Source organism: Cavia porcellus, unplaced genomic scaffold (assembly GCF_034190915.1).
Source record: "Cavia porcellus strain 051 isolate PalLab524CR breed Dunkin Hartley unplaced genomic scaffold, mCavPor4.1 scaffold_12, whole genome shotgun sequence".
Lineage (NCBI taxonomy): Eukaryota > Metazoa > Chordata > Mammalia > Rodentia > Caviidae > Cavia > Cavia porcellus.
Window position 1 is genome coordinate 83,399,796 of NW_026947495.1, and position 287,375 is coordinate 83,687,170.

Below are 287,375 nucleotides of genomic sequence, written 5' to 3' on the forward strand. Positions count from 1 at the left end.
TGAGGAGAGGCCTCAAATATTGCAAGCTAGCAAAGTGTGAGGTACTTCTGACAAAGGAGAGTTCTGGACATTCACCATTTTAGGAGTGATTCATCCAGATGTCTGGATCTTGAAAGTGTGGTTCCATTTTCTCAGGTAGGACCTGACCTTGGCATGACAAACTGGTATAGGTTGGGTACCTATCTTACTCTGCTATTTGATTGCTTGATTTGTTTTTTTGTTTGTTTGTTATCAAGAATCGAATTCTGGTCCTTGTGCTTAAGGGCATGTGCTGTGCCACTGAGCTACATCCTCAGCTGATCACTTAAGTGCTAGACTGGGCCAGGCCTTCAGCCTCAGAGCCCCTCCGGAAACCTCGAGGGAAGCCCTGCGGTTTTCATTCCTAGCTTTCCAGTTCCTTGTGACCCAGGAGCAGCTTGTATGTTCTTCCTCCAGGGTATCAGCGGTACTGAGCAATATCCACTCTTCCCACTGCGTGCAGGACATGCGTACTTTCCACTGCCAGCCAGTGGACTGCTGTCCATCATGGCACTGTTCAGGTCCCCTCCCTTAGGTTAGCCGCCACAGAGCAGCACTGGTGCCATGGCCATATCCCTCCACATGGTGACGAGGACCTCATCGCCAACAGGGAAGAGTGATCTGGCTCTGAGACACTCCTCACCCCGTGTCCCAGACCACCCCTGGCACCCACCATCTCAGACTCTGTGGGAACTGGTGACTGCAAAGGAAGAGCAAAATTAGGCTTATAGAAATTACACATCATTTTCCAGTGCTTTGGTTGGTGGCAGATCCATGGCTGTTTATTACATTACTCATAATTTACATATATTTACATATAATCTTTCGGGGGTAGCTAATAGTTTTTAAAGATAAGGCAAAAAAGTTGCTCATTAATTTTTATATTGCATAACACCTTATGCTACCTTAATTAGAAAATTATCCAAAAACATTACTACAATTAAAATATTTCCTTTGGGCTTTCAATATTTTAAACTACTTCATGTGATTCTTGCTATTACTACTGAAAGTACATTGTGGTCAGTGGGAATTCATGAAGAATAAGGATAGCACTGTACCTTTGTCAGCTGTTATTGTATTCTTGTCTAGGTAACTGACTTTGAGTAGAGAATACCTCACTTATCCTTTAAGGAATGTAGCCTGCTTTAGCTTTTAACCAATTAACATTCTGAGGCCTTGATTTTGAGATACAAATAGAGACTGATAAATCTCTAGAAGACTTGGTCATAACAGGTTCCTGAGCAAAAACACTCAATGTAATAAATGAGGGTTCCCTACCTCAAGCTCTAAAAAGTTAGTTGGGTTGACCTTGTTTGGTTAAGTTTCATCTTTCTGTAAACTTTGCTGCACTAGTAAGCGGTAACGGTTCTCAAGCCTTCACGTGATGGAGCCCTTCAGTCCTGGAGAGGAGACTGTACATGGGCAAGGGCTATCGCTAGGATCTTGGGTGACTGACTGTTTTGTTTGTTAAGAAAAAGAATAAATGGTCACTTCTGTGCCACGTGAAACATGTGTGGCTATTACATGGACAATGAGTACACGAAAAGAAGGTAGGAAGCAGAGAGAAGCCACCAGCAATTCTTGCCACAGCCTAGATGAAAAGGAGTTAAATCAGACGTGACATTAAGACTAATCAAAAACTTCTTAAATGAATCCCGGAGAAGGACTTGGGGATCAATCAGGCGCAGAAATACAGGTCAGGGCCAAGGAATGATGCACATTCTCAGCCAGGTGCCAGGTGGAGACAATGTGGTCGGCACAGGTTGGTCATCCAGATGCGCACAGGCTTGGAGGACAGGACGAGCTCAGCTAGTCTGGGTTGACTGTGAGAGGCCTGCAGGTCGTGAGCGCTGAGCCGCCACCAGGGCTCTCAAGCAGGGACCATTGCTAAAGGAATATTCTTAAATGTTTCTAAAACTTCTTAGCTGCCATTATCTGTTATGCCTTTCCTACTTCCCAGAGGCAACCCAAGAGGGGACAGATCTCCCAGGCCTGTGGGTGGACTGCCTGAGCTGGGAGCATCCCTGGGCCACCCTGGAGCCACACACGTGGACCATGTGGCCCAACACAGAACAGAGCGCCCTCATTAGCTTATATTCTATTCTTTTAAAAGTCACAGTATAAAAATATTTGCAAAAGTATAACAAGCCCAGTTCTTTATATGTTTTTAACGTACATCTTATGCTAACAATGAATGACTACTACTGACATCATACTGTTCATAATTCCCAATTGGCTGAGTCACAGGTAACCAATGTATGACGACAGGCCTGGCCAGCATCAGGGCACAGCAACAAACCCTCCTCCTTGCTACCTAAGTGGGATGTATACGTACTGACATGGCCGACTTAGGCTTTTATTTTTAGTTGGGCTTAGCTGACCTTAAAATAGATTTGCATTAGGGGAAATGTAAAACTTCCTCAAATAGAGCACTACCTAATTCAGCATAAACCAGCAGTGGGAGGGGAGGATGTGTCTCCAGAGAGATTCTCCAGTACTAGCAGATACAAAACTAAGGTGTAATACTAACTTTTCTTGGAAATTTTCACTTTCTAGAGCAGTTTAGAGATATGTCTTTGAGTTTAATAAAAACATCACTGTCCAGTGTGTCCCTTGAGGTGTTTCCAACTCTGAGATTAGTCAGAGTCTACACAAAGGCGATTGAGTTTCACTTTGGTAGCCATCTATGCAACTTGTCACGATGCCAACAGATAGTGATAAAAACAACGACGATGACGACGACGACACTGAGATCCAACTGCCGAGGCTGCGCCTCAGGGATGCAAGGCTGCCAGGCGATTAACTGATTAACAGACATGTTCTTTGCACCAATGATTTTAGCTTCTGTAGTCACAGCAGCACAGATATATATTATGGTAAATGTGCCTTAAATAAACAAATTTTGTCTTATGGGCTCTCAATGTTCCTATTCAACTCCTTAGCATCATAAGTACTTCTATTTCCTGGCAAGCCTACCAGTAGGTACTGTTTCCTGCTCCCTTAACAATAACCACAATAGCTGTCCTATTATCATGTGCCAAGTGTCTCAAGTACCATTCAGTTACTCTTCATATCATCTGTAGGGTAGGCATTCTTGGTACCCTTTCACTGGGCTAATGCTACCAGGGGAAAGATAGGATCCGAGAGGGGAAAAATTTGCCAGAAGATATTTGCCAGGGATCCTTAGAAAAATAAAGCAGCATCAACAGAATGTGTGTGTTTTGGGAGAAGAGGGAGAGAAAGACCAGATCTGGCATCCAAAGCTGGACAAGCGGGACAGCCAGCAATAGAAACCCTAGATCAAGGGCAGAGGGGACCAAAATCCCAGCTCACAAAGGAAAGCAGGGAATCAGAGAGAGTTCTTTGTTCCCCCACCTTTTGGTTCATTTGATGCTCTCGGCAGAATGGGTGGTGGCATCCACACTGGGAATGACAGCATACTTTACTGAGTCCACTAATTCCAATCCTAATTACACCCAGAAATACTGCCACAGATTCACACATAAATAGTCTTTCATGTGGGAACCTTGTGGCCAGTTAAGCAGACATATAATCACCATCTTGAAATGTGTGTAGGAAGAAGGAGCAGTTGGTAATCATCCATATGAAAGTATCAGGGCTCTATGGACCACTAAAGTGTTACAGTGGGCATTCCTGGTTTGGCATCACCCACTCCATTAAGGCTAATATCCCGTGGGAGCTTTAATCATATATCCCCACCTCCTTTGGCCCTAAGCATGGGCATGTGATTCAGGTTATCCAATCATATCCCTCCAGGCATGGTGATTGGTCCAGAGGTGCATGTGTGTGCTCCAAGTAGAGCCAATCAAGGTCCATTTCCAGGATGGATGTGTGGATACTCAGCAGAGGAAGCCATTTTCCCCCTATAAATTCTTACATTGAACTCCTAGTTGTATCTCTTAGACTTTCAGTTACACAAAGGACACATATGAACAAGATTCTATGTGCTCATTTGGAAGATGCTTGTTTCATGTAGCTGAAAGCTGAAGAAGCAGTAAGAGAAGTTGTGTTCAAGGTGAAACGTAGGCTGTTTCTCTTGATTTCAAGAGCAAGAAAGCTGTTACCCTCAAGCCTTGCTGGGCATCCTCAGAGAAGCAGTGCAGCTAAATTCCTGAGGGCAACAGGTGCAAAGCACAAAGGCCTGGTGGGGGTCCCCTACTCTCCCTCCTCTGCGCCCCACAAGAACAGTGCTCATGGCTGTGCATGTGCTATGTCTCCAGGTCCCTTCCAGGAGGATCTGGAGCAGTCTCTGCCCCTCTCTGTAAGAATCCAAAAGAGAATGTTGCTGGGAGCAGCAGCTGTGGAATCCTAAGTATCTGCTTCACTCCCTATTAGCAATTTAAGCAGTTTTGCCAGCAGATCTTGGGACTTGACCCTTTTTCTGTGCTGACTCTCTGCAGATGCTGAGCAATGAACTGAGCTCACAGATCTCAGGTTTCTCCCTCCAGTCTCTCAGAACCATATTTTAGCTCATTCTTTTTGGTGACGAATAAATTCCAAATAGGAACAATATGAAAAGAATCACTTCACGGGCCCCTCACTGACCACAGTTAAACCAAGGAGTCATTAATCAATTTCAATTACCTGGCACCACGGGGGTTTCAGGCCCTGTGTTCTGGTCCTGAGGTCTGATATCTGGCTCCTGAAAACCCATGCAAAAAGCAGATGAGGTTTCAGCCTCATAGCTCTGATAATTTACCACCGAAAATAAACACGTTCTCTAGAGACAACTACTGTGTAAACAGGCTCAGGAAGATTTTTCAGCATCTGCATACAGAAGCTGCCACGCTATACCCAGAGAGGCCCGGGGCACCACTTGTGAAGGATGCTTTCTCTTTTGAGAGACCAGCCATCTGCTAAGCACAAAAGAAGAGCAAGACTTGGATCAGTCTCTGGTCTGGGCAGGGAAATGCAGTGTGATTCACTCTGCTGTCTAGGCACCTGCCCCTTAGTGCCCCTTACATGCTTCGGTTGGGATTTGCCTTTCATTTCAAATACAATCCCATGCTTGGCATTGGAGCGGGATTGCAGAATATTTACTGAGAAGTAGAGACACTTGACGTGGTTTCTTCTCACTGGCCATGTCCAGCCAATTATCTGGCACTCAGTAGGCACTTAATAAATTCTCACACAACCTCCATTAAAACTACCTTCCCTACTTCCAGTAAATATAATTTGCAAAAATCAGAACAACAGGGCAGGTAAATGAGGGCAGAAACACTGTAAAATCATTAAGATTCCTTTACTTCAGGATGATTTTAAATGGCAAGCCTCTCTCTTAGAACGCATTTAAAACTGTAATAGTCTGCATAGAGCTTCTCCGTGAAACTTTAATGTGCAAACAAGGGCACACCTTTGTGCGTACCATTTTCTCCCATCAGGAATTTGCAAAGCAAAGACTGAAGGAAAAATTGTCTAGTGAGGCAGGAAGTTGAAATTATTTAACTTAAAAATGAGGTTTGGGGATTATCTAAGGCCTTCAAATATTCATCCAAATTGTGTTCTTCATTATCCTGTGTAAATAGCTACGCAGTGTATATGAATTGATGGCTGCATGATGGGAAAGCCTCCAGGGCGATCGGTTTGATGTGTTCTGAAAGTGAATTTTTGCCAAGGATCACACGCCATCATGAGCGTGAGCTACCCTGGCTGAGCTGTGAGAGACTGAAACTTGAGCCAAGATGCAGAGGCACAAGAGCGATCCAAGCGAGGCCACACTAGCTACTTGATACCTGTTTTCCTGGCCCACTTGGAAGGTGACAGTGTACACCTGTCCCCAACATGGACCGGGCTCCCCCGACAGAGCAGCCCCATGGGCCCTGCCCCACACCAGCCCAGCCTGTCCCTGCTACACTCCTCGGGATGTCACAGGGAAACACTTCACTCTAGGCCTGAACCTGAGGATCTTCCTGAGGTAGACAGCTGGCTTGGCTTCTTTCCTCTTATTTTGACTTCATTTATGGTTTTATGACTTTATATAATTATACATATCATTGTCTAAGGAGAAGTGAAGCTCTTCATGGTACCTAATTCTCGAGCGTCTGATTCTTACTTTTGGCATTTACTGACTCCTAGCTACATTTCTGGCTAATAGCTAATAATTCTTTCCACTCTTGCTCCCAGATCATAATTGACGAATACCAGTTTCCCAGTACTAAGTCTCAACCGGGACCCAAACATCTGAAGCCCAGAACCTCCAATAAGACTAATTAAGCTCTTAGACTTGATCAAGTCCTTAAACCCAAGGCCTGTGATGGGTGATTCTATGTGGGGATCATGTGGCCAAATGTCAGTCCAGATGGTGTTGTGGGTGTGATTTGAGACCATTGACTTTGAGTTAAGCCGATAGCCCCCCATAACACAGGAGGCTGGAAAAGACCAGAAATACTGCCCACCCCGCCCGACAGTGAATTGCTGCACATAAGGGCCACAGCCATCCACTCGCCCCTCTACCTCCAGCCTCAGCCCACTTCGTGGACTGGGCCCTTCTGGAAGCTCTCAACTTTCTGCAGCGATCTGTAGTGAAAGTCATGATTTATTCAAAGTTGAACAATGAGAAATTTACTCTTCTAGAATGATCTTTTGTGGATTTCTCTCTCCTTCGGTCATCTCCATGTGAACCTCAGGAAAGGGAACTCCAAGTGTATGCCGAGCACGGCCTCAGGGGCTCAGGAAGAGGGTTCTGCTTCAAGGCCAAGGTCAAGGTTGGTTCCCTGAGTATCTCTCTCCCCAGGCATTGGGGGGGGGGGTGCCCAGTCTTTCACAAGTCCTGTTCTCACAGGGCTCACGGAGGTCTCCAGGTGACCTCTAACGCTCACATACACTTTGCCCACCAAGACCACACAGATGACACAGTAACTTTCTTGTTCATTTGACCTTTTTACACATTCTTCCCACAAGACTCCATAGAAAATATATCATGTGCCCTGAGGGCCTAAAGACACAGAAGACACTGCCTCTGTACCTGAAAATACTCACTGCAGACTCTGAAAACCTCCCAGGAAAATGACAGAAGATATTTTCAAACCCTTAAAGTCCGGAATACAATATTAGTTTCTAGTCTCCTAGCTTTTCCCCTGAATCCTATTATTTTTTTAAGAGCAGGAAAATTTATTGGAGAAAAAGAATGGGGAATAGGAGTGGGGAATGGAGAATTGGAATAGCTTCTGAGAGACAGGAGGGGTCCCATATGGGTTGCCAACCCTGAATCCTAGTTTTACTCCGTCACAGATAACTCACAAATATTTTCACACCACAAGTAGTTTGCTTGTAACGGTGCTCAGGTGTAATCTGTTTTCCAGAAACGCTACTCTTCCTTATGCATGCAAACAATGGCTCTGTCTTGGGTGTATCTGCTCCAGAGGCCAGAGAGAGAACACTACCCAGGAAGGGCAGGAGGCCACCAGAGCCCACTATCAGTGCACTTACCCGCTGGCCTGATAACAAGCTTTGGCCCTGAATTCCAGCCCTGAGGTCCAAGACTCACCTGATGTCCCAAGTCCACGGAGGGCCATTCCCCTCCCCTCTGCTCCCACGTGTGCTGCATGCAGGGGTAGCACAAGTGCACCTTTGTCCTCTTTGCAGCTTGGCTCTCTGGTTGCTGAGGGCATTTGGTTCCCTGGACTCCACCCCTGCCCAGTTGCCCTGTTATGGTAGCTTTGATCACAGGTCTCCAGTCATAAGTCCCTCGTCTGTCCTCTGTGGCAGAAAGGTGCTCCGTGGTGTGTAAATGCCACCCTTTCTTTCTCCATTCCTCTTTGATGGACACATGGGCTGATTCCAAGATTTAGCTATGACGAATTGTACTGCTATAAACATTGGTGTGGAAGAATCCCAGCAATATGAAGTCTTTAACTCTTTCAGGAAGATCCAGAAGGAGAATCTCTGGGTCAGATGGAATTTCTAGTTTTTGTTTTTTGAGGAACCACTATACTGACTTTCACAGCGATTTTACTAGTTTACATTCCCACCAGTGAGACAGAACTGTTCCTTTTCCCCTGCAGCCTCATCAGCATTTGCTACTACTTGGTTTTTGATGGCCGTTCCTTCTGGGGTGAGATGGAATCTCAGTGCTGTTTCTGCTTGGGTTTCTCTGATGGCCAGTGATGCTGAGTACTCCATGTACTTATTGGCCATTTGTACTCCATCTTCTGTGTGGCCTCCTCTGATTCACATTGTTCCATTTTAGTCCAGCTCCAAGCCCTCACAAGAAGCTAGGCCAACTGTTTTACTTTATTGTATTTAAAGTAGATTATTGGAATTTCAGCAAGCTGTTTGATGTTTTCTACTATGTAAACATCTTCAGTAGCATTGCTGTTTTGAGCTAAGTCTGGTGGACCACCTTTCTCTCATCTTCTGTGGTTAATATTGCATGAAGCACACAGATGCACAATCATATGCCCGCAGCTCAGGGAATGGCCACAAAGTGAGGCTCCTGCCTGAGGTGCAGCCAGTGCCCACACAGGAAGATGAAACTTCCCAGCACCCCAGGAGCCGAGTGGTGTGGCAGTCATGGCATCCCCATGATAGTCACTGTCTCTTCCCCTACTTCAGCCTCATGTGAGAGGAGCCAAGGTGACGAACACCCCGGCTCCCCCACCTCCAGCCGCTGCACATCAGGATCTGCTGCTGAATTTCTGCCAAGCCTCCCCACCTCCTCAGTTCTCCCAGACAGTGACGAGCACTGGAGGCCCTGGACCCCATCTCTCTTCCTTCTTCCCCGTCCTCTCATGAGTGGGTCCAGCACATCCCTGGTCGCCCAGCTCCCCTTCCCTTCTCCTGTGTCCCTCAGGTCCTCACTTCTGCCCTGGCATCTGCCTCCTGGAGGATCTGCCCCAAATCCAGTTTGTAGTTAGTTCCTCTCACACTTAGAGGAGAAGCTGGGCTCACTCAGAAGCAATCCTTTCATTTACAAGTCTGATTATGCATTAAATGCCTATTTAGTCTCTTGACATAAGTAGAATTTTAGAACCAATGACATCCCTTTTCCATCCATGTGATTGATTCTCTTCCAACTGCAGACCTGCTTGGCTACCATGAAGTGCCCAGAGGATCTAACGGGCTGGAGGGGAACATGGGCTATTCTGGCTTACTCTCCACAAACACACTGCATGAATCCCACATGGTGCCAGGCTCCAGAAGGGGCAGTCTTTGCTGTGCCACAGACATGCCAGGCCATCCCTTGCCAGTCACCACATCCCGCAGAGGGGCTGCCCCTGTTGCAAGGGTGCTGTGGGATTTCCTACTGGTGCTGGCCTGAAACCCAGGGCAGATCTGGGTGGAATGGAATCCTCTCCTGCAGCACCTTCAAAGTCAAAGCCGAGCCTGATGCAGCTCGGTGATGTTGTAGGTACTCAGGAGTCTCTCAGAACATAGGGGCACTGTGGGATCAAGAGTTTAGACACCTTGGTCTACCAGTTACTTTGTGATTCAAACAGCTGCTCAACCTTTCTGAGCCTCGTTTGTACAATAAAGCAATCAACCCTGGTGCAAAGGCCAGCCTAGCTGATTCAACAGAGAATATGAGATGGTCCTGGAGCCTTGGCTGTTCAGTGAACCACAGCATGCTCTCAAGGGCTCTGTAACTTTCATTTGCCATTTACTAGGCTGTAATCTTCTGGGCTGCCCTGTCCCCGGTCCTGGGTAACCCACTCTCCATCTGGTACCAATTCTGTGGGCTTTTGGGGACTTCATTTCCTGTATTGGAGTCTGGAACCTTTGAGATCCCTAATTTCAAGTTGGAAGGGGATAAAACCCTCCCTGCCTGTCTGGATTTAGAAAAGATGAACACTGCATAATCCATGTGTGTCACAAACATGTTCATACACAAGCACAAAACCCAAATAATGCCATTAATATGGAACAGTTTCTGCATACATGAAAAACTTAGACTTTTAACTTTTAGGTATATACAATGTATTGCATCTTTGTATTATTTCAAGTATATATAAAAGCTGAATTGTAAAAAGCAACATATTGAGAATTCAAGGACTGCAGAGTTAGTCATTTTAAAACATACTTTCGGTTTTGAATTTTTGCCAATGATCTAAAAATAGTTAAAGAGCTACTTTTGCTTTTATTTTAAATACAAATTCTATTTGGCTTGATCGTCTGTCATCAGAGGCGCCTAGCTTCCCCCTGAATTGAGCCTTCTGCCTGAATTTACAGGGCCTGAAAATAGTAGTTCAACATGTAAGCATTGTCAGTATACACAGCAACTACCCTCAAATTAAAACACTTCCTATTAATGTGGGTGACTTTGTAATACTTTAAGCACTTAATAGCACTTAAAAGATTTTGTCTTCAGAGGGCTCTAATTTTCCCTAGAGTTTTAATTCCATTTCCCAAGAATATTTCCTTGCTGTTTTAAAGGCTGGTCCAGATAAATATGTGACTAGAAATTTAGTAAGTCGCTTTAAGTTTATGACAGGGTAGGGAAAGGAAGCAAAGTAGCATTTATATATTTGTATGTGCCAACCCGTGTGTTGCATGCTTCAATGTAGATAGTCTCTCATTTAATTACAGACAAAAAGCTTATAACAAAGGGAAAGTATCAATTCTGAGGATTTAATAGATTTGAGACACTTTTACCAAACTCAGACAGGTCTTCCCATTACCTGCTTTGAGTTCTAATTGATAATGAGTGCCTACGTGCATTCTCGAGGTACACCCCCTCGCCCGCCGCCTGTCCACACGTGGACTGGAATGAGACATCCCTGGCTCACCTGAAATATGTGCTCCCATCCTGGCTCTTTTACGTCTCTTACTCTGCATGTAAATATCCAGTGGAACCTCAGGTCATGAAAGCTTTTGTTTTCAAACAGTTTGGTTCACAAACAGAAGTGCTTGGCAAAATTTTGTTTTTGTTTGCAAACTGCATCGCGTGACAAACATGACAGTGGCTACCTTTCCCACACAAACACCAATGTGGCCATCTATTCCAAAAGCGCAGAACACGTTAAGTTTGTGAACTGAGGTATCACTGTACTATAAAATTATGCTTGCCATTCCCCCTTTTCTTATTTTCTAGGGAAATCTGAGAACATATTCGCATTAAGTGTGATGGGTGCTTCACTGAGTGTTGCAAAAATGTTTCATTTGTACTTAATAAACTTCACTGACATAAAGTAAGGCATTTTCAGGTTGCTTCTAGTGAAAGTTTTGAATTGTTAATGAATCCATAGAAAAACAGTAATTTAACAAAACAATAGCACTTAAAAAGACCCATTTATACCTCAAAAGTATACTGAAATTGTCCAAGCATGTTAAAACAGAAATCACAAGAGAGGTAAAAGATCCTTTATCTTGCTTGGCAATGAATACAGAGTAAGATAAAAGATTTTTTAAAAAACCACCATTCCTGTACAAAAAACACAGAGACCCACCCCTTCCTTCCCAGAGCAATGTGTAGCAGGTATGCAACAGGAGACAGTTTTAACCCTGCACAACTAGGAAAGTGCAGATGAAGGCGTCTGAGGGCCTAGCCTCCTGCCCATTAGCCCACTAGACTGGAAATGCAAGAGGCGGGACTTAGAGAGTCCTATCATGAAGTACAGGGAGCAAGGTCCAGGGAGCAAGGTCCAGGAGCAAAGCACCCTGCCCCACTCCTCCCCTGTTCCCCTTCTGCCTGTCCCTTTGGCCTGTCTCATTGTGAAGATCTTTCTGCCTCACTCCTTGCATTCCTCACCACCACCACCTGAAGGTGACAGGAAGAGCTGCTTGTCCCCATCTGCCTGAATTCTTCCCCTAGGGTGGAGTGATATACCTAACTAATCAGTTAGGGAACAGGAATTGAATTGTTCTAAGAATTTTTGATATGGTTATGGCTAGAATGTGTGTGTGTGACACAGCTCGTAACTGCTTGGCTACCGTCTTAGGCACATCCTTCCACTAGGGTCCCACAGAAGCAGATGCCACACGAGATTTAGGCTAATTAAAGGAGAGCACAAATACACAGGGACAATGACACCAACAGAGTATAGGAAAAGCCCAAAGGACACTGCAGGGCAGAGCTGACAGCAGGGGACGGGGAGAGATTAGCAAGATCCAGGAGAGAGTCCTGAGGGAAAGGTCACAAGGAGAGGACTGTGGTCTTACAAATGCGTAACTATGACTTGTGGTCAAGAGATACAGGTGACCTGAGGCAATGCCAGCAGGAGGATATTAAGAAGAAAACCACTCTAAGGCCACCAGGGCCCACACTCATGACCTGGCATAGCCCATAATTGATATCTCTCTGACGGCTTCCTGCTGACAGCACCTGCGCTGCCCAGTGGATTTCTCCAGCCTCAGCATCTCGCTAGCACACAGAGCCACTAGTAGTGCCTGTCAGGAAGCACTATCCGAGAACTCGTTCCCCAGGGACCCGCAGGAGGCAGGATACCTGTCCCTTGTGCTCAGGGACAGTCCCAAAGTGTGTCCTCTAGAGCTCAGTAGTAGGAGGGAGCCCAGCTGGCCACAGCGCAATGCTTGGTGACACACACTTAACTGGGCCTCCCCATGCTGTCTCAGTCCCCCTGTCCTGCTTTACGTCTGGTGATCATCTCCTGAGTAATCAATTTTGCTTAACTCCTTGACTCCAGGTCAGCTTTGAAGGGCCCAAACTTGGACAGTGGAATGTGCAAGCCAAAGAATCAGTGAATAAGGTCCAAGTGTGTCCTTTAGAAACCCAGAAGACAGTACCAGAAGAAACAGCCAGAGCAATCCTTGCATGCCATGTGACTCGCTCAGGGAGGGGATTTGCAATAAGGCTGGAGAAACAGGTGTACAGGAGCATCTGTTGCTTGCTATAACTTTTTAGATTATTTGATACATCTGCATGGGTTTCTTTTATGAAAATAAAAGATAATATTAAAATATTCTTTTTAGTTACTTGCAAAACCAGAGCAGCAGGTGAATGAAGGAAAAACAAAGAAACATAGGCTGATTAAGCTGGAGAAAGACGTTTCCTGGAGAGAAGAGTGAGCTTTGTGATCAGACTAGAAAAATAGGAAGAAAAAAATGAGATATTGGAAACCAACCACAACCTACCCAATATAGAGAGATCATATGACAGTCTACCTGCACATAAATATGGGGTATGAAGCAGTAATTTTAGTTGCTACTGGCCCTTGAAAAGTGACTGATGCTCAGTTAGAAAGATACACAGACAGACAGACAGATGAGGAAGATTTTAGGGAGCAAATTGAGATAGTCTAGATAAAGATATAGTGAACAGCATTATCCTAAAACTACACCCATAAAACTACACCTTAAGAATGAAATGGCCCTACTAAGTGATGACATCAAACTTGGGCAGCTTTGAGATGTCTGAAATGATCAAAATAAATTATGCAAAACATTATTAGTTTCCTGGTGACTTAGCTACTTTGGAAGAATCCAGGCCTCACCTGACCTAGGACAGAACACAATCTGAACATTCACAGAAGTCAGAGGTTCTGCTCCTACAACAACGATCAACTCTAGAAAAACATACAAACACAACTTCTAAGCATAGACAAGGAATAAAAGAGGACATAGTTTGTTGAGATGGAGAGGCCAACATGCAGAGGGTCTCCTACTTTTGTGGCTTTAGCATGAATCTGAAGTTGGTACGAGCAGCTAGAACTCAGATAGAGAACCCAGAGTCAGTCTGCCCTCAAGAGCCAGAAGGCAGAGCAAGGGGATGTGCAGCTGCTAGACTGTGGCAGAATCACCTCTAAAGTATTTAGGGAGACAGAGCCCCACGTAACTCTTTGCCAGACCCTTAAATCCAGATAGAGATAAAGAAACTAAACTCAAATTTGGACTGTCACCCAAGAAACAGAGCCTTAGAATTTAGACTAATTTAATAGCCTAACCAAACTCAAATGGGAAACAAACAAACTAAACAGTACTCAACAGTCCCCAAAGGAATTTATTTCATCCAGTCACCTCAGCATACTAATCCTGATGTCTAGGACACAACTCAAAACATGTAACACAAAAACTAGAATGTTGTGACTCATCCTGAAGAGAAGCCACAATCCATACAGACTAACCCCGAAGTGATTCAGATATTACATGTAACAGACAGGATGTTAAAGCAGCTACTAAACTATGGTCAATGAGGCAGAAGAAAATATGATTCAAGTGAATGAAACAACAGGCAATCAATAGAAAAGCAGAAACTGTGAAAGAATCAACAGAAATTCTAAAACTGAAAAATAAAGCACTCCTAGGGGCTGGGGATTTAGCTCAGTGGCACAGCGCCTGCCTGGCAAGCATGAAGTCTTGAGTTTTGATTCCTGATACCCTGTCAAAAAATAAATTAAGAAAAATTAAAATCTTGAAATAAAAAGTTCATTAAATGGAACACAATAAAGATGGCAGAAAAAGAGAATCAGCAGACAAATCAATAGAAATTTCCAATCTAAAGACAGATACAAAAAAGACAAGGAGTGAAAAAAAAGCACAGAAACTTAGAGACCAGAGATAAAATAATACCAATTTTCCAGTATTTATAATTTATAATGGGAGTCCTAAAATAATAGCAAAAAGAATAGGAAAGAAAAAATATTTGAGGAAATTGTGACCAAAGTTTTTCTAAATTTAGTGTCATAAAGTTACAAACTTAAGAAACTTATCAAGTATAGTAACTATGAAGCAACTATGCCTAGGATATGATAGACTACTAAAAACCAAAACTATAGAAAAATCCTAAAAGCAGCCTAAAATACATATATTTCCTGTGGGTTATTAACATTTGTCTAAAACCATGGAGTCAGAAAGAAAATATGAAGGTATATTTAAAGTGCTGGGGAAATAAAACCTCTACTTCCAGAGAAAATATCCCTCAAAACAAAGATGAAACATTTAAAAACAGAAAGTAATAAAAAGACTTATCGTTGAGAGGCTTATACTATAAGAGATACAAAGAACACGGGCTGGGGATTTAGCTCAGTGGCATGAGTGCCTGCCTGGCAAGCGTGAGGTTATGGGTTCAATCCTCAGTACCAAAACAAAAACAAAAACAAAAAAACAACCACAAAACAAGAACATCCTTCAGATTGGAGGAAAAAGGTACTAGAACATTTTCATCCTCAAGAAGGAAGAAAAGGCACTGAAGTTTTGAAGAGCTGGGTAATTACAAAAATCTTTTCCATCTTGAGAAATACACAGACTGTATAGACATACAATAAAATATGACGACTATAGTACGAAGGTCGAATGGAGTAAATTAACTGCTACTGAAAGGTTCCTACAGTTTACATAAATTGATAAATAATAACTTGAAGTAGGCAACAACATGTTAAGGATAGGCATTATAATGTTTAGAGAAATTAACAAAATGTATACTGCAAGAGTTATAGGTTAAAAAGACAAAAGGTAGACTGAAATGCATTTCAGAATATATTCAACTGACCTAAAAGAAGAAATAGAATAACAAATCAACATAAAAATTAAATACACGCCAAAACTCTCTCTGGTGGGCACAAATCCAGCTATGTCATAAAAAGCCACTCAAGATGAAAGGAGTGCTCTGCATGGAGAGCACCTAACTTGGGGGGTGACCTGTCATCCACATGGCACATGACACTGATTTACAGTAGACAGACTTAATATAACAACAAGAATCACAGTCCTTTTAGAAGAGAACATAGGAGATTAGCTCCTTGACTTGTAGATGGGCAACGTTTTCTTAGGACCAAAAGCAGTACCTTATTTGAGAAAATGATAAGTTAGACTTCATCATACAGAGTCTATTTGTAAGGTAGTAATCAGGATATAGGGAACCAAGAGATAGAGACCTGAGCTGGTAACCACAAAGGGCAGAGAGAGGTTCCCAGAATCCAAGAGGAAAGAATCTCATGAGAAAGGTCACCTTGAGATGACTGTGATCTCCACAGTGTAGGGATGCTGGTCTGAAGACACAGCCAGTCAGAGGCAATTCAGAGGAGGGCAGCCAGGGCCACGTGCAGCCCAACGTCCCTCCACCACCCCTCCTCAGGGCTCCTCTGGAATGGATCCCAGAAGCAGCCAGGGCAAGGCATGTTGACACAGCCACGTGGGGCCCCATGCATGACCTTGGCATTCACAGTTCATGGTGCATCCATCAAGTCACCTTTTAGCACTTGTCCTGATGATCACTGCACAGTCTAGGAATTCATGTAGACTCACTACCAGCTCCCAAGCCCTCAGCTCCGTCACAGCACTGTGGAAAGTTCAGTTCCAGAAAGCAAGGTGTCAGAAGCCCTGCACACGCTGCCTGAGAGGCCTCCGCTCCACAGCCAAGTGCTGAAAAATATTTTGCCCTGGAGTGATGATTGATGGAACCAAAATTTGACTGAGAGATAGAGTAAAAGACAGTTAGATAGCAGCAGCATTTGGAACACTGAGAAGCTACACAGCCACCAAAGTAGAAAACTAGAATAAGATACTGAGATCTGAGGTTATTTTTAAAAATAGACTTGTTACGGCTCAACTATGTTTCAGAGACCAATTTTTTTTTAAAATGAGACCTGCTAAGGCTTCCTTATACTTCCTAATAAACCCAAGGAGATGGGACCAGGTGTCAGTTCTTTGCAGCTGAAAAGGCCTGATTGTATCTTCTGTTCAGATAAGGGACAAGCAGAAAAGAAAAAAAGTAAACTTATTGCTTCACACAATTGAATAGTTTGATCCAGCAGCTCAGTGATACTGCCAAGGATGTGTCTCAACATTTATCCTTTTTTGCTATCTGCAGGTTGACTTCCTTTCTAAGTTCCAAATAGAAGTTCTTCTCTCACAGTGGGAGCAGGGCAGCTTTTACAATTTAACAGTCTACCACTTGGAGGAATACAGAAACTTCTGACAGTGCATGAGTTTTGAAATTTACAGTCGTGGGATGGATTTAGGTCATAATCCCAACCAAGAACCAGTCTCCAGGGCCAGGATTAGTTTTTATAAAGCAGCATGTGTTCCCTAGGCTGTGGAGGGATGCAGAGACTGAGTTAGTAAACAGTGGCTGCTTAGCAACAGCAAATACATCCACGTATGACCATCCACATATGGCCCCACCAAGACACATCCCCACCAGCACTGATCTACTGAGCCTTGGCATTCCACTACTAGTGAGTTCCTTGGTGAGGCCTTCACCCTCACTAACATGGCACTGTCTTTACCAAGATGGTACCCTCTCCCATAACCACCATCCCTGGAAAGGTGGAGATCTGATAAAGGAAGAGAGCACTTGAAAGCAGTTTTGTATGCCTTGGAAAGAGAAGAAAGCTCCAAAAAGGAAAGTGGAGAAGAGATGGGATGCAAATGACATACTGTGCTTTGTTTAAAAATTTTCCAGACAAGCATGGTAGTATGTGCTATAGTCCCATTCCTGAGACGCCACGGCTGGAAAAAAAAAAAAAAAGAGTCCAAAAGTCTAAAGGCCAACCTAGGCAACATAACAAGACCCTGTAATCAATCAGTCAAAATTAAAAGTAAGTGGAAATATGCCAAGTGTGAACTGAGTAGGCTGCAAATGTCCACTTGCCACCCACCCCTCTCCTAGCAACACCTTTGGTTTCACAGACACTCTGGGTATTGGAGATATTTTCAGCTAAACTGTGATGGCCTCTCTAATGGGGGAAGATGGCTTTACCCAGGACTCCTCCCTCCACCAAGCTGAAATAAAGAAGATCCACAGTCAGCTATCCTCTCCCTACTTTCACTAAAATGCACAGAGTACGCAGACTGATAAAGGCATTCTCATTTTGTTTGGCCAAATCCCATATAGAAAAATGCTTCTCACAGCAACCCTGGACTTCCCTCACTGTCTTAGTTATTTTTTTCATTGCTGAGACAAACTACTCAATGTCTAACGTTAAGAGAGGAAAGGTTTAGTTTGTCCACAGTTTGTAGAGGTTTCAGTACACAAGCAGCTGGCTCCAGGCAGGGTGGCTTTGCAGAGAACAGCTCATGGTGGGAGGACTGTAGCAAAACAAGGTGGGGAGACAAGACTCTCTGTGTCCCCTATATTATATGCAGGCTACCCAAGTAGGGCAGTTACAACACTCACACCCGTAATTCTTCCCAGAACTCCATCAAACCAATCAGTGGACTGATTTACTAATCACACACCCTTAACCCCAGCATCACACACTTTAGATTCAGCCACTTCTAAATCCAAAGCTTTATGACTGCAAGAGCCTTTGGGGGGACATCTAGACACAGCCAGAACACTCGCTGATCCAAGTCAAAGTCCTGAGCCTGGGGAAAGTACTGTCATCCCTTACACACGCCCGGCGTGTGGCTGTCCCATCTCTCTTCACTCTGCAAGTGCCAGGAGCACAGAGATCAAGCACACTCAATTGAAGAATTCAAATATGATGCGCTGCTTACCTGGTGGCCCAGGAGACAAAACAATATGGGCATGTTCCTCACTATACAAGTGAGAATGTTATCATGACTGCTTAAAAAGAGAATAAAGGATATGTTTTAAAAATTAAGCAAGCAAGTTTGGGTGACTGACATATTAGTATTGAACACATAATTTTAAAGCAAAACCTTTACTCACTCTCAACATGAAGTTATTCTCACAATTTGTATAAATTTGGTGCATTTCAACAAATTAAATATCCAAAATAGTAAACTTCAATCCATACCTCTTACCATATTAACAAATGAGCTCAAAATGGATCACAGACCTAAATGTAAACTCTAAAGTTATTATATTTTTATCAATAAGAAATCATAGGTGAAATAGTTGTGACCTTTGGCTAGGCAAAGATGGCTCTGACATGACCCAAAAATTCAATCCATAAAAGAATAAGCTGGACTTCATCCAAATTAACAACTTCTGCTCTCCTGAAGATGCAGTTAAAAGGATAAACAGATAAGCCACCAGCCTAGAAGAATATGTCTGACAAGAACTCTCCAAACTCAATAATGAGAAAATAACACAAACACCACATTTTGAAAATATGAAAAAGATACACAGATGGAAGATAAGTGAAGAAAAGATGTTCAGGATTAGTAATTAGGAGAATGAAAATTAAAATCTCAACACAATACCACTCAGTGTGTATCAGGATGATAAAATTAAAACACATGACCATCCACTGCCCATGGACTTCTGGGGTAACTGTAAAATCATGTAAACTTTGGAGAAAACTAGCAGCTTCTTCCAAAATTAAACATACACTGGACATTTAATCTAGTTATTCCATGATTTTTATTTACCTGAGAGAAATGAAAGCATATGTCTGCACAGAGACTTTCCTATAAATGTCCACACCCTATTGGTAATAGCTGATAGCTGGAGACAGCGCATGACCCCGCCAGCAGGTGAATGAGGTTCACCAATCAACACAAGAGACCACTGCTTAGCAATAAAAAGGGACAAACCATTTCAACAGAAAGCAGTGTGAGTGCATCTGAGAATAATTACATTGAGGGAAAGAAGCCAAGCCAAAAATAAACAGGAAAGTAAAAGAGTACGTAAGCCATGTGTCCATTTAGATAAAATTATAGGGAACACAAACTAATCTACGGTGACAGAAATTAGATGGGTGGTTGCCTAGCAGTGGGCTTGGGTGGGGGAGGGGATACAAAGGGGTAAAATGAGGAGACTTTGCCCCAGCCCTCAGGAGGCTTCAGGCAGGAGCATCACAATTTTGAGCCCAGCCTGGACAGCTTAGTGACTTAGCAGTCTCAATATTAATTTTTTTAAAAAGGCCTCAGGATGTAGCTTGGCGGAAAGGCTCTGGGTTTAATCTCCAGTACTAAAAAGAGGAAAAAGAAAAAAGAAATTTTGATGGCTTGATGGTGGTAAAAGTTTTAGTGATATATGTACATTCATCAAAACTGATCAGATCGTACCCTTTAAATGTATGCAACTTACTAAGTTATTATAAATTCATTACATGTTAAGCATCTATTGAAAACACTCAGCCACATTATCCACCACAACACACCCCCCCGCCCCGTCCCCCAGGCAGGGCGACCTTTTCCATGCCCAGGCACGGGCACTTTGCAGCATCCACGGGCCATCCACACCCTGCTGTGCCCTGCTGGCAAGAGGGAATGCTCACTGGGACTCTCATGGCTTTGGATTTTCCTAGCTCCTCTTTTAGAGAACTAGATTTCAAGTAGTGCTACTGACTGTCTTTCATTTTATATCCTATTCCAGTAACTACAGGGGTCAGGGCCAAGTGCTTTTCTTTCTGGAACACCATCCTTAGTTTAATTTTGTCTCGTGGCTCAAATTGTGTGTTGACGCCCCAGCTCTCATGCTGTTTTCCAAGGAAAAACTCAGAGGAAGGGGAAATACAGGACAAAAGGCACACAAATAGCTACTTGTCCTTTTCTTTACAGAAATTTCAGAAAGATCCACCTTACAGCTTTCCTTTTTATTTCACTGGCTAGAAATTAGCCACACGGCCACCACAGCCCAAAGGAAACCAGGGATCTTAGCAAGAGTAAGAGGGTAGGCGTGGGACAGCGAGCGGACCGAGGCTCCAACGCTACTGCCAGGCTTACAGGCTGCCATCGTCCTACGTTCTGCTCTTTCCCTGTCATCTCCCCGGCCTTCCTGCTGCTGACGGGAGTGCACACATCTGCCTGCCCACCAACTCTGCTGGGTCTCCCCAACGTGGCAGCCACTAGGGTTTCTGGGGCTGGCTGAGTCCCATTCGTACTCCTGTGTTCCAATCCCGCAGATACTCCTTGTTGGCCCTCCATGCTTTTGGCACTAGGTTTAGAACACTTGCCTATGGATTTCTGGTAAATTGTACTTTCCAGTTTCACCAGAGATGTCTGCAGTTCCCCAAGGGAAGGGAAGATGAGTGCATCGAAAAGAAGTGAGTGTGGGAAAGGGCAAGGACGTTAGACACCAACTCACACAAAAGCACATCTGGGCTCAGGCCTCAGATCTGCACCCTGCATGGCCCACACCACCTTCCCCCTTCTCAGCTCTGCCCAATCAGCTCTTGATTCAAAAACATCCCCCCCCCCCCCCCCCCCGCATCCAGCTCCTTCCGACTTTGGCACCTACATCGCTACTTTTAGAAATGTCTCCTCTTTATGGCCTCCTTGGCTCTGAATCATTTTCCAGTCACGAGTCTTCAGTCTTCGATTTCATATTAGAAATTGTATTTTCTTGACTGCTTCCCTCCTCTGGCCTGTCAGACACCCGTCCTCATTAGCAGTATCCCCAGACTCCACCCCAAGACTGTTTGATAAACAAGTTTGATTCCAGGGGCTTTGCTGGAGCAGGCTCTTGTTGGCTTGGATGAAATAACTGTTAAAAATGAAAATAAACATAAAAACAGAATTTGTCAAACTGTTGGTAGCTTGAAATTGGTCATGGTAGGAGTATTCACAACAGAGAAACTGACAGCCACGACTAATCAGGGCTTGCTTTTCCTCCATGCCGTTGCTTATTCCTTCCCATGGTGGCCCCCTGCATGCATGCACACTAGACATTTCTCATCCCACACCTCATCTCTCAGTCCACTTCAACCCTCAGCTGCACACAACCCTTCCGCACTCACCTAGGGCCAGGATTTAACACTTCAGCTTCTAGATCCAAACATTCACTGACTACATTTGATAATGGAATATGAGGGGCCTGGGATTTAGCTCAGTGGCTCAAGCACTTGCCTGGTAAGCACAAGGTCATCAGTTTGATCCCTGGTACAAAAAAAAAGAAAGAAAGAAGAGAAGAGAAGAGAAGAGAAGAGAAGAGAAGAGAAGAGAAGAGAAGAGAAGAGAAGAGAAGAGAAGAGAAGAGAAAAGGATAATGGAATATAGAACTTGAGAAAACACAATCTGGATCCTAAAAGACCTTCCCAAAATGACAGTCACGTTCCCATCCCTGGGAAACGATACCTGACACCTGCAACTTAAAGGAGGAGAGGCTTATTCTGGTTCAGTTTCAGTGGGCTTGGTGCAGTCCTTGGCTCCAATACAGAAACAGCATTGCAAGGGCATGGTGCAGGAAAGCTTCCCACGTCATGGTGGCCCAGGGATTCTGGACAAGAACATTCCCTTCCAGGTCACATCCCCCAGTGACCTGTCTCTTCTGACCAGGCCCCACTCCCAACAGCACACTCAGCCATGAACTCAATGGATGACTCTACTAACGAGCACCACAGCCCTACATCCCATCACCTTCCAAACAATTGAAGCTCTAGGAGACATTTTAGGTCTAAACTCTAACAACACTATTTGAGTGCTGCTAATGCAGTTCCTCTGCCTGTCTTCAGGACACCTGTAGCTACATGAAGAAATCACTTGTGGGGAAAACCTGCACGTGTAAAACGGTGTTGCTGTACGATGACTTCATTTGCCTTTTCAGAGAAGACTCACCATAGAATTCTGAGAAGTTAACATCAGAAGGAAAGAACCATGTGATGTGATTATTACAGTCATCTCAGAAAGCCTGGTGCCAACTGTACAGTAGGGAAGCTACCTACATCAACCAAAACGCCAACTTGCTTTGCCCTCAGCAGGAATTCTGTCAACTCTGATCATGCCACTACCTCCTGTTGATCAGGAGCTGCGTTACAGATGTCTTTGATTAATAACAATGAAAAATGAATTAATTTGACTTATTGAGCCATTTCAGTAAATAAAACTATTTGATACTTGATGGAAAATAGTAAACAGAATCCTGAAAGCCTGGAAACCAATAGACTATGAATTTTTAAAGAGTGGCCAAGTTTTGATTAGACAAGGCTAATATCTCTTAGGTTATAAACATGCTAGAGTAGCTAATATGTGAGTCACTTTTTAAAAGCCCTGCTGTACAGACAGACTGCCAAGGATTGCATTACAGCTTTGCCCCTTATTTGCTGTGTGATTTGGAGCAAGTTAATCTCTCTGTGCCTCAGTTTTCTTGTCTATAAAATGGAACTAAAAACACCTAGCTCACATGATCACTGTGACACTAAAATGGAGGAACACATACACTGCTTGGATGTGGCTGGCATATCAATAATTAACAAATACTGGCTCTTGTTTTTGCCACTGGTGCTATTTCTTGAATCTTCATAATGTGCCAGGAACCATGTGGCAGCCTTTGCATCCGGTCTCTTGGAATCCTGTTGGGGAAGTGCCAAGACTGAGCCTGTTTTATGAGGAAGGAAACTGACCCTCACTGAAATGGTTCATCTTTCCAAGCTCTCAGTATATTTTAGGAGACTTCATTTGAGCCATGGAAAGATGTGAAACTGCAGTTGGTGTTGACATGCGAGCCACTGATGTTTAGTACTCTATCTACCAGGAGACTCCTTGAGGATCAGCTGAGCCACTGTGTAGGCAGCATAAGCACTCTGGCTTCACAGAGACAGACACTGTCCATATCCACGTTCTCCCTTGAAGACAGCTGGGAAGTTGTCCTTCTGACTTGTTTCCCAGATCCTAAAAACATACAGCTCCTGTAGAGGCCCTTCTCATGAATCCTACTTATTAAATGTAGGATAATCTACACAAAAGTATTTCCGTCTTCTCTACTAGCAATTTTTACATTAGACTTTAAATCTAAAGTTCATTGTTAATGTAAGTAGGGTACAGTACATTTTGGCTGAATTTGCTAGCAATATGAAGAATATAGCAATATAAAGAAGCTGAAATAAGCATCTCTATCAGTTATTGCTCACTAGAGAAACAGATTTAATGTAAGATATATTAATATATATAAGGGTTTACATGTTAGATTTACAGTGGTCACCTGAAGGGTCAGGTTTGGATAGCATGGAAGGACTGTCTGTGCTGGACATCTGAAGGATTCAGTCAAAAGTCCAAAGCCTTGAGCTCACTGTCAAGTCCCCAGCAAATCTATATCAGGAAGCCAAAGGGTCTGTGCTGGAAGCCAGAAGATGATTTCTAAGATGAAGGTGAAAACTGAGCTCCTCCCAAGAAACTGAAGCAGCCTTCAATCTTTGTTTCCCTCTCATTCCACTCAGGCCACAAGCCTGTTGTACGGTGGTACTCACACCAGGGTGGTCTTCCATCCTCAGTAAATCCACTCAGCCACACCCAGAACTGTGCTGATCTAGACAGTGGCCCTTTCTTACTCAAGCTGACACAACATACTATCACAGCGTCTTTCTCCCTGTTTCTGAATTTCTCATCTGCCTTCCTGTTTACAAGCTGCTGCCTATCACACACCATGTTATATTTTAGTAGGACTTTTTAAATTGGCAATTATTCTGCCATTTGTTTTTCACAGAGGTGGCCTTAGATCCACTCATACATAGTGTGCGGTCAAGAAAGCAAACGGTAATGCGGATCCATGTTCTTCAAAAAGCCCACACATGGCTTCACTGTTACTCATTCAGTCATCCTCTCCTGGGTCTGGCATTATGCTGGACACCAGGAACCAATGTTATGTCCTCGTGCAATTACCTAAGATAGAGCAACACACCAGAGATGAGCACAGCAAAGTAACCCTAGAAAGTAGAGGTCATGGGCTCTGACCTAGGACCCATGGAAACCCCTTGGGAGCCTCTGGCTCTAAACCCATTGTGCTATCTATCATAGTGCCATCTCTTAGGACTGAACTGTGCCCTCCACAAGTGATCTGCTGTATCCCAATCCCCAGGACTTTGACATCTGACCTTACTTGGAGACAGGTCTTTAAAATGAGCTCCTAACAGTGGGCTCTGATCCAGAATGATGGTGTCCTCATGCTAAGTGCAAATCGGATGTAGACCAACATGCCTGGAGAGAAAATCAAGCAAAGGGACACAGGGCAGAGTTCACCATCCATAATCTAGCAGATAGGCCTAGACCAGATCCTTCCACCACTGCCCTCAGAATCAGCCAAGATACCTGAATCTGGGACTTCAGATTCACCCCTGACGCTATAGGAAGGAAAGTGTCTGAAATGGCCAGACTGTGGCACTTTATGTGCCAGTTTTAGTGCAGCAACATAATATGTGAGTATCAGAGTCCACTTACAGTGAAGCCAGCCCCACAGCTGGGAAGGTTCAAGCAAAAATGTTCAGAGCAGAACTACCTAGAAGCTTACCAGCCTGTGCCTCAGCTTATTTCTACTATGTCTCAGAGGAATTGAGATTTTGCTATTTTAAATAGTGAGTTTGGGTCCCATAAGCTCCACAATGTGGTGTCCAAAAGAAACACCAGGAGTTTTTTGTATCTAAGTAAACTACAACAGTATGGAGGATTTGAGAGACCAGTCATATCTCTCAAATCAACTGCATTATGTAGTGGATCAGTGTGGCATTACTTAAAACAAATGGTTAATAAGCAAAAGAGAAGATGTTCTATCTCACTAGTAATCAGATTTGTGACAAAAGCTGATCTTGGAAAGCAGGAAATGTAAATATATATCAGAGAACAAATACATGCAACCTGGTGCTGTTTCTCTTCTTTTGGTATAGCTATTCTAGACTGGACCTACAGTCATTTTCCTCCAGTACATGGTGATGCATGACCTTTAAAACCAAATCTAGGCTCCTTTCACCTATATGTTCACTTCTGGGACAAACTTCAGAGAAGACGTTATCAACCCACAAAGTCTGGAGCAGCAAAAAGAAAACCTACCCAGTTCAGCCAACGTCATCCTTTGCATTTCGTTTCTGCCATGTTTGACCAGCAAGGCTATGCTTTCTCTTCTTACCTAGGTCTTCATCTTTTCTGGAAAATTTCCAAGCAGAAACAGGTCAGAATTCCATGTGCTGCCCTGGGACACACAGGACATGACTCTCAATTTGGGTTTGTCCCCACTGAGTCTCTGTTCTGCTTCTTATCTTGGTGTCCACAAGGGGCCTTCCTTTGAGTCTTGCTTACCTTCTGCCTTTACTTCTGAAACGATGATTGTAAAAATGACACATCTAGGGAGAAAAGTGTTGGTGTACAGATTTCTGTCCTATCTTGCTCTTGCCACTGGGGAATCCATCACAGCACCCTTCTATGTCAATACATATACATCTTTAAGACATCCAGTGTAGATGGATTCAACAATTCTTCTATGTATCAATATTAGGCTCTTACAAAGAAGAGTACAATAAAGATCTTTACAAATACATTCTGCACAATTAGGATGTGGGTAAAAGAGGTAATTTGTAGTAGAAATGTGTTGTCAAAGTTACATGTATTTTTAATATTTGTAAGTACTGAAATTGCTTTCCAAAAATGTTTATTAATGTATACTTCAGTCAGGTAAGTATGAAAGTTCCTGTTTCACTTACACATCAACATTTGATATTAATTTTTGCCAAACTGATAAGTAAAAAGGCTACCTTAATTATGCTCAGATCATTGCAAGAGTTGAAAACATTTTCATGTGTTTATTAGCACATGTTCCTTATTTAGAGAATTGCCTCTGTGTTCTGCTTTACTGCTTCTCTTTTTCACATTACTTTCTAGACACAGTACACCCATCAGCACTTTCCTGTTATGAATAAATGTTGCATATATTTTCTCTCTTAAATCCCATAGTGGGAAGATTTTGCACTGTAGATAAATGTTAAAATTTTGGTCATCATATCTGCTTAATATTTCTGGTCATAGATTATGGGGTTTTTGTCATATTTCTAATTAGTGCTATAAAGTCAGGTGAAACAGTCATATGTTTAGTCTTTCACAGCTCTTTTTTTTTAATATTTAGAATATTAATCTCTCTGGACTCTCCCAGGCTGTGGAGTAAGATCATGTAGTAGTGATATCCTTTACTTGGTAACAATCATGATAGGTGTTCAGTAAGTATACACCATAGTGTGCACCAGGATCCATCCCATTCCTCCCCCCAGCTCTAGGTAGGGGGTGTACAAATACCACTCATGGCCACATCTAGCCCACTCTGGTTTCTTGGAAATATAATATATTTGGAACACAGCCAGGCCAGTTTGTTTACAGTGTCTGTGGCAGCTTTCCCATAACACAGTAGCACTGAGCCTGATGCAATAGAGACAGAGGCACAAAGCCTGAACTATTTACTGTTTGGCCCTTCATAGGAAAGGTTTGCGGATGCCTGCTCCAAAATCTCAGGCTCTTAGTTCCGTATGGGGAGATATTCTGCAAAATTTTGCCCTGGGTGGGGCCAGGACGGACACCAGAGACTGTCCACCCACATTCCATCAGTCAAAACACAGCCAGACAGCCTAACCCAGCAGCCTAGGAAGCCTGAGGCCGTGAATGAGCTCATGCCCAGGAGGAAGAGGAATGGTTGGCCCTTCTCTGCCACAGTGCATCCTACAGTTACTCATTTCTTTCTTCCTGTTTGTAGTCATTAAAGGCTGGATTGTGCCCAACCTCTTAGGCAAGAAAAAGTTTTGTTTCTTGCCCATATTGCACATCCAACAAGCATAACAGGGTGACACTGTTCAGGGTCATCATCACTCCAACCTGACAGTGGCCAGCATCATGCACCTTGCTGTCTGCAGGCCTAGAAGGAAACCAAGAATATGGGCATTGTGGACAAGGTCCTCACTTCTGCTCAGAGAGCGATCAATTCCATCCACAGCTCACTGGCTGGAGCAGCTGGGAGCAAATCTGCAGCCACAGCCACAGTCACCACATGTCCTTCCCTCTCTGAGGGGCACATAACCTAGACCCTGCCCAAAGATGACACCCCAATCCAGGGCCCTCTCTCTCAGTGCTGTACAGCACCCTGGAGCCTAGCAACTGAGTCACTCTCTGTCCACACTTCTTCTGCAGAAACAAATTCAGACACTACACAGCTGACCGTGAGTTCCTCCCACGGACACATGTCCTGCTCCTGGCCATGCCCAGAACAGGAAAATCCTGTAGATCCTGGGCAGGAAGTGGGGATGATGGCTTGGGGCTGCAAGCAGTGGTGTAAGTCCAAGTAATTGGCTTTACACTCACAATGCACCACTGGGTGGGGGAGGCAACAGTGCAAAAGAAAATGCAGGCATAGGTTTACAAGTCACTTGTGTGGCAATGTAAAACAATAACCTGCTTGTTCAGCCCTCCGAGAAGACCTTCACTCTCTTGGTTCTTGTTTGCTTCAGAAAAAAGACTTCTCTTTTCCATTTAGTTTAAAAACTTAGCAGCAGGAGATCCAAGGGTTACAATATTGAGAAGCACTCTGAACAGCCACATAAGCACACGTGAGATAAACCATCCAATCTTTCATATAGACTTTCCAATAAATGGTGAAAATACCATCTCTTATCTTTTAAGATTCTACTTTTATCCATTTTTGGACTCCTGTGTAACAATAAGAATGTATTCCATATGTTTTTCAAATGATTTATGTTAGAATCAGCAAAACACCACTCTTAGTTTTCGATGTGCATGAAGCTTTAACATTTTAAGCTCTTTTACAAAACTTGAAGGTTTTGTTTTTCCAGTGTGCGTTAATTCGAGGAAAAAGATTTAGGATTGATTTTAAAACTTGCTGTCTGTCATTTTCATCAGGCTGGTATCTTTCTGGCCTTCGTTAACCACCTCACTACTGAAAGACCGGCCTGTTTCCAAGTGAGTTGCTTTTTTGTCTCTCTGCGAACAGGGGAGGCCTCCACAGGTGAGCTGCGGTCCTTGTCCGGCCGTGGGCCCACGGTGTTGTGCACGGCTGGCCCTGACCCCTCTGCCAGGCGCTGCCGCCCACACGCGCAGATGCGGTCACACGCCGGCACTGCCCCTGGGTCAGAAGGCAGGCCGGCTCCCCTGTCTCGTGTCCGGTCCCTCTCAGGGAAAGCTGAGTGGGATTCGGCTTGAGTCCAGGAGGCTCCCAAGTGGCGTGGCAGAAGAGGGCACGCACTGACGGCTTCCTGCCTCCCGGGGCCAACTTCATCCTCACTTTGGATTCTGTTGTGCCCAGGACTGAGCGTGCATCACTTGGCCAGCACCGCCGGGCCGGGACTCCTCGCAAGGCTTCGTGCTTCCACAGCTGCCGAGGCACCGCAGTGTTCAGCGCGCATCCCTCAGTTTCTCCACTTGTGAGGCAACCCTGCGGGCCGCAAGGAAACCTGACAGAGCGCGGGATCCAACGGACGGCGCCCGGGGCCTGCGTCCGGCTCCTCCGCGTGGGGGCGCCGCGCCACGTGGCCCGGTGCGCCCACCTGGCGGGTGTGCCGGGGGCGGGGCCTTGGGTGTGAGGGAGCGCGTGTGAGTGTGAGCGAGCGTGCGTGCGACTGAGGGCGCGCGGGAGACCGGACAGCGCCGCCCGCGGGGCCTAAGCATAAGGGAAGACTGGGCTGAAAGGGGGCGTGGCTGGGGAGGGGCAGTGTGAAGGAAGGGGAGTGGCTGAGAGACGGTGCTGAGGGGCGGGGCTTACAAGGGGCGTGGCCGAGGGCGGCTTCTGAGGAGCGGGCGGTGCTGAGGAGGAGGTGGTGCTGAGGGGGGCGGCGCTGTGGAGAGGGCGCGGGGCGCTGGAGAGCGCTGAGGAGAGGACAGCGCCTAAGAGGACCCGCCGCCGCCGCCGTCTCCGCCGCTGCCTCTGCCTCCGGACCGAGAACGAGGGCCAGGACGCCGAGTCTACAGGCCGAGGTGAGCGGACCGGACCGGGACCGCGGCGGGGAGGGCGGGGGACGCAGGCGGCGGCCCCGGGGACGAGGACGGCCCGGCTCTGTTCCGCTTGGGTCGGCTCGCCGGGCCCCGGGTGTGGCCGCAGGCGGAGGACTCGGGCCGGAGCCGGTTCCCGCGGGTTCCGCAGCGCGCGTCGTCCCCTGCTTGCGAGTGTAGACTGCGCTCGTGAGAGCCCAGAGTGCCGGTTCCGATCCCCGGGCGACACCCGGGCACGCGGGAGCGCGAGCGGCGGCGACCTCGGCTTGGGGACCGCTGGTCTCCGCCCGCACGGAACTGGTCCCCGGGCCAGGGAGGAGCGGCTGCGGAGACAGGCTCGGCGCCTCGGGGCCTTGGGGCGGGAGAACCAGGGACCGGAAAGGCAGTGAGCGCAGCCAGCGATCCGAACACTCCTTGAAAGTTGCCTGGGTGGGTGGTGAGCTGCAGCGATGAGGACTGACCGAGGTCGGGTTGAGGATGCGGGGTCGTCCGTGGAAGACCTGCGGGTCTGTAACTGGGGACATCAAGTTCGGATTGGCTTTCCATTTGGACAGGCGAACCCTACTGCATTCTCTAATTAGAGTTTTGGAATAAACTCAAGCTGGGTTAGAGCCCTGTGAGCGTGTGGACCGGCAGAACAGACAGCGTGCCAGATTTCCTACCTGTGCAGTCTACACACACACACACACACACACACACACACACCAGCCCTAGAAAATAATTTGCGCAGAAACACAACGCCTGAATGCAGAGCACGTCTAAGATGTTTGCAGAAACTGAACATCTGAGAAAGGGGTGTGTTCATTGATCGTTTTCTTTCTTCAATCTTTGGAAATATTAAATGATTCCTTAAGAAGCTGCTGAGTTTATTTAGTGTACTTTTTGAGACAGCAAAAAGACCAGCGCCACTTGTGTTCCCATCCTGTTCTAGGGAGCCTGTGAGGAAGGCCCTGGGCTGCCAGTGTCTGCTCACACCCACTCTCCAGGGCTTCTGAAGGGCTCCACAGATCCTTGAATGGTCACAGCACACTCAGGCCGTGCTGCCCTCCGCGTTCTTGCAGCACGGTCAGTCTCAAACACCTAGTGGGACACTTGCTGTGGAAATGGGGTCTTTCTCCCAGAAGTTCAGCCTCAGGAATGTCTTACTTCTAGTCCTCATGTTGATTGGTTTCTGAGTCCACAATCAGAAAATTGCACCCTATTAACGAGTGTGGTTGTGTTTTGGAGGTTCATGGGTGATCTTCATTCTGTCACCTTTATGCCTATTAGTCAACATGTTATGAAGTGAACTTCTGGCAACAGTCTTGTTACCAGGGAAGAAGCAGAAGTTCCCCCTGGTAAGATGAGCCTCTCCCACCTGTCTGAACATATGCCAAGAGTAGAGTGTGTCTTCTATGCCTCTGGCAGGTCCTGCTTAGTCACTGTTCTATGGTAGTGCATTCTACTCCTCTTCCGTAGTCCTAATACTGTTACTGGACCATTACAGTTGAATGCAATGGTGGTTATGATTTCCATACACAGTACAGTAGCTTTTATAAACATGACACAGGTGGTAAGGGCAGCTGGATGGGCAGATTTAACAGACTGGGTCTGGTTATTGATCTCTGAATGGCTGTGCATAATTCACCTAATCAGTTCATTCCATCAGTGCTCTACATTAGAATGTAACCACACAATAAAAATAGAATTTTTGTTATACAAACAAAAACCTAGTAAACATAATTATAGGAAAACAAAACTGTTTCTTCTTCCTTTTTTGAAGTAGTCTATTATGAAGGTATTATTTCCTTGACACAACAAAATGAAGTGAACTTCTGGCTCCAATTTGGTTACCAGGGAAGAAGTAGAAGTCCCCTCTGGTAAGATGAGCCTCTTTGACAACCTTCATATTCCCTAGGAACATGTTGCTTTGATGATGAAAAGACTTGATTTTTTAATACTTTTAGAATTCACTTCATCACCCAGTCTGGAGGCTTAGGAACCATTCCTAGAATTGTGATGCTTGTTATGTAAATAAGCCATATGTTTAAATTCTATAGACGTTTATTTGTTCAGTGTTGTGTTAATGAATAAGCGGTCCACTAACCAAAACTAAGAATAGTATGTGGACAATCTCTCTTTCATCTCTCTCTCTCTCTCTCCCTCTTTCTGTCTCTCTCTCTCTATAAATATATATGCTCTCTAGTATATATACTGTATATTCCATTAAAATTCTTTATTTCATAAAAAACAAAATTTCATAACAAAATAATAAGACAGTAACAGTAGTTAGTACATTGTGTAACATTATCTTCAAAGTAGTTACTCAGAGTATAACACACAAGAGTTGGCTCTCCTACAAAGAAGAAACAGACAATAGCACAAAATTTTCTTTTCAGTGAACTGAGACCAGTAGTGTAAAAATAAATTACCATATGTATTAAATATTTTTGAATCAACAGAATAGGTAATTTGGAGAGTAATTTTCACTTCTCACAAAACAGTCATAACTGTGATCTTTCTTTCCATTGTATGACTCTTTAACGCCAGTACCAATTGAGACTCCAGTCACACTTACCCACATGTTTATTAGGCTTTCCATAATAGATGATGACTTGCAAAGGCTACAGGTCTGATAATAAACATTTCATATTGTTCGACAACTTTCATATTCCCTAGGAACATGTTGCTTTGATGATGAAAAGATTTGATTTCTTAATATTCTCAGAATTCACTTCATCACCCAGACTGAAGGCCTAGGATCCACTCCTGACTCTTCTTTCCCCCTCAGGAAAGCTATATGAAGTCCCATTAACTCTCCATTTGTAGCGGTTTCTCCAAGCCCATCTCACACTGCTTTTCTTCCTTTACTCCCCGTTGCTGGTGTTCTTTTCAGTGGACTTTCGTCCCCATCTGAATGGGTGCTTCCACTTAAGACTTTTTGACTGTTCTGTTCTGTGAAACCAGTATGCATTCAGTGGGAGCTATACTTGTAATTTTGAATTTTGATCTTTCAATGTGCAGGATGATACAGTTTTATGAGGCTGGAAGGCTGCAGTAGCAGCTCCCAGTTGGCCACAAACTTAGGAGGGGAAACAACAGATTCTTTGCAGGGTCCTGAGCTGGCAGTGTTTTTGATGTAAGTTTTCAGTATCTTATATGACCAGTGCGGACTTTGTGGTGTTGGATGACTTTTCTGGCTGTAACAGGCTAATGTTCTGAGTGTGTTTAAAGTAGGCAGGTCGAGATGTGGTGTTTGGTAAATTATGGCAGAGTCAAAGAGCTCCTTGAAGTTCATCTACTTCCCATTGGCTCCACTCACCCTGCTTATCCTTGACACAGTCCACCCCCTCAGCCTGGCTTTCAGTCCTGCCCAATTTGAGTTGTCAACTTTATTTTCTACTTTTTAGTATGAACTGTCTGTGTCTACTGGCTAGAGTTCACTGCCCTTCTGAGATAGCATGCTCATTTTCACTTGTACACTTTTGTTCATTTGCTTTTTTAGTACCTTTTCTTTTTTCCCTTTTTTTCTCTTTCACATTCTTTGGGTTCAAGCCTTGATTGTGTTACTCTCAGTTTTTTTCTTTCACACTCTCTCAGCATCATTCTTTAGACTCTTAGATACTTTGCTACGCCATTGCTTTTCCAACTAGGTTGCATATTCCTTGAGGGCACTGAACGCATTTCATGTTCTATCTTGGACCCATCCCCAGACCCTGATCATCCCATGTGCCTGCTGTGTCCTGTGAAATGCATGAGCTAGCAGGGAAGGGCAGCTTTATGTGATGGACTTTGATGTTGGTTCTGTCTCTGTGCTGCAGAGCAAAGGGCTTCGCCCATGGTTGGACACTTTAGCCATGACCTCATAAATATTTGTTAATGTAGGAATTCATGTTAATGTTGAAAGGGGATAGGCATTTGCAGGAGGCATCTTTCGAGTAGCTTTTCCCATTTTTCTTCTGTGGCTTTAATCAGCCCCCCCCCCCCGCCCCCGCCCCCCCCCCCCATTCATTAGAGTTGAGGATTCTGAGGACTCGGCATTTCCTAGAGATGAGATAATGATGGAGCCTGACAATTGTGAGTTGGAGTGAAGAAGGCTGCCGTTATTTTGAGGTGGAGGATGGGACCTAGTAGTGAGCAAAAATAAAGTAGCAGGCTGGATGCCAGTATTCTATACATAAAACAATTAGGCTAAATTTATCTGTTATTTTATTAAAGTTCAGTGAATTGGCCCTAAAATTCCAGACTGTATTGCAGGCCTGCCCCACATTTTTATTTAAAAGTATCTTATAAATTGAAAAAGAAAGTCATCTGGGAATCCATCTGAGGGTGAAAGATGATGTGGGGAAGAGTTTGTACTCATTCAGGCATTGGGGGCTACTGCCTTCTGAAAGAATATAGTTCATCACAGGACAACCTCCCTTAATTTCTCCAATTGGATTTCTCCAAAATCCAATTCTTTAAATTTTTCCTAAAACTTACTTTGTACAAGACACCATTTTTGATAAGACAGAAATGTTATTTATCCTGTAGTTTACAGGATAAATAATATATATACCCCAGAAACAAAAGTCTAAGAGCTCAGAATGAAAATCTCCTTCATTTGGGATGTGGAGAAGAAGCTTCCTGGAGTAATGGTTGTTTAAAATGATTAAAGAATTTGGTTAAGATTTTCAATAGCTATTATTGGGAAAATAGGGATAGGGAAAGGAGACAGGGATAACATAGGGAAAAGAAGCCTGAATTCCAGGATTTTCCTCCCCAGTACTGGGGATTAAGCCTAAGAGACACAACCTTAGCCACTTTTATTTTTATTTTGCGACAGGCCTGGGACTTGTGATCCTCCTACCCAAGCCTCTAGAGTAGGTGAGATTACAGGCATGCATCACGACATCTATGAATTTTTTTTTTAACTCTGATGCAGTTCTCTATCACACTGTCACTGCTTCTGAGCTGACCCCAGCACAGCTATCCTGCACACTTGTGGTCTTCAGTGTACAATAGTGGAGCCTAAGGGATATGTAGGTAGCTGCAGTAATTGTGTGTAATGCCAAGAGCTGAACCAACCATGACATACAGCACAGAATAGATCTTTGAAACAATATAACTAGTATGTTCCCGGGAAGCATCCAGCTCACTTAGAATGTTCAAGAAGGGCCTTGGTATGATAGAATGCTACCAAATGCTGACCCTTGGCACTGTAATATAAAAAAGAGGCCAGCAGTGGAGGTGGTATCAAGTAGCCAGTCTTCACAGAACACTGTCTGGTGCCTCTCCAGAACTCAGCACATGAAGAACACGCTGTTAGGAACAGAACTCTCCTTCTGACCTTGAGGAATTACCCTCATGGACTATAAAATAGGAGCATGCGATATGCTTCAGGAAGATAGATTTTGGAGAAATATAAGGGAGGTTGTCCTGTGATGAACTATATTCTTTCAGAAGGCAGTAGCCCCCAATGCCTGAATGAGTACATATGTAGGTGATCTCAAATGAGCACAGGCCCATGTGTTCTGTCACGTCTTCCTCAGTACACTATGAAATACACACTTACCCACAATTTACTGAAAAGCAAAAGGAAGCTTGAAAAGGTTGATAGTAATGTGTAAAGCTGATATCAAAGCCAGGTCATTGGAGGGTAGAGACTGTACATGTACTGTGATAAAGGATATAAACATCTGATGATCACTGGATTTCAAACCCCTTCCTGTCACTAGGATTGATTTTTTTTTTAATTTAAGGAGAAAAAGAAAAAAAAAACAGAAAAAGGTACAAGTTATACAGAATTTCAGAAAAAATAAACAGTAGGAAATCATTAGTTAATAGATTACATATTGTTATCTTAGAAATAGTTGTTCAAGTTACAAAATTAAAGCATATAAAGTGGACATTCAAACAGTGAGACTGGAAACAGTTTTGTTCAATGATCCGACAAAACTCAGTAATATGGTTATCTATCTTATACACTTAAGTATATATGCAGTTATTTTCTTTAGAGCACTTTCTTTTCTTTTCTTTTCTTTTGTACAATGACAGTTACACATTTTGGGTTTTATTACTCCCACAGTTCTTATTACTTTTTTGAAGAGAGTAAAACCAAATGTGACATAACAGAACAGAGTCAGTCAAATCAAAAGGATGGACATACTAGGTGATATAAAAACAAAATACTAGGTGATCAACAATGGTTACCATACTGCCTCTTGCTATCTTAAAAAGAACTGCCTATATCATCAGTTATAATAAAATTGAACAAAACAGTAAGGAATAAAACCAAAACATTGGAGACATTACAGGACTTTCAAAGAAGATAATAGTCAACCAGAATGGGCGTCATAATGAATCTTACTGTCTTTACAGTTGTTGCCTATACTTTCGAACTTGGTACTATCAAGCAAAGCAGAATAGAGAAAAATCAGTCAAAGCAAGATGGTGAGGGCTATACAGGGTTTTAAATCAAGTTAATAGAAAATCAAAGTGGGTTACTATAATGTATCCGGCTATTTTTTATTTTTCCCTTAATTAAAATGATAAAAATAAAAAAGTAAATAATTACAAAAAAGGAGACTGAGATAAAAGAGGGCATAACAACAAAACAGCGCAGGTCAAAGCATAACCATTTAAGCAAAATAGTGTTTCACCACAAGATATCCTGACATAAAAGTAGTTACCATAGTGTCTCTTTCCTTGAAATCTTTGAGTATAACTTCGTATACTGTAGCACCAAACATATCAAGACAATGTAAAACCATTCAAGAGAATGACAGTATTACAGGGTATTCAGAACCAACTATCAGAAAATGAACAATGGTTTTTGTATAGTCTCCTTGTCTATAAAGGTTTTTGCTTATATTATCACATATAATAAAATCCAATAAGATACAACCTGTTAAGACCGATGGAAACAGAAGAATAAAAGCTTGATGGGACTTCAAAGCAAGATGATACTAAATCAGCACTAGCTATTATGATGTCTTGTTTTCTCCAAAATAGCTGTTCCTACCATCCAATCTTCTCTGTCTCATTTCTGTTGAGCTCTTTTTCTGTCGTTTGTTGTCAGTTTGTCTTCTTCATTTCGCTTTCTACTCCATCGTGGCCTCTCTGCCACTGTTTCTGAAGTCTCGGTATTTTCCTTTTTTAGAATATCCTGCAGTATTCTCTGTAGAGTTGAATTGGTGGTTACAAATTCCCCTAGCTCCTCTTTATCCTGGAAGCACCTTGTTTTTCCATCAATTTCTAGGGACAGTTGTGCAGGATATATCAATCTTGGCTGGAGGTTGTTATCTTTCAAAGCTTGAATTATTTCCCCCCACGCTCTTCGTGATTTGATGGTTTGTGCCGAGAAGTCTGCTGTAATTCTGATGGGTGTTCCCTTGTAAGCGATCTGTTTCTTGTCTCTGACAGCTTTTAGTATTCTGTTCTTATATTGGATTTCTGGAATTTTGATTATTATATGCTTGGTTGTAGCTCTGTTTGGGTTGTAGGTGGCTGGGGTCCTGTATGCCTCATACATCTGAGTATTTTTACCTTTTGCTAAATTAGGGAAATTCTCTTGGATTATTTCTGTGAATAGCTTTTGTAGTCCATTTGTTTGTGTCCCTACTTCTTCTTTTATGTTCTTAATTCTTAAGTTATAGATCCTATTATCATCTTCTAGCCTTGGTATTATTGCTGTTTGTTTTCTTGTTATTTTTAAGAAGTTTTTCATTTCATGCTCCCATATTACAAATCTGCCCTTCAATTCAGATAATCTATCCTTAGTTTCTTTCAAGCTGTTATGCCAGCTTTTGATAGAGTTTTAGTTTCCTGGTAATCTCTTTGAACCTGTTTCATGTATTCTGTGTTTTCTCTATTTTCTCCCCTTTTTTACTGTTCTTCCATTCCACCATCTGTTTTTAGTTGGGCGGTGCTTAGCATTTCTCTAACTATTCTACTTATATCTTGCTTTATTTCATTAAATACTTCATTTTTAAACTCGCCTATGAGGCTCTGGAAATATCGCTTTATGTCTATTGGTGCCGTGTCTGATATTGCATGTTTTCTGTCTTCCTTTGAGTTTCCCTTTCCTGGATCAGTGTTCTCAGGATTGGGGACTGAGGACCCTTTCTTGTTGCTTCCTCTTCCCGTACTTTTTGTTCCTTCCATACAAGCAAATGTAGGAGGCCCAATTTTTTTCTCTTTTTCTGGTTACAGTTTGTTTGAATTATGCCGGCTATGTGTTCCTGCCCACTGCAGTGTACTAGGGAAACAGACCTGGGCAGCCTCTGCTGGGCTCGCCCCTCCCGGTCAACCTACCGAAGGCTTCACCGCTAGGGTGCACCGTCAGGCGCTGGGACCTGGTTTGGGCTAGCCTACTGGGTCTTAGTCAGCGGCGTCACGCAGGCCAGGCACTTCCCACCAATCCCGCTTGAGAGGGGAATATGGGACTAATGTCACTGCAGCCCCTGTTCCGGCAAGTGTGCCTGGTCCCAGTATGTCCTTTGCTGGAGTCTCCTACTCTGTGAAAAGGTCCCCATTCCGCTCACTCACCACAAGTCGATGTAGGGCTCCCTGCTAGTCCCGCTCTCAACTCCGTTCATAGATTCCCACTCTCAGAGCTTTCGCACGTCTCTCTCCCTGCCCTGCAAATTTGGACGCAGTAGCAGCAGCAGGAAATTCAAATCGCAGCTTCCAGTGGCAGGTTCTAGCTTCCCATGCTGAGATTTTATCTGTTCCTGTTATAGCACCAGGATTGGATTTCCAGTTGGTTTCTCTTAGCTTAGTTCATTCCTGGGTTGGCAGGGTGTATCTCCTCTTGTTTAGAACTCCTCGTACCACACCATTCCTGGATTTTAAGCAGAGTATCTCAGAGAGCATCTGTAGCTGCTGCTATCTATCTGCCATATTCTTCCGGTTAGGCTTGATTCTTTAATTCGCCTTAGCGAACAAGATGCTGATAACTATGAAGCACTAATTCACTGTGAGCAGCACCCAGTTCCTAGAGATTCAGAACAAATCTGATATCATTATCATCATAGTGAACACTTTTTGATTATCTCATTTAAGCCTCTCAGCAAATATGCAAGATGGGGATTATGTATCCTTTTGAGAGGGGACCTTGGAGTTCAAGGAAGTTATACCACTGCTGAGTCTGTAAAGTTGCTAAGTTGTGGATAAAGGTGTTGGATGTCTGACCTCCCACACGGTGACCTTGTGGTGCTCACTTCTCAGTTTTGTTCAAACATCATACAGTCAAGGGCTACTTGCCACACAAGACCACTGTGGCTCTACAGGAAACAGCACTGCCTGAGGTTACATTCCAAACCTGGTGCTCCCAGAAACCAGTAACTTTCTCCTACCTTTGGCATACATTTGTTTTTGTTCATAAGATGCAGTACTATTAAAGGCCTTTGGGTATAATTATTATCTGCCCTCTGCATCCACTGGTTCTCTCTCCAAGAGGTTGACTGACCACGGACTGAAAATACTTTAAAATCTCACTATTCACTAAATGTGACAACTGTTTAGATAGCATATGTGTTATACTAGGTATTATAAGTAATCAAAGGGGCAGCTAAAATATGCAGAAGGATGCTTGAAGTTTCAGTGCAGCTTGCAGTAGTATACAATTTTATATAAGTATCCATAGGTTTTGGTTCTGGGGGGAGTCCTAGAATTCTGGAAAGGACAGTGCTACACCTTCCTCATAAATGCCAGGGCCTTCTTCCTCTCTCTATCTCCCCTTTCACTTCCCCCAGACTGAGACTAATCCTTCTGGATGCACCCATCTCGCTTCTCAGGAACTTTCCTTCATTTCCTCTTTTCCCTTCAGGGTCTCAGCCAGCCTTCTCTTTTAGCCCTTGAGTATGCAAGAGCCCTTTCTCCCTTGGGCTGGTTCTGTTCTGTCTCCTTGGTGTCAGGAGTCAGCTCTCTAAGGGACAACTTCCTCACCTCCCTCAGCTGCAGTCCTTTGCGGCCGTGTTCTCCCACATGGCTGCTGCTGCTCCCCAGATTTCTGTTGGCCTGGCCTTTCCTGGCCTGCCGTAGCATTTGGACTTATCAGTCACATCTGCTTTCTGAGTTGTCCCTCCTTCTTCAGAGCATTCCTCTAATAGAGTCCTTTGTACACTGCTCTCCTCTTTTCCAATCTCAATGTCCGTGATTCAGCCTTTGCTCCCCTCTCACCCATGCCCTGGACTACTCTGCTTCTGCTCCCCACTCAGTGCTGCTGAGTCTTGGCCTGTTTATCCAGTTACTAGTGCTTTTTTCATGTCTGTTTCAGATACCTTAATCTCAGCAAGCTCACAGTTCTACTTCCAAACCAGCAAGTTCTTTTGTGTTGTCTATTTCAGTTGATGAAACCCACTTCACACCTACAAGCTAAGAGTTACTCTTAGATCTTTCTCTTCCTTACTTTCTATGTTTTCCTGGGCACCAAGCCCTGTTGAGGCCATCTTTTCAGACTCTGTTGGATCTGCCTTCTCCTCTCTGTGCTGTTTCTACCATGGCTGCCTTGGTTCTGACAATTTGTACAGCAGCTTCTTAACCAATCTCCTTGCTTGGGCCTGGCCTGCCTCCAATCCCATTTCTATACTGCTGCCTTCCTGAAAGCCAGATATGATCATGACACTGCCCCTGAAAAATCCTTCAGCACAGTCCCTGCATCTTCAGAAGAAAGGCTAAGCTCCCTGGCACAGCACAAAAGCTCCTTTGTAAGTGTGGCCCTTCCTTCAGGTATGCATCAGCCTTAATTCTGGTCACCATGGCGAGACTCCTGCCCATGGCATCACTGATGATGCCCATGGCATCATCGCTTACAGAAATGATTTGTTACAAGAAGGGAAGGATAGGAAAGATGGAAAGGAAGAGAGGTTATGGAACTGGGCTCCATGCTGTAGCCACATGATATGTGGCGGTTCATCATTTGAAATGTGGCTCGTTAAGAATGAGATGTCCTGCGAGTGTAAAGGAAGACTTCACGTTGAAAAAAAGAATGTAAAATGTCTCATGAATATATTGTAATATTGATTACATTTAAGTGGTGATATTTTTATATAATCAACTAAACCATATCATTAAAATTAACTTATTATTTTAATGTGGCTACTAGAAAATTGAAACTTTACCTGTGTGAGTTGCATTCTAGTTACATTGGATAATGTTGTTATGAAATCTGTCCTTATTCTAGAAAATGAGTCCTGTACACGCTGAGCCATGAGGCTTTTCAGTGATTAAGTCAGCCCCACAGCACTGGGAAGCAGCAGGTATTCAGTGTCTTAAGTCTAGAGGCATCAACTGCTTTAGATAAAGTTCAGTATTAGAGAGACAGATTTTGAACACCTCAACCAGGACTCAGACACACATGTGCACAGTATGCAAAGCACATTACAGTACATTTGTCACCCAGCCTTCCTGCTCACCATCAGGAGTGGAAAGAGGAAGCTCTTGTGGTGTGGCAGAGGGAGGATTTGAGCAAGATGGGGAAGAACAAGGGAAAAGAAAGTGGAGTTACATGCTCGGAAGCCTCCTGCTTGTGAGATGCCTGGTGAGATGCAGACCAGGTTTCTGAGACATCCCCATCCCACCAGAGTCCTTGCCAGTGGGTTAGGTCTTAGCTCCCCTACCATCTAGCTGTAGGAATCTGAGCAAGATTATGAATCAGTGAGTCTCTAGTCTCGATAATATGCATACCATGTAATCATTGTACATCAAAAGAAACTATGTGTCCACAACAGGTAAGTGTTCTATGAAGTTAACTATCTCTTGAGCCAAACATCAGATAGCCCGTGAAGCTGGAAGAGAGGGTAGATGGGCTACCAAATCCAGAAGGTAGCATATTATATCCTAAGAGATATTCAGAGCTGTAGGTATGCACAGTAGAAAAACCAATCAGTAATAGGAAGCCAGAGCTGATCAGATTGGAACAGGGAGAAGCCTTCCTGGAAGAGGAGCTGGGAGAACTGAAACAAAAGCATGGTTCAGAGGGTTAGATTCCAGTGAGGTCCTGCTTAGGTAGGTGTTGTCCCTAGTGGGGCTTTGGGTGCTGTGTTCCATGGAGCCAGAAGGCTCTGAGAAAAGCTTCTCGGATTTGACATGAGCAGCTGCTTTCATGTATTTACTTATGTTGTGGCCATTTGGATAAGATTTGTTAGGTGCAAGTTTTTGTGCTAAAAGTAAGTTTGGAAATCACCCATCTATAGAAGATGGCCTGAGAGGAGTGATGCCCGCCCCGGTGTTGGGGGATCTGTTCAGGCTTTCTCAGAGGGAAGCAGCTCCCTTGCCTCAGTGACAGGGACCTGGCCTTGCAGCTTCCCTAGGTAGCCGTGACTCAGCCTGCTTCTTGTAGATGCAAGTTTCTACTCTGAGCACCGAGTTCAGTGGTCCCCACAGCTACGATCTGGGCTTTAATGAGTTCCTTTTTAGGAATTCCAGATCATCTTGGGTCAGGGTCCTGTCCTATCTCTCCCAACCTTTGTGTTGCTTCTGGGCTGAGGACTCCAAGACTCAGTCACTGTTAACTCTCTTAGGCCCCTTCAATCTTGACACTACCAACAACAGTCAGGAAACCTAAGAGTGGGATTGAACATTTTGCCTGCTTACTGGCTGCCTTATTCATTTTTGTTTCTACAGCAAAATACCTGAGGCAAATTAGCTTTATAAAGGAAGAGGCTTATTTGGCCCACAGTTTTGGAGGCTGAAAGTTCAGACAGCTTAGTACCAGCTTTGACAAGGGTCTCTCAATGCATGGCAGATATGCACATGAGAGGAAGAGAACCCATCTTACTAGAAGCTGGAGAGATATACAGCCCATGTCCTTTCTGAGGGCATGCCCCTCAGTGACCTAGGGACCTCCCAGTAGGTCTCATCCCTTAAGGATCCCACCTTCCAACATTGCCACATGGAGTACCAGGCTCATGACACCTAGACCTTCAGGGAATAAGCAGCACTCAGCCTGTACCACTGATGCTCCCTAGCTCCAGATGTCTTGCGGACTGGCTGCTCACTGACCTCAGGCTTCCCTCTGCATTCTCCATGCCACTTGGAAAGAAAAGGGGCTGGCAAGCATAGCACATGTGTTCCTGGGTTGTTCTATATTCCAGCCTGTGTCTGTAGTGAACAGGCTGGATTGTGTGTGGGCGAGAAAGGTGACTGCCTGTAGAGTGTGGTTGCCGAGCCCATACTACTGAACAGGGCACTTCAAACATTGATGGCTTCTCTTCCTTGCTCTCTAATATGTGGAATCCTGCGTTACAAAAGCTGTTTTCTTTCTTGAGACGACTATGATTGGAAAGAAAAAGATGGGCTTTGAAATTTGAAAGAGCTGCTTTTGACTCCTGTAATTGGCTTGCTATATGAACAAGCTCACATTGTTTAATCTTTGTGAACCTCAGTTTTCTCAGGTATAAAGCAAATCTAGTAGTACCTATTATTTTATGACTAAGCAAGATGAAATGTGAAGTACCTAGCAACAACAGAACCTCAGCATGAATGCTGAGGAAGTAGTAACTCAGATTCTCTGGGCATTTACTCCTTGTTGAATGACCTTGTAGCCCCTTCCTTGAGACTGATAAAGTAGAGAATAGGAAATTGGACTGGCGAGCCCAGATTTCACCTTTCGGGGTGGAAGGATCAGAAGGAAATGGCCTTTGTTTCCATAAGCCTAGTCCTAGGAGTTTGCATTTGTGAAAATACCCATCTGGGTTATAAGTACAGTGTGAAGCCATGGAGAAAAGGCCTGTTTACATTGTCTGCCACGATGGTGTAACAGTAAGCAAAATCTGCATTTGAATTTCTGAAGAGTCAGGTGCACTGCCTCAAAATAAACTTTTACTTCTATTCTTTGTTGACAAATTACAAATAAAGGAAGCCACTGAAATACCCTGAAAAGGAAGATTCCTATGTAATTTAGACACCAGGAATGTATTTTTATGCTTATTTTTGTTGAAGCCATTCTTTCCTTAACTGTGGGTGTTTGGGAAATACTTTTGTCAGAGTCTTTGTTGCTTAAAAGAGGGAGGGAAAAGCTTTAGTGCACTAAGGAAAGCTGTTTTGATTATAGGCAGTATTGTGCCCAGGGTAGGCTGATTTGATCCATTCTAGTGATTGCTAGTACATAACTAGGGAAACTCTCTTCCCCAAGTTCCCTAAGCAGCAGGGAGGCAGTTGGCTCTGACATATAGCTGATTCTGATCTCCAGATGTTTATTATAGAAGTGTAAGTAGTCTTGGACATTCTCAAGAGAACAGGGGTAGGATTAGGGTAACTGCTGATGTCTATCCTTTTGATACTGGTCATGCAAGTAGACTTGTTTCATTTGTAATGGAAATTAAGGTTGATGCAAAAGCATAAATTTACAGACTGAAGCATTAGTGGAGAAGGAAAAGAAGGGGGAAAGGATGTCAGCTTGAGAAGAAGGTGAGCTGGAGGGTCACAGCGCTGAGGAAAAGATCAGACTGGCCTAGTTGCCGGGGGAGAGTTGAGCTTTTGCGGCATCATGGAGTGGGCTGTTGTTGAGAATTTTCCATTGTCATATCTGTGTTTTGTTTTGGAAATTCTCTTCTGAATTGTTAGGGGATTTTTTTCTTGTGTAGGATCTGGGTCAGGTCACACCCTTGTAGAGATCCTGTTGTCCCCTGTTGTGACAGCTCTGCAGGTCATTCTTGTCAGAGCAGGGGACAAGGACAGGGCACACTGCATACATTGTTGGCAGAGGAGGATTGGATTGTCATCCTGAGTGACAAGTCACGGGCTAAGGCCTGTGAGTCTTTCCACCTCTTCTCTCCATGAGGGTCCCTGTAGCATTTTATTTACTGCTTCTATAAAGTCAGAGTGGTGGACTGGGTTCAGCACCTGCCCTGGGCTTCCACTTTCCTCTGCTCTTTATGTAATTAATCACCTCTCTGTTACACCATGGGCTCAATATAGTGTTGTATCAAAATAATGACCACTCAAGGAAAAAATGTAAAATTGAAAATTAAAAATAAAGGCCTCTAAACATGTTATTTAAAGCTGGCTTGTGACACTGAATATATAAATTCATGTATTGTTCTGATAATCCTTGCGCAAGAACAATTTCAGCTGCAGTGGATGATATAAACCAAGGTTCCCATGGCAACATTAATTTACAATATCCAAACTTTTGTAGACTCTTACCTTCTACTCTTTTGGATTAAATTTAAATTTACAGCTTTTTCTCATTTATTAAAATTAGGCACATTTAGACACTGTATAGATAAGCATACTAAGAGCATCTTCATGGAAGTTATTAAATAAGAAAGAAATCAGAAGCATGGGATGTGGGCACTGGAAAGGAGTAACAGGTGCTGTGATCTGAGGCCCACCCCTGCAGAATTCCCTCCCACAGCATCCCAGATGTCATTTGAATCCAGTCAGGAATGAGGGCTGTGCCCTGTAATAATGCCAAGTAATTCCAGTGACAGTAGCTGCAATGCTTCTGGATCATCAGCTTCTTTAGAGTTGGGCCTTGTCTTATTGCTGACTGCACCAATACTCATTATCAAGCACAAGCAGGCAAAATATCTTTGAAACTTTTTCTGCATGGTGCCCTGGAGTCTGCCTTTTTTTTCTTTCTTGCTGGTCTTCCATCCACCCTTTTCAGTGCCAACAATGAACGGGCACCTTCTGTGAGGAAGCTTGACAAACATTTGACCGTAGCCATTGTGTCTCCTAATTAGAGTATTCTCTTTTTAGGGTTATGTGGTCCAGTTTTCACCCAGTATTACTCTCCTTGGTGACTCCAGGTAACCGCCACTCTGTTCAGGCCGTCTTCATAACATGGCAATTTGAACTCAACACTGTGAGCCTGCATCCTCAGAACAGTAGGACACGCAGGATTGCTGACCACGGTATCTTTCTTTATTAGTCTAGTAAATACTGGTCACAGGACTCCTTTGTAAATCCAGGGTGGCACACTGTTAGTTTATGTATGAAGTCAAATACAACTTCCAGGTCTCCTTCTTCTGCACAGCTGCTACAAAACTAGGTCTCCCTCATCCTCATGTAAGCAACTAATCATGCCTCCCTGTTAGTAGGACTTAACATATGTTCTTGTTAAATTTTGTCTTTTTTGTCAAATTATTTTTCCTCATTATCAAGATATTTTTTAATTTTAATTTTTAAATCCAGTGTTAGTGATACTTTCACTTACTTATCAGTTGCTTGTTTAAAAATGGTACTTCTTGTGCTATAGATAAAATGTTGACCACAACAAGCCAAAGATAGAGCCCTGTGACTTTCTATAGGAAATTTCTTGTCATCAGTATGTGAATTTTGTTAGTTTTGCTTTTTAATTAATTTGATAATATTTCATTTGCATGTACTTTCTTGTATGAGAGAATATAGTCAAGGAAAAATTTAGCCAAATGCCTCAGTAATAGTCATTACAAGTCTACTTATTGTTAACCACAAAGCCCCTTTTATGAAGTGAAACATGGTTAACTCAGAGAATTTTAGATTGTAGTAATTTTTTTTTAAAACTTTACTAGAAACTACTTTTTAGTACATCCTTCTGTTCTCTACAGAATCATTGCTGCTAAAATGAATTGTTGAGGTGACAGGAGCCTGCTCCTGAGATGTCTCTCTAACACTTAATGCCTGCCCCTCCTAGGCTAGGGAGTAAATAACCAGACCAGCCAAGTCCAGGCAGTGTCATGTGAATGGCTCTGACGGTGTCAGTAACAGACCCTGACAGAGACTATGCAGTGGCATCATGTCACCTATGGATATATTTTCTCAAAGCACAAAATCCTGTATTATTTGAAGAGATTGTCCCTTTTACACAAAATCTTTGACTTTTTAATGTCAACTATCTGTTAAATAAGATACACTATGTTTTTGTACTGTATCTTGTAGTGTTTAAATACAAAGTAGTTTTTATGTGCTTTTTTGCCTTGGACTTGATATAAAAAAGAAACTCAAATTTTTGATAAGTCAAGGAATAAATAATTGTTTCATAAGATATTAGTATTGTCTAATACTTTAAATTTTTTGAAAAATCTTTTTTGAAAAATTTGTTTGTAAAAATAATTAAATTAAATTAATTAAATTTGAAAGGTGTATGAATGGATGAAAATCATATTAAAAGTCAGCTAAAATTTTACCACATAGAGATCGTCGCTGTTAGCACTTGGTGTATTTTCCTTCCAGACACACATTTTTGTGGGTTGTGATTGTGTGTGCTGAATGTTCATGGAGTAGGGGTTAACTAGCCTCACTGGAACACAGGAAGTTCTTACTGAAGGAGCAATATGACATAATAGATAACAGTGCTTTGGGAGCTGGGGGTGTAGCTCGATAGTCCCTGGGACCAGTACCAAAAACAAAAAACCAGTGGTTCAAGATTATAGTCCTGACTACACTATGTTATTAGTGATCATAAATTGCTTAAACTCTCTAAGTCTTGGTTTCTACTTCTATGAAATGGTAGTTACAATAGTACGTACCTAGTAACTTTATTATGAGAATTAATAAGATGAAGCATATGTAATATGTAGCATGATGCTTGGTGCATAGCATATACTCCATTTTTATTATGTAAGTTTGTTCTGCTTTCTTTTCTTAAATTTCAGCGGAAAAATTGATCATAAAACATTATTTGAAAATATTTGTAATGAATACATAATTTTAGTAGATAAATATACCTCAGTATTATCATTTCCCTCTAGTTAAATCAATTTCAATTCTGTGTTGTCATAAAGAGCACCACAGTTAATATTCTTTACATTAATTTTTGTGCATAGACAACAGATAAAAAATAATTAATAACACTTTATGGAGGTACAGGAAAAAACTAACACATCTTCAATGTCTATTAATGTAACAGCTTAGGTACTATATTTGTTACAGAAAAAAAAATTATTTAACTGCGTACAGCCACCTTTAGTAAATCTGTTGCCCCCAACTTTCAAATGAGAAAGCTCTGAGGGCAGATAAGTAGTTTGCCCAAGTTTGCAGAGTTAGTGGTGGTAGAAATGATTTTCAGAGTCAACTGCCTGATTTCAAAGGTTGAGTCTTTTCCATTTGGCATACATTCATGTCTATCTTTTTGAGGCTAGCAGAATGAATAGAGTCCATTGTGCTTTCTACAAAATGTCATTTGGTGCCACATAAAAGACCGAACACTTGGCCGGAGCTGTTGACTTCCTCCATATAGTTCCCCTTGTGTCCATATGCCCTTATATGTTTGGAATTAAGCCTCGTTAAAATAAGGTGTTAGCTAAAGGAAGTGAAGCATTGACACGACTACTCGATGAAAGGAAACCTCAGAAGGAAAACATTTCTTTAGTCAGTAATACTAAATTCTTCTTTGTTTGGCAGTGTGGACTTAGGCCAGAATAACTTACCTCCCTAGCAATCAGTTTCATATAAATCAGTTTGGAAACTAAGCCATAAGTACACTCAAAGTAAGTTAATGCTGTCAAAAGAAATTGTACATTTCACTACTTGTATATTGGGGGTTAAAAGAAAAAAATCTTTTAGCTAACCTTAGCCATAAAGCAATACTTTAGGGAAGAGCTGTAACTATTCCTGTGGTTAGAAGTATAGGTACAGAGGTATTAGAAAGTATAGTGAGACAAACTCCAAAGAACTGTTTGGTGAACTGACATATTGTCTGCAAAAAGCCAGCCTTTCAGAACATTTATCTTGGCAGCTCTCAAATCTGACTTACAACATCTAGTATGGCAGCCAATTTTATAGGGAAAATGCATGATTAATATGAAGAAAGAACAGGTATTGCTAGTGAGTTCCTCACACAGTATCTAAGAACAAAGAGACAATTGAAAACATCTTTTAATTGGGTAGTTAGTCCTGGTTTGTCATTTTGTAGATTTTGGTTCTTAGTGAGAATGCAAAGAAAAAGTGAAACCCTATTAGTAATGTTTCACATAAAGACATGCATTGTTGCACAGTTTAAAACCAATTATTCTGTAGGCAGTAAAGGTATCTTTAGTTTTTGAATTCTTGAATCTTTATAGTCCTTGAGCTTGCGCATTTTTGTGTGAATTGTTCCTGTTTTCCTTCAGTCATTTTCTGCAAGGAAAAACAATATTCTCAGAGCCCAGCAACCGGAAAGATTTTAGATTATAACAGAATGTATTGACAGTGTTTCTACCATGGTGATATTGTAGGTATCAGTTCTTTGTACAACCAGCGAATAGTTAAAATTGAAGAGAAAGTTAGGTGTGGCATTTTAACACTGACCTCTAGTCACTGGCCTGTCACTTAGTAGCTTTCCAACCGTGGACGAAGAACTGTACTCTCTCTCAGCCCCAGCTGCCTGTGCTCACTAGTGTAGTTAATGGCCACTACCTACTCAGAGATCGTTTGGAGGATCAAATATGAACAGGCCATTGGGTCGCTCAAAAAGATTGTTCCCGCAGGGAAGGAGGGGAGCCAATTTAAAATATTTTCATTTAAAGTATTTTCAAATGAGAATATTTGTAAAATATATGTAAAATTGTACCACTCCTGGGGATTATCTCACCACACTCTTCCAACTCTTCGCTTACCTTGTCCTATGATAATGGGACAAACCCTTTTTCTACCCTGAACATCCTCGCTAGTTGGACTTTTCTGAAATTTGGTTGCTCATTCCCAAGGCCTGTTTCTTGGGTATAGGAAAAAGAGGCTTCTGCCTTCAACAGGTGTTCCTTCAGCACAATAAAACCTTTGTGAAAGCAAGCGTTTAGTTCTATTGTGTTGTCCTGTGACAGAGAATGTACTGTGAAACATTTCTTTTTTTTTTTTTTCTTTAAGGAGAAAAGAAAAAAAAAAACAGTGAAAGGGTACAAGTTATACAGATTTACAGAAGAAAAAAATGAACAGTAGGAAATCATTAGTTAATGGATTACATATTGCCATCTTAGAAATAATTGTTCAAGTCATAAAATTAAAGCTTGTAGAGTGGACATTCCAACAATGATACTGCAAACAGTTCTGTTCAATGATCCAATAAAACTCTGTGATATCATTTTCTATCTTATACACTTAAATATACATGCAGTTATATAGTTTAGAGCACTTTCTTTTCCTCTCTTTTGTACAATGACTATTACACATTTTGGGTTTCATTGCTCCCACGGTTCTTGTGGAACATTTCTGAAGCTGTTTGAGGCAAGCAGTGTCTGAAATGCCCCTCTAGCATTTCCCGGGTTGGGAGTGTGTGTGCTAAGTGCTGGATGCTTTGGACCTCTGTAACCACTTAGCTGAAGAGAACTGACCTGCTCCCACTCATCCCAGGATTCCCTGAGCATGCTGGGTGGTCATAGCTAAACCTGCTTGCTATTCGCATTTGGAGTCAGTTTCTAAATTTCATTTCCCCTTCTCTTTGGTACCAAAGTATTTTTCAGCTCCTTTCTTCATCAGCAATTTCTTAAAGCATTTGGTATATGCTAGATAAAGTGAAGGAACGAGGGTGCTGAGAAGGAAGAAAGCCCACTTAGCCTAGGTGGAAAGAAAGATGTACTTCTTAAGCAGAGAGAAGAGAGGGTTAAGTTTGTAATGTCTTTTCTACAATAAATTTTACTATATGAAAATCTATATCCATATTCATTTATGTAGCAAATCCCAGTATACTGAAAATTCCTCCTAACTGTGACTCAGACTAGCATCCATTGCACATATTCTAGTACGGCAGAGGACGCTGAGCAGTCCCTTGCAATGGGCCATGTGAGATTTAACCTATACATCAAGCTTTTCATGATTTTGATGTTTTTCATTTCCACATATTAACAAATACCTGACTTGATATTAAAGTCAGTTAAATCAATATTTCTTGCTGTAGTCAAGGTACAGCAAGGACAGTATATCCCCAACAGTTGAATTTTGTTGAACGTGTATATTTTATCATAAATCTAACTGATGGAACTACCTTCTGATGAATAGGATGAAAATATCAGTATAGCTATCATTTAAGGAAGGAAGAAAAGAAGGAGGAAAGAAAGAAAGAGAGGAAAAGAAAAGAAAAAGCAATCCAGGTAATGTGTGATCTTGGTTTTTGCCCACATTTAAGCAATGTAAAATTTACTTTGCTGACCTTAATTGTAAGGAATCAGAGCATGGACAAGGTCTTGGCTGTGGGAGCTATGGTTCATTCACTGTCTTCAAATTGATCTGCTTAACCCTTCTCTACCCCTCGTATGAGCAGGGATAGCTGAACCAGTCTGGGACTCTCAGAAGCTGGTAATTGGTGTTGGAAGGAGAGTAAGGTAAAAGCCCACTACTGCTTACTCTTTTATGAACTTTAAACTGTTGGAAGGTTTATAAAAGTTATTACAAACTCACAGCATTTTTGTAAACAAATGGCCTGAAGCATCAGTTTATAAACACCAACAACTTGGTTTACTGTTTAAAATCAAAAAATGCTAACTTACCTTCCATGTGCTTCAGAACATGTATTATTATTCTCATTTTACAGGTAAATAGTTGTGCAAAGTGTGCTGCTGAGAAACTTTTCCAGAGGTGTCAAGATAGTGGAAAACATGCTGGGACTTGAACCCGTTTGTCTGATTCTAAAGCCTTCACTTTTTTTTTTTTTTTATTTAAGGAGAAAAGAAAAGAAAGAAAGAAAAAAAACAGTGAAGGGGTACAAGTTATACAGATTTACAGAAGAAAAAAATGCGCAGTAGGAAATCACTAGTTAATGGATTACATATTGCCATCTTAGAAATAATTGTTCAAGTCACAAAATTAAAGCTTGTAGAGTGGACATTCCAACAATGATACTGCAAACAGTTCTGTTCAAGATCCAATAAAACTCTGTGATATCATTTTCTATCTTATACATTTAAATATACATGCAGTTATATAGTTTAGAGCACTTTCTTTTCCTCTGTTTTGTACAGTGACTATTACACATTTTGGGTTTCATTGCTCCCAGGGTTCTTATTGCTTTTTTGGAAGAGAGTAAAACCAAATGTGACATAACAGAACAGAATCGGTCATGTCAAAAGGGTGGATATAATAGATAATATAAAAACATAATACAAGGTGATCAACAATGGTTACCATAATGCCTCCCGCTATTTCTAATAGAATTGCCTATATCATTAGTTGTAATACAATTGAACAAAACAGTAAAGAATAAAACCGACAAAACCAAAACATTGGAGATATTGTAGGTCTTCAAAAGTAGATAAAAGTCAACGAGAATGGGCGTTATAATGAATCTCATTATCTTCTCAGCTGATGCCTAAACTTTCGAACCTGATACTATCCAGCAAAACAGAATATAGGAACCTCAGTCAAAAACAAGATGGTGAGAGTAATACAGGGCTTCAAATCAAGATAATAGAAAGTCAAAGTGGGTTACTATATTATATCCTGCTATATTTTTCCCTTTAATTAAATGGATAAAAATAAAAAAGTAAATAATGGAGTGGAGATTGAGAAAAAAGAGGGCATAACAGCGAAACAGGGCAGATCAAAACATAACCATTTAAGCAGAATAGTGTTTCACCACCAGATATTTCCGACCCAAAAGTAGTTACCATATTGACTCCCTCCCTGAAGTCCTTGAGTACAACTTCATATACTGTAGCATTAAGTATATCAAAACAATGTAAAACCATTTAAGAGAATGACAGCATTATAGAGTATTTAGAATTGACTAACAGAAAATGAACAATGGTCTCTGTATAATCTCCTTGTCTTTAAAAGGTTTTTGCTTATACTATCGTACATAACAAAATCCAATAAGATACAACCTGTTTAGACCATTGGAGACAGAAGAACAAAAGCTAGATGAGACTTCAAAACAAGATGGTACTAAATCAGCATTACCTATTAAGATGTCATTTTCTCCAAAATAGCTGTTCCTATCATCCAATCTTCTCTGTCTCATTTCTGTTGAGGTCTTTTTCTGTCAGTAGCTGTCAGTTTGTTTTCTTCATTTTGTTCTCTGCTCCATTCGTTGTGGCCTCCCCGCCACTATTTCTGGGTTCTTTGTATTTTTCTTTTTTTAGAATATCCTGCAATACTTTCTGTAGAGTTGAATTGGTGGTTGCAAATTCCCCCAGTTCCTCTTTATCCTGGAAGCACCTCGTTTTTCCATCAATTTCCAGGGACAGTTGTGCAGGATATCTCAATCTTGGCTGGAGATTATTATCTTTCAAAGCTTGAATTATTTCCCCCCATGCTCTTCGTGATTTGATGGTTTGTGAAGAGAAATCTGCTGTAATTCTGATGGGTGTTCCCTTGTAAGTGATCTGTTTCTTGTCTCTTACAGCTTTTAATATTCTGTTCTTGTATTGAATTTCTGGAATTTTTATTATTATATGCCTGGGTGTTTCTCTGTTAGGGTTGTAGGTAGCTGGGGTCCTGTATGCCTCATACATCTGAGTATCTTTACCTTTTGCTAAATTAGGAAAATTCTCCTGGATTATTTCTGTGAGTAGCTTTTGTAGTTCACTTGTTTGTGTCCCTACTTCTTCTTTTATGTTCTTAATCCTTAAGTTATGGCTCCTCTTATCATCTTCTTGTCTTTGTATTATTGCTGTTTGTTTCTTTGTTATTTTTAAGAAGTTTTTCATTTCATTCTCCCATGTTTCAAGTCTGCCCTCCAATTCAGATAGTCTGTCCTTAGTTTCTTTCAAGCTGTTATGCCAGTCTTGGATAGACTTCTTAATTTCTTGATAGTCCCTTTGCACCTGCTTCACATACTCAATGCTTTCTCTGTTTTCTCCATCAAGCAATTCTCCCCTCTTTTTCTGTTCTTCCATTCCACCATCTGTTTTTTCCTGGGTGGTGCTTAGCTTTTCTCTAACTATTCTGCATACTTCTAGCTTCAGGTCATTGATAACTTCATTCCTGAATTGGTCTATGAGGCTCTCTATATGGCGCTTAATGTATATTGGTGCGGTGTCCACTATTGCCTGTTTCTCAGGATTGGGGGCCGAGGAGCCTTTTTTGTTGCTTCCCTTCCCCATATTTTCTGTTCCTTATAAAATGCAAACTTACATAGGAGGCCCGGCTTCCCTGCCTGTCAGCCACAGCCTGATCAAATTGCGCTGGCTAGTTGTTACCGCCCACCGCTGCGCACCAGGGAGTTGGGGAGGAGGCAGCCTACGCAGGAGTCAGTCGCTCCTCCAGGCCACCGTCAGGCTCTGGGATCTGGGTTAGGCCAGCCTAGGGAGTCTGCCAGCAGCGTCACTCAGGCCAGGCACTTTTCACCAATCCCGTCCGAGAGGGAAATGTGTGGCTGGAGTTGCCACCGCGCCCTGCTCTTACAGGACTGTCTGAGCCCAGAAAGTCCTCCACTGGAGTCAGACTGTGGTAGGGGGTCAGTTTCTCTCACTCACCTCGCCACCAGTCAGTTTTCGTGTACGCCTCCTTGTCCGTCCTGTTTTCGACTCCATTCGCAGACTCCCGTTCCCGAGCTTCTGCGCGTCTCTCCTTGCCGAGCCGCTTGTGGAGGCAGTCAGCCGCCGGGCGGCGGGAAACCCAAATCGCGGTTTCCAATGGCGCGGGGTCGAGCCTCTACACCGAGTCTTTTCTGTTCCTATTTTAGCGCCAGGACTGTATTCTAAGTTGGTTTCTCTCAGCCCAGTTCATTCCTGAGTCAGCAGAGCATATCTCTACTGGTTCGTGTCTCCTTAGTCCGCATCATTCCTGGCCTCTGAGCCGAGCCTTTCAGAGAGCCTCCGGTAGTTGCTGTTGTCTGTCCGCCATGTTCTCCCGGAGTCCCCAAGCCTTCACTTTTTACTATGTGAGATTGCTTTCATAATATACCATGAGACTGGAAAAAATGTTTTCAACTTATCAAAGTAATACATACTCATCATAGAAAGCTTAGAAAGCAAAGGAAATTATAAAGAAGAAAAAAACTATCCATAGTCCTTCACCCCGAGGATAACCACTACCAAAATTTTGATTTTTTTTCTTTTCAGGTCTAAAAAAGCTATACTTGTATATCCACATCCATACTGTGACTCAAAGTTGTCACCTCTGGAAATTATGATGTCCTCAAGCAATGTTGCATTGTACAAAACTTTTTGGAAACTCTTTTGGAGCCAATTTAGGAGCCACATCCTCTGCAGACATTCATGCTCAGGGTAATTTGCAGAAACACAGCAAAGAGGGTGTGTCTGTTACTGAACATCTACTAAGACTGTGTGGGATGCATCTGAGTAGCTTGTGCCTCTTTGGTTGTGAGCTACAGCAGTGTAACCATCTTGCAGAAAATGCCATCCTTGCTATCTTCAAGAACCATTAGGCATCTTCTGCCAACTTCGCTTGCAGTGGGCAGTGGATTTGCCAAAATGTGGCTTCTTCCCATGTTAAATATTAATGGATATTTTTGGGTATGTTTAAAAGCCTTTATTAAAAATTAAATCTATAAATGTTTAATATCTTGAAAACTTGTTTATTACATTGTCAACCCAACGTTTGCTTTTTGTAGTACACAAAGAAAATTAAAGAATTGTTCTTGTCAAAAAAGTTTGAAAAGTATATTTTGAAGTCAATTCTTTTTTAATGGAAGTGTACATTCAATGAATTATTTCTCTCCAAGGAGTTTTTATGAAAGCAAATATATCTAAGTGTGATGAACTGATCCTTAAATAAAGTCAGAAGTGTCTTGTGTAGCAAGATGTCGAAGCATCAGTGTTTCCCAAATACTGTAAGGATGTATCACAAATGTGCATGCACACACACACACACACACACACACAAGATAAGATTTATTAAAGTCAGGAGTTAAACACCGAGTTCTTGTCTCTTCAACTTGTTCCATGTAAACAGCATTATTTTAGAAAACAGACTTTACCTCCAGTCCATGTATCTCCTCAGCTGTCCAGTTTTTGTCTTGTTTTTCATGAATCTCTTTATCCACCCCATCAGCTCGGCATGGTACCCTCTCTTATAGGCTGCTGCTCCCTGGGCACAGAGGCCTGAGTTGTAGGTTGGACAGAGTTCTTTCAGGCAGTTCCCAGGGCTCAGAGTGGGGCAAACAGTGTGAGCACCTGTCCTCTGGCTGCTTTCTTCCCTGGTCTTCTGATAGCCAAGGTAACAATGCATCACACTTGCAGAACTAATTACAGAATGTAGGTCGTGTTGTGTGTTGACAGCTTTGGCACCATCCTGATACCATGTTCAGTCTATGTTTATTGGGTAAATGAAGAACCAATAGTATAGTCTCTTAGAAAATAGACTTAGGAGAAAAAGTACTCTGATGGAAATAAAGTCAGAGTTGAAAATTATAATCTCAGGGCTTCAAAACCTGGAAGGTTTATTTCAGTGTGAAACCCAGAGATATCAGCTGAGGAAGTTACCTGGAGAGCTGGGGCAGAGCCAGGCCCAGCACTGGGTTCCTGAGGCTATGTTGTTTTTCCAGCTCTTCCCTCTCACTTGCTCTCCACTTATTTCATGGAAGCCAAGCTTCTGACTCCACAGGCTTGATGACCAGAGCATTTGAGTTCCCCGTGGTTCTTATTAGAGTTTTGGAGATGCAGGGATTCTTGAGATACACTTGAAGAGACGGTTGAGCAAGTGCGTGATGGGTGGTTGACAGATGACCACGGTGCCCCTCTGTCTCTAGTGGTGGTCGTCTAAGCTCCTGAGTCCTGTGGGGTTATGTGTGATCATAGGCACACTCCTGCCCAGTAGTGACACTAGCTGACATTTGTTTATAACTCATTAGGCAGGATATCACGTGGCTACCAGTCCACGCTGTAGGTTCTGATTGTCCCAGATGGAACTCCAGCTCTACCTCATCCCTGGCAAGTTTCATTAGACCTCTCTCTGTGCCTCTTTTCATGACATTTGTGGATGCCATTGACTGTAGGGTAGGGTGGCACATACCGATAATGCCAACACTTGGGAGTCTGACGCAGAAAGATTGCTGTGAGTTCAAAGCCAGCCAGGGCTACATAGTGAGTTCAAGGCCAACCTGGACCCTATCTCAGAAGAATAAAAAATAAGCCAATGATTACAGGGTCTCCTACAGACTATTGAAGGAGTTAGTCTACATCAACAGTGGCCTAGGACAATACTGGATACTTTCCAAATCAGCAATGAGCATTACATGTTATTGTTATTAAAGTATCACTGCTATATATGAGAAGTGTTAAACTCATTATGCACATTGTGTGTTACCATTAGCAACTTTGTGAAGAGGTTCCATTGTTGCCCCCTCTTGTGGCTCAGTACCTTGGGGCACAGAGCACTTCTCCACCTGCCCAGGCCACAGAACCATGACGATGCCGTGAAGGTCAGTTCCTTCTCTGCCAGACTCTGGATGCCATGAGTGGATGCCAGTGTGCTGGAAATGGATGATGAAGTTGCTGATGTGAGACCTGCCTAACCTTCCACTTTTCCTTTCTTCTAGAACATTCCGGAATCCATACTGCTTTCAGGAGCATCTCTAGGAATCCCCTGGTGAGTAATGATGGTCCTTTCATTCTCTATGGTGGCCTCCTGACACTATGTTGGGTGGCCTGTGCTGGAGCTGTCCTGTGTTGTGAGTGTGTGGCTGAAAGACCCTAGGTCAGTGGCCCTGAGGTTGTGTCCCCCCACACTCCATGCTTTGATGCTGGAGGGCGTCCTGCCTGTAAAACACTTTAGAGTTCCACAGTAAGAATAGAGAAGGGGCAGGGAAAGGTCTTTTGTAGAACTGTCCCTGATTTAGAAAGACTCTAGAGTGGCTCAGCTTGGCATCCTTGCAGTGACAGGCATTTTTGCCCTTGTCACTGTAGCTAGTGAGTCCAGCAGGCTGACTTGTGGCCTCCACATTATGGCACCTGGTCAGCCTGGAGAACATGAGGAAGTACGCAGCCTTGGAGGCAGCCAGCCTAGCTTTGCCTCCCGTACCTGTTGCCTAAGAATCATGCGGTCTTCAAACCCCACTTGCTTGAGCTTCAGTCTCTTCTCTGACATGTGGATGATTATGCCCATCTTTGAGAACTGTTGGATATATTATGCTTATATAAGTAGGAAACTTACACCACATTGATATTCAGTAAAATGTAACTATTACTGTTGTCTGTTACTAATACCCAGATAGATATGTCAGAAGTTTATGCTGGACACAAAGCAAGTTGTTGATTTAGGTTGCTACAGTCTTTGAAATATTTTTGTTGCCTCCATGCCCACCCCCAACAGTCTGTATTCTTTGTGAAAAATACCATTTTTGGTCCAGATCCTGTCAAAAATCATAAATTACAAATCAAACTAGTCCTAATTAATGAGGCCTTAGTGCCTCCTGGATATTTCTATCAAAGTTTAATCTAACCCAAAATCTTTTGCCATCACAATGGAATTTTAGCAGTAAGATAGCTAACTTTTTGAAAAAAGTCATTCACTTTGGTGGGAATCAGTGTATTCCATGAATGAAGTAGAGTGTTGAATTCCCTGGTATCCCAGTCACCACGAGAACACTTTCTTTATAGTTGTTAAAAGAGCCTGATAATAAAAACAGCTGATGGGTTTTTCCATCTGTTTCCATATATGGAAACCCATATATGGGTGCATGCACACATGCATGCAAACACAGATGAGTTGTTTTTTTGGTCAGGCAACTGAAGAATTACTGTGTAATCTGGAGCAGCCTTCTTCCATCAGACAAGCAAGGGCACAGCAATTCCTGTCTCCTCAGAATGTATACTAAGCAACCAGACATCCTGATTATTCTGCTGGGAGGCAGCAGCTTGATGGAAAGATGCACCAGTTGAAAACAATTCTGATCATAGTTTTGTCAGGAGAGTGAAAGCCCTCCAGCCACCTGTCACTAATCAAACCAGAGGTAGAGAGCAGGAATGCCGTGGCCTGTAGAGCTGATCTCATCTCAGGTTGGAGCACTGTTCTTCCAGAGCAGTGACATTAGACATCCCCTTTGTGACTGGTCTTGCTAGTTAGTAGTAGTCTAAAACATATGCCATGTGGGCACACTTTAGGGATTTTCAAATTACAATTCAAAGGCTTCACTGTTATCTTTTTATGCTTCTACTGCAGAAATCACTGATCCAAATGATTCTCCCTCCACATAACCCTATTGCCAGCAGTTACAGGAGACATAGTCACAGAAGAGGTATCAGAATTCAATTAGGAAGAGGCCTGTCCCATGTGGACACATAAGCCATATAAATCCATTTTAATTGCGAGCTGTGGTACATATCTGGTCATGTTTATTTTGGATGCAAGTGCCATAGCTGGATTTGGACCAGAACTCCAGATCTTTGAGCCCTAATGACTAATTTGGGTACCCATTGAATCCCTTAATTCATTTCTTAATTAGTTCTCCCAGAATTAGAGTTGCTTGATTATAATCATTTTCACAAATTTCTTATAAAGCAAAACAATTGTACTTCCCCCTGAAGTTCACATCTTTTTCCCTAATCTTAAAGAACTATTCTTGTTATGGAAATAACAATAACAATGTCAACAACAACACAGCATACACAAATAGTACCATGCTAAGCTAGGGAGACTGCAGGCAGTGTGGCTTGGGCACTGCTTCTGCTCTGCATAGCTGTGGGGCCATGGCCACACTCCTGTCCTTCTGTACCATAGTTTGTGAAAGGGAAGTGCAGCAGGACCCATCTCCTCAAGGGGTCTGAGGAGTGAGGAGCTGCTCAGTGTGAGAGTGGTCTGTGTGCCCACGCTGTCCTGTGATCCACTGTGTCTGCTTGGGTGAGGTGGGGTGGGCCCACAGTGCAGTCCTGAGTGTGGCCCATCTGAATTTGGAATTAGTCTTTATTATTTGGATTTCTCCTTAATTTGCCCACAGAATTATCTTCTTTGGCTTTCCAGCCTTGATCAGTGTTAACTTGAAAGCTTTTTGGTGCAGAATTGCTTTAAAATTTGAAAGAACATCTTATTCTCTCAGTGTACACAATAGTGATTCATTAAAAGTAAAAAAAATGTGAAGGTAACATTAAAAATGAGATAAAAGGGGGAGAGAGTTTTGGCATATTACTTTTTAACAGAATACCATTTAATATTTTTTGTACTGGGAAATGAACTCAGAACATGTGTTTACCAGGCAGGCACTCTGCTACTGAGCCATATCCCCAACCCTCCATTTAATATTTTAGTTTATAGTTAATGAATATGCAGAAGTCAAAACCCACAGAAAGATAAAGCTAGTAATTTTCTCTCTTCATGGCTATATAAGAGTTAATATTAAAAGTACTGCCAAAAGATACATTGGGGTTACTTTCCCTTAAGCTTTTTAAAACTCTGTGAGCTATCTGTGTGTATTCTAGAAAAACGTATGCTTTGGTGTACCCAGACATATGTGCAAAGTGTAATCATACGCTAAATTACTATTATGCAATGAAGAATGGACTGGAACTGCACAATGACATAGATGTATCCTGTAGACATAATGTTGAAAGAAAGAACATAACAAAAGAATAATACATAGCAATCGTATTATACTTATATGAAGCATGAAAATCAACAACACTAAACTTTATTGCTACTTGTACATCCATTAATTAAGTAGCTAAAAGTCTACAGAAAAACAGGAAAGTTATTACTGAAAGAATCAGGCATTGTGTAGTGGTTACCCTTGAAGGAAGAACCTGGAAGTTAACTAGATGCAAGCATTAGAAATTTTTTAGTTGTAACTCACAAATTAGCAGAATATTTCAAAGGTTCTGCAGAGGATTCCCAAACAGATAATTTTAATACTGCAAGCAACAAAAATGTCAAAGCTTGTGTGAACTCTCTGTCAGCCACTTAGTGAGACTGTGGCAGTGACCACCGGGTCACATCAAACAGGAAGTTGGCAGGTGGTCCTGAGTCACCCGGGGACATAAAGATGTGTTTCTGCTGTGGCTGATCCCAAGCTTCACCCCCTGCACATTCAATGGAAGTCTCGAGACTGGCAGACACCGTACCTATTCTGTCTTCTCCTCTGTTCGTATCCATCTTTCATGAGATTCACAGCATGTGAATGCAGCAGGATGCGTGTACACTGGGGATGCCCATTTAGAACATGAGATAAAAATGACTGGGGCATTAATGTCACATGGTTCAAAAAAACATATGGAATATGGTAAATGCACTGCTTCTTTAAAAAGGCACAACTTAGCCCTAGTTTCTTTTTATTGGTGAATATCAGTACTGAGGCATTAGTTTATATATTTTACTGCCTTAAAACTTTTCCCAAGGTATTAGGTTAGGATTAGGGTAAAAGGAGGGAGAACTGTGCCCCCCCCCAGTAGCTTTGCTCTTTGGTCTTATTTATATTCCTATAAGAGTCCCCTTAACTAAGAATTCTACTTGGGGGAAAGAAAAGGAAAACAAAAGTTGAGCACCATCAGATCGACTTCCCCAGGCAGGGCAATGAAAGGTGCACGCTGACATGCTCACCAGGCACTTGGTGGGCTATGTCCCACACCTGGGCCTTCCCTGGTGGTGGCAGCCCCAGCACAGCCTCAGTGCCCTCTGAGCTACTGTCCTCTGCACCCTGTGTGACAGCAGCAGCCACCCACCCCACAAAGGCCACCTGAGCGAGAACATCGCTGAAATGGTGTTTGCCCCAATGCAAGAATTGTGGTGGTTTGGTCCCTTACCTCTTTCTTTTAGAAGTCTTGATGTCCTTAACTGACAAAGTTGTTTTGATTGTAAGCAACAGAAAGTGACTGGCTAGCTGAAAAGAAATTCTTTAAAATGTTTTCCCTGGGAGGATCCTGGGAGAGGTTAAACTGAACCATAGCCACCTGAGGGGCAGCTAGGGAACTCGTGCAGCCCTGGACCCTTCTCCAAGACAGCGCTGTGCTGTGGGGCGGCAGCAATGACCTGCGTCCTCTGCGCTCCAGGTTCTCAGGATGGAGGCACATAGAAGAGAGTTTAAGCCAGCCACTATCTGGCCGATCACCTTGGTTGAAGGATCATAGGATGGAGGTGATTCCTGGGAGCTGTAGCCCTGTGTATCTGGGCTAGCTCAGAAAACCAGGGATGCCTAGGAGTGTTATTTATGACTGGCATTGATGTTTGGGACAGATCAACCAGTGTCCTGTAAAGAACTTCCACAATAATAATGAAAGGAATGTGATATAGGCGTATAAGAGGTGACTGCAAATACAGAAGTGCATTATAACATTGTCTGATAACTGTCCATGTCACCTTGCTGAACTGGACTTCTTGTGTTCTTCTTGGGTTGGGCTCTGGACTTGAAATTATCATTACTAGCTGCTGGAAAAGTCTCTGTAGGTCCCACAGAGCTTCCTGTGCTTCTCTACAGTTTGGCTTTACTTCTCCTTTTCCTATTGATTCACCTCTTATTAGAAAGCATTAGATCAATTTGAGCATGCCTAATGATGATAGTCTCTTCACTAGCAGACAGACTTGCCCTAAAATTTTATACTAAGGGAATGAAGATAAGAGAGGTTCAGAGCCTACATACTACAGGCAAGTCGTCGCATCATTAAAAGATCTGTATGTGACTATATTCCAGCATCCCTGAGCAGCGTAGACAGCCATTTCCTCATGCCAGATGAGTATCAGATATATAGTGTTCATTCTACCAGGGCCCAGGGAAATGATGAAAATGTTCATATGTCTGAAAAATCAAAGAATGTCTTCCAAAACTAACTAAACCTTACTTTAAAATATTGTCTTGCATAATACATGCCCTAAATTTTGTCCCCTTTAAAGCACTTGTGATAAACTACAATGCTGAAATTGTTTTTCAGGCACATGTATGCATGAAAAAATCAGACTTTATATTGTTCACACTTTCTGTGAAAAAAATTTCTTTCTTAGTGAAAATATACTGTCGAAGAAACAAACATGGTAATAACAATCGTTATTTTACTTAGCTTCCATTTTCCAAAGGGCAGGGTTATAATGTAATTTATAGTTTGTACTTTTTAACCAGCTCTCAATACATTATGAGCCAATGCTGCACACTGCTTACAAGAATGATTTAGTATTTGTCAGATTTTAAGTGCTGACCCATGAAATGCTAAACTTCTATTGGCAGCTGCTGTCCAAAGGTTTGCAGGTGTTCTGGCAAATGCTTTGAAAGACCAGCATTATCACTAAATCATAATTTCTCAGTAATAGAATGGAAAGTATTTTGCATCCTGAGTCCTTAAGCCTTGGTATTTGGATGTTACTTGCATGGGAAATTAAAGCAAAGAGGTAAAACATTTTCAGGCTTTACTCCTTGAACTTGGGGCCAGCTGTAGTCGGTAGCAAGCATATCTTGGTGACTTTGTTCTCCTCACCCAGAGAGTTCTTGGCTGTGGGAACTGACAGAGTGCCAAGGAAAGGCCTGATTGCATTCCTGGTTGCTGAGGGAAAAAAATCTCAAAGGAATTTTCTTTTCTTTCAAAGTGGTACCTGGGCATTAGCATGTTGGGGTATAGAAAAATTGTTTACATGACTTGCAGAACTTTCTGAAAAGAGATTGAAGGGGGCTTTAGCAACCAGTTCAGAGGCTGCGTGGCTTACCTAGGGCACAGAAATTAGGGGTGAGATCACAGAGTAGGGATGTGGCTCTGTCCCTTCTTATTCCTTCTCTGGCATGTGCTTGAAGATGAAGCAGGCTGATAGTGCAGGGCGTGTCATCTAGCCCATCGGAGACACCAGCTTGTCGCTAGTATTTTCAGTGTTGTGCCTTGGCCTGGGCCATGAGAGGGTGCAGCTGGTATTCATTCCAGGAGTGAATGTGTTGGTGTTGATCCCTCTGCAGTCTCAGAGCACGTGATCACTGCCTGTGGGTCAGAGTAGTGTCTGTCTCAAGGACAGAATGTTTAATGAAGATCTGGATACGAAGTATACTTCACCCCATAAGCATGCTGAACTATGTCAACCAGAAAACTGTTCTTAGGGTTCACAATTTCCGCTTTTTTCTAAATTAAAAAATCCAGGGTGAACCATTGACTCTCAACTATACATGTTATTAGCATATATAAGCAAAGAGTAAATATGACACTTGCTTAATAAAATAAGAGAGTTCATTTTAACTCCGCAAGCTGGAAGTAATTTTAGCTTTCCTTTCTTTTTTCTCTGCTTCTTTATGGAAATGGAGCACAGTCATGTTTATTCCACCATTCTTCATAACCTTATAGCACGCTTCCTGTTTATGCTTTCAAGAGCTGTTTTTAAAGGCCCTTAAGGGATATCCTTTAATACTTTCCTTTTTAAAGTAGTTATTCATCTGTAGCACCCCCTCTTAGAAGGCTTGAAGGTTTGGAAATATAGAAACTTCTTAATGAGATATGGTTAATGATCTATACAGAATAGCACAATGTTTACACCTAGTTTATTTAACATAAATTATATTTAATTAGTCATTCTAGAAAAGGAACAGATATTTTAGAATACATTCAGTATCTAAAGCACACTCTTTGCTTTTTATGTATAATAGTCATCAATAAGATTCCATGGGTAGGGCTGGACATTTAGCTCAGTGGCATAAGTGCCTGCCTGGCAAGCACGAGGTCATGAGTTTGATCCCCAGTACCGCAAAAAAAAAAAAAAAAAAAAGATTCTATGGGTAGTATTTATAGATTTAAAAAACATGTTTGAAAAAACATAGTCGCATTTAAAGACTAAGAAACAACATAAAGTATATGTCTTAGTGCTTGCAAAGCATGTGTATAAGGCAGACAATCCCTTAAAATTCTTGGTAAACTTTAAAATGCACCCAAACATGGAGTGGGAATATTATTGCTCATCTGTGTAGCATGTATAGTGTCCAGGCTGAGTGCAGTAGCAGCGTTTTGTTGTAATGCTGCATATGTTCTTGTTCAGAGTGCATCCCTTTTCACATAACCATGTGCCAGGGGTGCTCTAGTTCCCTAATGGGGCTCTTTGACCATGCATTTAACCTGTGACCCCTCCACACCACACTTTGGTTTCCACACAATGTGCCCCAGATGCTTTTGGAGGAGACATCCTAAGAAAAAATGTGGACTGTGGTCATCTCTTGAGACCCTTGTGGATGTAGAGAAGACCAAGAAGTTACCAGTTGCTGTCGTATATGACCCTGTTGCGGTGCTCTGAGAGCCAGTGTTTCCAGAAGCGCCTCCTCAGGACACTATGTCTGCTGTTTTGCTGGCATCTGAGGCTGGTGCTTGTGATTATCCCCACTGTCTGTGTCTTGGTGATCTCTCCCTCTCTCCCTGGCCCCCAGCCTCACATTCTGTACACTGGCCCTTCTTTTCTGTCCCCACTGGTATGAGAAACCAGAGCAAGAAAGAGCTTCCTGGCAACATACATCCTGGCTGCCACCCTTCTCCTGGTGAAGCACTCAGAGGTCCCTCTCCTGGAATGGAGAGGCTCTCTCCTGAGTGCTCCTTTTGAGAGCGTCCCATTGACCTCTCCGAGCACCCAGCCATGGGAAGAGCTCTCTGACAGTCATCATGGCTTACACACTATTACTTCCATTTAGCTTGACCTTTCATTGTGCTGGAAAATAACTCAAAGTACTTAAATCCTGTACAGTATTTTTCTGGAAACAAACATAAATGAGGTTCTTTCAGGAAGCCACACTTGAACTTTTGCCCTTGATCTTCCTTTTTTGAGTCACTAAATCCAATTCAAGGTTTTCTTTTATCGTATATTTTCCTTTTGTGAAAAATGGTCAGATAGTTTCTTTACTAATGATATATGCATCACAGAAGCACTGTGATTGTTTAAGAGTAGGGCACCTCTCATGGCTTTAACGAACACTTGGCTCTGGGAAATGAGCCTTGCTGACATTGCCCAGGTGCTCCTGTGTGTACCCAGTGGGTCAGATCACTGGAGACTTCATATTTCATAGCTGCTTCTTGCAGCACCTCAGTTAGGGTCCACAGCAGCTCCAGGAAGGGCTGTACAAGTAGATGCAGAAGTATCATGAAGTTAAGGGATCTCCAAGGTCATGCCAACCATGAGCACAGCCTAGATTTGAACCCAGGCAGGCTGGCTTCTGTGCTCCGCTTCCTAATCTCTGGCCTGAACTACACACATGGTTCAGATGCCTAAGTGACCTCCTATAGCCTCAATTTCCTCATCTCTGAAAAAGAAGTAGTAGCATTAACCTTACTAAATTATGAAGCTCAAATAAAACAATTACATGAAAGGGCTCAGTAAGTTGTAAAGTGCTAAAATATATGATTTTTGTCTAGGCTACATGTGGACATGATATTTACTCCTAGGTGGGTTATCATTGAGTTTGGTTAGTGTACTGTTAGTTCAAATGAAATATTATCTTGAAATCACAGAAAATCTCAGTGTCATATAGAGAAAATAACTTTTTTCCAAAACAGTGGCATTCAGCTGGGGATGTGGCTTCATGGCAGAGCATTTGCCTGTCATGCACAAAGCCCTGGGTTCAACCCCCACTGCTAAGGTAGAAAAAGATAGCATTAGGAAGTATCCGAGCATAAAGTAAAACCTTAACATTTTTAGCAGCTAAGTAAGTTTGATGTTATTATTTCCCGTTAGCCCCAATTCCCCACTAATGCAGCATTTAACCCTCTCTTGCTTCTGCTAAATCATACAAAACAAATTTTATTACTAGTGTCTGTCCACTATCTCCTGTGTACTTGTCATTAGCTGTTCTTCAAGGTGTTGTTCAGGGTCTAGGATCATGTCTTTTCCTGCCAGCATGGGGTTCTGAAACAGGAGAGGCAGTGGGCAAGGGCTAGGCCACAGAAGAGAGCTAGAAACAGGCTCGCAGGTGAGGATTCAGAGAGTGCAGACTGAGAGCTCAGCTTCCAAAGGAGAGCCAGGAGACCAGAAGCAGTGCCACATGGGTTGGTGGTTGGTGTTGGAAGAGGCAACAACTGGGGAGAAAAAGGAAGACAGGCCATCCAGAAGAACAGTGATGTCCTTGTGGCTGACGACAGGCTGGCCTGCCTTCCCTGAAACTCCTCCTTCTGTCCCCCTTCTCAGCTCTAGTGTCCCTTGGAGAAATGAGGTACCTAGAGGACTGACTTTCGTGATTCTTTAGAACTTGGAGAAATTCTAGAAATTGAGTTCATCTAGCATTTTTTCTTTTCTTTTCTTTTTTTTTTACAGAACTGGTATTGCATATCAGGGATTGCCCTGTTTGGCAACTCTTCCAAGCAGGATTTGTGATCATAATGAATTCTTTTTCCCCTATTTTCTTTTCTGGATAAGAACAATATCCTTGTCCTTCAATCTCCAAATTAGCGAGGAATTATGATAGAAGAATGTCTTTATGTGAGGGAAGGAGTTGGCAATGTCAGCAATGTCAAAATGTTCCACTTGGAAAACATGTTTAAAAGAAAAAGCTGATTTTGTTAAGTCTCTTTTGGAATCAGGTAAAATATAAATAAGTAAAAATTTCAAAGAAAATGTGTGGTCTGACAACAGCTTCCTCTTTTCAACAGTCTTACAGGACTTGATTTTGTGTCAACTTTTAAGACCATTTCTATCATGTCATTAAAATGTCAGGCTGCAAACTGGTTCTGGCATCTAGTTGGGAGTTGTTATGACTTATATCTAGATATCCCTCCACAAAGTCTCATGTCCTCATAGGAGTGGTGTTCAGGAGTGATTGGATCATGGGCTTGTGGTACTGGATCAGTCCACTGATTGGTTCTTCATAGTTCTGGGTGTGGGTGACAGATTTATTGAAGAGGGAAGACCCACTCTGGTTATAACAATAAGGGAAAGAAAGAGGAAAGAGGGAAGCTGCTTCCTGTCTGCCATGCCATAGATTGTTTCTCCTCTGCAATGTCCCTCTGCCTTGCCACCCAGCCTTGGAGCCAGCTGGCCCCAAGTTACTGGTGTTTAAGTTGACCATCAGTTTTCAATCCACCACATTTGCCTTCTTGGGATGCTGAGAGGTGGGTTACCACCTGCATGCTGGGGTGAATGAAGGGAGCAGTGCAGGCCTGTGATCTAGGCTTGGGTTACTACAGAAATACAAGCACTGCAGAACCTCAGCTGTCAGTCTCACTCTCATATGAGTGAGTGACCAACACATGGACACACTGGGCAAAGGGGAGTCACAGCCCCGGTTGGCTGGAGCAAGACAGTGTAAGCTTTGATTGCAACACTTAGAAAAGCAGGTAGTCTGAAACTCATGAATTTCTTATTTCTGTAATTTTTCTCTTTTTGTCGCCAGTTAATTTTAATTGATAAAGAAAAATTACATATATATATATAGAGAGAAAGAGATATATGCAGTTATGTACAATATATATGTCCATCGCAGAATGGCCAAATTGAGGTAACTGACATGCATACATCACTTATCATTTCTTGTGATGAAAACAATATCAGCTTTTCAAGATTTTCAAGAATACAGTGCATTGTTATTAACTAGAGTCACCGTATTGTACAGTGGATCTTTTGAACTTTCTCCTTTCTAACTAAAATTTTGAATTGTTTATCTAACATTTCCATCCCCCTCCCCTGGTCACTACTATTTTCTTGTATGAATTTGAACGTTTTCTAGACTCCACATATAAGTGAGATCATATGGTAGGTGTCTTTCTGTGCCTGATTTGTCATGGTGTTGGGAACAACAAGGTTCCTTTTTTTCCCATGGCTAAACAGTGTCGTACTGTGTCTGTACCATGGTTTCTTTTCCATTCACCTGAGGACGGGCAGTAGGTTCATTTCGTATCTCGGCTGCCATGAGCATGGCCATGGAGACATCACTTTGACTTGCCCATTTCATTTCTTTTGAATAGAGAGCCAGTAGTGAAAGTGCTGGGTCACGTGAAGATTGTAATTCTGATTTTTTAGGGAACCTCAGATATTCTCCATAATGAGGTAGTTTACAATACATTTCCACATCTTTTCTAATACGTATTACCTTTTGTCTTCTTGATAATTGCCATTCTAACAGGTGTGAGATCGCTCATTATAATTCTTCATATTTCCTGATGGCTAGGGACGTTGAACATTGTTTCCATATACCTGTTAGTTATTTGCATCTTTTCTTTGAGAAATCTATGTTCAGATGCTTTGCCTACTTTTCATTTAGATCATTTGTTTTCTTGCTGTTGAGTTTCTTTTACATTCTGGAAACAAACCCTTGTCAGATTATGGTTTACAAATGTAAACCAATCTGTAAATTGTTTCTTCACCATATTGATTGTCTCCTTTGCTATGCAGAAGCGTTTTAGTTTGGTAAAATCCTGTTCATATAGTTGTACTTTTGTTGCCTGTGCTTTTAAGGGTCATAGCCAAGAAATCTTTGTTCAGACCAATGTTGTAGAGCTTTTCTCCTATGTGAGTAGTTGAATAACTTCAGGTTTCATATTTGAGTCTTCAGGCCATTTGAAATCATTTTTCTGTGTGTAGTATGTCCCTTTATTGAAGAGACTATCCTTTCCCCATTCTGTATTCTTAGCATGTTTGTCAAGAGTTGGCTGATCATAAATGTGTAAATCTGTTGCCAGGCTCTTGTTTTCTTATTTGGCATGTGTGCCTCTATTTATACCAGTTCCATGCTGTTTTGGTTACTATATCTTTATAGCGTCTGTGTGAGTTTTTTATTTTCAACCCATTTCATTGGAGGTATACTTCACCCATTTGAAGTATATAAATTATTTTTCTTTTCCACATTTTTAGTGATTTTGGTTGTACTGATTGATGCGTTTTATATGGCAGATTTGTACATGTACACAACGTACTTTAGTCATTCCCTCATCGTTCCCATTGCCCCATCCATCCCACTTTCACACTTGAGGAACTTTCTGTGTATATATGTTTGGATTGTATTCATCCTTCCCTACTGCCTACCCTTATGTCCTCTTCCCTTCTGTAGTCCTTTCCTTGTGTGTATAATAGTCTCCTTTTTACTTTTTTTTGAGACAGGATTCTCACTTTGTTCAAGCTGGCCTTGAATTCAATGTGTAGGCCAGGTGTCTTTGAATTCATAGTAATGCTCTGCCTCAGCCTCCTGAGTGCTGAAATTACAGGTCTGTGCCACCATGCCTGGCTATCCTTCTACTTTCTTGTCATCTTTTTAGATTTCATGTATTAGGGAGAACATAAAATACTCGTCTTTTCTGAGCCTGGCTTATTTCATTCAACACGATCTCCAAATCCATCCACTTTTCTGAAAATGATAGCATTTTGCTCTTTCTCTAACAGAATAATGCTATACTGTGTATATATGACACATTTTCTTTATCCATGTGTCTGATACCTAGACAGATTCCATATTCTGGCTATTGCAGATTGTGCCTCACTAAGCACGGGCATGCAGAGGGCCCTGTGTTGTTCTGACTTTGACTTCTTTAGGTACCGCACAGACCAAGGATGGTATAGTAGTCACAGGGTAGCTAGCTCTGCAGTTCTTTGAGAACATCCACAATGGCTGTACTAATCTACACTCCCCAAGCAGTGCAGAGGGTCCCTCCCTCAGCTCCACTCCTCCCCACGCCACATCCTTACCAGCATTTATTGCTTTTTTGTGTTCTTGACTAGAACCACCCTGACTGGGGTGAGATGGAGTCTCTACATAGTTTTGGTTTGCATTTCCCTAATGGCTAAAGATGTTCAACTCTCTTTCAGATCCTTATTAGCCCTTTGTACTTCTTTTGACAAATGTCTGTTCATATGGTTTTGCCCATTTGTTATTGGGTTATTTGATTTCTTTTATATTAAGTTTTTTTACTTTCTATGCAGAAGCTTTTTAATTTGATGTGATCCCATTTGCTAATTCCTGTTATTTCCTGTGCTGTTAGAGTCCTATTCAAGAAGTCTTTGCCTGTGCCCATGTTTCCCCTGTGTTTTCTACTCAATATTTTTGGACCAGGTTTTACCACAGGTAACTAAAATTGAGGAAGTAGGAGACTGTGTAAGTCAGTCATGGCTGGTTTGTACAAACAGGGAGTGTCTGGTGTAACATCATCTAACTGAGTAGGTGTCTGTCATTAGTATTCATCAGAATCACAGCTAGAAGCACATTGTCACATTTGACAAATACAAGTGTGTCTACATAGTTTCTCTTCATGCCGTGAACTGCTCATAACATGATTTGTAACCAACTCAGGTAAATTAAAGCATATGACCTTTTTCTAGAAGCCAGTTTGACAATTTTTGTTTGTTTGTTTCTTCAAAATTGATTGATTGTTTTTGTCACAGAAATTTTGTTCCCTGGTGTTTATGCTAAATAAATAATTAGAAAATGTGCAAAAGTTTTAGCCACAAAAATGTTCATTATAGTATTGTTTATAATGTAATAAATAGGAACTTATTCAGGTCTAGCATGGTGGCGCATGCCTGTTATCCCAGCACTTCGGAGGCTGAAGCAGGAAGATCACGGTAATTCGAGACCAGCTTGTGCTATAGTGAAGTCAAGGCCAGCCTGAACTACGTAGTGAGACCCTGTCTCAAAATAAAATAAAGTAACATAAAATAAAATAGAAATTTGTTTAAATGACATTTAAAAATTAATTATATATTGTGTTGCAGTCATACAGTGTTTAGAGGATATTGTAGATAAATATTAATAATGAAAAGATGTTTATATTATGTTGTGATTACAAAAACAAATATGAGCAGTAGAGCTACATTTTTACTAGTGTATGACTATATTCTACAGTAGAATTATAATTAAGAGTTTAAAAAGTAGTTCTCTGGATAGTAAGATTATGGATTTAGAATGCTCTTTCATTTTATCTGTCTTTTAATTTACCTATTCTGAGCATATACTGCTTTCTTAATAAGAATGAGAAAGAAACAAACTAGTTTATTTTTTAAATTAAAAGGAAAATTTGTGAGCCAAAGCATATGAAAGAGACTGACTCTGGGTAACTGGGAGACTTCCCATCATGAATTTTAGCTGAATCTGTTTGTAAACATAGTTCGGCTAACATGTGTGCCACCCGTTTATGAAAGGACTATATTGATTGGATCAGCACTGAGGTTTCTTACTGTTCCTGGTCCCAGGCCTATATTTCCTTGGTTCAACCAGGGAACCGCCAGATGACAGACTCCCTGCCTTTCTCTGTTTACAAACCACTGATAAGAAGGACTCATTGTGTTATTTGCAGTGTGCTTACAGGAACCCACCCTGAAACATTACCCTTGATCTCTGCTCCTTTGAATAGAGAGGGTCAAAAGCCCCAGCTCCCCATCTCTTGCTAGGGTACTTTATAGTAAGGACTATATAGCTGGGAACTGTGCAGTGAAGTCTGGCTGAGAAGCAGTTGAGGCAAATTGTAACAAAGAATTAACTCCCACTAGAAATAAAATACCCCAGATGTTAACTCCAGCTCTCTCAGCCTGTTCCTTTTGTATCAGGGGAGTTTTGTCTGCCTGTACCACAAGACCTTGAGCTCAGCAAGGCAAAATGCTGTCCAGTTTTCCTCATTAACCTCTGCAGCACAGATCATGGTAGGAATGCCCATTTCTTCCACTGTAAACCTGTAATTTTATAATGGCGCCACAGTGCATGTAGATGAAGTGGATTACTGGACACAGTTTCTGTGCAGACACCGGTAGAAGGAGCCCTACTCTACAGCTCAGGAAATCCATGCTTTAACCTACTTATTGTGAGCCATTGGAGAGAAGACCCAACCTGGTAGGCCTAGGAAGGTGAGAGGGTTCAATATGGTAGCTTGTGGGCTTCCTCCCAGGTCTTATCTGACCGGTCTGTGACCTGCAAGGTCCAATTGTTGTCTCTTCTGTAACTGAGATCAAAGATGTCACATCTGTTGACAGACCTTTCCTGTGGGGCCCCTGCTACACACTTCTCTGGGCCCAATAGATCATTGTTTTCTTGTTTTTCTTCTTTCGTGCCACACTGCATAATTTCAGAGAGAAGCACATTTTGGCATTCTCTCTATCCTTGAAAGTATTATATACCTTTGTGACCAGTGAAAAATATTTTTAAAAGCAGCTGCTTCCATTATTCTCCAATTTTTAAGCTACCCCCTGGGCACTAAATGTCAATTCAAACATTCCTATATTGGTTATTATTTCTAACCTAGCCAGTGGAAGTCTAAGACATAATTTGAAACATAAAGATTCCTGTATGAAGATAATAGCCTTATAAAAATATACTTTGATTTATTCCTATAATTTAAAAAGAAATTAGGATTTTTTAACATTTTAGCAGCATTTTATTCAGCGTCTAAATTGAATATGCAAAATTGGACTGTAGTACATGCTTCTAGACACTGCATTTTTAATTGTAGAGAATATTTTTAAATTGAGTAATAATTTCAGATGAAGCTACTAGAAAACAAAAGATTCTTGACTAATGAAATATCTTACAAATCAAATATGGATTTTCACTGGCTATGTAATTTATAGACTCTGAAATAGGAGTGAGTCGTTCCTCTTCACATATGTCGGATATGTCCTGTTTTCTGTGGTAAGCACAAAAAACAACCAAAATAGACCTCGGCAGAGACTGCTGCCTTCTGGCTCAGTACCCCTTCCTGCCTCCCTTTTAGTAACACATCTTGATTTTTAACTGCAGGGGCAGTGTGTTGAGCCTCCCTTACAGGTCAGAGAGGATGGCACAGTGATCCTCAGGTGAGATTTCCAGAGACCTCTTCAGCAGGAGTAGACAGGGTTGCAAATGCCTTGATTGTCATCTCTTTGTTATCTCCTTTCTGAGCTCCATGTGGTCCTGAGGTGGCTCAGGCAACTTAATTCTCACCATCTGCTTCATTCAAACCAGCAAGAGTCTCATTTCTTAGTAACATAGAGACTGTCCCAGCTTGTCCTTGGCCCAATGACCCCGTTGGGGCTACTTTGAACCCATAACTGAGATGCTAATGCATTACTCCTGGGCGATAGTTCCCACTCTGGTAGGCCTAGCCTAAAGGTAGCTTTACTTAGCCCCCAGCGAGGCAAGTCTTGAATCTTCTGGGGCTAGAAGTAGGGCTGGACGAATACTGGATGATCAAACCATAAATATCTGCCCACTAAATTTGCTACTTTCTCCCTAAATTATCATCATCTCTATCTCATAAACTGGCCATTTACTCTATAAAGTTACGTGAAACAATGATATGGCTGTTGTATTTATTTATAGTAAGTAAAATTGAAGGCTGAAAGCCACACCATCAATCCAGATTAGATAACAAAATATAGTTCTTCTAGTTTTTTGGGGTGTCTTACAATAAGCCAATAATTTCCCTTTCTTATTATCACCTAGTCTATGTATGGCCTTCTAAAAGGATTGCATCCCAAGTTAGCAAAAAAAAATCTTGTTTAATCCCACAGCAACTATATTTTTCAGTATAGCTTGCTGATGTAGCAAAGGACATTGTTTCTGAACATTAAGTTGTGTAACAAGTTAGAGCTAAATGATATTTAAAACAACTTGAGATAAGCCCTGAAAAAGTAATGCTTTAAAATAGTAATGTCAGCAGGCTGTTATGTAAGTGTAATCCTGTGTTCTGAGTATAGAAGGGTTCTCCCATCAGGCATGAATGAGTATGCAGAAGTGATTTGGAAGTGACCCACTGCAGATGCAGGTTGGGATATTCACAGTAGGTGATCATGACCACAGTTCTGCGAGTATTCAGAAGGCCTTCAGTTAGCTTATTGACTTTCCAGGTTGCTGCCTGGTTTGCAGCTGAGAGGCCAACCAGGTCAGTCCTTTGAAGCCACAGGAACATGCTGGACAGTGAACTGGGAATAATCCTGTATAGCCAGGCCCTGGCTATACAGATTGAAGACCAGGGGACTGGGTGGAATGAGACATCAAGGTGGATAATGGAGGCACAGGTCTACCTCAAGCGGCTCCCAGCAGCCCCTGGTGGTGCCACATGCTCAAGAGATCACTTATACCCTGGGGGCCTCACCTGGCTTTTTCAGTTGCAAGCTCACCTTAAGAAGCCTCTTTCTGGAGGAATAACGTCATGGCATCAGGAGATCAGCAGAGCTTCAGGTGGAAGATGACCATTGAACGACTGGAGAGAGTGCCTCGCCCTTCCTAGCAGGTACCTAAGCCACAGTGCTTCAGATTACAAATGAGGAAACTGAGTCCTGGTAAAGCAGCATGACTCAAAGGCCACATTAAGAGTCCACAACAGACAGGAACTAAACCCAAGGTCAGGAAAAATACTGTCACAGTTCTAGCCACTGGATCATCTGTCTTCTGAACTGCTTCTTCTGATCATCTGTGAGTTGACAGTCTCATCCAGCCACTGGATGACAGGAATTTATTCCCTTCAACAAGTTTGTTACAAGCCACCTTCCCTTCCTCAAGATATCAGCATGAAAGTCTTCCTCCTGCGACTACCCAGTGTCCCAAGAATGACACCCACATCTCCTGCCAGAGGTCTGAGTAGCTACTGCCCTAGGCTGTGCATGGGAACAGCCTGAGGCCTCCCTGTCCTGTCCAGACTTCTCTGAAGGCCCTGGAACAGGGCGTCTCCACCTGCCCTCCACAGGGCCTCACAGGTTGTTTTCCTGCAGGATAAACCACTGTGTCCCTCACAGGTGGGATAGACAGGAGGCTAACTGTTCTGAGTGAGCAGATCTGTCATTGGAGCCTTCTCAGGTGTTCTGACAGCCCCAGATGGCTTCTCCCTGGGTTTTTGGCTGTGGACCCTGACCTCACAGAGGGCTCACTGTCCTGTCAGCTCTCTCCATCTTTCAGGATGGTTGTCTTAGGTCTCAGCCATCATTGTCTCCTCTCCCAGTTTTTGTCCCTTGAGCTATGCCATTTTTCTTTTCTCACCATCCTTGCAGGTTTAGGAAGGAAGCAGAGACTAGCACAGTGTTTATCATCTCCTTCTCCCAGTGCTGGTAGCCTTTTTTTGAGCACATTGTCTAAAATTTCATCTCTTAATAGAAGCTTGTAGTGTGCCTGACCAGGACTGGGTGCAGGTTTGAGTGGTTTGTTTGTTTGTTTGTTTGTTAAGGATTTGGTCTTCAGCAGTAGATACTGAGTAAAAGAAATCTTAATTCTTGAGTGTGAAGAATTTCCATCCGTGAAGATTATACCATATGTTCAGTCTCTGCCAAGAACATTCAGAAAAATGCATCTTCTCAGCTGTGGTGTTATCAACGAAAATTAACCTCACAGTATGGTTTAACAGTCATGTTTAGGAAAGCCTGGGGACGGGAGTCTGCAGGCACTGGAAAGACTTCCTCTGTCCCGGTATGCCAAGCATTGTGGCAGTGTTTGTGGTTTCAGATGCTCTGCTCCAAGTGTATAAGAACCAGCAATACAGAGGAACTAAAATTTATTAAGTGAATAAACTTGATGTGTGGTAGATTTTGTAACTGTAGCAACACATTTGCACTAAATACGTTTGAAGTCAACACACTTTCTCAAGATCCTAAAAACTTAAAATTTAATGAGTGGCACATATATTATTTTGCCATAGACTAAAATTTTCCATGAAAATATAAAACACTATTTTGTCACTAACGTTTCTCCACCACCTCATGTATTTTAGTTAATGCCACATTATTCCTAGTGTTCTAACATACAGAGTTATTACCAAAGGGGTGCCTCTAATATAGTATTCAAAACTGATGACTGATTTACATAGCTTTAAGCTATGATAGATGGAGTAGTGAGATTTTTATATCCACCACCCCCAGTAGTGAGAGTTACCAGTAGAGTTTTTATTTTGTTACAACTGTGGTTCCGCCATGTAAAAGCATAGCTAACAGTAATGTAGACTTTCACTAAGGTGGCCCTTGGTAAACATCTTTATTTGGAAGCATTGGATTCTGGAACTCTCCAAAGGCTTTGGGTTCCTGTCCCTAATCCTTGACATCTTTCTTCAGGGAATAGAAACCCCGGGCATCTAAGGTCCATGGGGATCTAGGTCATTGTTGCTCCATTCAGGGCCACCTTCTGTCACCTTGCAGTGGACCATGAACACATTGTCCACAATCTCCTGTGAAGTCTTGCTGGCCACCTTTCTGGGTAGGTGGCTCCCCATTTCAGTGACCTCTCAGTTTCATGTCTGTGATCATTAGTGCTGTGACTTTGCCCCCTGGGTTGCAGCACAGAGAAATGCCTGTTGAATTTCTGTTCTAAGTTTGTTTTTGTGTGTGAGCAAAACTGACAACTGAAGGACCGTACAAAAGATGTGCACTTAAAGATATAAAATGAGCTTTCGCAAGTTCTCTGTGAAACATGCAACATTTTGGTTTTAAGGCCACTGTATAAACAGCAGGAGTTTTTAAAATGGCCATGAACTATTTTTCTGCCTTTTATACAGTATTCCAGATAATGGCTTCAGTGATTTTCCCTATACTATTGATCAGTCACATCAGCTTTGCACAGAGGAGCTCAGAACATTCTATGAGTCTGCTCCTGGTTTGTTTTATTTGTTTGTTTTTGTGATACTGAGGATCAAACTCATGACCTCACACTTGCCAGGCAGGTACTTATGCCACTGAGCTAAATCCCCAGACCTGCTCCTGATTTTTAAAAGAGCTGGATTTAATTGCAGGGGGCCTCAGCCTGTGTTCCTGGAGGCTCTTTTCCCCTTTGTCCTGGGAGGGAGAACTATTCTTACTGCCTCCCCTTCCCTCACGAGTCCAGGAGAAATTAGGTGCAGGGTAGGTCACCGCCTGCACACCTGAATTCCAGGTCAGGCTCTCCACACAATTGCTCTCTTAATCCTCAGCATCATGGGCCAGGGAACCAAAGGAGGTGAAAGGGTAATGAATTCCTCCAGGCAGTGATAAGAACTACATTCCACGAAGATTAACACACAAAACCCTGCAAATATGAGGGAAAACATGAAGGGGAGGAAGCCCCGCTGACACACAGCCACCCACCCAGGGACTCTGCCCTGGCTCACAGAGCTGTATGGAAGCCCAGCGGCCAGGGGCCAGGCCACTGCACAGTAGCATCTGCCCAGCAACAGTAAAGCATGGAACACCACAGCCTTCACCTCTGGGATAATCTTGCTACTGTTGGAAGATGGTGCCCTTCGCAGTATCCTGTGCTGCCTTTGCCAGCTGCCTCTGATCAGAGCACAGAACATTTTCCAAATACTTTGATTTCAGACTTTCCAACCTAGAGGAGCAAAAATACAGAATGAAAAGTCCATTTAATCTCTTAACCACATCTGAGAACACTGCTCTGGAAATGGAAATTTGACCCCATTTAAACTTCACTAAAACAGCGTGATCGCTGCATTGAAATTTGGGATCTTGATTGTACGACTCAAGAGGAAGTCTCTTGTCTGTGTTTTGATGGATGTATTTGGTGAAACTTAAAGGCAGTATTATTCTTGTCTGCTAATCAAGGGCCAGAACCAACCCACACACATCTGCCTTGCTCCTACTGCCTGTTATGAAAATAAATCTCTCATTTTTTCAAATGAAGTCACTACGTCTAAAACAGAAGACAGAAGGAACAAATGAATGTGATCCCTGGATATTTTCACCTCCTTTCATCCTTCTTAATCTTCTACCCACAGTAGCTATGATACCAAAATTTTCAAACTTTTAAATTTAACCACCATTTTCTCATCATCTCCCATCTTTTAGGGGGAAATCTGATGTAGGTTAAGTTATCACTAAAATAAAAGCAAAAGGAAAACAACCTGAAAATATTTACCATTCAGATCCATTATCTTTGAAAACAGTAAACTCCAGTTGAGCAGTGACTTCTACAAGTACTGTCCTCTAATCTAAAATAGAAATATGTGCCATTGTTGTGGGAAACTGCAGCTTTTACATTTTCTTGACAGAACTCAGGTCTCTCTTGAGTGAGAAGAAAAGATCCCATAATATCCAAGGGATCCTTTGCTGTAGATACGCAATCCATATTTGCATGTGATGTCCATTGGAAATACACTCTCTTGATGTCTGAATGGGTTTGACAGAGTTAAGTTAAAGATTTGCCAAATGAGTTGGTTTTGGAGAAAAGTTGCCTCAAGAAGGCATATTGGAGCAAACCTAAACTTAGTCAACCTGTGTAATTATTTGCCTGTGCCCATAATTTTAACAATGTGAATCATTACCTTAAACTGTCTTTTATCCCAAAGAAGAAAAGATGCATTGGCAGAGGACCAAAAATGTTAATGGAAGCTCTCTGTGCGCAGTGTAAAGGTGTCAGTGCCCCTCACTTTGCACAGCAAGCGAGCGTGACTCTGGCCTGTGACCCTGGGAGTGCAGGCCCAGGTGTTGTGTCTGTAACCAGCCAAAGTGAAGGACTCGAGATGGATCTAGCCATTCCACTTACCTCACTGAGGTGAAAGCTAGATATTGCTAAGGATTATTGTTACTATCCTTTTTTTGCAGCACTTAATAGAAAGTACAAGCAGCCTTTATCTGTCTGTAGATGTATTTTAAAGTATCTGGGATACACAAGAAAATACTTTTCAGTTGAAGAGAAAACTGACTATGTTAGTTATTTGCTGTGTCTGACCAAACTAGGTTTTAGCAACAAAGGTTGCTAACCCTTGCCAGGGTTGTGTTTCCTAACTAAACATGACATTTAGGAAATGTCGACTGTGAGTGACTTTTTTAAAAAATTGTAGTAAGGTATGGTTGGAGATTGGTATAATCCTGGGCTTACAAAAAGCAGACAAACAAGTCTCCAGCAGAAATAAAAGGCTGCCTTTCCTCCACTGCTTTTCTCAGCGTCCCTTTCTGTTCCCTTCTTCACTCCTCCCCTGTCTGTCCCCGAAGTGCCAGAGCCCCTCCAGCACTGCTGTGGAAACTTCCTGTGGAAAAACTCAACCCTTCTGGAAAAACTGGTTTCTGAAACGAAGAAGAAGCTGGGCAAAGCAGACACAGCCAGAGATCTGCCCAGGGTGGCTCCTGGCAGGACCAGGTAGGCACCCAGCATTCCTCTGATCCACATGATTCTTCTGCACTTCATTTCCTCCCATTCTTTGGTGTTCCAGTGTGCATTTTTAAAATCCAGATGTCTATAAGTCATGAAGGAAAACTTCCATTCATGGATACACCCATGTGAATGGCATGAAGCTAGCAACCACACGCATGCACTTGTGTATATACACCTCACATCTGTGCATCAGTTCACATTCCACGGTTTAGGGAAGGCTTCCACACATTTGTCTTCTCAGCTGCTTTACAGATGGTGATACTGGGACTAGAAAGCTTGAAATTATTGAGCTACTGCAAGCGGGATTGAAATTGCAGATTTCGATTCTGAATTGAATTGAATTGAATTCGCTCCATGTTCCTTTGAGTTTAACTGTGCCTTCTTAAGGAGGGAAGCAGACACATTAGCAGATGATTGGCAAGCAGAGTGTGGTTCAAAGACTCTGACATAGTCTGCTATCTCAGACTTCTGCTATTGCAGAAGATTCTTAGGCCTGGAATGTAAGAATTGAATGACTGAGTCTCTTAAGGAAATGTTTCATTACTTCAAGTTCTTCAGAAATGGAGATTATTTGGTCTGCCTACAAAATGCACACAATTCCTAAGTGTTAAGATTTCACAATTTAAGAAACTGGGTGTGGTGATGCATGCCTATAATCCCAGCCCTGGGGAGGCTGAGGCAGGAGGATCCTTGGGAGTTCGAGACCAGCCTGGGCTACAATGTGAGCTCAGTGCCAGCCTGAACTGCATAGTAAGATCCTGTTTCAAAAAAATTTTTTTCACAATTTATAAATATCTATATGTGAGTTAAATTATTAATAAATCTAATTATTTAAAAAATTATCAATTTTCATATTTACAGGCCTATACCCAACACCCAGAATATATTCATGTCAGTGGCTTTAAATTACTTCACTCTTGCTAGGTGGATCTTTGTTTCTACAAAGTTTATTGGACCAGAAAACCAAGCACATTAAATGTTTTCTTGTGATTACCTTTCTGGTTAAAGCCAATAACCTAATTCTGAAACTGACAAACTGCGTAGAGATATTCTATACTGGTCTGCTTATGGCAGTCATAATAATGGCTTTATACAGACTGTCTTGCTGGCAGTGAGCATACAATGGGCAAGTCAGGAGACATGAACTGGTGCCACTTTCTGAGGGAAAATTCTCACTTTTGCAGAAAGCCAGAAGTAAAGATGGCTCCAAGAAAGAAAAAAATGTGTAAAGAATTGTGTTTAGCATAGAAGGAAGGGAAAATGGGTTATCAAAACATCCCCTTTTTTCCTCCCAAAGTTTCCATTCTTTGACTCCATGACATCATGCTCTGAATAAGAATGGTAAAAGAAGTGGAATTATGCAAATGAATGATAGATTTTTTACCAACTAACTTAATAGGAAGTTAAACTCTGAAGGCACCTTAGTAAATAATTTAGGAAGCCTTATTTTCTAGGATCTGGATGGATTCTGCAGTTAAAGCCATCCCATCACCCAGCATCTTTCAGTGTACTGAATTTTATCATATCAGCTTTACTTTGAGACTTGGGTCTTGGGCTTGTGCTCATCCTTCTAACCTGCCCCTGAGGAGAGGTTGCTGCGTGCCTGGGGGTCTGTTCCCTGGCAGTACCCGTGGGATTGTGCTGTGGTTTCTGCTGTAGTTCTTAGCATTTGTGGCTAAGTGAGCTACTGATAAAGGCTTCCCTGCCATCTGAAAATTGGCAGGAGTTTGGAGGCTGACTCTTTCTTTGGAGGCAGGTAAGTAGTTAGGTTCATTGAAGACCATTGATTCCTGCCTTTGGAAACCCCTAGACAGGAGGAAAGCAACTATACAACTAGTATGAATTTTTATTAAATGCCTTTTTTCTTAGTTTAACCAGAATTTGAGAAGCCAGCCCAGATCAAATTGCTTTTTCCATGCCTTAATACATTTTAGCTAAAGTTTAAAGCACAGGTTACGTTTTTATATAATGAATACGAAGAAGCTTTATTCTCCTTTCACATGAAATGACAAGTTCAGCAAGTAACTTGGCTCAGAGCAATTGCATTCAAGTAGCCCACCCGGATGGTGCCATGGAGCCGCCCTGGGTTTGAAGTCTGTGCAGTTCATTTTAAAGCTCCACACACGTACAGGAGCAGCACCTGCCTCTCGTGCACTGGAGACATCATCCATGAGAGATGACAGGGATAGTCAGGCTGACTTTATAGCTGAAGGCACCCAAGCACACCCAGTCACTTCACCACCACAACAGGGAGATGGCCCTGATGTCAAGCAACTGATGTTCTGTCCCTTGCCAACCACTCCTGGTACAGAGTTGTGTTCTGAAATTGTAATGAACCAACTAGTCAGGAAAAAATGGTCTGGATTAAATAATAGCTGCCTAAAAAGAAAGAAGTAAAGATAGCCTGAAGGACAGATGGCAGATATTTTCTGCAGAACTCTATTTGGAAAGTGAGTTTTATACAATTTTTGGTCATTTCTTACCATCTTTGGAGATCATTTTCAGAATAAGTCATTGAGGAATCTAGCACACAGCTTTCAAAAACTGAACTGCACAGGTATTGGCCCAGCCTATAGCCTGTTACAGGAGCTGCTTAAAGGAGATGTTTGTTTCTTTTTTTTTCCATGATCCACTGCTGAGTCCCATCTCCTGTATCACTCGGCTGAATTATACTAAAACAGACTTTCCTATCTAAAAACAGTGTGGAGTTCTCATGTAGGAAAAACATCACTGAAAATGGGCATGAACACTTTATTGATATTTTTTTTTTTTTTTGGTGGTTGACCAGATTATTCACTCATCAGCAGAAAATCAGCAACTATCCACCACATGCACACAAAAACGATATTTTCTCCCCCCACCCAGTACGCAGAGTACCGTTTATAAATTGAATTTTGCAGCAAACATAGTAATACATTGGGCTCTTAGTCCATCTTCCATGTTTAAGAATTTTTCCTTGGGGTTATTGGGTAAAACCTAAGCTTTGCAGTAAGAGCAAAGAAACATCAGTTCACACTGGGATTACTTTCCATACAAATTAAAGAGAGGAACATGTTAGGAAATCAGTCAAAGTTGTTCATTTTCCAAATGATGGATGGGATCATCTTGACACATATTTGATTTCTTCTCTTCCTCCATATCTTCCAGAATCAAGGATTGATCATATTCCTTCTAATTGACTTTTATTTCATTCTTTCTTCTCCACTGTCTCTTTTATCATGCTAGTCAGACTATAAAATTCTCCTTCCATACTCTCCTGAGCCATTCTAACCAAACTCCATGTTTTGCCATCTAATATGCATTTTAACTTCAGTCTAATCCAGACAAAGTACTGATATGATTTTCTTTATGTCTTCATAGTGTCCAGTGGCTCTGTGTTTTGTTCTACAGCAAATCCATTCCAGATTTCTCTGTCTCAAATTTATGATCTAGGGTCACCTGCCACTTTCTTCTCTCTTTCCTTCAGTACCATTGTCCTATAGTATGTAGGTACTCAAGTACCACATGTTGAAAGCCAGTCTCTGTGTTTCCGGGATAAGTTTGATCTGGAAATAAGTCTGATCTAAGAATGCCTCTTCTTTTCCATCTCGCTCTATAACTCTTGCCCATTTGGTGACAGTTGGCTCAATCTTCACCTCATTCTAGTTCACCTACATGCAAGTACAGAGTTTCTGCCATTGAATTGAGTCATTTCACAGTTCGTGGTGAGGAAGTTGAGGCCATAGGACAGATCCCTAGTGCCCTGCCTGACTGACTGATCAGCTCCAAATCCCAAATACTTCTTTGCTGAACTTCTGCAGCATTTAGGGTCTAGACCCATGGACACCAGAGAGGACACTCAACATAAACTCCTAGACTGTAGGAAAAGTATACTGAAACTTACACTGACACATTTACATATCTTTTCAACTTTCTATAATGTACATGATATATTAATACAGAATCACATGTGTGACATTTAAAATAAATAACACATGTAGTTGGCCCTCTTGTTTGTGGATTCCACATCCGGGGATTTAATCAACTGTGAACTAGCAATAGGAAAAAAGCTATCCTGGGCATGTGCACTCTTTTCTCTAGTCATTATTCCCTAAACAGCAGTCTAATACTATTTATATACCATTCACACTGTACTTGTTTTGGGTAGTATTAAAAGGTTTAACATATACAGGAGGATGTGTACAAGTTATATGTAAATACCGCACCATTTTATGTAAGGGACTTGAGTGTCCACGAATTGTGGTATACAGTTGTGGGAGGGGACCTTGGAACAAAATACCCTCTGACACCGAAGGACAGTGGGGGGGGAGGTGTATGTGCCAATGTACAAGCACTGTTTTTATTGGAATGAATGATCAAAAAACATAAAGAGCTTCAAAGTCAGAACAATTTCATTGGGGTTTTGAGAGGTCAGCAAACTGCCCCACCCAAGTCTATTGATTCTCTCATTCCAAAAACATTTATTGATCCCTGACAACATGCCAGGCAGCATGGAGAGATGAAGAAGGCAGGCAAGGGAAGACCAAAATGTCTGCTTGCTTCTGGGAGAAGCTCACAGGAAGGTACCACCTTAGATCAGGGCCCAGATGTTTTGTTAACACTTTGCTTCTGCATTTGACAGCCACAATTGTAGCAAAAGGGAGTTTACACCCCTTTTCTGCGTACCCTGTTCTGCCACAAGGCCAGGAGCAGATGAGAACGGTTCTCTTTGCAGCAGGAAGGTCCTACAAGTATGTATTTCTTGGGGTGTAGTGAATGGCGCACACTTGACTTTCAGATGGGCCCATGAGATAAGCCATTTCTCCTTGGGGAGGGAAGCAGAGCACAGGGGCTATAGTGTCTCAGTAACAGAGATTTCCTCCTAATAAAGAAGTCACTGCTGTTTGGCTTTTATCACTCCCCTAATAAATTTTTCTGTTCTTTCAAGTGTATCCTTCTAAAAATGAGCTCTTCTCTGAACTAGCAAAGTACTACAAGCTGTTGATAGGACAAGTAGAATTACCTGTCTCCACTAGGCCTGAAGCTTACTGCTGTGTGTTGGCCCCTCTCTCTGAGTCCATTTTCTGATTTCCCAGCACTGCAGTAGAGTAAAACTGAGTGCATGTATGCCCACATGCACACCTGTCTGTCTATAATTAAAAATGGGTACACGGGGAAGCCCCTTTCCTAGCTGCGCCCCTGCTGCCCACCACACATATACACATACCTAATCACATACACACACTGGTTCTGCCATGAAATGTTAATGGAATTTGGCACATTGTAGGATGGAAAATGTGGTCCTATGAAACAAAGAAAAAAGATTGTTTCTATGCTGGGGAGTAGAAACTGATTCAGTGGAGATAGAAAGATGAGGATGGGAGAGGAGGAGGGAGGAAGGCGTTGTGGGTGGGATCCACAGTGTCCCCAAAGGGCTCACTGTGTTGAAGGTGTGTCTGCTGTTGGTCTCTTGAGGACGAGACTGGATAATGAGGGCTCCGCCTTCAGTAGGGAATCCACAGGTGTGGCTCTAATCTGATGGGCATTTTGGGTGGTGACAGAGACAGGAGTTGAAAGGAGTGGATCATAGGGGTGTCATCTGTCTCAGCCCCTTCCTCTCTAGTATTCCTCTCTGCTTCCTGTTCCATGAGTTGAGCAGCTGTCCTCTGCCGTAACCTTGCATGTGATGGTTCTGCCCCACTGCAGGCCTAACACAATGGGCTGAAACCTGTGAGCTGTGGCCCAAATAAACCTTCATCCTCTAAGATATTTATGTCAAGGGCCAAGGATATAGCTCAGTGGCATTAATGTCTGCCTGGCAAGTACAAAGTCTTGAGTTCAATTCCTGGTACCAAAAAAAAAAAAAGATGTTTATGCCAAGTATTTTGCCACAGCAACAGAAAGTTAACACAGATACTTTTTCCAAATCATCAAAGCTTTCTCATTGCAGTTTTAAAGAGTTTTCTTTCCACTGGGGAAAGAGCAGTTCCTCACACCATGCTCACCTGATACAATGACATCGAATTGATTTATGACTGAGTAAGCCCATACTATGCCATCATACATCTAGTTTGCATATGCAAAATTCCTGCAATCATTGTGGAAACTAGAAAAAGGATTTGTATGATGCTTTCCATGTCTTCTCTGTATTAACCCTATATTTCAGCTTTTAAAAAAAATTTATTTAAGGAGAAAAAGGAAAAAACAGAAAAAGGGTACAAGTGAGACAGAATTTCAAAAAAATAAAACAGCAAATTAAAGCATATAAAGTGGACATTCAAACAGTGAGACTGCAAACAGTTCTGTTCAATGATCCAACAAAAACTTAGCAATATGGTTATCTAACTTATACGCTTAAATATACATGCAGTTATATCCTTTAGATCAGCTTTTTAAAAGATTATGTTAATTGAGAATCAGTTCTTTACCTGTCCATCCTAATTTCTTCAGGCCATTTGAACATTTACACATAGATCTTGAAGATAATCAAGTGATACAAGAACTGAAAATTTTTAGGGGGGGTCAGTGTGGGAAATTTTTAGATTAAATATTAGGATATTGATTTTGTTACTGAAATAGAAAGCAAAGAATGCCAGCTTAAAAATGTAACAGTCTATCTTTTTGCCCTGGGAGTCTGAGCACATAGGTGGCATGGGGGCTGGGACAGGTACTCTGTCCTGTGGTCCAGCTGCCCTCACTTTAGAGTTACTTCTTCAAGATCTTGTCTCACTATACAGGCAGGAAGGGAACAGAAGGAAGTAGGAGGAACATGCCTTCTTTAAAGGTCCCTTCATATCCCATTGGCCAGGTATGCACAGAAAGCAAATGGCAGGGAGGGTAGACACTACCACCTTGAGCTGGGCAATCCTGGTTGCCGAGGTTGAAGGAAGTTGATTTGGGCGGCACAGTTGTCTTTGGAGAGCCGGCCTGGGAGTACCATGCTGTACCCTGAGTTCAGCTAGGGGTCCTGAAAGCAGAGCAGGAAGCACCTCAGGATAGAAAGTAGGAGAGGCTGCTCTGCTGTGCAAGCATGGCACAGCAGCCTGTGCATCTCAGACCCCCGTCCTGTAATAAGATGTACCATGCTTCTGAAAAGTGGAAGCATAATCCCAAGGTTACCTTCAGCTGCTGAGCAGTTGGATCAAAATAAATTTTTTTGGTGAAGCTTTGATACTTAATAGATTCCATATGAAGTCAAGATGATCACCTCCGTGTTTCTGTGATTTGAATCAATGGAAGCCTTGCTGTCCCTATATCCAGATCCTCCCAATACCCCCAAAGTCATTGCTGCACTTCTAAGAAAGCAGTGGGAATGTAGACTTGAGGCCTGTGAGGATAAAAGTGAAGCTTTTTAAATGCTAGCGGATAGGGGCTGGGGATTTAGCTTAGTGGCATAAGCACCTGCCTTGCAAGCAGGCAGTCCTGAGTTTGATCCCTGGTACCAATAAAAAGGAAAAAGACAAAAAAAAATGCTAGCGGATGAATGTGCCTGAGTCACATTGTAATTATACTACTACTGTCCCCACGTTATAAACTCTGCATTGCTTTAAGAATGTCTGCTTAGGAAAATAACCACTGGCAGACACTGCTGGTTACAAAGCTGCTCGTGTTCCATCTGGGACCTGCGTTTATTTGTTCCACTAGCCAAACACGCCTTCCTGTTAGTGTCCACATTCATATTTTTCATTTGGAACCCTGGTTTTCATCTCAACCTGACAAGGCCAACCTGCATTTTGACAGTCACACTGATTTTTGTCTGTTTAAACTGCTAAAATCTGATTTTTGCCCCTCACTTTTAGTGGGAAAAGTAATTTTTTAAAATGTGCATAATTAGATCAAGGACATGCATTATTTAGCTAGGGAAAAGTGTGTGTGTGTGTGTATTATATGTGTATATGTGCATGTAGCTCTACATAAGTATTGGGTTAATATAAGCATCAGGGTGTTTAAAAATTGCAATTAAAATATGGTCTTGGTCATTTATTTGATATACATATGCTAAGATTCTAACATCTACAGTAGAAATGATATGATAATGGCACCTCTCACTGACTGAGTGGTCAGCATTACTGTGCCGTGCCCTGTGTTCTGGGGTCAAGGCAGGAAGACTTGATCAGTCCTGCTGCAAATGCGCACCTGGCACCCAGCATGGGAGAGGAGGGGGAATAAACATGAAGTGCTCTTTTTCAGCCTCGTTATTCATGTTCAGAGAGATCAGCGATGCTGCCCCAAAGAAGGCAGAACTGGTATTTGAGGAATGAGAAGATAAAACATTTTGGCTGATGTCATAGTCAGAGAGATGTGATTAAGAGAAAGTAGGCAGGGAAATGAGACCTTGCTGACTTAGAAGATGAAGGAAAGAGGGGACCTGGACCATGGTCCAAGGGCAGCCTCTGGAACCTAGAGGACAGGAGCAGACTGTCCTCCAAGGTTGTTCACCTACAGAGCAGAAAGATTGTAAACAAATATGTGGGATTAAGCTAATGTGTTATAATTCACTAAAAAATGAACATACCGTGTTTCCACTCCTGGTCAGTGGGAAGACTCCAGCACTAATAGAGTAGCTTGGGAGGAGTCTGTCGCAGAGAATGTGCAATGGCTGGGTCTGCACACCCAGTGCACTCTTCCACATTCAAGCTGCTCCTAGAGTTCTTTGATTGTGTCAGGGATGGCAGTCAAGTCTCATACTGGCCTTCTCTTCTCTTGTGTCTTCTCACTGTATACTGATTTTACATTTCACCCATGGCCACCTCATGAGGAGAATAGCCTTCTGGTGCCTCCCACATACCACCCACTCATAGGCCTTTCCCAAGCCAATCATCTTCAGCTCTCAGCCTCATCACCCCAATAGGGGAGGTGTCTGGAGGCTTGGGGGAATATGGAGAAGTTGAGGGTAAGTCCCAGAAGGGAGGAGCAAGGGCCCAACCCAGGCTCCCAAGTGAGCTAGAGAGGCCTGCTTTCCAGAGCAAGGCACTCAGAGTCAACCTGGCTGGATGGAAAGGTAAATTCAGCGTATTGTTTTCTTTTTTTAACTTAGGGAAGTTGTGATTTTGTTTTGTTTTGTAACCAAGAAGATCTCTCTGAAAAGGAGAATCTGACATTCATTGACTTGCTTCTGGTCATCTGAGTAAGACTGATCCGAGTAGAGCCTCCATAAAGGTGAAGGCCATGTGTTGTTCTGTCTTTGTTTTGTTGGTCAGATTTATACAGTTTTTATGCTATTCCAGGAAAAGAAACCAATGGGCTTGTATTCCCAATACCCAAATGCTAATCTGTGTGGGTTTGCATGTTGTCTTTTATTCCTCACAAAATCACTCTGGAATAGATACTATTACTTGCCTCTGCTGGCAAGGAAGGGAATTATTCACACATTACCACTATGAAGGAGAAAGATCTTATTACTCCTTCTTATAGCCAGGACCCTGGCAGCTGCTGCCTGGCTGCAGCAGGCTGGCTGAGAGGCAGGACCTCACACCCAGGTCGCAGTCCTCTGCCTGGCTTCAGTCTTCAGAGCACACACATTGCACTCAGGGAACTCAACGCTGACTGCACTCTGTGGGGATAGATTCAAGGCAGCAGGATTTTAATACGGATGCCTTACATCTTTCTCTTAGGGTATTTCTTTCCTAGGGTTATATTCGTCCCTTTCCTCTTTCTGTTTTGTTTCCTCCTGTACTGCTCTACCTGGCTAATCCAGGGACCAGCTGAGTTCTAACACTGACCTGGAAGCTTCTCAATCCTATTAATGTTAGTTGTTGGCCCTACACCAACCTCCAACTCTACACATTCTAATGGCATTGGACTCACCTCCTAATGGCTTCTGTGGGCTTGTGTTCCCTGTGTGTGTCTGGTAACCTGCTTAAGAATCAAAGTTCTGAAGGCTGGGCTCCCGGTTTCATTTATAGCCTTCTGACAGGTATTTGGCACAGGTCTGTGAAATTTTCTTGTATGAATAAAGAATGGAAAGACCCATATACAAGTGCTGCCCTACTGCTTTCTCATTTGTGACTTTGGCAAGTTCCTTATGCTTCTAGAGCCTCAGTTTTCTGATTTGTAAAAGGAAACATTTTGTTGTGACGATAGGAAATTCATGAGCATACTAGAATTGGCTGTCAGTCAACAGTAATATCTTGTAAATGATAACTTGGGAGTGTTGCGTGGGCTTCGTTTCTTCCCTATGAGCTGATTCTTTCACTCTGCTCACATACATTAATGGCCAACAGATTTGTACCTACTTTGGTTTTGATAATTCGGTCCTCAACCTAGGGTCTATTTCCCATGGGAAATTCTCTTCATTTAAACTGATTGGCACATCTAAGAGGAGACTTGCATGAAGCATCTAGAATGGTCTCAGGTTATCTGGTGAGTACAGCTTAATGCTTGAAGTGAGAGATGAAAGCAAGTTACATCTAGGTGGTGGTCAGGCATTCAGAGTACATAAGCATGTGGATTAATTTTTGAACACATTTTTCATATCTACTATTTCCTTATATTTTCAAGAGAAGCATTTAGTAAAACAAGAATATCTTTTCAGGGTCTGGTTTGGTTTTTGCTGTTGTTCTTTTGTTTGTCTTTTGTCAAGATTGAGCTTTGTAGATTACATTTAGCTATTGGTCATCTGCCAAGGTGAAACCATGTAAAAATACAATCAATTGAAACCCTAATTGTAGTCTCAGAGTTGCTTTCATGGACTTAAGTGAAACACAGCAAGATAACTTTTATTTAAACCCTGTAATATTAATTTTTATGTTTGAACCCAGTAATATTAATCAGATTAAAGCATATATTTTTGTAAAACTCAAGGAACAAAGGATAAGCTGCATCAAACTGAAGTTATTTAAGAAATGATCAAGTAGCTTTTCAATGATAATAGAGACAATGGGTAAGGTTCAGGCTCAGAACCATGTACCCAGAAATGCTGCACTGGAGCCCAAAGGGAGAATTAAGCAGGGTAAGAATTAAGCAGGGAAGGAACTTTCCTGTTTGCTTAAAAAAAAAAGGAAACGATGAGACAAGGCCTTCCTTAGTTCCTCCTCAGGAGCTAGACAGCGTGGTAGCTGAGAACAAGTCATCCAGCGCTTTCTCCCATACTACCTGCTGATGGTATCTGCTGCTCCCTGCCTCCCATCTCGGATATCTGCAAGAGCCCTTGTTTAGATTGTGCTGCACTGCAGAGCACACTGTGTTTAATAGAGACAGTTTATGGAGCCCCAATAGATACTTCCTTGACATCTGGACTCTGAGCAGGTTCCCTTTGGCTTCAGTTACAACTTACTTGCTTTTCCTAGAGAGGTTTCACTTTTGCTTTTCCTCTCACCTGAAAAATGCCATTCTCATGGCCAATACAACGGACACCTCCACCCTGAAGTTCTCTGGGGTTAAAGCCATGGGAATTAAACTCATCTCACTACTCCAACAGTTGGCCTCAGTTCAGAATGATTTGTTAGCTATTTTGTTACATTCCTGTTTCTTTTGATATTGACAGCTCCATGCCCCACATCTTTCCCTCAATAATATTCCCCTAGGTACAGATACACCCAAATAGCCACCCTCCACATACATCGTGAGGCCCAAGGGCGCAGTCTCAAAGGATATGTTCCACACTTGGATATGAAATTCTTAGCATTAATTAAAAAAAGCAGACAACCTTGATTGTTTGTAGCTGTAAATCTGCTAAGATTATGTACAAACCGAATCAAGCCTATGAAAGATGGATCTATTTCATCAAACAGGCAATCAAAACCAAAACATCTATACCTCAAAATTGCTTTACTGTAGATTGGATGAATAACAGAAAGTCTTCCAATGGGAAATAATACATGGCATTATATTTAGTTGTGTGGCCTGTACAGTGTTGTAGCTACTGTACAAAGAACTGCTCTGATTCATTCAATCTTTAGAAAAATGACTTGAAAGAGATTAAACTACACATTGCTAAGCCTGATAGACCATCATAAGCATGTGGTACTTTGTAAATTTCCCCCAGTGTGAGTTGAGCCACAGGGCAGTGCAAAATAACCAGGAGATGATATCTGCTTCCTGGACTTTTATGACAAAAACTAATGGGGTACAAGAGACAGGCTATGAGAAGGTTTTCAGAGTGCATATGGGGATCACCAGCATCCAACATCAACATCTATGCTCAAGTTACATGCATATGTGATGGTAAGGTTAATGGTCACATGTGTTTGCATTGAGTGAATTTTTTTTTATAGTCCATTGAAAAGGTGAACTTCAGTCTTATTTGAAGAGTGTAGACTTTGGTGACTTGGCTAGCCTCAGTACAAAGCTGTGTGCTAAGATAGAAAAGTGAGTGGAGGGTGTTGGCAAAGTTTCCTTGTTGAAGAGATTGGGGACCTGGGGCCTTGTGGAAACGATGTGGAGGGAGATGGTATGTGTAGTTTAGCTTTGACTCTGATAATGATAGAGTCACGTAGAGTAGGGATAGGACCACTCCCTATCTATCCAAGGGTATGTAAAGTGATGTGGCTAGAACAGCATTTGACAGTGCTGATTCTAACAGTGGCATTGGAAGAGATAAGGTAGCACAAGGTATTGAAAACTGATAAATAAATTATTACAAACTCATTGTAACCAAGAAAGAACAAATGAAATGGCAAGACATTTATTCCTTTGGTGTATCTGTCTTTGTGGAACAATTAGCTTGTCATGGGCTTTGTATTCGGTACTTTGGAAAGGAGAAAAGCAAAATGGAATTTATCAGAAGCAACCTTTTTAAGAGGAAAGGATTCTTTTTGTTAAATCTATTAACATCTTGTGTACTTGCAGCACTTTAAAAGTGTTTACTGATTTTTCCATTCAGTATATTTCAAATGACAAATACCTATTTTTGTTACAGTGGAAAACTGAAACAAAATTACTAAATAGTAAATATGACCTCTAGAATTTTGAACACATCAAGAATGATCAAAACGAATTTTTATTATCTGTGATTCCATTAGAATAAACTCCAAGGATATTAAAATGATATGAATTCTTTTATCGACTTCAATACAATTACCCAAAATGGGAAGGTATAGAAGGAGACTTGCTACTCTTCAGATGGTCCCCATCACTAGCTCCAGGACCTCCCTTGGACTTTGTCTTCTTTGTGTGACGCTGTTTATTGTCCTCTGGAGATAAACATTTCAGTCTGAACTTGCTGCCTAAGCAAGGTTCACATCTGGCAGCCAGGACAGAGACTTTAGGCTGGCATGCCTGTGCGTGTGTTATCTTGGCAAAGAGTTTGCGTTTGCTGGTGTTGGAGGCGTAAGGACAGAGAATAACCTCTGGACACAGACAGAGCCTTGAGGCTCATACTCAGCCTGTTGCATGCGGTTGGCCTCCTCCTCTTGGAGCACCACAGCCCTTCTCCAGGGGTGGCAACCTTGTGGGGAGGGAAGGCATGGCCACAAGAGGCAACCTGGAGTCACAGATCACTTTTCAAGCTGGGCTGCATCACTGGTTCAATGCATGACCCTGACCTGTTTGGCCTCACTCTTACCATAAAGTGGACAGCCAGAATTCAGCCACAAAGGTTGTGAGGACTATTTATATCTTTTTTTTAGCATGTTTGTAGTACTTGTTATGTGTAAGACACTCCTATAAGCACTTTATTAACATGAGTACATTGTGATTGCATTTCCAATCCATAAGGAACTTAACTATTCTTAGCTCCATTTCCCAGGTGAGGAGGTGGAGGCATGGAGAGTAACCTGTTTAGATCCCAATATTGGTTACAGGCAGAGTTGGCACTCAGTCTTCTTCAAGTGTAATTATGTATTTGGTGTCTATTTATGCATGGCAGAAACAGACTGTGCCTCCTCCCTCCAGTGGTCACAGAGGCCCGAAATATTCACAGCTTTGCGTGAGAGCTGCCAGTGGCATTCTGAGTGAAAGTTCAGTGTTTGGTTTCCTAGAAGATCAAAGTAGCAAAGCAATGTAGGCCTGGCTTCTTGTTAAGCAGGGCTGGCCTTTAAAAGCCCTTCTCCACTAGGTGCCCCCCCCCCCCCACACACACAGTTCCCTTCACATTTTCATTTCCCTGGTCAGGATGCTCTTCACTGTGGAGTGATACTCCTTCCCTGGGCAGCATGACCCTGACAGGATGTTCACCTTGAACATGGGTAGTAGATTGGCAGTGACTGCACAGTTAGCCAGTAGACACTTCCTCTTGCATCTGGAACCAAGAATAGGTTCTACCACAGGGAAAGCAGTCAAGAGAGCATGCCAGCAATGTTTGCTGACTGATGCATGTGGTAGGGCTGGTGCTGCCCAGAATATGCAGAACCCTTAGCAGGTAGTCACACCAGAAACAGATCTTTGGGGTGACAATGCTGTCTCCCCCCACCCCCAGCATCTCCAGCCTCAGGGAGTGCTCAGTGTGAAGGTTGCAGGCTCCATCTTACAGCTGCCCCTCCCCAAGTTAGAGAAGCAGACAGCTGAGCAATCACTGACGCCAACCTGAAGGCAAATCTAGGAGTTTACAGAAGGAAGCAGTCAGTCTCTCTGAAGGTGAGGCCTCAGCCACCAGCTCACTGATTGATTACTCAGCCACGCCCAGGCTTCCAGCCACAACCCGGGTTTCTGGCTCCACCTGCGTCATTCCTGAGGTGACTTAGAGTTGATAAAGGCGGCTGGTTGGGGAACAGGACTTCTCTGTGTCTAGAGGAAGACAGCAGCTGTGGACTGTCCTGAGAACCTCAGCCTGGGACACCAGGAAACCCTGCACAGTGAGTGAAGGTTGCTGTTGGGAAGCCTGGCGGCCCCCAAGGGACGGAACAGGTCCAGGCCCTGCCCCTCTGCCTTACTTCCCTGTATCTCTTTCCACCTTTGCCTGTGTGCCCAAAGTGGTTATCATGCACTCTTATCAGCCAGTGGCCAGGACATTTCCAGGAAGTAGAAAGAACCTGACTTTCTCTGCTGTTTTGAGAAAGCCATCAAATGTTTACTAAGAGAATTCTGACAATGAGAGGGACTGTTGTGATTTTTGTTGAAGTTGGAATATACTCCGAAGAGACTTTGGGTTCCTGAGCCAGGTTGTTTATTCAGTGAGAAGCAGGCCTCCAAGAGTCAGCTATAAATGTAGAGGGTTTCTTGTCAGGTTTGATTACAGATATCTTGGGCATCCCAGAGTTACACTGCACAGCCACAAGCTGTTTCCTTGGGAGATGACAATGCAGTGTCGTCCTGAGAAGATCCTCGAAAACATCTGACAGAACCCCAGCCCTCTAACTGCAGCCTGCCCCGAACCCTGCCTGGGAGGAGACCTCTGCCAGCCAGGCCATAGAGCTGCTCCCCCAGAGCCTGGCCAGTCCCCACCCAACTTCTTCAGGCACAGTGGAGTTCCTTTCTTCCTCCTCCCCCTCCCCCTCGGCCTCCCCCTCTTCTACCCCCACCCCCTTGTCTGGCTTTCTTGTGTTTCTGTGAGTGTGTCTGTCTCCATCGTTGACCTGTAAGCTGACGAGTGCCAGGAGCTTGGAGCCAAGACAATCTGAGTTCTGGTCTCAGCACAGCAGCTTAGTAGCTGTGTGATATGTTTGTCCCTTCTCCATGCTTTAGCTTCTTCTTCCATGAAATGGGAACAAAAGAACACAAATCCATACTCCATAGCCCTGACATAGAACCCAGTATGTTAATGTGTGGAAATACACAGAAAGTGCTTAGAGAAGTGCTGGGTGTACAGTAAGAGCTCAGTCGTGCTTAACCATGACCAGCATCCCCATGGAGCCTGGCCATTGTCAGTGTTGAATGAATGCTTGTCAAATAATAAGGAAAAGTATGGCCTCCTCCATAGAAATTTCCCATAGCTAGCTGAAGAGTTGGGGGAAGAAAAGAAAGGCATGCTGGTTCTTTTCAGCATTTGTGTTTTACATTGAGATTCTCGGTGCTCTGAGGTTTGCCGAGCTGTGTGAAGATCTGTTGTCTGACCCCTCTGAGATTTGGGATTTGCTGGGGCTGGGGGCAAAGCAGTGTGATCTGTGGGGAAACCACCTGCCAGGGTTCACTTTAGGTTCTAGGGTCTCTTCTGACTAGGGTCTGCTCTGCTTCACACAACCCTGGCCACTTCTCCTTCTGTGGGCATCTCTGGGGAGGGGTGCATCTTAAAGAGGAGCTTCCATCACTGCATCTTGAAAGAAGTGAGCATAATTGAATTGCTGATACAAGTGGGTGCTTGTACCAGGTCCAGGTCACCCGCATCTCTATGGAAACACATGTTTGCTTTAAAACCTAGCAATCAAAGCAGATCTTTATAGGAGCCAGAGTCGAGTCACTTTTAGAAAAAGGCATTTATTTATATTCTCAAGCCGTAAGAGACCTATGAAATCAAATAATTTCAAATTAAATAGAAAACTCATGCCATAGATGAATGCTAATAAAGCTTGCCATGCATCTCCCCCTGAGCAGCACCGCCTGAGAGCTGCCGCATTTATTTTCACTGTCCTTTGCTCTTTTGCTCCCATTTGCATTCTGCTGCTGTGGGGAGGTGGTTTGGCACTTTATGCAAAAATGGTTAATCTTCATTCATAAGCGCTTGCCAGTACTAAAATGGAAAATTCAAAGGCGAGCCTACCATAAAGTGTGCTTTGTGCTCCTCCCTTCCTATCTCCGGGTGTGCAGCCTGCAGGACAGCTCACAATGCAGCGCAGCTCTGCGGCCCACATCAGCACCATGCTGTTGAGGAGAGGCTTCTCGCTAAAAGGTCCAAGACTTGCATCAGCACATCCTGCCCAGGCCCACTCCAGTGATATTCTAAGTGATTGGAAGCTTTTATCTGCTGCCTAAGCAGGCCTTTTCAAATAAGTATTGACTGTTAATGACCTGTTGAAATAAAACATTCAATTTTCTTTCTTTCCCCCACAAAAAACTTAGTAGGCAGTGACATTTCTAAACCAAAGACTAACCCTGCTTTTCAAAAGATGCTGAATGAAAGCTTTTAAATGTAAAAATTTTTCTCTAACGTTTGCCCTTAAAATGCTTTTCAGTGAAGTTGTTCAAACAGTTGAGGACATAAAGTGTCTGAATAAAAACGCAACCTTGAGATATTTTTCTTCCAAATCAAACAAAATAGTCTTCAGTATTTTCACATGAAATTCATATTTCAGTCACCACTGTCTGTTTCATTGTTTATGTGTCCTCATTCCTAATAATTAAGGAGACTTTCCTCTAAGGAACAAGACACTACAGAAGAGCTTTTGTTAAACTATGGGAATTGAGCCATAGGAAAAAGCTAAGGTTCTTGGCATAAAAGAGAGCGAGTCCAAGGCCAGGTGAGGAGCAGCAAAGAGATGCAGGCAGCAGAGAAAGAGGGTGAAGAGAGAAGAGAGCCAGGCAGTGAGACGCTAAGCAACAGGAAGCCTCCATGATGCAGTGTTCAGAGTCAGGGTCCCCATTTTACAGCTGGAACACTGTTCTCACTTTATGTGGCATAAAGGTATTGTTGGAAGTTTCCCAAGCCAAGCCAAGCTGAACCAAACCGAAAGGAAGACTGTTTGTACCGAGGAGATAAAAAGGCAGCATTTAATCTTTACACCAGTGGATTGTTGGATTGCATGCCAGTAGACTGTTGCAGGGATAATTCCTCCCAAGCAACCGCCCTGAATCAGAAAGGAGTGTAGTTTATTAGAATTAGAAGTGGGAGGTACAAAGCAAGTGGCCAAACATTACATGATTAGTTACATACATTGAATCATATATTGACAGACAGGCTAGTCTTGAAACAATAGAAACACTCCCGGAACCTGGGGAGGAGGCTTTTACAGAATGAGGATAGTTAAGGACATTACCTTAATATAGGGATGTTTTAGAGAGAGGGCCTTTACTGAAAGAGCACAAATCAGCCCAGGTTGCCTTAAGGTATAGACAATTACAACTTAGTGCTCATTTGCAGTTGGGGTGTGGACACTTGTCAGAGTCAATTGAATTTAGCAGAAACAGAACAGCAACTTGGTCAGAGGTCTCTAATTGATCATGAAGTATCTATAAGTTTACCATCTCATGAATGTGTTTCTACATTATAGTGGTGCCCCAGCGCAGGTACTCTGACTGCACTGAAGGTATGAGCTTAAATGTGCTCTGTAGAGAAAAATCGCCTAGTGCTTTGGAGATACTACTTGTATCTTTGATTTATTGATTGACTGGTTGTTTGGTTTTTAAAGTACATTTTCAACTTTCTGCCCCCCTGGGACAGCCAAGTACCCCATCAATTCTGAGTGTCCATAGACAGGTGACAATAAGCGCTATAAAAGACTTTACTGCCCACCTCTGTGACTGCACAGCTGGAGCCCAGCAGAGTGCCTTGTTACTCTGTAGACAAATGTACAGCCTCCTGTCCCTACCCCCAGCCTATCTGCTCCATTGCCCATTTTCTCAGGGCACTGCTTCCTAACAAGGACCAACTGAAAGATGCAGGAGAATGAGTAACTCATCCTGTGATCCTGTTGCTTCTTCCAGAAGTACTAGCTCACCCTAAATTAAGTAGACAGGCACATGTCTCTGAAGATGGTCATATTCTGGGGGACATTTGGGGGCTGCTAGGACTGAGAGGCTCCTTGATGCTTATCACATCACATCACACCACGGCCCTCCTACACCCAGCCAGTTCTGACCCTTCCTGTCTGAGGAAGCTGTGAGAAGATGCCAGGACCTGCCTGATCATGGCACTGTCTCAGTTGTGCCAAAGTCAGACATATGGACATTTGAATTTTTTTCTTTTTTTTTTTTTTTTTTTTTTGTGCCAGGGATTGAACTCATGACCTTGCCATTGCCAGGCAAACTCTTATGCCACTGAGCTAACTCCCTGACCTTTTTTTAAGTTTTTTTTTCTTTTTGGGGTACCAGGGGTCGAACTCACAACCTCACACTTGCCAGGCAGGTGCTTATGCTGCTGAGCTAAATCCCCAGCCCCACAACCTTTTTTTATTTCAATTAATTTAAAACCCGGAAGCAGTTGAGCACTGGACCTGCAATGCCATGGAGCCCTGGGCTGCCTTACAGGGCAGGGAGGTCCTCTGCACTCCCACCCAAGGGAGTGGGAAAATGCACAAAGCAGCCATCTCAGTAGACCAAGCACATCCCTACGCGCCCCTGGGAGTCTGCCCTGTAATCTTCGTGCCCCGCACATGTCCATCACAGGCTTCCCAGGGTAAGCAGGCAGAACCCTCGGGGCAGCTCCCTGCGTCCACAGACCACAGGCACACCTCAGTCGTGATGGTTCTACCATCTTGCACAGTGGCACAGGTTCTGAGTCAACCTTCCTGGGTTGAATCCTGGTCCTGCCACTTCTGGGGAACCCTGAGTATTATTTAGTCCGTCTGTTCCTCAGTTTTCACACATAGAAATGGGGGCAATCATAGTGTCTTCTTCATAAACTCGTGAGGGTAAAATAAACAGTTGCATCTCAAGCACTAAGGTAGAGTTCCCAGCACAAGTGTACTGATCACTGTTCCTAACAGGCTGGCCAGAGGACTATTCCAAGTGGGGCCTGTCAGAAGCTGACATGTCTGCCCATCCTGGCTTCTGAAGGAGTCTGTTCGCTGTGCAAAGGACAGGGCTCGGTCTCTGGGTTCCCAGGGTGGACTCAAGGTCCTGAGTGTAGCACTGTGGGAGTGTATGTCTCCTGCCCTGCATGGCTAGTGGACTCCGTGGACGCACACACCCCTGCTGAAGGAGGCTCCCAGGACTGAGGCTGCTCCTGGGAGCCTGTTCCAGGCCCACACTGTGGGACAATGCTTTGCACACAGGTATCGCGGGGCAGACCTGCCATGTGAGCTTTCTAGCTTTGTGTCTGCAAAGCAAAATGAAATGGGTGAAATTAACTTAATATTATATTTTGATTTATCTAATCTATCAAAGACCGTCATTTCGATATATAACCAATGTAAATCAATTTAACGATATTAATGAGTTTACCTTCTGTTTTTGGAGTGAGCCCATGAAATCAGTATGTATTTCACACTTTCAGCTTGTAGTTTTACATGAAAATTACCTAAGGTGTTACTGTTTTCCACCTCTCCTCTCCCTGCTTCCCCCCACACACAAACACCCCAGTTGGTATGGTGACCCAGAAATCTCTTTCAAAGTTTCTCATTTGCTTCCAATAATAAGCAAAAAAAGGCAAGTGCCAGCTTTGCCCTTCTCTAAACCATAAGTCATTCATTACCCAGGTCACATTATGATAATTTACTAAGTACTCTATAAGCCCCAAATATGCAGTGTTACTTTTATATTTTTACAAGTCATGGGGAAATTTTTACATAAATGATCTCAAAAAATTGTTGAAATGTTTAAAGTTTTTCTTTTGTTTTTCTTTGGGTCCATAAGTCCAATTGAAGCAGAAAGTAAGGTAATACCTGAGAACAGAAAAGTGATCTAAAAGCAGGAGTAGGTTTCAGAGAAACGAAAGTGAAACATTCTTACCATTTCCTCAGTAGCAGGAAGACAGGGAATTTCCCAGCCAGGCAGCCAGCTGGCATCCCACACATTGTTCTGCCTTTCAGGATTTGTGTGATTGCAGGAGAGAAGCAAATACACCTCTTTCAGTTTGGAGTCTGGAATTGCACAGGCTGACACACGTACTAAAGTTCTTGAGCTGTACCAATTAGAAATGCTGAAACAAATATATTTGCCAGAATTGCTACTATTGTGCTTTATTTTTCATAAAAAATACTTACCTTTGTTTATAAGCCAGTCAGTTTTTTAACTGATGTTAATGCATAATAAGATCTTTCAATGTGCTGTTCATTCGATACAACTTTGTAGTTTAAGGAATACAGGTAACTATATTTGTACTTTATTAATTTTATTTTGGAGAAATATAGAGATGATCCATCCTGCAGATTGGTCCGTGGGCCTCACCTGGAGAAGGGATGGGGATGAAGGGCTGGGCAAGAATAAAGAGAGACGGAGACTTGGCGGGATTCCATTCAAGTCTGGTTTATTCTTAAAATGGCTGCAACTTATATAGGCTGGAGGGGGGCCAATGGGGTAGGAAAAGGGCACGGAGTGTTATCTGATAGGTCATCGTCACATCTGGATACATGACGTAAGCAGGAGAGGATTATGGGAGATGTAGGCTAAAGCGGGAAGTTGCTCACGTCATGCGCACTGTAGGCAAGGGGAGGATCATGGGAAATGTAGGCTGACACACAAAATGCCCTCAGGTGGGAGGGGCAGGGCAGCAGCAGCCATTCTGAGCCGCTCCCTACATCTCCTCCCTTATTATTATATATTTTTTAGGAATATGGCAGGCCCTGGGAGGACAGCACCTATCTTGGGTCAAGGACTCCTCATATGAACCCAATTGAGCCTTACCCGTCATGGGCCTGCAGGACAGCTGTTGGTCCTGGGCCTGTCTTAGGTGGCCGATGGCGCAACATATGTGTCCTAGTTGCCCGTCTCTGGCTGCCTGTCCAGTGCCTCAGGGCATTTGGGCCACAGTATCATGTGGGCCGTCGGTGGGTGTTCTTTCCCGATAAGTTTGTTGTTCTGCCATCTTCAACTGATGGTAATGTACCTGAATGGGCTTTGCCATAAATGTGTCAATCCTGTTATTAATGAGTGTCATGATCCTCTGAAAAATACAAGGTCCTACAGTAAGCAGTAACAGCAAGGCGGCTAGGGGTCCCAAGAGGGGGGCAGTGTAAGGGAAGAGACCCCCCACGTGGAGGTGAAGGTGATTCGTCTGAGCGCTCTTTTTCTCTCTCTTTGAGGTGTTCCCTTAGCCTAGTCATGGACTCTTTGACAACTCCTGAGTGGTCGGCATAAAAACAACACTCTTCCTTGAGGGCAGCACATAAGCCACTCTCCTTCATAAATAGGAGGTCTAGCCCTCTTCTATTCTGTAGGATTACCTCAGATAGAGATGTCAGGGACACCTGTAGAGCCATCACAGATGTTTCTATTTCTTTTAAATCTTGATCTACTGCTGCCTGTAATTGAGCTAGATGCTGATTTCCCAACACTAAAGCTGTAGTCCCTGTTCCTATTCCCGTTGCGACTCCTAACCCTAGTAATACAGCTAAGGTGAGTGTCGTGGGTTCTCTCTTATATATATAGCCGGTCTGCGATGCCTGGAGGTAGTAGTCTCCTGGGTGGAAGGTTATGCGAGGAAGAACCTGTACAAGAACACAAAAATCTGTAGACTTGTTAAAAACAGTGGTTGCTATACAGGGTGAGAGGCCAAAATTGCAGGCCCAAGATGTTCCTGGGGATGGAATGAGGTAGTTATTTGGCTTGAACTCTGAATGAAGCTGGGCACAGAGTTGTGCTGCCAGTGCTGGTAGACAGCTGAAGTCCCCAAGACAAGTCCCTCTACCTGAGATGTCAGGGAGAGTCAGCTTGTGGTGATTGCCCCAGTCACAGGCAGATGAGCTAGAAGAACTGTTAAAGGTTAAATTGAGGGCCTTTCCTTCATAATATGGGGGAGGAGCAGCCAAGCATAACCAACAGGATTGGGTGAGATCAGGTTGGCTATGATTTAAAGCCATGTATGCCCCTTTAATCAAACTGAATAGGTTAGAATGTGAGTATTGAGGGGCAGGTATATGATCTGCCTGGTGTGGGGGGGCTTGAGAAACGCTTATAGTTGGGTGACTTACTGTGGTTTTTTGAACAACAGTAACAGGATCTGTGTTGGACTGATTGTATTTTGGATTTGGATTATATTTTGGCTTTAGAGCAGGATTTGGGCCTATGGGCACGGATGAAATCTGTAGGGAACCTTTTTTATGAGAATAAGATTTCCCCTGTCTTTGCCTGACTCATAGACTCGAAGTCCCCAGGTGCATCCTGTCAGCCAGCCAGGGTCTTCAGGAGTGGTGACAGTGATGTTTAGAACCTGACAGGGTCTTTGATTGGCCAGTGGGTAGTCATCTAGGGTGCATCCCGGCAGCCCCCATGTCAGTTTAAGGTGTTTATCGGGGAAGGCGGGTTGCCATCCTATTGCAACTGTTTCGCAGCTCCAACAAGCCCAAAAATATTCTCCTGGGGAATTACAATATGATCTGCCCCCTGTTGCTGTGGAATAAAGGTAGAATTGACTTTGTCTGGGACATTGTAGCCCTGGAAAGAACCAACAGGGTGTGGGCACAAACCATGGACTTCCTGATCCTACCCAAGTCCAAACCATCTCTTGGCCGTTCCAGTGACTAAGCTCCCATTTCCAGGGTTGATAGGGCCAGTACAGAGGAGGGAGCGTGGCGGCACCATTTTGAGTATCAGGGCAGTGCATGCCATTTTGAGTACCCTCGTGGCCTCCAGAAAAAGGAAGTGGCAACAAGTCACCATCTTGAAAAGGCTCCGGGATATCAAGGACCACAGAGCCGGGAGGGCTGGGTGCCTTAGATAAGTTCGGTGGTGGCAGAGTACAATTGCAGGAGGCAGCTAATGCAGCCTCACCCTGGGAGAGCGTCTCCGCGACCTGGGGATCTGCATGACGTTGTGCCAGCAGCTCAGAGATTAAAATCCAATATGAAAAGGTGGTTACCGGGATCTTTTCTGGGCCAAAAAACCCCATAATAATCTTTGAGAGCATCTCCTACTCTTTTCCACCTATTTGAATCGATGGTGCCCTCTAGAGGGAACCAGGGACACACTGAATGTATAAACTGAAAGTACTGTATCAAATCTTTTGTCTTAACCTTAATCCTTCTAATCTTGAGTGCCTCCCTGAGGCCATCACGAACAATTCGTGCTCACTGAGTGCTTGCCCATACTAATCCCGTTCACCTACCATGATTCAGGCAAGACGTAAAGTGGCTGTCTGCACAGATCACAGGAACGAGGTCCCAAAACAGTCACGCCGGCTGGCACTTTACCCTTGTGAATGGTCCCACATTGTTATCCCTCGTGCTAGGTCTGCCCCACATTGGGCGCCACTTGATCCGTCCCGCGGATCGGTCTGTGGGCCTCGCCTGGAGAAGGGATGGGGATGAAGGGCTGGGCAAGAAAAAAGAGAGACAGAGACTTGGCAGGATTCCATTCAAGTCTCGTTTATTCTTAAAATGGCTACAACTTATATAGGGTGGAGGCAAGCCAATAGGGCAGGAAGAGGGCACGGAGTGTTATCTGATAGGTCATCATCACATCCGGATATATGACGTAAGCAGGAGAGGATTATGGGAGATGTAGACTGAAGCAGGAAGTTGCTCACGTCATGCACACTGTAGGCAAGGGGAGGATCATGGGAAATGTAGGCTGACACACAAAATGCCCTCAGGTGGGAGGGGCAGGGCAGCAGCAGCTATTCTGAGCCACTCCCTACATAGAGATAATATAATAAAGTGGTTGCTTTATGATGTCATTTCCTAAGTTTTGACAATTTTCTTGATCTTTATTTTTCTCTAAAATATATGTAAAGATATATGCTACACAAATATATTTGTAATGCTATTACTGAAATCTATACAATTTTAAGGAAAACACTTAAAGTAATATCAAAGTCTTTGAAATTGATAGGATTTTTGGCACAGTAAAGGGAAAATATAAAGTAAAAATGGCCTTTATTTTAAGAACATGGAGAGAAACTCCATGACCGCTGGGGCCTGGCTTTCTCTGCTAGAAATGTGGTGTCGGGGGCATACATATAGTTTCCAGCTGGGGTGGTGCTTAAGGTAGCATTGCTGATGCGAGAGCAGCTGATTGGGACTCTTTTCGCACCACAGGTAAGTTGTCCTAAGGGAGGGGAATGTGACCTCAAGGTAAACATCCCTTGGTCCTGCCTCTCACTGCTGTAATACTGTATCTAAGGCAAAATCCTTTCAAAAATGTTCTATTTCATTTATATTTCTGGGTGTTTGAATTCTGTATTGAGTAATTGATTTGCCTAGAGGATGCATCCATAGATTGGAATACAATTTGTGTCACTTATCGTGGCTACATGTTGAGAAACCAGTGTGAAGTGACCAGGCCATCCCATGTCACAGGGTATAATATACTTGCACATGCCTAGGTGGTATAGTCCACGACACATATGGACTGTGTAGTACATGCCATTGTGTGTGCAGCTGTCCTTGACTGTGACTCTGTTTAGTCCTCAGTAACCGACCTGTTTCAAGAATGACTTCAGCTGATAGTGAAAATTAAAAACGAGGCTCCTCCCAAGCTGTCAGAGATCCCTGTGCCTTTGTGTAGACTTGAGGCTTTTGTGACTGAGGCAGGTTGAAGAATGAGCAGTGGTCAGATCTAGCAACAACACAATACTAATTGTCATGGTTGAGCCTGATGTGAGAGAGTTAGAAAGGTCTGCTGACTCCAGACTTCTGTCACCCACACAGGTTTGCAAATCACAGTGGCAGAGGCTTTTTTGGGCTTGCCTAGATGTCTGCAGCTTGGCAGGTTGGGTTTACGTCACTGAGCCCCGGTCTGGTCACCTGGGAGGAGGTTTGAATGCATTTCCAGGAGGAAGTTACCTAACTACCTAGAGTAAATCATTAAGATTCAGCTTAAGTAGCACTTCACTGGTGAGTTACAGGTCACTGTAGAAAACAGCTCCTCAAAGCTCAGAGGCACAACATAGGTTTGTGTTTGTAGGGGAAGAAAGGAGTCTGCTGCAGGAGGCAGAGGGCAAGTGCTATACAAGGATGAGATGTGTTCCTGAGCCTTCAGCAGGAACCAGGACCAAGTGGAGGGTGCCACATTTAGTGGCACCTGTGGGGCACTCTGCTGCTCACTTCCTGTCCCACAATTTCCATAGCAGATGTCCTTATTAGTAGAACCCAACTGTAAATAGCTACTTAAACTGGTAATGTTTAAAGGCAAACCAAATTTATAATCTGTTTCAATTAAAGCTTTTAATTAGTTTTCATAACTGGAGCTGTAGCCAATTTCCCAGCCTCTGCTATATGCTGACTACAGAAAGCCATGATTTGGGAAAGACATTGGAATTCACATGGATGGTAGACCCCACAGAGGCCTCCTTTCTATATTGGGAGAAAAAAGTTCTGAGCATAAAATGGAAAAGAACAGCTCCCTGCAATTATTTTTATCTTATCTTTACATCTGAGAAACATGTACTAACCCTATTCTATCCTCATAACAGGCATTTTCCTCCCACAAAAAATAACATTGGATTTAATCTTATCAGCATCAGTGCCAAAGAGTCCTCTCTGAGTTACACTTTGAGGTCAAAGAGATAGGGTGGTGCCAAAAATGTGTGTGTGTGTGTGTGTGTGTGTGTGTGTGCATGCACGAGCACACATGCACACATATGCATTTTGTCTTACAAATGTAGCGTTCCATCCAGTGCTGCATTCTCTCAGACCTCAAAAATCTCTCTTCAGTGGAGTCCTCCCTGGTTCCTCTGTGGATTTTACAACATTTAGCTGTAGAAGGTGTTACACACCCAAATCCACACAGCAGCAAAACATAATTTTTCACACATCTGAAATGACAATACTAAATGTGTCCATAAAGTTCAGCCTGTGTAGTCAAGGGAATGACTTCGTGGCTCACAACCCTAGCCCTTGACACCAAGCTACCTGTCACATTCAGTTCCTTTGATCACATAGGTATACCCCACACATGTTACACACCAGAAAATGCATGTGCATACAGCATGTTGTTGACACAGTACCAAACTTTCAAATAAAATCAGCCACCACAAAGCTGTGAAATGGGATTGCAGACCATCTTGCAGTCATCATGATGGCTGTAACAGAGACATCGATTATTTGTTGTACCTGGCACACCGTCTCTGTTCTCTGTTAGAGATAATTGTAAAATAACCTTGTCTTTCACTAGTAGCTTTCAGGGGAGAAGTACTTAAAAATGAAATGTAGGTAGTATTTGACTTTCCCCTGTATGCCAAGTCAGAGAACATAGAAAGTGCTGGTCAAAAGTACCAGGAGCTGCTCTCGAGGGTGTGGACTCTGTAGAGCACGTGGAAAGACCCCTTAGTACAGGGAACAAGCAAGTAGCATCCCCTGCTAGAGCACCCAGTGTGTTAGCAGCAGCACCATTTGGAAATTTCTAAAAATAAAAACCTTATGCTTCTAATATTTGATGACATTCTGTGTGGATTGCCACGTGAGGATCACTGGAGGGATAATAGAGTTAACTTTGCATACTGTCAAGCTTTCATTCTAAAATTAGCAAAAGATAATGGATCTGGATTTAGGCTGTATTCAAGACAGGCTTAAAAGGCAATAGTGGGGGAGAAATTAGAGAATTTGCAACTTATTCATAACATGTATCATCTCTAGAGAAGGGAACACTACAACAGAAGACAGAAAGAAGGTAAGAAAGTGTTTTAGTGGTGCTTGACTGACAGAAGCATTCAGCATGCAAATAGATGGTGTATGCTGGTATCTTGGCCTAGCTAGCTGCTAATTTCTGAACCAATCTGTTCATGCATCTAAGTCATTCATTGCCTACTTCAAAAAGACTGAAACTTTTAATCCTGTTTTTTCTCATTTTTTCCCTCCCACCCAACTCCCCTTTCCTTTTGAACAATTATTTCCTATTTCACAATATTTATTATACCTTTTGGTTCTTATCTACACTTTCAGTTTCTCACACTAGAGAAACAATGTGATGTTTACACATAAAATGGAAGCAAAGCTTTGTGAATAAGGAGGGGAATAAGTGTTGAAGAGATAGAAGGGGAATAGGAAAAAAAGAAAAACTAATGTACAAGTACAATCATTACAATCAGCCCTGTGTTTTTTGTTTTGTTTTGTTTGGTGTCAGGAATTGAACTCTGACCTCATGCTTGGTAGGCAGGCATTTGTGCCAATGAGCTATATCCCCTGCCCATTCATCCCTATGATGAATGTGGTCATTATGCATATCTAAATTGTATCAATAAACTTAATTGTTAAATAAAAAGATTGAAACTATTAAGAAGAATTACAATTTGCTTTCCATAGTAATGGTGAAAGATTTTGACTAGAGAGAAGCAAAAACTCCACAGCTTGGTGTTAGAAATGTAGATCTCATAGTGGGCCATTCACTCTCCAAAGGCAGGAAAGGCAAGGTCCTGAGAAAGCAGAAGTGCTGAGCAGTGTCCAGGGCCCACCAGAAACTCTAGATCATGCATGTGCATTGATCCAGAGGGTTGCTCATGAGAAGAGGAGCAGGTTTAGAGCTGTTGCATAGGCTTTGTCAAGTGAGACAGGGAGGTGACAGCTTTCACTAGCATGCTCAGGAACGACCTCTCTGAGCAGAGTTAACTCCAGCTGAGAAGAAGATCCCAGGAGAGAAACAGCCCTGCTGAGATGCAGGGTGAGAGCATTCCTGAGACAAGAAAAGGAAAAAGATGCTATACTTCCACCTGGAGCCTTTCTCCTGTCTCTGCAATAGTTGGTGGTTATGCGCATGCAGGAAATGCTTAAGGGCCTGAGAAAAGCTTTGGGACAATGAGGATTGTGATGAAAATGTCCAAGTTAGTTCAGTTCCCCTATCCTGGGGAACTGATTGTTTTGACCACCTTTCTTTTTTTTTAACATAATGAGAAAGAACATAATTTGGGTGCACTGTCTTGTCAATTTTCATGTTAATACAGTATGAATAAAAGATTTTTGTATTTTGTTCTAGAGTTGTAATGTGTTTTTAGAATGCATCTAAGTCAAATGCTTAGCTTGGAAGTATTTTTACATTCTAAAATAGTATTTATGATTATGACTGAATCAAACTGTTGACTGCACTGGACGAGAGCATAAAAACACATTGAGAAATCAATTTTAAAATCTTGATCTCCCCCACTTCTTTATAGGTCTTATTCCTCTAGACGCAAGATGGCTGAACTCAATACTCATGTGAATGTCAAGGAAAAGGTAAGATCAAGTTATAAATTGACTCACTGAAACTCTAAGCTAGGTAACATAATTGCTAGCTGGTAAAATCACAGTTACCGTGAAAAAAGAAAATGCCAGTTATGAGGGATGCCGGCAGGTTTGCCGCACCAGTGAACTGTTTAGCAGAATCACAGAATGCTCGTACCCAGCACCTGTTAAGCACTTGCATTCATTTTTCTACTTGCCACCATCCTCACAGAGAAGTTAAGTACTTTGGCTTAGGGCATGGAGTAAGCCGCACACCTGGGAGCTGAGCCCAGGCAGTGCCAGTCTGAGGCTCATGTTCTCTTGCACCATGAGAGCTTGTACCTGAGAGCTGGGTTGTTTCATCACCTCTCCAGGAACAGCCTCCTATGGAGATCCTGTGGACTGCCCAGTGGTCCACCTGTCCTTCAGCAGGAGAGTCCACAGCACCTGAAAGTCCTTTGCTGGAGACTGGTCACCCCTCAGAGTCCTTCCCAGTCTGCATATGTTCCTGCACTGATTGCCAGCATCCTTGTCTTGCCAGGTGCTACCTACTGGGTACTGTTGGCTCTTAATGCAACCCATTCATCTAGCTCGTGGAAACAGGGTGCTCCAAAACTGATTTTCCCATAGTCATGGGGCTGGGTATGAGAGCTGAGTGGAAATTCAGGCCAGCCCATGCTCATGCTGATACTGAGGAAAATATAACTCCCAACTTACGGATGTCAGATGTGCCAAGTTCATGTCCCGTGAAATCAAAGAATGAATTCCAGAGGACAAAAAGGTTAAGAATGGGAAAGATGTATTGTAAGACTTCTCCTGAGAGATAGGAGGGGTCCCAGAAGTGAGTGGTCACTGAGGGCCCTTTTCAGGGTATTTTATACAGCAAAGTGACCACGTGGGTACAACATAGGTCAAACTGTAACCAGCCCATAGGATCACAAGTGTAGCTGCTGAGCTAATATCAACCCAGTAGGGCAGCAGGTCATGCAGCAAGAGTACATGGAAGAACAAAGGTGTTTTGGGGAAGGGATGCTCCGGGCATGCACCTGGACAATGGGATGCCACCTGGGCAGTGGACACCTGTCTGGACTTCCTGGTACAGGTGGTGCTAGTTAAAGTACAAGCCCAAGTCACTGCTTACACCTCAGGGATGTGTGTGAGCCTGGCCACCACATCTCCATCTCCAGGCCTGGTCTTCTTCAGATGCACCTCCAGCCACAGTCCTGATGGCTTCATTTTTCTCTGACTTCCTTGTCGGCCCAGTGCCTCTCTGACCGTGCATTACTGTCTGTCTGACTTAGCTACCTATGATAATGCCCCTGTCCTCAGGCCAACCCTCTCCATGCGACCTCCCTGTAAGGAGCATCTCTGTGCATCCCCATCGTGCCAGAGACAGCGTGAAGGATGAGAGGAGGAACAGCCACGGATCCCTTACTATTTTTTGTCTCACTTAGAAACTGCACCCAGCCACCATTCTAGATGCTGGGGAAGGTGCTGAACAGGGAGCAGGGGGTTCCTGCTCCCACAAAGCTCACCAGTGGGGGAGGGAGGCAGGTGCATCATCTTACAGTGATAATGACTATGTGGAAGACACACTGGACGACCTGACAGGAGGAGGCAGCTGCTTTCTGTGAGGTGGTGGGGAAGTCCTCCTTGAGGAGGTTTATTTTCAACCTGAGATAACAGCAATCAGACCAAGATCCAGGCAGAGAAGTCCAGATAGAGACAAGAGCAAAAGGAAGTGCTAAGATAGATGAGGTGGAATGTGCTTGGACATCAAGGGCTGGCACAGCAGAGCGTGGGGCAGAGGGACGGTGACAGGAGCCACAGCACCCGCGGACTAGGGACCATGCAGGGCATCCACGAATCCATGAGCTCAGGTGGGAGTGAAAGCATTTTATCTTATAAAAATGGATTTGTATCACCACTAACATTTCCTTCAGTCATGGATCTAGGCAAAGGGAAAAACAAGCCCACAGTAGCAGCAGCGAGGCCTGTGACATTCACAGCTAAGATTATAGATATTTCTATATCAAATCACATTTATTACAGATACCCTGAGATGTTATTTGTTCATCACTACTTCAAAATTACTGTAGTTCTAGGACCTGCCACACATTGTTTGCACTAATAGAGAAGCACATATTACTGTGGAATACATTTGTTTATATTAATATTTGAGCTATATTTCAATATCAGTGGTTTCACTTATTATCACATGCATTTTATGTCATGAATTTTAATATACCTTCCCAAGAAATATCCCACAGGCATCAGCAGACTTCCAAGGGTCTATGTACCAGTAACATTAAAACCCATGCTAGAACCATAGAGGTCCATTCCAAGGGCCAAAGCAAGCTGTTGGGAAGTTGCACACAAGGCATGACATGGTCTAACATGGTATGAACAGCTCCCCTTAGCCCCAGCAGTGCCATGTGCTTCGTAAGTCTTCTCATTGAGTAGCTTTCTGCCTGATGAGGATACTGAGGGTCGAGATCAGACTGGACTTGGTTAAGGTCAGACTGGGGAAATTCATAGGAGCTTGGATCCAGACTCAGCCTGCCTGGTTCCCAAGTCTGTTCTAGATCCCTGCATCTTAGGAATTCCCCCAAAATGCCCCCAGGCACAGAGTGGACTTGTCACTCCTTGTCTCTGGGCCCATGGTCAATACCAGTGTACGCCTACACAATAGTTTCTTTTGAAGACTTATGTGTTGTCTTAAAAACTGATGCAGGTTTTTTCCTACTGTAGTTCATAATGTATTCATTTATTATTTTAATGTAAAACTATTTTTGCTTATTGACAACTGAGTAAACTACAGCACAAAGGTGTGCCTCCTTGACAGCATGACTTCAGTGATCTCACCATATGTGCACGTGAGAATTTGTGTTCCTCAGCCTGAGAAGCTGGTGGGGCAGCACAGCGCAGACCAAAGGTGGGCCCCTGTCCAACTGTGTTGATGGGTAGGATTAAATGGCCCCTCAAATTAGAATATGGGAAGAAGCACTTTAAAGAATCAGATTCAGGCAACCCACTTTCCCAGTCCCCTCCTGTCTCTCTCAGGAACTGTCTCTCAATAGAATTTCCTACTCTTAAAAAAAAGAATTGGACTCCCAACAATCAATGCAAAGCTAGCTGAGCAGTTAGCATCTCAGCATCTCACTCCACAACAGGACATCCAGCCTACAGGGAAACAGGCCGAAACACCAACCCCAGACCTCACAGGTTCCACATGCAGCTTCCAGGCTAGCTTCAATGTCTGCCGCAGGGGGAACACTCTCAAGTGCCCAAACAAGAGTCACAGGAGCTATTTTGCCATTGCACTTCAGTAAACATGCGACAGTTATGCTGTATATACTGTAAATGCTGTCAGTCTGCATGTCAGTGAAAGAACTCCTCTGACTCACTAGCAAATTCCATCTCCTCATGTCAGATGGTTAGTAGATTTCCTAAATCAGTAAATTAAACCATAATAAACTACCAAAAATTCTGCTCATTCATAGTTTTACACTGTCTTAATTTTAGTACATGTGCTTCCTCTAGTTATTAGCTTTTATGGCCTTTTTATGATTAGTTTGTTCTCAGTCTGTCACACAAAACAGTGGCATTTCAGTTCTGAAAATTAATAATAACAACTGTTATGTCTTAAATTACAAGCTTTTGGAGATTAGAGAACAGATCTATATAGTGTTTTGACAAAATATCTAAAGCACTGTGAGAAATTAAAGAATAAATATCTTACAGTGAGATAAGTTTATTTATCTCTAGTGGATCCATAATTGGATGGTTCGAATGGGAGTGGGTGCTTTGGCAAGGAAATAATTTTTGTTCTCATGCAGCTTTTAGTTCGAAGAAAGAGCTAATAGTTTTTCATATTCAAGGCACTCTTGGTGATAGTTTTACTGATGATATATTTAGTTGTTGGGTTGTAACTGTAAGGAATTAAACTGGAAATGTGGTTAGAGTCAGAGTTTTCATGCATCTTCTACAGGCTTCAACTCTGTTCCCTTTACCTTTTCTGCTGGTGCATCCTCTCCACAGACTGCCTTCAGTGCCACCACCCTGACCTCAAATGTGTCTGTTTGCGCGCCACTGCAAACGCAGTTCCACTGTGTGGGATGTCCTCCTCAGGCCCACTGCTCACGCATCATCCCCTGAATGGCTTGTTCAGACATGCACTATTTCCTCCTCCCTTGCCAGGACTGCTTGCCTGCTTGACTGCTTTGCTCCCCATCGTATACTTCACTGGGGTTCTCCGCCTTGCCCCTTACTGCTGTTACTCCACAAAGTGGGACTCTGTCTCCCTGCATGAGCCTGTGTGTTCCTCATGCGCAGGCACAGGGTCTTAACCACTGCTTGGATTTGACATGTAGTTGACCCCGCAGTCAGAGTTAGTAAACAGATGAATGAGCATGCCTGCTTGAATAGTAAAATTTTTTAGAGACTACATTTCCCATTCATGATACTTTGAAGAATCTCAAGCCTTCTTCAAAAATGAAATGTAGGTTAATGGAAATGTCATCTCATTTGAATACTCTTTGCTTTTAAAGAGTATTTTAGATTGCTGAAAACAGAAGCTTAGGTTGCTTAGGTTCCATTGTTTTGTAGAAAAGCAGAATATTTATGAGATGATTAACCATATAAGTAGTCTCATATTGGAGAGCTGGCCAAGATCCCTATCTGCCTGTATAAGGGGTACAGCAAAACGATGAAATAAGAAACAGAAACAAATTTAGTAATGCATAATGAGGGCCTAAGAGGTCAATGCCTCAGGATGAGCAAAGATCCAGGTACTTCAAATCAGCTATGTATTTATTAAGTGTGTACAATGCAATGGTGTATATCATAATAGGAGGGACTAGTGAAAGATTCAGAGGTCAGTGATTTAGCAAGCAGTGGATAATGCTAGGATGTCTCAAGAGGATGGAGATGATCTTATGCTAAGAAGGATCCTGCTCTGGAGTCTTTTTTTTTTTTTTTTTTTCATTTTAGTATTTTAGTTTAGTCTTAGTGGGTGGAAGAGGATGGCCCATCCCAAGAGTTAATGGGAACTCTCAAAAGGATGATACCATAATCTCAAGCCTCCATTTCTCTTTTAGGGAAGTGCAAAATTAGCCATTGTACCAGGGATATAGCTCAGTGGTGCAGCACCTGCCAAGCAAGGACAAGGTGCTGGATTTCATTCCTGATAGCCACCAGAAAAAAAAATTAGCCATTGTGAATTTGTGATCCCCAGTAGTTTTAGGTAACAGTTGGGCTTGTTGAGTAAATAACTGTATTATTTTGTGAAAACAAAATACAATATACCCCAAACCTCAATTAAAGAGACCATCAGAACTATATCTGTGAGTTAATCAGGGACCCTATATTTAGGGTAAAACTCATTTTCTTACATTTTTTTCTAGGTGGTTTTTAGAAAGAAATTTAATGCCAGAAGCTCATAGACAAGTTAGTCAATAATGAATTACATTATTTCTTGCTTGAAGCACATGGCTACCATGCTGAATTGATTTACACATTTTAACTATAATTCTCTACTGAATAAGAAAGGATTATTAGAACTGGTATAAACAAAATAGAATTTTTGTCACATCATTTTCACACTTCCTTATAAATCCACTTAAATCAAACTCAATTCAGCCCTAAGACTTGGCAATGGAAAACAAGGGGGTCCTTGTTTGTAAAGTGGGGTTAATATGTGTCAAGTGTCCAGTTTGGGAGCAATACCTCATTCCAGTCATGAGAGACTCCTAAGCCAACACAGCAGGGCAGGGCAGGGCTGTGGGAAGAATATGGGGTTTGGGAACAGAGGGCACAGATCATGGCTCCCAGTGACTCACGAACAGCTGGAGCAAGTCACTGCACTGTATGGGCCTCGATTCCCGAATGAGTTGATTCGACCCGATTAGAAAGCCTGCTGCACAGTCATCACTAAGTGTGGAGATGCTTTGTAAGTACTCAGTAATATAAACTACCAAGGAGCTGAGAAGTTTGTCTGCTTATTTTACAATTTAAAAATGGAAAAAGGAGCTCTAGTTAACATTGGGTTTAGAATTTAAAATATAAATTCATGTAGAACCAAGGTTAGAAAAAAATAAATACGTAAAATCCCAAATGAGAAAAGATCATAAAAGTAGACTTAAGTTTTTCAAACTTTGATAGCTATTGCTGAGTTTTACAAAAATAATTGAGACCAGACAGTGTGGTGATGTGAAATGGAGAATAGTTCTATATATAATATCACTGCTGAGCTATGGCACTTACTGAGACGGCCTCAGAGGTGTTAAAGTTACCGAGGTAAATTGAATTGTAAACAGTAACTGGGAGGGGAGGAGTCATTAGGGTGAAAAGGATGGAGGAGAGAGGTCTCCTGTCCCCACTGGGTGCAGGAAGGGTCATTGTCACCACCTTCGCAGTGACTAAAATGGAGATGTCCATGGGTCTGTGTCCCAGAATCCTCCACAACAGGTGGACAGATATTCCATTATTTTATGATTAATATATCCTGTTTTATTACTTTTTCCTGTAACTGACTTGTTCTGCATTTTACAAAATACTGAACTGTAGTTAAGATCTTTAAGTGGAGGATAGTCAAAGAAAGCCGAGCATCAGATGAGGGAGATATTAGGATCAGAAGAAGAAACCCATCGTCGTGCATCTTTCAAATATTAACTCTATTTGACAGAGAACTTGTTTAACAGGATTTGGGTCAAGTTTTAATGATACACAGTTGTTTTGAAAAATAAAACCGTGCAAGCTTCAGGGAAAATCTTAATTTTATAATTTTGCAGGAGGATTTAACTTAATTTAGTCCATCCCTTGGATTTAAACAGCAAGAACAACAGCCTCACAGATTTCAGATTTCACTGTAGATCGGTTCTTTTTGCCATCTTCTCATAGGAGAAGGTCATTAAGTTTCCCTTTCAAAGAGAGCAGAAACACTGACAATAGTTACTGCCCTGTGCTTATATACAGAACTACTGTTACTGTTGCTTGGCAACTGGAAAAGATTTGACAAGGAGTCTAAAGGAACTGAATGAATAAATGGAAATGTCAGCATCAGTTTCAGGGGATAAGAAGAAATTTACTATTGTAGGATTAGCATCACATTGCTTTTCCTGAGCTGCATGATTGGAATGCACGGTGTTTCTGTCGTGCTTCTCCAGCCCCTTCTTTGCAGACATTCATTATGGCCTCTGTGCACCAGGTTGAGAAGTATATAGACGACAGATGATTAATGCTAACAAACACAAGCTCATGTCAACAATGAAACCCTTCAGTGGTAGAAAAGCAACCTCCATTGGCAATCCCTTGGAGTTTATGGACACCTTACCAATATCTGTATTATTTCTAACAGTGATCCTTCATATAAAATTATCCAGTTTTTATAGATAAAAATGATAGAATGATAACAACAGTTTCTTTCTGACCTTGCAAACTAAAAATCTGTTCAGATAGATTACATAGACACACTGATAGATTCAGTGCTTGAGAGTAAACTGCTTATATTATTAAAACCATTTTTCTGTATAAGTCCTTTATCCACAACTTGATCACAACTTATGAGGAGATAAGAAATTTGAGTTTGTTAAAACTAAAATTAGTTTATTAATAGCTCCTACAATTGTAATAGGATAGGCTTTATATCCCCAAAATAATTGTTAATTAATCAATATTTAGTTTAATAAGGTAGTCAAGATACAGTAATGGTAATTCTCAATTCATAAGGAGAAAGAAGGAGATGGGACAAGCCTCCTGAGCGAGGACAAGCGTCAGGACACCAGTGGGGAAAAGACAAATGTAATTTGAGAAAAAAACAATTTTTGTGTTCCTTTGAGTCCTCTAAGAAGCAATCACCAAAATGCAAGGGGATAGGAGAAATGTATCCAGACAAAAAGAGGATAGCCATCACAGAAAATAAAGGGAGGAAGCTGGAGGAGCATCAGGGAGAGCCTTCAGACTCACCTGCAGCCTGACATCTCTGAGAGTGTGGGTGAAGACATGACAGTGAAGTAGAACCCAGAGTGTCGCATCGCAGTGCAGCATTAAGAAACTTTCCCAGACTGATGGAGAACATTCAGAGGCCTCCCATGGTCCTCAGAAATGGGCAGAGACTGACACTGGCCACCTCAGTTGTTGACCAGAAGCTTCCTGGAGACCAAGACAAGGTGGGGACAGGGATGTCACCAGCCATGCTTCCAGCAATAGATTTCTACAGCCTTCTCAATACATAAGAGTACAATCACATTGTGTAGTTTAAGAAGGAAGTTAGAATGCATAATCTTGGAAATCAGCCATGTGAGAAAAGTGTATCTTTGCATTTCTTAAAAAGAATGAATATAAATTTTGAGAACCACTCTTCTCAAGTATTTAGTAAATAAAATTATACACTATGGAATTTCCCTTCCCTTTGTAAGCTGAGCCATACTGCTGCTGTCATGGGGTATCTACTCCATTTCCAGGCTAAACCATGATTTAGTAATCACAATTTTTATTACAAGTACACCCTTGTTGCTAACCACATTTAACAAAAGAACACATTGAATCTACTGAAAAGTCATGTCCTTCTATGCACTCTGTCACCTCTCCTGGCTGCACTGTCTTGATCTGCCAGATGAGAGAACTCGTGAGGACAGTCCCCCAGCACACTCACCATCTCTAGTGGGAGATAACTCATGGTCTTTCTGACTTATATACCCCATGAGAGACCATAGTAGCATACAGTGCCGCAGAACAGAGAAGCTGGGAGTAGCCATAGTCTTGATGTCAAGTGGCTGCCTTGACTTGAACACGGTGCAGTTCTGTGACCCTCTCTGGGCTTCAGTTTCTCCAGAAATTAAAAGAGTGTGATTAAACCATCCCTAGTACAGCATCTCCATTACCCTGCTATCTTTTGGGACTCTCTAGAACCCTGCTTCTCAATCTTTAAAAGTAATTATCAGTTAAAATGTATTGAAATGGTAGTTAAGGATCAATTGCATAATGGGTTTTTCTTTTTATTGTTGTAAGAACACTTAATATGAGATTTGCCCTAAAGTTTTAAGTGTGTAATACAGTATTGTTCACCATAGGCATACTTCTGAAACTTACTGATCTTGTGTAAATGAAGCTTCATATACTTGAACAAAAACTCAGTTATTTTTCCTTTTCCAGGCCCTGGAAACCACTATCTGCTGCTTTTTGTGTGTGTGATTTTATTTTAGAAACTACGTCATAAAATATTTGTCCTGTGACTGTCACTTCCCTTAGTGTGACATTGTCAGTTATTCATGTAGATATGTGATGGCATATGCAAAATTTGTTAAGGCTGAGTAATTCCCCTACTGCACATACAAGCAGCATTTTCTTTACCTACTCATCTATTGATAGGCCATTGTTAGTGTCTTTTTAAAAAATACAGCTTAAATTGTAATTTTAGTTATTGGACCAAGGTTGAATGTATAAACTAGTTATAATTCTTTACTATTGTTAGAGGGAAAACAAATGAATAAACATAAAATAATTGAGAAAACAAGAGCTGATCTGTCAGGTGGTTATTTGGACTGATGTTTAAGCTAGTGTGCCGTTTCCTTTCACTGGTTAAATCTATTAAATAAAAGTGATATGTGGGTTAATGAATAAACTCTCAAAGAAAAAATGTCTTTGTGAAGTATAGTGGTCTGCTGCCTCCATGCCACAGTGAAGAATTATCCAAAGTTAATATATTTCAGAGATTAACTAACTCCCTTACACTAGTATTGACTAAAGGGTAATTATAATTAACTCTTTTATTTCAGTATTGATTAAAGGGTAATAGTGACTTATGCCTTTATAGAACTCTTTTCTCTGAAAAGTTCTATGAATGAATAGGGAAAAAACCAACTACAGCAAGAGTGGATGTCAATAAACACCTTTTTTCCAAATAGACTTTAAATTTCAGAGAAAATGAATAAAGATTTTACTGACAATTCTGAGTTAGAAGCAGCAGATAAATTCCAAGTGTCTTGCCCTTCTGCTGTGATTACAATACCAAAACAAAGTGTTCTGTGAAAGTAACATTGTCTTTTTGTCTTCAATGATAAGTCAAAATACGCAATTCATCAGAGATAGTAGCCTGAGGGAATATTTATCTACATCTAATCTTGCATAGGCATAGCCAGCTGGCTGCAAACAGAGTTCCAAGGGATTTGTGGCTCGCTGTGCTCCAAAATTATGTGTAACTGTACTGGCAGTTGTGGGGACATAGCGGGAAATGGAGCACAGATACAGAAGGCATGCAGGGATGCACTGAGCCTGTACCTGCCGAACAGAGCTGTGAGATGCTCACACAGCGTTGGCCTGCCTCAGCAGAGACTAGAGGGACAGTTGCCAAAAACAACCACTTACGATTTGATATAACCATAAATATATATCCAATTAAATATCAACATTCTGATGTGAAATATACATCATTGATTAAACTAAGGCTTAAAACATTTTATTTCAATTATATTTCTTTAGACAGTGAAAAGTATTTGCGTATCTCTTACACTACAAGTCATTAGACTTACTTATGTCTAACATAAACTTGTTTTTACAGCTGTTAAAATAATTTGCTTTTTTTCATTGTTTAGTGGCTTGCATAGATACAGCCTAGATCAAAGGAAATTTGGGCTGTCACTTTATCTTTACCCTTTGAGGGCTCCTGTATCCTACAGAGGTGACTGCCCCAATCTCTCCTGCATTAAGAGATAGAGTCCGTGAAAATTGGGTCAGCTGTCATTGCTACTGACCAGTGACCTCAGAAGGGTGATGGTCCTGCTTCTTCCTCACTGGCTATGGTTCTTGCTCAGTGCTTTGAGCTGCCATGTTGAACAATCTGACTAGTTACACACAGATCAGTTACTTCCCCCCAGGAATGTGTGAGGTCTTCACTATACTGCTCCATCCTCACCCTTTTCCTAGTACTGTGTCAGTGTCCACTGATCCTCTCCAACTCATGCAGAGAAGCCAGTGTGACCTCACATGTGCACATGCCACATTCCTCCTGGGGAAGCCCTCCAGTGAACTCACTTGGAACAGGCTCACACTCACCATATGACTTAAAGGGCTTCGTGCTTTGCCCCTGTGCCTTTCTTTCCCTTCTGCAGGCGCCTGCCTTGTGACACTGGACGCTCCTTTCCTTTGCACATACCTCTCTCAGAGGCTGATCTCCCCTGCCCTTCTCCTGCCTTAGTGCTACTCATACTTCATTCTCAGTTTCAACTGACTTCAGTCCTCAGGCTCCCTGATCCAGAACAAGAGCATCCCTTCCTCCCTCACAGACGACAGTGTGCCTGCATTTCTTCTTTCACTATATTCTTCACCATCTCTTCCTGAACTGGAAATTCCAACACAGGTCAGGGCCTGTGCTTGTCACTGTGATCTTTGTCATAACGACTGACTGGATAAACAAACAAACCTGGATTAAAAGATCGATACCAGTTCTGGGGGAAGTTCTTGTACTACTCTAATCCACAGAATTTAAGAGCAACAGTTTAGCTCTGGCCTGTGTGAAATTCAGGCCAGCAAATCTTCTAAGGTATAAACAGGTCAGCTGATTTCATGAATGATACAAAATTGGAAAGAATGGCTAATCCATTCCCTACTTGTGGTGACAAAGGATAACAGCTAGCTGGGTGAGCAAGAACGTGTATCCTGCAGCTTAACAAAGGAGGACATAAGACCCTGCACTGTGCAGGATGGGGCCCTTGTCACAGATACTAGGGAGAGGGGGTAGCCAGGAAACCTCCTGTGACCAGTAGTAGCTGATGTGGCTCCAGGGAGGGCTGATGCCATTTAGACCACTGTGGCAGGTGAGTGGGGCCACCCTGCAGGGCTGGGGCTGTCGATGTTAAGCTTGGGAATGACAGCTTAGAAGCATTGTTGAAGAGCATGTGCTTACTCCAGCATGGTAGAATCAGGGGACACCATAGTTCTTTAAGAGAAGGGCTGGGCTGTAGAAAAAGGGTTCCATTCTCACCAGAAGGCAATAGTAGGGCACATGACTGGTGATACATAACTGCCCTCTCCAGCACAGCCTTCTCATCTTCAGCCTTTCTGGTCCTTTGCAACATCTGTGTTTGGTTTTCAACAGGATGTTTTTTTCCCTTTGTCTCTCCATGGTCCCTTCATCCATCACTCCACACACACGCACACATATCAACCTCAGATGCTTGGTTAGTGACCTTAATGATTTTTGGACCCCATATCCTTGAGCCCTAAGACCTACACTGTTTCTTATGGCTTGCACCCCTGGGCTGTTCCTTCCCTCTGCTCCATATCTGGCTTGTTCAGAGGAAGCTGTACTGGGGAAGCTGTGCCAGCTGGCTCCTTGACAGATTCACGCTGGGCAGCTTTCCTTCTTCAGACCTGCTCAGCATTCTTCCATTCATCAAGGCCATTTCCTGTCTCATTCCCACAAGGATGGCGCTGAGCCCTTCTCCACTTTGCTTCTCCAAAGCAAACTCTAACACTCGAATTCGGAGGAATGGTTTACAGACATTTCCTTCACAATCTCAAATTGTTACTATCTCTTTACTCTCTCTTTCTCTCTTTTCCTTTTCTCAAAACTTTAAGAGAAAAAATAAATGTTTCCTTCCAAAGCTTGCTCTTCCATATGAACTTCTGATACCATTTCTCATTTCCTCTGGACTCTCGCTTTGTAATTTATCTCCTCTCTCTCCACTCTCCAATTTTCCCCTCACCGCTGGCTGCTTCTCTCAACCAGTGAACATGCTCAGGCATTTTTGGGAGATAAATCATGGGCAGTTATTGCTTTAAAATGGATTGGAGAGAGGGGAAACCAAGCCAGAGAATCCAATAAGGAGGCTTCTTCCAGCATTCAAGTCAGAGACAAAGGAACCTGTCTAGGTTAGTGAGAGAAAGAATCCAGAATAGGTGAGAGCAGAGGGCTTTGTTAGCGGAATGCCTCCAGTTAGTTGTTATTAATGACTTTACCTTACTTCCCTTACTCTTTTTTTTTTTTTTTCCAGATCTTGTGGGCAAAGATCATGTCAGGTTTAGCTCCCATTCTCTCACAAATTCTTGCTTGAATGAGTGCAGAATCCCCCAGAGCGGTTGGTGGGGAAGTGGCCATCTGGAAGATACACATTTTTTTTTAAGGCTAGTTAGTGAGGTTAGGAGAAATCCTTCCCTGTTCGGACAGAGACAATGGGACGCTTGCATTTCAAAGAGTGGTGCTTATATTAATTTCTTACTGCTGCTGTAGCAAATCACACCAAAACTTACCATAAGTTCTGGAGGTCAGTGTTCCAGCTGGGTCTCACTGCACTCAAGGCAGTATGTCAGCAGGGCCACACATTCTGCCTCATGCCCACTGTAGCTTGGGAGCTGGCTTGGCCCATCCTGCTTATGTAGTGGCACTCTGACACCAGCTGTCTTGCCCATCTAGCCAGAAGCATATGTCATTGTTCAGACCCACTGGGATAATAGGAGACCCCACCCCACGAAGTCATGAGGTCATGCCACCTATTGACCTACATATTCACACACTCCAGGGAACCAGGCCTGGACACATTGGGGAGCCACTGTCACATCCCTGAAGAAGTGGCATCTACATCACCTCATCTGTTCCTAGAGATGCAGTCTTGAGACCCACACCCCAAGCTTCTGAATCAGAGCTGCATGCCAGTCAGATGCCCAAGGAGTGAGGGGTATAAAGTTTGGAAAGCTACAACTAGACTATCTCTAAGGTCAGACTTCCCTTTATTCTAACAGAACTGCATTTTTCCTTTTCACATTCTTTCTAATTCTCATTTCCTGCTCCACCAAGTTAACTTTGATCCGTACCTCTAGTGTTAATTCCTGAAAAGTCAGCCAAGTTGAACATGATACCTCATATATATTTTTTGCTGGAAGAAAATGGATTTTAGAAAAGGCAATTAAATTATGGACTTCTCCATGATGCAAAGGAACTAGTGTGCAAAGAGTGTTTCCTTCCCCAAGGAGATTCATAGGAGAGCTGCCTTCATTAGTGGAGATAATATGAGTGGCCTAGCAAGTGAAGCAAAACACTCACATATGAGCTGTTTTCAAGACATCTCTGGATGTCTCAGCAATGGAGAAATGTGACCAGAGCTGATGATAAAATTCCTTTTAAAGTTGCAGAATGGCAAACCCATAAATAATTCCAGTTCTCATTGGTATGAAAATAAGGCTGCTGGCTGTTTGATTGCTTATTGTAGAAGATGAGAGCTTACTGCTAGATTTTAAGCTCTCAAAGACTGGTGCCAGCTATGTGCACTGCCTGGGACCTGGGACACACTGCACACATGCAGGCTGGAATCTGTTCAGCTCTTTACACTGTGTGACACTCCGTGTTGAATTATAGAGGTGCACTGAAAAAACATGACAACTCTGGGAGTGCTTCAGTGATCACTGTACTAGATTCCCTGCTTTGTTTATTCCTTCATTTGGCCATTTAGCAGACATTTATGAATCATTTGCAGAATGCTATCTGTTGTTTGGGATCCTGTCATTCGGGAGCTCATCCTACTGGAGCAAATGGTGATGTAGTAAATAATAAGCAGGGTCAGAGCATCACTCATGGGCTTCTCTCATTCACAGTTGGCCTGGATTTTTCTTTAAAATCTTCCATTTCCTCTTTGCCAACCAGATGAATTATTTGGCTATATTATTTTTATTTCCAATCCTATCTGTTGATATTGCCTTAAGGCACTCACTAGAACCTCACACTAGTGCAAGTAAAAAAGAGGGTGCCACACAGGTATTATACAGACTTTGGGAAACTCTAAGCAGCTCCAAGCTAGCCTGTCTTCAGGGCAGGATCTCTCCCTCTCTGCTCAGATAAGACTCCCATGGTAGGGAGTCCAGGAAGTCCCATTGGTTCCCCCTGTCTTCACACCAGGCACAACCTGGCTCTGCCACTCACTGGAGCGTAGTCAGGTTGCTTCCTCCATGGCACTCGCAGGTATGAGACTGTTACACTTGGTGCCCAGCTTATCATGGCTCTACTTACAGTTTCTCAACTTCACAGAGGAGGGAAAGCAATACTCATGTAACCATTCTGTTTTCCATTTTCAGTACAGTTTTCAATAAATTATTTACAGTAGGCTTTGGGTTAGACAAATGTAACTGTCCCAAGTGTGTTTAAAGCAGGATAGGCTAACATATGGTGTTCTCTAGGTTAAATATATTAAATCCATTGTCAGTTTAAAGTATTTTTAATGATGGGTGTATTAGACTGTAACTCCCATCATTAACCAAGGTGCATCTGTACAATGATTTTCAATCTGTGTGTTTACATCTGTTTCCTTCTCTAGGTTTGGCAGTGTCTGTAGTTTGGCGATACTTCTTTTGTTACTAATGCATCTGTCCCTTAGTGCAGTGCTGAACATTTAGTAAATAATTTAATGAAAACAGAGGAAGACAGAAGTGCATGTTAGCCAGGCCAAAGACAGACTTCCTATGGTACCAGTAGCTTGTAGGATAGGGAGTGGGGGAGAATCTTAGTCCACTGCTGCTCAGCAAGGCTGTGGAGGCTGGGGCTCTCTGGGAGGGCGGTGTCCAGGGATGACTTCCCAAGTGAGTGTTGAGCACCACCCCAGCTCTAGGTTCTTGGGATTTCAAAGCCTCTCCCTGAGTAGACCTTCTTCATGGTCCAAAATAAATGGTTCCACTCTTCTCTGCTTGAAATCTATTGAGCAGTTAATATATGCCAAATTCTATACTAAAACACATCATCTCTTTCCATTGTTAGACTTTGATGAGTAACACCCTCATTTTACAGCTAGAGAACCAAGTTTCAGAATCTAAGTAGTTGACCCATGATCACAGTGTTAGCATATTGTGGAGCCAAGATTAGAATACTGGTGTGTTTTATTTCCAGCTTCCTCTGATGCTTGGCTGACCCCTCCAGAAAGTTCTTCCCTCCTTGGGCAAACATCATGGCTCGCTTCTCTGTGGGGCCACAGCACTGGTTTATAAAGACAGTTCTGCACTTCTTACTCCCTTTGTAGGTATGTCTGGCTTCACTGCTGGGCACTGTCTTCTCAGGGTGCAACTGTCTCGGCTTCTTTTTTGGTGTCATTATCACCTGTCACTTAGCAGGCTCACTCAGTGTCTGACTCCTAAGCTGAGCTTTGGAAGGAGGCATTATTTTCCACATTTAAAAAAAAAAAAAAAACTGTACAAAACACCATGAGTTTCTTATTATGCAAAAGTAGACTCTAAAAATCTAGAAGTCTCATAAGTATTATTCTAATCTCTGACACTGAAATGTAAAGGACAGCCACACCGTCACCTGCCTTTATAATGCTGGGGCCACATCCCAGCTGACTGAGACCCCATCTTTGTTATGCAGCTGGGACAGTGCAGACATGCAGCCTCTCACCCATCACCCACCTCTGCACCACGCTGGTCACCCTGGAGTGGGTGTGGATTAGTCAGAAGACTGGGACAGGACTTCTCCCCTCATACTGCTTCCTGTCTGGGAGACATGGTGGGTACTCATCATGCGAGGAGAAGGTGCTGAGTGTTAAAGACACTGTGCTGAGACAGAGGGCTGCAGGGACTGGGACCCCTTACTCAGACACAGCAGAGAGGGTGCTTAGCCAACACGTAGCTTTCAGCTGCAACGCGAAATGGTGAGATCATCCCAATCAAAGAGAAACCTGGCAAGACGGAGCACGAGGTGGCTGGCTTGGGGCTGCACTGTGACAGTAGGGCAGGACTGTCAGGAAGGGTGGCTGTGGAGGGCTGCAGTGCCAGCACTCAGAGCCCTCACTTCATTCTGAAATGCTGAAGGGAGAGGTAAACACACATCAGGACGTGCTTGGCATCTGTGTTCTGTGTCCAAAGGTTCTGTGTCTGTGGATTCAATTAAAATACTCAGAAAAAAGTTGCATCTATACAAAACATGAACAGACATTTTTCTTGTTATTCCCTAAGCAATACAATATAACAGCTATGAGGTGTGATTGAAAAAAATGGTGAATGTTTAAAGTAAAAGACATGTTGCTATCCATTTCCCTCCAAATACTTCCCCTCACTTCTAACACTTTCTGAGAAGCTTCTAATTCTTGTCCCATTTTTCTCCCCCTTTCGGAAGCGGCTCTGGAAATCCTTTTTCACATGTTTAATTGCCCTGCCCTGTCTCATTGTGCTGAACTGATTCAAAATGTTTACGTTTCATGGTTATCAGACTTTAAAAAGGGGGAATAAGGTGGGTGAGGATGCACTGTGATGTTTTTACAAACTGACTTTCCACTGACTGTGCTCAGCAGCAGCAATCACTGCGTGGTTTTATTTTTTTTTTAATCATATTCCATAAAGACATGAAAAAAAACTTCAGGAACTGCTTCAGAAGGTGGCAAGAATGATGGGATTAGGGTATTAGAAGTAAGAGGAAATACTTTGAGGAAGATTAATGGCAATGTGTCTTTTACTGTAATAAACTTGTATGATCTAAACATTCACCATTTTTATACTACAGTATTACATAACATTTATAGTGTATTAGATATTACAAGCAACCTTGAGATTATTTCAACTTTATAGGGCATGTGCATAGGTCTCCACATGAGAGATTGAGCAGCTCTGAATTCCAGTATGTTTAGGGCCCTGGAACCATTCCCCAGGGTGCCAGGGGGCACCTACACTGAAAGAAAAGCACCAGCCTTGTAATTGCAGGGAAACGTCTGGGAGAGAGAAAGCAGGTCTCGTGTCCAATTGGTAGCGCTGGGCCTCTGCTGTTCACACAGCCTGTGGAGGTAGGTCACAGCTGTGGTCAGAGTCACTTTGGAACTAAGACCACCTAAGTGGCTCATCAGGAAGCCTAGCCGAGTCCCTAAGCATTTGACACAGACAGGCTCCAACACCGCATCATGTGAATGAGGAGGTTGGTTTACAGGGCCTGTGGTGTTCACCCATCCTGCCATGGTGCTGCAATTGGGCAGGGGGGTGGGGGGCAACCCGCCAGCTGGGCCAGAGAGTAAAGCCACAGAAAGAGGAGAGAATCAAAAGAAAACTCAGAACAACCTGCTCAAATTGCACTTGCGAAACTAGATTTAAACTAGAAGAAGCAAGACAGAGGAGTATGATTTTGGAAATGTAAACTGGTTGCTAGCTGACTGTCGTATCACCCAGCAGCCTGAGTGACCACCTGTGGGCCCCAGGGCCACTCTGCAGTGGGCATGTGTACCACATAGGGCTGCATCAAGCCAACCACTTCCTGTGTGAGTCTGAGGCTGTGAGCACACCATACCACCATACCAGTCTGGACTGTGGCCAGGAGGAGAGGCTGCATGTGAAGCCTCCAGAAGCAGCCTCTGCACAACAGGCAGGGCAAGCATGATTCTTGTGGTCCTCCATGTGCCAGCTCCTGGTAGCCACCTGTGCATGTGAGGGAATTCCTTTTTCACGTGTTTAATTGCATCCGGTCCTCCAGGAGCTCCTTCCGAATGCAGAGGTGGCCTTGGAGCGCAGCCTCACAGTAACTTCATGTGGCCGCCACGCCTTGCATCTAACACTGCTTACACACACACACACACACACACACACACCCATAGGCGGATCGGCTTTGGTGGGGTTCTGCTGAGTTGGGGGTGGGTGTGCATGTGTGTGTGTGTGTGTGTGTGTGTGTGTGTGTGTGTACAGAGACATTTATATAAAAACGTAAATATAGGGAAAAAGTGCTGCCCCCTTCACATCAGAAAACCCATGGATCAAAGCAGAAAGTGGTTGGCCTCTTGGAATGCACTGGAATTGAATATTACTGTGGAACACCTGAGAACAGGCAGAAAGGTTTTTTTTCTTTTTTTCTTACTTTACTTTCCATATACCTTGGAATACCTGTCTTAATCAAGTATTGTCCTCTAGGAATTCCATAGTTAGATTTGGTAGCAGAACTCAGTTACTGACAGTTTTCTGAAGATACGTTGAGAGCTGGCATATAGGAAATGACAAGTATAGAAAATACTTCCTGGACACATCTAACTGAGGCTGTATTTTGTTGCTGTTGTATTTTTTTCTTTTGGAAAAGTAGTATAAACATCTGTAAAGAAAGTATTTTTATAAGCAGTACTTTATATTTTGTTTTGCCTTAATATAATAAACCATTATGTTTTGCAGGTGAGAGAGTAGAAGCAAGGAAAACAAATGTTTGAGGAAGCAAACAAAAACAAATTCTGGGTCATTATTGTTCACAGCTGTGTAGGTAGATTGAAAACTCTGATCCAATGCAACAATAATGTAGTTGATATAATTAATAGCTAGACAGTATATTTAGAAGGGCATACTAGATGTGGTAATAAGGATAATTATTAAGAAATTTTATGTAATATGAGCCAAACCATAATAGCTTAAAATGCTAGACCTTTATGTAAAAGAAATATGTTAGAAGGCAAACATATTCATATATGCAACTCCAGTGCAATAGTAACTTCAGGCAAATTTACTGATTATTAGACTGTAATAACCTTTCAGGTTGGGATGCATACATTTTTAAAAGCTATTTGGGAAAGAAATAACTATCTTTCAATACAACAAGTGAATAAGAGAAGACATGTCCGCAGAGGCCAGTTGAGAGTTGCTCAAAAGTCCTACTTCCCTGTGTGGCCTGGAGACTTGGGCTGTCCTGCACCTTGTCCCTGACCACTGCAGCCTCTCCACTACCTACCTCCAGCTCACCTCCAGTCACGCCTTCTCTCACCTGCCGTTTTCCTTCTGCCCCAACTGCTGGCCCCTTCCCTCTTCCCACCCCTCTCATTCTGTAGTCAGGTCCTCCTGTAGATGACTGTATAGCACTTGTATATAGTATGCAAGTGCATGTTACTTTGTGTGATCATACGGTCAATGTACGCCTCGAGTTCCAGAAAGTTTGATGGTTCATCACACAACAGGTGTTCAAAGAATAGTTGCTGAAATAGATTTGTAAAGACAATACAGAGAAGAAGTAAGAAAAAACAAATTTTAAGTAATGGAAGCTAGAAAAACTATGAATCATCAAATGTGAAAATCTTTGCATATATATATATATATATATATATATATATATATATATATGGAAAAACCCATGTTTAGCATTTACAAATGTCTGAATTCAGAACCAAATTGTTTTTCATAGTTTGTTGTGTTTTTCATTATAACCCAAATACTTACATACTATATGAAATAGCTGCCTACTTTCTAACATAATCCAGAAAGAAACTAAATGTTCTGATCAGTAGCATCCTATTGCACATTCCAGCTCATATAATCCATATTTCATGAATCTGACTACAACCAACTACATTTAACTCTAAAACTTGCTGGTCTTAATCTAACTACTAGTGAAAGTAGTGGTAAAGTTTTCTAGGGCTTTAGCAACCATTTACCTTTGAATAATGCAGAAATCTAGTATTAGTACTGAAATCTTTTTCACAGAAAACTAAAAGGAGCTAGGTAATGCTATAATAGGATATCCTGTAATAATACCAAGTTCTTTGAGATAATAATCAATTAATTCTAATAGGTAACGAGAGAATACTGCCGCATTCTAATAAGAAATGCACATAGGCTGTCAAACACTGAATATAAGCTTACACCTATCAAAATCCTTAGCTCGGCTATGTTTTTGCTCTCACAGTTTTAAATGTTTGCTTCTCAGAAATGTGTTTGAAATCCTTTCTGGATTATAGCTAAGACTGCTATTTTAAACGTATAATACATTTTCCTATCTTGACAAACGTTAGTGGGGTTCACAGCAGGCTCTGTGACCCTGACATGACCCCTTCCCCCGTGCAGCTAGAAACACAGTGGCACGAGGCTATTTCTGTACATTTTTGGAGGAGACCCCTGAGCCAGCAGGAAGGAAGCCTGAGACAGAAAAAGACTGTGTCCTCCCTGAAAAACGCATCTTGTGTGCATCTTGGTGTTGGGGAGGGTGGGCTGCCAAGCCTGATGGCTCCTCATGCCCGCTTCTGCCAGCTCACAAGGAAGGCTCTGTGGGGTGTGCATGCAGATGGAGCAAGTCCAGGCGAGCACCATGTGAGGGTGCACTGGTTCATAGCACCCAGAGTTTGTTGGTTAGAGGAAGCAGAGTCGTCGGCTGCTCCAGGCCACTCTCAGTCTTCAGTCCAGCATAAGGGTCATAAATGAAAAATATTTAACTTGTTTGCCTTTCTTTTCTTCTCTTTTCTTCTTCTTTTGTTTTTTCCTTACAGATCTATGCAGTGAGATCAGTAGTTCCCAACAAAAGCAATAATGAAATAGTCCTGGTGCTACAGCAGTTTGATTTTAATGTGGATAAAGCTGTCCAGGCCTTCGTCGATGGTGGGTATACCTGTTCCCAGAAATGGAAGATACTGAACTAAATATCCATAGTTAGGGGTTTTTTTTAGGTTTCGGGAGGTCTTTAAATGAACTGAATATCAATTTGCCTCTAATACTTTAGTTCTCATAAAGATATGCTGAACTTAACCCATAGACTTGAGTAGAATTTGGATGTTCTTTTTAAAATCAACAGAAGACTATAAAGATAAGTAACCAGAGGTTACTGATTGTACTGCTACAAATTCCCTTGTCTCCCAGCCCTTCCTGTTTATTTTACACAAGTCCTTTGCTCAGAGGCACCCTTGCAGGCAGAGGAAGGAGGACGCCAGGGAAGCACTGCTGGCGCGGAAGGCTTTCCTGCCCATCCCCCAGCAGAATTCGCCTTAGCTTCATGACTGCTACCTTGAGCTCAGAGTATCGGTCATTTTCCCTACCTCTAAAACCTTGTTTCCTGAAAAAAACATTTTCATTTTGGTTTTGTTTTCAAACAGCACATTGCCAGGGATGTTATAGAGTCTAAAGTTTCAGGACTATGTTTGTCCCATCATTTCACAATGTAAAGCCTTAGATTTCCTGTGCATTATGGGAAAGTCTCCTCCCCAGTCAAAGTAAACAAGTTTCGGCTTTAAACAAAGACTTTTCCACCTGTCCTGTCACTAAACGTCTTCTGTCCTAGTGTTAGTTTCTGTTCTATAAACATGAACTCTCAGGATTGCGAGAGTGAGGAGGGAACACATGTGTGTCAGCACTCTGCTGACAACAGTGGAGTTGGCTTATTTTCCTAGGAGTAGAAGAACCTTCTCAAGTTTCTGCAAGTATAATTGCATTAAAGGCAAGAACCCAGATCCAAGCAACTGCTCACAGATGTGAGCAGTCAAGGGATGGGGCACTAACAGAATTGGCAAATGATTGTCCTTCAGAATAGACCTGTACATGACTCCTCTCAGTTTTCCCCTTCTCCGTAAACTAAGGGATGAAGACTCATTTCTTAGTTAGAAACAAACAGTAACAATTGTAATGTTAATCTGATTTTGTAACATTAAGTACAGTTTGTCTCAGAAAAATGTTTGGAAATGAGCACATCTTGGCTCTGTTAAATCCCCTTCTGAGTTTTCACTTGCCCACATCACTTTATGGAAAAAAACTTTAGCAAAGGAAGAAGGCTCTGGCCCTCACTCTTCCCTTGTTCCCTGGGGTTGAGATAGTCACCATCACAATGGTCTAGAGAGACACAGATGCAGTTGTCAGTGGGTGTCCCCAGATCAGCTCCTATCTAAACAGAGCATCATGCAGGCCTTCTCAAAATGCGCAGTTCACCCTGTCCATGTGGAGATCTTATTAGAAAATTCATCAGAACCTCAGGTCATGGTGGTCAAGAAACAACAGGAAAACGTGTTTAAAAACCACTATTTAGGGCCAGGGATAGAGCTCAGGGGCACAGCTCCTGCTGTCAGGCATGAGGTCGTGAGTTCAGTCCCCAGTACCAAAAAAAAAAAACAGAAAACTATTTAGAGTCACATATGAGGCATATTGATGAAAGGCACTCTTTCCACATGGCATTTAAAAATTCCAAATAAGTAGCTCAGTGTAATAAAAATGCAGTAACATTTCAAAATCGTCTATAAGTAAGGGTATTTCTTCTACAGAATTACTCTTGATAATCCCATCATCCAAATTACAAATAGAGTTTGTCACATATGAAAATCAGAGAACTAATTGAATATTGTAGTTGCACAAAAAGTAAGCAACTCCCCTCCTTCTGATTAGAAAGAATAGCATTTTAACAATTTTTTAAATTTAGTTTTACTTATAAAATGAAAGCTTGGTTATAAGTAAGAGAGACCCTAATGACTATTGACCACTGGAGTAACTTACCATGAAATCTCATGAAAATGACTTCTGACAGCTCTTCAACAGGAAAACGCTGTGAAATGTTAATTCTCTGAGCAAATTAGAGAAAGATCATCCCAGTTAATTAAAAGTCTGAATTATAGTTTACTGTTAGGTACAATCTTATTATTTTAAGTGCACACAATTCAAGTCTAAGAGAGGCATTGAAATGAGAACTTTGAATAGACAGAATAATCAGCCTGTCTACACTTTAGCAGTACAGCCTTCTTCTTGTCTGTCAGAGACAGCAGACTCAAATGGGGACCCTGTTAATGTGAAACTTGTTATGAAGACCAGCCTGAAACTTATCCATGTTTAGCCAGCACCTGCCTTGTAGACAGCAATTAGTCTACAAAGATCATATGAGAATGCTTAAAACTGCTAAATCACTTAAGAGCTACTCTTTTCAAAATACCTGTTTATATAAAAATAAATGATAAACTTGTTCCTAGTAACTTATTATCAAAATCACGTCCAACATAGTTGGAAGGCATGGAGCTGGTTGCCCTGTGTGGAAACACTTTGACCGGCCTGTGATAAAGTACCTCTTCAAAAGTGCTGCACGGCATCTTCAGGCCACGCCTCCTCCGACGCTGTGCAGTTTCCTGCATGTGTGTGAGTGGGATGGACAGAACCTGGGGCCCAGTTTGCATCTAACGAACTTCACTGGCTTCAAAACAGAAGCCTGGGGAAGACCCCCACCTGCCCTGTCAATGGCCAGCAGAAGCTGACTGGGCAGGATCTGCCATCCCTGCAGGCTGTGAACACAAGGACACACAGCAAAAGAGAAGGGGCGCCCACAGAGCGCCGATTCCCTGGCTAATCACATTCAGGCTCCTTCGTCTGGTTTAGAGGATTGTAGATATTTTTATTCATATAGCAAACAAAAAAATTTTAATTCTATCTATGGCAATGAAATCATCAGAAAATTCTCAAGACATATTTCATTTTTCCTAAGACAATATAATGATAATAAGCTTCATCTAGTAGAGCTTAATATTTTGATAAAAACCAAGATTGTGCAGTGAATTAAATGAAAATCTGGGAAACAAGAAGTGAAACTGGCTTTTTTATTAAGGTGAAATGTAACATAAGATATGAAAAAGCCAAAAAGAAAATTGCTACTAAGATGGAAAGACAGAGGTGAATTTTATGTAGCATTTTATTATGTGTATATTTGCTGAAGTTTTTTGTCTTTATCTAGGCAGTGCAATTCAAGTTCTGAAAGAATGGAATATGACAGGAAAAAAGAAGGTAAGAGTAATACTGATCGTGAAGTAGTAACATCTTCAATCAGACCCTCATAGTTGCCACTGTAATAAAGCTATCAGTTCATGCTTCTCTCACATTCACTGGTGTATGCGCCCAGAAAATGTCTGGATTTGTGACTTCCCTGAGTCACCAGCCACTCTCACTATGACTGTCTCTTTTCTTCCATGTCTTTAGCCATAGACATGCTCAGCAAGTCTCAGAGTTGTGTTTCTTTGTTAGGGTTAGAGAAATCCAGCCAGAGGATTCAAAGTGTTCAGGACCTTAGCTTGCCTGAAGATATCTCATGGTACAATGGGACAAATAAAGGAATGTTTTGTAGATACTTGAATGGTTCTAGTTTCATGTGTTCTTAACAGAAAAAATTTGTCCAAAGCAACCCTGAGATGGGTTTTCTTGCTGAGTGTAAGGTAGATCTTAAATAAAAGAAGAAAGACAATGCTATTCCTTGAGGACTGAGGGGAGGAGATTTTCCTCTGTCATTCAAATGACTGTACTTCACCTTGCTGTCTGGCCCCATGGAAACTGGCTTCTGTGCGCATGTGTGGTGTACCTCTGTGCACAGTGGCAAGGTCCACAGTGGCAGCCCAAAGCCTTGGTTCCGTTTTCTGGGAAATACCATACCAGCACCAGTGACTCCTCAAGGAGGTGATTTCAGGCCTGCAAACAGATTGCCAGTACACAGAAAGGAGTGTTACTTTCACACAGGCCCAAGATCCCTGGAATCACTCTTCACATTTTTTCTCCTCCTGGTTTCATGTAGAATGGAAAGAATTAGGAGATTTTTTTTACATCTTTGTGTGCCACCATTTTTGACAATCTCTGCTTGTCTTTAATCATAGCTTAGGCTTCTGTGCAAGACGAGGATGATTTGCAAGTGATTGAAAGGCTGTATTTATCTTTATGCAGAAAAATTTCAGATGTGCGGTTTGGGTTTTCAATTTCTCTGATGAAAAGCAAAAAAGCAGACAGCAGCTGCAGACGCAACTCATTACTGCATCTCCCTCTAGAGCAGTGATGGCAAACCTTTCAGAGCTCTCAGTGATGCAGACAGCCCACTGTGGCACATGTGCTGTAGGGTTGCCATACTGCACAGAATAGGTGCCAGCGGCCCCTGCCCTTGCAGCCAGCAATGTGCGTCTTTAACAAGAGCAGAGTGCAGCTTCAGGAGAAAAGAAAAGGAGTGAGGAAGAAGAAGCTTCTAGGAGAACAAAACTAGCTGGTGTCAGCAAGTCCTGCTGGAGCCTGAGGTGGGTGGAGCTTCCTCATAGGTCAGGGACCAGGGCCTGCACCCTGCTGACTGCCAGGGGCACGGAAACAGAACCAGAGCCACACAGAGTATACTGCTGCATAATCAGAACCACATGCTCTTAGCTTCTGGAGTGGCACTGCATGTTCACTGTAGGACATTTTCGGAGAGATGCAGTAGGACCTGTTGTGTTGTAATACTAGGGCCCCAGAGGTCATGCTGCTTCAGGGTAAGTGAAATGAGGCTCGTAGTGCTATTTCTTCAGCCACGGAGTGACCAGGGACCTAGCTGCACAGTCCCAATCCAGGAAGCCCAGATCAGACTGGCATTGACCTGCAGCAATCAGTGCAGCTTGAGCACCCACAGAGTGACTAGAGCCTGGGGTTTGACCAGTGGTAGCCATGCCAGGGATATCCTAGTGGGTCAGACCTGTTTCACGGATGCCACCTCCCCTCAAGGACAGGCCTTTCTCCTCCATAGGCCTGCCCTTCTCCGCCTGCCCTCCCCTAGTCTCCTGTCTCCCTGACATAAACCATGACAATACATAGTGAGTTCAAGGCCAGCCTAGACTACACAGCGAGACCTGACCACAATACAAAGAAACAAGCAGGATCCGCATGTCAGAGCCTTAGTGCCCACCTGACCTTCCTTACCCATCTTAAGAAAGAAGCTTGCCAAATGTGGCAGTGCACAGCTTTAATCCCCCAGCACTTGTGAAGCTGAGGCAAGAGGATCGCTATGAATTTGAGACCAACCTAGGTTACTGTCTTAGTTAGTTTTTACTCATTGTTGAGACAAAATACCTGACAGCCAAAGTTAGGGAACGAAAGGGTTATTTCTTACAGTTCTTGGAGGTTTCAGTCCATATTCAGCTGCTCCAAGGCAGTGTGGCATGGTGTCTTAGTTACTTTATGCTCGTTGCTGAGACAAAATACTTGATGCCCAAGTTGGGAAAGGAAAGGTTTATTTCTTACAGTTTTTGGAGGTTTCAGTCCACACTCAGTTGGCTTCCAGGCAGGCGGGCATGGCTGGGCCGCCTTTCATGGCGGCTGCAAACAGCAAAATGAACCGGCAAAGAGCAAGACACACCTTCTTCGTGCCATTACATCACATCCTGGCTCCACCCCTATGTGGGTGGAGCACTGACACCAATCCAAGCACTAGACAATGAACCAATCACAAATACACAATGCAAACTCATGAGGCCTGGGGGACACAGACATAAACCATGACATATGGCAAGGCAGCCTTTCAGGGCCACAGAAAAAGCAAAAGCGCAAGACACACCTTCTTCCCGCTAATACATCATATCCAGGCTCTACCCCTGGGCAGGTGAAACACACCACCAATCCAAGCTCTAGACAACAAATCAATCACAAATGCTAGATTTGGTCAAGTCCATAATTGCATGCGACTTGGGGGCCACTGACATAAACCATGACACTACGACACTACATGGTGAGTTCAAGGCCAGCCTACACTACACAGCGAGACCTGGCCTCATACAAAGACACAAGCGGGATCCTCAGGACCCCAAAACTGAACTCAAGTGTGTCAGGGTTGTTGTCATAAGGTTTTATACCATTCATGCATCAGACTCTCAAGGAGAAAAAAAATATTTAAATGAATTTAGGTGGTTAATAAGAATGTAGGCTTACCCATCCTGTTAAAAGAGCCTGGACCAAAAAGATGAACTGATTTTTAAATCTCCAATTCACTTTATATTTCAATAATGTGAGCTGAATAGCATTATTTTTCTCATTTGCTTCTCACTTTAGAATAATAAAAGAAAAAGAAGCAAGTCCAAGCAGCATCAAGGCAACCAAGATGCTAAGGACAAGGCAGAGAGGCCCGAGGCGGGGCCCACACCGCGGCAGGCCCCAGTGCTGCAGGCCCCGGTACAGAGCGGCCTGGCTGGTGGCTGTGAGAAGGACAGCTCATCCACAGACTCGGCCGGAGAGAGGCCCGCCCTGCCCCCCCGGCAGAAGAAGATCTCCATCCTCGATGAGCCCCCCAAGGCACTGCACGGGCTTGCAGGTCAGTCACCCCGCAGCCCTGCAGGATTCTGGAGGGGAGAGGCCCTTGTCACGGAGCTTTAGGGGCCGGGAGGCAGGCATGTGCAGCAGGGCAGGCACCTAGGCAAATGGTAGCAGTCAGATGCAGTTGTGCCTCTGTTGGAATCAGCAGAACATGGGAATTCTAGTTCTGAACAGTATTCTTGCCAGGCATTTTGCTAGGATAAACTGGTGACAAACAAAAGACATTAGTTTTCAGAAAGGGTAAATCTTGCTGTTTTAACTCTTGGTGATTTTATAAGATATGACAGAACATGATTAGCCAGTGTTAGAATCTGGAATGTCAATTATTCATGCCACCTCCCTACATGAATTAATTTCTGCTGGCTGCTTTGTAACACACGGTGACCTCTGGTGCCTCATTTCCTCAGTTTCAATGCAGCAAGCACAGTCTTAGTCCATTTTCTACTACTGCTGTAACAGAATACTGCAGACAGTGTAAATTACACACAACAGACGTTTACTTGGCTCACTTTTTGTTTTTTTAAGACAGGGTTTTGCTATGCAGTTGAACTGGTCTTGAACTCACTTTGTAGCCCAGGCTGGTCTCAAATTTGCAACAGTCCTCTTGCCTCAGCCTCCAAAATGCTGATACAGGCATTCGCCACTGTACTTGGATTTTTTTTTTTTTTTTTTTTGTCTTTTTGATACAAGGTTTTGCTATGCAATTCAAGCTGGCCTTGAGCTCACCTTGTAGCCAGGGTGGTCTCAAACTTACAAAGATCCTCTTGCTTTAGCCTCCCAAGTGCTGGAATTGTAGGTATACACTACTGTACCTAGCTATACCTAGCTATTCACTTTCTAGATCCCAGGAAATACAAGATGGAGGAGCAGAGAGTAAGGTGGAGCCCAAACTCTTACCTGCCACAACTGCTCCTGAAGCCCCTACTCCCTGACAATGGCCCTGGTTCATTCCTAAGGGTGGAGCACTGGGACCAGCCACCTCTGCACACTGATGTGTGGGAGGCGAGGTTTCCTAACACAAGTTTGGGGGACACATTCAGACCATAGTACATAATTGCACAGGTACCTGATGGGTCACAGGTTCTTACAACTCTCTGACCCAATGCCCCATTTTATAACAAATCCTAAAATAGTTTACACATAACAATCTACCTAGAAACAGAATTTCAGTGGACTGTCAGGACCACAGGAATAACTGCAATAGAAGGCCTTACAAGGTGGCCAGATGTTCACATCCACCTGTAATGAACCACTCTGCTTTCAGAACAGGTAAATAGTAGTCATGTATGACAAATAAAGAACCATCAGTAAGCAGACATGTACATACATGTGTACACATGTGTATGGATGGGGTCCCCAAGAATTTAGGGATACAGATTCAGGATAATGAGTGCTGAGTGTCAGCCCCAGGGCCAGACCTGCCAGTGTGGTTTGCCATGTGCTCTTTCATTTTGTGAAAGACTCTTGAGTGACAAACACCATAAAATGCCTTCTTCCCATTTAATGTACACAGAATTTGCATCCTGGAAACATTTAAATCCTGAAAACCAGTAGGAAAACTGTCCAGGCTCATATAATTTTTTTTAAAAAGGCTATATATGATGACACACATCAATCCAGCACTTGAGAGGCTGAGGCCGGAGTGTCCATGAGTTCAAGGCCAGTGTGGGCTACAAAGTGAGTTCTAGACCAACCTGAACTGCATAACAAGATTCTGTGTCAAAAACACCAAAAACATGAAAAAAGAAAAGAAAATTTTAACAGTAGTACATGTCCAGGAGGATAGGAGAGCATGCAGGACACATGACAGTTCTGTTATGCAAGATAGACATTCCTATCAGTCATACACAATCATTTTGGCAAATGTTCACATCACCCTCTGGTTTTTAGCTGACTCCTGTGCAGTGGTGGATACTTCAGTAAAAATCTTGACACTGCGATTCTCCAGTTTCCTTTGTGGTTATGGTGTCTGGAGTTCACTGAGTGACTTTGAAACTCCTCCATCATTCAGGGCACCACAGATTCTGAGGAGGACACTGTGGCCTAGGCTCTCAGGGGCCAACATTCTGATGTTCTTGTGGAGCAGGCTCTGGGTATGTTGACCAGTGTCTTTGTTACTTTCCTCAGCACCAAGACAAGTACCCACAACTTAAGGAGAGGTTTCATTTGGCTCAGTGTGTAGAGGTGTTGGTCCACAGTCTGCTGGCTTCAGGTTGGGGCAGCATGGTCCTGGGGCATTGCAGAGGAAAAGCTGCTCTAGCAGGGTGGACAGAGAAGGGAGGAGCCAGGGAGGAGATGCAGCCTTCCAAGTCCCAGCCCAGGACCCTGTTCGACTCAGGCCCCGCTGCCTAACAGCAAGTCTACTATGAGCCTGGCTCTGAGCACTGAGGCTTGGGATAGGAGGGGGCATCTAGATAAAACTCGAGCAGTGAGTTTAAGTTGGAGCACAGCACGGGAGATTCCTATGTGGAAGTGTTGAGGGTCAGGGTCAGGAGAGAAGTAGCCCAGAGCCCTTGAGTGAGCAACACCTCTGCTGGTCCCCAGATAGCGCCGTCCTTCAGCATACAGAAGATGCTGGGCACATAGTCCTCACCTCAGAGAGCTCAGGCCAGAGAAGATATTCAAAGAGTTTTCTGCGTGATAGAGAGAATATAAAGTAAAAAAATAGCCTTTATTCCAAGAACATGGAGAGAACTCCGTAACAGCCGGCAGCCAGAATGTGGGGCATGGAATATATATATATATATAACCTCTGCCCAGAGGCTGTACTTAGCGCAGGCATTGATGACTCACGAGGAGCTGATTGGAGTTTTTTTTGCATGCAAACAGAAAAGGGGAGTTGCAATTAAGGCTGAGGAAGAAGCAGGAAGTGGTAGGTAGTCCTGCTTTGGCCTTCCGCCACTTAGACTACCACCATAATTTCTACTAAGGCAAGAACCTTTCATTCCTGTCTTTGTATTGTTAGGAAAAGGGTGAAGTCTCTCTCTTATTATTTTCTGCTGAAAGGGGGCGCTGTATTGGGGTTCAGGAAGGTTGACAGGATGATGGTTGATGCCCATGTAAAAGCTGGTACCAGGTATTTTAACCAGGACAACTTTATCATTGGTGAATGCCCACATCTTAGTTTAGAAAAAACAAAGAGACAAGGTGCTATGAGGAGGCAGGCCACTATCATATTTAAGGACCCAGAGGAAGTAGAAGGAATCATGTCTTTGATTTAAATATGCTGTTCCATCAGGACCACGGTGAGGTACAATTCTGAAAAATAAGTGTGGGGTTAGGAGGAGTGAAGTTATGAGAAGTGATTATTCTCCCATCTTAAAGGGTAACAGTTAAGAGTGTAGGTAGGTAGGATTTGTCTCTGGTCCAGGAGTTGAGCTGGAAAGAATAAGAGGGGTGGAAAAGGTATGGCTGTGTCACTATAAGGGAGATGAGAGCATAGGCCCACAGGGATCTCATAATTGACTAAACAGCTGAGGGTAGAGAGAACTAAGACAGCTGTCACGTAGAACAACATGAAGATGATCTTATGCATGATGTGGGAGTCTTTAGAAAAGACTGTTAAGAATCCTGCTGTAAAAAAGATAATTATTTAATAGGATATAAGGAATTAGGAACCAAACTGGATAACAAAACATGCCTGAGACTTAGCCTTAGAGTTGTGGCTGTGAGGCCTTGGTGAGATGGAGACAAGTGTGAGATAGAAGATGAGATCACCACTCGGGATGGTTAGATTTAGGGTTGGAAGGGCACTGCTTAGCTTGAGTCATCTGGAACCAGGATGGCAGTCCAGCAACTATGACCACTGTTGGGGTTGTCAAGAAGACCAGGTAGGGGCCACTCCACCTTGGTTGTAGTCCTTGGGATGATTTCCCTGTAACAGGACTTTAGTAAGTGTATCAGCAGTCTCCTTGGTTGTGGGAAAGGCTTTTATCTATCCTGAAAAAGTATAAACAAAAGTGAGAAGATATTTGAGAGATTTGTGGCAGGGCATGTGCATAAAATCTACCTGCCAATCCTGACCAGGGTTGTGTCCGAGAAACTGATGAATAGAAAAGGAAGGGGGTGCCTGAGGAGAGGTTTCACAATAGAGATGACAGGTGTAAGTTGAGAACTTAGAGTATCAGGGTCAGTCTGCATAAACACAAAGGAATAAAAAAAGGCATTTTAAAAATCTCTGACTGTAAAGTGAGTGGTGGAGGGAGAGATATGAGAGAGCATGGTATAAAGGTTTGGTACCACTGGGTGGGTTGGGGTAATGGCATTATTGATTACTCCAAGGTCCTGCACTAGACTATAAGACCCATCAGGCTTGAGTACCGGGAGAATGGAAGTATCATAGGATGAATGGGTAGGTTTAAGAAAACCATTGTCTAAAAGGCACTTAATTATAGGTTTAAGACCCTGTAAATGTTTGGGATCTATAGGATGTTGGGGAATGCAAGGAAAAATTGAATGATCCTTGAGACGAATATAGGTATGGTATGGGTAGCGCAGGTGGGATTGGAAGTATCTCATACCATGGGATCAGCCAGAGAAGAAGAGAGTCTGGAACCTGCATGGCCCTGTATGCAAAGGCTGCGTAGGTTGGCTGTCAACACCCACTATTGAGACTGAGGACTTAATATTAGTGGCCTAAAAACTTAGGAAGAACACTATATATGGCCTCTATGTCCACAGGTACAGAGAATGCCTTACCTGAAACCTCCAGTGGGACTTGGGGCTCTGAGAAGGACACCTTAATGGAGGGCTGTGGAACCCAAGCCCTATCAGTCTTCAGCAGCAAGTCCAAGTAGATCAGTCAGCAATAATCTGGTGGTTATGAGATCTCCTATGAAGGGGAGGAGTTAGAGGATGGCTTACCCACTCTCTGGCAATCACTTTTTCAATGGCCCTTCAGATTGCAGTAGGGGCAAGGCCCCAGAAGAACACCAGGGTTGGGGCACTCTCTTGCCCAATGTCCTTTGTTGTACTTGAAGCATGGTCTGGAACGGGCTCAGGCAACTCCACCTTGTGTTGGTTTACCTGTCTCAGAGCTCCAAGTGTCACTGCTAAAAGGTCAGATTGTTATTTTTTCCTTTTGATTTTTATCTCTGTTGTTGAAAACATGAAAAGCCATACTAAGAAGGTCTCTCTGTAGGGTTTAAGGGCCAAGTTAGTCTTTTGTCCTGGGATCTGGCCCACAGTGGAAGGTATCTGTCTCCTCCACAATCACAAGACATCTGGGTAGGTGTACAGCTTTAAGTCTAAAGGAGAAAAAGGCAAAGAATCAATAAAGTATGAAGGAGTCAAATAGTAGAATCAACAGAGTATTTATGATTATAACTTTCATAATGGTTTCCCATAAGGAGAATAAGGATAAGGTCCAGGGAATTTTAGAAACTGACATGTCATTCATTTGTCATTACATACATTTAGGTTTTATAATTGTATAAGTATCTCTTGTGCTGTTAGAATGTCTAATGCCATCTGATTTTTGGAGGATGGCCTGTTTTATTAATTTTACCTTTTTATTTAGGAGAGAGATCAGCTGTGGTATCATTTAACACCAGTTGAATATAGTTAATTATGGCCCCAATATGCGTCATTTAACCTTTTTTGGAAAAAATCTGATGGATTTTTTCCAAAAGGAATCCAAAAGGAATTTATAATTATCTCTTAATTTTAGTTGTTGAACATCCAGAAGATTGATAACAGTACAGTGCAGTAGAAGCAGTAAGCTTAACATAGAACATTAAATGGAACTATCATTTTCTATTAACCATGGATGTTTAAACATTTGAGCACTGAACAAATTTATGACACTGTTTGGACTGCTCACTGTTTAAGCATCTCTAAGTATAAGATATACATTATATAACTTTGTTTAAAAATTATCATTTGACTGATGACCACATGTTGGTCTGACCTGAATCTCCTGGCTGTAACACAAGAAAAAAGCGGATGTCTGGATCTGAAAGAAAACACTTGTCATCATGAACAATCCCAATTTTATATTTGAAGCATGAATATACCATCAGATCAGCAACAATGAATTGTCTTAGTCATATGAACTTCAGTTGAGGTGTCTACCATAAGGCTATGGAGATTATTGGGGCCTCCAATTAATGAATATGAGCTGATTAAAGTTACCAGGTGGCCACTTTCTTGTTTATCAGTTGGAGTCCTGTCCATTGTCTCCTCACCCCAAGGGATTTTGTTTCACCAATTTTTAGCAACCTGGGTAGAAGCATGTTTTTTAAATTTATAACCCAGGGGCTGGGGATTTAGCTCAGCGGCATAAGTGCCTGCCTTGCAAGCAGGCAGTCATGAATTCGATCCCTGGTACTGATAAAAAAGGAAAAAGACAAAAAAAATTTATAACCCAAATAAACCTTGATTAAACGATCTGAAAGTGTAAAAGAGGAGGAAAACTTGTTGAGCTCAAATAAAAAGAAACAGCTGTTTACAGAGCAAGCAAATGGACAGACAACAGATATATAGACTGGCAATCACCTTATAAAATTATAGTGCTCAAATATATTTGGCCAATTTGAACTATAATTAGAGATCAAGGCTGAGAAGGCTGTGGAGTAGATGAGCACAAGCGGCCAACGTCTGGCAGGCGTGTGTGGGCAATTACCAGATGATTGGCTGTGAAACAGCCACTCGTCGCCATGAGACAAGGAAACACAGGCTGTTGGCTGGTCACCATGTGACCCACAGCAGCCTAGCTGCTGCCAGCAGCACAGTAAGTGAGTGCAAGATGGTGGCTGGTCATCATGTGACCCACAACAGGATGACTGCTGTTGATCGCACAAGGAGCCACAAGGAGGCGGCCATTGACCCTGATACCTGTTGCAAGATGCCGCACCCTGTCACGTGGTGGAGGGCCAAAAGATGGCAGCAGTCCTCCATGCAAGCTGAAGCAACATGGCTGCTGGCTACCATGTGGCCTGCCAGAAGGCTGGAACACCTGAGTCCGTGCATGGTGAGCCGGCGGAGAAAATGGCTACGCAGGTGAAGGGGCCAGACAACCCTCAGATGGAACAGACGGCTCGAGTAGGGGGGATTGCGAAGTTGGAGACTAGGGAGAGATGCCAAGGAAGGATTAGAGGCCGCTGTGGGTGAGAAATGGAAAGAGGACAGCACAGGGGGCACAGAAACCTCTGGCTGGGAAGGCTGCGGGGCTTGGTATGAGAGACCAGGGGAGGAGACGCATCATCTAAGGGGCCAGGTGGGGAGCAGAGCGAGCCAGAAGTATTTGGGCCATCACAGGAGACGAGTGAGAGAAGGACATATACTTAAAGTGAAAAAGGCCTACGGATGAAGGGTTAGGGTTAGGGTTAGGGTTAGCCGCCACTGTGACAAAAGCATAAATAAAAGATCAGCTTTTTGGTTTTTATAGCCTTCTAGAGGCCAAGAGCACCAAGGCTATGAACCAGGCACCCCAGAGTTGTGTTTTTCAGGAGACCGGAAGTCCCCATGACTAAATATAAGTGAGCTGAGAGAACAACTTTGCCTCAGGAGGTAAGAGCTTTAGCTCTCCTCAAGGAACATGGAAGCTGTCCTGGGTCACACTTAACAAAAGAGATCCTCACCTGTTTTGAAAGTGTGACTCGGAAAGTCCCAACACCCATTCTCCTCTGGGAGGTGGGGTCCCAGGGAACAAAAATAACAGTTTTGCCTCAAGCCTATGGCCTAAGGAGTATGTTGCAAGCTTACTAAGGAATGGAAACAGAAAACCCTGGACCTTAGCTTACCTGTGTGGAGTGAGAAGGTCGCTGTTGCATGCAGATTAGCAGCGGCAAGTAAACAGTCCTGGAGGAAGAAAAAGGTGGTTCTTAGGCAGGGGGATTCAAACTGGGAGGAATTCCCAGGAACCATTCACTCTGCCATCTGAGTCACATGGGCACCATTATGCAAGAGTTTTCGGTGCAATAAGAGAGATTATAAAGTAAAAAAATAGCCTTTATTCCAAGGATGTGGAGAGAACTCCATGACAGCCGGCCGCCTGGCTTTTTCTGGCCAGAACGTGGGGCATGGAATATATATATAACCTCTGACCAGAGGCTATGCTTAGCGCAGGCATTGATGACGCGCCAGGAGCTGATTGGAGTTTTCTTCATGCACAAACAGGAAGGGAAGTTGCAATTAAGGCTGAGGAAGAAGCAGGAAGTGGTAGGCATTCCCGCTTTGGCCTTACACCAGGTTAGATCACCGCCATAATTTCTACTAAGGCAAGAACCTTTGAGATATGGGGAGCCCAGAGGACACTGCATGCTGACAGATGCTGTGTCAGTCAGCACTTGCTAGAGAAGCAGATGCAATGTAAGATATGCAAGGCTTTACTGGATAGGCTTACCGTGGCCACCTGCAGAGTCGGTGTGGAAGAACACAAAAGGCACTGGAGGTCTGGAGGATTCAGTCGGGGTTGAAGGCCTGGAGCTCCCCGTAGTGACCTGTGCAAGTCCAGAGCAGGAGGTCGAGGGGTCTGCACCGACATCCAAGAAGCAGAAGGGAGCCCTCATTCCTCATTCCCCTTTCACCACATGCAAGCCACAAGCCTCTTGTTTGGTGGGAGGCATACCAGCTGAGTCTTCCATCCTCAGTAGATCCATTCAGCCACACCAGAAACCGTGCTGCCCTAGTCACTGGGTGTTTTTCACTTAAGCTGACACACAACGGTGCATGTGCCAGCTGGTGGACGGGGTGGATGAACGCAGGAAGGAGGTGTGAAGGGCACACCCTGAAACACACTAGGAAGTCAAGTTGCTCATCAAGCAAGGATTTTCTTCTAGAAGCATTTCTTAACAATTCCATTAAAGTCCAGTAATTAGGATCATCCTTATTTACTATGTGACAGTAAACAGTGACAAAAATAACCTATTTAACTTTGGATCCAAATTTTCCAGGAGTTTTTTAATTCAGTTTTTACTGTGCTTGCAATTTTGACAATGTTTTGATTTGTAGTCAGGGCAAGAGGAAGAAATGAAATAACTGAGTGGCAGATTCCCAACTTACTATTGCTTTCACCTGAGTTATTTCAAAATCTAATTACTCAAGTTGCTGTTTTGATTTCAGTCATAAAACTAAAAGCCTAGCATGTATATCTGTTCATTTACTTGTTATTTATACCTTCTTCCTAAAACAATTTCAGTGCCTCTGTCAAGTGTATGACACCTGAGTGAGAGCCATGCAAAAAGCGCTGCACTTCTCAGTTGGTAGCTGCCTTGGCAGCTCCCTGACCACCAGGCAGTTCCCAGGTCCGGGCTGTATAAGCCCTGATGTGAAACTTACCCTAAGGAGCCAAGGAGCCAAGGAGCCAAGCCACTGTTCCTTGGGTTTGTAAGTTTGGCATGAAGGCATTAGTTGTTAACACCTTTGGTTGAGTGCAGATCTTTGTGCTTCCTGTAAACTTCTCTGTTAAAGAATAAACGTTGGGCTGGGCGTGACGGTGCACTCCTATAATTCCAGCACTTGGGAGGTTGAAGCAGGAGGATCATTGTAAGTTCAAGACAAGCCTGGGCTACAAAGTGAGCCCAAGGCCAGCCTGAACTGCATAGTGAGACTTTTTTTTTTTTCTTTTTTTTTTTTTTTTTTTGGTACTGGGTATTAAACTCACAACCTCATGCTTGCCAGGGCAGGCACTTATGCCACTGAGCTAAATCCCCAGCCTTTTTTTTTTTTTTTTTTTTTTTTTTTTTTTTTTTTTTTTGCATAGTGAGACCTTGTCTCAAAAAGTCAAAAAAAAAAAAAGAAAAGTTGGTAATGGAAGGTTATTAGATGGTCCTTGCAAAAGGAAGAGAATCCTCCTGGTTGACCATTAACTTCATTAGCAGCCCACATGTTACATTCCTAAATTGTAAAATGAGATTATAATTAGTTAGTTTTACTCTCCAAAGATAACGAAGGTTCATCCAGAAGTAGATGGCAAATCTGTTAAGTGACTTTAAAATGTGTATTCAACCTACAGAAGTCCTGAGACTTCCACTGGGCAGCTTACAGATGAGCATTAGTCTGGCAGCATACCTGGGCTTGAGGAGTAGAGCGCAGGCTTTGGAAAGCAGGCACATGCTCCTTGGGCCCTTTCTCCTCACTGATAGGCGTGGACACTGAGGCTCGAGGGTTAGGAAGCCAGGGGAAGAACTTCCTTTGTAACTCCCTGTATGGCACAAGCCTGAGTCAGATCCATGCCGTTTGTGGGGACACAGAGCTCCTGCTGAAACCAAAGGCACCCTCCCTCCTGAAAAACGTGTGATCATGAAGTCAGAAAGGTAGTAACGATAGCAGCATAATGATACTCTTTGCTGTGTGGGTTCCCGAGTGAGTGCGGGGAGATCTCCAGGCTCTGGGCAGGGAGCATTAGCAGGCTCTCGGGTAGTGAAGCTGGCAGCACAGGCCGCCTGGTACGCTGGCAGGAGGCTATGCACAGGAGAGAGACGCACTTCATCTTTTTATGACACCTTGACATTTAGGGTCTCTCTTTTTGAAAGTCTCAAACACAGTCATTATTCTGGTAGAGAAGTTAGCTGTGAGATAGATGCAGGTGGCCTGGGGGTGAGTGTGAGTGTGACTTCCTACATGGAAAATCCCTGGCTCCAGAGCCCCAGCTCAGGCTGTAAATAGGGCACTGGGGAGCAGGACAGTGTGTGTGTCAGCAACATAGGAGTCCGGGGCATGTTGGAGCCTCAGAGTAGCTCCCTTCTGAATTTCAGGATTTTTAGTAATAGCCCAAATAGAGCTTTGACATAATCCAATGAAATCATTCTGTGTTTAGATACTAAGGCAGGCAAGCAAGGAATAGATAAAAATTTATTTTTATCAAAAGAAATGCCGCTGATACTATTCTCCCCTAGGGCCCTATCTACATGGCTAAAGCACCTGGGAGCTTGGTGTTTTAAACTGCCCCCCCCCCCCGCACCGTATTTTGGGATAATCATGTGGCTGCAGAATATAGGTGCTGTCTCCATGTAGGCCTGCAGGAATGCAGCTGCCTTTTTTCTCCTGTGGGATGCGGCTCCCACAGGTGAGCACAGAGCAGGACTGTGAGATGCCAGCAGCTTCATTGGCAGCAGTCTCTGCAGCCAGCCTGGCAGTGCTTCTTCCTGTCCCCCACTCCCGTAAAGCACCGGGGCAGCCAGGCCTCAGTCATGGGAGGCTCTGTGTGCATTTGCTGACCCCCACATATCTCCACAGACCAGTGTGGTGTGCCCTGTGACAGGCCAGGATGGCTCAGCCAGCCTGCCTGTATGGAACAAGCTCTAGGTTTCTACACAGAACTGCCTCCCATTCTCAAATGGAAAAGAGTCCCTTTATGGAGCATGTCAGTTGCTTATTTCTTATGTGTGCTTTCTGTAAACCCCAGCAAAACATGATAACACATTAGCACTCATTCATGGTGCTTTTATGGTACGGGTTTCCAAGTAGAGTTTCTCATGTTGCTGTTTGCCCAAACTCTGAGGCAATTCTCCCACCTCTCTAGCCCTCTGGCAGACCAGAAGATTAGAAATGACCACCAAGGAGAACATAGCAGGTTTAGAACATTACCAGGAGCATCGAAGGTGTGTGTTCCAGGGCTTCAGGAGGTCCATCTCAGAACTGACCCACAAGCAAGAGACAGGTTAGGATTCTAACCGTGGTCTCATCAGTTAGTTACTAGACATGTGACCCTGAACACACTAACCACTCTGCACCTCAGTCTCCTCTGTGAAACAAACTGTGAGCCCACTTTCCAAGATTGTAGATTGCAGCCAATGAGACCTGTAGCATGATGAGCACAGGGTCTGGTGAAGAGGAAACCCGTGCCATTGTTCCCTTGTCTGCCAAAGAAAAGTTTTAAGCATCTTACATGTGCGGATACTTCTCTACAGGAAGTGAACAAATTCCTTGAGGTGAGTGTGGAAAAGAAACAGGCAGGATACACTGTGGTACCAAGATAAGTAAATCAAAAGGAATGTGCAGGAGGCTGCAGTGGGGGTGCAGCGACCTCAGATGAAGGCAGTGAGCCATGCAGACGCGACTGAGACAGAGGCAAGCTCTGCCATCTGGGGTCTCCCGTCAGGTGTGAGTCAGGACAGGCAGCACCTGTTCCAGTAGCGGATGGCACAGCAGAGGTGGAGACAGCTGCAGGGTGTCATGGACATTCAAGGCCCTTTGGGTGTTTCCCTGCGGGCACAGCAGTGAAACCTCAAGGTCACTCCTTTGTCCTCAGAAAGTGCATCTGCTGCCGTTTGTACATCAAAAGCACAAAATAGCTCCTTCCCTCCTCTCACCCACATTGGCCTCAGTGACTTCTGCTGCAGCCAGAGTCAAACTTGCAAGCCTCTTCCACAGATCACAGGGCTTTCAGAAAACATTCGAGTCTTTGAACAAAGATCTAAATGGTTCTACTAACATGCAAGCAGAGTGTAACCTAAGTTGTAGGGAAATAACCCAAAGGTGAGCACTTACTGATTAGCATGCCCACCTTGTGTCATCAACAGCTTAATCTATTGTCTTTATTATCTATGACCTTTTAATATAAATAAACCTATAAAAGTACTGGAGACATATAGGATCTTGTCAAGACAGCATAAACAAAACTTAAGAGCTTTGCTTCTAGTTGGAAAATATCAGCTTTAATGTCTTCTGAGCTGCTTGAGTTCCACAGGATTTGAACGAAATACTAACGACCATCTGTATTTGAAAAAAGATGAAACGGCAGACCTGACCTGTATCAGAGTCAGCCCGTCCGTTTAGTCTGTCCCAAAGGTGTCGGTTCCCCTGCATGTCTGTTAATCATCCTTCACCTAGAGGTGAAGGAGGATAAGACACAGCTCCGAGGATGCGGGCATGGTAATGGGAGAGTTTGCTCGGGGCCTCGTCACTGGAATGCTCTGTGTTTCCAGAGTTACCAGTAGCTACCGTCTCCATCTCTTCCTCTAACTTTCTCATTCATCAGCCTATTTGTTATACCTTGAAGCCCATCTCTCTAGAGCAACTGTTCTCATTAAATTTTCCACAGGGCTCCATATATTTTTTGTTTGTTTTGTTTGTCTGGTACATTTTCAGCCCTTTTTAATTTTTCTTTTGCAATTTTGAGACCGAGTCTCACCAAATGGCTAAATTGCCCAGGCTGGCCTCAAACTTAAAATTGTCCTACCTCAGGCTCCCAGAGTGCTAGGATTATAGACATTTGCCACCATGCAAGGTTGCCTTCCAAATTGTGAATCTGCTTTACTCCTTTCCCTCCAAATCCTTCTCTCTCCCGTAATCTCTCAAGCACAAACCAACTTCATATGATAAAGAGCAGGTGTCAGTTTCTGGCCTAGAGTCCAAACATAGTCTGCCCCTGCCTCCCACTCTACCCTATCTGTACAGATAATTACAGAGTTTGAGTTTCTGGTTTAAAATCATTTTATCCAAGTGAGGAAGTTGGAAAATTCAGTAAAGTTTAAAGGGAAAAATGCTACTTCCCCAAAACAATTACTGTTAAATTTTATTTCAAAATTTTTTAAGCACGCAGATATATTTTTACAGAACTCATATTATACAGCAGGTGAACTTTTATATTTGCTTGTTGTTTAAAGAGTCCAGGGCTATATAAAAGGTTGTACTAATCATATTTACTTTCACTGGAAAATTAGTAAAGACAATGAGTCATTTTTAAGAAGTTTAACTTCCATTTGCATTTCTTATTTTGTAAATATTTAAGAACACTAAGATCATTACCAAAGAGCTATCACTTACATTATTATCCACTATAAAATACTATTATAATCATTTAAGTACTTTTAAGAGAATAATAATATACTTTTTTTTTCTTTTTCTAGACAGTGTGGGGGTGGGTACCGGAGATCAAACTCACAACCATGTGCTTGCAAGGCAGGAGCTGATGCCGCTGAACTAAATCCCGACTCAGTAATATACTTTTTGAATAACACAGACATTACAAACTCTAGACCTAATTCTAAGACAACAGAGTTATAATTTGCTTTTTATCAATTTTGCCACAAAGAACTATTTATAATAATTTAATTATAATCAGATGGTATGCTTCACTAAAATCATAGGTATGTAGACCAGGAAGCCATCTTCATGGGTTGAAATAATTGTTTTAGAACTACTCTAATGTAATCCATTCCTTAGAGCTAAATTAGTGTCTTCTCTCGGTCGTGAACACAGGCATCACAGGACAGATTATGAAAACCTTGAACTCCAGCCCATGTACTTCTCCCAGTGGAGGGTTTCTTCTCTTCAGTCCAGTTAACAGACACCAGCACAGCTCATGTTTTACTGTGTAAAGCAGTCAGATCACAGACAATTAAAGGGTGTAAGCTGACACCAAGATTTAGTGCCTAGGAAAGCAAAAGCTGTGGGCACTGAGGGGTTGCATGTGGGAAGGATTGCGTGAGCCACAGCTGGATGTAAATGTGTGCAACTTGAAAACAGCTTGGTACAGCTCATTGAGAACTTTTCAGGAGGAAGAAAGGCATGAATTTGTACCTTCTTCATCACGAATCCCATCAAATTATTACAGTAAAGGGATGTTTCTTCTTTTTACCAGTCCTGTTTGCAGTACTTGGTGATTGTCTTCATCACAGGAGTTGGCACATGCACGTGACACATCTTGATTTTTATCTTCTTCCTCTCCCTCCATCTCTTGGTCCCCTTCCCATTTGCAGAAGACCTACCTGTTTCCTATTTCCTGTCATCTATTCCATTCTGTACATTTTGTACACTTTGAATCTCTAAAACGGAGAAACCAAGTGATGTTTAAGCTTGGGCACCTGATTTGTTTCACTGACCCTCATGTGTGAAGCAGTATAGTATTGACTGGAAGGACTCTGTGATAAATGAGTAACACAACTTGTCACTTGTGGACAGCACTTAAAATGCAAGAGTTTTTAAAGTTTTAGAATGAGATAAACTTAAAATAAGTATAATCAATACCAACAATTACAATAAATACAAATGGACTAAAAATTATAATTGAAAAATAGAGATTGACAATTAACAAACTGGGTAACAAAAAAAAGACCAGAGTGTGATTATCCTAAGAAATAAAGACAGAGACAGGCCAAAAGTTGAGGTACACAGGGTCAATGTATTGTCCAAAGAGTTAGAGGTAATAACACTGAGGTGGTTGTCTGTATTTGGATCTAGTAAGTATTCTTGTTAAGAAGGTTCAAGTAAAAGTTAAATTCAACCTGTAATTCCAGCACACTTGGGAGACTGAGGCAAAAGGATCTCCATGGAGTTTAAGGCCAACCTGGGCTATATAGAGAATTCAAGGGCAGCAGACTGTAGCAAGACCCTATCTTTTTTTTATGATTATTTTTTTTTATTTAAAAGAGAAAAGAGAAAAAAACAGAACAAAACAAAACAGTGTAAGGGTACAAGTAATACAGAACTACAAAAAGAAAAAAAAACAGTAAGCTATCACCAGTTAATAGATTACACACTATCATCTTTGAAACAGTGATTCAGGTCACAGGATCAAAGCATACAAAGTGAACATTCAAACAGTGAGACTGCAAATAGTTGTGTTCAATGATCCAATCAAAAATATTAATATGGTCATCTATTTAACACACCTAAACACACTTGCTGTTGTATCCTTTTGGGCACTTTTTTTTCCCTCTCTTTATTACAACAAAATTTACACATTTTGGGTTTTATTGCTCCCATAGATCTTATTACTTTTTTTATAAGAGAATAAAATCAAACATGATAAAACAAAGCTGTCAGTCAAAACCAAGGATAGACATAGCGCATGATGTAAAAACAGAGTACAAGGTTATCAACAACGGTTACCATAATGCCTCTTGCTTCCTTAAGAAGAATTGTCCATCTCATTAGGTATTATAAAGTTGAACAAAACAGTAGAGAACACGTCCAATAAAACCTAAACATTGTAAACCTTACAGAACTTCAAAAGAGGATAATAGTCAAACCAGAATGGGCATAAAGTGAATCTTATTGCCTTCAAAGTAGTTGCTTATACTGTGATAACTTAATACTATCATACAGAGCGGAACAGAGTCTAATCAGTCAAAACAAGATAGTGGGAGTATTACAGGACTTCAAATAAAGTTAATAGGAAATCAAGAAGGTTACTATAATATATCCTGCTAGTTCTTTTGATTTCTCCCCTTAGTTTAAAAAAGAAAAAATATTAAATAATTTTTTAATGAATAAGGGAGAGGTTGAGATAAAAGAGGGCTTAACAACATAACAATACAGTTCAGAGCATGACAGTTTCAGCAACCTAGTGCTTCACCACCAAATAACCCGACTTAATAGTAGTTACCATAGTGGCAAGACCCTATCTTGAGAAATTGAAAAAATTCAATATCATATAAGCTTTTAGGTGCCAGTTTTAGATATATGTAAAATGATTAAATTAAAATGTATCAGGCCATTCATGGTAACAGTTGCCTATAATTGTAGCTTTCAGGGAGGCTGAGGAAAGAGGATCCCAAATTGGAGCCCAACCTGGGCAGTTCAGTGCTTGGTGAGACCCTGTCTCTAAATAAAAAGTTCTGGTGGTGGTGTGTAGTGGAAAGACCCTAGGATCAATCTCCAATGCTACTGTATAATTTACTTACATTACTTTTATAACATTTTTTACATCATACAATTTTTATTGAAATCTGAGAAGATTGTTTCCAGACAAAGCATTTTCTTTCCAAGATATGACTAATTTGGTTCCAATACAGCACTTGATAAATATTTAAGTCACAGCCAGGGACTCATCAAAGTGGGCTCCCAGACTGATGTAGAGGCTCATATCTGTACTCCCAAATACTCTGGAGACTGAGGCAGGAAGATTGCAAGTTCAGAGACAGCCTGGGAAATTTAGCAAAAACCTATCTCAAAAATAAAATTTCAAACCAGGTGTTGTGGTACACGCCTATAATCGCAGCATTTGGAAGGCTGAGACAGGAGGACTGTTGCAAGTTCAAGACCAACCTGGTCCACAAAGTGAGCTCAAGGCCAGCCTGAACTGCATAGCAAGACCTTATCTCAAAAAGACCAAAAAGACTATTTTAAAAGGGCGTGGGCTAGGGGCTGGGGATTTAGCTCAGTGGCGTAAATACCTACCTGGTAAGTTCATGAGTTCGATCCCTAGTACCAAAAAAGGAGCAGGGCTTGGGCTATAGCTCAGAGTGCTTGCTTAGCATACATGAAGGCCTGGACTCAGTCCCTATTACTGCAGAAAACCTCCATTGAAAGGCCCATAGGTGTGCTGTGTCATGAAGTGGTGCTGGTGTATTCATGCACTCACCCCTCCCAACTCAGCATGTACCTGCGAGGTCAGTGCCAAGCACACAGTGATAAACGAGGGGTGCGCCACTTGGTCACTGCTCTCCTCGTTTTCAGATAAGAGGGGATGCTTTAAGGCCAGACTAGAGTGAGCATTCACTAAACCTGGAATATAAATGAATAGTGGTTGCTGTTCATACCTATTCATAATCATACCCTGCCCATCTCTCCATGGTTGGGATTTCTGTTGTGCTAGCCAACAGAAACATGATGCATCTGCAAATAAAACTTTAAGCTGGGCATGGTAGCTCACGCCTGTAATCCCAGCACTCAGGAGGCTGAGGCAGGAAGATCGTTGTGAGTTCGAGAGCAGCCTGGGCTACAAAGTGAGCTCAAAGCCAGCCTGAACTGCATAGAGAGACCCTGTCTCAAAAACAAAAAAAAACCCTATAATTTTCTAGTAGCCACATTAAAAAGTATAAAGAAATATATAGATTAGTGTCATATTTGATCTACTTTAATTTCTTAAAATATTTTAACAAATAATGTTTAACTAATTTATTAATTTACTTATTGCCTTGCTGGAGATCATACCCAGGACCTTGCATATCCCTGGCAAGTTCTCTATCACTGAGCTATAACTCCAGCCCCAATATTTTTTAAATTACTAAAGAAACCTTCTTCATTCCTTCTTTTGTACAAAGACTTGTGATTTCAATGTGTGTTTCACACATACAACATATCTCCACTTGGACGAACCATGGGGCAGTGTTCCGTGGCTGTGCATGGCTGCTGGCTGCTGGCTGGACAGTGCAGGCTTATGTGCCCCAACCCCCACTTGACTGTGGATTTTTCACATTACAAGTGGACTCTGAGTAGATTCTAGAGAAGCAATGGTCTTTCTGATGTTAGGGGAAAACTACTGTATCCAGAATAGGAAAAAAAACTCCCTCTGTGCCACTGCTATCAAGTATCAGGATTTGTGGTCAAGACAAATATGGCATCCCACCAGTTTTCATTCTGAAGAGTCCCAGAGTTTGATTATGTTTGGAGACAGACCTGTACAGCTAGTGTGAAATGTACCCATGTGGGCCTCAAAAAGTTTAACCTTCCAAGCATTCAGAGCCCACCAATAAAATGACAGTTTTTCCAGGATCCTAAAAAAAATATTTCTACTCCATTTGTCCATAATATTTGTTGGATGAATGATGAAATGAGCTAATGGTCCATATATCAGTTCTCTGAAACACAAACAAAATATTTTTGGCTCTAGATTAGTGAGCCCCCTGCTCGTTTGCATGCTTGTCTTCTATTTAAAATTCATTGCCTTTTAACAAAAGAATATCCTGACTAAGTGCCTATGTCCCCTTATTTTCAAGAATATGACTTCATATAGCCTAGCATAGGGTATTTCACCACGTGCAAAGAGCTGGCTTTCCGACTCTCCATTTATGAAACCTCATCACGATTGAATCCCATCTTGGATCTGGAAAGGCAATGAATTGGAGCCAACCTGGACTTAGCCATTATCTGAACACAGATGTTAAGAGCCTCATCCTTGCGGGCAGGCCACCCCGTGCTCTCCAGTGGAAGCAGCTGGGAAGCAGGGTCTCATTAAGGGTCTATGGGATGTGCCAGTGTGCTGAGCACCAGGGAGTATCTTTCACCCTGAAGTGTGGCCACCTCTGTCTTAACTCACGGAAGAGAGACATGCACACAACCATTTAACTGCCTCATTACCAGAGGAAATGCTGTGTCCAATACTTACATCCCTTGTTCTCTGCCTTTGCTCAACATTTCATTATGTACAGAAATTTCCCTTAAAGTACCGAATTTTCATCAAGCCCATAAAGTGTTTTGTGCTTCCTTGACCTGTGTGTTATGAATGATGGATTCAGCTAGAGTCAAATTGTATTTAGCATGAATGAGCTAATGTCTAAAATCAAACTGATGAGCCAGATCATATTTGTGTGCATTTCCCCCAGTGGCATTTCTGTAATGTCTGTGACTGAGTCAAGAAAGCTGTTCTTTGTCCCTTAGTCTTTTCTGTGAAATCATTTTAAGTGAACTTTAATTCAGTTGCAGTCCTACAGAAAGCTGTTGGGCCAAGCATAAGTATTGGGTGTCTATGAGTGGCCCTTTAGAGGTCCTGACTCTGTGCAGCAGTAGTGAGGGGCAGACACAGAACCTTGTGCTAACACATAACCTGGGCTAACACATAACCGGTGAGGAGCAGATGTGCTGAGGGAAGACTGTGCAGTGTGGCTGTGAGCCAGAGCTGCCCAGAGACTTCAGACAGCCAGCCTTGCAAGGTCATCTAGGCCACAGGCAATCTCAGAACCTGAGTCTCAGACCCCAGCTTGTTCTTCCCGCTCAGTCCTGCTTTCTCTGCCAGCATGTCTTCAGAAGCATAAGGCCTCCATTTTTTCACCCAGTGCTTTCCCATAGTAAGTTGTAAAGGATGATACACTTCCTTTTCAGGCCTTTACACACATTTAATTCACTCTATCTGTGACTACATAGGAACCAACTCTAAAAGATGCCAAAAGCAGTGTGTTGCTAATTTACTGACATATCTATTAAAGCTCCAGAGAAAATCTTACTCCCTGGATCTTAAATATAGTTGAGATATTATGATGATGTTTTCTGACTTAATGCCTCCATAAATTAGATGAAATGATTATAGCACCTGTTGTCACTTCATTCTTGCCCTATCTCCACTCACTCTTATTCCTTCATTAATTCAGAATAAAAAACCACGAGACATTAATGTAGCACGTGGAGATAGGAGGGCTACGTTTTTATGGCTTCAATATGAAATCATACTTAGGATGCCTCTGCCTTTACTGGAATAGGGAAAAAAGATAAAAACCATACTCATTTCCAGTAACCTTTGTCATAACTTCAGTGGATGGTTATGAATGAGGAAACTAAGGCTCAGCACTGTCAGTGTGTCCAGCTACCCTGCAGGTGCTTGCCACAGCCAGCACATCCTGGTCTTCAACTCGGGATACAAGACTCTTTCAAGTCTTTCAAATCTGCTGGGGGTTCCGTTAAAACAGTTCCTTGACTGTTACAAGGAGACGCACTCCTAACAAACTGCAAGCAAAACCAAAAGTCCCCTCCATCACTTCAGCATCAGTACTTTTAGTTTATCACTTCACAGTCACTGTTTGGTGTTCTCTTACAGAAAGCAGCAGGCTACTGCAGCAGAAACTGTCCTTAGATGGGAACCCTAAACCTATTCATGGAACTGCAGAGAGGTCAGATGGCCCACAGTGGTCAGCTGAGCAGCCCTGGAGCCCCAGCAAGCCCAAGGCAAAAACATCTGTTAAGTCCAATGCCCCCGCAGCTCATCTTGAGATAAAACCAGATGAGCTGGCAAAGAAAAGAGGTAAAGTGATTTATTTTGCACAACTGATTCAACATGTATTACAAGCATAGAAAAGTGCAGGATGACAAAACTTGCCGAAAGGTGCTGCTGAGTGCTGAGAGGTACACCTGGAACTGCGTTCCTGGCTGTGACCCACCTGGATCCTCTGTGTCATCCAAAGCCTTGAGTATCCAGAGGCGTTTCGTCCCTTCTGCAGTAGCTCCCCTTGCAGAGTGATGAAAGTGCACCACAGACACCTTCCACCCTGATCACTGCTACACAAGAGTTTGTGCAAAAGCCCTTTGAAAAAGGGACTCATGATCCCAGAGACATAGGTTTGAGACTTGTACAGTGTGGGGACAAGTCCAGGGCCCGTGTGTCTTCTGCAGAGATGGCCTTCCCCTCTGTGTTAGAGCTTCCATATATGTAACCCTGGAAGAGGATTTTACACCAGACACTGGGTTTTTTATTTTTAAGCTTTGATACTTGGCCAGAGATAACCGTAAATTTTAGAGACTAAATCTTCTGGTTCCCAGGAGATTCAGTTCTCTTCTTTTCACTCAGCCTTGACAGTATCTGATGTCTTTGACTTTGGTGTCCCCTCCCTTTTCTGTATAGAGATATCTTTCTTCTAAGGAGCACACCCTGGTCAGGGCAAGCACAGCCCATTTGCCATCACTCTCTATAGGACCCAGTATCGATGTCAGGGAATCTGCCAAGACTGGCACCAAAAAACTCCCTGAAATATGGCTGCTGCCATCACAGGCCTGGCCCAGTTGCACTTGGCACCATCTGTTGCACTCTGCCTCATCTGTACCTGGCCCAACCCGTACGTGCCACTTTCCTTTCCAAGCCCTGCTGGCTTCTAATCACAGAGAGTAGTGTTTGTCGAGAGAACCAGCAGCTCAGATGGTCTTTAGATTCTGAGACACTATGTCCTATGACAGAGCACAAGGACCAAGCTCTTTCTGGAGAGCAGGGGAGACAGATGTGTCCCGAGCAGCACTCAAAGGCCCCAGCTCGTGGACCCTTAACCTGGACAGAACTTTTCCCATAAAAAACAGAAGATGAATTTCTGGTTTTGGTGTGTTGGTTTGTTTTATTGTGTAGCACACAAAGGATAAAGTGCTCAAAGTAATACTTTTTTTTCTTGACATCAATTTTAGGCCCAAATATTGAAAAATCAGTGAAGGATCTGCAACGCTGCACTGTTTCCCTAACCAGATACCGTGTCATGATCAAGGAGGAAGTGGACAGCTCTGTGAAGAAGATCAAGGCCGCTTTTGCTGAGTTGCACAACTGGTAAGTAGTGAGCCCAGGAGCTGCAAATCTGCGGTGCCAAGCCGTCCTCCAGTTTGTGAAAGCATCAGAGGGAAAACACTGCTTATCTAATGCAGAAACATCGCAGAACAGCTCTCCTGCAGATTTTTTAGATCTGTGAAGGCAGAAATGTATATCTTGGGAATAAAAAGGAGAAAGTATTTGAATAAGAAGAAACTCGATATACATAACTCATTGGAGTTTAAAGTTGGTCCAAAAGCTATAAAAGGCATAGAGTAAATCTTAGCAATGAGTAAAACCTCAAAAAATGACATATTGACATGAAAGCTGCTAAGAAAACAAAATAATTCCAGCATTAGCATTGTAAAATCAGAAAAGTCCTTTAATAAAAAGAAACATCTAATCTAAGCCAGCAATGAAATGCTGTTTTGGTGTCTTTAAGATCAGCACTGTGATAGAAAATGGTGTGCTGATGTGGCCTTGGTCTGCAGCTGATTTTAAGGGAAGAGTCCTGTAAGTCTGTTCATGACAACATCTAGAATGAAATGTTTGTTAGTGTAGGTTTTATTGTCAATAGAAAAATACTGTCAGTGGGTCAGTTAGGATTTTGCAGTTCCAAGTGACAGAAACTCAAGTCACACCAGTTGAAAACGAGAATTGATTGGCTGATGTGCATGAAAATTCTGTGGGACAAATTTGATTCTAAACCCAAATTTTGTTGTCTGAACTTTCCCCTCTCTCTGTCCCTCTCCCTTTTACCTTTACTCTCTTAGTATTCCCCCATCTTTCAATTCTTGCCTGGCCTCATTCTTAGGGAAACCTCTCCAGGTGACCGCAAAGACAGCCCCCTGTCCCTGAGACCTGAGAGAGGCTTTATTTCCAGTGGTTCCAGCCAACTCTGATCCCCACTGGACCACCTGTGTGTCTCTAAATTGGTCACTCATGTGAAAGGGACTCCAGCAGGCCACAGCCATGTGCTTAAACAGAATTAGAACTCATGTGAAATGCCATGGACCTGGAGTTTCCTCTCCAGAGGGCCTAGAGGTGCACACACCAAAGAAAGAGGAAGTGTGTGAGCAGGGAAGCTGTACCTACACTGCCAGGCCAGATGGTATGTGCCCTCCACCTTCTCAGCCTCCTGTGATTCTTGAAAGTGATCACATCTTTCAGATGTTTTCCTGTTCCAAGTTCTTGCTTTGACACTGATGAGCTTTTTAGCAGAAACTGTGAGATTGTATAAAACTCAAGATTAAGCTTTCCACTAACTTAATCTAAAATTCATGAATGTTAAGCCATCTGCTACATTTAACATCTTCAGGGTGCAAGAGACATCAGGGACTTTAAAGACTCTCTGCTTCCATTGCACCCAGATACTCTGATGGGGTACCCTGTGCCCACACCACAGCACAGGCCGAAAGCATCCAGGGACAGTGCAGAAGCCACTGGCCAGGGATTCTCAGGGCCACGGCCTGCCTGCCCATCAGGAGGCACTAGCTAGTACCTTGGAGCCACACACTGTGTCCTGTCCGTCATGTGGCCCACAAGCAGAAGCCTTCCTCATAGGCCTCCGTGACAGCCCACCGGGTGACTCACGCCTGACTGCCCTGAGCACAGTGGCCTCAGAGCTTGTGCACCCCACCTCACCTCCCATGCTCCCAGTGCTTTCAGTTTTACTCCATTGTTCCACCGCGTAGTAAGTGGACAGTGTGCATTCCAGGACAGCAGAGATTCACAGCAGTCCCTCAGAGGTCTCACCCAGTGCTGTAAGCCCAGGGCTGGAAGTGGCATCTGTGGAATCCTTGCATTCTCTCCCCTCCATGGCAAGTGTCACCTCTGAATGAGATACGCCAGGCTGTGCTGCCATTCAGGTCGCTGTGCAGTGGAACGTGCTTCATCCCCACTGGTTGTGGCCATTCTCTGTACATGGCTGCAAAAGGAGTCAACGCCGGCACTTGTTTTCTCATCTAAAATGTTCTCTGATCTGATGATACCACAGTAGTTGCATAAGTGTTAGCTTAAAAATAAACCCAAAGTGCTTTTTTAAGTCATCCATTTACATGCATTTCTGCCAAATGGAAAACTGCCTCTGCTCCAAGTCAGCCATGATGACACACTGGAACAAAGCCGCCTCTTGTTTTCCAAGGGGAGGGAAGGGTGCATTTTAGGAAGTGTAGTGCTCTTGAAACATGTCAGCATGTAGCATCGAGGAAGGCAGCCTGGAAGTGCTTTGAAAAACTCTCCTCTATTGATTAAATTCCGCACTCAAGGCCTGAGAGGGAACTGTGAAGGTTCCCTGAGGCAAGCTCAGGGTCACATCAAGGGAAAGAGGGCCAGATGCAGAAGGCATGGGCGAGACCTCTGGCTCCCAGGCAGGGTGCCGCCCTGTGCCTGTGGCAGCATAGAAGGTGTAGTCCCCTCCCAGGGCCACCTTTCCTGTTCTGCGGGCCACTGCTCTCAGCCCCCGGTGATTCAGTAGCTTCGTCACTGGTGAGAAATTCAAAACATTCTTTGCTTCCAAAGGCCAGCTTGAGGACATGAGTGCTGCTCAACTAATCCCTGACCCCTCAGGTCTGCTGGAATGCCTGGGAATCATGGTTTCCAGAAGTTGGAGAAGCCAAGTAAGCACACCCCTGGGTGAGGGGTCTGATGTTTCTCCCTCAGCTGGGCTGTGACCGTTACCAAAGGAAGCCGTTAAGTAGCTAACACATGAAGTCTGCCTTGGCATTTGACCAATTCGACTGGTTACCCCGGGCTAAATGACCATAGCACAGAGCCACCTCAGCCTCCCAGAGCAACTGGAGACATTCGAGGGCAGCCAAGACAACTGCGCTCTCACAGTGCGTCTGAATGGAAAATAAACTTGGCGGCGTGAGCATGAAAAGTCCCATCAGGAACTAACGTGAAACAGCTGTTTTCTTTTCTGTGCATTTGGCTTCCTACCGCAACTGGAAAATATTCATCCTTGGAATCATAGCTTGCCAAATTTAATTGCTTTGTGTGCGAACTAGTCTGGCCTCTAGTCACAAATTAGTGTCTGTGGGTCCAAGTTGATTGTGAAGGCTTAAAATGAACACTAAAACATGAAATTTAAAAACCTTGAGGAAGTATAATAATACTTGATATTTCTTCCATATTCTCAGGAAGGAAGTGTTCCAAAATAGAGCTGTAAAAATTCTATTAAGTGCGATTGTCAATGTGACACCTGTGGCGAGCCTGCTGAGGCCAGTCCGGGGCCAGGGGACAGTGCCACATGCAGCAGGACAGGCGGGTGACAGAGATAGAGCGGAAGGGAAACAGGCGCCTTCAAATGGGAAACAGAAGACAGTCAAAGTACGTTGTATAGAAAGGGACCAGAAAGGCCCTTTACCTTGTGTTTTTCCAGCCATGGTGCTGGGCCAAACCTGGCCCAGGCAGAATTTGGAAGGTCAGGATGCCCACCAGGGCCACCTCCACCATGCCCACTTTCCCTTCTGTGCCTGTACTTCCCTCGCTTTCTCCTTCCTTTTACAGCCATGTACAGAGCAGGAAGGAGTGAGTGCCCACATGACAGGGACTTGCGTTGGTGTCCCCAAGTCCCTTGTCTTTGAAACCTGTTTGTTTTGTGTAACTGATGACCTCATGCTTCTGATGACAAAAGTGACACATGTGAGTGTTGGCAAGTGCTCTATGGAGGACACTGTCCCCCACTAAAAGAGTAACTCCCATGACAATTTCAGGCTGAAGATAAGGCTATTTGAGATAAATTTACATTCCAGAATCCTTCATATCCCTCTCGTCTACTGCTGCAGCTCTGTTGCCCCTGAGAAGCAAACACATACATGATCAGGGGGAATACATACAGACACCCCACTCAGACCAGGTTGCGTCTCAGTGGTGTTTTAAGCACTCTGTCCTTCCACTAGGATGTGCATGTAAGAAGTGCTCTCCAATAGGAAATGCCAGAGGCTGCTGTGTTCAGACCAACTTAGGTGACACTCAGCCCTATATTCTCAGTTTGCTACTCCCTGGGCACCTATGCAGTATAAAATTATTGGAATACATACCCTGGGTGCCACTTTAGTTTCAATCCAAGTAAGACCATTTTTCTTCACTTTTTTTTTTTTTTTTTTTTTTTTTTCCCTGTACTGGGGATTGAACTCACAACCAGTGCTTGCCAGGCAGGCACTTACACCACCAAGCTAAATCCCCAGCGCTTTCTTCACTCTTGAAGGTTTAACATGCAGTAGGATTCTTGTCTTGTTTGTTGGTCCCAACACACATTCTGCCTTTATGAGACACTTGGCTTTCCATGTAATGTTAACCACCTGGTTTTTCTATGCCTTTTGGGTTTTTACTTGTTCATTCTGTGAGTAAGTTAACGTCGACTGAAAACTGATACCTCTAAATTAATATTTAGCTCTTGCCATATCAAAGTGGGTATCTATTCTGCAATTAAAAACTCTAAGAGCTTCATGATTATCCCTTGCTGGCGTGCTACCCCCAGGGTTACTGATTTCATCCTCCAAGAAATACACGTTTCCTTTTGTTTTGTTGTCATTAATTCAGGTGATTCCCTTATACATCTGTAGTTGAAAACCATAGCTTAGAGTCCTGCCGAGGAACTGGTACATCTGGTGCTGGGGCAGTGCTTCTCAGCCAGCTGACTTTGAACCCCAGGAGGTGGCTACCTGGTGGTGTTCAGTTTGGTGCCACTGCCAGGCAGGAATGCTGCAGACTTCTTGTGGGCGGGGCCAAGGGAGCTGCTGATGTCTATGGGATGCAACGGACAGACCCTTCCCGTGCCGTGCCGTGGCCCAGGTGCAGTAGTGATGGACCAGAGTACCTCAGCCTGTTCAGGGTCCATTGCAGGCAGCTCCAGAGGAAAGGGCAGAGCCCCCTTAGAACACCCCTGAGCGCCCGCCTGCCTCCCCTGGGGATATGAGAGGACCATCGCCTTCCAATCACTTTATTTCCAAGCGGGCTATGATGCCTTCTCTTTCAATCAGTGCAGTAGGAAAGGATTCTTCCATACTGCTGGAAACATAAACCTTCTAGCTATACATCTAAAAGGTCAGATTACATTTGCCTCCTTGAGATCAGAAAAACAATTATATTGTAGTGCAGGAAATTGAAGGCTCTGCTTACCTGCTCTTCATTGTTCAATTCAACGTAGTTCTTAGAAGAAAATGGAAAAGTTAAGAATGGAAGGTTATAGCTAATGACAGTCACTTTCATTAGCCATTCTGTCTCTACCTAGATCTTTTTCTTATTTTACAATAAAACCAAATATCAGAGTAGGGACTAGGATTAGGATAAAGATCTGGGCTACATAGTAAGTGCAAAGCCAGCCTGAGCTACATAGTGAGACCCTGTCTCAAAAGAAAAAGACTTCCTGACTAATCTGTTTCTATCTTATAAGTGGTTTTTCTAAGTTCCCACCTGCTTGTGACTAGTACAAAACACTATACATAGGAAATTAAACAAACTTGCTTTTTCTTTCACACCCAGTGTTCCATATCATGTGTCAGCATTACAGGAACACAACGTGGGCATGAGCACACCCTTGCGCAGGATGCCAAGAGATAATAATAGGAAAGGCTAATAAATATATCTGTGCCTCAAGAGAGCCATATGGGTGGTTTTTATTGCTGTCTGGCTGACAAATTGCCCAAAATGACTCTTCTTCCTCACTCTGCACCAATTCAATAAACAGAAATAAACTCCAGGGCCCAGACTGAAATTATGGAAAAGGCAGATGCTGTACAGCATGGAGGTCCTGGAGCTCCCTGGGACTGGGACTAGGACAAGCCCACTGGGCTGGAGTGTCTCCGATCTTGCCTCGTTTGTGCACACGTGTCATCTGAACAGGTGTAGCTCTTCCTTGCGACATGAGAGTGTCTTCTTTCCCATTTCCTTTCCTCCCTGAGGATGTCCTCTCCAGTCAGTGATTCCCTGGGGCCACCATAGGGACTGAACAAATTGGCTGATACGAAGGTGGGGTCAGCTGGTTAACACAGATGCACTGTGCTGGCCCTTGCAGTGGAAGGTACAGCCCACGAGCCAGCATCGGTACCTTCTCGTGTGCCCATCTCCTCCTGGGCTGTATCCCACACACTCGGCACAGATGTCTGCTTGTGTTGGGGTCTGGCTTCTGTGTGGAATCCTAGACCCACCATAAGGGCAGAGGGTAAGAAACTGATTCTGATTTCAGCTTGAAATCTGAAAGGGTTTCTGAATCTTTAGAGCTACTGGTGACCCAGCCTGGTAACATGCTTCTTAAAAGAAATGGTCAGTTTTCATCATAGACTGGAAACAAGCAAATTATCCTATCTGCATGTCCCCTTGAGGCACAGGGACATGATCTATTTTAAAAATATGTCATACAATGCATTTTCACTGGGAAAAAGCAGATAATGTGCAGTTACCTACCAGCATGAATGTCAAATGCATTATAATATTTTAAAGGGAGTGGCTCTCGATTACAGTTCTAAGAGGGGTCTTGGAGCTTGTTTGCACTAGCTGGACTGGCACAGGATGAGACTAAAGAGTCAGTTGGGATAGTTTGTCAGCTAAAACCCCAACAGGGCATACAGAAAGGTGGGGCATGAGGTCAACAGACTAGAGTTTCCTGTGTCTACATTATTCTTTGTGACTGTAAATTCTTGATGCTTACTAGGCCATATTCTCAGAAAAGTCCTTTTGCTAAGTTTTATTAACTACTTAGGCATGGCATATAGACTTATACAAATCAGGATTTCAGTCTCATCTCCACATACTCTAGATCTAAAGCTGCTTGAATTTCTCAACTTCTATTTGACTACAAACAAGAATACAATTATCACTTTCTGAGGTTTTAAGAAAATTCATATACAGGTAATGATGATTCTAGAAGATTGCGAAAGCCTGCAGGAGAAGGTTGGCTGTCTTGCTTTCAGAGCAGCATTCAGGAGGAAGTCTTTTCCCCTATGCCTCCGCCCTCCCACATCGCTCACATTTAGCATGCTGTGAGACATGGATATTGCTTTCCAGCTCCACTGTGCATCGTTTCAGGAACAGAGAAATGAGGCAAAGGAATCTCCAATTCCGAGAGGCCGCTGTCCTGCTGTCCTTTCCTGTCACATCTTCGGTGCATCTCCCACAGCTCCCTTCTTCCTTAACCCATTCATAGGCCGGTGGATGTGCGCCACACTGCAGCTAAGACTCAGAACCCGCAGGAGGGTAGGGGCCTCTTCCCAGACGTGATGCTTCCACTGCTGACAGGCGGAGTCCCAGAACCTGACTGCGTTCCATGAGCACCAGTGTGAGTGGAGCGAGCACCTCATGAAGGAGCACTGCCGAAGATATGAAGAGCAGCACAGGCAGGCTCATCTTCAAAAGCCCCAGGTCTAGGGTTGCAGGAAGCACCCCCCAGGAGTTGCAGCATGACACACCCTCGTGGACAGTGACCGAGGAGATGAGTCTTCAGACTGCTGGTAATTGAAGGTCTACCACAGAGGCAACACCTGAGCTGGATCCTGAAACAATACTAGAAATGTGCCAGGGTGAGACTGAGGAAGAAGATCCCGTGAGGATGCAGGAGCACTAGGGCCTGTAGCAGGCTCTAGGAGGAGTACATGTCCTGGGTCTCATCTGTAGTGAATGCAGGGACTTCCCTCTCATGCAGAGAATTTGCCCCTCAGTTATAGTGCAAAGCATGGTTCATCTACATGCTGAACAGCAGGATGTCTACTTAAGGGAAAAAAGTTTGTGGAGTTTAGTATTTCACCTGTGCCACCGCTTTGGAAGCCACTGGTCAGAGCAAGGCTCCACAGAGGAAGTGGCAGCCCATGACACCAGAGGTGGCCAGCGAGTAGCTCTCATTCCTACCCCTTTCCACAAGAGTAAGGCCCTTGGGAGTCACCAGGGCCAGGAGCAGGGTGTGGCCAGCTTTCCTGTCTTGCTGATTCTGCTTCAGTCTCTTACCGTGTCCCTTCCCAAACTCTTCACGTCAAATAACCATCATGACTCCTCTCAGAAAACTGTTTTCCCAAAAATGTTTCTGGAAGGAAATACAACAGAAGCTCAGAACAGCAGCCCATATTTTGTGTGTGAAACAAAGAAGGTTTTGCCTTATTTTGTTTTATTTTGAAATTTATTTTCTTTTATCTTGCTTTCTGTATTTTTCAGTTTTTAAAATAAGCGTGTAAAATGAAGTAAAAGTGTACACTAAAGTATATCAACACTGTTCTTTCAATGGCACCATATGTAATAAGACAGTTGACAGCCACAGACTGAATACTTGCTTTTTTTCCCATAGGCATAGCTTTAGAAAGGTCTGGAAGTGGGGGTAAATCTTAACATTTCTATAAAAACTGAAATGCAGTTAAGTTACTTTCCCTAATTAATAGTCTCTAAAGAAAGAGACCAAACCAGAAATAGTCAGCAGAGACAAAAATTATACTATTAGACAAAGTCATACTATGTAAAATTCTAATCCTTGAGGAATATATATTTTCCAGTTAAACATTTTCCATTGTGCGATGTATAGACTTAGAGAACTTTTGTAGCTCTGTCATTTAAAAAATTCCAGGAAGAAAAAGGAATCCCTGTGGGGAGCTTTTAATTAACTAAACCCTTTTTGAGAAACTCCAGAATTGTGTAAGGACTAAGAGTTAGTCCTCAGTGTTAAATCTACATGTGTCTCATTTCAGAAATGAAGTCAGATAGTACCATAAAATACTCATTAACTGTGGTTTCAAATAATTGTGTGATTTCAACACAAAATATGAAGACTAAACAGTACCAACGTATTGAGTGACCTCTGACAGGAACCAGAATGACAGTCTTAACCTGATTGGTGAACTGCAAACCGTTGTGGACACCACTGGGAGTTGAGGGAGGTTTGCTTTGTGTGTCCATGCAGTGTGGTCCAGGAGGCGCAGCTGTGGAGTTCTGTGATGCAGTTACTGAGCAGCTGTCCAGAGACTTGCATCCCAGCCCCAGGCCACACTCTCTAGATACACATTAATTCTATATGTTTACCAAATAAGCTGGAATTCAAAGAAATTCCATCTGCTGCCTTTGCTGCATTCAGACAGATTTCCATGATGTTATTCCAGTTATGCAAAAAGTTCAACTTGTTATAAAACCTAAATGCAAAACTAAACAGAATAGAAGGTGACAGATTTGGCAATTGTGGCAATGTAGCAAAAGATAAACATCTCTAGCTCCTTGATCATTGGGTCAGAGTTCAGAGGTACAGGAGAAATGTTTCTCTTCTGGAGTCAGTGTCAACTGACATCACATTGCATCAGAATGCAGGGAAGGGAGTGAGTGGAGGGGAGGAGCCAGTGCACAGTCTAGGGGCGGAGCTCACTGGAGAGGGAGAACTGGGAGTGAGGGGCCAGCAGAGGATGGGCCCATTGCCAGTCAGAATGGGCCACTGCCCGTAGACCCAGAGCCATGCCACCTTGCTTGGGCGTGGCCCTTGGCCAGGAGGAGGCTGCGATGGGAACAGAGTTCCCAGCTGGGTTTTCTCTGGGACAGCACAGAGGAGCTGCATGTGCCCATGGGAGCCACAGGTTAGCCTTCGCTGTAGAGAAGATGTTTTATGCTCCCCAGCCCAGGGGCAGAGTCCCAGCCCCCAGGGAAGGGGCATGGGTCCCTGAGCTGTTGGGCTTCAGTGGTGGCCTCAGGGCATAGCACAGCTACCAGGAGCCCGTGGACGTCACAGGACTCACACTGCACAAAAGGAGCTGACCCTGACCAGGGGAGTGGTTTTACTCACCTCACATGAGTAAGATGATGAGTCTGCACGAGGGGCCTGGCCCTGGGGCACGTCGCTCATCTGTATGCCCACAACACACGTTTGCCAGGAGAGCTGGAAAGTACAGGAGCGCATCAGCATCCATTCCCCAGCAGTCTCACCGCCTCCTCAAGGATAGAGCCGAAGGCCCGCCTCTCTCCAGCCCGCCCAGCTGCTGGCCCCACACAGCTTCTTCTGCCCTACACACTTGATCTATGAGAAGGTCCTGTACAAACTCACCAGCAGCCAAGGGTCCTGGGCCGTGTCTCCTCCGTCTGACATCCAGTTCTAGCTGTTGTTGCATATGTTGCCCACAGCTCCCTTGAAGCTCTGCTTTGCTTCCTTTGTGGTTACCACAGTTCTCCACAGCTGCAGGAGGCAGCACTGTGCTGCCACCCGCCCCAGCCTCTCAGTTCTGGAGACTGGGCCTGGTGTGGCTCCTCAGGCTCCTGCACAAAGCAGGCTTGTCACTTACCATTCTTGCTCCAGATTTAGAGATGGGTCTCTCACAAAGAAAAAGATCATAAATCTGTTTCTACTAAAGAGCCTTTCTGATTCTTTCTTCTATTTTATTAGTTTCCTTTAGGAAGAAATCAAGACAGTGGAAACATTTTTATAAAATGACACTTTATCTCTGTGATTAACTGTATAAGAAGCCATAAAGCCTTTACCATGGTAATCTCCTCCTTATACCTTATTGCTTTGATAATAAAAGGTTTTTTATGACCACAAAATAAAAATTTTATGCTCCAGAAGCAGAGATGAAAGGGGAAGATGTGGTTTTGAAGGATAAAGGGCACAACTGAGACTCGCAAGATTGGTATGGGTTCTGCACACGTTTGGTTCATATGGAGCATGTTTGGTGCCTTTTCTGTCTAAGCCAATGAAAGAGCTCTATGTTTCTGTCCTGCTCATAGGGTGCCACTGTTGAAAAGCAAGCACACTCAGCACTGTGGCTTTAGGCTAAAAACACACATTTCAGCAACTAAACCATGCCAGTTTGCAGGCCATCAGCCATCTACTCTGGTCTGAGCAAACACTGCATTGGATGAATCTGGTTACACTTTACTCATAAGCGTGTGCCTCTTGGGTGTCCCTGAGCATGCAAGGGGTCCTTTCTGCCAGGGCTAATGCCCCACTTGATGTGCCGAGTCAGCTTACATTCGGAGACAGTGTGAGGTGGATACCTACTGACCTGGATTCAGGAATACCCTGAAAGCAGGAACATGACGATGTCTGTGATGCTTCTGTGACTCCTCAGCACTGATGTCATCCTGCTCAGGACCTCTTCTCTCCCTGCAGCTCACAGCTTGAGTCCTTGCCCAGCAGCAGAGTGATTCCCTCCTGCGCATCCAGCATCTCTTTCCTGTACCTCTGTCAGGACTTAGTTGGCCTGCAGATGGTGCTACTGGAATTTTACAACGCTCCATTTGATGCCCTCATGTGAGGTGCAGTGGAGGTGTTAGATGTGGCTGCCCCTTTGACCCACTCCCATGTGATACTGGCTCCTTGCTGTCTGAAGGACAGCCCACCCGGGTTCCCTTCCCTCCACTTGCCTGCCACTCAGAAGGCCTAGTCCCGGAGAGCCTGGGGTGCTCTCCTCAGTCTGGCTTGCTCCAGGCTCACCTGTCCATAGACTCAGGACACCCCTGCCTGGCAAGCCTGTGGCTTACCTTCCCTAGTAACACAGGTACAGCCATACCAGAGGCACCAGAGGACGAGCTACTCTGAGTAGATGTCCCGAAGAACAGACAGGCCCTGCCCGCAGTTTCCGCTTCATCTGTGCACCAAGACCATCAGGCTTTCAGGTGAACATTCCCCCTGCCGCTGGCCAGAGGGACTCGGTGAACCACCATGGTTCAACCTTAGGACATGTGTTATACCCCACATGTCCATCTTGTGACCTCTTTGGGCACAAAATTATGTCAACAGATTTAATCAGCAAAACTTGCCATAGTACTGTAGCTCGCTTAAAAAAAAAAAAAAAAAAACACATAGCAAAGGTCTCTTCCCACACCATTCTGTGTGCTGATGCTCCCAGAGTTCATACTTGGTCGAGGATTTGGCTGACTTGTGGGCCCTCCCTCTGTAGTCTGCTCCCCTGATCCCTGGACACAAGGACAGGATGGTCTTTTGTCACACATGTACCTCCCTTGCTGTGTGCTGCACATGTTGCATGGCCAGGGCCCTCTTTAGAAGCCTTCCAGTTCCAATGTCTTCTCATGGTCACCATTTTCTCTCCTCCCTCTCTGTGTCCTGTAGGTCCCCACAGTGAGTCCTGCAGGTCCTCACATTCTTCGTGACTCCTGGAAAAATGTGCAGGCCCACAAGGGTGGAGAAGCTTTTTCTTTTATTTCTCCTTCTTTGACAGCACTCCCAGCCCCAACCCCTTAGCTGGCTCACAGCAGGTGAGCAAACATCAGTAAGAAGAACAAATGTTCTGCCACTCTTCCCTGCCTGGCCTCTCTATGGCACATTACTGTCCTTCTGTCCCAGACCTGTGCACTCTGCTCACTGTGCTAGTGGTAACAGTGGAACACAAATCCCACAAGGTATATCACCCCATCACCTGTAACCCTAAGTCACCAGGGTCATGCACCCCAAGTCCAGTTGAGTCACACTGGGCTCCTGTCCAGGGTCCATCCAGTCCCAGGGTGGAGCGGACTCCACATTCTGTGTCACTTTGCCTCCTTCTGCCTACCTAGCCTTGCAGTGGCCCCCTCAGTTTACCTGGTGTGCACCACACATGTCCACGTGTCCCCTCCCAGAAGAATGAGGACATGCACCCCGTAGTTTCCACCCCTGAACTGGGGTCCCTTAGGCTCTGCATCCCTGCTCCAGCCTTCTCGCTGAGTCTTCTGTGCTCTGGCCCTTTGTGCAGGGCAAGCCCAAAGCCTGCTTTGGGGGTTGGTGGCCTGCCCCTGTGCCTATAGTCAGACCTCAACTCCACCCCTTCCACTTCTCATTTCACCTCCCTAGCACCTTGACCATTAGCCTGAGTTCCCTAATGTAGAAGTTTCCTCTCTAAAGAGGTCATAACAGAGACACACTTTTCTCCTGAGGGCTGCCTCGGAGCTAGACAGAGGAACCAGAGATACCTGTGACCCAGGAGCACAGAGCCCTGATGCCATGGAGCTGCGTACAGCTGTCAACACACCCACACATGTAGGGGCAGACTTTGGAAAGAAATACATGAAGCCATACTAGTGAAGACCTCCGAGAGGAGGGCGCAGCATGCTGGACCACCCTGTCCACCCACCTTCCAGCACCACACGTTTCCTGTGTGTAGCACCCATGACCATCGCATTTACGCAGTATCACTAAGTAACGTAAGGGGCCTAATATGCTGGCCACACACAGTGACCCTGTTGGTGACCGTAACTCACATGTGTCAGAGGGTTTTCAGTGTGGCCTGTGGGACAGAGATGCTCAGAGCCCTGCATGGGAAACTCACCATGCCCTGCACTTAACCATTCTTCAGAAGCCACAGGATTTCCTGGTTGCAGAGAGCTGAACTGGGCACACTGCTGCCTCTCCCAGGTGTCCAGTCACGTCCAGCCAAAGAGTCCCCTTCTGCTCTAGAGTCATCCTAGGAGCCATAGTGAAGAGTTCTTGAGAAGATACAAAGTAGAAAACATTTTAAGTTTGAAAAGCACATCCAACAGAGGGAAACTACCTCTGATGGAATAGTCTCTGTAGGAATGAGGGTTGTCAGCACGGTGAATCGCAGGACACTAAATGTGAGTGCACGATGCACGTGTACCAATGAGCAGAGAATCTAATTCATTGCCTTTGGAGGATACTAAGGAATCAACTGTTTTTTTGAAAACTGATAAAAGGAAAAATGAAACATTTATTCTGCCATCCCTATACTTAAATATACTTAATGAGAACCAAACAGTTGGCCAAAGAAAGCCTTTCTTTATAGAAGGATTCCAGTAAATAAAAAGTGATACAACTTGAATATTCCCATTTAACAAGTCCTATAGATCTAAGCAATGATGCTCAAAGGCTTCTATATCATAAAAAAGAGACATGTCATTTATATTTGTGATAAATTTATTGTAGGACATACTGTAGGATAAATTTATTGTAGTTGTCCTTTTGAACAACTCTTAAAGACAACCTAGTTTCTTCAAATAAATGCCAAGAACAATAGAAAATAGATTGGAGGGAACATAATGGAGTCATACTCACTGGAGGAGCAGTCAGCCAGCTACAGTGAACAGGCCTAAGTTATATCCTGATTTAAACAAAGTGTTAGAAAGACTTGACATACAGTTGGGAAAATTCAAATATTGAATAGATATCTGACATCACTAAATTATTGTTAATTTTTAAGTGATACACTGTGGTTCTAATCCCAATAAGTCTTTATGTTTTAAAGGCATACATATTGAAATATTTGTGGTCAAAATGAAAATGAAAAGAGCACCCAACATCTATGCTTAAGTAGACATAAAAACTTGTGATGGAATATAGCAAGAATGTGTAATGAATTGTTTCTTTGGAGAGGGGAGCGGAAATTGTGGGCTGGGGGAGAGAGATCTAAGCAGTGAGAGAGAGGGAGGAGGAGGACTTTCTGCAGGTAGCACCTTTCCAAGGACTAGCCAAGGAGTGAATGGAACATAATGGGAAGAAGTTCATTACAGTGAAAGGCTGATTTAGGAGGGTGAGGAAGACATAGCAGTAACCCTGAACCACCTGCCTCCCTCCGGGCTCAGCTCGTTCCCGGGAGAGGGGCACACAGAGACTCCAGGAACCACAGCCCTCTGTTCCCGAGTGCCAGCTTTTCACATGCTTGTTATATTGTTCTGGAGCTTTGGCGCATATAGGGCAAAAAACACACCCAAAGTTAAATTCCGAGCAGCCCAATCCTGAAAGACTCTTTTTAGATGTGTTGACAGTGACTTAATCAGCAGATGTCACCTGTAATCCTTGGGAACATCCCTGCCACATTGCCTCAGTTTTGGAGAGACAGAGAGTGCTGCTGGTGATGTAGCATAGAAATATTTATGGTAATTTTGTATTTTGTTTAATGAAACTCATTTTCTCTTATGCCCCTGCTTCTGAAAGTCTGTCTCTGATTGAGCATTCTTGCTCTTCTTTCTGTTTTCCCTCAGCATCATTGACAAAGAAGTTTCATTAATGGCAGAAATGGACAAAGTAAAAGAAGAAGCCAGTGAGTACACATGGTTATCTGATCAGGGGCCTCCCAACCAGAAGCGATGCCTGGTCAGAGGGGTAATGCCAAATCTTCCCTGAACTTCTGGCCATGAGCTCTGTTGCCTTGGACAAGCCACTGGCCACCGGGGAGAAGATGCATGGCGCCTGCCACACACAGCAGATGGCCGCTCAGGGAGCAGACAGGAGATGTCGGCTGAGTTGCTTAAAGTCCAGAGGGACATTAGTGTACACAAGGAACTTATGCTCAGTGGCTTTTCAACGACAGTGAATTTAGTATTGAATTTTTAGACACTGGCTTTTAAGCCTTTGCAACTTTTATCAGTCTTGCTGCATTACTCACTGTTTTTTTTTATTTAAAGAGAAAAACAAAACTAAACGAAGCAAAACAGTAAAAGGCTAGAAGTAATACAGAATTTCAAGAGAAAAAAAATACAGTAAGAATTCACCAGTTAATAGATCACATATTGTCATCTTAGAAACAGTTGTCCAGATTACAAAATTAAAGCGTACAAAGTGGACATTAATACAGTGAAATTGCAGTCAGTTCTGTCCAGTGATCCAAGAAAAACTCAGCAATATGGTTCTCTATCCTACACATTTGAATATACTTGCAGTTATATCCTTTAGATCACTTTCCTTCCTCTCTTTTTTACGCTAACAATCACACATTTTAGTTTCCATTACTCCCACAGTTTTTATAACTTTTTCTTTGAAGAGGAAAAGAAAAAAGATTTTAAAAAAGCCAAAAAACAAAACAAAACAAGACGGACCAAAGAAAAACCCAATGTGACAAAGCAAAACAGAGTCAGTTAGATCAGGAGGATGGACATAGTATATAAAATGAAAAAAAAAAAAGAAAGGATTACTAGGTGATCAACAATGGTTACCATTATGCCTCTAAAAAGAGTAGCCTATATCAGCTAGTATAAAAGAATTGAACAAAACTGTACATAAGACCAATAAAACCACATTGGAGAGCTTGCAGGATTCCAAAGAAGATAATCAAACAATAACGGGCATCATAGAATACCTGGTTGCCTTCCAAATGGTTCCCTATTCCCTCAAACTTGATACTATTAAGCAAAACAGAATATAATAAAATCAGTCAGAACAAGATGTGGAGAACAATACAGGGGTTCAAATCAGGTTAATAAGGAAACAAAAAAGTTACTATAATATATCGCACTATTTTTAATTTAGTTTTCCCTTAGTTAAAAGATACTAAGAAATAAATTTTTAAAAAAGGAAAGAAAAAGGGGGAGATTGAGATTAAAAAAAAAGAACGTATCAATAGAACAACACCGGTCAGAACCGAGAAATTTAAGCATCATTGTGTTTCACCCCCAGATAGCCTGACATTAATAGTAGTTACCATAGTGACTCTTTCCTTGAAATATTTGAGTCTAACTTCATATACTATAGCATCAAACTTATCAAGACAGTGTGAAACCATTCAAGCGAATGAAATTATTGCAGGGTATTTAGAACCAGCTAGCAGAAACCAAACATCAATTTCTATATTATCTCTTTGTCTATAAAAAATTTGCTTATACTATTACATATATTAAGATATAATAAGATACAACATGTTAGAACCAATGGAAACAAATGAACAACAACTTGAGGGGGCTTCAAAACAGGATGATATTAAATCAGCGCTAGCTATTACGCTCTTATTTTCTTCAAAATAGTTATTTGTAGTATCACAGACATAAAATAAAACAACCCAGATTAAAACCATTCCAATTAATGAGTGAAAACATTATATGGCTTCAAACCAGTGTGACTGGGAATCATGATTACCACGTACTTTCATGTATTCTTATTGTTTCTTACACTAGGGAAACTATTCGGTATTTATACATATGAGTTTGCTCACTGTTTCTTTTTCAGGTTCAGTTAACTCAAGTTTATTAAATTCAACTCCCTCTTTAAAAAGTAGTTCCTTCTGACACTTGATGCTTAAATTCCCCGCAACATTTTGAACCATATGTGTACATTTAGTAAGTCTAACTATTTTCAAGCACTTCAGGGGCCTGATAAGGCTGACTCACATACGTAATGGACAAAACACTTCTCAACTTTTAAGCAATGCGTAGGTTAATAATTCAGATTTAGAGATGTAATGAATGTCATTTTCTTAAAATTCTCCAGTTCTGTTTACAAACCTCATCAGATATGCTGACACCTGCCAACTTAAAACTATAAAAGAAGAACAATTCCATGATTTAAATTAAAATCACATGCTAGATTGATTAAGGTACCAATTACCCTGTTAATACAGAGAACATACTTAAATTATCTGATCACTGGAAAACTTTTCCAAAATTTCACACAAGATACGAATACACTCCATTTGATTTGTTTCATTTTCTCTGTGCGCACTTCTCAACCTTCCTGGTTTGGTGAAATCATTCGGTCAGTAATGGCCACGTCACCCATCACACAGGAATCTGGTGGTCAGATCCACCTCCAGCATGAGTGAGTGCATGTGCGGAGCCTGCTCCACTGCTGAATGCAGCCTGCCACATCCAAGGTGACTTACGACCCCCACTTCCAGCTGGACTTTAGTTTCACAGCCCTTGCTTCTGGTGCACTTTCATTTCTTCCCCCTTACCCAGCCCTCACCCTGTGAATGCCGTGAGTGGCAGTTTGCACACCCAGCCAGGGTTCAGATGAGTCCTTTCCTCTGACCACAGGGTCTCAATTCACAAGAATGAAAGATCAGGTAGTGTTCTTCAGTCTTTTTATGTTTTTCTTCTCTGGATGTTGGCCATAGTTCAGTTGTCACTTTATGGAAAGGAGCTGTCATTCTTTTTGTTACACAATTTTCTAATATTTTAAACAATATTTTAAAACCAAAACATAGCCAGATTTATAAATGAAATGAATGTGGTCCAGAGTGGAACTGAGGAATATCTGAGTAGTTCACAATATTTCTGACTGTGAGATTTTCTTCTTCTTATGAAATCTGTTAATTTCCTCAGTAAAATTTGGCTTGTACATATGGCTTTTTTCCAACTCTAGGGACAGTTGTGTGCCTACAATGAAATTGTTAGCCATCAACACTCAGTGTTCTCCAGAACTAACACAGACAGTCACTTCTTAGAGGTCCACAGAGACTCAGGTCTTGTGTACTCACTCTTCCTTCTTGGACTGTCATGCCGGTGCCCAGCCCTGTGAACTTTGGACACCCCTGGGGAGCACCCTGTTTCCTGCGCTTTGCCCTGAGTGCCAGCTGTGCTGCCTTGCTCACTGCACACCATTGGAGGGCAGTGTAAACAGTGCAGACCCCAGCATGGAGCCTGCCCTTCCCAAGCAAGGGTGCCCTGAGACAGGCCCAGCCAGTGTCCAGAGAAGCCTCCAGGGAAGCGAGTTCATAGTTCAGGGGTCACACAGAGCTGGGTCCAAGGCCAACCTCTCCTCACATTCTGTGTGACCTGGAACCATTCTGTTAACTTTGCAAACTCAAGACTCCTTATTCGAATTGGAATAGTACCTATCTCAATGCATTGCTGTAAAGGTAAAGTGAAAAGTCACACAGCAGAGACTTGGCCTGGTGTGTGGCACACTGTGTGTGGTAAGCTGTATTAGAACATGGAGGCTCAGGGATGGCCTCCCCCTCCAGGGACATGCCTATGGCCACCACATCTCCTGCACAGGTAGACAGAGCTACTGAAGGAAGAAACCCACAAAATACGGCACTGTCTTTAAACCCGTATTTGAACCTGCAGATCCATGATCTCACAAGTCTTTTTCACGGTTTCCATATGCCATGTGTGGTATAAACATGTTTCTTCAGTGATAGCACAAGGCCTGTAACCCTCAGGGCATCTAACACACACCAAAAGGTTGGTGGTGCTTCCTAAGTATTTGTTAAATGAATTATCATAATCAAGTTAGTGTCTGTAGATGACAGGATTCAGTACGAGTGAACAAAATGTGATTTCAAGGGACTATAGAATAAACATCTCAAGATTCGTAGTAAGCATTTCGAGTATTCTCACAGCACCGAGCCCCTCCTAAGTGTTACTCCAGTAGTGGCGCAGTCATGCTACACGATGTGTAGAGCTCGCATCTTACAGACAAACTGCACGTGCGACAGTACGAGGTCTGCAGCATCCTCTGCTTGCTGGAGGCCTGCACGGGTATGTCCTGGGAGGAGGGAGTATACTGGAGATAGGGTATTAACAGAAACACTGACACACTACATAATGCTATCACAAGAACTTTTAAGCAATTAAAAGGATTTTAAAGAATATTTGTGCTCGAAGAAACACCTCTGCCCTGACTTGTCTCCGGGACCCTGTGCACATCTACACACATCTTCTGCTCATATGTGTTAGTGAGTAACCTTTAGATTTTCCATGGTTCAAGCACCATGCGCCCAGCTTCTAATGTGTTCCAGAAATTTAGAGGGATTTATGAGTCCTGTGGAGAGCAGTCAGCCTTCCAGACAGTGTTTATGATCGTGCATGAGTAGCACACAGCCTGCTTGCTGTCTCTGTCTCCCTCTACAGATTTCTGAGCAGACTGTGCTTTCAAAACTTACTTGTTATTCTATATTAAATTGCAAGATCAATGAATCTTCAAATTTGATCTGGTTTTGTTTTTGCTTCTTATTTCTGTGATTGATGTGTTTGAGGTAAAAATGTTTGCCTCTAAGAATACTGGCATCTAGATCTCAACTTTAAGGGTTTTTTTTTTATATGAAAGGCTTTGAAATGTTAATGAGACTGTATGTAAAGCACATCCCCACACTTGCTGATGCAAAGTATTCATTTTCATGCACATTTACATGAGCTTGAACTAGAAGTTATTGGTGATCTTGCACCTGTTTTCCCATTTTAGGACCCATTTGTATCTATTTCTACAAAATCTTCTGTTTGGTATGAATGCCAGAGTTATACATAATCAAAAGAACAATGACCCTAATTGAACGAGCCATCAAAGAGTCACATCTGCTTAACTCAGGCTCTGCTGACCCTCTTAATGTTTTTCAAGACAGTGTCTTCAGAACTTTTCATCTTACTTTGCAAAGAAAAAGTCATCCTTTTACTCAAGAATCATTTTCTTGTCCTACAAACTTTTGTTCCATACATATGTTAAATCATAATGCAAACAAATAGCCAGTTAAAGGTATGGGTGCCAGACATCTCTGCCCCTGGAGACAGGGAACTTCAGTCCTGTACCTATTCATTTATTCACCCAGCCCTTCATCAGCAAACACATTGGGTACCTCCCATCTATCAGGCAGCAGATACTGTGGACAAAAGACCTGGTGGTGGTGCATCTGTGCTGGAGTCCCATGAGCAACTGATGACCTTCACACAGGCAGTGTCAGAGGGTGGGTGGGATTGGTGAGCATAGTGGCCGCTGGGCACAGTGCTTCTCAGCTGTACCCCACTGTTGCTGCCTAGGAATGTTGGCCAACTGTGCCTAGAAATTCCAGTACTTTACAAGGCACAGTTAAAATGGAAACTCCTAATTTTTCAAAATGGACATCTAATTTGTAAAAGTAATATGGGCTGAACCTGATAGTCGGCTACCTTTTTGTCCCCTCTGGTATAGCTGAATAACCTGAGGCATCATTCAGAAGATTAAAACTCCTCTTACCCTCCTTCACCCTAATGACCCCAGACACAGGTCAGTCTGTTATCTAAGAGAGTTAGGGAGCTCCAGGTCACTAACCAAAGCAGGGCCAGAGTACTTTGGCAAATGGGCTTCATGAATTGTAGGTCAAATATTGCATTGACTTCTCAATATTGATATTAGCATTAAAAGATAATCTATCTCTTTATCTCTCTGTCTAAAAAATGGTTTATGGCTTACACAGGAATCAACTCTCAATTGATTTTTTGCTTCTTTTCAGATGTTTGAGATGACTCTCAGACATTTTATAGATTAAGAACTCACAAAGTAGAACTCCTACTGGGTGGCTCTGCATGGTGTGTTAAGTCTGATTTAACAAAATGGTTGGTCCTTGCTGGCTAAAGAATGCAACATGAGTTCAGTGTGCACATCCTCTTGGATGAGTTTCTCATTTTTTAGATCTTTACTTGCTTGTCCAAGAGAAATGAAAGCAATTCATGCATTATAAATTGGAGAGCTCCATGTCCATCTATTGAAGACCAAACTTCATATTTAAATCTCACCCTAGGTGTTTGTATTCATTGCTTCTGTGCTCCATAGCACAGTATTTTGGGAAATACATGCACACAGATTAACCTGTGAGCTACAGCATCTATCTGAACCTGTAGTTCATCTGAGAACTAGAGATGAGGAAATACAGTGCCAGAGTACTCCCTGGTGAGCTCTCTACATGTACAGATGTTAAAGAGTGCATACAAATCCAGTTTAAGCTGGCTTGACTTGCTCTTGAAAATTTTCCACCAGGGACACTTATAACAAAGATATAAGACACTGTGGTCTGGAACTTCTGTCTGTTTGCAAAATAGAAATCTAGCTGCCAAGCACCAAAAACAAAGGCATTTTTCATCTCACAAAAAGCTAATAAAGTAAAGCTTGTATGTAATGGTCCAGTAATACAGCTAATTGCCCTAAGTGACTCTGTGTTAAAGTTAGGTACGATGCTGCTAGGATTAACGGTACAGCACACAGAGAAGGGTTTTGTTGGTGGACATCCATCTTTGTGAATCAGATTGGATTTTAATGCATCTATTTTCAGAGCTAGGTGTTCTGAATCAGTCACTCACATTAAAAACTCCAAACAAGGCGAATGAGCTCAGATGCCAGTGGCACAAATGAAGAAGAGTGTGGGTACACGGTGAAGCAAAAGGGACTGTGTTTAGTGCAGGGTTTGGTGGATAAGGACCACCAAGAATGGGTTGATGGCAGTGGTGCCGACATTGCCGACAACGCAGCCTGGTGACCAACTCAGAAAACACAGTCTGGGCCAACAAGCAATCAACCTAGAGAGGGATAACTGACCCCAAAAAATGTGGTCATTTAATGTGCTCATATCTCGGCCCTGATAAGCTGTTCTTACTTGGCAGTGGAAATCCTGACTGCTCGTCAGAAGAAAGCAGAAGAACTAAAGAGGCTTACGGATCTAGCCAGTCAGATGGCGGAGCTGCAGCTGGCCGAACTCAGGGCAGAGATCAAGGTCAGTTCTGGAGTGTCCCTGCCTGGGCCTGAGCCCCAGAGCTGAGCCTCACATCAACATCACGGCTCTCTGTGGGGTCCAGCACCACATGGCCAGCCCACTTCCACAGGGTAGAAATGGGGAGCACAGAAAGGTTAAGAGCCACCCAGTCACAGTGCAGAGTATTCTGTGGTTCGAAAGGCTGTATTATCATAAAGGAAAAGAACAAGCCCCTGCCTTAGGCAGCAGGCTACTCTCCAAATACAGTGTGCTCACCCGTGAATTACGGCTGGGATGACATGCTATTTTTACACTGTATAAACACATGGGTGTGAACTTAGTGGGACAGCAAGTGGGGAAGCATGTCTTCTGTGAAGACTTCTTTCCTTATTTAGCTGCCTTTGTACTAAGATTGCTACCCACACATGTGTACAAGGTGTGATGAAAATATGTGATGATGTTGCTTAAATGTTTAAATATAGTAGGAGATGCACTGCTATTCACCCCCCTCACATTACTCCATCTTGTTTGAACACACTTAACCTACCATTCTTTACTTTCTGAAGCAAGTCTGGAAGTCCTCTTTCTTGAGGATCTTTACAAAAATACCTAAGTGCTGCTGCCAAGTGCCATCTAACAGAAAGGCAGACTCAATAGTGTGTCTTTATCTACCATATTCCCCAAACTCAAAATGATCATGAGAAGTAAATGCTTTGAATCCATTCAAGGCATCAAGGCAGCCACAACAGCACAACAAAAGACACGCATGAAGGAGAACGTCCAGAATGCTGCAGAAAGTGCAACAACAATGGGACAGGTGTGTTGGAACCGTGGGGAGTACCGTGAGGAGGATTCGTGGCAATGTGTCTTTTAAAGTTTTTCAATCTCAACCTGCATTTATTAGATACCTTTTGTTACAAGCAACAGAAACTGACCTTGCCTAAGTCAAGAACAAATAGAGTCCAAAGACTGTTCAGTGTGGGCCCCTAGCATAGTGTGATTTGAAGACTTGGGTCTGCAGTGAGACACAGGGCCCCAGGGGATACAGGAAGCAGCGTTTCTCCTCTCTCCCTCCATTGCCCCACAGGAGGGAGTGATCTCTAGGTGACATTAGCCCTGTGCAAGCCATCCTGATGCAAATCCCTAAAACAGGTTTCGCTCCAGCCTCACAAACCACACTCATCATCAGATGGTGAGGAGCAGAGCTCTGGAGGGAGTCGGTGCGGCCCAGACCCCCACTTCTGTGGCTCTGGATAAATGGTTCAGGGTCTTAGGCCTCAGAGCCTCAGCTCCCTGGTTTGTACAATGGAAGTAGTAAAGTGCTGTCTTCACTACAGTGTGCTCAGAGGGAAATGAGACTATGTATTAAGAATTTGGCCAGGGTCTGGATAGTATTCAATACTTTTTTGATGTTCCAGCTCACATGCTTCCTTTTACAAAATTCCCTATTCCCCTCAGGAGATCGCTTCTTCCACTTTTTCATTCCGAAAGTATCAACCACACTCTACCTTGTATTAATGCTATCTCTCTCCCTGGCCGTGTGGTGAACTCCAGGAGGGCCTGAGTCATAGTTATTTCTGCATTCTAGTTCTGTCATCTACACATGGCTCTTCACTTTAAACTGTATTTTATATGAATTGAAAAATAATCTTTTCCACCTCCTGAAACAGCGCTTGAAATCTCACTGTACACTGAAGGCTCCTCGGGCTTCCTGCTTCCCTATTAAAGTAGAGACGAGTGTCTGGGAGGAGGATGTGTTTTATCTTGCTGGGGAGCCAAAAGGTTACCGAGGTTTTGCTGCATCACAGTTTGTCCAGGCCTGAGCAGGAGGAGGATACCTGGAAGACCGGCCTGTGGCCCCAGTCGGGAGCAGGCTCGGGTATTCTGCATCACGTCACGCTTCCCTTCTCTCCTCAGCACTTTGTCAGTGAGCGTAAATACGATGAAGAGTTGGGGAAGGCCGCACGGTTCTCCTGTGATATTGAACAGCTGAAGTCCCAAATCATGCTCTGCGGAGAAAGTGAGTTTTGCATACTTGCAAAGTGATTCCGACCGAGTAAGCTTGGTGCTGTGTGAGTTGATGTGGGAAATGTCAGGTGTGCTGTCCCAGAGCCTGCCATGAGGTCTGGAGAGCTACTGATCGTGGGACTTGACACAAGTCACTGGAAAAGTCAGGGCTTGAACTTAGACTCTCCAAATGCCACTGCCCATCTGTAAATCCCCAGGATTTGTGAAGCAGAACTGAACAGGTCCGTTTATACCTTTGGCAAACTTTGCCTGTGATTTTGCAGTGCTGCCCCGAAGAGGCACCCTGAGTCCTCTAGTTGGGAACAGCAGCTGTACTTGGGCAGGGCCCTGTGCTCCCGAGCTTTGTCCTCTCTGCTCAGTGAAGCAGAGAGACGAAGCCTTCACCTGCACCTTTAGCATTAGTCTCATCCCTAAACCTTAACTAGGGCAGCTAATAGGCAGCAGGATTGGCTACTGCTTTCCCCTGCTTGGGCCTAACCCAGACCTCAAGGACAGCCACCAGGAGGAAAAGAAAAAGGGTGATGCAGGACAGACGAGCACACGGCCTGAGTCAGCGGATCACTCTGCCTACACCACCCTTTTCTCAAAGTGGAGATTCCTTTTTCTCTTCTAAGTACAAGAACTATAAGCTTCATCTAAAATTATCCAACTGTGGTAAAATAGAACGATAGAATGTGACATGATTTTAGGGTCTCTGTTACACCTGTTATGCATGTGTAGTTCACTCGTGATGACATAATTAACCATGTACAGTAAAACCATTCACTTTCATCACTGCCCGAGCGGCCACAGAGCTTTCCCACGTCCGTCTACCTGACTGATCTTTCTCTACAGAGAATCACGGTAATCTGAGCCTCTGATTGGCGGTTGAGTTGGTTGAGTTTTCAGCGCACAATCGTGTTGTGGGCCACCCTTCCCCACATAGCTCTGGCAGTTCCCTTACCTCCCTCTGACTGTGTCTTCCTTTTCTCTTCTACCCACGCTCTTGCTTGTTCACCTGCCCTCCGGCCCACCCATTCCACAGCCCCAGCTGTGCTGCTTAGACTTGTGGCTGGAAGTTTAGCTGCCCGCTAAGATTCGCTTTCTGCTGGATGATAAGCAAGATGCTGGCCCTGAGTGACCATGCCACAGATCCCTGTGGACAGGAGGCACAGGTCACCCACTTTCTCCAGGTGCCATCTAGCGGTAGAGGCTGTCCCTGCCAGCTTCCTAATGTCCATCTAACAGCCAGCAGTGCCCTGGGCCCTTCCCTCATGGCTCTGGGGAGGGCAAGACAAGAGCTCACAGCTTCTGAATGGAAGTAGTGGCTGAGAGTTGAACACAGCCCAAATTCCTGGCTATGTTTGCACAGCCCCAAATTGCTACCACTGCTTAATGCCACCTACAAAATGAAGGGACTGGACATATGTCTCTATCCTCTCCATGTCTAGCGCTCTGTAATCACACTAGTCACTCCTGATCCTCTTGCAGAACCCTGGGATTAAGTCTAAGCCAACAAAGGTAGAGAAAATTGTTTTTAAAAATTGGTGATAATTTTAAGATTCAAAGAAAAAAGTCTTGCTTTTATATTTTTGTTTGTTCTTTGTTTTTTGTTTTGTTTGTACCTGGGATCGAACTCACAATCTCACACTTTCCAGGCAGGCATTTATGCTGCTGAGCTAAATCTCCAACCAAAAAAAGGTCTTGCTGACCAGCCTGGCAGGTGCTGTCCAGCCTGGGCTATGAGAGCAAAGTCAGGCTTTATCCTCGCATCTATTCCCTCTGGCCCTGCTCACAGAGAATCATCCCATCAGAAGCCACTTCTTTCCAAGCAGCAGGAAGGCAACAATAAATGCAGGGCACACAGACCTGTGTACAAAGGATGCCTATGGGCTTCAGGCCCTGTGACTTAGGCACATGTGTGACCACGAACCACGAAATTGCTCACCCTCATCCTCTTGTCCCCATGACGTTTGAGTGGTGTGCACCCTCCATCTGCACGTCTGCCATTGCTAGTCCAGGGTCTGATGAAATAGCTAGGAGGAGTTTGGTAACCAGGACCCCAGACAGACGGCATCTGCGGACCAGGTTGAAGAGTGAGCCTCGGCCTCAGTCTTTCTCTCCCCTTGGGGATGCTCAGGCTACAGAATGATGTTTAGGTTGCTCAGATCTCTCTCATTCCCTGAAAATGCCAGCCTCCCCCTCTTGACACCCCCCACCTGGTCTGGATGATGTGCTGCAGTCACAGCTCAGTGATTCTCACAGGGGAAGGTGCCCGCAGGATCCCGAGGTCCCTTTCAAAAGGTTTCTTTATAAAATAGCTCAAACTCTTCTCCATGCTTTCACGGCACCTTGATCTCCTGGCCGTCCCAACATAACACTGCGCCCTTCCCCATTGCAGTCACTCACCCAAAGAACAGCTACTCCTCTCGCGCACCCTGCAGCTCCCTGCTGCCTCTTCTCAGCACCCACGCAGCCGGCTCAGGGAGGCAGAGTGGTTTCGCCCGGAAGTCACTCAACCACAGCAAGGGCGCTGAGGTCAAAGCCGCCAACCCCAAGCTGCCAGGTGGCCTTCCCGGAGCCACAGAGCCCTCTCACCAGGCCACGCCAGCTGCCAAGCAGGTAAGTGCCCTGGGGGCCCTGCAGACCCAGGGTGGGAAGGAGCCCCACATCACCACCTCCACAAGTGCATCCCACAGAGTCCGAGGAACAGGATTCAGAACCCATCTCACTGTCAGCTGTAGGGAGAGGAGGACTGGTGTTTGCTTTCTTTAAGATCATTTAATTCCCACTCAGAGCATGGAGTATTAGTGAGAGGACACACTTAGGGCACCTTCAGTAACTGCGGCACATTTCACAGTGACATGACTTACCCCTGTCTACCCAACCTCTAAAACCGCAAGCTGCCAAGGGACCATCTTCCTTCTCTCCTGCATCTTCACTGTGCCTTTGAGCTGTGATTCCTCCTTCATGGTCACAGAAAACAGGACACCGACTTGATGGGACAGGAGTGGGGCCTGCTGTAAAGGCGCCTTAACTTGCAGGTGTTCCGGCCTCTCCTGGTGCTGAACAGCCTCATGAGCGCTAGCACACCCTTTCGACAAGGAGTATTTACCCTCCACAGCTTCAAGGTCCTGATCAAGTCTGCTTCACTTGTAGCCTAAATACCTCTTCATCTCTTCCGGTTTTGCTCATATTAAACACCATGCTAAACTCACGCCTACAATTTAGTCTATTTCCTTTTCAGTTTTTAAGGCAAAAAACTGAACAAAGAACAGGGGCTGGGGGTGTAGCTCAGTGGTAGAGTACTTGCCTAGTTTGCTCCGAACCTTAGGTTTCGTCCACAGAACCACAAAATAAAATGTAAATTTAAAAAGCAAAAGCAAAGGAAACCGGACTGAATGCACTGAGCTAGGTACCTTTTCAGCACCTGCTTTAGTCCTTTTGGTAACTCCATAATAAGGTTGAAATGCCCTTCTCTACTTAAAGGGAACACTGCAGGCCCAGGCAAAAGCCTCCTGCTCCCCGGCACAGCCCTCCCTGCAGAGCAAGGGCAGAGAGACCAAGGACACCGCATGGGTATCCAGAGCCTGTGTGCCCCATGGACTGGAGACCTAACTCCGCCACCATGTGGGCCAAGCTCTGTCCGGACACTCCGCCCCAGGACAGACTGCATTGCCAGTTCTGGTGCCCAAGTCCCCAGGCAGTGCTGTAGGGTGGGGCAGTGTCCACATTCACTGTGTAAGCATAGCCATCACTCAGACTTGCACCATACCCCTCCCTGGGTGCTGGGCTGTGGAGGCTCAGTGGGTCCTATACCTATAGCACCCAGGTACAGTGCAAAAACCAATCTTATATGTTTGCAGTGCATCAGATCACATATGGTTTGGTGTTGAGAACAGGTCTGTGTTATGTAGCAGCCTTCTCAGGAACACTGTAGAAGATAGCAGATAAACTGGGACGGCTGCATTGTTTCCCAAAGGTAGGCCCTGGGCAAGTCCTCAAACTCATCACTCTCATACAAACAAGGAAGTGAGTTACAGCAGCTCTCCAGGGACTCCCATGTAAGTGGGACCACGCAGGCGCAGGGGAAGGGCCTCATCCAGGCCTGGCCCTCAGGCAGCACTTGGAAGCTGCTTGGGTCCTGACCCCTCAGACCCCAGAATCCCTGGCCGTGTGGGTGCCAACAGCCTTAATCTGTTGCTTCCTCACCACTCATCGTCACATCCTCAGCCACTGTCTTGTTCAAGAATGATTTTTCAGTACAAGTTTTCAGAATTGATTGGCTTAGAACTGCAAAAAGTTTAGAGAAAGAACTTTTCGCCCCTGTGAACATGTGTGTTACCCACACATTCCACCAGAGTCACCAAATTACCTCATCTCTGCATTTGCCCAGGGTAATATTGCTTACCTGGTGTATTTTTTATGAAATAAAATAGAAAAACTGCTTAAAGAAAAGTTACAGACATAATTTACTTTTTTCTTCATAAATCTGATTAAAATTCATACATATAATCTCTGCAGGATGTCTTAGAAATCTTCTTGGTAAAGAATCATCATTGTCTTGTCCTCTGTCCATTTCATTTTATTATATTTTAAGCATACTTTAGGGATTCTATTTCCTAGTATCTTAGTTACTTTCTTGTTGCTGGGACACAAGATCCAACACCCACAAGTTAAAGGAGGAAAGGTTTATTTTAGCTCACAGTTTGTAGAGATTTCAGTCCTTAGTCGGCTGGCTCCAAGACAAGGTGAAGTGGCAGAGGAAAACAGTGCATGGCAGGGCAGGCAGAAGGCAGCAGCCATCAAGGGATGCAGACGTGGGTAGTTCTAGGCCATATCCCGCTGACCTTCACCTCCCAGCATCACCTTGCTACAAATCCATCGGTGGGCTAATCCAGTGTCATACATCTGGGATCCAGTCACCTCAAAAAAGCCCTGCCTGTGTGCATGAGACTTGGGGAAGATGCCTAGATAGAAACCATGATGCTTAGTTTTTGTTTCTCTCCTGCTTCTTCATCTGTCTTTCAACATCAGTCATTTTCTTGTAGTTCCATTGACATGACAGTCCCGTTACATTCAGGTCAAGGACTGTACCTACTTGGGCTCATCTGCATGTTGTCATACTCTTCTGGAATGTAAGAAGCCTGCCTGTGGCTTGGAAATTGGCTTCCCTGATGTTCGTGGTTTTCTGGCATCTGGCACTTCTCTCTTCTTTTTTACAGAATGGACCTTCTAGTCAAAGACGGAGATTTAATCCTCAGTACCATAATAACAGGCTAAATACGCCCACCAAGTTGCAGGGCGGTAACGACGCTGACCCTGTGGCAAAGGGCAACACCCGACATGAACACAGAAGACAGCCACACAACAGCTTCCGCCCCAAAAATAAAAGTAGCACCAAAAATCAAGAAGCCCCCTTGGGGACCAAAACCCCCGAGGCCATGGCCCATTCTGAAAAGCCACCACGGCGAAGACAGCAGCACACTTCAGACAACTCAGAGGCTAGGCCTTTCCGGGGCAGCGTTGGCCGAGTCTCACAGTGCAACCTCTGTCCCACAAGAATAGAAGTGTCCCCGGATGCCTCGGTGCTCTCCGTCCCTGCTGTGACCTTGGTGGCCTGAGTGAGGAGAGGAGCAGTACTCGCTCAGTTTCGCTCCCTTTCCGAGGTGCTGACCCAGCTCGCTGCCAAAAGAGAGTCAATCAGAATACACAGACCCCGTGCATTGTGTAATCCTCTCATTACCATTTTTACTAATTACAGTACTCAGCTCTGCTTGCTTCGTAACTTTCATGGCTTTGCTTGATCGTTGGCACTTCCTCTCATCGAGACCGCAGCATTTAGCCAGGCGGTATTCACTATTTGTTAGGAATCCAAGATGTGACTGGAGACCTAGGCTGTAGCTGTGACATCACTCCATGGATGGTCATCCTTAGCGAGTTCATGTGGGAGTAACCCTTTACCCATCAGACAGACGTGGTCTGCTGAACACATGTGCTTTTGTAGAATTTCACATCTGGTGTTTTTCTGGAAAAAAAAAAAAAATATATATATATATACATATATTGCTTTATTTGAACAAAATTAAAATACGCTGCATTTGATACCTGTCTTGCTTCTTTTATTGATGCCTGCCTTCTTACCAAAGGTTCTCTGTAGTGCTTTCAAGACAGCTTGGGCACCTAGAGGTTTCTGTATAGAGGTCTGTGTAGTGCTTCCCTGGAGCACATACCCACCCCGTCAGAAAAATGGGGTCAAGACCTCAGGCACAGCCACCACATGACAGTGGGAAACTTGGGTTCCAAGTGACAGACTTCAATTCCACTTGGCTTACACAGCAGAGAGCATTTTGTGGCTGTGTGGCAGCTGCATCAGTAACCTAGGTCCAGCTCTGGCCTCTTGCTCTCCATGATCCCAGGCTGACACCTTATTCAGAAGGGTACACTCAGCCACTCTCCAGAGTCCTGAGCATCGCTTCCATTGTCCAGGAAGGAGCTGTTCCCTGGAGAGCTTCTGCATAGAACAAGTCTCTCCCAGGTCCCAAGGAGGACTGTACAGACCCAGGCCATACCCATTGGCTAAGGCAAACTTGCCTGACCCCAGGGAGTCAGCCCTGAGTGAGACCAGGCCTCAGAAAGGCTCGAGGCCATCGGTGGCCCCCATACCAAGCACCAGGCATCTGCTGCAACAACAGGCGCCCTTGGGTCTACTGGCCACTTCCCACTGCAGTGCTGCTGCTCGGCTCCTGCTACCCCAGCAGCCCAGGTTCCTTGTCACCTCACTGCAGCTGGCAGCTGAACTCACAGCTAATCTGCATCCATGTCCCTTCGTGCCAAGCGCAGGAAAGTTGCTCTGCCTACAGTGATGAGACTTAACAGGAATCAGAACGACAGTAGGTCACATTCCCAGAAGGAAAAGAGGAAGGAAGGACGGACAGAAGGAAGGAAGGAAAAGGAAAGAGAAGGAAGGAAGAGATGTTCATCCAAATGAGAAAGATGAATGTCGAGGGCTACAGTCTCTGTGCACCCGGCCTGAGATACTGAACTTGTATGGCTGAGGTGGACTCTGCACTTTCGGTGTCATAGGATTTTGCTCACCACTGTAAGAACCGGTCTCAGTGTGACAGCTTTAATGGTGACTGCTATCCTTCTGGCAAACGGACTGCAGGTCTGCACTGTCCTGATTCAGGGAACCCCTTCCGAGGCAGGGGCATCACTCCAGGCCTGGAAAGGTAAAAGCATGCTTGGGCCTGATAGCATTTTGCCTGAATTTTTGCCTTAGACTCAGGATGTGAGCGTTTTCCTAATTTGCATTTTTGAAACCGTAATTGAAATGTTTTAGTGCCAACGCCCGGCCATTCAGATACTCTGTGGCACAGCTCATCTGTTCCTCATGGTGGAACATTTGTTTGACCCTGGAGAGCTGGGTCACACTCTGCCACTCTTCTCAAATGTTTTCAACAAGAAGCCAAGAGCTATGGACACTTTACCTGCTTTGCTTAGTGAGCAAATGCCAAAAGAATGGAGCCCTCCTTTAAACATTTCTCCACGGAGGTTACACTTTCATTCCCGTGATGGTGGCAGCCAGAGTTTCATCAAGACTCCTGGGGAGCCGGCACCTCCTCTGAGCTCCCAGTGACATTCTCAGGCTCTGCCCACCCAGGAACTGCTGCATACACACCATGTCCTGCAATTTGTGCACCCAGCTTCAATGCAGCGAGGCACACACTACGGAATTCACCCTGCATGGAGGCTCACCCTGGGGGAGAAGCTGGCACTGCCTGCCCAGCATGGGCTCGGAGATGAGCAGAACCATTCTATAGCATCTGAAAGGCCTCCCCTTCAACACCCTGCAATTCACTCATCAAATGAGGTGAACGAATATTCCCCACACAGCAGTTTCTTCATCAGAGTAAAGGGCTTCAGGTCTCTGACTCTCAGGAAGCCTAGGTCTGAGTCTCGGCTTGGATACAGTGATGCAAAGCGGGCACCGAGGATCTGCATGGTTCTCTTCCTGGGCCACTTGAGGGGCGGAGCAAGGCTGCCCGACGCACATAGCGTTTAGCGTCCACCCTCTCCAGCCTGTGATAACAGACAGCTACCTGCATTGCTCGCAGAGCGCCCTCACGTGGCCGGCAAGAGCATCAGCAGGCGCCTCTTCCAAACCTGCTTCACAGGACTCTGGAAAACACCTTCCCAGATAGCAAAGACAAAGCAGGTCCCTTGGTCCTAGAATGCTTAAACAACTAGAAAACAGGAGAAGACAAAAAATTCTGTAAGTTAATAGATCTCTTCCACTAAAGTAGTGAGCCACCTAAATTGTTGTAATTTTATGAGTTGCAAGGCCCCGGTGGTTCTCTTGTCTCCAAGCTAAGAGCGGGAAGCATGTCTACAGCCATACCACCCTGAACGCGTCCGATCTCGTCTGATCTCAGAAGCTAAGAAAGGTCGGGCCTGATTAGTACTTGGATGGGAGAATGGGAAGCATGGTGTTCAGAGTCCTCTTTCCCATTACTGGGACAGCTTTCATCCCTTTGCTGCTGCTAACAAGCCTCTATGAATCCTAAGGATGTTCCCACCCGCTGAGTTTCCAGAAATAGTCCCCATTCTGAGGTGGGCCAGCAGCACCTGCCTCCTCTCATGTAGTACAGCACCTGCCTCGACCCCACCTGCCTCCCCCAGGTGCTCTTACATGAGCTCGGTGTTCCCAGGCACACTGTGGGAACGCTTCACCATCCCAAGGTTCCAAAGTGCAGGCTCCACAGTAAAGAAACCCTATAGCAATGTGCTTCTCTGAAAATGTATGTGGATTTCTGGCCAAAAGCAGACAAATGACTAAAAGAACCATGACTGTGACAGAGAACTTCTTTAGTATACAGTGCTAAAAGCACTTACTCAAAAATTACCTTATATTTAACGAAGCACACTTCAGTTTGAATTAGACTTAAGTATTCCTAGTCTCCCAAGAGAACACATGTGTTCTGAAACTCCACCCTTTTGCACCTCACCCATCACTGCAGTGCACAGTAAGCACTTGGCAAACGCAGATAGGAAGAAAAATAAGAGATGGGACACCCTAGGAAGTGCTGAAGTGTGAGTGGCTTCTGCAAAATAATCCAAGAAAGCAATTCCAGAGAAGACAGGAAGAGAACAAAGCGGCTGAGGTCCTGACCTGCAGCCACCTGCCAGATTCAAGCCCAGACTGCACCACCTGCGGGCAGCGCTGGAAACATCAACTTGCTTTGGCTTCTCCTTGCACAAAAGGGAGCCATACTCACAGGCCACGAAGGGTGGTTACGAGGATGCTATGCAGGAGTATTTGCAAAGCACTGGAACAGCGTCTGACATATTCTACAAAAGCCGTGCAAGAGCCAGGAACCTCACACTAATGGGAGGGGAAGCTTTGCAAGTTCATCTGGGGAAGCCAGATGTGGAGCCATAATTGGTAATGGAGGGGTCAGCACTAAGGGATGACAACAATGAGGAACAGATGAGCCTCCAGAACTAGAGGAGTCACAGCTGTGGTGAGGCAAAGCCCCCAAGCTGAGCTCTGGGCCTTCCACCCCACAGAGCAGGGAGCTGCCTGGCAGGCCTGCAGGCAGCGGTGGCTTCGCTCTAGAGGCTCCACCAGTGGAGTGTGGGCTGCGAGGGCATTGCACTGCTGAATGAGTCAACAGCCTCTTCTATAAGCAGGCAAGCCCTGCTCTCCCTGGGCCATCCATGGGAATGACCCCTCAGGGCTGCCCAAGGACCACCTGCTGGAGAAAGCTGGAGACACTTCACCTTAGATGCCTGTGTATGACCACAGCCAGACAGAGGCTCGGCCCCGCCACTCACAGGACTTGGCAACTTTCTGGTAGAGGGAGACTGGGCGCAAAGGAGGGGACAAACATGCCCCAGTTTACCTCGACATACTCAGATGTCATCTGAAAGCATTCTTTGTCACTGTCCCTGAAGCCCTCTCTGCTCACCAAGTCCGACTTTCCCTTTGGAGTCTAACCACACAGACCAAGTGCAGATGAAGCCGGTAAAATGTCACCCTTCTTTCCTTGCAGGGGAATCTGCTCCCTGCAGCTGCCAAGGGCACATCAGAATGCTCAGCAACTCAGGCTTCTCTGAGCAGTGACTCAAGTAAAGCTGTCAGTGGATTCCTTCTCTAAAACTCAGGGCACAGCTGGATAATATCCATCCCCAACCAATCCAGTGCTGCACTTGCTAAGGAGGCAACAGGCAGGTGATTCAAGGGGCAGCCACCCTGCTACCTGCCCCTCTGAGACCAGAAGCAACAGCTCCGTTGTTGTGGGACCTGGTGACACCACGCTCCAAATTATTTTATCAACTATGCATCTTATTGTCAATTTAGTAGCAATCAACTAATCCACAACCAATATTGCTCTTAAAAGATATATGTATGACACAAAATATTCTTATAGGGTACTTATAAATTAGGGTTGCCAGATTTCCTTTAAATTCTGTTTCCATGCATTTGTGGTACAGTGACTTCCTAGGGCTTGATCCATAGGCCAAGTACATCTTGGTCATTCTTACTGCCCCCGGCCCCTGCGGGCTCTGCAGACTTGCTCGTCTGATTTCCTACCATGGCTCTCATTGTGTCTGTAACAAGCCGGGTACCTGTGAGAGTTGTTACTTGTGGTGGATTCTTTGTTCTTCTGATGGCAGAAACCTTAAAGGTCAGAAATCAGTTTCTGCACTCCCTAAAGACCTCTGCCAAGTAATTGTTCTAATATAACCCTGGGGTGTGTGTCCCGGAGTCACTCAAGGCGGTGCCGCAGGGATGGTTCCATTCAGTGGAAGCCAGAAAGAAGCAGTGCTTTGGTATCTGCCATTAGCAAGCAAACTCCTTGGTGTTCCTGTTTCCTGCTCTGTGTTCTCTTGTGGAGCAAATCACCAGACTACAGAGCCTCAGTGCCGTGATCACATGGCCACAACACCACTGAACCCCACTTTTATGAGCTCTAAGAACAGAGGAAGATTTTTTTCACTACAATGTTATTCTGAAGCCAAAATACATAAAGTTTATAAACTATAATACAGCAACCTGTCAGGAAGCAAAGTCTTCAGCAGCTCACTCTTCTGGCCTTTGGCTCTCAGTGACACAGCTAAAGTTTCATCAGGGCCAGTGGGCTCAGTATACACCCTCCAGAATAGCACCGGCTGATTTCTGAAAATAGTCCACTTACAGTTCAGAGCTTCTGTGTCTTCCATGAAACTACTCGTCTTTTTTTTTTTTTTTTTCTTTTTGAGACAGGGTTTGCATGTACCCATGCTGGCCTGAACACCCAGCTGTCCTCCTGTCTCACCCTTCCAATTGTGCAGCCACAGGCGTGTGTGCCACCACACCCAGCTCAAATCCCCACTTAGAAAGCTTTTCTTCTTTATCCAGAAGAGCAGTGGCCTAAAATCAGGTCCTCCCTCTCATTGTCTGCAGTCTGCTAACAGAATGAGGGTTCTAGGGTAAAAGATGCAAGCAAAACAAAATACTTAGTCTCATGAGTTTAAGTTACCCCCATGCAGCCCGGAGCACCCAGAACCTGCCAGTGACTCCAGACCTAGGGGGCTGCTGGTGCCCTGACCACCCATGGTGTCTCCACATGGCCTTGCAGGGCTAACTGCTCTCCGTGGATCACCCTGAACTGCCTGCAGCACAGGGATGGAGTCACCCGGACCCGGCCTCCTCCCAGGTAAGTTTCCCGGGTGTGAAACGCACACTGTGTGCCGCACCACAAAGGGCTCCTCTCTGAGTCAGCACCTTGCCGACCCAGGCCAGTCACACTAAGGATGGGCAGAAGCGCAGTTCCAGAAACTTGCTGTGCTTGAATTTTCAGGAGCCTGGGTTCTCCAGGACAGTATTTCTAAAAGGTGACTGAACACATATTCCGTTCCCAGGAGAATGTGCTAACAGACCATCAATTCAACAATTGCTTTTAAACCCAAAGAAGCCATCTGTGAGGACACTGCCAGCAGAGGGACAGTTGCCCAACACGGGCTTCGTTATTTTGTATATTATCTCAACAAGAAAGCAGTTTTGCCAGCAGAAATAGGAAACTCTACGTAAATTAACAAGCCTTCAAACTCTAAAAGGCTCTGAGCTTAAATAAATACAGCCACAGAAAATGTTGCTTTTTATAGAAAAGTTTTTCTTTATTTTGCAAGAAGTCATGTTTTGCGTATATTTTTTCTTTTGAGGCAATACAAGCACAACGCTAAGCATTGAGTGGAAAGGACCCTGCTTTAGGAACTCTGTGATCCAGTTAGAAAATATAGCACATAAGAGCAAACACACACAATGGAACAACCATGAAAAAATAGAATAATCCAAATTGTTTAAAAATATTCAAGTTATATGGAAATTGTATGCATAAAAATCATATAATCAGAATGGCTCTTCTGCGGTCACTTCTAAAAACCAAACACTAACCTTAGTTAAAAAGTTAAACATATTTTAACTTTTTTCCAAGTGTGTTCCAAATTTCACTATTCGAAACTTTTCCGATTACAATTTGGAGTGTGAACACTTGGTTCCAGGCCAAGCTACGTCACTCTCAGAGCGGGCACATGTGCAGGTGTGCATCACTGTTCGAGAAGTGTCGCAGCCTCCAGGCCACTTCTGCCCTCTGGGCCACAGGTGGTGCCGGCCGGGCCCCTGCCCCACACCTGGCCCCCAACAAGCTGCTGCGCAGCTCCCTCACCACCAACAAACACGTAAAGAAAGCTCAAAACGTGACCACAGGGCATCCAGCTGCCGCAGGTAAGGATCCTTTCTAAACTGGAAAACCAACAAAACGGCCCATGGGGCCTCTCTGTCCCACTTCCCTGGGTCACCTCCCACCCTCGCTGGGGACACTGAGCGATGGGCCAAGGCCAAGTGTCCACTCTGTGTCTTCACCCATCTTGCCCAGTGGCCCGGCCACTGTCGCTCTCAGGCTGCACCTCCGAAGTGCCAGCAGCTCCAGGGGGTGGCAGGGTGGGCGCAGCGCGCAGCGGGGTCCTCCTCAGCTTTATCACACGGTGGGGCGCAGCCTTCTTGTCCACAGGGGGAGGTGGTTGGACCTGTACAGGCGGAGAGGGCATAGCCCTGTTTTCAGGGCTCCGGGCCCCACGAGAAGACTGGGGTCGCTCCGCTGTCTCCACGCCCACTAGGGATGCAGGACTCCAGGCTACCTGGCCGTGACCACTGCTCCGAGGCCGCCTCACCGTCGGTGTCACTGCAGTGGCACCCTGGCCAGCACTGGCCGGAGCCAGGCCAAGGGCAGCGGAGTTGCGCACGGTGATGCGGGTGCTGGTAGAGGGGCCTGAGGAGCGCACCCGCGTGGGGCCCGGCCTGCCACACACGCCTGCATTCTGCTCTGCGCCTTGTATCTCCAGGCGCCTGCAAGGAGAAAAGTGGGGCTTTTTAAAAGCAATTCCAATAAAAATGTCTCCAAACTGCACCTTTGAGGTCACCACCAAAAATGAGTGCGAGGGTCTCAGGGACCAACCTCACCTCTCACTCTCAAGATCAATACATAGGTCCCCAAATCCACCCCAGAGCCTCGGCCTGGTGATAACCGGCACTGCTCAGTCACACACACCCTCAGCCCAGTCCTCAAGCTCCACCCAGAATAGCCAAGTATTGCTCTGCTCCCTTCTGACAGGACCCAGGCTAACCAAAGCCCGCAGCAGTTCCTCCCGCCACCCAGGCCTGAGTGGGGAGAACGGTGGGGAGCGGCTGCCTGCCACTGGGACAGAGCCTCACTCCCAGTGCATGCAGGACTTTGCAGTGCCCAGATCTACCATGTCCCCCATACGTGGGCAGCCACTTGTGGCACTGGCAAAACAGCCACCCCGGCCACAGCCTGCACCACCTGCCCACCCCTCGCCAAATCACAGCCAGGTTCCCCCAGACCTCTTGCGGAGCGGGGTGGCATGGCGTGCGCTCCCCAACAGCGGCCGCTGCTCTAGAGTCCAGCACTCGACCAGCTCATGGGGCACCCGCCAGTAGCTGACACCTGTGGAGGAGAGGACCTGCGCTGGTGACACTAGGCCCCTGCCGTGCAGCGACTCGGCTGCCAGTGAGCCCCAGGACATGGCTGGATGCGCTGGTCTGGAACCCACTCTGTCACTCACCAAAGTGACCTCGGTAAGTCACTTATCTGGACCTTATTCTTCACATCCTCTTGAAAAGGGTGGTGGCACTAGTGTGCACCAATGAGGACCAGGATGACAGCCGCATTTATTGTGTGATGGCACACTCGGACGGTCAGTGCTATGACTGGCAGCTGTGTCCACACTGAAGCAGGGGCCTGTGCCTGCCCTGTCCCCTCCACAGCAGCAACCAGAGCAAACAGGAGACATCCCGACGCCATCGGGACAAACTCAAGCCACCGTGCTCACTGAGGTCCCCACCAACCACTGCCTTTTGCTCCAGTGAGAACAATGCTGGTGCCATGAGCCTGAGAACCAGCATGCTAAGGAAAGGAGCCAGGCCCGAGAGGTGACTCCACCGGGCCAGGAAGCAGCCTGATTCTGGGGTCTGCATGAGGCTGCAGGGTGGGGTGACGAGGCAGGGGAAGGACTGAGCACTTAGGGTCACCTGGCAGGACCTGGCTGGCAGTGGCCGCTCACCCATAGTCAGCATCACCAACATGGACACTGTCAGCCAGTTAACTGTGTTACAGATGTTTTGCTTCAATCTTTAAAAACACTTAAAAATCATACATAGACACAAAAATGCTCAAAGAATAAAAACTGTTTAGCATTAAAGAAGCATGACCTCAAGTCACAAGTCCTGGGAGAGGTGCTGTTTGCTTTTATCAGCGCAGCTCTGGTAATAACCAACTTGGCACTTGGCACAGGGCAGGAGAGGAGGTATTCCTGCCCCAGGCTCATGCTGCCTGGCAGGACCACTCAGCTGATGCCCTCAGCTGACGGCACCTGCATGGGCACCCATGTGACTCCAGCTCCCTCCCCAGAGCGCCCTCGTCTTCCCCAGGCTAAACTGGCTGTTTAGATAACGTCCCCACGGAGCCGCTGCTTGCTCATCAGAGGGGGCGCCCGCACCTTCCCAGGGGGAACCCACCGCTCCCCAAAATCAAAGGTCCATGCCCCACCTCTTCCTTCCCATGCGTCAAAGGCATCCATCATCTTCTTCAGCTCTGCCACGGAGTAATAGCTCCAGATGTACTGAATATTATCCCCTGCCTCTCTAGAAAAATCATAGTCACAAAAAGGTGGCTTGTGGGTACGAACGTGGGAGGCCCTGGAGAGCTCGACACTGAAGGGGAACTGGGCTTGGGGTTGTCGTTCTGTAGCCTTCAGCATGTGTGCACACGCACAGATATACACATGTGTACAAAGACCACACCACAGGCTCACCTGCATCTCATCTCTCACCATAGTAAAATATTTCTTAATTTCCCCACATAGAACACAGATAAATAACACACTTCTTTTGAGGGAGGGGTTATGACAGGGTCTCACTATGTAGTGCAGGCTGGCCTGGAACTCGTGGTGCTCCGCCCACCTGAGCCTTCCGAGTGGTGGGGTCACAAATATGTGTCACCACACCTGGCAAATCAACGCATTTCTAAAATCAAATTTTTAAAAAATCTGCTGATTATAGTAGTTAGGAAGGAGTCAGCTCTGACTGAAACTCTTCTAGTGTCTCGCCAGGCCCAACTGTAGCACAGAGAAGCACCTTGCTTAAAAAGAACAGCAAGAGACACCTCCACATAGTCAGGAGTCAGGCGCTAATTGTGAGCACACATTTGCTACAGATGACGGGGGTCCCAGAAAACATGCTGAGCTGGTGCACCAAGAGGCTACAACATACCAGGTCGTGGTACCAGCCATACAGAGGAGGACTCGGGGTCCCCAGGGTGCTGACTGCCAGGTGGGGCACCCTGAGATCACAAGCTTCTAATATACCCTAGTGACTCCCAGCGACACCCCAGCTGGTGCCCCAGTGGGGCACAAAGGGGACAGCAGGACACTTGGAGGGGAGGCACAGTCGGAGAGCCCACATGCAGCCTGGGGGCTAACAGCCTACAGACACAAGACAGCTTTCCGCCAACTTCCAGCCTATACCGCTTTCCTGCTTACCTATTCAGTGAGCACTACTTTGTTTCAATGAGGTACTAAAACTAGCTTTAAAAAGGAGGTCTGGTCACTTCTATGTGTTTTGCAAGTGGCCCAAGACTATTCCTCTGTTTCCACATGCCTGGCCACTTGGAGGCCAGCCATGTACACTCGGGACAGAGGCTGGGCCTGGATCTCCTCCCTCCTCCCTGCAGGCTGCCCCCACCTCCGGAAGATGCTCTTGCTGCGCATCCTGCCACCCAGCTGCCGCTCCAGGGCATCCTTGCCGTCAGCGCGCGTGGCATATACCCCGATGATCTTGCTCTCACAGCTGGTACCCGACGTGCTGAGGTAGTGCAGGACCCAGACGGTGGGCTCGCTGCAGACCAGGCCATAGGAGCCGCAGAAGTCCGCTAAGGCCTGAAGCAAAAGACATGTCACGCTGGGATTGAGTCGGGGGTGAAAAAAACTAAGCTGCTCTATGTCTCTAATGGAAAGCCGAGGGGAGATGGCCATAAGGGAGATAAAAAGACATGCATTCAGCCCAGTCTTCAGACACGGCTGCGGTGAGTCACCTGGTGGGCAGGCATAAGAGCAGCACCCCACGCCCAATGCCTTTCCAAGCAGAAAAGCTTTTGCCACCTGGAAATTCAATTTTTTATCTCCTTTTTCAGCCTACCAGTGTCATGTTCAATTTTACACTCTATAAAACCTAATCTTTACAACATTTCTCCATTAATCACATTTCTTCCTTTTATTGCTCATATAAGATCTTCTCTTTCATTTTTGGACTATTTTCCTAAAAATTCCTCATCTGCCTCAAACTTCCTTTCACCTTCTGTTGCCCAACCCTATGGTGATCCTGATTTTTCTGGTACCAGGAATTGAACTCATGACCTTGAGTTTGCCAGGCAGGCATTGTGCCACTGCTGATGGCCCTGAGGGTTAACTCTGTTTCCAGTCCCGGGGAAGCCAGGCGGCCAGGCACCGTCCAAGTATGCCTGGTGGTCTCCCCACGGCTTACTCTGTCGCTGGAATGCTGAGCACCTGCTGTGTGCTGGGTACTGTGTGGGGTCAGGAGAGAGGCTGTCTCCCAGGCTTTAGTCCTGCCCCGCTGCACTCTCAAGTGTGGGGACAGAGGTGGATGCCAGCTCAGGTCCGGTGCTTGCTGACAGAACAGGGCAGTGCTCTCCCCTCCCATGAACACACGCTACACGTCCACTGGATGCTGCTGTCCTGCTCTGCAGGAATGCTGAACCCCCTGCACACATGACAGGGTCCCCGGCTACACTGTCACCTGCCAGCAGAAAAGCATAAGGTGCCACACCCCCTGACAAGCGAGCAGTCCTGCTCAGTGCCGTGTGACACCCACACCAACACAGCATGCTCCGTACTGCACAATGACTGGGACCCAGCACAGCGAGCCAGGGCTCGGAGCAGGAGCAGAGCTGCCCTGCTGCCTCCACCTGGCACTCACATGTGCAGATCTGGCCAGAGCACTTCGAGCCCCAGCCCTGACCAGGAATCTCAGGACCCAAGCCAACCTCTACTCACAGAGAGCTCCTGACCCCCAGTACCTGGCACCTGCTTCCTGCACGCTAGCCTCTGAATCAAGGCTGCAAATCCACTGTCCGCCATGAGCAACTACCCAGGGAAGAACTTTCCTTAGCCAAAGGTGCTAATTAATAGCCAGTACCACATGCATCAGTAAGACACATCTTACACATTTCCTCAGTAACACAGAAAGATATTTAAAGTGATTTAAAGTAGAAATGTTTTTAAAAAGATTTACTTGTCTCAAAATGAATCAGTCAAAACTAAACTTTTTAAAATAAACTTCAGGCTGAGTGTAGTGCTGCACACCTGTAATCCAGCACTTGGGAGGCTGAGGCAGGAGGATCACTGCAAGTTTGAGACCAGCCTGAGCTACAAGGTGAGCTCAAGACCAGCCTGAACTGCATAGCAAGACCCTGTCTCAAAGAGACAAAAATAAATAAAATGAATTGCTAATCTCTTAACTTTGAAACAAGCTACTATACTCACTAAATCAGAGATTTTATTACATAGCATGACCATTCTTTTATTAACAAACATTACCATGATACCTTCATATGCTAGAGTATTTTTATTAATTGGAATAGAAATTCAAGAGCAAAATAGTTCTATTTTCAAAAGCCAACAAATAGTGTTAAATATTCACTGCGAATTATAATCTGGTAAAACTTTTTCTTCCTGCAGTACCAGGACCTGAACCCACAGCCTTCACGCTGAGCTCTGTCCCAGACCTTTTTATTCTGTATCTGACATGGGCTCTAAGTAAGTCAATAAAATTGCTCGGGCTGGCCTTGAGCTTGGGATCTTTCTACCTAAACCGCTCACAGTGCTGGGGCTGCACATGTATAAAACCTGATAAACCACTGAACAGCAACACAATATACTCTTCTATAGTTAGGGTTTGACCTTAAAAATAGTATGAGTAATTAAGAAACATATTTTCAAAAATTAATAAAACCATCCCACATTTGGTTTATGTGCTAACACAGGCTATGCAAAACAATACATATCGCTTTGAGCAAAATAAATAAATATGTATGTTAAAACTTAAGAAAACGTCAAGACCTTTTTAAGTTCTATATTTGACCTTAAAGAATACGTCTCCATCTCAGTGGCCAAGTGGTCGGACAGGCTGTCAGGATAGGGGATGCCGAAGTAATCCGCCTCCTCCTGCAGGGCGATGCGGGTCTGCTCATCCTCGGGAATGCGAAGCTCCCCGTGGAGATAATCCAGAAGGTATTGAAACAGGTGTCCATCACGCTCAATGACACATGCCCCTGGAAAACACAGCCTTGTGATGGTCAGCAACGTGTCAGCGAGGCAGAGTCTGCCCAGCTTCCTCTGGAACCCCAAACTCTGCTCTGGCACAAGAAGGGGACCCTGCCTGTCACCCAGTCAGCACCTGCCAGGGATGCTCCTGCCGCACAGGAGGACACCTGCTCCACTCTGCATAGAAGCTGTGCTCCCTGCCAGCACACAGAAAGGGTGGCTCCACACTCAACCCAGAACCCTGGACACAACCTGTGTCCCCACCTATGGTGGTCACTGCCACCACCAAGGGACCTCAATGGCTGGCAGGAAGGCACTGGGCCAGCCCAGGGCAGAGGATGGCTACATATGAATCTAAGGAGGGTGCCACTATGCTCTGGTTCCATGCAGCCACAGGATGAGCTAGAGGCAGGCAGGTGCCTGCGGCTTGGCACCTTGGCTTGGCCCAGGGAGCGGGAGAACTGCACTATGAAATAAGCAAATGCCATGTGGGCCCCGTCTTGGCGGCAACTTTTTCTAGACAACTCAGCAGAACGGGGAAACCTCCTGGATGGGGCTTCTCCCAAACTCCTCCCATAAGCCTGGGAAAGCAGCAGCAGGAGGTAAACCGGGGAGATAAGCAGGGAGAAAATGAAGCTCAGAGCCTGCACTGCTGCTGTGCCCACAGCCTCCAGCCTGGCTGACCCCCAAGCCCAGCCCACCTCCAACCCAGGCCTTGAGCAGCCCTGCAGCTGGAGACAGGGCTGGACCACAGCGATGGGTTCCCACAACCAGCAGGAAGCCCCATGAACCTCACTCAGCCCCAAGCCCTATCCTTTTGTTTTCTCAGTACGGAAGACAGGACCAAGGGCTTTTTCTCTAAGCTACGTCCCCAGCCCTATTTTAATTTTTCATTTTTGACACAGGGTCTCACTAAGTTGCCTGTATTAGGCTAGAACTTGCAATCCTCCTGCCTCAGCTTCCCAGAGTGCTAGGATTATAGGCCAGCTGTTATGGTTGATATACTGTGTTAACTTGAGAAGTTTAGATGTTTAACTGAGACTGAGCAGGGGGCCAGGGTCTTTACTTTGTAAATATCCTCATCCAGTGCAAAGAAGGGCAAGAATTTGTGAGTGCTGCACCCACAGGGTGGGTGCGCAGCAAGGGTGGAGGGTACTATATAAGGGAGGAGAAGAGGCTTGTTCTCCTCTTGCTGGCTACTGCCTTGAAGTGTTGCCCCTGTGCCAGGCCACCCTGCCTTGGAGCTAGCTGATTATGGGCTGAAACCTCCCCAGACAGCTATAAATTTTCCTTCCTTCATTTTGGGGGCAGGTGTTTTGTCCAGGCAAGGAAAAAGAAACCAAGACACCTGTGCTCCCAACCTGGCCCCAGCCTTACATTTTAGTTTTTCTAAAACTCTGGTTCAGATAGCTGTCAACATCACTACACTGCCTGTCTCTCAGCCACACACCTCAGCACAATGGACCACGCAGCTGGGCTAAGTGGTAGGAGCAACCCACATCCACAGTGACCCCGTCAGCATCAGAGCAGCTGCTCTCCCCTGACAGGTGCCTCGAAGGGCTGGAGAACAGCCACTAGGCTGTTGCCCTGTACACACAAGCACGGGTTAATTCCCACAGCAGGGCCTCCAGCACTAGCCGACTCTCCCTGGCCACTGTGCACAGCAGTGGCACAGAGCCGAATTCAGTTTCTCCGCACACCTAATGACACTCCACACAGCCCAAATGACCTCAGCGGCCAGCGGACTACCACGAACCAGAGAACCTGACTAGAACAGACTCTCAGTGGGATTCCAGCGGGCACTTACCTGACTCATCTGTCTTCAGGGGAAAGCGGCCGCTGAACATTGACGCCAGCATAGAGCCCTTGAAGCGGCACAGGGACTGGCGCCGGGCAGCGAACATTCGGCCACCCACGTTGAGGCGCAGGACCTCGAGCACTTTTAGCTCTGCCATCGGGCTTGCAGCTGGGCTCCCCTGCGAGGGCAAAGGGACAGGGCTTGGTAAACCCCTCGGGCAGGGACTGAGTGACAATCTGAGAGCAGGCCGAGCACCAGGCTCCGGACACTGTCTGTGCCCTACCCGCTCTGCACTGCGGCCGTACCCAGAGTAAGGTCTGCACAGTGCTGGGGACCGTCCAGGCCAGGGTAGTCCTGGGTGTTGGCCTGAGGACCCGGGCTGCCCCCGCCCCTCCTCCATTCCTTATCTGGAAGACAGTGTCCCAGGGGCTGGGGGGACAAACAGCAGTGAGCAGGAAGCCCAAGCAACGCCTGGGCCGCTTGGCCGCGGCCCGCCATGCGGACTCAGGACAGAGAAGGGGGACTGCCCACAGGGGCCATGATCACACAGCCGGTGACCGACTGGCGCTCATCCGGCCGGGCCACGAGATGGCCGGACCGAGCCAGTAGGGCCTGCCCGGGAGGAGGCTGCAGCGGGAAAGGGAGTGCCCGGCCGGCGCGGGCCGCTCACCGCGCCCTCTCCGTGGGTTCGGCTCGCGGGGCCGCAGCACGGCTCTCAGCGCAGCCAGCAGCGGGGACGCCATGTGAGGGCGCCGTGTGCGGTCCCTGGCTGCGCCCGAAGGGAGCCGGGTGGCGGGACTGAGCGGCTGGGAGGAGGCCGCTGCGGGATGCCCGTGACTCCTGCAACTCCGCCACCGCGCCGCCGCGACCCCTCCGTCACCTGTGCCCCAGTCGGCCCGGGGCTGGAGGACGCCAGACCAAGCACCGCACCCAACCCGCGGCCCGGTCTCTCGGTCGACGCGGACGGTACGGCGCCCCACGCGGTTCGGCGGGGGATAGGAGGGGAGAGGAGGCGGGAAGCCGAGTGCGGAGGGGAGGGGAGAGGAGGCGGGAGGGGAGAGGCCCGACCTGCACTCCCACGCTGACGCTGCCCAGAGGCTTCAGCGACCCACCGCTTCCCGCCTGCGCTGCGGTCCGGTCCTGCGGCGAGCGCGTCCTCCCTCCTCACAGCCAGGCAGGCTGAGCCGGGGAGAACCCCGGCCCTGCTGTGCACCCGAGTCGCGCCGAGGCCTTCGCGGAGCCGCGCGGTTTCCAGCAGCGCGCAGAAGGCACAGGCGCGAGTGCAGCTTCCGGACCCGTGACCCCTGACCTGTGACCCAGGACGCGGTGCTGCGGGGGAAGGCGGAGGCGCGCGCTCGGCGGCCTGCACGGACACCCGCGGACACTCCTCGCGACTGGTTGCTTTGGCTGCGGGGAACCTGCCGACCCCAAGGCCGCCACCCCGAATGGCGACGGGGACATTTGCAGTGAGCGCTGGCGACGCGCAGCTGCTTTGAGAGCGGAGCAGGCTCGGAGCAGAGCAGAGGTTGGAGGCCTGCGGCGCGGGAGAGGCGGCCGGTCTGAAGGCCGCGCGGCCCTGCTGAAGGTTTCAGCCTCCTGCCGGCGCATATCAGAAAAGCAAGCAGCTAGACCAGTTTACACCGCCGCAGTGAGAAGGGAGGGGAGAAGCCTGCGATGGAAGCGCCCAGGGAGAAGGGCCTAACTCCCGCGTGGTCAATGGTAAAGCTGCGGAGAGAAGTGGTTGGGAGATGCGAGCCAGAGATTTAGGAGCCGGAAACCACCCGTGGGTTGCTGAAGAGGGACTGATACAGCCTCCTGCAGCAGGCAGGGCCGAAGCGCACGTACAAGAGAGCCCTTGGAGAAACACTGGAGGTGAAGAGGAGCAGAAAGGGAGCCAGGAGAGACTTAGTGCCTGCGGACACCGGCAGAGGAGGGATAGGAAAAGCACACAGGTCTGAAAACTGCAATGAAGCCAGGAGTGACCCCACCCCATCGGAAGAGTCCACATGTCTGGCAGTGGGCACACAGCATGGGACTGGGGGGGGTGGGGGACGACAGGGAACTCAACTTGTTGCAAGTGGGCAGAGGAAAGGAGACAGAGACGTGCGGGGTCATCTTTGGCTCCTGTAGGTGGATTATGGTAAGTTTACTCAACAGGATTTTATGAGAGTAGAAAACACTTGGAGGGAAAAATCAGAGCCATTATTTTGGGCCAGTAAGATTCAACTGATTAAGGGAGACCCCCACAGAGAAAAAATAGCCATTGGACAAATGTGGAGCTCAGGAGCAAGTGGGCTCTGGGATGAAGGTATAGATGCATGCAGAAGCCAAGCGTTTGAAGTGGAAGCTGAATAGAAGCACCTGCAGAAGAGGCAGGCAAACAAGAAGAGATGAGACAGGCTGAGCCCAGACTTAATGTCACTTGCAAGGTGGAATCAAGAGGAAGCGAGCTGGAGTGCAAGAGTCACAAGTATCGAATGTCAGAATCTGCTGGACTTGGCAACATGGGAGTTCTGGTGACCTCGACAAGAGAAGTTTCAATGTTGTCTTGAGTCACCTTTCCATTGCTTTGATAAAATATATGAAACAAAGAACTCATAAGAAGGAAAGATTTCTTTTGGCTCACAGTTTCAGAGACTTCAGTCCATGGTTATTTGACCCTTCTCTTTGGGTCTGCAGTGAAGGGGAGTTTCATGGCATACTGCACAGATGGAGCACAAATGCTCACTGTCCAGACACAGGGGGCTTCAGGAGCCACTTTAAAGATAAATGGAAGCAGTTGTAGCCATAATAGCAAAATAGAACTTAAAGACAATGCATTAAATGAAACAGAGTTATGTTTTAATGTCACAATTCATGCTGAACATACAATGGTTATGAATTCTATTCAATAATTCAGCAACAGATATTTCTTTCATTTTTCAGAACAAAATAGAGAATAATGGTTAATGTGCATAAAAGAATGGTAAGAGAATAATAATGGTTAATGTGCTTAAAAGAATGGTCAAAATGTTACTCAGGGTTCAAGTCATACAAAGAGATTCTCTTACAAAATGTAAGCAAAAGGTCAAAACTTCATTTAGATGTCATATTACCCCAGGAAGAATGGCCATCATCCAAAACAAAATCAAATAGCTGCAGGCAAGGATGTGGAGGAAAAGAAACTCTTCTGCACTTTGGGTGGAATGTACACTAATACAAACACTATGGAAATCAATGTGGAAATTCCTCAAAGAACTAAAAGTATCAATTCCATTTAATGTAGCTATTCCCTGCCTGGGTATCATCTCAGATGACTTAAAGTCATATTACAGGAATACATGGGTACTGTGTTTACAGCAGCACAATTCACAATAGCTAGATCTTGGAAACAGTATATATGACTATCAACAGATGACTGGATAAAGAAGATGTATTTATGCACAATGGAGTACTACTCAGCAACAAACAAAGCAAAAGCTATAGGACATGCAAAGAAGCTTGATAGAAACACTAATGCTAGAAGATATACACATTAATCATAGAAAATAACAAAATGTTTCATAATGAAATTTGTCAAGTGTACAAACTTCCCATGAGAAAAAGTTGAAAGCACCCTGAAAGATACAAAATGGAATTAAATAATGAAAGACATTCTTCAAAACTCATGGAGACCACCTGGATGACTCTCCTTAAAAGAAGAGCAATTGTCTCAATTTTGGCTAAACCTGGCCCTATCTCTCTGTGTACTGATATATACAGAGCTGCCTAGGACTTTTCCTTATTCCTTCAACTGCTTTAAGCAATGCAAATCGGTCTAGCCTAAGTACTGATGTGTGGTCTTTGAAGCAAGGTGACAGGACAGTGTCTCCCTGCCCCCGTGTGAGCTGGGTGGATGGGAAGGAGAGCCATGCTCCATGCTGTCAGCTGGGTTCAAGCCTAGGGATAAGAGGCTATGACTTCCCAGGGCATAAAAAATTACACATCAGAGCTAAAGCACTGACCCCAAAACATTAGATACTGCCTCAAATTGTGTTATGCATATTACTCCTTCATACCCTTCTCTTTGCATATTGCAGAAGTGAGTGAAGGCCTCTTACCTATCCCAGCTCACAGCCACTCCTTTCTTCATGAATGAATAAAACCTGGATTCTGCCCTGGATCAATACCTTTGTTCTGGTTAACCATCATACTAGCTGGGTTGAGGACTCCCTTGACTCCCCACAACTGTAGATATTCCTTAGTGTCTTTATTCTCACTGTAGGTTGTACTGGGAGTGTTAGATGGGAGTTAACCTGCTGGAAATGCAATAACTTCTATGGGATTACAAATACAAACTTCTGGACTATAACGAAGTCTGAGAAGGGCTCTTTTTAGTTATCAACATCAGTTTTCCCTAAATTGATTTACATCTGTAACACAATACCAGTAAGACTACCAATCGGCTTTTTTATGAAGATGGACAATTTGATATTAAAGTTTATGTGGAGAAATAAATTTCAAAAATAGCCAAAAGAAAAAGAGGAAAAATGAAAGTTTATAAGGGAGACTAGCCTTCCATTTACTAAAATGTTACTATAAATCTTGTTTTTATCTACACTTGGTCCAGGTCCATGAACAGACAATTAACCTGTAAAGTAAAAGTGAAACTTCCAGAAATAGATCTTTATTTATATGGAAATTTATTATCTGATCAAAATGCTTTCTCAAATCACTAGAGAAAAGATGAATATTTTAATATATATTAGGATGACAGCCAGCTTGCCATTTGGAGAAAGATGAGAAAGATAAAATTAGCTTCACCAACTTACACTATAATCAAGAAGGAATCCCAAATGGACCAAGGACATAAACATCCACTATGAAACTGTCAGTTCTCTCACTATTGCAGGGACACAATACCCAACACGCACAACTCTCAAGAGGAGAAGATTCTCTCAGCTCCTACTTTGTAGAGGTGTAGTCCATAGTCAGCTGGCTCCAAGGCAGAGACGAAATGGCTCAGGAAATGGGGGCATGAGGCAGAGAACCATAGGGGAGGAGGAGGGTGAAAACCCATCCAGGCCACACCCCAGGGTCCCTTCCTCCTGCCAGCTTCGCCTGCCAACCTCACCCCCAGCTCTAAACACCCCCTCTCCCAGAAGTGTCATGGCCCATGCTCCAGTCCCCTCTGGAAAGCCCCACCTAAGAGCACGAGACTATACTCAATGTAAACCACAGGAGAAACTATAGAAGTTTTAGAATAAACCATGAATGATTATAACTAGATGCAGAAAAATGTAACTCAAAATTCAAATGCAAGAAAAAGTAAAATTGACAAATTTGACAATACTTTAAAATTTTTGACTAGCAACAAGAGAAAATTACAAACGGGGGCTAATATTTGTAACACTTTCGACAACTCTTCAACATTGAGTATGTGAGGAGGACATGATAAATCAACAGAAATTCACATGAAAGGTGTAAACAATTCACAGATGTGTGTGTGCGCACAGGCACACACACACACAAATCAGTGCACACAACTGCATTCCTTGGGCTTCCCTGACAGCATCACAGCCTGGAGGCATCGAAATTCTTTTCTCAGAGGGCTGGAGGCCAAGAGCTCGACCCTGAAGACTGCTGGGGTCCCTGCCTCCTCCCAGGAGGGTGCAGGTCCCTTGATGGGGTGGGTGCCTTCTTCCTCTCCGGTCTTCTGTCATTGCCAGGCCTCAAACAGCAGACAGGTGCAGACACAGTCACCTGGCCACCTCAGTAAAACCAAAACAGTGAAGACACAGATGGCCTTTAGTAATAATAAAAAACGACTCATTGTCCTATGTGGAGAATAGTATTTCACCCCAATCTCTAGGGTAGATATTTGCTCAGGCCATTCACAGGGGGCAAGGTGCTCTCCTCTTGGTCCACATGATGCCCCTGACCTACGTTTTGGTTTTTGTTTTTACTGCAATAAAAGAATCAGAACTTTTCAATGTGATGTGTCTTTAAGGAAGCTAGAGCTCTGACTAAATGATAGGCAGGGGCCCTGTGTTTTCAGGAGTCCAAGGTTTCCAAGCACTTTAGCTCATACTCGCTCCACCAGCGTCTGGCCCTGCATGCTGCCCTTCCAGGAGCCCTCCCTCCGCCTGGATGCCACATGCCTCCAAGCGTTGTGGTGTCAGTGCTGCCTCTGCAAGAGGAGCCAGTCCCACATCCCACACAGGTCAGGCCTGGCCCTTGTCCCCTGGAAGTGTCTCCCCACGCCCTGCTTCACACCACCTCCTGCTGCTTTCCATCCTTTCTCCAAGACTCAGGGCACCTGGCCCTGCCTGACCCTCACATCCAAGTTTAACAAATGCTGTGATCTCTAGTGCATGCATGTGCCCCTTGGATGCTTCCACCCAGACACACCAAAAGGGCTCAAGCACAGGAGTGGTGTTTCCCATAATCCCTTGCTCACAGTGAGGTGTGCTAGAGAAAAGGGCTGCACTGAGGAGAGGTGTGGAAGCCTCCAGCCACTCCACAGTCAGGCCCTGTCCAGGTGGAGAGCTGAGGTGCAGGCTTAGCTCAGTGCTCGTGCTCTAGCTAGGCAGTCCCTTAGTAATGGAGATGAGCTGGGTCACACACCTCTAATCCCAGAGCTTTGGGAGGCTGAAGCAGGGTAGCCACAAATTCAAGTCTACCTGGGCAACTTAGCAAGACTTTCTCTCAATATTTAAAAGTAAGCCTGGGATAGGGGCCTGGGGATTTAGCTAAGTGGCATAAGCACCTGCCTGGCAAGCCCAAGATCATGAGTTCAATCCCCACTATCAACAACAAAAAAGCAAGCCAGAGCTGGAGATATGGTTCAGTGGCAGAGACCCTGTGGGTGTGACCCATCCACCACAAACACAGATGCATGCCTGCCTGCTCATGCACACACACATACACCTACTGAGTGTGTCAGCAGCTTCTTCTGCACCCTGCAAGGCTCAGGGTCAATGGTTTGGCTGAATCTTCAGTCTTGAGTAAAGGAATGTGTTGTAGTCAGGGGTTGTGAGAACAATTAGAATCAGGAAATGGAATTTATAATATTATTTTATGATTGTTACCCATAATTAATACAAGAAACTGCAGGAAATCTATCCAAAACACCAAAGACGTAGTATATTCAACCAAGGGCCTGAATCCCACAGCAATGTCCTGTGAGTCCAGATGAAAACCCAGAGCTCGTGACAGTACCTCCCACAGTCCAACTGGAGGTCTAGAGCCCACAAGAAGAGCTCATGCCTGTCTCTTACGGATCTGTGCTGGGAAGGCCCAAAGGTCAGTTGGTGGTGGAAGCTAGAAAGTCTATGCCAGCAGGGTGAAGGAGTTGTGCTGGTAGATTGAGGTTTCTAAACTGAATCTGAGAAGTCACACTCAAAACAGAGACCAGGGCTGTCCTGAAAAGCACCACAGCTTCCTCAGAAACATGGAGGCCCAAGCACAGTGGAGTACATGCCAAGAAGCCAGTGTGGAGTTCATCCTGGAGATTAGGCAGCATACGTCTTCCCTTACGGAGCCAGGAAGCAATACGTGATGTAAGGACCAACCAGAGCTTCTCCAGGAGAACCAACAGCTCAAACAGCAACATGTAGAACTCACAATGCCACAACGCCTCAATGCCTTCCTTCTCCTTCTCCACATCTCTATTTATGTTGGCAATTTTCCTCAAGTGGAACATCTATGCTCAACACCATGGTGATTTAATTTAGCTGACCATCAGTTTTTAATCCATAACAGAAGGCTTACAACTCAATCTCTGCAGGCAGGCACCAGTAGAGGGTGGGGTGTGGACTGCACTCCAGCCCCTCAACATCCAGTGGGTGGCTCAGCATGGGCTAATTTTAGTTGTTTGAAACCCAGCCTCAGGTAGAAAGCCAGCAGCTACCAAGTGTGACAGGAGAAACAGCAGAGTGGATGCAATGGGAGTGTAGGAGGGGACGACAGTGATTCGGAGTACGTGGCCCGGCTCATGTCAGAAGCCCAGAGCTCACACTGGCCCAAGGCACCTACCTCTATTTGACTAAGAGGCCAATGGAAACCCCAGAAACAACGCTGGAATCAGGGAAACTCAGCCCAACTCAGTGCACTCCAGGTGTGGCTGCACACAGGCAGAACCCCATCTCCAGGACCCCTCACACCCTGCAGGACACTATCAGCCTCAGCTGCTCCCAGGGTAAGTGGCATTTATTTATTTGTTTGTTTGTTTTTATTTTTGGTATCAGAGATCAAAGGCATGACTTTGCACTTGTCAGGCAGGCACTATGCCACTGAGCTATATCCCCAGCCATGAATGGCATTTTTAAAATTATGAAAAATTTTAAAACATCTATCCTACCTCTGACTTCCCTGTCTCCTTTTTCTACTTATTTTAGTTCTGAAGTTGTAACTGCAGAATGAGCCATTTGGGAAGAAACCTGTATTTGAACAAAAGAATTTGTGGACCAGAACTGTGAACCATGAAAGTATATTAGATGTTACCACCCTCCTTACAGATGATGGAAAAGAAACCTGGAGAGATTAACCGACTTCACTGAAATTAAATGACCATTAAATGGCAGACCTACAAGGTTCATTTAAAGAAACATAGATTTTGAACTTTTAATGTGTTAGACTAGGCAAACAAGTTACATTGCTAGTTAACTGCCTGGTACCCAGAAATTTCTATAACCAGCATACACACATTCTAAACTACCATTCATGAAGGCTTGATTCTAATTCTAGGAGCTGGCCACTGGGTATGTCTTTTCTATTCCTGCAAGATTCCTGAGGGATGTGGAGACCCATCCAGAGGTGCATTAGCAGACAGCAGGCTTCACCCAAAAGTCAGGATTCTCCAGATGGGAAGGAAACTAGGATTCTCCTGTTCCCAAGTGAACAGAAAATTAACACGAGGATCAAGCTGACTACACTAACGAATAATCAGCTATTAAAACTTAGATGTAAGCTATTTTCATTTTCTGTCTAATGGCATATAAAGAGGAAAGTTTAGCTGGGCGTGGTGCTGCAAGCCCATCTTCCCAGCACCCTGAAAGGCTGAGGCAGGAAGATCACACGTTTGAGCCCGGGTGAGCAATTTATGGAGACTCTAAGGATGCATCTCAGAGCTAAGGATCTGCATTCAGTACCCGGAGCTGGGAAGTTTGTAGTTTCTCCGAAATTTTTTGTATAGATAATGCATAGATTAACTGCACACATCAACGTAGGATGTAAGAACACTTTCATTTGTAAACGAAGCTGGGCATCAGTAACAGTCAGCGCCACCGGGGTATGCAGGACTAGGGGGCCACGCAGCGTGGGCTGTGGCCAGAATCTCACCATGTCTCCCCGCCGGCCGCGGCTGGGTAGAGGTTTCACAGGCGCACATATCAGCGCCTGGCCACGCACCCCGCACGGAGAAAAGCTACTCGCACGAAGACGCGCAGGCACAGGCCTGCCCACAGCCGCGGATCCGCCGGGCCTTTACACCCCGGGTGCGTGGATGCGGCCCGCTCCACTGTCCACCGCGCGCTGCTCCCGAGACACCCCCGACGACGACGCCCCACGGCACGTGGCGGCCACTGCCAGCCAAACCACGCCTCCACACGCCCGGGCCACGCCCCGCCCCTCACGCCGGGGTCCCGCCCCTTCCGCCGGCCGTTTCCGGGAACGTTGCGCCTTGGCGCTGCCTCCTCGGGACTTGATTGGCTACTGGGCGACCGCTAACGGCCGCGCAGTTTAAATCCGTGTGGGGCCGCCCGCGCCCGGGAGTTGGTGGCTGCGCCGCGAAGCGGTGAGTCCGGGTTGTGTCGGGGGCCTGCACCCCGGGGCGTGGCGGCCCTTCCTGGAGTCGTCTGTCTGGAAGCGGCGACTCGGCGGCGGCAGGGACCCTGGCGGTGAGACCTGGCGTCTCTGATTCCGCAGCCCGGCCTGGCTCCCGAGGAGGACGCGGGAGTCCGCTCGCGCTCGTTCCCGGCGGCCGCGCCGCTTCCCGGGCGGGCAGCTGTGGGATCCGTTTCGGGTGGCGGTCTGTCCAGGGCGGCCCCCAGGACGCGGCTTGCGAGGCCTCGGAGCGGACTCAGGTTCCGCTCGCGCGGTGAGATGCTGCTGCATTGTGCGCGGTGGTTTTGTGTTAGGCTGTGTGTCTTGGAATAGCGGTCTTTGAGTTGTAAAACTTTTGTTTCTGCAAAACTCTTGAGAAGCAGCATTGAGCCTCCGTGATGCAGGGTGCCTAGTTCAACTTCTTTCTCATCGCGGTAATTCTTCTAACACCATTTTCCTATCCCTGACATCAGCTCAGCGCTTTCCAAGGAAACCCTTGCAATGCAGGGCCCTGCTGTCAGATCTTTATTCAGGCAGATTCCCGGTGAGCCTTCCCAGGCAAACCGCGTCTGCTCTTGGAAAGGTCCTCCGTGTACCTCTGTCATGTCTCCCACAAACGTTTACCAAGTAGCTGCTGTATGCCGAGCACACTTACAGGCACTGAGGGTCCATCAGCAAGCTGACGGAAACTCCAGGCTCCACACAGACAATACATTAAAATGGAAAGGTTATTGCTGTTGGTAGACATTCGTGAGCCGGTGGAGACAAGGAAAACAGGAAGAAGGAATAGAGACAGGTGTGCAGTTTCCAGCACTTTGAACTGGGAAAGCACATTTAGAAAGTGGCATTTGAGCAGAGACTTGAAGGGAACCTGGGAGCCCGTGGTTATGTGACAGAAGGGGTGACGAAGGGAGTCAGGAATACGAGGCTCTGCCTGCGAGCGAGTCTCGGAGGCAGACAGCTGCACTGCTGGGCACTGGGGAGGGCAAGGGGGTCTTGAAGATGGAATGAGGTGGAAAGCCAGGGAGGGTTTTCAGCACAGGAGTTCCATGAACCTATTTGAATTTAAAAGGATCGTTCTGGTTGCTGGTGTATTCTGGTTGAGAATACACAGTGAGGGAGGACGACGTAGCAGCAAGACCATTTCTGGAGCCATAGCAATAATGTGTATGAGAGAATGCCTCGGGTTCCCTTGAGAGAAGCAGTGGGTTCCACACAGTGCGGACTTGTGCAGAGTGGAGTGCGGCTATGAGGGAGAAACAGTTTCTGGCAGGGAAGTAGGGAGCTGGAGTTGCCTTTAAGTGGGGTGATTTGACGAAGCAGGGATGGGGTAGGGAGAGTTGAACACAGGTTAAATCTGAAATTGGAGATGAGGAGGCAGATGAATTGATCTGGAATTGAGGGGGGAAGCCTGGATTGCGAATACAAATTGAGAATCACCAGCTCTTAGACTTGAAAGCCAGGACATTGGATGTGGCCCAAGGGAGGTTGGATAGCTAGAGAAGAATTGGAACCTGGTCACTGCAGTGATGAGACAAGAGATGGAGAAGAAGCTGCAGGAGAGACGGAGAAGAGGACAGCAGGCAAGAGGAAGCCAGAAGGACGTGATGTTTGTAGAAGCCAAGCACAGAAGCTATTTCCCAAGGGAATGACCTGCGTTGAGGTGGAATGAGGACTGTGTTTGATTTAATAACACGGCAGTGAACTGTGCCACACAGTACTGGTGAGAACAAGAACTTCATGGTAGTGGATCTGGTGAGCCCAGGAGGAGGTGCACTGCAGACCCCGGGTTACTGGTGTAGAAGAAGCAGGGAGCAGAGGATCGCCTTCCAGCACAAAGAAGCTCCTTGTACTTTTTTAATGCTCCACTTCTGTGCATTTACACCTGTGACTTCTTCCTGGAATTCTCTTTGTTATCTTGATGCTTGATAAGTTTTTAGTTTCGAAGACGTGTCCACAAATACATACTGTGCTTGTCCTTCACGAGCACTGGCCTATAAGCTGGGGAGTCAGAAAATAGATGGAAATCCCTGATCTCCTGCTTCATAAATTCTAGTTAGGAAAGGCAGACAATAAGTCAAGTTCTATAGTATGCTTGATAGTGATTTAAATGAAATAGAAAAAAAAAGAAGGGTAAGAGTGAGCAAGCGTACAGGAAAAAGTGACATTTAAACAAAAGTTCAAGGTGGAGAATGAATGAACGAACTGTTTGTGTATTACCAAAAAAGAAGTTTTAGAGTTCAAAACAATAATCAATGCAAAAGAATGAGATTGAAGAATGCCTGGCTTACGGCAGGAATATTTAGATCTTGCAGTGACTACAGTAAGCTAAGCACAAGGACAGACTACTGTTCAAATCAGAGTGATGAGACAAGGGATGAAGGTGGACAGACTGCTGGACCACTGTGGAGACCTGTAGAGATGCAGGAGCACTGGAGAGGAGAGTGTTAGGCTGTGTAGGCTAAGCTGCATCAGCTAGGCAGCTGTGGGGGCAGTGACGAGGCCCCTGCAGAACTCCAGGTAAGACAGGCGGGGCCTTGGGCTGCCTCTGTCGCACAGGATGTCTGGAGAAGTGGTAATCTGGTATCTCATAGAGTTAACAAGGATGTGAGAGGGAACTTTGGCAAAAGCCATTGGAAGGACGGAGTTGTCCTAAATGGAAGTGGGGAAGCAGGTTTAGGCAGGCTAAATTTGATACGTGTAGTTTAGTTACCTAAGTAGGTTATGGAATAGTCAGTTGAGCCTTTTTTTTAGACAAGGTCTCACTATGCAGTTCTGGCTGGACTTGAACTCACTATGTGGCTCAGGCTAACCTCAGAGAAGTCAAATCATTCCTCCTGCCTCAGCCTCCAGAGTGCTGGGATTACAGGCATGTACCACAACTAGCCAGTTTGGTCATCTGAATCCAAGGAAACTGAGGAAAGAAATCCAAGCCGAAAACATGCATTATGGAGATTTTGGCACCTACGGGTTGCTATGTCTTATATCTTGATGTACCTCAAAGCCTCATGAGCACATAGGTAGGGCTACTCCACAGTGGCTGGATTAGGTGTGTGATACTGGGATTAAGGGTATGTGATAGCTAAAGGGTTTTAGATAGTTCTGGGTGTGGACGATGGGAAGCCTCACCCTGCATGTGGGCGGCACCTCTAGGCTGATAGCCTGGATGGATGTAAAGGGGAAAGAAGGAAGGAAGGCAGACTGCTGCCAGCCCTGCGATGGACTGTTTCTCCTCCGCCGTGCCACCCTGCCTCGGAGCCAGCCAACTGTGACCTAACACAGACTGTAGATTTTGAGCTGAAATGAACCTTTCCTCCTTTCACTTTGGGTGAGAGTTATTTATCTCGGCAACAAGAAAAGTGAGAGTGTTACATGAAGTCATGAGACTGACACCATGCAGACAAAGAGCAGCAGTTCAGAAGAGCTGCTGTGGGAGGGACCTGGGAGAGACTGAGAAGGAGCAGTGGTTCCATAGGAAAAACCCTCCCAGATAGTGGGTTTTGGAAGCCAAGCAAAGATGGCTTCTGAGGAAAGAGAAATTAAGCCTGTTGAATCCATGTAGATCCGGGTGGTTGAAGTGAGATGAGCACTAGCTGGCCATGAGAGCTGGCACGTGGTCACAAGGGGCATTTGCAGGAGTCACTCTGGGGAGGAGACGTGTGGCCCTGCAGAGGAACTCTGCTCACCCAGCAATGAGAGGAGGATGGGGGCGCATGTGAGGTGGATGTGGGGAGCCATTGTCACAGGAAGTGTGCCCTCAGAGTGACATAGAGCCAGGTGTGAACCCATGAGCTTTCAAAGAAGTTACCAGAGTGGACTGCAGCAGTGGGAGGGCACGGTCCTGTGATGGTGACTGTTGGAGGCTGGGGTTGGGGTGGAAGAGGACGGAAGGCCCGCAAGCATGGGTGTGCAACTCATGGGCGGGGTCTGGGGAGACGCCCCCACCTGGCTGGACGCAGCCTATACCCACAGAGACAGGCAGGCTCAAGCCGAAGGGGACGCTGAGAGGCCGGACTGGCCTGAGAGGTCTGCTGGCAACCGATGAGTGTGCAGGGGACTAGAGAGCAAGACATAGAGACTGTCCTTGTTCCCTGTGCCACAGTACACACAAGGTATCTCCGGAGACTGAGGCACAAGCTTAGTGCCCCTGAGCTGAAGCCCGAATGTGTAGTGCTGCCCGCTCTGGTGCTGAAGACCGCCAGCCTCGCCTCTTAGCTCCTCCCAGGACCACCTTATGGTATTCAGGGGGATCACCCCATTGCAGGACCCACTAGCCAGTCTGAAGACTTGTTCTTCAGAGCGTTAGGCTTCCAGCAGCCTGGTATCTCAGAGCTGTTTTCCAGCCTCCAGGAGCTGTACAGGCCTGGGGGATGAGGTATCTGGGAGTCTGGGTCCTGTGCATCCTGAAAGTCACAGAGACTTGCACAGGTGGCAGGGCAGGCTGAGATTCGGCAGGCAAGGGCAGCTTCATAGAGGGATCTGTAGGTGGAGCCAGGAGGGCTCGAGAACAGTGCTGGAGAGCCCAGCTCACATTGGCACAGGGCTTCTCTGTGAGCTTTTCTGTCTTTTCCCTGCCAGACGAGCTCACCACTCCAGTGTGTCATGCATTGCAGCAGCTCCTCCTGTCCTGTTCTGATGTGACTATGTCCTGGTCCCCCACCAGGACTAATGCACATGGGTTCTAACAGACTTGAGAAGTCCTGCCTGCCTGCGATCCCTTCTCCATCCTGTCAGGCGACTCCTGTGCGCACTGAACTCAGGGCTGTCTTGGGCTCACCCTCCCCTGACTGTGCCCCATAGCACCTCTACTCACCTCTGGAGTATGGATAAAACTTGAATGAAAACAGCCATTTATCTTTGCAGATTCTGCTTAAAATTACTTTTGATTTTGTTCCTGTTTTCAAATTTTATAGTTTGCCAAATCCTCGGGCACAAAGTGTATCTTAAGTTGCCCTTTTTACCTTCCAGGCTGTGTCTGTTACCTTCCGTTTTACTAATCAGTGTTACGCCCATTCCTTTCTGGGCCTTTGTCTTCCTTTCCCTTCAGTGATGGAGTCTCTGGGGATGAGGACTGACTCGGTGACCTCAGCAATTAAGAGGCATGTGAAAGACAAGAGAGCTTCAAAAGCTACGTTGAATGTTTCCCTTGCTTCTAAAATCAAAACAAAAATAATAAGTAAGTGCCATTAGTTCTCAAGTATGCTTACATTTGTACTTTTTCCTGGAGAAGTGATGTATTGTTACCATATTTTGTCAAATAGAGAAAATTATTCAAGTGACTGTCTTTTTTATTCTTGCAATTTTTATTTTAAAGAAAATAAAACCAGGATAAAACAAAACAGTGTGCTACAAGACTTCAAAACAAGATCATAGGGAAATCAACAATGGTTACCATCCATAATGCCTCTTGTCTTTAACAGCTGCCCATACCTTCAGACATAGTAAAAATCAAACAAAATAGAACTAATAAAAACAAAATAATGAATGCACTAAAGGACTTCAAAACAAGATAATAGTAAATCCAAAATGGCAACCATAATATATCTTGTTATCTTTGAAATGGCTGCCCACGCCATTGAATATAATAAAATCAAACAAGACACAATAGAATAAAACCCAACCCAACAAAGCAATGAAAATGATAACAGGACTTCAAACAAGATAATAGGGAATTAACAATGGCTACCACCTTCAGAAGGAGATGCCCTATAGATGCTTCACTGCATACTGTTATCCTCTGAATAGATGGTCAGACTACTGGCTTTAGGCCTTCAGAGTCAGTGAAATACTAAATACTACAAGCATTAAGTTGTATTTTACCTCAATAGCTGTCACCATAGCCTGTGTTTCTCTGGATTAGCTGGTTGCTTGTGGTGGGGGTTGGGAGGTTTGGAGGTGGCTCTTATCTCCCAGGCTATGCACCGGAAGGGGCTGGCATCTGGTTCCCCCGTTGGTCTGTGCACAGTGCCAGCTTACCGGGAGGGCTTGCTTCCTGTTGACTTCTTGTCCTCCTCCGCAGTCCATGAATGGCACTGACTCACTGGTAAAGGTTTGTGTCTGGTTCTCCTCCTCAAGTGGTTCTCCTCCCCATTCTCTTTTTTCCGTTAGTCCTTCCTCAATCCTTGGGCTCCTTTCTGTCTCTTTCATGGTTGGCCTCTGGGTGACAGCTGCACTTTTGACAGAAGGAGGAGCCGGACAGCCCAGGGAAGCCAGCTGTTTCCCTGCAAAGAAATCTGCCCCATGACTTCTCAGGAAAAGCCCTGGCTCGAGGGCCCCCAGCTAGAGGGCAGACATGGGAGCTGCAGAGGTGGTGGTAGCCAGGCTTACCACGAAAGCACCATGCACTGTGGAAGCGGGGTGTCAGGCATTCTGGGGCTGTCGGAAGGGTAAGAAAGGAGGTGGGAAGGTGAGTTTTCATTACCTCTGCAGATGGTGCTGGACAGGTCCCCTCCTTGCTGGGGCAGGGCAGTACAGGGTCCAGCAGTCACAGTTCTGCTAGCCAGCAGCCCCTAACCAAGGATAGCTGTGGATGCTGCACCTCCTGATTGTCCAGACCATGGTGCTGCTCCTGCCCGGTCTCGGGTCTGGGTGCAGCCTACCAGACAGGCAGAGCCGTGCGTGCCCACTGCTAGGGAGTGTCCTGGCCCCTTGGCTTGTGGAGACCCCCACTGGGCTCTTTCCCCTGGCAATGCCAGCCAGCGCTGCTTGAAACCACAGTTGACCAAGGTTAAAGTGCTTTTGTGGACAGTTTTTCAAATTCCCAAGCTGTCTGTGATCATCTAAAGAGTACTACATTTTGTGAAGTGTAGTATTCTTTATACGTATTACACTTTTACCCAGTGGAATGTCACTGATGTGACTACACTGAATGTCACTACAATTCTACTTTAAGTGTTCTAAAGGAACAGAATATATTTAAAGCCAACTTACCAAAGAATTCACACAGAAATTCCTTGCTCCCAATGGAATAGCATTTCAATAGTGAGTCAAATCAGAGAGAAAAGATCAAGGGCAGGTTGCAATGGATGCCTAGAGACGGGCCTTTGGGCTGGTGGTGGACGACCTTGTGGGACCTCAGAGGCACAGCAAGGGTGTTCGCTGTCACTTGAGGCAGGAAGAATGGATTTTGGGAACAAAAACTATAGCTTGGTCCTGGAGCCACATAAACTGGTCTTACCATTTCTAGGGCAGATACCACAAGGGGGCAGCCTTTGCATCTGCCTTCTGGTGGAAGGTGGGGAGGAGAGAAGACCGCCGGGTCTGGTGCCCAGCGTGGTAACCAGTGTCACTGCCTGGAGAACCTTGTCTGTGAGGCCTGTCCCTTCCTGACGTGCTTCCCTCGAGTTCTGCACCAGTCACAGCTCCGCTTGCCTTCTGCCCGGCTCTGGCTTTTCAGCTTCACACTCTAGGCGCAAACTGGTGTCTGTGTTATCATTCTCCTTCAGTTAAGACCTAAAAGCAAATTCACTTTGTCTGAAGTAGTTTACCATGGAATGTAAAAATTTATTAAAGTTCATTATTAACTCTTTAAAAATCTTTTTGCAGACAATTCTTCTATTTTCAAAATTTCCCTAAAGCACAACAACAGAGCACTGGCTCAGGCCCTCAGCAGGGAGAAAGAGAACTCTCGGAGAATTGCAACTGAAAAGATGCTACTGCAAAAAGAAGTAGAGAAACTGAACTTCAAGAATACCTTTCTTCAACTAAAGCTAGATAACCTGGTAGGTAAGATACACTGTTTTTGATTTCTAACATAATCAAAATCATTTGCCTAAATTACTATAGAAATTCTGAAAATGTTTTTTATATCGCTAACTGTTGTAAAGAGTTGCTGAAAGCCAGCATTACGGAGAGCTGTCAAAGGCCAGCCGGGCCCTGGAGTCTTGGCCCCGAACGTGCCTGTGTGCTCAGCAGGCCAGTGTGCTGCTGTGGTCAGCGTTAGACTGCACATCACTACGATGCCTGGTACACTTGGACCTTTTAAAACGAGCAAGTTCTTTCAGTGAATCACAGGAGTCACCGTCTCCTGTAGTCTTAACACTTCAGTGACTGCAAGCCCGACTGAGGGAGGTTGTAGTTAATGCTTTTCTTTCCTACTTGAAGTCCGCCCACAGCGTGGGCACTGAGAGCCAGGGGCTAGCTGGTTTGCAACGGTAGTTTAAAATTGAACATGAGCAAAAATCAATTTAACAAGAAAATTTTCCAGTAATACTTGAAAGTTAAATTCCTATGCGTGTCCAACTATGTTTACTTGCCATGTGATATTTTATGAGAAGAGAGAAAAATGTCTAGGAAAATTTATAATTGCTATCTCAGTAGCATTCAAAATGTGCTAGTGTATGTATGTGTACATGTGTGGCTGTGTGGAGTATTCAGTTATAATTTCTTTTTAACTCAGAGTAGCCTCAATAGAAGGTATTTGTAAGTGTATGATTGGAAGAAACTCCAAATTTTAACTGACTAAAAGTGGTCTTTATTTTATATGTACAGAATAAGAAGCTTATAGAAATAGAATCACTCCTGAGCAATAACTTGATAACTGCAATTGAAATGAGCAGTCTTTCTGAGGTAAGTAAATTTTTGTGTGAGTTGGGTCATTTTTAGCATTGCTGAGGATAATTGAGATTAAGTAACATCAAGGCAGGTTACACACCTGTATTCAAACTTTGTACAAAGAAAGGATAGTATCCGTTTTAACTGACTAACAGCGCATTGTTATTTTTTATTGTTGATTATTGATATTATTACATAAAAGTCATATTCTGATGACAAGTAATAGGATTACCCACACCTTACTAATCAGGTCACTGGAATTCAGAGAGCTTAAGTTCCAGGTCACAGACCAGGAGGCCCCAGTGTGGGGTCTGACTGACACAGCTCCCTGGGACTGAGTGAACTCCCGTCATTCCCATCAGAATAAAAAGTTCTGTTGCGCAGTGTCTTAAAAATGCAAAAGGACTTCCTCCACGTGCCACCGGCTTCTCCCTTGGTTCTGTCCTTCCCAGCAGAGAAGGGGAGTTGTTACCGCCGCGCATTTCTACTGAAACTGCTTTCCTGTCCTATGGGGTCCTGGCTGCGGAAGCCACGGACAGGACGCAGAGCTCAGGGTGACCTCTGCAGGACTGTGGGGCCTCCTCCCCTTCAGCTGCTTGCTGGCTGCTTTTTTTTCCATCTAGCTCCCCAGACTCGGTTCTTGCTTCTCCGGCTGCACTCGTTCTCCTGGAATTGAATCATTTCACCAGTCTCATGGTTTGAGTCACCTCCAGCCCCGCCACCTCCCAAATTCCAGGCAGCAGGGAGCAGCCAGCCACCTCCTGCCTGGCCATCGTGGGGCATCTCTGACCTCGTCTGCCACCTAGAGTAGTACCCTATCTTTTCCTGTGCATTCACCCCAGGCCCAGACCTTCTCCTTTCGGATCTAAATCCTGTAGCGACTCAGCTCGCACCTCTGCTTCTCCCGTGCAGCTGTGCTGTCTTCAGCCTGGCAGCCAGTGACCTGCGTTGCTCATCTCTGCTGACACCATGGTGCATGCCTCTAATCCCCGTGCTCAGGAGGCTAAGGCAGGAGGTCACAAGTTCCAGCCTGGCATACATGGCAAGACACCATTTCAAAGCAAAAACAAAAATGTTTGCTTCTGCCTAAAACCCTCCAGGACTTGGCCCAGTGTCTTGTGAGCACTGAAGCACTTGCTGGTTCCTCCCATTTATTCCTGTCCCCTTCTGTTGCCCTTGGACCTGGTCTGCACAGGGTCCAGCACTTGCCCAGTCCCAGAGCTCGGCTTCCTGAATACTGGCCCTGCGCCTCGTGCACCAGCTCCACCGGCCTGCGGGGCTGCTTCTTGGCACTCCTGTCCAGCACCGCCGTGGCCACTCTTGCTTCCTGGCCTCCACTTTCCTTCTTAACACTTCAATACTTTTTTCCTGGTTTGGGCCTTTCAGAGGCAGGGTTTTACTGTACGGTTCAGGCTGGCCTTGAACTCACTTAGTAGTCCAGACTGGTCTCAAACTCGTGGCAATCCTCCTGCATCAGCCTCCTAAGTGCTGGGATTATAGATATGCACCACCATGCATGGCTAACACTTTAATACTATAAAAAATGCAATTTTATTCATTCATTTTGCTTATGGAATCCCACCAGAACATAAACTTCTTGAGTGCAGAGACTTTTATCTGTACCAGAAAGATGTCTAAGACAGTTTGTCTAAGAACGCAGCATGTGTAAAATGCTTCCCAACGGAAATTGAGGCCTTCTGGGAGGCTGAGGCAGGCAGCTGGATCACAAGTTCAGGCCCAACCTGAGTAACAGCATCTTCACAAGATTTTGTCTCAAAACTTAAAAAATAAAAATGCAAAGGACTGGAGAAGGGGGAGAGAAGGAAAGGGAGGGGAAAAAGGAGTGAAGGAGGAAGAAGGAGGAATAAGGCTCCACGTGGACTCGGTTTGGTTTGGTTTTTCTGTGACAGGGTCTTGCCGTGTTGCCCAGGTTGGTCTTGAGTTCCTGCTTTTCAAATAAAAATAATGCTGAACAATATAAAATAGTTATCTAGCATAATCGTGTAGTCTTAAGTGTCTTAATATGATGACTTATTTTAGTAGTTTTCCTAATTTTCTAGAATAACCTCAGAAATGATACATTGTTCTTTTAATGGGCTACAGAACTATTTTTGCCAGTAATCTTGTTTAGGATTGTCTGGTTTTTGTAGGAGCTTTCTGTAGTTGTCTTTCTATGTTGTCTTTAGGCACTGATAAAAATATTATGTACTCTAAGCTCATAAAACCCCTGGAAGTTTCCTTTTCCTGTGCTCTAGAAAGTGATCCTGGTTTCAAATTCGCTTTCTAGGAAAGTTTGGCAAGTTGTGCTGCTGCCCTCTGCCCTGTGGGGGGAGCAGGAAAAGTGAGTCTTGGTGAGCTCTGCTTTCTGTAGGGATTGGTCGCTAAGAAACGTCCTTCTGTGTCAACTTGATTTAATCATCTGTCCTTAGAAAATTATCTGTAGTTCTAATTTATTTTGAATTACTATTGTGGTGTTTCATGTTTACTAATGTTTGCACTTGTCTTTAGTAAGTCCTTTCTTTGCCTTTCTGTGGCTTGAGTGATTTATATGATTTGAGTGAATACTTACTTCATCTTACTCTTTTGTAACTTTTGTGGGCAAGATGCCATTTCTCATCACTATCAGAATTTTTTGTGTTGTCTTTAGTTGAGAATTTTGGCTGTGGTGGTTTAGGCACGAGCTTCTCTGGGTTCATCTCTTTTGGACTTCTCTGTGCTCCCTGGACTTGTACCAAGATCAGGGTGTTTCCTGGGTGACTGTGCGGCTGCCCCGGCCCTGCCGTCGTGTTGAGTGCTGCCCACACATCTCCAGCTGGTCATTTCTTAGATTCCCTTTTCTCTCTCTCAGTTTGGGTAACTTCTAAGGTTCTGTCTTTGCTTCACTGGCTTTTTCTCCCTGCTTTTGCTGTTGAGTTCTTTGGAATTTTATTTAAGTTTGATTATTTTTTGGTTCTATATTTCCATTTGGTTGTTTACCAGTTCTGTTTGCTGACTTGCTGGTTCTATTCTGAGTCTTTGTTTTTTCATTCATTCTAAGTATAGATCAGTAGTTGCTTCATGAAACACTTTTATGTTGCTTACTTTAAGATCCACATCACATAATCGCAGCCTTGGTGTGTAGGAGAGCCCAGAGTTAGGTTTGCTGGTCCCTGTTGTGATGAGTGAGCCTCCCTTTGAGCTGGCACCACCCACCTGTGTGCCGGGAGGGGAGAGAGGGACAGCAGTGCAGTCAGAGTTCAGGCCCCTACAGCCTAGGGTCAAAGCTCCATCCTGGTTGGGAGAGAGGCCTCACAGCATGGCTCTGTGTTACATCATTTCCTAGTCTTTAAAGAATTTTTTAGTAAACATGTTTATATCAGAAAATTTGGAAAACAGCAAAAATATAAAAGAATAATATCACCTGGTCTTCAAATTTTAGGAATGTGTGAAGGAACTAATGGTATAGTACCTCAGTATGAAGATCTCGTGGACATGTGGACAAATGCACGTGCATTAATTCTCACGTATAGAAAAGCATCCAGAAGTCATGCAGTGCAGCCCTGGTGTTGGGCACCATAGGTTAGGAGGGGGAGGGCCGCTCTGACCTCATGGCATCATTCTCACTCAGCCCTCGGGAGCTCGCAGGGAACAGTCCTGCATTACTGCTGGTACCCAGAATAATCCGGTACTTACTTTGTTTCTCTCCATTTTCTTTGTTCTTTTCAAAACCAGTTCCATCAGAGCTCCTTTCTGCCGTCCACTAGCAAGAAAAAACGGCCTAGCAGACAGTGTGAGTTGGTCCGTCTTCCATTCGCGAGGTAATTGCTACAGAGTTTGATGAAATATACTGACTTACAAACTTAGAGTATGGAAGAAGGTAGATTGGACTTTTAATAGTTTTCGTGTTGTGTGCTATCCTGAAATAGGAAGATATCTGAAAGTAAATAAATCTAATACTGCATCAGCAACAACTGCATTGCTAACATCAGACATTAGACATTCTTGTAGAACTCAGTTATGCATGTTAAAATAATACTTGGTTTTCTCATAAATATCTCTAGTGAAAGGAGAATAGAGATATTTATGAGAAAACTGGGGGATAGTGAAAGAAGAAGAAAAGAAGGAAGCCAACAGGCAGAGAAGGAGGGGGAGGGACACAGACACCAGACATCTTGGTTACTTTTCTCTTATTGCTGGGACAAAACACCTGACACCCAAAAGAAAGGAAAGAAAGGTTTATTTAGCTTGCAGTTTGTGGAGGTTTCAGTCCGTAATGAGCTGGCTCTAAGGCATAGGCCCAAGTGCTTCCATTACTGCCAGACAGTGTTCTGTCTGCTGTTTGACTTAAAGGTTGAAGGCTTTCACAGAAGCACCTTAAATAAAATCATTAATCCAGTAAAAGGACTTATCTATTAAAATAATGTTTGTGTCTTAGGAAAATCTTTTCATAAGAAAAAAGCTCATGTGTGTGTCACTTTCTATTTATACTAGATTTATCTGTTGATGTACTTGTTTTACCCCTCTATACCAGTACATTTTAATTACTGAGTTTTGAAATACTAAACTTCATTGTCATGTAAGTTTTTTAAAACTCCAGTGACATAGACATGTGTGACAAACAGCAGCTTGCTCTCCAAAAACAATCATATGTTCGTTTGTTTGTTTTTGAGACAAGGTTTCTTTATGTAGTTCAGGCCTGAAATCACCTCTGCAATATGCAAAGAGAGGCATGCACAGAGAGCACCAGGTTCTAGTAACAGAGAGCCTCTAAACTGGGAGGAATCTGCAGAACACAGTTTGAGGAAGTATCTTGTGTGTTTTTGGTTTTGGTTGTTGTTGTCTTCTGTTTTGGTATCAGGGATAGAACACAGGACTTTGCACTTGCCAACCAAACACAACAATGACAAAAAAAGAGACAGTATGGTGTAGTTACTGTTAATTATGGGTGGTCTTGTGGTAAAATGCTGTGTTACTGATCTGGTCTGATCTGCTTTGTTATGTCTTCTTTTGTCTTAATCTCTGTAAAATTAAAAAAATAAAATAAAAAAAACAAAACAGTGAGAACCCAATATTGGATTTCAAAAATAGGACAGTGCCATAGTTACTATATGGCTCACTGTCACCCTCTAAATAGTTGCTCAGACTGTCGGCTTTCGGCCGCCAAGTAAATCAAACAATGTAAGGTCAAGGTTGTTTCTTTACTTCCGGTGCTGTCCTCGGCCTGTGCTCCTCTGAGTCGGCCAGTTGCTTGGTAGGGGTGTCTCTTTCCCAGCCCCTCACAGGGAGGGTGGGGGGCGTGACTTCCATCCTGCTTCTCCCTGGGCCCGTGCAGCCTCCACTGGCCCACCGGGTCACGGTGGCTTCCGCATCTTGTTTTGGTTGGAGCTTCAGCCTTGGTGCCTGGCCTGAGGGGCTCTTTCTTGAGAGTGTGTCCCAGCTGGCCATGTGTTGTTACTCAGCTAGCTCAACTTAGTAGCAGGGAGCTATCACTGCCCTCATTGGCATGGCTTAAACCCAGTGGGGGGAGTGAGGAAATACCCTCGCCAGCTCTCTATGTATCAGTACAGGAAGGTGTGTGATGTTGATTTCCCTGGTAACTAATAAAGATAAGCATTTATGGGGCTTTGGATATAGTTTAGCAGCCTGGCAAGCCGAGGTCCTGAGTTCCATTCCCAGTACCAAAAAAAAAAAACACATGTGTTCATACATTTCCTATTGGATTTGATGAGATTATTTATAAAGTCTAATTATGTGTATACATATATATGTATGTGTTCTTCCCCACTCCACAACCTTGCAGTTTTTTGATCACTACTTTTGTGTCCTTTTTATGAAAAATCTTCATTGTTTACAGTGTCACCAGATGTTCTCTTTCCTTCCAGAAATAGTTTCCTTTTCCCTTTCCTGTTTGTGTCTTCAGTGTGCCTGGAGTTCTGGGACGTGGTGTCCCTCGAGGCCATTCCATTGACCTTGCACACTGGTGGGGAACGCGAGCCTTTGTGTGCCCACTGGAGTTCCTTTCAGAATTCTCTCTTCTATCCCATGAGTCTTTTTGTACTGTCTTAAAATTACTGGCTTTAGAGTGACTCTTCTGTTTCTTGTGTGAGTTTTCATTTTAGTTTTTTTTTATTCAGTATCATCGTGACTCTTCTTGGGTCTTATTGCATTTCCGTATGAATTTTAGACTTAAGCTTGTCAATTTACACATACATACAAAGCTAAAATTTTGATTGGAATTGTGTGCAATATAGCTCAATTTGGAGAAAACTAACATTTTATAAAATAGACCATTTCATTTATAAACATGTTATATCACTTAGTTAACTTCCATATTATACTCTTTCTCCATGGCTTATAATTTTGTACAGGTATTGTATATCTTAGATTTATTCCTACTTAAGATTTTAATGGCATTCTGAGTGTTACTGTTTCTTAAACTTCATTTTCATCTTGATGCTTGTCTATAGAACTGTTTTTCAGATATTGACCTCATTCCAGGGAATTTGATTATTGATTCTAATGGCTTTTGGGGGACATTCCTTTTGTAGTCTGTGATACAGTTTTGTTATTTATGAGTAAGAATAGTTTTCTTTCTCTATACCCTGAATTTATAAGCCTTTTATTTCTTGCAACTTTATTACATTAGTTACTTGCCCAATACTGAGTAAAAGTGGTGACAGCTGTGTTCCTGTTAGTAACTGTTCCACCATCTCTTGGGTGTTCTTGGTTCTTTGTCAGGTTAGAAAGTATATGTGCTCTGGTTGCTAAGACTTTCTTCATAAACGACTGGGATTTTATCAAATGTGTTTCCTGTCACTACTGAGAAGAGGCTGCTTTTCCTTTTCCTGTTAGTGTAATGCTTTTCTCTTTCTGCAGTGGTTTATAAGGGCTGGTTTTGAGGACTAAACCAATTTGCCAGTTGTTTTAAACGATTTTTACCTCCATGGTAGTAATGAGAATGGTTTCTGTTTTTCCAGGTTTTGGTGTTTATGCTACACTGGTCATGTTCAATAAATTGATAAGTATTTTTCTGTCTTCTGGAAGTATTTGTTTGAGAGAAGTTATCTAGGGCTGCAGTGTTTGTGTAGAAAGCCTTCTATAATATACAGTTTCTTTAATACACACATAGGGATATTCAGTTTTCTGGTTTTTCCTCAGGGTTCTAAAGGTTCTAAAGAACGTGTTTCTTCCATGTAAGGCATCGCAGTGCTGGCACGAAGCTGTCCGTAATGCCTTCATGCTGGGTTTGCCAAGCTATCATCCTTTTCTTTCTAGTTTTGTAAAATACAGAGATCCTTATTTCCTTCCCTCTTGCTTTAGGGTTCCATTATCTTCAAATGATGACGATGATGATGATGATAAAGAGAAAACACCAAGGGACAACGGTGTCACATCAAGGCTGTCACCTGACGCTGCATCTTCAGTATCAGTAAGGCAGTCTGTACCAGCTCAGTGTAATGTGGACTTGGTACTTCTTAAAGAAAGTAACTGGAGTATGTGTGGCCCAGATGACACAGAGCGCATATCTTCTAGGGTCAGTGTACCGCCCAAAGGTGAGAGATTGTTTTGAAACTTCATCTTGAGTGTCCGTATACCCATCAGATTTTCTTGTTAAGGGCAATGGGAGATGTGTATATATAACAGTTAATGAGTTAGATAGATCTGTTATGTTACAGATTTGCTGACTTCGATCATTCATAACTACTGGTAAAACTTTAAATTTGTGTAAAAGTAAGTGTGTAAGCTGGGCATAGTGGCACACACCTGGGATCCCAGCCAGAGGAGGCACAAGTCTGAGCCCCATCTGGGCAACTTAGCAAGACTTGGTCCTAGAATAAAAGGTGAGAATTAGGGTTGGGATGTAGCTCAGTGGGGAGACCCCAGGTCCAGCACCTGTACTGCAGAGGAAAAGAAGAGCAAACTCCATTGGAGGCTGGTGCTGGGCACTCATGGGCTGGTGCCAGCGTTCTGAAAGCCCGGCCTCGGGAGGAGTGGACCCAACCAGGGAGGTTCGCTTGGTTTCCCGGTATGTGGTGGAAAGATACCAAATGTGTGCTTGGTTTCACCTTCCCTTTTAATAGGTCTGAAAACTGGTGACATAAATAGGCTTAGTGACTTTTTTCAGGATTACAGCTGGTTAATGGTAAAGCTAAAAGTTGAACCAGTTAGGACTAAGAACTGTTACGCTCACAAAATGTGTGTGTGTGCCTGAAGTGTGACACCAGGGTAGGTAGCTGTGGCTCACACCAATTCCTAGGCTCTCGGTTTGGCGTGGGGAACCTCAGCTTCCAGCCGAGGCTTTACCCTGGTCATCCTTCCCAGTGCCATGCATGGTTCAGGTGTTAGCCCTTTCCCTCTGGACATAGATGTGAGTGTGTTCAGCTCCTGCACTGTAGGGCTGGGGCAGGGCCAGTTCTCATCAGTGTGTGTTTCCCATAGAGTTACAATGTAAAATGTGACTTAGGAATCATTTCTAGTTCATTTCTATCTGCATAATTCTTAGTAATGTAAGGACCGGAGCAGTAATTTGCTAGCTAGCCTTGATGGTGCATACCTGAAATTTTAGTACTCAGTAGCTCAGGCTGGAAGAGTGTGAGCTTGAAGTCAGCCTAGGTTACATGGCAAGTTTAAGGTTGGCCTGGCCTACATAGCAACATCCTGTCTCAAAAACCAAAGAATTCTTTAAAAATATGCTGGATGTGATGATACACGCCTGTAATTCCAGCGGAGGCTGAGGCAAGAGGATTGCCATGAGTTGGAGGCTAGCCTGAACTACACTATAAGAACTTGCCTTAAAAAAAAAGATTTAAAAAATGTATTCACTTATTTTTGCAGAGGGAGGAGACAGGGTCTTTCTGTGTAGTTTGGGCTGACTTTGAGTTCACCATGTAGCTCAGGCTGGCCTCTAACTGTCTCAGCCTCCCAACTGCTGGGATTGTGGGTGTGAGCCACCATGCCCAGCCAAAAAAGAATTTTTTTTTCATTAAAAAATAAAATAACTTACCTATTTCTTTGTTTATTTCTGAATTTTGTATTTCTCTTTACTTTATAGAGGGCCATTCCCACTTAGAACGAAGTTCCCAGTGTTCTGTGGTGGGTGAGACGACCAATGGCCGGTGCAACAGCCATGGAAGGGAGAAGCTGTCTCTGAGTAATGTGACAGCGAGGAAAAAGCGCGCCTCTTCCTGGGCCTCTGATAGCCCTGCTGCAGATGCGCCCTGGGGGGCAGCTTCCGGGCAGCAGCACAGTTTGAGTCCCAGATTGGACCAGAATGTGGAGTCGGAGGGTTGTACTAATGAGAGCAGCACCACAGTGCCCGGAAGTCCGAAAGGCCCTGCTGGCCTGGAAAATCCTCCTGCACCTCTCGGGAAGCCCAGCCCAGACAGTGTGGGGCGCCTGCAGGGTGGTGGGGATCCCCAGGGGCAGACAACTGTGTACGGAGCCGACATGGAGCTGACAGCCACTGATATGCACACAATCATCACCGTTTCCCGAGGCAGCAGGCAGCAGAGCAGCAGAAAGATGAACAACTGTGAACACACAGCTCTCAGGAAGGTGAGGGACCGGAACTCTGGGTCAAAGAGAGAAAGATCGAAGAGAAAATGTAAAACTGGTACAGGCACAGACGCCACGGGCCAGGCTGAAAACGGACCTGAAGGAGGCTCTGCACGCGTGGGCGGCAGAGAGGATGCAGGAGACCCAGATTCTATTCTCAGTGCTGCATGGCTGCCTCCAGTGAGTCTGCTGAGGAAAACAGCCCTTCACCAAGCCTCTGGCTGGGAGGACAGATGCAGTGGCCAGTACAGTGGAGCGGAGAAGGCCAGTGAGCAGGGGCCAGTGCCCTCCTCCTCCCCAGGGGCAGACGGAGCCTTGAAAGAGGGAGGCACCCACGAGTCCCAGCGCTCGCTTGCATGCAGTAAAAGTAAAGCTTCTAGACAGACGTTTGTGATTTGTAACTTAGAAAAAGATTGCTTATTCCCAAACCAAAAGGAGGATAAAGAAAACGTAGAAGTTGCACATGAATTTCAGACAGCTGACCTTTCCTCCAGAGAAAATGGAAATGTACATGACTGTGAGACCCAGAATATCTCCAAGCTGAAAAAGTGTGTTCCTGGTCGGCAGAGTCAGTCAAAGGTCAGTCATCGTAAGCAGAGAGTAAACAGAAAGACAGAAGTGATCTCTCAGGTACAGGAGAGGCATGAGGAGGGTGGTGCGGATGGTCATGCCCCCCAGCAGGGAAATGCCTTCTTGCCCCAAGTAGATACAGAGACCATCTCTGGCAACATGGGTCTTTCAGATGATTTCCAGATACTCAGTCCTTTCCTAAGAGATCAGGGAAACCTGTGTGACCATGAGACCCAGAACTTGTTGGGTTTGCAGAAGCCAGTCACCACTGTGTACCCTGTTCAGCAAAATGAGTCCAAAATTAATAAGAAGCTTCGGCAGAAAGTAAATCGGAAGACAGAGATAATTTCTGAAGTGAAGCATTTTGATGATGAGAAAAGCCAGTGTTGCTCAGAAAAAGGTGTTTCTTTCTGGAAGGAGAAGGAAGCTATCCCCCGAAGGCCAACATGCTCAGGTGAGCTTCAGACCCCTGCTGTCCCTACCCAGGGCTGCGGAGAACCGTGTGATCACAAGGCTTTGAGTGTTTTGGCAGCAAGGACGCAGCCCCATGGTATGACAGCTACGTGTTGGACTGATTCCGAGACAGGGGCACTTAGAAGAAAGGCTTGTCCAAGTACAGAGATAACCCTTGAGCGCAGCCGCACCTGTGTGCGCATGGGCGAAGGCCTGCAGGCCCTCGGGACAGATGGCTTTGCTGCTTTAACCCAGAAGCGTGCTGAAACCATTTCTGCAAACCCAGAAGTCACGTGTAGGTTTCAGACAGTTGATCTTCCCACCAGAGATCATGGAAAAGTGGACAACTGGGAGACCCAGAAGAACAGTGTCACCGGTATGCAGCTTCCGCAGCAAAATGAATCAAAAGCACATAGGAAGCTTAGGCAGAAAGTAAATCGGAAGACAGAAATAATTTCTGAAATGATCCAGATATATGAGGACATTGATAATGATGTACATGGCCAGAAAAACTACTCGGAAGATCTCGATTTTAAAATCAATACTTCTAAACCAAGACTCGGTCAGCAAGGCCTTAGGGATGAATACTATATGGAGATCACCAGTGGTGTGAAGGAAAATTACAGCCAGATTTCAGATCCATCTGAACTAGTTCAGGAGCATAAGCAAAGGTCACCAGGCAAGGCAGAAGGCGTTCGGACAAGGGATCGGAGCAGGCCGACTTTGCCATGGGCCGGCATGACAGGTACCAGCAGTGGGCCTGACTCTGCCACCAGCAAGTGCCAGGCCACGGGAGTGACCAAGGTGACATCCAGAGGAAAGCACAGGAAGACCTCAGCACTTCTGCCGGGCTCTGCACACTTGGACCAGGAAAACCAGTGGCAGGGTCTCCAGACCATGGGCACCGAGGCAGACTCCCACTCGGAGGTGTCACAGCGTTTTTCTCGGGGGTTCCCACCTGACATGCGGGGTCTCTCCTCTGATGGTGTCTGTGCAGGGGCAGTGCCTGCAAGTGTCTCTTCCACCAAAGTCCTGGTCGTCAAAGATGGCTCCTTCCCTGCCCACTCACCCATCCTCCAGGTCCCTGGGGACGGGCATGAGAAGACAGAGGAGGCTCGAGCCAGCGCTGGCCAGAGAACACAAAAGGCCACGACAGGTAAGCAGCTGTGCCACCGGCACGGCCTTCCTATCGGGTCGGGCCTAGCAGAACGTGACCTAAGACGTCTGTGTGTGGTGTGAGCTGCAGCCTCGAGAGAAGCCGCTGGCCACCAAGGCATCCATGGCAGCACTGTGGGGGCCACCGACTTGCTGTGCGTGTTTTGAAGAAGAATGAGTGTTTTACACACTAGGGTGAGCTGCCCTGTTTTCCTGTACCAAACTGCTTTAGGCTCCTTACACCTGGCAGCGTGCATGTGGCATGGTCAGAGCCCTTTCCAGGGACTGTTGGGGGCTCCTGCCCCAGCAAGGAAAGGGGGCAGACAGCGCACGATTCAGTGTTCACAGGACCCCTAGCATTGTAGGCCCTGAGAGCTGGGTAAGACTTTTTCACAAACAGCCAGGGACGTAGCTCAGCAGCACAGTGTATAAATTTGATGCCCAGTACCAAAAAAAAAAAATTCACAAACATTTTGATTTTGTCAGCTGCTGTGATTTCAGGATAAAAATGCTACAGGCTTCTGTGATGATTCGGTTTACATGAGGCTGCTAATTCTTAAACTTGGCAGCCCGTGATGAGCACATCAGCCCTTCCCTGTTTCTGTGTGCTGAGCAGACTCATAAGGACTTGTGGAAATGTTCTTTGCAGGTAACAGGACACTGCAGGACTTGACAAACACCAGTTGCTTTGCAAGTAGCACTGTGAAGTCTGAGAGCGCATCAGAAGGTGGAGCTTCCGAGCCACCAAGCAAAAAACGGAGGTGTGCACCACTCAGTCTGAAAGAGCCCAACCTCAAAAGGCAAGCACGGTGCCCAGCATGGGCTGGGCCTCAGGGGTTCAGTGCTCCGGTCTGTCCTCCCGCTGTCACTGTTTAGATTGCTGCTGGCTGATTACACCTTGAATACTGTCTTCTGTGATTTACCCACCCGTCTTTATTTAGTTCCCGCCTTGCTCCCTAGAAGTTATTGTGGGTTCTGTGTTCTTTGCTCTTAAAGAATAACACTCCTTTTTTATTTTTTTTAAACTTCAAATATAAGGGGGGCCTCCAGCCTGACCTCCCTCAGGCGCGTGGATGTCAGCCTAGTGCTTGCTTCCTCTTGTTTTGTTTTGCATCTGAGGCCTTCACACAGAGCTGTATCTCTCAGTCTTTTATTATGAAATTATTTATTTACATATTTATTAAGATGCTGTCTTTCCAAATTGACCAATCTGAGCTGTGACCCTCCCGTCTCAGCCTCCCAGAGTGCAGGGATTATAGTCAAGCACCACCATACCCAGATTTAATGTATTTTTTAAAGCAAATCCCTAATACTGAGTGATTCAATTCCTAAAACACTTTTCTCTGTAGCTCTAAAAAATAAGAATTTCTTAACAAAGTTCCTAACAAAACTGGACAAGAATGATCACGTCTAGCAAATTCAAAGGTAATTCTGTCATCTAATAGCCAGTCTGTTCAGAGGTCCTTGCGTATGCAGAAACGCCCAGCCCTGCAGGTGTTTCCTGCATTCGATCTTGTCATGTGCCCAGCCAGAGAGCGGCTCCTGCCACCGAGAAAATTATCTTCCCTCTGCACCCCACAGTTGTTCAGCTTGGTCTTAGAGCACTTGGGAGACCTGGCCTGCCGGAGGGTGCAGTGCTCACACACAGCCAGCAGATGGCAGCAGTGCACATCGGGGTGCATCAGAGCAAGGTGAAGGACCAGGGCCTGTTTAAAAGTGGCTTTACTGAGACCTCAGACTCATCTCCTCTTGCAATGTGCCCTGCTCCACCTGCCAAAGTGCACGCTGGACGTTAGTGGGCTCCAGCCAGCATCTGGGGTGGGACGTTTCCTCTCGAAAGGGATCTTGCAGCTGGAGAAGCCACGAGCCCTGCTCCCACCACAGCCCCCTGCCTCCTGTCCTAATGGTGCTCCCTGCCCGTCACACCCCCTCGGGACACAGCCACCCGGCCCTCCTTAGCAGAGTCGTACTCCCAGCGCGGTACCCCTGGTTCAGGACCAGCGGTTGTCCCCTTCCCGGCTGCCCCATGTGTGGGCACGCTTTGCCCTCCCGTTTATCTGGTGGTTTTGCTGCCATGCACAGTGCTGCTGTACAGACACGTGTGCCAGTTTCCGTGCTCCAGCTGTCGCTTGTCACGTATTGGCATGGGAGTGAGTTGCTGGCTCAGTTGTGGCTGCAGGCGCCGAGGAGCTGCCAAGCATGTCCTGAGCCACTGCACACTGTACTGTTCTGTCACGGTGCATGAGGGTTTAGAAGCAGGGAAGGGATGTCACAGGTTGGGGACAAAGGGGAAACCAAGACACAGCTGTCCCCTGTCTTCATTTTATTTCTGTGCTGTGCACGTGTGTATATGCAGGCTAGGCCAGCTGCGTGTTAGGAGTTTGTCCTGGTTGGTTTCCGTAAGATTTGATGTGCTTTTGAGCCCCTCATTTTCTGATGTTCAGAATGGTCCAGCCTGGGAATCGGCACTTGCTCGGGAAGCGTGGTTCCTTCTCAGCGGGATGCTGCGGAGGAGTCTGGGCCCGGGTTGGGCCAGGTGTGCTCACTGCTTGAGCCAAGCAGGCCCAGCTGTCTAGGGTGTGCCGCAGTGTGCCTAACTGGCATTCACAACTGTGAGCTGTGGCAGGGAGTGGCCCTACTGGCCACCGGGGGCTCTGTGGGGGGGCCCTTCCCCGAGGCAGCTGTGCCAAGGTACAGGAACAAGCACCTGACCATGCAACATCCTCCAGGTGTTACCTCCTACCCATGGTCACGGTGGAGATTACTCAGTGGTAGGGAAGAGGGGTCTCCCTGAGTCTGCCCGCTGCAGGTGTCCCTGGGTGTGGGCCTTCTCATGAACAGATGTGGGAAATGGCACCTCACCTGGGGTGCAGGACAGTGCTTGCTCCAGTTCAGTACCACAGGAGCCATTTCAGTCTGTGTGTCCTGACCCCTCTGTCCATGGGGAGCATGGTCTGGTCACCTTGGGGATAGCCACACATTTGTTAGCTTCTGGCCCACACTTGCTGTGGCTGCCCACATGCCTGTGAGAGGCCTGTCTGCTTCTGCATCTCGACTGGCACAGGTCCCGCAGGTGTCAGCTCTCAGCCACCATGCTGCCCAGGCTGGAGGGCTGCACCTCGGCACAGTCTGCATCAGCTGCTGCTCTCAGAACTCGGGGCTCCCCTAGCACTTGGTCTCTTCATGGTCTCCAGTTCTCCAGTGGGAGTTTTGGTCATTGGCCTGTCAGCGGGAAGAATTCCTTCCTTATTAGGGATAATCTACCTTTGAGGTATGTGTGATCTTTTGACTTTATGTCTTTTGATCATGTAAAAACTTTATTTTTTAATCGATGAATTTATCAGTCTTGTCTTTATTGAAGTTTAAGGTGAATCTTTTATCTTCTTACATGATTTGTATGCTTCCACTTTTTACATAAATCCCTGGGTATGGAATTATTTTCTTGTGACATGGACTAAATTTTATCCTTTTCCCAACTGGCTCCCTGATTGTTCCATTACCACTTTATTTAAAATGCATGTTTATCCCAGAGGTCAGTGGTGCCCACCATGCCCTGTACTACATTGCCGTGTGTTCAGGATGCAGTCATGGACTTTTTGTTCTGATGTAAAGAGAGAACGCAGCCCCCTCCTTGCAGTGGGCAGCTCTCCTGTCTTCCTGAGAAAATAAAATTGCAAGGCAGAATATTCAAAACACCTGGTGGGTAGGAAGCGGCAAAGCTCAGACGAGAGCAGGGCCAGAGGCCACAGGCCCAAGGCACTGGGGACGAGCAGAGCGGGCCTTGGCCATGACGCAGAGTCCAGCCACAGGTCCCCTTGTGCAGCTGAGCTGCAGTGGGTACTAAAAACACCCCCACGAGCTTTGCCAGCCAGGAGATAGCTCTGCTGCTCAGTTCAGGGGAGGAAACAGCTCTGAGAAGTCACAGCCAGTCAGCCCCAGCCCCGAGCACGGGTCACAGCCGGAATTCCTTGACAGCAGGGAGGTAGAGGTGGCTCAAGCCAGCAGCATCCAGCTTGGGAGCTCCCTGTCCAGAGCCCTCGCAGCAAGCTCTGGTGCTTTGGGAGGAGCCAGTGTCCTGTGAGCTGCCATGTCCCGGAGAGGAAGGTGCAGGGCACACCCAGGCTGGGCCAGGGATAGGACAGGTTGCACAGGGCAGCTGACAGCGACTGGGCATCGCACCCAGTGGGAGGGCAGAGGCACGGGTCTGAGAGCAAGCCAAGAAAAGGCCCCGTGGTGGGGTGTAAGCGCCTGGCCCGATGGTCCAGTGCTGCGCCTTCGCATATGGTGGCCACCTAAGCATGTCTGCTTCCATTGGCCTGCCATCCTCACGCTGAAGTCCCTGAGAAGGAGGAAGCAGAAGCCTGTGGCGGGATGTGTCCCGTGCCCACCGCGGGACAGCCTTCCTCAGGTCCTGACAGTGCCGCCGCGCTCGGTGTGGCGCAGCCTGGTTCCCACTGCTTTTCCCGGCAGGCAGAGACTTCTCTGCGCCCCACAGCGCAGGCGCTCGTTTGCTTTGTCCTGTGGTAAGCCTTGTTTTCCACTTTCCAGGAAGATGAGAAGATGAAGTAAAGATGGGTCCTAGTTTCTCTGGATTCTCAAGGAACGAGGAGTCCGAACAGAAATTACCCAGGATCACCAAGGTGGCACACTTGGGGAAAAGTTCTTTCTTTCTTTTTTTTTTCCGCCTTTTCTTGGGGCGTTGACTTGTTCATTCTTAGATATATGTACATAAAATAGCTGTCTTTGTGGTATTAAACTTCTAAAATAATTTTGTCCTTATGACTTCTTTCTTGCTCATTTAAGCTCCTTTCTGGCTAAGTCTTACAACCAGACAAGAACTGTTACGCTTTTAATGAGATGTGCTAATAAATACTTGGGCATTGGTTACCTTGTTTCACTTGTCTGTTGGCCTGCTTTGGGCAGCAGGGCTGGGCAGCTGCTGGAACCTACCTGGAGCCTCCTGCCCCTCCCCCTCCCCTGCCCCTCCCCCCTGTCAGCTTGTCTGTCTCAGAACCGGGGCAGGGAGGGAGGGACCTTGGGAGATGGGCTGCACTGTGGCCCTTTCGGCCTCTTTGGGCTTTGGGCTTTGTTCTAACTGTCCTAGCAGTGAGTGGTGGGCAGCTGGCGTCTACTGCTTTCACACCACAGTCAGCTCTATTCTGCCTCGGAGTGGACACTCCTTCCACCAGCTCGGGCCTGCACCGGGGGCAGATGTGTGGCAGCTCTTCCTAGGATCACGCTCTGAGTTCCACGGGGGCAGGGCCCCGAGACCTGGCCTGACCAAGAGGACGCGTGGGTTGGCGAGGCTGGAGCCCTGCGCGGCAGCCATCTCCTCTCATGGCCCAGAGCGCAGCGTCCGCGGCTTGCTTCTCCCAAACAACTGCCAGGACTGGACTAAAGACTCACACCAGAACCGCACTGTTTGCTTATCTTTATTTCTGATTTCTTTTTATGAGACTTAATTTTTTCCTTTCCCATGAAATTATTTTGTATTTTATAGAGATAAATTGTATCATCTTTTTCATTACTGGTAGAATTTGGTCACAGTAAGAATTTCCTAATCCTGAGTTGTAAAAGTAATTACCTGTGGTTTCATTTTTCTCTTGGGGTTTGCTTTAATGTACGGTGTGAAGTGTGGGAGCAAGCGTTCCCTTTTCCATTAGTTGAAAAGTCCATGTTGTCCACTGCTGACTTCAGGTGACCGTGTCAGTGTTGTGTGCTTAAATTTATTTCTTGATCTTTTTGTCTTCTAATCCGGTGTATCTAATAATCGGTGCTCTGGTGTTTTAGAATTCTCTTCTACAGGTTTTGCACACTGTTAGTGACCTTGGGCTTAGGTGTTTGTCCTTTTCTGGGAAGTGTAAAGGAGGTCTCTTTGATTCCCACTTCTGACTGCTCTGGCATGCGGAGTGGTGACCGACTCCCATGTCCTCTCCCGTCAGGACTGTGATACCCGTTTCCTGGCACACTCCCGGGAACCAGCTGCTGTCCCTCCCTCCTGCCCTGCTCGTGGCTTTTTCTTTGCTGATTACTCAGCTGCAGTGGGGACAGTGAGCGCCCTGGTCTCATTTCTGATTCTCACGAGAACAGCCCTGGTTTTACCCAATCGAGGAAGAGGGTGCTTTAGGGGCTTATTTATATTTATAATCATATTAATATTTATATTTATAATCATAAAAATTTATATTTATAATCATATTAAAATAAGCCAACTGCTATTTGAGTGCTTTTTTGAAAAGAAGATAATTGGAACTTGTCAGATGCCTTTTGGCATTGCTAGACTTTATTAGGGCCAGGAGATAGAAAGTGAACCATACAAACCTGAGAAGGCCGGGGCACCACTAGAGCCTCAGGAGCCAACACTTCTGGGGCCCCCACCCCAGCTCTGGGGAGCCATGGAGGCCGGGCCAGGCACAGGGGCTCCTGGTATGCAGCTGCTGGTGCAGGATTCGCTGCTGGCCCCTGTGAGACAGCAGGAGCCACCCGCTGTGCTGCTCAGCGCTCCTACTAGGTGAACCACTCCAGAGCGACTGGAGACTCCAGGCTGCCCGCTGGAGACTGCAGGGGAAGGGATCTTTGAGAAAAGCTTCGCAGAACCCCGGCCTCAGGGAGTACAGCAGAGAAGTGGGGGTGTCAGAGCCACGTCAGCTTAGTAATCAGACCCTAAACGCTCTGGGGTTGTCCTGAAATTTGTTGATGCAGTGATCTATGTCACATCTCAACTCACGCCCAGCGCCCAGCTTTGTCCTTTGCTGCAGGGCGCCAGGCGCCCAGTTCATTCCTATTCTGCAGCTGACTTCTTAACTCCCCCAGTAGGGGGCACTAGATGGAAGCGGGAATTAAATTGCAGCTTGGCTTGGCTTACCTGAGTCTCCTGTCAGCACCTGTTTTATCTGGGGCACTAATTCCCATAGCTGGGATGCTCTGTGGTATCCACAACTTAAGGAGAGGTTTGTTTGGCTCAGTTTCAAAGGATTTGGCCACTTGCTCCAAGGCAGGAGGATGGAGCCAAGGCCCTTGGCTCACAGTGGCCAGGGAGCAGAGCAGTCACCCTTCCCACTGCTGGCCTTGCTGCCCTCCTGCCTCTCAGCATCTCGGTTTAAAGAGATCTGAGCAGAGTCACTGCGGGCCAGACCTCTCCAGCCCCCATCTCCGACCTTTCCAAGCTCCTCCTACAAACACCGGGTCAGGCACAGACATGCAGTGAGCCCACTTCTGGCACTAGTTTTCTGTCTTAGTCGCTTTCCCGTCACCAACACAGGACCAACAGCTGATCCAGCCAGAGTGGGAGTAAAGGCCAGGCTCGCTGGTGTGCGCTGCTCCCCAAGTACCCCTCACCCTCCTGGCACGGCCACCTCCACATGCGTGTAAGTGGCACAGACCATATTCAAATCCTGCAGGATTCAGGCCTTTTAGAAAACCTTTCCAGTGTTCGTGTCAGCGTGTGTGTGTGTGTGCCTCACACGTGCGTTCAAAGTCCACTGCGAGCTGGGCTCTGCAGCAGTCACGCCAGGCCAGGGCTCCTCCCATTCTTGTTCTTCACAGACACGCTTTGGAAATTTCCACCATAAACTTTGTGTTTAGATAAATAAATGAGGCAGGAAGATTTCCTAGCTGTGCTGAGTGAGAAGTCTGGAAAATGACTGCTGGGGCCCCTGGGAGCTTCCAGAGTTTAGGGTGCAGAGGAAACTGAAAGCGGATCCCAGCTGCAGCCTGAGCCGGGCCAGCAGAGGTCTCACAGGCCCTCTGCGGGAGCCAGGGACTGCCTCCCGCCTGGGGACAGCGCTGTTGACCCGGTCAGGCCGGATAGGGCGGGGACACCACGTGAGGCTGTGGGGGAGGGTGTCGAGAGCCCTGCAGCGTCACTGGAGGGGCGGGACCAGGGGACAAGCGGGGCCGTAACCACCTCGCCGCTCTGCACTGGTCCACACCAGCTAGCTGCACCCAGCACGGAAGCAGGCGGCATGGAGCCCAGCACACTGTACTTCTACGTGAACGGCCGCAGGGTGAGGCAGCTCTGGGGACCCTGGGAACCCACCAAGCCTGTGTGGGGACCCTCAGGCCAGGACATAGAGGGACAGGGCCTGCAGTTGGGGTCAGAGTCAGGGTCAAGGCCAAGTTACCCTTGCCATCCCGGACCCAGGACCCAGCACCTCATAGCCACACACACTGCACTCTGCAGGGTCCAGATCACAGCACACACGACATAATTTGAAGGGGAAACGGAACAGGGCTTCCAGGTGCATGGCCTGTGGTCCCTGGCAAGGGGCCCAGGCCATGCTGTAGGCTCAGTCCCCCAGGGTCCCTCAGCACCCCAACTCAGGTCTTTCAGTAGGACGCACCGCACCCAGGACCAGACCCAGAGCCAGTGAGGCCCCCCCTGGAGGACAGAGGGGACTGAGGACATGGCAGTCAGCACAGCTGGCCTCGCCACTGCCACTGGAACCAACACAGGACCCAGGCAGTCTGGAGCCGGTGCTCAGTCCCCGCAGGGCTCAACACTCAGCAGAGTGGACGCCACTGGCCTGCGTGCTGGGCAGTGGTACAAAGCCAGGCCACATGTGTAAGTGGTAGGTAGCTAAACCAGAGAATGAGCTGGTACAAAGGCCCAGCAGGGCAGCAACAGTGGGCAGGAACGGCTCCTGAAGATGGGGCAGACACTAGGACCTCACAGAATGAGGAGGAGCAGCCAGCCAAGCACCTGGGAGGTGGCATTTTAGGCAGAGGGTCCAGTGCAGAAGTCCTGTGGCAGCCTAATGGCTGCTGGCAGGATTGGTGCCCTGGACACCTGAGGGGGTGACAAGAAAGGTTTCAAGGTGACAGCAGAACTCACATTCTCCCCTTCCTCCCTGCTTCCAAAAATGCTGCCCTGGGGTTCGAGGCCAGGCACACTCTTGTCCGACCGCCACTTTCTCTGGGCACTCAGCAAACTCCAGAGAGAGCAGTGTGGCCTCTGCTGTTCCCACCTGGGACTGCCCCTGCCCTCCCCTCCGGCTACCCAGCTGTCAGCCCTGGAAGCTGTCCTACCCCTGGGAGGAGGGCAGGTCAGATGTGCTGTGGGGCTGAGGGCTTCTCCCGGAGGGGAACTTAGAGCCTGCTCTTGGGAAGCACCTGGGCCAGCTTTGGGCTCTGCTCTGTGCCCTCCACCAAATCCCACCTGGTCATGGGTCCCATCACAGACACCCCAGGGTCCCACCCGCTCACCAGGCCTGAGGCCCGGCGGCCTGGATGTAGCCAGGGGTGGGTTCGGGGAAGCCACTGCTCCAGGGGCAGCGAGGCTGTGAGCAAAGGTGTGGGCGTGAATGAATTCCTCACCCTGCAGTCTGCTTCTGGGTTGTGTCAGAGCCTCAGCTTAGTATCTCCAAGCCTCAGTTTACCCTCTGCAACATGGAGCCCAGGGAAAGCCAGTTCCCAGGGCCGGGTGAGGATGGAGCCCAAGAAGGAGCACAGCTCTGCGGCCAAGGCCACTCCTGTCCGGCCTGGCAGGCAGCTGGCTTCCTGTGCACAGGGAGCTGGGCCAAGGGCTGGGCTCTGCTGCTCTGGTTGCCGGGAAAGGGGGTTCAGTGCTAGGAAAGGGGTCTCTGGGCTGCCCTGACCCTGCCCACGCCCCTCTTCCTCTCTGCCCACCCCTTCTTGCACGCCCCTCCCTCTTGCCCTCGTTGCTGGCTCTGCCTCTGCTCCACACTGTCCTAGGCTTGGTGGGGAGGGCTGGTGTGGGAGCAGAGGGACACAGAGGGACAACACAGGCGTCATCCTGACTCCATGGTGCCCGGGCTGTGCCAAGGCGGTCCTGTCCTCTGCAGTCCCTGTCCACCTGCCCAGAGATACAACTGGCGCAGGCTCCTGCTGCACTCTGGGGCTCCAGGGACAAGGGACAAGGGACAAGAAGTTCCCCGGACCCTGCTGCCTTCTCCTCCGCATGCACCCAGCACCAAGAGGACACGCGTGCATGGCACGGAACCCAGGACCAGACCACAGGGAGGCCCCACAGGCCCCAGAGGGACACACCAGCAGCTCCTGGGCCCTGACTTGAGTTTTCCAATCATTTACTTATGTTTCCAAGAGGAAGTACAAAGGGCAGATGACAGAATACCCTGTGGCTGGTTATAGGTCTTTGTCATTAATTGCTAGGCAGAATTCACTCTCACAGACACAGCAGCTACACCAGGTGTCTGAGGCCGGGCTCGGGAGCAGGAGAAACCCTCCTGGGCACCCAGAGTGTCCAGTTTGTCGCTTTCTAACCATGGGAGCAGACTGTGACTCCCAGCCTCAACCTTCAACAGCATTAGAAATATGCTTAGCATTAGAAATACAAACTTAAAAATCTTCTCCACGCTAAAATAACTTCAGCCAGCCACACTAAGCCTGGAACACCTGCCGCAGACGGCCGACCGCAGGCCTTCCCAGGGTATGTGGGTCCTCCACAGCGCTCACAAACCGGCCGCCGTGGCCCACCATCTCACTCTCTGCCACCAGCTTAGCCAGATCTTGTCTCCGTGAGCCCCAACTCTGTGCTTGACCCTGTGTGTGCGCGTAGGATTCCTCTCAGCTGTGCAGGCACACGTCTAACACGTGGGCTCAAACAATACATGAGTTGGTTTCTCCTGCACAAAGTATTTCTGGGGCAGAAACTGTGAGGGTGGCCCAGAAAGTTCATGGTATTATCTGGGACCAGGGTTTCTTGTCTCTTTTCTTGAATTGCTATTACTGTGTTACCTCATGGTGTAAGGTGGCTGCAGGGGTTCCAGTCATTTCATTTCTATCGTTGGAAAGAAAGGGGAGCACATGCCGGCATGGGAGGTAGCCAGCATTTTTTGCTGTTATGGCATCTCTGCTGTTCTATTTGCTTCTGCTTAGCTGCCCCAGTCTGTGAATACCATTCCTCCCTTCCCATAGCAAACCCCATCACCATAACCGTGTTTTATCTGATTAATGAGACTCAGAAGGAGTATGGCGGGGAGCACTGAGTCAGAGTCGGAACAGGAAGAACCCAGAAGCAGGCGAGGACCACAGGCAGCTCCTCCAGGGGCTTAGCCCAGGAGTTTGGGGTTTGTCTTGCACCCCAGGAACTCTGGTGTGGCCACATGTGCCTGCTGGTTGGGCTCTCCAGTCCTGTCACAGAGGTTCAGCCAGGAATCGCCATCACTCGGGGGCCTTGTGGAGTCCGCAGGGTGCGAGTGGAGCCCAGCAAGTGTGCGGGCAGGCGGGTCCGTGAGCCTGTGCAGAGTGTAGTGGCACAGCGTAGGCTTAGAAGCTCGGGCTTTGCAGCGTGAGTGATCTCAGGGCCACCAGACGGAGAACCAGGTTGGGCCAGAAGGAATGCAGTAGGTTGGCCCTCAAGGGCCAGCGAGGTGGTGGATTCGGGGAACCCGCTTGCACAGTGCACCTGCACACACGCACCTCTGTCCCGCAGCCCTGCTTCCTCAGCTGGGCAGCCTAGCTCTACCTGGCCCTGGCCACTGAGAGCTGCGAGCAAGGGGGTGGCCGAGAGAGGCGCTGCCCCTTCCATCCCACGGGGGGAACTGACTCTGACTTGGGGAGGGTGATTCCACCTTGGAACTTGTGAAGAATTCCACACGTCTCTCTAAGAAACCTTACATTTTTAATCTGCAGATAGCCGCACAGCCACATAGTCGTCGTGTCGACGCGTGCTGTGCCCTCCTCCGTCTCTGTGTCAGCAGGGTTGGCCTGGCCTCCTGGGAAGGAGCTGTGTGACAGGCGTGTGCCTTGGCTTCCCAGAGCAGCCGGCACCCCTGTGTCTGTGTGTTCCGCTACCCTCTGTCTTTCCTTGGCCAGCCACTTACTGGCTAGAAGCAGGACAGGAGCCAGAGAGCAGCGACCTTCAGCACTGGATGGCAGCAGGGGTGGGGACGGGGCTGGAGGACCAGCCTTGGGTCAGGGGTCCCCGGCCACACAGAACTGGCTGGAGAAATTGAGCAGCAGGCTCACGGCTGTGCAGTCCCTCAGCCAGCGTGGCAGGGCTTGCTGTGCCGGCCGCATGCCTGCTTACTGTGTGTGTATAACGCTTCAATTTCTCTCTCCACAGGTGACAGAGAAAAATGTGGATCCTGAAACAATGCTGTTGCCTTACCTGAGGAGGAATCGTATCCTTTCCTTTGCTTCATGTGTGTGCACACGTGTGTGAGGAGGTGTGCACGTGGTACGTGCACACATATGTGCACCCACTGAGATTACTTTTCTTTCACTGCTGAGACAAAACACCCAACACCCAAAATGAAGGAAGCGGGGCTTATTTAGCTCACAGTTTGTGGAGGTTTCAGTCTGCAATCAGCTGCCTCCAAGGCAGGGTGGCCTGGCACAGGGGAAGCCGTTCATGGCGGGGAAGACAGCAAAAGCAGCCAGAGCAAAGAGGGAGGAGCACTCTTATCTTTTGAGCCTCGTCAGATAAGAGTTCAGAGGTCCCCTCAGGGCTGCACTGCCGCAGCCCCAGGCGCCGCTCTAGAAAGCCCTGGCTTCGGTTTTGCACACAGCGCAATGGTGTTGCTGTCAGGAGAAGCAAGGTCTCTCCAACGTCTGCAGTGCTGCACATTTGCATGGTATAAAATGTGAAACTCAAATAGAAATTAAGGATGCATGTCAAGGGGGACTGATCAAGCTTCTTTCAGCACAGGGTTACAGTATTTACTCTTTCTTCCACAGCTAATCATCCTGCCTGCTGGAGGAAAAGGCACAAGAATCTCCTAAAATGGAGAAATTAAAGCTGAGAGCTTCCCAGCCTGCTGTGCTGGAGCTCAGGGGCCAGGGAGGCAGCAGAGCCCGCTGCCACTCTGTGCACAATGCTCTGGGGCGGTGAGCTCACGTCTCTCCCAGGGCCCCTGTCATGCTCAGCTCCAAGGCTCAGTGACCACCCAGAGTTATGCAGGTCCCTGCCAGGAGCACAAAGTCGGTGTGGTAATCAAGAGCAACAGAGCATCCCAGGTGACTGGACTTCTAGGACACAGAGAGCAAGACCCCTGCAGAGTTTCCCAGCAGGAGGGGAGGCCGTGGGGTGGGAGCTGAGAAAGCACCAGCCTACCCAGGGGAAGAGGGAGCCAAGGCAGTGGACTCCCTGCCCCCACGCCACCCAGCTCAAGTCACTGAGGGGCAGGGACCTGTGAGGAGGGGGCTGGGGTCCGTGCACAGTGCAGGCTCCTGGGGCCAGCACCGTCCTAGCGAAGGAGTCTTCCCAGTGCCCTGTTCCCTGTCTCCTGCTCCCACAGAGGACGCCAGGGCACTAGGTCCAGTCTGGAAGGCATGCCCAGCAGGGGCCAGGTCTGGAGTCCTGTTCTGGTGGTTCCTCCTATTCTGCATTGCTGCATGGGGTCCTGCAATCCTGTCAAAATTCCAGGTGAAGGAAAGAGGCCCTGGGTAGTGAGGGGACACCCTTGTCCCCCCTGTGGAGAGCCACACATGATACTGACAATTATGGCCACTGGCTAGCATCGCCTACCTCTTGGCAGGGGCGGCTACAACCAGGGATTTGCATGGGACGAAAATCTGGGTTCCCATTGCTAAAGAATATAAGATAGCAGACATGCGGTGTGACTAGCAGTGCCTGCAGCCAAAAGGCAGAGAGGGGGGACACCACGGCCAGCATGACACAGGCCCCCTGGGCTCCTCGTCCCGCTTTGCGCTTCACAAAGGTCAGAGCTGTTCCGGAGAGGAGGGTGGAGACACACGCGCATGCACACACACAGGTTCACATGTTGTCTTTAACCATGGCCTCCAGTGCGGCTCACGGGGACCAAATATGGCTGCGGCGGTGGGGGCTGTGGTGCCTGCACCGTGATGGTCTCCCGCTACGACCGCGGCACCGGGCAGATAAGGTACTGAGTGTGGCTTGAATGCACTTTGCTCCTGCACTTGGTCAAGATACCCCGAGCACCAGGGTGAAAGCATTGGTTCTGGCATGAGGGACCGAGGTGGCAAGAGGACGGCTTGGGTGGACTGTCCCAGGGAGGCCTCCATGGTCACAGTCTGCCTGGCAACGGCTGCATGGCTCACTCTGCCGGCCTGAGTCCTGCTCCCTTCTCTGGCCCGGGATGCACCCTCCCGCACAGCCAAGTGTGGGTTTCTGGGTGAGCCCCGATCACCACCCCTGCTGGAAACCAGCAGTGCCTCCCCTGGGCCTGACGGCTCTTAAGTCCAGGGTCCTTCCGTGGAGCCAGGGGTCTGTAACATTCACGCTCCTCCCTATCCTGGGCTCCAGGTCTGCACCCCTCACTCACACAATTGCCTGTTCCCCAACCTCCACAGAGGCAGGGGAGGGCAGATGTAAGTCATGCTGGCCGCTAGCTCCCAGGTCCCCACCAATTTGGTGTCTTGCTCCATATGGCTGCACTGCCTTGGCCTCTGCTGGGCTTGCATTTGGGCCTCCACTCCTCTGGTTCTTTGTGAAAGAGGAGAAGCCCAGAGAGGTTCTTTTGACTCTTCCTCTGCACCCCACTTTCAGTGGGCAAGTTCGGACAGTGCATCCTGCTGTGTGTTTCAGTCTGTTTCACCCACCCAGCACAGCCCAAGGTGCCCAAAGTCAGTCTGGGTTCTCCCCATTCCGGCCTCAGGCTGATTCCTCCTCCATTGTCCTGGAAAGAGAACATCTCCGGATCTCAAGAGAGAGAGAATCTCAAGAGAGAGATTATAATTAAAAATTATCTTTTATTTTGCTCTTTATTTATAATTTGGGTTTCTCAGGGCAACTATGTGATATTTAATCTGTGTGTCTGATTTATTCCACTTAGCATTGTGGTCTCAAGATGCCTCCATGTTCCTACAAATGCCTCACGCCTACCCTTCTTTATGGCAGAGTAGTACTCCACAGTGTACATGCCACCTTTTCTTTATCCTCTCCTCTGTTGATGGGCATCAGGCTGCTTCCAAGGTTTAGCAGTTGAGTCCTGCTGCTGAGAATGTGACGTGCACAGATGCTGTCAGATGGCATCTGTGACTGTTCATTAGCCACTCGCAATTGTTCGGAAGGCGGAGGCCTTTGGAACTTTCTAGCACTAGTTTTGGGGCTGAGCACTTCTGCCTCTCTCTGCCTGGCTTCCCTTCCAAGGAGCCGTGTTGCTCTGTCCCTCTGTCCCTGGGCTAACGGAAGTACTGGGTGCGGGGATCCCCTGGGAAGAGCGTGCGGCGCTGGTGTAACCTGGGCTGCATCAGCTCCGGCCCTGCTGCCGCGGCCCCCGCGTGTGAGCGAGGCCGAGCAGTGCGCAAGTCGGGGCGTCGCGCTTCCCTGCCGGGGGTCTCCGCCCCACCGCGTCTCTCCCCGCAGACACTACCCGGCCTGCGCCTGCCTGACGCCCCTCTGCTCGCTGCATGGCGCGGCCGTCACCACGGTGGAGGGCGTGGGGAGCACGAGGACGCGGCTCCACCCGGTGCAGGTGAGCGGGGTCCGGGAGCGGGGGCGGGTGCAGAAGGCCCTCGGCTCCGCCTCCCGCCCCTCCTGGCGGGTAATTCGCCGTCCGGCTGAAGAGCGGCCTCTGGCGCAGGGCGCGGGCCTTCGGGTCTTCGCAGGCGCCCCGGGCGGGCGCAGGGCGGGAGGCTTCCGGGCCTCGCCGGGGTCCTGACGGCTCCGGGACTTGCGCTCTGCCGCAGGAGCGGATCGCCAAGAGCCACGGCACGCAGTGCGGCTTCTGCACGCCCGGGATGGTGATGTCGCTGTACGCCCTGCTCCGCAGCCACCCGCAGCCCTCGGAGGAGCAGCTGCTGGAGGCCCTCGCAGGTGGGTGTGGCGGGCTGCAGGCCCCGCCCCGGGCCCCGCCCACTGCCGCCGTCCCGGCCGAGACCCTGACGGGTGGGTGTGGTCTGGGCTGCCGGCCCCGCCTCCAACCCCGCCCACCGCGGGAGGCTGGAGCGGTGCTTGTACAGCTTTGACCTAAGCGTGGGTGGTGATGGCGCGGTCGCACTGTCACGCCCGGTACCACACGCTAGCTCAGCCGCATTCACAGACAAGGGATGGTGGTCGCCCATCCAGAGCGAGCCAGCTCTGCGGAACAGCGTCTGTAGAGCCGGAGCTCCAAGGCTGACCCAGCCCTGCTTTAGGCCCATGTTTTCTGCTCCTTTCACGGCGTTCAGCCCTTCCTGTTGAGCTGCCTGCTCTAGTGGCCATCAAACCCAAGCTCTCCATTCCATTCGTCCTCGGAAAGCGCAGCTGTGTTCCCGGCCTCTCCTAGGCAGGCAGGGTCTCAGGACAGAGTCCAGGGCAGCAGGGCAGGGGCCCCGTGGCTGCACCTGAGGCCTAGTGCTCCCGGAGACACTTGGAGCGGCTCCGTGGGATCATTCCACAGAGCTGCGCTACGCTCGCTCGAGAGCTCAATGTGTACATGCCTGCACGTGTGTGTGCGTGCCACATGAGTGTGTGCACAAGTACATGAGTGTGTGCATGTGCATGCACGTGTGAGATGTGAATGTGTGTGTGTGATCTTTGCCAAGGTCCTAAACAGTTTGGTAAAAGCACTCCCAAGCTCATTTCCTCTGTAGTCCAAACCCTGAGGTGTAAAGTGGGCAGGCAGGGTCCTCATTTCTGCCATCACCGAGTCCTGGTGAGAGTTTCTCCTGCAGGTAACCTGTGCCGCTGCACGGGGTACAGACCCATCCTGGACGCGGGCAAGACTTTCTGCAAGGTCAGTGCAGGGCCCACACTGAGGGTGTCTCTCTGCTGCAATAGGCGCAGCTGTGCTCGCAGGGCAGGGCTGCTCCTGACTGCAGGTCCATCCCAGCAGCGTTGGACTGACCCGTGCGGGGCTCCTGAGCTGGCTGTGCTGGCCCCCTTGCTGCTGTCGGGGTGGCTGCGTCAGGCACAATCAGGGAGTCGCACGTGGCCAGGCAGCCAGGGCCATCTGCAGAGTCCAAGGAGGAAACCACACCGGGTCAGGCGCCGTTGATGGGCATGGTCAGTGTTGAGAATGCAGGTTATCAGTGCCTTGAGTCGCTCGTTTCAATATTTATTGGCGCTTCTGGGCTTAGTTATAGACTTTACATAGAGCAACTCATTTAATAATCACTGCCTATCAGATTTTTTAATCAGTTGCTTTTTAATGAGAGGTGGCTTGCATATGTTTAGCCGTGATGATATCAGCTGTCTTGTCTTTTCAAGTGGTCGGCACTAGTGTATTTCACACCTGAAGAATCAGCACTAAGTTCCCACGATTTGCTTTTTTGCTCGTTAGACTTCTGGCTGCTGCCAAAGCAAAGAAAACGGAGTCTGCTGTCTCGACCAAGGAGTGAACGGAGTGCAGGAAGCAGAGGGAGAGCAGGTCAGTGAGCTCGGTCACAGCAAGCAAGCAAGATGCCAGTGCTGCCGAGCCTGGTGTCTCCTGTCCCTGCCCCGTGTCCCCTGGCCCGAGAGGGGCCAGAAGGGGTGACTTCCCCTCAATACAGCACAGAGGGGTGGGGCCAGGCACAATCAGACATTCAAATCGGAGGGACCCTGCAGCCCTCCATTCAAAGGAGCAGGATGTGTCTGAGGGGACAGACGCCAGCATCACCCCCCACCCTGCCCCGTCCCACACGGAGGCCGTGAGCTGAAGTGTCACCCTGACCCACACCTGACCAGGAGGCAGTGGAAAGTTAAATTGTTTAAAAATCTGTCCCAGCCGCTCTGTCCCTTGTCCTGACACCCAACCCCTGCACTGGGGCTGCTCCAGGGGAGGAGATTGGATTCTGAGAGCCCCTGAGGTTCTCCAAGCTGCTGGTTCTGAGCTGGGTTCGTGGAGCAGCAGGTGCTGAAGACAGTGAGTGGCAGGCCAGGGGGCTCCCAGAGGTTGTGCCTATGAGGCTGAGGACATCCGCAAGGGTGACTGGCCCAGCCCGGGGATCCCTGGAGGGCCCCGGGTGGGGTTCATGTGCCTCCTGTCCATCTCTCAGCCAGCTTCCCCAAAGGATTTCCGGAATCGGAGCTGAGCTGCTAGATGACAGCACACTGTCACCCGGGATGTGCGTGGTCAGCTGCTCCAGGCAGTGCTGTGGCTCTCCTGGGCCTGCTTTGCCGGCCGGCACTGGGGGTGCCCCACGGCCTGGCAATGCATATGTGCCCACAGCTCTCTGGCGGCGGGGGGCAGGGGGGCTCCCAGCAGGGTGTGCTGAAATGCTGGGACTCCTGCAGTGAGGACAAAAAAGAAAACACAGCCCACACCAAGCTCCATGAGGCCATGGTTCCGGGCATGGCTGGGGGTTCCGGAACGTCACCCCAGGAGTGGGGGATAGGGGAACCCTGACTTTTGGTCCTTTCTCTTTTAAGACAAGTCAAGAGCTTTGCTCAGAAGAGGAGTTTGTGCCGCTGGACCCAACTCAGGAGCTGATATTTCCTCCCGAGCTGATGGTGAGGAGCCAGTGTTGACCCCTTCCAGAGGAATGAGCAGCTCAGGCAGCTTGGCGCCCCTGGCTCCTTCCCCGTGCCAGCGCAGCTCCAGTGTGGCACAGGGAGAGGCGGGGCTGTGGTCAGAAAGCCCCGTGGTCATGGCGCCTGCAGATATGGACAGGCTTCTGCCCCATCCTGTGCAGCACATTCATTCATAGACTGCTTGACAGTGTGCGGGGTGTTGGTGGGTTTTACACACTTGAGGGGGTTCCTTGAGATACAGGCACCCCAGGTCCAGCCCTGCTTGCCTTCACCCCGAGCTCTGATTCCTGGGCAGCCTGCCTCTGTATCCCTCTCCAGCAAAGCTGCCCCTGCCTCCTCTGTCCCTGCATGACACAGCAGCTGAGGAGAAACGCCAGTTCGCAGTCTCAAGCCCCTTGCTTTTCCCATAGATACTGGCCCAGAAGCAGCCGCAGAAGTCCCGGGTGTTTACGGGCGACAGAGTAACCTGGATTTCCCCGGTGACCCTGAAGGACCTTCTGGAAGCCAAGGCCAAGAACCCCCGGGCCCCAGTGGTCATGGGCAACACCTCCGTGGGTATGCAGCCAAGTCCTGGTGCAGAGTGGGCTGATGGGGCGGCCTCGCCAGCAAATGCAGGGGAAGCAGCCTTCCTAGTCCTTTGGGCGCAGCCTCCGAAGTGGGCCCTGAGCTACCGTGCCCTCGCAGACACGACACCGACTCGCTGTGCAGCTCAGTCTCTGCCTGCTGTGCCCGGGGAGGCAGCCTGACTGCCCCCCTCCCTGAGGACACTCAGGGTCTCCCAGAGAATCAGAGAGAGCCACGTGACCCAGGTTTCAGGGCCACCAATTCTAGGGTCCTCTGACTTTAACTAGAATCCATCCAGCTGTTCTGTTTGGTGAAAGAAAAACAACTTTATATAAGGCACCAGTTTAATCATAATAGCTAAAATAAAAGGGCCATTAGTCCCTGTTTATCCTAATCATCTTTTTAATTTTTCAGGGCCTGAAATGAAATTTAAAGGTGTCTTCCACCCAGTTATAATTTCTCCTGATGGGATTGAAGAGCTGAGTGTCATAAAGCAGGGGAACGAAGGTTGGTCTCTACGGTCCTGTGTTCCTAGCTCAGATGCACTGGTCAGGCTTATTACTCCGTCCAGCTGACAAGCAGCCCTCCCATCCACCCATGGTCCCTGCTTATGAAATGGCCACCTTCCTGGGGCTGCAGGGGTGTTCTCTGAGGCCTCTGTCCAGCGTCAGAGAGGTGTAGCAACTGTGCAGCGAGGGTGCTGTGCTAGGTACACAGATACACAGCTGGATGGGAGTCAGTGCTCCCCAAATCCCCGTACAAGCAGACTACCTGCGGTGCTGGGTTATAGAGCGGCTTCTCTCCTGTGAAGAGAATTGACTTGATGCCAGTGATGGAGGCAGTGGGACTGTGGTGTGGCCTCTGGGTGGAATTCCTGCCGGTGGCCAGTAGAGTCTTATGATTTGGTTCCAGTTTGCGAAGACCGTATTCACTGTACTGCATGATAGAGTGACTGTGCAGAGAGTTTACCTCCATTATCAGCTCTGTCACCACTGCCACTTCCGTCACCATCTCATCACCTCCCCCTCCATCACCTCCACCTGCATCACCTCCCCTCCGTCACCTCCACCTGCATCACCTGCACCTCCGTCACCTCCACTTGCATCACCTCCCCTCCGTCACCTCCAACTGCATCACCTCCACCTGCATCACCTCCCCCTCTGTCACCTCCCCCTCCATGACCTCCACCTGCATCACCTCCACCTGCGTCACCTCCCCCTCCGTCACCTCCACCTGCATCACCTCCCCCTCCGTCACCTCCAACTGCATCACCTCCACCTGCATCACCTCCCCCTCTGTCACCTCCCCCTCCATGACCTCCACCTGCATCACCTCCACCTGCATCACCTCCCCCTCCGTCACCTCCACCTGCATCACCTCCCCCTCCGTCACCTCCACCTGCATCACCTCCCCCTCCATGACCTCCACCTGCATCACCTCCACCTGCGTCACCTCCCCCTCTGTCACCTCCACCTGCATCACCTCCCCCTCCATGACCTCCACCTGCATCACCTCCACCTGCGTCACCTCCCCCTCTGTCACCTCCACCTGCATCACCTCCCCCTCCATGACCTCCACCTGCATCACCTCCCCCTCCGTCACCTCCACCTGCATCACCTCCCCCTCCGTCACCTCCACCTGCGTCACCTCCACCTCCAGCACCTCCACCTGTGTCACCTCCCCCTCCGTCACCTCCACCTGCGTCACCTCCCCCTCCGTCACCTCCACCTGCGTCACCTCCCCCTCCGTCACCTCCACCTGCATCACCTCCCCCTCCATCACCTCCACCTGCATCACCTCCCCTCCGTCACCTCCCTCCCTATCACCTCCCCCAGCTTCTCCCTCTGTAACCTCCACCTCTATCACCTTCATCTCCACCATCTCCTCCATCACCTGCACCTTCATCATCTCCTCTATCACCGCCTGCATCACCCCTTCCATTGCCTCCACCTGCATCATTTCCATCAGCTCCATCACTACCTCCATCACCTCCCCTTCCATCACCTCTACCTCCATTACCATTATCTCCACCGCCTCTGTCACCTATATTATTACCATCTCCATGACTTCCACCTCCATCACCTACTCTCTCACCTCCTCCATCACCTCCACTTCCATCACCTCCTCTATCACTTTATCTCCATCACCTCCACTCATCACCTCTTCCATTGCCTTCACCTCCATCATCTCCATCACCACCACCTCCATCACTTTAATCACCTCCATCACCAATATCTCCACCACCTCCATCACCTCCATATCATCACTGCCTCCACTGCCTCCATTACCTCCATCTCCATGTCTATCTCCATCATCACCAACAGTAATAACCGGACCACGTGTCTGGTTAAAAAGACCCCACACGTGTATCTGTGGTCTGATGGGCCAGCAGTGATCGCATGGCCCTCTCCGCACGTGCCTCTGTTTCAGGCCTGACCCTGGGCGCTGGCCTAAGCCTGGCCCAGGTGCAGGATGTCCTGGCTGATGTGGTCCAGCAGCTCCCAGAAGAGAAGACGCAGACACTGTGTGCCCTCCTGAAGCAGCTGAGGACTCTGGCTGGGTCGCAGATCAGGAACATGGCAGTATGTGTTTGGGGCCTGCGTGCTCGGGGTGTTGTCCCAAAGGAATCATTTTGTTCTTTGAAACAGGCAGAGAGAACAAGTCTCCAAATTAAGTTCTCGCTTAATTCTTGTTTTAGCACTGTGCTTTTGAAATTACAAAACAGCGGTGAAAATAGCTTGTTTTAAAACAGTCTTTAGGGGGCCACATCATGAGCAGACATCTGGATTCAGATCTGAACCCGGTCCTGGCCGCAGCCAGCTGCACCCTCCATGTGCTGTCGCAGGGTAAGGCAAGGCTCCTCAGCCCCGTCTCCTGGAGGAGAGGGAAGTGCAGCTCTGGAATGGACGGGCATTCTCTCTGCAGAAGGAGACCGGCAGATCCCGCTGGACGAGCATTTCCTCAGCAGGAGTCCCAGCGCGGATCTCAGGCCTCAGGAGGTCTTGCTGTCTGTGACCATCCCCTACTCCCGGAAGGTGAGGACATCTGGCACCGTGAGCCTGAGCTCCTTATTCCTGCAGAGGGTGGCTCAGAAAAAGGGCTGGATGTTCACAGGGAGATAGAGGCTGGGCCTCAGGACGTGGTGTGAGGAGGTCATTTTCAGGGGACTCTTGCCTTCCCCTGCCCCAAACTCTTTCTAAGGATTCCAGATTTCTTTGTCCATAAAGCTTTTCCTAAATGAAACATGCAGGGGTTCCCTTCCCCTGTATCTTGGGCTTGAAAGAGGCTAAACCATTGCATTTGCAATGGAGCTTCATGGAAGAGGCGATGCACACAGGTTGATCCTGGCTGGGCCTTCCGGTGTCCACCTGCACCACCTTCCCGTCTTCCAGTGGGAGTTTGTGTCTGCCTTCCGGCAAGCCCAGCGGAAAAGGAGTGCACGAGCCATCGTGAATGTGGGGATGAGAGTCTTCTTTGGAGCGGGTGACGGTGTCATCTCGGAGCTTTGCATCTTGTATGGCGGTGTCGGCCCGGCCATTGTTTGTGCCACAGATGCCTGCCGGAAGCTGGTTGGAAGGTGAGACAGGGTCCCAAGAGGCAGGAGCAGGTGCGATGTACAGGGGGAAGGCTGAGCACGCAGACCTCTCTGTCCACACCGGGCCCTCCGGTGAGATTCCACAGTTGCTCTGTGTCTCAATTTTAATGAATGGAGGTTTGCATTGACCTCTGTCAGCTCACCTAACCTCCTGGTTCCTTAGTTTCCTTTTATGTCCAACATGGATAATTGCACCTGCACCAAGCACCTGAGAGACCTGACTAGGTGCAGAATCTGGCATGATCTGATGTCCTGGTGATCCGAGAGCCACCACTGCCCCTGGGCTGAGAGGGAGGATGGGGAGACTGGACCATGTCCTGAGCACAGTGATGCCCAGGTCTGAGCAGCTGCAGAGCCTGCGAGAGGCTGAGTCCTGTCCTCTGTCCCCCCCCCCCCCCCCGGCCAGGCACTGGACCGAGGAGATGCTGGACGAAGCCTGCAGGCTGGTCCTGGGCGAGGTCGCCATCCCCGGCGCAGCCCCTGGTGGCAGGGTGGAGTTCAGGAGGACCCTGCTGGTCAGCTTCCTCTTCAGGTTCTACCTGCAGGTGTCCCAGAGCTTGAGCCGCATGGTAGGTGGCCTGGTGGCCCTGGCTCTCTGTGGGGATCCAGACTGACTGGTGCTACGGGTGGTGTGGGGTTCTGAGGCCAGGTGGGTGGGTACCCTGGGGAGCCCTCCAGCTAAGCAAGAGCAGGCAGGCTCTGTTTGACTCCCCCTGGTTCTGATGCTGGCCAGTTGCTGTTCAGATAGTTTCCAGTCACTTGCTGATAACAGGACAGGCTCTGTCCTGCTTTTCAGGATCCGGGTCGCTATCCTAGCCTGGTAGGCAAATACGAGAGCGCCTTAGAAGACCTCTGTCTCGGACACCACCAAAGAACATTTGAGCTCCAGGTGAGGCGCTTTTGCTTATCAGGGAGACCGGGCCTCGCAGGGACTCCCAGCTCAGTAAGCCCAGCTTCTCTCAGGAGAATTCACAGCACCTTTCAATGTTGATTAAAATTAAAATCTCAAAACCCGGCAGGGGTGTCTCAGCAGTAGCGGACTTGCCTAGCAGGCACAAGATCCTCTGTTCAACCCCCAGCTAGAAAGAAAAATGTCAAAACCAGTGAGAATTGTGACCGAAAAGCAAAGCAGTGGTAGCTATCAGGAAGATGTTGCCCTTAGAGCCCTGGTTTTGTCCTGTGGCCTTGTGCTGCCCGTGGGAGGGAGCCAGCTGGCCTGCCCAGCTTCTGCTCCATGCTCTTGGAAGCCACCCCATTGCTGAGCTGGATAAGACCTGGCATGCTTCCCCTTGACATCATTATCAAGGAACTTGGCCTTAGGAGTTTAAGTCAAGAATGGGCAGACAGTTGTGAAAGAATCTGTGGTTGGATCTCAATACAAAAGCTTTCGGTATGTCGTAGCACATGCTGAATTTGCTATATCTCCCTTGAGATTTTTTAAAAACTCTGATACACTAAAATGCATGGAAGTGCATATTTTGAAAGTTAAAAACAGCTACCGTCTTCCCTGGCATTGATAGAAGGTGGCAGCCTCACTGTGACTTAGCCCCTCCTGACGTCACCTTAGCAATGAACAGACTCCGGAAGGGAGCAGCACATATCAGCTCGAGGTGCCCAGACAGTCGGTCGGGGGCGCGGACCTGTGCAGTGTGTCTGTGGGGAGTTTTGTTCCCCACGTTTCCTACTCTCTTCATACAGGCACTGGCATCTGTGTCATCAGAGCAAAGCCAGCCCTGGGGTAAACCCTGCCCCAAGCCAGGCCATTGTCTCCAGAGCATCTGACTCCGTGCATGGGCAGCGGCCAGGACTGCGCCCTGGCTCCTGACCTGGCCAGAGCCAGCTGTGGTCCAAGCAGTGGGCCCACATCTTTAGGTCTGGTGCTGGCTGGCAAAGGCAGGGTGCACAGTGGCCAGGCTGTGCGACCTATGACCAGGAAGTGAAAAGGGCCCCGTGCAAGCACTTAAACTCTGCCTCCCAGGCACTGGCCTCCCCGCTGCCCCTCTCCTCCCTTCCTCCCTCCTCACATTCCCCTCCCCCCTCCCCTTCCTCCTTTCTCCTCTCTCCTCCTCCCTCCCCCTTCCCTCTCCCTCCCCTCCCCTCCCCTCTCTCTTTCTCCGCTGTCCTCCCTCCCCTCCTCCCCTGCCCTCCGTGTGTGATTAGCAGAGGGGGAAGTGTGCATTTGTGCAGGTTCCACTGTAAGCTTAGTCTCCTCCACTTCTGCTCCTTTGCCCACCAGCCAGGACAGCTCCAGTGCCATCTGTCTATGACACACCAGGGCACTCCATCACGGTGCTCGGGCTCCACTGCGCTGGTCAGAGGGACACCTTTCGGGGTCTCTCAGAACCAGGAGCAGGTCACCACATGGAGCAGGGACACCATGCGCCTCAGGGTGGCTGGGGGAGCCTTTCTCCCTGCCCCTTAGACTTCCTCCCTCAAGACAGAGCGAGCAGTGGTTCCACTCAGAGTCGTCACCACGGCCTCATGCTCTGCACGTGCAGACAGCTGTGAGCCGGACTTGGGGATGCCATTTAACCGCATCCCTGAGTGTCAACGAGAGCCTGGCTTTGCACCCATTTATTCACATGTTTGGAACCTGTGTTCAGCCAAAGCGGGAAGCCCCACCATGGCTCCCCATTCCGCTTTCCTGCCAGACAACTTTAACACCTGTTGTCCTGCTGACCTGAGCAGGGACTGTTTCTCTCCAAAGCGCTCTGGGTGGAGTCGCTCACCACAGGCTCCCGGAGTGCCCACCCTGCCTTCCTCTAGAAGCCTGAAGAGTGTGCTTGTTCCTCACACAGAGCGCAGACGCCAAGCAGCTTCCTCAGGACCCCATTGGCCGCCCCATCATGCACCTGTCGGGGATCAAGCACACTACCGGGGAAGCCATCTACTGCGACGACATGCCCTTAGTGGACCGGGAGCTCAGCCTGGCCTTTGTGACCAGCTCAAGAGCCCACGCTGCCATCCTGTGAGTGTCAAAGCCACCACTTCGGCTCCGAGCAGGGACCAGAGGGGAGATGGGCAGACATGCAGGCCTGCTCTCTCCCATTCCCCACCGCAGCCTCGAGGTCCCCAGATCCATCCCAGGCAGGGCTCTGACATGTCCTCCCCGTCCCGCTCACCATGTCTTCCTCGGCTGTCCTGTGTGTCCAGCTCCATGGATCTGTCAGAGGCGCTCAGCCTGCCAGGTGTAGTGGACATTGTCACGGCCGAGCACCTTGGGGACGCAAACTCCTTCGCCAAAGAGACATTGCTGGCAACAGATAAGGTAGTGCGATGTTGCTTCCTGCTGGAAAAGTAGCTTCTTTAGTTAGCACTGTTTCTTGTTTTCTCCAGGACAGCACCTGATTGGCACGTCATAGACGATCCTGATATGCTTTGCTCATTACAAAGGTGCTATTAGCTACCGAATAAGCTCAAAACAGATTCGTCTTCCACAGAAGGAAGGACAGTGACGTATTACGTGGAAAGTTCCAGGAGTAATGCAGGGTGCTGCTAGTAGATCCAGAGGCAGGCAGGCTCCCCGGGAGCCCTAGCAAGCACTCTCGTCCTGGTGCCCCGAAGTCCAGTGCAGGTTCTCAGGGCATCTCTCCCCAAACTCATCCTGACGCTTCCATTTCTGGGGACTTGTGCCCAGGGGGCTGTTTTGTTTTGTTTTGGTTTGTGCTTTTGGCTCTGGGGATTGAGTCCATGTCTTCACATTGAGCTATATGACCATTTCTTTTAACTTTTTAGTTAGAGACAGGGTCTCACTAAGTCTCCAGGTGGACCTCTGGCCAGAATCTGTGATTCTCCTGCTTAGCCCCGGAGTGCTGGGCGTGCAGGTGCACCACTGCGCTCAGCCCATGGTTGTGTTTAAGTGAGCATCTGTTATGTCCAGTTTCCACATGACATGTGGCCCAGCCCTCCTAGAGTGTAGGGCACAGAGGAGGAGTCCAGCCAGTCTCCTGGGGGAAGCTCCTGTGTGATCTCCCTGGCCCCGGCCTTGCCTGACCGAGGACCTTGCTGAATCCTTCACGTTGTCCACACCCTGCTCCCCACACAGCTGGTGCTGTAGAGATGGCATTGCTGCTGTCTGAATGTGTCAGACACTAGACCTGGGCTCCTGGATCCCAGTAACTGTGCAGCTCTGACCTCCCTCAGAGCTCTGGGCTTGGAGCAGGCCATGCTCTGGCACTGGCTGGAGGATTTACTTGGAAAAAATGGAAGCAGATGTTTGGAATCACGGCTGAAGCCATCCCAGTGTAGGGCTGTGCAAGGCCCTGGCAGAAGCCTGAGTGTCACTGTGGTCACCGGCTTGCCTAGGTGTTCACTGACCCGAGGGCCCTGATGGCTCTGGCAGTGCCGTGTATCACAGCCCAGGCGCTAGGCCTGCACTGTTCAAGCCAGGAACAGAGAGCTCTTGGCCTGGTGCCTTGGGTTTAGATCCCTTTTAGCCCTCCTGTGCAGCCCTTTATGGCTTCAAGAAATCTCTTTGCAGAGCTGTGAACACAGAGCAGCGCCACCCCGGGCCCTGAGCTCAGCCTCTGGGGGTCCCCAATGGTGCGGGGACAGCGCCAGACTTGAGAGGCTGCCTCACTCGGCCCTCGCTGGCCTGGAGGGTGGTGTCCCCTCACTGTCTGCAGCCACCCTGTCTGGACGCTGCCTAAGATGTCCCTGTGCAGCCAGGGACAGATGGGATGTGGCTACTCGCTGGTGTGGCTGGCACGAGGGATCAGAGCCTGACCACGGGGTCTCCGTCTAGGTGCTGTGTGTGGGTCACCTCGTCTGCGCTGTCATCGCAGATTCTGAGGTCCAGGCCAAACGAGCTGCAGAGAAAGTGAAGATCGTCTACCAGGACCTGGAGCCGCTGATCCTCACCATCGAGGTGACAGCCCCTGAGCCCCCTGAGGTGTCCTGCAGGGAGGAGACGTCAGCCTTCGAGTGGGACAGGAAAGCCCAGCTCCACAGCAGCCTGTGATTCTTGGCACCAGCCAACAGGCGCTGTCCCTGTGCTCATGGACATAGCGCGGAGATGGCCTCTGGCTAGCGTCCCAGGGGAAGGGGACGAAATCCACCCACCTGACTAGGCTTTCGGGTCCCATGAACCAGCAGAGGTCACAGGAGCTGGGCTGGCCAGCGTCTCTGGGTTGTGTGGGGATGGGGCCTGAGGGCAGCACTAAGCGGGTGGCAAGCCTGGGAGCTGCCCGGTAGTCTGGGCAGGGCTCCTCCTGCAGTGGCACCACCCCCCTCTCGGGGCTCTGGGTACGGAGCCCTCAGGGGCCCCGAGGTGAATCCTCCAGCTCCACTGTCAGCTCTCGAATGCACCTGTAAGGGTCTTGAGCTGGATCCCCACCACCCAGAGGTGTCAGACCCTCTGAAGTGGCATTGGGGGCCCTAGGGTTTAGAGCAAGTTTGGAAATGCATGGAGGTTGTAAGATGCAGCTCCGTGAGATGGTGGCACCCGCCTGCTCACTCCCGTTGGCTCCTAAGTAATGAGATGAAACCACACACACATAGATCAGATTTGGGGATCCAGCACCACCCCGGAGAGAATAAGGGAGACCCACCCAAAGGTCACCATCGCCGGAGAACCTGGCTTGGTGTCACACTGCTTCTCACCTAGGAGCACAGCTCCCGCTCCTGGGAAATCTTCGTATTTTAAAATTAAAATAGAGTTGAACCGAGCAGGCAGAAATCTAGAAGGGTGGTTGCAGTCCAAAGCACAGCTGCACCCCAGAGCTCTTGCCAGTCTCGGACCCAGCACCCCAGCCTGGTGCACTGGGGCTCCTGCTGCCCACCTGGGGCCCAGGGCTGGAATTACTCTCACTCAATAATCATGCAGCCCTTCATCAAAACTTCATTTGAAACTGTGCTGGATGCCAGCAGTTTAAATATCCCTTCTCTTCTCCAACCCAGCCAAGTAAAAGTGCAAAGGTGGGCCGATCCCCAGACCGTTGAGGATGGGGCTCAGAGGCCAAGCTGCTTCCTTCAGCCTGGAGCACCCAAGTCCGTGTAGCAGGAAGTGTGGGAACGGAGTGGGTGAGAAATGGTTCCGAGCCCTGTGGGGCTGGGAGAGCGAACTGCACGCAGGGGAAGCTGGCAGGTGGGCACCATCTGCCACACGTGGGGGACATTACATTCTGCCTGCAGGGTCCAGTGGTGTCACAGATAAATTTCGCCACCTATCGCTGACCTTGAGGTTTAGCCTGGTGTGCATGGCTCAGAGAGCTCAGCAGTGCAGTGCGGGACCCTAGCTGACCTCGGTCCAGGGCGGGGCTGAGTGAGGCTCAGGGTGTAGGCATCAAGCTCCCCAGTACCTCCTTACCCCAGTGCTGCCATCATCGGCCTCCCTCTGTGGAGGGAACCAGGAGCCCAAGTCACCTGAGGCCACACAGAACTGGCATAGGGTCTGTCAGCAAACACTACTGGGGAGCCTGGGTTCTCTGGCAGTAACAGACAAACTCCCTTCTCGGTGGAGGAAAAGCCGGATTCTTGGGTGATCCTGTCAGGTGGGTGGGTGGGTGGGAAGGGGCAGCCAGAGGTAGGAGAGTTCCGAAGTGGCTGCAGGCTGGACATCCAGAATGGACCGGGATCCAGGGTGGGCAATGTGGGCGGGCGTTTCCGGGATGAGAGAAGACCGACCTGGACCCCCTGGGCCACATGCCTGGCTGTGAGCAGCACTGCGCCCCTCCTGAGGGGCCTGGGCCCTGGTCCTGGCCTGGCCTCAGTTTCCCATTGCCTCTAGGAAGCTATCCAGCATGACTCCTTCTTCGAGACAGAGAGGAAGCTGGAGAGTGGGGATGTAGCGGAGGCCTTCCGGACCGCGGAGCAGGTTCTGGAAGGTGAAGCTCTTGGCCCAGGGAGGGAGGGGGGCAGCCCACCTCTTGGAGCAGGCATTCACTGGAAATCAGACGCCCGACAGTGGGCGCCGTCCCCGTGGGCCCCATAGCCCCTTCCACCTCAGTACCCCCAGGAACCCCCGGCCGCTATGAGAACCCCGCATCTCACTTCCAGCGCCCTGAGCTGCGGTGCTGCAGGTGGCAGGCGGTGGTGACTCCAGCTCCAGAGCAGAGCCAGCTCCTCTCAGCTCTGCGGGTGCTAAGTGAAGTGGGTGTCTTGGGAATGGAGCTTGGCGCAAGCTCTGGGTACCTGTGGGTGTGAGCCTGGGCACAGTGGGCCAAGCTGGCCAATCGGCAAACACTGGTGCGTGAGGTTTGAATGTGCTCATCTTGGAGGGGGCGGAACCTCCTGGCTTTCTGTGCTCTTTGCTCTCTGTGGGGCACGTGTGAGACATCTGCTGTGTCACATTTTCTGCTCTTTCTTGAGTCAGCTCTTGGAGGAGACAAGAAGTCTAGAGTCCAGCAAGGAGTACACCTGGGGACTACCCCTCAGGCGGTTTTGGCCAGTTTTGCCCACTGCCGGCACTGCGGCCACTGAGTCTGTGCTGTGCCACGCCCTGCGGTCTTCCTCCTGCTGGCCACGGTTTGTGGCACTTTGGAGGGTTCATCTCTGATGCGGTGCAGTGCAGTCCCGTAGGTCGTCGTGCCACAGCCCTCCCCTCCGTGGCGTCTCCGGCCGTCTCTCTCTCTGTCTGTCGGCTCTGCTGTCCGTGCTACAGAACCTGACCCCCCTTTTACTCTCCTTCACCCCATATACGCACTGTTTTATGACTCCCGCCACACTGGGGCCCTGGGAAGCAACGCCGTAATTTTGTTTTAAACGTGCTTTTACAAACTCAAGGGGAAAGGGAAGTCTGCTGCATTCTTAGTCTTTCTGTTACTAATTGTTGCTTGCTGACGTTCTGACGTTCTTTATTTCTTAATCATTTCCTTCTGTTTCTGGAAGGTGGAATTTTCCCTTCCCGAGGGATTTAGACATCCAAGCCTGCAGGTTCTTGGGAGCCCGTCCGAGTCTCAGCTGCCCCTGCACAAGGCAGGGCTTGTCTGACTGCTTGCTACAAAGGGTTGGCCTTTTGTTTTTGTCTTCAGTTTTCTGAGGTTTGAACGTGACGTCTCCTGGCATGGGTGTCTTCGGGTTGGTCCGGTGGGGTCAGAGCCTGAGGCTTGTCTCTCGCCACATCTGGGAGCCCTCATTCCCGCCAGCACTTAGTTTCGGTGACATGGAAGTCAGATCTTTTTTGGTCACACAGGTTTCTCAGGCTCCACTCATCTTTTCCTTGTGTTTCTTTTCCTGCTGATCAGGCTCTTGTTCACTGGTCATTTTCTCTGTTCTCTCTGTTCTATTGTTGAGAGCACACACGAAGCATTTAAATTTTTAATTCTTGAACAGTAAATTTTCATTGGAAATTTTCCCTGGTGTTTTTTGCCTTGCGTTTCTTCACCGACTTTCTGTGTTTTGGAAACTGCTCAGAGGCGTCCATACGACTGCCGATTTGGTGTCCTTGTTGGTAGCCTCAACCTCCTGTCACCGGGGTCCTGGCTGCTCTGGGTCTTTCCCATGGAAGCCGAGGTTTTCCTGGCCCTGGGGTGACCAGTGGCTCCTTCATTTGCGGGGCACTTGGTTCTGTTCTAGGGTTCTGGGTCTTGTTGGGATCTTCTCTTCTACACCCAGCCCTGTGCTGGCAGACACCAGGGCCTGGCGCTTGTTGTTGCCACGTGGGGTCCTGGTACAGGTCCCTGATATGGCACCTGCGTGCTGGTCAGGGCTAGGCTCCCCTGCAGGTCTGGGGGCTGTTGGTTTCTGTGCGGCTTGGTTGGTGTGCGCTGCCTCGAAGTAGCTGATCACCCTGCGCGCCCTTTGGCCGAGACTTGGCTGCTGAGAGTGGGTCCCTTGGGGCCTTCCTCCATCTCTGCCCGTGGGGTTTGGGGTCCCTGGCTTCTGCAGAAGCAGGGCCGTGTGCACAGGTGACCCGTGACGAGAGCCTCAAGCCCAGAGAGCCCCACTGCGTCCTGCTGCAGTTTCGGTGTCCCTGTTGGTCACCTCACTGTTCTGAGGGGGGCATGTTTGGGAAGAACACACGAGGAGACTTTCAACCTCTTGGCTGACCAAGGATGACCTCGGTTGTGTCCAGAGAACAAAGGAAAAGTCAGGGTTTTGGGGGGCATTGAGGCCCAGGCGAGTCGTGCAAGGAGAAAGCTCCCTGGCACAGTGCAGCGGCCACTGGCATGTCCGACTTGGCACGCCAGCATGAGTCTTGCGGTTCCTCCTCAGTCCCCGAAGCTCTGGGTTGGACTCGGCCTCAACAGTAACAGCCGGGCACTGCCATCACCTGCCTGCTGCCCTGACTCCCAAGCACTTTCCCGACAGGTTCAATCCATATGGGCGGCCAGGAACACTTCTACATGGAAACCCAGAGCATGCTTGCTGTGCCCAAGGGTGAGGACCAGGAGATCGACCTCTACGTGTCCACACAGTTCCCCACGTACATCCAGGTAACACCACTGCTGTGTGGGGACACAGAAGCAGACCTCTGTGAGAAAATGTGCCGAGTGACTAGAGACAAAGGGCTACTCCCTTAGGAACTGAGAAAGTCTGGGCACTAGTGGTCATGCTGCTGTGGACTGCAGTGGCCACCCGATTAGAGCAGGCACCTTCTATAACTTCAGAACCAACTACACAGTCAGTGCACGTCTTTTGCTGTTCTCAGTGTCCTGGAATCAAAAGCAAAGAGGAAGGTTCGCCCGCCCTGGTGAGCAGCAGGACAGGGAGAGTTAGGGTCTGGGGGTGCCAAAGAATGGGGCCCACATTCAGAGATGAACCAAGGTGGGAGGAGACAGCACCCACAGGGAGAGGGCCTGAGCTACTGCAGAGGGCCTGGGGTTAGTGGGTAGGGATGCTGTGAGCTGCTGTCATCCCCAGGAAATCGTCGCCTCGACCTTGAAGCTGCCGGTTAACAAGGTCATGTGCCACGTGCGTCGTGTCGGCGGGGCCTTTGGGGGCAAGGTGGGCAAGACTGCCATCCTGGCGGCCATCACGGCATTCGCCGCCCTCAAGTAAGTGGGGATGCTGCTGATGGTGGAGGGGCGGCCTTGAGGAAGCCTCAGTGACCGGGCCCAAGAGGAAGAAGTGGAACCGAGGCCCCTTAACCCTGCACGGCAAACACACAGACTCCGAGCTCATTACCATTCATTAATGTCGGTTGTCCAGTCTAGAACTCTGAAAACCAAAATAAGACCTGATACGGATGCGAGCAAGAGTCACATGGAGCTAGTGGGGTACCGGGGGAGTGGACGGAGCAGCGCTCTGCCCTGCTGGCTGCACTGTGCGGGCCTGACTCCTCCTCCGGAGTGCTGCTCCCTGGCCACCGCTTTTGCTGGGCTGCGTCTATTTATGCTGCCAATTGCCTGCAGGCCTCAAACATTGCTGCAGGAAACCTTTGCCCAGCAGTGCTGCCAGGTCCTCTATCCTGGGAGAAAAAAATCTTGGTCTAGATCCACCAGCTTCTGCCATTTCAGGCCTGTTTTTAGGGATTTTTTTTTTGTACTGGGGCTTGAACTCACAACCTCATGCTTGCCAGGCAGGGGCCATGCCGCTGAGCTGTGTCCCCGGCCCCTGGTCCTGCCACTTGTCACTAGTCTGGTGTGTGGACTCGGGCCATCTTCCTACTGCAGAGGCAAAGCCCACTGCAGGCCTGGGGGGGGGGAGGCTGCAGCGCACCAGGGTCAGGAGCAGCGTGGACAGAGCCCAGTGTCCTTCGTGTGGTGCCCCTGGGGTGCTGCAGTGAGAATTCACCTTGTCCATCTTCTGTCAGGCACTGCCGGGCCGTCCGCTGCATCCTGGAGCGAGGGGAGGACATGCTGATCACTGGGGGCCGCCACCCGTACCTCGGGAAGTACAAGGCAAGTGAGGCGGGCGGGGCCGGCGCTCCACCACCCTGTCCGCGTCTGTGCTGCCAGTGAACTTGTGTCTGGCACTGGACGCTCTTCGGCTTCGCCCAAGGAAAACTGACCAGACAGCACTGTGCCGCACAGGGTCAAACATGGGGAGATCTGCCAGTACACACATCCACGAAGCCCATCTGGTAACCACACTTATTCCCCTATATAGAGAAAAATAAGACAGGATAATTCCCATAACAATTGTGTTACTTGCAAATGGGCTCCTCACCTTTTAATGCATTGAAGGTATTTTGGAAATTTGTGCCCCAGAAATCCCTAGACAGGTTTTCACAGCAGAAAATAATTATTCTTTTGCTTCGTAAGAGATCATTGGGGCCAGGGATATAACTCAGTAGCAGATATCTACCTGGCAAGTGCAAGGCCTTGAGTTTGATTCCTGGTACAAAAAAAAAGAAATCATTGTTTGGGCCAGGGATTTAGGTCATCAGCACAGCGCCTGCCTGCTAAGTGTGAGGTCATGAGTTCCGTCCCCCGTACAAAAAAGAGAAAGAGAGGCAGTTGTGATCACAGTGGACTAGCTGCTATCGCAAACAACACGGCACTCTGGAGCTCTTAACCTTCACAGGTTGTTCTGGGGTCCCGTCATGGCCCTGTGAGCTTTCGGAGCGTGATGGGGAGGGCTCCACGCAGGAGCTTGAGCTCTGAGTTCCTCTGGTGGCACCTCCATGCCACTCCTGGACTGTACCGTCCGATACATTAGGAGTTGTGCATGGCTGCTTGGGTTCTCCTTTAAGCCAACTACATTAAACTGCCACGTAGTTCAGTGGTTGGTGACACTAGGCTGGGTGCTGCCCGCCGGGAGCCCTCACAGGGAAGTCCTGTCGAGAGGTTTGGGAAGGGCACTGCACGCCCTCAGGGTCCCTGTGACAGGCGGCCAACAGCAAGAGTGACGTGTGATGGTGCACACGGGAGCTGCAGGCACTGGGCCTGTCCACGGAGGACCCAGGTGGCTTTCACTGCCACTGCAGGGAGGCTGGCAGGAAGGAGGGTGGGAGGGTCACCTGAGACAGGGTCGGTCAGACCAGACCCAGTGGCACCTGATAGATGACAGTGGGATGGAGAGGGGACGAGCCCAGGAGCAGCAGAGTTTGGTGGAAAATGAGGCCAAGCACCACAGGGATCAAACCAGGAGCAGGCCTGGGGAGAGTCCAAGGGATGTGCTGGCAGGGAAGGGGAGCAGTGGGGACGCTGCTGTGTGGTGGTGCTGGGGAGAGCGCGGAGGCAGCAGTGCCCTTCGCCAGCATGGACCTGTGGAGGGAACCAGACTGAGCTGTGAAGCCGTCAGGGTAGTGCAGGGACAGTGGCCGTGTGCCCGGGTGTAGTGCGGATGGCGCTGGCGTCCTGTGTGGGACGTTGCCTTGTGCCTGTGATCTGTGTGCACCGCCTTGTTTATTCATCCAGCTTCCACGGCTGCCGGGGCCCCGGGAGCTGGGTACAGACCCAGACCTACGCCTGAGGCTTTTCCAGGGTTGGCACTTGGGGGACTGAGTGCCCGGCCAGCCGGCGTCAAAGGTCAGCTTTCTCCCCAGGTGGGATTCCGGAACAACGGCCAGGTCGTGGCCCTAGACATGGAGCATTACAGCAATGCGGGCAGCACCCTGGACGAGTCCCTGATGGTAAGTATCTGCCGGGGAGTCACCGCTGCAGAGCAGCTGCGGAAATCTTCAGTCACCGCAGTCATTTTTCACTCTGAGAGGCCCGAGCCCTCCTTCGAGGGGGCACTTGCTCGGAAATGTGAAAATTAACATAGCAATTTCAAAGAAGAGTTGCTGGAGTCCTTTGGACCTCTTCAGGGCAGCTGAGCTGGGGTGTGGTGCAGGCCTGGGTTCACGGAGTGCAGGAGGCAATGCTGTCTGTGCCTGATTTTTGGTCTGAGGCCTCACGGTGGCAAATGGGTGTGGAGGACGAGGTTCTCATCATGTCCCGGCCTCCGCAGGTGGTGGAGATGGGGCTTCTGAAAATGGAGAATGCATACAAGTTCCCCAACTTGCGCTGCCGTGGCCACGCCTGCAAAACCAACCTCCCCTCCAACACAGCGCTGCGCGGTTTCGGCTTCCCCCAGTCCGGGCTCATCACCGAGGCCTGCATCGTGGAGGTGGCCGCCAGGTGCGGCTTGTCCCCGGAGGAGGTAACGTGGACTCCCCCACACCCCTCGGGTGTCCTTGCAGGATGGCGGGCTGGACAGGACCAGGGTTTAGGGGCCGTGCCTGGCCGTCCCTCGAGCCTACCCGCTTTCCCACCACAGGTCCGAGAGGTGAATATGTACCGGGGAACTGAGCAGACGCACTACGGACAAGAGATCCACACCCAGCGCCTGGCCCAGTGCTGGAGCGAGTGCAAGGCCAAGGCCACCTTCTCCCTGCGGCGGGCAGCCGTCGACAGATTCAATGCAGGCAGTCCCTGGAAGAAGCGAGGGCTGGCCATGGTGCCCCTGAAGTTCCCCGTGGGCCTGGGCAGTGTCGCCATGGGCCAGGTGGGTACCCACACAGCTAGGCAGCGCTGTGTGGCGGCACCATCCACCCCATGCTGTGGGACATGCTGCCTTGTGGCTGCAGGTTGCAGTCACTGTGCTGAGCCGGGCTGGGTGGAGCTGGCTCCCTGCAGAGCATCTGGGGCCTCTGCCACACCCACACCTGGGGGTCGACCCTGGGATCCACCCAGCTGCCTGCGGCTTCTGGTCAGGAGCAGAGTGGACAGCTGTGTCAGGCATTGGATGGGGTCCACCAAGCCCAGAACAGTGAATCACTCCCAGTGTCAGGAGCTTGTCCTGCCTTGCACGTCCCTGGAGTGGCGGTGCTCTGTGGAGAGCTTACGCCCCGGAGCCCTCACTCCCGGGGCCTGGCTGCAGAGCCCGGCTAGAAAGCACACAGCCTCCTGTGGGCCCACCATGTCCAGCTGTGCCCGTTATGTGTGTGTCAGCAGGACCTGGGGGACAGAAGGAAAAAGACCATTTCTAAAACCTGCTGTCACTGCCACAGCCCGTCTTGGTGCCCCCGGGGCCCTCTGCTCACCATCTCGTCTCTGCACAGGCTGCCGCGCTGGTCCACGTTTACCTGGACGGCTCTGTGCTGCTCACGCACGGTGGGATAGAAATGGGGCAGGGTGTCCACACAAAGATGATCCAGGTAAGTGTGCAAACCACCGATGCTGCTGTGTATGTGCAGCACACACATTCACCAGAGGAAAGCCATGAGTACCGGTGCCCTGAGCCAGACCCAGTACAGGCGACCCTGGCCGCAACAGCAGCAGTGCTGCAGTACCAAGCCCGAGAGCGCAGCTGTGCCCCACCCCACCCCACCCGGGCTGTCTGCCAAGCTGTGTCAGTGCCTTCCCACCCAAAACACATGGCCTCTGGAGCTGCATGGTTTCTCAACCTGAACCACCCAGAACATGACCCCTACTTGACATTTTTAGCAGAAATTTTACTAGTTTGCTTTTGGCTCCCTTATTGTAGATTAATTTTAAACTACTAATTTCATAATTGTGGTAGAAAGTTAATATTATAGGTTATAAAACATTTAGAAAAGATAGAATGTTTTTTAAAGGCTTACATGGTTTCACCTCTTCATGAGTTTATTTGGGGTCCTTCTGTTGTGTCCCTACGCTGTGTCAAGGTGGACATTGGCTCCTCCGCTCATTAACAATTCTGTGCCCTCACGATCCTTGGGGCTCCCGTGGGTGTGATCCATTAACCATTCTCCTGTTATTGAACACTTCTGTGAATATTTTTGTCCCTTAACCTACTGCCCTATCCATGATTATTTTCTTGAAATAGTTTACCAGACATGAAATTCCTGAGTCACAAGGTGTGAATATTTCAAATCGCTTGACGTATTTTGCCAAGTTATTTTCTGCAAGTTGTTCACATCCTTGTAATTCTGCACAATATCCAATGTGACTGACTGCTGATAATATCAGTGTAGTTTGCTAGGAAAGTGAAGGTGCCCACTGTTGCTGATGACAGAGGTGTTGGCATATGCTGTCCTCTGGGCTGTCAGCCCCTTGAGGATGTCTGATGGCCTTGCCCTGCTTTGGGAGGGTTCAGGGTCCTTGGGCTGGGTCCCCAGAGGCTGTGACCCCAGAGCCCCGGCACTCCATATGGCCAAGCTCCGAGAGCTGGTGTTGGGGCAGGCCCTGGTGCCCGCAGCTGCATTGGGTGAGCCTGGCTAGGGTGCTGCCCGCAGATCTCCAGGGAGGATGCCTGTGTCCTGCAGTGCTGGAAGTAAGAGCCCAGCACCCTGCAGAGCCCACCTGCACTCCTCAGTACAATCACGCAGCTGCTTGCAGGCTGCTGAGAGCAGCAGTGATAGAGAGCAGCGTCCCGTTGTTGGTATCCCGCTTGTCTAGAGTGCCACAGTCTGCAGGTAGAAGGTGCTGCAGGCAGGTGTCCCTTTCGTGATTTTAAGGACTCCAAAGTGTTCCTTCCCACCTCGCCTGGGCTCCCCCACTTTCCCAAAAGGATGATGAGAGTCTGGGGAAAAATCGTGCACCCAGAACTCAGGGTCCAGACAGGCTCCTGCAGCAGGGCTTCCGTGCCTGTGAGCCTGCGTGCGTGCAGCACCTCACACTGCAGCCTGGGCCTCGTGTGGGGCCACACTGCCTGGACACACACTCTGTCCGGAACCCAGGTGGTGAGCCGGGAGCTGAAGATGCCGATGGCGAACGTCCACCTGCGTGGGACAAGCACCGAAACCGTCCCTAATGCCAATGTCTCCGGAGGCTCTGTGGTGGCCGATCTCAACGGGCTGGCAGTAAAGGTAAGCGCTGCTCGGAAGATGGGCTGGCCCGTGGCCGCTGAGGGGCTGGGCTTCCTCCTCACTGCCTCCTTTCCCAGCCTGTACCCTGCAGTCCCCTGGACCTGAGGGCCACCTCTGTCGCCCTGGCTCCCAACCTTTCATGTCCTTTTACCCCACCCAAAATGCCTGGCTCCTGCTCCCACACCACCTCCCCGCGTCCATCACTCCCCCCCCCCCAGCACTGCTACAGGGCTTCCTCTCTCCTTCCCTCCCTCCCTCACACAGCCACTGCCCTGTGGGGGACAGTCCCCAGGGCAGATCCGCCACCTCCCGAAATGACTGCCTGCCACAGGTTTCCTGCTGATCCCAGCCCCTGCACTTGACTTGGCTTATGAGGCCACTGCCTCGAAGACCTGCTCGCCCCAGCAGGGTCCACACACGGCCTTTCCAATGTCTTCTCAGGGGGACGGTCCGAGCCATGGCCCCTGAAGCTTGCAGATCAGCCGCAGGAGGACGCGGTGTGTTCTTTGGTTATAATTTTAATTTAAATCTGCGACCCCTAGGACGCCTGTCAAACTCTTCTGAAACGTCTGGAGCCCATCATCAGCAAGAATCCGAAAGGGACGTGGAAGGAGTGGGTGAGAATCACTGGTTCTCTGTGCTTCATGTTAGGACAGAGGACGAGGGGAGACTGCGGGCTGAGTAGACATCTGCAGAAGGGACAGTGCAGAAGGTCCAGGCGCGGGGACAGGGAAGTCCTACCGTGGCACGGCAGGGGGTGCTTTTATCCAGGAAAAGGCTCTTGCTCCTCACTGGGTGATCTGGAAACGCCCCCTGCTTCCTCAGAGGCACATAATACCCACCTGGGAGAGGAGACCACCCTCCCAGGGCCCCAGTGAGTGGCTCAGGTCGCAGTGAGAAAGCAGTGTGTGGTGTGGGCCAGGCACTGAAACGCTGTGCTGGGCCGGCAGGGTCATGACATTTAGGCCCAGTGTGAGAGATCCTGGCAGAGGCCTCCACTGCAAAGCCGCTCCAGACTGGGGTGCAGCTCTGTGGAGCCTGCTCAATCCCAGCAACGCCCCACCATGAGGGGCTCCTGCTGTTCTTGAGGGCAAGGGCCTCTCTGCCACCCGTTTGTGGCTCCCCTGAGCCCTGCTGGGCTGCAGACAGCAGCCGAGCAGTACCCCCCAGGGCACATTCCCCCAGGCTACCCTCATGGGACAACACCTCTGTCCCGGCTGCGGAACCCGTGTTGCACCCTCAGACCCAATGCTGCTTTTCTGGGAATCGGTCAGCTGTGAGCCTCTTCGGTCAGAACTTTCTGTGTCAGTGGGACAATTGAGCCCAATCATTCCCTGCTGTGGACACAGGTGTGGATTTGGGGCTGAACCTGAGCATGCAGCTGGCCATCCTCCCCTTGGTGCCCCTAGCAGAGGCTCACCTCTCCAAGGGCGGGTGTCACCTCATCAGCACCGCAGAGGTGCCTGCCCAGTCACCCTGGCAGCAGTGCCCACTAGCCATGCAACACTCACACCGTCACGCAGTCCCAGCAGACGCCGTTCTAGCACAGGGAGCCCAGTGCTGGGAGAGAGAACCCGAAGGAAGACAGGGACCAGAACCCTCTCATGACTGCTGCCCTGTGGCACACCAAGCACACAAGAGGTGGGAGCCCCAGGGACCTCTGCCTCCACGCCCCTCACAGGTCGTATTCCTCCTCCCCAGGCACAGGCTGCATTCGACCAAAGCATCAGTCTCTCAGCCATCGGATACTTCAGGTAACAGCTCCTAGTGCATGCTATGTGGGGGCGCCATGGACCCTCGAGGCTGGGCCCACGCGCTGAGCTGCGCCTCAGCTCTGCTTTACTTTTAGTGTGAGGTGGGTCTCACTGAGCTTTAAGGTCCCAGGTTGGGCTCCAGCTGTGATCGTCCTGCCTGGACCTCACAGCAGGGGCATCTTGGCAAAGAGTTTGAGTTCTGTGTTCAGTCCTGGCGAGGCACATGATTTACCTTCAGTTAACCTTGGCTATAAAGAACAGAGTGTCCAGTGGTCTGTTGCTGGGGAGAGGGGGCCCCCAACAAAATCCAGCGAGTGAGGAGTTCCCTCAGCTGGCGTGGGTGTTCGAGGTTGAACTACACTGCTGTGGTCGGCTTTTGGCCACTGTCTGGGAGTCCCAGGGCCCTGGCGTGGGCACTGGGAGCATCTCTGGAGACGGAGCAGAGAGTGAGGACTGACCATCGGCCTCTCTACCCAGTGGTGGTCAGCAGACATCCTCGAGGAGGAAGGGGCTGGCACAGGCCATGCACAAGGGTGGTGGAGAGAACAGAGCCAGAGCAGACAGGGCAGGAGGCTTGCGCCTCTGCCGAGGGGCCTGAGCCACACAGACTGAGTCCCCAGTTCCCCTGGGGACCCTGCAGCTATGTCACCTCCTCGGAGAGCAGCCCAAGGAGGATGAGTCACCCAGGAGCCCTGGCTGTTTCTGTGGAGTAGCTTGAGCTGCAAGAGAGGGAGCTGGGCCAAGCAAGCCTGAGGCCCCGGTGGCAGCTTTTCATAAGCACAGCCTCAGTGGCTCTGTCCTGGCTCCTCCAGGGGCTACGATGCAGACATGGACTGGGAGAAGGGCAAAGGCCACCCGTTCGAGTACTTCGTATATGGAGCTGCCTGCTCGGAAGTCGAGATTGACTGTCTGACAGGGAACCACAAGGTCAGTGCCAGCAGGATAGGTCCCTGGGGCCGCTGCAACACCCCACACCCTCCCCCTCTCGGGAGCCGTGCCCTGCCCCAGGGTGAGCTCTGCATGGGTCCCTGGGTACCTGATCCTGCTGACCAGGCCGAGGCCAGCTCTCAGAATCTCGGTGCCCACAGGTCCCTCCTTTTAGCTAATTCTTATGAAGGAGATGCACACACTGACAGACAGGTGTGCCTGCCCACACGCATACACTAGATTTGAGCATCTGGTTTTTTGTCCTGTACCCGGCCCTGGCTCTAGGGCAGCCACTGCTGGTGCAGCAGTAACAACACACACTCACCCGAGCGTCCGGGGGGCCGCGCTTGCCTTGGCAGAGGCCGTGTGATCGGGTGCTGGTCTGGTGCGAACCTGTCCAAGGCCTACCCAGGAGCAGCTCCAGTGTCGGGCCGCGGTCAGACGGGAGTTTCATTTCAGCAGTCTTTCCTACACCAGCATCAGCCCACCTCTCCTGGCTGCCTGCTCAAAACCTGGCCAGTCTGGGCCTAACTCAGCCTGAGTCTGGCTAGGGAGCTTCCGGGACCCTGAGCAGTGACCACTGTGAGCTTTCACAACAGGGCAGCCGTCGGGTCCACTCGGGCTCTCGCTCCAAACCCCTCCCCCCAAAGAAAAACTGGACAGATGTGCCAATCTGTGCACAGCTCGTGTGTGCCTGGGCCATGTTAAGATCCAAGTCAATGACCAGCCTAGCCGTGTGCATCCGAGGCACCTAAGGGTGTACAAAACCATCTCATCATGATATCCAGGTCAGCAGCCCAGGGGTGTCACTCCAGGTAGGAGGGCGTCTCCTGACACCCTTTCCCCGCCTCCCTGGCCTGCTTCCTGGCCATACCTCCAGGTGACAGACCTGCCCCATTCCCACAGCATTCCCCTCCTCAGGAACCCAATCCGAACCCTGGTTAGCTAGTGCTGATATAACAAGTAACAAATATTCGGGAGCTGCAGCCCCTGCTGGGGTCAGCCGTGGGAGAGGCTTGTCTGAGTGACCCTGGCTCGGCTTCTTGTGAGGTTGTGGTCACCTCACGGCTCCTGGGGCCAGGACCCCTGCTTCTGAGTCACACCCCATGGTCCTCAGTGGAGGTCTTGGTTTCCCTCGGCTCCTCGCTCCTCGGCTCCTTGAGTGGCCCTTCCTGCAGGCTGCCTGGGGCAGTGACCACCTGAGCTCAGAGAGCCACTGTGTTGCTTCTGCTGTCCTCGGTGGCCAAGTGGGTCAGAATTTTGCATCCACCTTGTCTGTCTGTGAGCGAGGGAGGAGAGATCAAGTTTCACTACAGCGGAGCACTATAAACCACCAACTAATTCTCCTGAGAGAAGCAGGAGACGGGAGGGCCAGCAGGACTCTGCCTCCCTTTGTTCTGTGGTGTCTGTTAGGGTGGAGACATCCAGTGTCAGCAAAGAAGTTGCAGAATTCCTGGGGCATGGTGGTGCCACCTGCGCCCCATTTGTGTCCTCAGAGCAAGCTGACATCAGACCTGCTCTCCCTCCGCCCTCCTGAGAGTGAGGCTAAGCAGCAGGTGCAGCTTGCAGGCTGCCACCCTCCCGAGCTGTGTGTCCCAGGACTGGGCCTGGGCCGCTGGGAGCTCTACTGACCCCGTGCAGCAGGGATGGCCCAGCACGGGGCTTCCTCTGGGTGTCACCCAACACTGCCCTGGGCCTTCCTCTGGGTCTGTCCCCCATGCAGTGAGAATCAGAGTCAAGTAAACATTTCATTCTTCTCACGCTCCAAGAAGGAAAAAACCCACCACTGCTTAGGAGTATTTGTGCAACCTTGACAGTTTTACATAGTGAAGTCTCTGTGGCCTGTTCCTTCTGAAATAACACGGTTCGAGAATCTTTGCCCCACTGTTGGCTGGGCAGGAAGTGTCCCTCTGCTGCCCCAAGCCGAGTCCTCTGCAGGGAAACAAACGCCGGGGCTTTGTCTTTGTCTCCAGAACATCCGGACAGACATCGTCATGGATGTCGGCCGCAGTATCAACCCAGCCCTCGACCTAGGCCAGGTGCGTGTCACCCTGCCACTCCCATTCGCTGCAGCAGAGGGTGCCCGCACTCTCAGCCTCCTGATGGCCTTCCCTCCACCCGCTCCTCCTTACTGTCTAAGAAGGCAGGAGGTGAGGCGGGAGGGGCTCATGAAGAAAGCACCCTGTGGGGAACGGGGACCGTGTGAGGAGAGGTGGCCCGGGGCCAACAGGGACAGGAAGTGACAGTCAGGCAGGGCCGGTCACAGCCCCATTTCTAACCCCTGTGAACTGACACATGCACAGTCCCGAGGGTCTCACGCTGGACAGTGACGGGCCGCCTCACGCTGCCTCTGCCCAGCACCTCCAGTGTAGCCCATCCTACAGTGTCCCCAGGTCCCCACCATGCATCACGGGAACTAGGAGAATGTGGGGGTGCCTCAGGAGGTTGGGGAGGAGTCAGCCCAGAGAAACCTGGACGTTGTACACCCCTGACAAAAGCCTGGCCCCAGGACACTGCCTGACAGGAAGGTCCCAGCTCTGGCAGAGGTGACCCAGAGTGTAAGGAAGATCCATCTGACCCCCAGGGACCCCCCCTGGGGCCGGGGCTGAGGAGGAAGGAAATCAGAGGAAGGTTAGGGTCCTGCCTAGGGACCCCTGCCCTGACACACTGTGGAGGAACAGTGCCGAGACTGAGGCTGGCCATGGCTGTCTCACAGGCAGGGCACGGGCTCAGGGGACAGCCTCCGAGGGGTCTGGTCTGTGTGGATCGGGCAGCCGGTTCTGTGGACAGCGGTACCCTCTGGCCTGTCTGGCCTCGGTCCAAAGCCAAGCAGTGACATGGTGCTTGTTGCCGACCTGGCCAGGTCTGGAGGTGTCCAGGCTGGGCCTCCTGCAGGCGCCCTGCCGCCCAGGCCCCTCCTCGGCTCTGCCGGGAGCGCAGCGGCATTGGGGGAGCTGCGCCCCTTGGGCTGCACTTTCCCAACGTAGGGTTTGTTGGAGCCAGGTGGAAGGCGCCTTCATCCAGGGCATGGGGCTGTACACCTCGGAGGAGCTGAAGTACGGCCCCCAGGGCGCTCTGTACACGCGGGGCCCTGACCAGTACAAGATCCCGGCCGTCTGCGACGTCCCTGCCGAGCTGCACGTCTTCTTTCTGCCTCCATCCAAAAACTCGAATACCCTGTATTCGTCCAAGGTGAGCCGTGCGGGTCCAGTGTGCTGGGTGAGCCCGGGGGCAGCCAAGGTCTTCGCCTAGGGCCTGTGGGTCTCCATTGGGATCTCGGGGACACCCCCTAGAGTCCCCAGCAGAGCAGCAGAGCAGCGCGGAGTCCTGAAGCGGCTGCTCTTTCTATGGAGCTGCCCTGACTTTTCCTCCTGAACAATTCTCTTCAGACTGGCGTCTGATTTCTGTGCTTGGGGTCATTTCCTTAGGCAGGAGTTCTAAGGCAGGAATAGTGGGGCAGAGGTTCAGTTCTTTACTAAGTGCTTATGTGTGCATATGTATTTTATACATGCATAAGAACTGCATGTCTACACACACACACACAGACATGGGGTGACCATGCTGCCTGCTTCCTGCAGGGCCTGGGGGAGTCCGGGGTGTTCCTGGGGTGCTCCGTGCTCTTCGCCATCTGGGATGCGGTCAGTGCTGCAAGGCGGGAGAGAGGTCTGCCTGGGACCCTGGCACTCAGCTGCCCGCTGACCCCGGAGAAGATCAGGATGGCCTGCGAGGACAGGTTCACCAAGATGGTAGGTCCACTGGGAGAAGGCTGGGATGATGCTCAAGCTTTGGCTCTGCCCCAGGTGTTTGGGCTAAAGAGCACGCTGGCCCTGAGCTTGGAACCGTGAGTTGGCTGCATGGCTTGGGAAGAAGCCTCATTCACCAGTTTCATGTCCCCCTGTTCTGCTCCCTCCCCTGGAGAAGCTCACAACCCAGTGTGGACCCCTGGGCCACGCCCACAGCCCGCCCTTCCCCCAGCAGGCCGGGAGAGCCCTGCCAGACCCTTTCTGGACCCCACTCTCCTCCTGCTCAGTGTGAGGGCAGCATGGACCCCAAGTATCCCTTGGGCCCTCCAGGCCTGTGCACTGCTGCTTCTGACCTCTCACCACCCTGCACCCAGGGCCCCTGTTCTGCTGTTTTCCATCCTAGTAACAGGCATTTCCCACATTTGTTCTATTCTAGATTCCAAGAGACACCCCTGGATCCTACGTTCCTTGGGACGTTGTTGTGTGAAGCACACCAAACCTCTGGAGGCCGAGAGATTCCCCAGCCCCTCCGCCTCTGTGGAGAGAGAAGGACAGATAGATGGGTGGTTGATAGGTGATGGAGGATAGGTGATAAATGAGCAGAGGGTAGGTGGTAGAAGACAGGTGATAGGTGATAGAATATAGGTGAAAGATAATGGATTATAGATGACATTGATAAATAGGCATAAGCAATTTACATAGAACACTTTAAATGGTATGAATATTGACTTTCCCCGGAGGATGATATTCTCCCTTGGACTGGAAAACATGATTATTTTTATGTGATTTTTATCTGGCTTGTGTTCAGCAGCAGAAATTATACTGCCTACTGAAAGACAGCTGTCTGAATAAGTTTTTTCCGAATGTGAACTGTGAAGTTACTGTTTTTCCCCTTGTCCCCATTTGCGATCCACCTGAGGCTGTGTATCAAAGTCTGTGGAACCCAAAGAGAAACACAGATTGAACATCATCGACCCTGACAGAACGCACACCTTCAAGGACGATCCTGAAAGCTGAGAATGTCCCTCTGTGGTAGAGTGATGGCTTAGGCACTCAAGGCCCTAGTTCAGTCCTCACAGCATGAAGCAAATGATCTGGGAAGAAACCCAGAAAAAAGGAGAAGATATTTGTCAATACTATGTCAAAAAAAAGACTTGTATCTAGTATATATAAAGAACACAACTCAACAGTAAAACACAGGACAACTTAAAAATGGTCAAAGGAATTGAATAGACATAGGTCCAAAGAAGGCAGCTGGGGATTTAGCTCAGCAGAACAGGGCCTGCCTGGCAAGCCCACAGTCCTGAGTTCAGTTCCCAGTGCAACACACACACACACACACACACACACACAGGCCAATGAGACCATGAAAAGCACTCCAGCTCACCAGCCGTGAAGGAAATGCAGATAAAGCCACAGCAAGAGGGGCTGGGATAGAACTCAGAGGCGTAAGTGCCTGCCTGGCAAGCTTGAGGCCATGGGTTTGATCCCTGGTACCAAAAAAACCACAATGAGACACCATTTCACACACATGGGACACAGCAGGAGGCTGAAATCAAAGTGACTGATGATGGCAAGTGTTGTGAGGATGTGGAGAGCCCGGGCCACTGCTGGTAGAATGTAAGACAGTGTAGACACCATGGAAACCAGCTGGCAGTGCCTCCGAAGTCAGACTTACCACGTGAGCACTCTTAGGTAGACGCTGAAGAGTTTGGAAACATATGTCCCCACCCAACTTGTCCAGCAAGTGTTCATAGAATGTCTCATAATCACCCCCAAATGAAAACAACCCAGAAAGTTTCTGACACTTGATAATCACAGTGTGGGACAGCCACGCTGGACGGTCAGCCTGGTACGTCACACCGCTCCCCCTGCACGCCACGCCGGCTGCGGGTGGAAACACACATCTCGGGGGACCCACAGAAGTGGAGAGGCTGGGCTTTCTCTGCTCTCTCATCTCTGTCTCTCTCTGCTGTGTCACAGCAAGCAGCAGAGCCAGCAGCCTGCCTACCTTTCATGCAGGAATTCCAGTACTAAGGATTTGTCCAAACAAATTCTTGCTCAAATGCGGAAGATTAAAAAGTCTAAAGGGTTTCATTACAGCAGCTTTGTAAGCATGAGAATCGAAGGTGGTTTATAAAGCAAGTCAGCTGACCGATGGATGAGTCCCCTAACAGCCGGCAGTGTCTCTGAGGGTCACCTCTGTGCAGCTAGTGGTTAATGACGTAATCCACACAACAGCCTTGTGACACATGATTATTACTTCACAGGAGAGGCCGGGGAGGAACAGAAAGCCCAAGGAGCCTAAAGAGCATTTTAGTACAAATGTTTTAATTTTACCCATTAGAAGTTAGTAATAATAACGCATGCTTACACATGAGTTCATGTGCGCGGCAGCAGGACGCACAGGAATCGGCTGGTGACTGAAAAGCTTCGGCTTGAGCAGTTTTACTGTCTGTTTACACACTTTCTTGTTTTTTAACTTAAACAAATCAGCATTCCTTTGTAACTAAAGATGAGTCGGCAGGGGCACACTGGGCAGTGGGGAGAGACTCCAACCTACCTCCCACAGCAGGGCCTGCACCCCACGACTCTCTCTCTGGCTCTCTGGCTCTCTGGCTCTCTGGCTCTCTGGCTCTCTGGCTCTCTGGCTCTCCGTCTCTCCAGGAGAGGTGGCACAGCTCAGCAGAGCTGGGACCCCGACTCTGCCAGGCCTGAAGGCCTGCCGGTGGGAGCCTCAGGGGGCGGCAGGGAGGTAAGGACGCCTAGCAAGTGGCCGCCTGGTCTGCTCCTCGGCTCGCTTCCCCCTGGCAGAGGATCTCCCTTCCAGGCAAACCGCAGGCCACAGCTCTCACTCCAGGGAGACAAGGAAGGAGCCCGGCACAGCTATCTGTTACTAAAGTCCTGCTCACTCACAGTGGGGCGAACGTGTCCCCACGTGATTTGTCTTGTTTTCTTAACTTTCCAAAGTTGAGGGAAGAAGAGGACAAAGACACCCTTTCCAGTGGTGGCGAGAACTAAAATCCTCCATTTGGTCTTCTACACCCAACAAACACAAGAATTGTAAAATGCACGGCCCTTCAGCATTTCATGGCTTCAATTATTTCTCTGAAATCAGCGCTGTATCCAAATGTGAGCTCTGTGCTCCGTAACACAGCCAAAGGCTTGTCCTGCCAAAATACGCCAAAAAGAACGCTGTGTTACACAACATTATAGTTATAGACAGTGATGTTTGATCAAGTCAGGAAATAAGATCAGCACATGTTCTAAATCCTCACTGCACAGAATAATCAGCGCTCCCAGGAAGCAGGCTCTGTCCGAACAACCATTTCCTCTGTGCAGGTCAGCAGGGCCATTCAGACTCTGTGAAAAGCCCACATCCTCCATCTGTCCGTGGAAAATGATTTCTCCCACAGTCACGACCTTTCTCCTCCCCTGCAATCACCCGATCTATGCAGGACTGGGGCCTTGCAGATGGACTGTAGAGGAGAGGGCTCCTGAGTAAAGCATGGATGACCCCCAGGGATGGGGGTAAGATGCAGATTCCCGTCTGCCGGATCCCTCAGAAACCTCGGCCCCCAGGCACCGAGGTGGAGGCCCCCATCTTGGTCTCTAGGCCCAGCTTCAAGACACAACATTCGTGGTGCTGAAAATCAGCCCCGAGCCTGAAAAGTGTGGGACCAGCTATATCCTGGTGTTGTCCCCTGTCCAAGCCCAGACCTCAGGCACAGGATGCCCCTCATTGCACCTACAGCTGGGTACAACACGGGGTGACAGCGACATTGACCCAGGCTCACTGAGAGTTCAAGGGTTCACCACACACAGAAGTTTGCAAAGTACACATAAAAACTACATGGGCAGGGCCTGCTCACACGCCCACTCTCCATCAAGACATCTCCACACTCGCCCAGATGGACCAGTGTTCGGGGAGAGAGTGGGGTGTTTCCACACCTTGCCCCCAGCAACTCAAGAATGAGCTGAAGCTCAGGTATCTAGGTCTGGGGGCCATTTGTATTTTTCTCTTTTTTAGGCCAAGCATCCCAGGTTGTGGGATATTCTTTTGCATCCATTCTATTCTCTGGTTCAGAAGAGGTTTCACCGTGGGACTCCAGCTAGACAGGGCAGCCTCATTCTCAGGGACTCTGCTGCCCAGGGGCCACCCTTCTGGCCCAGCTGGAGTCTTTCTCCACCATAAAGACTGAGAAGACTTCACCTGCTAAGAAATCTCTGTCCCTGGCTGGAGATGGTCCCCCTTGCCCTTAGCCATAGCCCCCCACGCCTGTTAGCAGGTGAGGGGGCCAGTTTCCTACAGGTGTGACCCTCTGACTGAGGCACACTGACCTCCTATCACCGTCAAGGCGGCCAGAGACCCTGGACATGCCTGTCCTGAAGTCGCTTTTCCCGTGTGCAGGAGGTAAGGGTAAGGGCAGCGAGAAGTCCAGGTCCTGCTGCTGTCCTTGACTGTAATCTCCCAAAGCCACTCATGGGCTGAGGTCTGGCTGTGGAGGAGGGGACCGTGGTTTCCAAACGGTGGCACCTGTGGCCATCACTGAGTCAGTCCACAGAGGAGGCAGGGCCGCCTCAGCTCCTGAGAGCAGATATGACAGTTGCCTGCTGACATCTGAAGGAAAGAGGTGTGGGGTGCCACGTAAGCCTCCTTCAGCCTGATGGCCGCATTCTCAACCATGGGAAGCTGCGAGTCCTGGGGCGTGCATGCAGCTCCGTCACAGAGCACGCCAGAGCACGCGAGCTCTGGGAGCTGAGGCCCAGGCCCCGGCCCGTCTGTGGGCTGCAGCCCTACTGCTCTTCACCTGCTCTCCCCAGGACGCTGCACCCCTAACCTCGGCCCTGGGCAGTGCCTGGCTGTGCTTGTTACCCCTGCCTGAAACCAGAGGCTACTGGTCGACCCACCCAGCAGGACTCCACACTTCTGGAGCAGCCCGTGCCCCAGGCTCTGCCTAAAACCACTCCAAGTCTGACTGTGAAGGGTGATACATCACCAGCCACCACAAGAGACAAGCTGACCTGGCACAGGGACAAACAGACACCACGGCCACTCCTATTTTTAGCAAGATACTTTGGAAGCACAAAGGCCTTTCCTGATTCCAACCAAGCACATATGTGTATTTTTGAGTACCCTCCACGAGACAACTCAGCCAAGACACACCCTCAGCGGGCCCCCAGCCACTGCGATGGCTGTCATCTGAAGGCGCCTTTCCTTCTGTCTTTCTATCCCCACCACCATCTCCGAGCAGGTCCTTTGTGAGCACTGACCTACCCTTCTCTCCCCGCCACCAGTACTGCTTGTTCTCGTGGGGGCCACCGTCACCCCCGCAGAAGGGGAGCCAGGGTGCACCCCACTCAGGGGAAAGGCTTTTGACAAGTTTAAGACAAGCATAGTTCCAGATGGCTTCTCTGTCTGTGTAGACCTAGACTTAGCTCTAGACAAAGAAGGCAGAGGATAGTGTCCATCGCTTTACCAGGAGAAACGTGACCCTTTCCTGGACTTCCTGCTCCTCCCAGGACTTCTTCGTGACTGCAGGATGCTCCTCTTGCATCCATACATCACCAGGGATGTGGCCAGCAGCACGAAGCTCCACCAGAGTGGCCTCCACAGCCCCTTGCCTCAAAGACCTCTGTCCAGGGAACTTGGGTCCTGCTGTGGAGAGACAGACAGGGCCGAGTCTCACTGGTGCTGGCTTCCCATGCACGGCCCATTGTAGGATGATGCAAACAGACACGCTACCATTTCAAGCTAGAAAAAATCATTTTGCTGCCTTGTGTTGTAACTGCATTTGTTGGTAAACGGCAGATTTTCACACAGACTGTCTAGAATGGGCACCTCCAAGCCAAGTCATAGGTTCTTTGGGGGCAAAGAGGAAAGTTCTCTACATATTCCTGTTATGCTCTATACTTATCGCCCTAGTAACCATGTACCTAGAGCACCGACCACATTGTTATAAATTAGTTATAAACTAACTGACCACGTCATCATGCTGTTCTGTATGCGTTGTTACCCCACCTGTTCGCTGTGTCAACTTTTGTTCCCCTTGTAAGAGACAAGTGATGCTGTGTCAACCATTGTTCCCTTTGAGACACAAATGTTTCTGGAATTGTCAGATCAAGGGCTGTGAATTGGCGAACCACCCACTGTGAAGTGCCTCTGACCTCAAGCAAAGGGGAACAAAGGCCCACCTTGTTTCTGTTTCTCATCACTATGTACTTAATGATCAATGAGCTAATCTTAAATGAACTATAAAAACCAGTCAAAATTCTGACTCAGTTGCACAGCTTTGCAAATTCCATCTGCACTGTGTTGCTGGGCCAGCTAAAATAAAAGCACTTCTTTTAAAAAGACGTCATCTTGCCCTGTTTTTCATCTTGAGGGGCCTTTTTGGGGGGAGTATGACAATTCCTTCTCACGCGCCCAAGGAACTGGCATCCCAGAAATGTTGCTGGCAGAGCACGGAGCCACGGTCCAGGGGGTGGGCACAGGAAGGCCCTCAGGACACCAGGGACAACTGGATGCAGTAGGCTCAGAGCCTGGGTTCTGCAGGATTTTCAGACAGTTCTGAAAGAAACGTCCAAGTGTAAATGAAACTCCAGCAATCTGCCAAAGCCAGTCCAAGGGTGGTGATGGTGCTCCCTCAAGTCAGGCTGAGGCTGCAAATCTTCCAAATCGAGGTCTTTCGTGTGGGCAGAGTGGGGAGGGGTGCCCCAGTAGTGGGACAGAGGGGAGGACGCCATCTCTACTTCTGTGCTCTCGGTCGACTCTAAGCTGCCCTGGAAGCCCTGTACCAGGTGGTGTACCAGGTGGTGCTGATTAAGGACCTCCTTGCCCAGCTACCTGAAAGGGATCTTTTCCCAGAGCACCGCCCTGGCAGCATCAGTGTGAGTAGTCACACACTCCCAGTGCTGCCAGAGAGCCTGAGGCGCCTGCAGCCACATCGAGCACGGCCTGGAGAAGCCACCTACATCTGCATCGACGCTGGTGGGCCTCATGGTCCTCCTGCTCTGGGAGGCAGATGTGGAAAGGCACATCTGGATCTCTGTAGGGCAAGGTGAGGGGCAATGGAACCCACACAAGGCGCCCAAGGTGCCTAATTTACTTCTTCAGCTGTTAGCCCTGTGCCCACCCTGTTCCTGTCCCGCTGGGTCTGGGCAGCTCTCTGTCCTCTGGGAACCAGGTGCAGCGGTCCTGGGCTGCTCACTATAACCTTTGAGCCTCAAGGGAATCCCAGCGCAGACCTGGGCCCTCACCTGGGAGCCAGCCCTGCTCATGCCCTGCCGCATCACTGAGCCTCAGAAATGGACAGTTCCACTGATGTCCCTCACATCCACTCTGTCCCGAACCCTGCTCCGTCCCCACCCTGCCTGCCCACTGAACCCCATTTCCCTCAGAGCCAGGGCCCAAGGCTGTCGCGCTCGCCAGCCCTCGAGCCCTCCACACTTGTACATCTGCCATGCTTAATACACTCTGAGGCCCTAGTTGCCTTCCTCCAGCACCCTCTGTGCACCCAACTCTGAGGCTCCCGAATGCCCCTAGAATTCCTAGGGGGCTTTGAAAACATTACCCCCCGATGAGAACAGAATTTATTTCATTAATCGAGTTTTCCTCTGTTTCCAAGGACTCACAGCTCTGACACCCCTTCCAACAAAATGCAGGACCTAAGGCGACACTGACAGCTCTGTGGCCAGGAAACCTTCTGCCTGCAGGTACTGCTCACTTCTGGTGGGATTTTGTTTAGCTCTGAAATTATTCAGAGTGAAACGAACTGTGAAGACATGGGACTCCCCCCAGGATCTGCCCTGTGAGCCCACAAAGATTGAGACAGTTTTTCTGAAATGTTCCTGCCAGGGCACCACTGAAGTGAATGTCAAACAAATTAAGCAACTCCACTTCTGCTTGGGAAACAGTTTCCTTGTTTGTCACTTACCGGCAGAGATCAGTGCGGGTGCTCCTTTCCAAATGTGGGAACCTTGCCCGCTGCAAAGGCCTTGGCTGGATCCCGAGCCCTGCAGTCTAGTCCTGCATTCCGCGTGACCTTGGCCAGCCCGGGCCTCAGCCTCCCTGGTTTCTGTGACTGGCTGGAGTGCAGGAGCACCGGGAGTCAGGCGCTTTTCCCTGAATTCGACGCTCCTGGGCTGCTGGCTCAAGCAGGGCAGCCAGCCTCCTCCCACCCCACACGCCCCCAGCCAGGTACAGTCAGATCTCCATGAGGGAGTGGGGCCGAGGGCGCTCCCTGCTTCCTAACTCCAGGGCACTCAGCGGGGCCAGGTCAGGGCTGGATGCACTGCATCTGGAGAACTTGGCACTGACCCTTTCCAAACGGCCACCCAGACAGATTGGTTCCCCTTGCTGGGCCCTCAGCCCACTCCTGACTCAGTTCGGCTTCAAGACTTTGACATGAGAAAGCTCACCCCTGGCACTGGGGATTCTTGCTTGTTTCATGTTGAGTTTTAATTAAAAGTGACTTACTATTTTAAGATGTAAAAGATGAAAAAATAAATATGCAGTACGGTGAATTGAATTCCACTGAGGCCATTCTCCAGCATGCTCTTTGCTGTCATCGCCGGTGGGCACTGTGCACTCCCGCCCGTCCCTGGGTTGCGATACTCAGAGTTTTGTCCCTTACGTCAGCACTAAGCCAGCATGCACCTGTCACAGAGGGTGGCAGAGGACCCAAGAAAGCTCTGCCTTCCCTGAGAGACGCCAGTCTGGTCGCCTGAGCCCCCGCCCACAGCCCTCCTGGAACTAGGACGCAGTGCCAGACAGTGGTCTGTGGTGAGCTCTCCGGTTCTTGAGAAGTGGCAGGAGGACCCCAGTGCCACCCCTAACCCAAAGATCTGAACTCGTGGATGGGGAAGCTGCGGCATCACCTCCCAAGTCATGTGCCCACCTGGTCACTCACCTGACTAACCAAGCACCGGTTTGACACTCGGCCTCCGACACCAGCGCTGGAATGTGATTAGGGTTCTCGGGAGTTAAAATCTCATTTATTTAGAGCATCAGAAAGCAGTAAAAGAGACGTTCCTTTCACCGAGTTCTAGCGATGAAACCCAGAAGTATTTGCACCACGCAGTCCACACCATGACTGGGGAAAGTGCGGTGGGGCAAACCTTCCAACGCTTGCTTATCAGCAACTGGAAGCTTCGTAACTGTTGAAGCTTTACCATGCGCTAGGTACCAGGCTGTCTGCGAGTACATGAAGCCTCCTGACCAAGGCATGATTGTTTTCCCAGGAATCAAATTGTGAATGGCAGACACATCAGGACATGAAGGTGTGACACTCAGCACGAACATTCTCTCACCAGCAGGGCACTCTTCCTCCACAGTCTAGGACGTGTGTTTAAAATGGTGCTCCTTTTGAATTATCTCAGCCACAGTAATTTTGAATTTCTTTATTAAGGAGAATCTGGAATTTTTAAGAAAAGACAAAATAAATACTCATTTAAAATGCTGCATAAATTAATTTTAAAGCCAGGTATAAAGTTGCAAACACTCAGATAATACCCTGCGCTTTTGCCCACTTCTCTAGGATTTTCCCCGAATTTTCTATTAACACACATGTTGGACTTGGATAATAAGGAAAAAACAGTGCTGTGCCCAGATTCACCAATGCTTCTGTTTGCAAACAACTCGACTGGCAAAAAAAAAAAAAGCATTTGGCGAAATTTGGCTTCTGTTCACAAACTTTACATCAGGTGACAAACAACCATGGCTCCCCTCACCACACAAACACAAACACGGCCCCCAAAATCACCAAATAAATGAGGTTCATGAACCAAGGCACCAGTACGCTTAAATGTAGCTTCCTAACTCGTGGAAACACCTACTACAATAACAGCATGTGTGACGGGAAACCTTCTTGAAATGCCCTTTGCTGCCACTGTGTGGTCCTTTGAATAACCAGAACACTGTGGTTTATTCACACACACCCAAGCACACTCATCCTCCCAAAGGCACACACATTCAAGCACACACACCCTCACAAAGGCACACACATTCAAGCACACACACCCTCACAAAGGCACACACATTCAAGCACACACACCCTCACAAAGGCACACACATTCAAGCACACACACCCTCACAAAGGCACACACATTCAAGCACACACACCCCCACAAAGGCACACACATTCAAGCACACACACCCTCACAAAGGCACACACATTCAAGCACACACACCCTCACAAAGGCACACACATTCAAGCACACACCCTCCAAGCACACAACTATCTGTTTGGGTTCTGATTTCATGTGAGGCTTCAATACTGCTGTGTCATTTTCATGGCTCTCTGATTAGGATATTATTGTGTCCTCTGGATCCTTGTTCATTTTGTCTTTGAAGTTGAGTTACCGCATAGTAAACAACCTTTGCACATCTCTTGATGGCTAAATAAATATCTGCCCTGGGATCTCGTGGGGGTGAAGTTCTCTCTTTGATAAAGTGGGTTGCAACCACATGGAGAAGGGTGAGTGAGTACAGGTTGTATCCGCACTGGAACGTGGGGTCACAGAGCGGAGCACTGCCCCTTTCCTGGGTGAATCCCTAGGCCCTGAACTGTTACGCTT

The 287,375-nt window shown here is 46.7% G+C and overlaps 4 protein-coding genes and 2 long non-coding RNA genes across 16 annotated transcripts; 4 read left to right on the top strand and 2 right to left on the bottom strand.

Moving 5' to 3' along the window:
• The first annotated feature begins 29,269 nt into the window (after positions 1–29,269).
• Spats2l (spermatogenesis associated serine rich 2 like) lies at positions 29,270–187,635 on the top strand. 7 transcript variants are annotated; one of them, XM_063259521.1, is made up of 14 exons: positions 29,270–29,454; positions 56,771–56,820; positions 78,901–79,093; positions 107,799–107,859; positions 129,030–129,138; positions 132,233–132,282; positions 135,325–135,583; positions 156,005–156,208; positions 157,354–157,489; positions 172,355–172,413; positions 179,435–179,544; positions 181,441–181,543; positions 183,932–184,152; positions 186,756–187,635. In XM_063259521.1, the coding sequence occupies exons 4-14, from the start codon at positions 107,821–107,823 to the stop codon at positions 187,152–187,154; spliced, it is 1,689 nt and encodes a 562-aa protein (XP_063115591.1). In that variant the 5' UTR covers positions 29,270–29,454; positions 56,771–56,820; positions 78,901–79,093; positions 107,799–107,820; the 3' UTR covers positions 187,155–187,635. The 7 variants fall into 7 exon arrangements, with proteins under 7 accessions (XP_063115591.1, XP_013000706.1, XP_013000707.1 ...); XM_013145252.3 differs by having other exon boundaries at positions 78,949–79,093; XM_013145253.3 differs by having other exon boundaries at positions 78,955–79,093.
• LOC134478363 (uncharacterized) lies at positions 157,267–160,655 on the bottom strand. Its single transcript, XR_010050978.1, has 2 exons — positions 159,224–160,655; positions 157,267–157,622 (listed from the first exon to the last, which is right to left on the bottom strand). It is a non-coding gene; the product is annotated as an uncharacterized LOC134478363 (long non-coding RNA).
• A 6,032-nt stretch (positions 187,636–193,667) lies between the features above and the next one.
• Kctd18 (potassium channel tetramerization domain containing 18) lies at positions 193,668–211,733 on the bottom strand. 2 transcript variants are annotated; one of them, XM_063259525.1, is made up of 8 exons: positions 211,529–211,733; positions 202,238–202,406; positions 200,227–200,438; positions 197,834–198,027; positions 196,641–196,735; positions 195,437–195,539; positions 194,713–194,920; positions 193,668–194,601 (listed from the first exon to the last, which is right to left on the bottom strand). In XM_063259525.1, the coding sequence occupies exons 1-8, from the start codon at positions 211,529–211,531 to the stop codon at positions 194,434–194,436; spliced, it is 1,152 nt and encodes a 383-aa protein (XP_063115595.1). In that variant the 5' UTR covers positions 211,532–211,733; the 3' UTR covers positions 193,668–194,433. The 2 variants fall into 2 exon arrangements, with proteins under 2 accessions (XP_063115595.1, XP_063115594.1); XM_063259524.1 differs by having other exon boundaries at positions 193,668–194,920.
• Positions 203,057–210,797, top strand: LOC134478362 (uncharacterized). 2 transcript variants are annotated; one of them, XR_010050977.1, is made up of 3 exons: positions 203,059–203,194; positions 210,080–210,386; positions 210,586–210,797. It is a non-coding gene; the product is annotated as an uncharacterized LOC134478362 (long non-coding RNA). The 2 variants fall into 2 exon arrangements; XR_010050976.1 differs by lacking the exon at positions 210,080–210,386 and having other exon boundaries at positions 203,057–203,194.
• A 121-nt stretch (positions 211,734–211,854) lies between the features above and the next one.
• Sgo2 (shugoshin 2) lies at positions 211,855–237,163 on the top strand. 3 transcript variants are annotated; one of them, XM_013145246.2, is made up of 9 exons: positions 211,855–211,982; positions 217,059–217,187; positions 219,557–219,732; positions 220,502–220,579; positions 224,276–224,361; positions 227,864–228,096; positions 229,596–232,277; positions 232,926–233,076; positions 236,825–237,163. In XM_013145246.2, exons 2-9 carry the CDS (start codon positions 217,061–217,063, stop codon positions 236,838–236,840), a joined length of 3,549 nt encoding a protein of 1,182 aa, XP_013000700.1. In that variant the 5' UTR covers positions 211,855–211,982; positions 217,059–217,060; the 3' UTR covers positions 236,841–237,163. The 3 variants fall into 3 exon arrangements, with proteins under 3 accessions (XP_013000700.1, XP_063115597.1, XP_013000702.1); XM_063259527.1 differs by lacking the exons at positions 211,855–211,982; positions 217,059–217,187 and adding an exon at positions 217,288–218,060; XM_013145248.2 differs by lacking the exons at positions 211,855–211,982; positions 217,059–217,187 and having other exon boundaries at positions 219,571–219,736.
• A 3,061-nt stretch (positions 237,164–240,224) lies between these two features.
• Positions 240,225–277,633, top strand: Aox1 (aldehyde oxidase 1). Its single transcript, NM_001308442.1, is given in 35 exon segments — positions 240,225–240,282; positions 244,323–244,380; positions 246,006–246,102; positions 247,548–247,656; positions 247,871–247,997; positions 248,837–248,898; positions 249,445–249,531; positions 250,515–250,595; positions 251,027–251,171; positions 251,595–251,687; positions 253,611–253,762; positions 253,933–254,026; positions 254,106–254,215; positions 254,573–254,757; positions 255,182–255,344; positions 255,572–255,664; positions 257,574–257,743; positions 257,929–258,043; positions 259,520–259,642; positions 261,503–261,599; positions 264,025–264,149; positions 264,577–264,710; positions 265,469–265,556; positions 267,146–267,232; positions 267,553–267,744; positions 267,862–268,089; positions 268,646–268,741; positions 270,245–270,373; positions 270,916–270,990; positions 272,075–272,127; positions 272,940–273,054; positions 275,028–275,093; positions 276,058–276,246; positions 276,633–276,800; positions 277,234–277,633. Coding segments are annotated over 35 exon segments (3,999 nt in total). The 5' UTR covers positions 240,225–240,240; the 3' UTR covers positions 277,285–277,633.
• The last annotated feature ends 9,742 nt before the right edge of the window (positions 277,634–287,375 follow it).

Bases quoted from the DNA above. Each gene is read 5' to 3' on its own strand.
- Spats2l (XM_063259521.1), top strand. From the start codon at position 107,821: ATGGCTGAACTCAATACTCATGTGAATGTCAAGGAAAAG. The intron at 135,584-156,004 runs GTCAGTCACCCC...GTTCTCTTACAG, and splicing joins GGCACTGCACGGGCTTGCAG to AAAGCAGCAGGCTACTGCAG. The intron at 172,414-179,434 runs GTGAGTACACAT...CTTACTTGGCAG, and splicing joins CAAAGTAAAAGAAGAAGCCA to TGGAAATCCTGACTGCTCGT.
- Sgo2 (XM_013145246.2), top strand. From the start codon at position 217,061: ATGGAGTCTCTGGGGATGAGGACTGACTCGGTGACCTCAGCAATTAAG. The intron at 220,580-224,275 runs GTAAGTAAATTT...TTTCAAAACCAG, and splicing joins AAATGAGCAGTCTTTCTGAG to TTCCATCAGAGCTCCTTTCT. The intron at 232,278-232,925 runs GTAAGCAGCTGT...TGTTCTTTGCAG, and splicing joins AACACAAAAGGCCACGACAG to GTAACAGGACACTGCAGGAC.
- Kctd18 (XM_063259524.1), bottom strand. The intron at 198,028-200,226 runs GTCTTGACGTTT...CTTTTGCTTCAG, and splicing joins CAAATATAGAACTTAAAAAG to GCCTTAGCGGACTTCTGCGG. The intron at 196,736-197,833 runs GTGGGGGCAGCC...TGATTTTTCTAG, and splicing joins AGCAAGAGCATCTTCCGGAG to AGAGGCAGGGGATAATATTC.